The sequence below is a fragment of the Carassius auratus genome, unplaced genomic scaffold (genome assembly GCF_003368295.1).
Source record: "Carassius auratus strain Wakin unplaced genomic scaffold, ASM336829v1 scaf_tig00214857, whole genome shotgun sequence".
NCBI lineage: Eukaryota > Metazoa > Chordata > Actinopteri > Cypriniformes > Cyprinidae > Carassius > Carassius auratus.
This window is the reverse complement of record NW_020527831.1, coordinates 175386-426632: the sequence shown is the minus strand read 5'-3', so window position 1 is coordinate 426632 and position 251247 is coordinate 175386. Positions and strand designations below refer to the sequence as shown.

Here is a 251247-nt window from a genome sequence, read left to right as displayed (position 1 = left end):
CTTTTGAATATGACATGAACTACTTAGACTTCCTGTCACGACGGCATTCAGTCAGGATCATCTCAGTTTAGACATCAACAGAAACACAACAAATAAACACCCACGCACATAAACCTACAAACATTCCTGACTTTGAAAAGTTACCCGGAGTGAATTCTGAAGTGAAGTATGTGTGCGTGTTGAACTTGTGTTTGGAACGCGAAAGGTGATGCTTCAGCAACCGTATGGACTGCGAAACACTTCGTGAAAGCTATGAACATTTCATCTGCCTTTCATCTCCCAGAGACAGAGCGAGAGAGAAGAAAGGGAGCGAGACGGAGCGCGGTGAGAGTGAGATATGTCATACCTGATCCCGGGCTTGCAGTGGTAAAGATGTTTGTGCATGCAGAGGCTGGTGGTTCTTGAAGATGAAGAGATTGTTCTCTGCTTTCTTCCAGATGAGCTGCTCCTCATCTCTCTCACAGTCCCTCTCGGAGTATGACTAAAAACATCGAGATGAAAGGCTGCTGAAGTGTATGAAAAATGGACTTTGAAATAGAAAAGGTCCTGATTGGTCTGTGTAAGGAGATGAGAGGTGGATGAGAAAAGCAAAGGGATGCAAAATGAGAAACAGATGAGTAATGCAGGAGATGAATGGACAACACCAGCAAGTCCATTAGAAATGGCACGTCGTATATGGATGGGGAGGAGGATATGAATTAATCCACTGCTGATAAATCATTTTTAGAGCCTTCCATTTCATTTTTTAGATTGTGTGTGTGTTTTCCCTGGGTCATCCTGAAGAGGACATTTCTTTTTTTGACTTTTCTGTCAGTGATGTTTTAGAATTATTTATATACTATTATACTTTTTTTTTCTTTCTTTCTTTTTAATTTGAGCAATTTTTTAAAATTATTTATTTTTTATTCATTCATTCATTCATTTACATATTTATTCGATTTTAGTTTTGGAAATTTAAGTACTTTAATCTATGTATTTTTCTATGTTTTTCATCTAAAATGTATATTTTATTTCAGCTTTATTTTTTTTTTATTTTTTATTTTTTGACAAATAACAACACTAAGTAAAATTAATACAATGGTTTCCAAAAGAGAGACCCCAATAATTTAACTGAAATAAATAAATGTTTACATTTGGTACATTTCTCGAATCATCTTTGATATTTTCAAAACAGTAAGTGCATTTCTCAAAACACTCGTATAAATAGCAAAACACAATGGATTACCCTGCAAAAGCCAATCTCTGCTCAAAATCCTTAGTTCATCTCTCAAAAAGAAATATCTGTGTGTCAATGAACATGTCAGTGCCATCAGAATGACAAGTCCTTTGTCTCATTGTGTTACGGATAAGACAGTCAAATTGTTTTAGTCGTGTTGTCAGTATAACAGTGAACTCTGGAGGGATGTTCTGATGTAAACTATGGCAACATTTTGGATGACAGTTACTGTATTGAAAAGTATGCCATATTCTTATGTATGCCATAATCCATTTAAAAAGTACAAATTTTACATATTACTGTATGTGGATTATTGATTGAAAGAGCTGGATAGAATTCCCAGTTCACTTTTACTAGTGGTCTGACCAAACAAATTATAAAAAAATATTAATTTTGCACAGAAACTATATAATACATTTCGAGCAACATGACATTAGCAACTTATAATGTAGGAAACTGCAGATAAATGTACATAATCAGTTGCATGAATGTACAAAAGCAATCACAACTTGTTCAAAAGAATGAGAAACTGGTTTTATGATTTGTATAAATGACTAGATGGTTGTACAAGTAGTTTTGAGAAAAACTGTCAAATATATTTTATTTTCTGATTGCAGCCATTACTCCAGTATAAAGTGTCATATGATCCTTAAGAAATCATTCTAATATGCTGATTTATTATTAAAATTATCAATGTTGGTAACAGATGTGCTGCCAAATATTTTTTTGGAAACTGCGATACTTTTATTTATTCAAATTTGAAATTTTCTAACAATATGAATCTTATGCTATTATTCTTAACAATTTAACACATCATTGCTGAATAAAAGTTTTAATGCATTTTGTACTGTACTGTATTTTTGTTAGAAAATATGTATATTTCTCTTTTTTTTTTATTCATCAAAGAATTCTGAAAAAAAGTATCACAGGTTCTAAAAAATATTAAGCAGCACAACAGTTTCCAGCACTGATAATATATATAAGCATATTAGAATGATTTCTGAAGGATCATGTAACACTGAAGACTGGAGAAATTATGCTGGAAATTCAGCTTTGCATCACAGGAATAAATTACATTTTAAAGTACATTAAAATGCAAAAACATTATTTTACATCATAATAATATTTTTACATAAACATAAAACAAATGTATAATTCCAAACTTTTGACTGGTAGTGAATATATAATATATATATATATATATATATATATATATATATATATATATATGTGTGTGTGTGTGTGTGTGTGTGTGTGTGTGTGTGTGTGTGTGTGTGTGTGTGTGTGTGTGTGTGTGTGATAATAAAATTAAAATTATATTATTTTATTTTGTATTATAACAAAACATTATACAAAATGTCAGATTATTTTAAAACATGTTTATTAAAAAATCGAATTAAATTAAACATGGAATACTTTAGTAAGTTATCATTTTAAGTCTTTTCAAGCCTCACTATATGTGATATACCAGAAGACAATGTCTTTGGTTCTGCTGCATCAGCAAAGCCATCGTTGTAATCATAACATTCAAAATCTAATAACTTGCTCTTCCTCTGAAATGACTTTTCCATGCAGGTTATTGGATAATGTGAATTAATAGCCAGCTATAAATTTAGACATTGCTTAGCAAACTCACATTCATCTAATCAATTACTAATTGATAAATCAAATGACTTCCTATTTATTTTACAGTGTTACTCTGAATTGCCAGGCATGTTGAATGTGAGCATTTCAGTCTCCCTTCATTGAGAAAAAGAAAAAACAAAATAATAATAATTCAGCAATATCAATAGTGTTACAAAGCACTGTTATAAAGTATGAGTAAATATGAACACATTTCAAAAACACATTCTGCGTAATGTTCATTGTGCACCAAACAGTTTTTGCAAGGTCTCAGGGGAATATGACGTTACTGCAGTGTCCTTCCACAGAGCAGTGAACACAGTACACATCTGTTTCTCCAGTCACCTTCATGAAGAACAGAGAAACAACACCACAACACACAACTCAGGAAAAACACATAATCAGCAATGAAAGTTAGCTTTTGGCTGGAAAGCTTCATCAGATTACAAAAGTGAGCTCGTTTCAGTTCTGTAAACAGCAATCAAAGAACAGAATCAGAATGGCCAAACAAATGCTTCTGATCTTGTACTCTTCCACTCTGGTTCTGTCCCACATTAAGGAATTCCACTTGAGTTTGCTAATGCCCAGATATGCGGTTTGCTCAAAGGCATGTGCATTGAAGTCAAAGTTAACAGAATGTTAGCAAGGTTATGACAAGGGCAAAGACTTCTCCCCCCTTCAGGTCAGAGGGGATTTAAATAACGATTCAAGTAAATAACTTAGATAGCTTTCTTCATAGTTTAGAAATGTATTTGCGGTTGAAAGGGCAGCTAAACTCCGTGTGGCTTCCTCACCTGACCGAGACAACAGTTCATCACTAGAATATTGGGTAACACTTTAGAATAAGGTTCCATTAGTTAATGTTAGTTAACTACTTTCGTTAACATGAATTAAGCAAGAACAATCCTTCTACAGCATTTATAAGTCTTAGTTCATGTTAATTTCAACATTTACTAATGCATTATTTAAATCAAAAGTTGTGCTTGTTAACATTAGTTAATGCACTGTGAATTACCATGAACTAACAATGAATAACTGTATTTTCATTAACTAACATTAACGAAGATGAATAAATACAGTAATAAATGTATTATTCATTGTTTGTTCATGTTAATTAACACATTAACTAACATTAACTAATGGAACCTTATTCTAAAGTGTTACCGAATATTGTCACATAGTTCTTCCCAAAACTTCAGTTTGCAGTAGTTTTCTAGGGCAGAAATTATCTTTTGATGCTTTTTATGTATTTATGTATTCATTTATATTTATTTGAAGGTATCTAGTTTTTTGTGAGATTTACCTATCTAGAAATATTCAAGTCACTGTACCCCATAATTGTTTTATCCTATTAGGCCTACTGTAATAAATTACACACACACACACACACACACACACACACACACACACACACACATATATATATATATATATATATGTGTGTGTGTGTGTGTGTGTGTGTGTGTGTGTGTGTACAAATGTATAAAATGCATATGATTTTATAATATAAAATATATATAATATGTAATAAAATTTATGTGTGTACATATACTGTAAAGAAAAATTATGTTTGCCAGAGTTTCACCATAAAAAAAATATAAAGTTGTACAGACTTAACTTAAATTCACAATAAAATACTGAATTTCATTAACTTATGAAATGTTAATAAACCAACATATTGAAGTACTTAGATCTGTTTTGAACCATTGTAATGCACTGATAACCAAAAACTGGTGGTGATGAGAAAGTCACATGATGAACTAAAGCTCAGCACAAACAGCTTTTCTACAAGCTGAGGAGGGCAATATTTACATATAGAAGATGTACAGTCTCATTCACACACTAAACAACACTAAACCCCATCATGGTGACACACATGATAATGATATAATGGGATAAACATTAATTTAACAACATTAATTGTCAGATTAAATCCTATTGTACACAACTGATAAGAAAAAAAAACAAAGAAGAAACAAGTTATTGAAAAAAAAAACATTAAATATGAAGTGTCATGCAGGGAATCCTGGGAGTGTCAATTTACAGTTTTTCATTGTAAATTATACAATGACTTTTTATTTTTTGCTTCCAAAAACATATTTTAACAGTATTTTACTGTAAAATTACATTAAATGTAATTAAATGTATTCACCGTATATAGTATGGAAGCTTACTGTTAACCAATTTACAGGTTTTTACTGTAGCATTTTTTACCGTTCAAATATTTTTTACAGTACTAATGTCTGTACTATCAGTGATTTTACACACATTTACATTTAAAAACAAACAAACATTGTGCTCAGACTGAATTATGTTAACATTTTATCATAATAATGTATGTATATATGATCTGCTGTTGTTTTGTTTATGATTTAGTTTAGCAGTGAAATATAAACTGGCCATTTCTTTAAGAGATTCAACCAGACAGAAAATACATTTGGCCAACTAAATGTTGGCATGCATCCTCAGGCAGTGTTGATATTGAAACAGACTTCAAAACGCTCATAGACAAACACTCAGCTCTCATATCTGCCAACCAATGTGATGCTTTATTGTTTTGGTTGAATTATGCTTCCTTTTGGAGTGCTCTCATATGAACATTTTGATTATCTTGGAGAGTGACCATGCAGTGGACGGGTGGTTATTTTTGTCTCTTGGATGCAGGACCGTACCATTACTGCACTAAAGGTACTTGTGACTTCATGAAAAGAGAAGGTCGTAAAGTCAAGCAGGGACTCACCACTCACTGACAGTTCTCACCGTGCAACTGTGACCTCCCTCCACCCGGGGTTGATTTGTGGTCAACTGGAGCACTTTTAAACCCGGTCTTTATGTGTCCGTCCAGAGACTAGGGTGTGTGTGTTCAAGGTCAGGTGGAGTTCAAGCATCCAGACCGCTCTGGTTTTCACAAGCATCTGCTGATGTTCTTGGCAGCGATACTGCGGCAGTCCTGAAGCCACTTCTGTCTACGCTTCTCATCAGCCGTTCTGTGCCTGATATCTGCTTTTTCATTTCCTCCCTCTCTTTCCTCACATCTCAAGTGGAGACACGTTCATCTGTCTGTGGTCGTCTCTTGACACTGAGCTTCATCATTATTAATCTTTTGTATCTCTAAACCAAACACTGAGGAATCTGCGAAACACGTGTCTGTGGTCTTTTCTTGGATTATTAATAGGCAATATGTAAACATGTCACGGTATGTTTGAGCAGTGTAGCTCCTTTGACTCGCCAAGGTTTATCCTGCAGTGGCGTGGCATCTTGGGTAAATTCATTTGCATGATGATTGAAGTCCCTCAACTGTGATGACACCCGGAACCCTCTCAGGTTTTTTTTTCCATGCTAGATCCTGCCAAGATTAATTTGGGGAACAGACGCATTTGTGTTTACTCAGAGCTGACAAGAAACAGACAAGCACATATGTTTGGAACTGCATGCTACATAATATTTTTGAAGACTAGGTGAAGTATGCATATGCAGTAACTAGATGTGAGATGGAGTATGCATACTATTTGCACATTTTTTTTAAACCTGGCTTGTGCTAAACAAACAAACAAACAAATATGTAACTATCATTGTCAAATATTATTGGTAATTAGACATACATTTTGGAGATTTCGATGCAAAGATGGCCACTCGGAACGCTTCTCGAGCAATCAGATTTGAAGACTGCTACTAACTGTTGTATAAAATTAAATCTAAATGAATTTTTACATGTAAAGTGACTGACACTTGTTTTACTTTATATCTGAATGCTTCCAAAGTAGGAGTCATGGATGTGATATTAACTAAAGTAAATCGTTCTACAACACCAAGGAAATTGTATGATTTCTTTGTAGTTGCACTGTAGTTTCATCATTGTTTTGCCTGTACAGTAAGTGTACTAATCTCATAAAGGTGTTTCTTATGAATGCATGTGTCCAGGTCACATATCCCATAAATCATAAGAAAATACCGTTGCACATAATATTTTTTATACAACAGCATCTGAGGAACAGTTGCAGTGTGAAGCAATACAATCTCAGATTAAACACAACATACATCTGATTCAAAAAGAAAGTGAGAGAGAGAGAAAATGCGATTTAAATGTGGTTAATCATTGGTTCATTGGAAAATTAGACATGGTCATCTCCTGATTCTAATCACCGCCTTAATGAATCACAGTCTGTTTGATGTGCATCTGCACTGCTAACGCTGCTGGAGCCTGTGGTTCTGGTGTGTGTGTTTGTGGGTGGGATTGTTCACTGTTCTTGTGCGGACTTTGTGTGACCTTTCCGTCTGTCGCTGTCCCTTCTCTCTGCTCCTCTCCTCCTCTGCTCCTCCTATCTAATTACACATCTACTGTACAGTTGTCACGTAGTTCACCCATCTAATGACCTGAATAAAAGCAATTAAATACAGAGCACTCACTCCCATTCCTCCCTCCTCCTCCGCTCTCGTCTTTCTTTCCGTGCCCTCCTTCTCTGTTTTTTCTAAAATGTTAATAACTGAAACTTGGTGAGAAAACAGGGCTGATGATGTCATTTCATTACCTGTTCTTACCTCTAGCATTTCATGCTTATGTTCAAAATATGCCACAGTGGGAAATAAATGCATGTGGTATTGCATGTGTGTGTGTGTGTGTGTGTAATTTATAATAGATAGATAGATAGATAGATAGATAGATAGATAGATAGATAGATAGATGCTTTTCACATTTTAGAATACGTTACAATAATATACTGTTTTTGTTGGGGGGGGGGGGGGTCTTATAGTAGCATAAATTATTTCCACTGTGCTTTATTGGCATAAAAATGTTCTCGTTAACGTAACATGTCCAGAAATGTTTTACTCTTTAAAATGATAAATGAAAAGACTATTATTAATACTTCACATTTACTGCTGTATTTACCACTGTGAATGCATCATAATTTAAATATTTTCACTTTGAAAATTGTGCTGCACAATGCTCCTAAATTACATTTAATTTAAAGATATCATAAATATACATTTTCGTATACTTCTTTTGAAGTTAGTGTGAAATATGGCTTGGATGTGACCCAAGCAGGTGAGAATTACCCATAAAGGACAAATAATATCTGTAATAGAGTGGGGGACAGTTTGCTTTGCCAGACAGACATCTTGTGTGTTCCTCTCTCCAGTGTCCCATTCCTTCGGTCTTGTCTTGAAGCGCAGCAGATGGTTCATTCTTCATGGATATCAGGTCACATGTGCGACATCCCTCCTCCAATAGTCTCTTCTTCCAAAATGACTATTGTAAGCCCATTATAACTAAATAGCCTGCAGTTGGCAGATTAAAGGGGCACCTGCTTGCCCTCCGAGCGCCGCAGCGGGGGGACGCTGAGCCGTGCCCTCTGAGCTCACTGTGCCCGGATGGCGGCAGAGAGACAAGGACTTGACCTTCTGCCGAACAATGAGAGAAATTTGTTAGGAAAAAAAAAAAGACCTGAGAAATAATTATATCGTCTCTCACAGCCAGCCAAAGTGAAAATTGAAAAGATGGTTGAGTTCGTCTCCTGACAAATCCTGTAGAGCAAAAGGAAAACGAGGGAGAAAATTGGCCAAGTTCACATAATAGAGTAGATCTGAAAAGATATTACAGTAGATTTGTTTCAGTTTGGTGTTCTACATTTCTCATTCGCTAATCACCTTGAGATGTGTGTCTGCAGCCATTTAAATCAGTCCAGAAAGAAGAACGAGAGAACTTTTCAAAAATAACCGGCAAATAAACATATTTTCCCTCACGTCCTCTGTTTACCTCCTCGTGACAGGCAGTCATCAAGATTACTAATTAAATTGCTACACAACTGAAAGAGATTGTTGTCACAGAGAGCCATTCTGAGGGTGTTATATATCCATCACTCAGCCTTGAAAACATCCTGCTGTAAATGCATTTGACTGAACGCGCTGGATCGATATGATCTCTGCGGTGCTGGAAAATCCTGTAATTGATGAAGTTACACATTGTGAGGTTGGGTGGTGGAGATCAGGCGTTTTTAATCAGCTAACCGGCTCATCGGTCTCAATCACGGTCTCGGCTGCTGCATGATTTCTGAAATCCCTTTCTGTCCATCCTGCGCAGTCATGGAAGGGCTCTCCAGCAGCTCTTGTTGTTTTATCGCCTGGTTTGTGACAGTAAAAACACTCACACAGGTACTGTGAAGCGTTAGTCCGTAGAGTATTCGTTAGAGCGCCTCAACAGCTGGATAAAAGAGCCTGCATGGGCTTTTTGCAACTGCATTGGAGAGATTTGGGACATTGTAGCTCAAAATGCATCAAAAACAAGGTTCTGCTGAACTGGAAACTTACAAGGTTGCAAAACCTGACAAGACAAGGTTACAGAAACCATCCCTGATGTTCTGGATGCAAGATTTCTGACTCGCCAGCCGACCTCCACTTGATAATTGGATAACATTTCTTGGCAAAAACAGTATGTCCATGTGTGACGAATTGAGTGAGATTCAGGAATTGAATTGGAGTGAACTGGCTGTAATAGATGAGCTAGTGTCACATGTCAAAGGTAGACTTCATGGACCCAAAAGTTTTGTACTGATGTCAGAATTTTCTTAAAATAATTTTTCTCGTTGACTTCAGGTTGGGTCCGTAAACAAACTGTAAACAATGTAGCTCCATGGTGGAATAATTTTTCTATCCAGTGTCTTCTGGCTAAACTAAATTAGCATGAGATTGAGGTGGGGCTACTTTTTGGGGGTGGGGCTGTAATAGTGTTTGGAAAGAAACCCAAATATTACATTGGTTGTAGTTTCCTTTCACCACTACAGACGTTTACCTATCTACTGTATAACAACTTCCACTTCTGAGAACCCAATGTGAAAAGAGTCCTTAGCATTAATATTTTACAACTGCCCAAGTTACTGTTAAACTAAACATGTGAAATGACTTTACTGTTTAATGAAATAAATAATTAAACAATTTTAATTTCCCAGCACAATCTAGTTATTGCTACCTAGTGATGTATGTTTAATACAGGTGGATTGTAAATGTTTCAAGTATTAAAATGGTCATTTCTATTAATATATTACTCAGTTCTACAGTCATAATTGATTTTAGTTTAGCTTCAGTTTTATTACATTAGTGTTAGTCTTCATTTTATTTCAGTTAGAGGAATAGTTCACCTCAAAAATGAAAATCCTGTCATCATTTACCCACCCTCATGTCGTTCCAAAAATGTTATCATTGCTTTCCTATGTTGAACACACACACACACACACACACACAAAAGTTCCCCTTACAATGGAAGTCAAAGGAAGCCAACAACTGTTTGATATTTTCTTTTGTGTTCAACATAAAAAAATCAACTTTTACAGGTTTGGAACAACATGAGGGTGAGTAAATGATGACAGAATTGACAGATGACAAAATTTAAATTTACTAGATGTCATACTGACCTTAGCATTGTGGAGGCAACATCTGCACTCTCTAACTCTAGTTATTTTGGTGCCGCTAGTGGTGCAGAAATCATGAAAAAAGGGGAACAGCAGTCTAAATTTTCCAGTACAAATCACACTTCAGCAACTCAACACTTTCTTGATGTTTGGGCTTCGGGTCCTAAGAGACCACACACTGCTGGAGGACCGCAGGCTGCTCACACAGCTCCTGTCGTCGGCTCCTCAGAGCTGAGGACACATGCGATGATCGAAGTAAACCACTTCTTCCTCTCACAGGCCTCTCAGCTTCGCACAGGAACAACTGTGAGGCTGTGTTGAGAGAGGTGACCTACATTTTTCCCGGTGTGATAGAATTAGCTTGTAAACAGAAATTTTCTCTAATTATGTGTGATTATCTCTGAGTCTGGAGGTAGGAATTCTAATGGAGTGCAATCTTTTTGGCATGCGGTTTTAAAAGAAAACAGTTTATATGAATGTCTGTCATAACCTATAATTATGTGGTTAGATAAGGATGAACACCATTTAAAAAGTGCCTTCATTTCCTTTCAAGTTCCTTTCTTTATTTGATCGTTTCATTATTGCTCTGTCATGCTGTACTAAGCAGAGATTAAATCAACATTTTCTCTAAATTAAATTTACATTAGAAAAAGGGAAGTAAAAAGCCAATTGTTTGGCCCTTCCCAAGCTTAATGTGTGCTATAATTTGATGACATGCACTGTCTTGCTCTAAACTACAAACTCGTCCTCGTTTTACATTGCAGATAAGCTTCACTCGCCTTTCAGACGCCCTACGTCTACTATCTATTCATTTTTTTGGTTCATTTATCCTTTTATTCTGTTAACTAAGATGGATGGTGCACCTGTTTTGACCTTTTTATCGACTGTTTTACAAGACATTGAAGGTCTCTTCTTCTAAATATGTCAGTTTTCTCTTTATTTGTGCCTGATAAATCATCTCTATATTTTTATTTTTCTTTCTGTCGTTTTACTCAATCTCTTTTGATTTCTCCTACAGTGTAAAAACTTACAATTGTCGGCTTAGTCAATTTCTACTTGACCTGACCTTAAAAAATGTGTTATTCTTGGTTGACACGAGTGATGAAACTGGCATGAAACAAGCACAGCTATGTAAAATAATTATATTGTATTTTATTGTATTATATTTTATTTTTATATTATTATATATACATCCATATTACATAATTACATACAATTTAGAAAATACATATTACAATCCATATTACATACAATTTAGCTGTCATTATAATGATTGCAGAATGCCACATATTTAAAGTAATTCATTTGAATTTGTTGTTGTTTTTTTATTATGCAAATAGAGGTGCAAATCATTTTATTTTATTTTACATATATTCATATTACATAATATTTGAATATACAATTTAGCAGTCATCAGTGATTGCAGAATGCCAATTTTTTTTATAATTTTTCTAGTTATTTATATTATGCAAATGTAGGCAACAGCTATGCACTATATATATATATATATATATATATATATATATATATATATATATATATATATATATATATATATATATATATAATTTAGGAGTTTTATTATTGTTATTATTACATAATTTAGCAGTTATTATAAAAAAGTATTTGAATTTAGAATGTCACAATTTTTCGGAAATTGTAATTAATTGTAATTATAGTTACCTTTTCATTATGAAAAAAGAAACAAACCACTATGTGACAAAGGGTGACATAAATTTTGGTATATTATATTATATTATATTATATTATATTATATTATATTATATTATATTATATTATATTATATTATATTATATTATATTATACAATTAGGCATTTGTTAAGAGTATTTGAAATCAGAATTTAGCAATTTTTCTGAACTCTTAATAATAGTTTATTTTTTACCATGCAAGAAAATATAATTTGCTAAGAGATACGTGAACCATTAAACTAGCATAGTTAGGTAATATTTATTATAATTTATTTAGATTTTGCCACATGACGGACTTTTTTAGGTTATAAATATATATATATATATTTTTTTTTTTTTTTTGCATTCAGCACTTTTCTCCTTTTATATTTCAATATTTATAAACCCATCCTCATTTAAAACCTTTCAGTATTTAGAACCATTTATAAAGCTGATCTCCACAATATAGTTGATTCCATGTTTTACTATCCCTGTGGGGACATTTGGTCCACATCATGTAGGCAGAACCTGACCCCCACATACACTAGGACAGATTAGCACAATCATTCTTTCCTTTCAAGCAGGGGTGGGGTCAACAGGTGCTCCGGCTGCCATATCTAAGCAAACAGGGCGAGCAACAAATCTCTCCAAGAGCTGACAGCTCAAGAAGATCTCAGATGACAAGCCGCTAGAAAGCAACCTTGAAAGTCACGTACTTGAGTATACAGACAGTACACTTTAGCACAATTACACGATGTCAAAATGTTCATATCAGCGTCTCAAAATAATCGCACACTTAGTCTCCTCGTGAAACAAGCACATGTGCTAATCTGACACAGCCGACTGCGGCGAGACGTGACAGGATCCTGCAGCTGTTAGAAAGAGAAAGCTTCTGTCTCCGCCGAATCCTATATGAAGAGTCTGACTCACTACTGCCTCCAAAATTTCCCAGAGTTCCCTGAGAATTCGATTCTTAGGGGAAAATCAATACTAGCGCTGTCTGTGTGCATAACCCCCCCTCCCTCCTCCTGCCTCATCTCTCAGATTCCTTCCACCGTTTTCGGTTTATCTCGGTGTACGCTACACCTCAGTATGTCTGTCTGCGAGATCCCTCCAAGACGACCATCGTCTCAGACAACACTCCTAGTCCCTCTCATCTTCCTCTTTTCGGCGAGAGGGTTTAAATTTGCTGAGCTTTCAATAATACAGATTTGTCAGACTCCTTGAAGACAGCATTTCAAAGGCAGCGGCCACACACACATACGCAGGGATCCATCAGACATTCCCCGTGTGTAACAGGTCTTCTCTGAAATCTTCAGGCCTGTATTTAAGAGGGATTAAATCAGTCAGTCAGATCCAAATGGCTCCTCTCTGTGTGGAATGCAGACAAATGAGCACCTCAAATAGTTGTAGAAAGAACTCGGCTCACAACCGCAGGGACGAATCCTGCTTAAACTGCTGAGCCAGACGCTAGCCGGACACACTAAAAGGGCGATATGCTTTTGGAGGGACAGAGAAATTGGCTGTGGGACCGCGCCGTGTGACATGCTGTGGTTATTTGGCCTCTAATGAGGAGTGATGGTTGACATATCGCTTTCTGCTTCCCTCCGGCGTGAGCTTTAAAAACACAGCTCTCAAGGTTGGAGACTCGGAGCGAGTTGCAGATAACCTGTGTGAACGGCTAATCTTTCACGGATCTGTCAGTGGGATTGCTAGTTTTTATCATCAGTCTTTGTGCTACTGTAGCTGTAGGATCATTGTGGGATAATGACAGGTTTATATAAGATCACTAGGCTCAGACAGAATCTGAAGCTGGAGTTTTTAGGCATTTGGCTTAGTGACGAATATGGAGATGAATAAAAACTTTACATGAAAACTAGTTTAAAATTGTAGTTATATAACCAATGTTTTCATGTAGATTTTGTATTTTTATAAGCAATTTACACATGATTGTTGTTAACAAAAAAAAAAAAACATGATGGCATTTGATGTAACCATTAAGTAATCTCATTAATTTCCATTTTCATTCATTTTTTTAAATGTAAATGTGAACATTTTGAAAAGGGTTTCCATAACAAGTGGCTATATATTATATAATATATATTTCTAATATATGTGACCCTGGACCACAAAACCAGTCATACTGTAAGTAGCATAGGTATATTTGTGACAATAGCCAACAATACATTGTATGGGTCAAAATTATACATTTTTCTTTTATACCAAAAATGGTATATATGTTCCAGAAGTAAATTTTGTAAATGAGACCGTAAATATATCTAAACTTAATATTTGAAAGTAGTTCCCATTGCTAAAAACTTCATTTGGACAGCTTTAAAGAACTATATTCAAATAGTTGTATCTCAGCCTAATATCATATCCTAACAAACCCTACATCAATGGAAAGCCTATTTATGTATAACATAACATATATTGATGCATAAACCTTTTTTTGTTGGTTTGTTTGGTTTTTTTAACTTGTTTTTATTACCCTTATGACTGGTTTTGTGGTGTGGGGCCACATATATACCAAGTGCACTGATTTATATTTGGTAGACATTTATTAATATTAAAACAAAATTGCTTCTCTACTTACTCTACTGATTTTTTTAAGTAATAATATTATGCAAACTAATGATGCCAAATTCATTTTTACCTCTTATTTATATTTTATGCGCTAGAAATAAAATATCAATATTAATTAAAATTTTAACCCTATGAAGCCTGATATGAAATAATAATCAAAATGATTTAAAAATAAAAAAAAAAGTCTCTTAAAACTTTGGAAAAAGCATAAAAAAAATCTAAAAGATAATAATAATTTTGTATCATATTAGATACATCAAGCTTTATGGAGCTCTTACTCAAAAGTTTTATTAGGCTCAAAATGAGTGAGATGTGATTTGGTACATATGTTGTTATTTACAGTATATAGGCAGAAAAGCTAAGTCGAAAAGATTTTTATAACAGTAAACATATAATGCAGCGCAACAAAATGACTGAATAAATTATGTATCATTTTTGAAACATTTTACAATTTTTTCTTTAAAAAAAATCTGTGACTTTCATGCCATTGACCCATATTTGAGCAGATTTTGTGGAAAAATCTGTGGAATGGATTTAAATATATGCCTTATATAGCTACTACACTCTTATTAGTAGGTCAAAGTATTGTTAAATTAATTTCAACTATTTAATAATCACATACAGTAGGAAGCACAGAATGTGCTTAATTTTATGATTGACAGGTTGTCAAATTCAGCTTGAAGTAAATCTGTGAGTTCTGTGGGAGCAGATACATGTGGGCCTAGCGATCACTGTCCAATAAAGCTGCTGCAGAAGCTGCTGGAAACAAGTGATGCAGTATTGCCACATCTGGCCACATATTGCCCCCAAATCACGACCTTTGGATGTCAGTAAGATGTTTCGTTTGGCTCGCATCTAGTCAGGCTCAGAAACTTTCTGTAAGCATGCTGCAGAACAAGGAGAGAGTTTGACCTCAGCCAGCTGTGTCCAAAAAGCTGATGTGAGCCATATGACCAGCGACAGAAAAAAAGCAAAGCTGATGTGCTTTCATAACAGCTTCATAATTAACAAACATATGGCGCTCCTGTCAAACATTTAGAAATAGAGCATGTTCTCTTTTTTCATGTTCCATCATGCGACTCAGGCTCAGATATTTTCAGCCATTCATTGTGACAGCCTTGTTTATTTTTACAGCAGCTAAGTGTGTTTACTGAGATTTTAATTAGGCTAATAAATTATGCTTTTAATAACAAATTGTGACAATGGAATTCATAAAAAAACTTGCACTATAAATGCACTATATACACTATAAGTCTATATGATATGATATGATATGATATGATATATGAAACTAAAACTGAAGTAAAAACTATTAATAGAACCTATAGACATATGTATTTAAAAAAATTACTACAAATTATAAAAATACATAAAATAACTTCAATATTTACATGTATTAAAAGTAAAGATGAACATTTTATTGTCATAAAACTATATAGTAACACCAATAAAAACTCATCACAATATAGCCTGAATTTGCTTTACAACTACTTTGACTTTCTGATATTGATATATTTCCTATTTAAATAGTAATTTTGAGAGAGGTCACATACCACTTTTTTAATTATTCCTGCTAGCAGGTGATCTCACTAGTGGGCGGGGCATTCTAATTATAGAGAGCATTTGATTGGACACAAATTTCTATAGTGCAGGATGAGTCACTAATATTTTACTCCGTTTTCCTGGAAGAGAAAGACTGTAAATTTTAACTGCATGTGCAAAATCCAAGTCAGAAAATTGGAACATTAAATAGCTGTTATATAATACAATGGCTCTCAGAGAATCTATAATAAAGTCATTATAAAATACATAATGCACAGTAATAAATTTGCAATAAAGCCATAATGAAACATTAATGCAGGGCTATGGGTGACGTCCAGTGAAATAACCTTATCCTCACTGATCTGTTCTCATTTTCAGCATATAACTGACTTCAGATTTGATTGATGGATGGCATTGCATTGGGTCTAAGTGAACTATAATGATCATGTATTTCCTGTTGATGCCAGTAATTAGGGCCGGGCCATAAACACGAAGCGCTCTATTGTCCTCTCAGTATGCTTTCAAAACCCATTTCTGTTTTATTTTAATGTACATTAGTGTAAAGTTGATAAGCTGAAAATATAGCCTAATGCGTTAATGTGAGTCTACATTTTGGACATTTTGAAATAAACAAACCAAAATAAATAAGCAATCTGTAACCCCAGCAGGGTCAGAGCGAACTGAAATGTTCAATCTACAATTTTATTTGTGTAAGAGGAATTAGCTTTCAGTGCAATTAAATGGAAGACAGTAATAGACATACTCTAACCTGGAAAGAGTCATAGCACCCCCTTGTGACTGATATGTTCATTACATGTATTAAATTGAATGGGTATTCTCTCTATGCTATGTATAAATAATTGTAATATTTGCCAACGAATGAAGCCATTTCTACAGGATTTTAATACTTAGATATTAAAGGACAATGTTGTGCATAATCTTCATTAAATAAATAACAAAAAAAAAAAAACCCACAAATATGCATTTAAACCTTGGAATCGTGTCAGCTGAAAGTGTTTCCTGCCTTAAAATGTTCTGTTAGCTAATTAAACAGACTAATGTGCAGTACATGTCTTGAATGGTGTAGCAAATAGAAGCACAAGGCATTCAATTAAGTGTGTTTCCTTACTAGGGCTGTTATTTAGTTTTAAGTTGTGTGAGCTGAAGTTTGTGTTTATGTGTGTGAGATCGCTCTCATTGGATTCTGAATGTCAAGAGCTTGTGTGTCTTTTGAAGAGGGTCTTTCTCATTTCGTGAAGTGCTTGTAGACTACTTCTCTTCTTCGTGTTCTACCAAGACAACAGCGTCTCAACAAGCAGTGAAGAAATCTCCTTATGGCCTGATTGAAGCACTCATAAACACTGCAGTAAATATTACTTCTCAATTTAACATATTTTTAAAAAGGGTCAGGAAGTAGTAGCGCAGAGATTTGATCCTCTTGTAGCCTATTTACAATTGGGTTATGTTTCATTTACATTATAAGCTATTTGATTCACTGTATCAAACAAAGTATTTTAATTAAAGTATTTTAATTTAATTTAAAACCATAATTATTGTGCTGCCATGATGTCTCCGCATTACAAATGTTTATTTTATTGTATATTATATATTTTATATTCATTATAACACTTTATAATAAGTAAACAGTAATAAAATATTTAAAAATTAAGTAACTTAATTAACATACTTTTTATTAGATAACCTTGAGTTTTAGATAGCATTTTTTAAAACATCTTAACCATAAAATAGTTCTCACTTTAAATGAGGTCACAGGATTCAGAAAATGTCGTTAATTAAGTGCTTTAAAACCTCCTTTATTGGACATTAATTGCATTTTTATTCATTTTTTTTATTATAAAGTGTTACACATTCATTTGATAGATATATAAAAAGACAGACAGACAGACAGATAGACAGATAGACAGACAGACAGACAGACAGACAGATAGACAGATAGATAGATAGATAGATAGATAGATAGATAGATAGATAGATAGATAGATAGATAGATAGATAGATAGATAGATAGATAGATAGAACTTAATTTCAATAAAACTGTAAAGGAAAGTACACTCACAGTGTTTATGTATATGTGGAGAACAGAAGCCCTCTTGTCTTAGTACTCTTTAAAGTGCAGCCAGTGCACACACACACACAAGTGTTTTTATGCTAACTTTCTCGCTTACTAGTGAGCCTTCCTCCACAACTGCCTGCCCACCAATACAAGGTTGTCTTGTTGCCATAGTTACCTAGTGGGTGGTCTGCATCCCACTTTTGTTCTTCTTCCTTTGACCACTGTACTGGATTGCACTGTGGAGGATAACACAAATATACACAATAATTAGGACAAGCACAAGAAAAGGGGAATAATTATTGAACCACTCCAACAAGAAAACTGCAGTATTGTATTGTAAACCTCAACATATGGTCTACATTATTGACGTGGCTAAAACTTTAACCTATTCTGACTGTTCTCTTTTTCTACATCTTTTCTGATTTGACATTTTTGTTATGTTTAACACTGAGTTTGAAATCTCTGAAAATTCTGACGGCACCCATCCACTGCAGAGGATCCATTGGTAAGCATGTGATGTATTGCTACATTTCTCCAATCCTGTACTGATTAAAAACAAACCCATCTTATATAGCATTAGGATAAATACATTTTCAGCAAATTTCCATTTTGGGGCAAACTGTTAATTTAAGTAAATAAATTACAGAAAACTAAGCTTTTATGGATCAATTGTAAATTAAAGTTTCCATTTATTACAAAAACAGCGCGTTGCACTGAAGTGAAACTAAAAGTAATCTACTAAAATAAATAAATAAATAAATAATAAACATTCTCTGTAGTGCTGTTCAATACGAGAGACGAGAGATGCACGAGCTCGTGAGCCCAAGTGTCACTCCAGCGCGTGAGCTGAATCGCACTGACGTCACTCAGTGACTCAACCGCTCATCCTTAGTAAAAGTAACGCGGCTGTGAGTAACAACTCTTCTGGTCTCGGCTCATCAGTTATTAAGCTCTGATGGAGGATACATGTTCATATGGCGGTGTTACAGGTGGAGGAAGGCTCTATGGAGCGTTCTTGAAGGAATTTAAACTGCGCAATTATTCCTCACACACGCAGAGTTCGGTTTTCAGCTCATGTCGCAGGTAAGCTGATGAATATATTTAAATACAGTTGAGTTGCTAACTAATAAGTAATGTTACCTCTTAGATGTTACAACAAATAAGATCAGTCCTGCTTCACTAAATTGTGTTCGTCACTTGTGCGTTTCTTTGCTAGCTCTAAAAAACACACCACTAGATGGCAGTGTTTGAATACAGAAATGTTTAAGATATTTCCATGGGTTGTATAGCCTATTATTTAACAGCGTTCTTTTAACATTTATTTACACTCATTTCTGTTCTGTTTATTTATTATTTGTTGAATTATGTATACTGTTTTTATGTTGTATTAAAAAATAATGTATATAAATATATTATATTGCTAGAGATGTAGCAGCTGTGTTTTGAAAATGTGACACACCTCATGACATCTTGTCACCTTTACAAAAACAAAACATTATGAAAACATATTCGCTCTCTCTGTAACTTTCCTGTCATTTGCACAGCTGTCCAGCAGCTGGGATTTTTCCTTCACCCCTGCAGTGGGATGGCAAATGATGTCACTAATGCTGATGCATCTGCAGCCAATAGAAAAGGGCCATTGGTACCAGTTTGTGAAGAGCTTCTGTCTGATTGAGCTCAGGGAGATGAACAGCTTGGAGAGCCAATCATCATGGAGACGAGGTGGGTCTTTTAACTCCCCCCTGACCAATAATCATGGCTTCCGTAGGGTTAAAAGATGATGACACTGACTGAGCATCATATTTCACGTGTGTAGCATGTTCAGACAAAGCTGTTGCCAAGCAGAGCTGGTTCACGTTTATGGATTTTCAACAGATTTTTGATTTATGATGCTACGAATGTTAGAATTATTTAACACACTTCTTATCAGTTAAATATGATGCATGAAATGTATTATAAAATAATGATTACGTTTGCATTGTCCCATCTGAATAAAAGTATATCTGTAATTTTAAGTTGTTAGTGATCTGAAAATACCTATATCCTGTGTTAAAGTTTATTTTATGCTCTGGACATGGATGACACTGCCCAAAAGTGTGCAGTATGTTAATAAGAGTTGTGTGTGGATTTATAATAAGAGCAAAAAAATCCCATAGAAATACAATAAAAAGCCATATCTAGAAACCAGATTTATCTATAACACCCTAGAAATCATCCAGAATAGCCTAATAGCTCCCTGTAACATAGTGGCGTCAACTATTAAACATGCATAATCTGGTTGGAATTATAATTAAGAGGCAAAGATATGAAGCGTAGCACATCACCACTCAGAACTAGATGCATCTTTTATGGCTCTGTTGCACCAGAGGAATTCCAATAAGCTATTTCATGCATCACTGTTTAGTGTGAATCTTCTGTATGTCCTTGTGCTACTGCGAACACATAAACAGTATTGATTTATGACATCTTCTGGTTTTTCTCTTTGCATAGACTCAGCGGTCACATGTGGTTTATGGATGTGAGAACTCCATGTTTGACTGACTCAAGTGTGTAGTTCTGTTACCATGGTGAGCATGAATCCAGCTCAGCCAGACAGAGCATCTGATTGGCTGGCATGCCAACATTGGTATATCATGCAGCCGGCTGACTCGCCCAATGGAGACCGTGCAGCACTGGAGCTGTTGCTAAGGGCAGTCAGACAGGAATCTGTCTAATGTCTTATGATCTGTGTGGTTTTTGTGATGCACCATCTCTGTGTGTCCATCGAATTTGGGTTTGTACTCACCCTGAACACTGTCTTCTCTGCTTATTTGATAGGATGGGGATGGGGCAGATGGGGTACGTGGGTGCTATGCACAGAAAGTCACGTAGGCAAGACCCCCTCCCTTCTTTCACCCACTGCCTCACTGCCTCAATAGCTCAGTCTAAGTGCCTCAGTCTCATTCAGAAGCTGTGGATCTGCCCAGCTGTGACCAGACACCTCCAGGAATGCACAAGCATTTTGAGTACTCTTCTGTTCTTCGATCTTCCTCTTCCTCTCTGCTCCTTTCCTCTACTATGTCATCCTGTCCTGTCTTATGCTCTGTATTTCTCATCTATTCTCAAATCTCACCATCATATTTTTCCTATCATATAACCTATTGTGTTCTATCATACCCAGTCCACCCATTTCCAACTTTGCTATTCTCTATTCTCTATTCTCAGAATCTATTCTTATGTCTCACAATCATTTATTTTCTTATTTCATCTATTCACTTCTCCTCCCCTGTTCCCAATCTTTTTCCTATCCCTATTCTATACTATCGGATGCTATCGTATCCCTATACCAACCCATTCTATTCTATTCTATTCTATTCTATTCTATTCTATTCTATTCTATTCTATTCTATTCTATGCTTTTTGTTTTCCTATCCTATCTTATCTTATCCTGTCCTATTCATACTCTTTCCTACCCAGTTCTTGCCTTATCTTATTCCATTATATTATTTTATATTCTATGCTTTTCTTATTCCTTTTGCTATCCTATAATTGTCCTGTTCACTCCTAGTCCTATTAGCACCTATTGTATTCTATTCTGTTCTATTCTATCATATCCTGTTCATATTCTTTCATCTGTCATATCCTCCTCTATTCTTATCCCATCGTTTCCTGTTTATTCTGATGGAGTCCTATTCTATTCTGTTCTATTTTATTATCATGTCTTTTGCTTTTCATATTCTTGCTGCTATGCTTTCCTGCTATCATATCTCTATCATATTCTATTCTGTTCTGTCATATTGTGCCCTATTCTATTCTGTTCTCATGTCCTATGCTTTTCTTATTCTTACTGTTATACTATGCTGTCCTATCCTACTGCTACACATATGCTGTGTACTATATATTCTATTCTATTCTGTCTTATGCTGTCCTGTTATCCTGTTCCTGTTCTTTCATATATAGTAAATTAGTAATATATTTAAAATACATTTATTTCATACTTAGTTAAAATCTATTAACATATTTACTGACAGATAACTTTAGACTTACTGATATAAACATTTTAATTAACTTTACTTGGCATATTACTTGTGCACAATGTACTTTTCTTAAAGGTGCAATAGGTGATTGTCTTTAGGAACATTTTCCAATTCCCATCCTTGTGCACATATTTTGCATGTCTTCCTTAGTTAACACACCCAATTCAGATTACCAACTCATTAGAAGTGAGCTACGTGCTATGAACTGTGTTCTCATTGATATGATCCCTACACCATGTTCAATGCTCCCTACTCCCTTAGCAGGGTTTTACTTCACTTTAGAACATGGGTAGTAATGTTGTCTCTGGTATTCTGGTCTGTGAGCATAATTGTGTTCGGGGGCGTGGCTATGGACAGTAATTGCAGGGAGGGTGGGACGATCAGGCTAATGTTAGCATTGTGCAAGATCTCCTACTGCACCTTTAATTTAGCAACTTTTTATTGTTTTTAATTCAACAAAACAACATCAATTTAAAAAAAGAGGAAGCAACAGAAACATCTATTAATTTTACAATCTTAAAAAAAAAAAAGTCCACTTTATATAGTCCAAAATGTTTGAAGAAAAACATTTCCATGCATTGATGGTAAAGGGTTTAGCCTTATTCGGCTGTGTTGTTGTACATTCACAAGTCACTATTTTAAGGATGCTACAAATCTAGAATGACGTTTTAATGTAACTTTTGATGATGATAATTTCAGATTTTAAATGCTAAATATTTAAACTGTACCTGAAGTATATTTGGAACAGTTCCACTTAAACACAATAAAATATACTAAGTATATATTTAATTTTACTTCAACACTGCTTCTGCAAAATTAAAAGTGCATTAAGTACAAAATTAGTTGTTCCAATTGAGCAGACTTTAAGTATACCAGTTTAGTATACTTAAAAATTCAATTGCAGGGTATTTTATTAAGTACACAAATATGAAAAAAAAATATTTGTAGTATACTTGGCATGAAATAATTGTATTTCAAATACATTTAAGTTTTTTTTTTTTTTTTTACTACTACAGCTTCCCTGTCTTATTATATCCTGTCCAATTCTATTCAGTCCTATTCATACTTTTTCCTTTCTTGTCCTATTTTATTCTATTCTATTCTATTGCTGTTGTTTCCTTTCACATTCTTTCTTGTCCTCTCCTCTCCTGTCTTATCCTATGCTGTCTTTTTCTATTCTGTTGCATTCCTGTTGTTTCCTATTCTATTCTGTTCTGTCCTCTCCTGTCTTTTTCTATCCTATCATGTCTTGTCTTGTTCTGTTCTGTTCTGTTCTGTTCAATTCAATTCTATTCTATTCTATTCTATTCTATTTTTATTCTATTCCATTCTATTCTATCTTATGTTTTATAATACAATTAGCATTTCCTATTCTTGTTCCTAATGCTGTTTTACCCTGACCTATGCCATCCCTATTCTGGCGTATCCCATTCTACTGTCTTACTTTTCTTATTTTTCCTGTCCTATTGCTTTTTTCTTCTACTCCTCTCACTTATCATTATCAGCGCAGGTTTTAACTCATTAAAAACTCTGTAGTACCTGTAGTGACCACATCCACTGTTACATGGAGAGATGGTTACAAATACCATTCCAGACTATAATTATCTATAATATAAGGTTATGGATTCCACAATTTTATATTTCTTCAATCAAAACAGATTTAATTGAGCATATAGATATTTCCGAGGCTTTGAAATATACCCGATTCTTTCAGAAAATGGAGTCTTTTGTCACCCTACAGTGAGGTTTAAAAATAGCACATAGTGTGTTGGCCTTGTTCCAAAACACACACATACAAGGCAGACACTCTCTCTCCCACTTTTTTTCTCCACTCATTTCCCACCTCCAGGGCTCATATTCGCTGGTATACCTTCACTGACACAGTTTGCTCTCTTCTGATTGGATGAAGTGAGTTGAATGACAACTGAGCAGAGTGCAGAAGCAGGAAGCAGTGGCTCCGCCCCCAGGCTGTGCACGTGGATGAGTCTGCTGTGAACATCTGAAAATCAGAGAGAAGAGAGGAGAGGGGAAAGGGGGAGGAGAGAATTAGGGAACAGAGGCGACAGGATTGACTTGGGAAGGAGAGGAAGGGAGAGGAAAGGTTTGTAATTCCTTCGAAGAAAAAAGGAGGAGGAAAACGGGAGAAAGAGGGGAGAGAAAGAGGAGGTGAAAGAAGAGGAGAAGAGGTAAGCCGAAGATTTGAAAGGAAAGACTGTCTCTTTTTTTTTAAAAAAACATCTCATAATAGTTAGATGTACATGCATGGGGTTTTTAAGTGCAAATTAGCATGGGCATGTGTTTCAATATAGGTGAATATTTTGTATGCGTGCATTACGTGCACACTGATCAGCTCTAAAGCAGTCATTCATTATTCTGTCAGCAGTGTGTGTGCGTGTGTGAGTAGTAGGATTACAGATGCATTGCCTCACATCATTGCCGGCAACTGTAGTTACTGGTATCGCTTACACTGGCTCTCTGGTTCCATGTGATTAAATAAATGCCATCATGAGATTACAATCCCTATGGCATGCTAGTTTTCATATTGTAAGAAGACTGTCATGCACTGGTTTTTAGAAAACGCCATCATTTGTTATGCATGCCAACTCATAGAGGAAGTATAGCTCTGTTATTACTGTGTTTACTTCAACAGTCCACTGTATACTGCAAATGTTTCCAGGGGAAAAAAACATTGGAAGGCTATTGTTTGCACAGGCCTGCATGAGCCTTAATGGTACACATGCCGTGGTTATCTCCACATACTGACCTACATTTACCGGAGCTTTACCGCAAGCAGACAACCGTGAGCTGCTAAAAGATCCTTCTAAAAATAGAAGCTTAACTTGAGTCATTTGGTAAATCTGTAATGAATGAAACCGTGATGTCAGTTAAATGAGATCAGTTGTGTCTTGTAACCTTGTAGACTGAAATGAACCTTCCTGAGTCGAAACCCAGAACAGAGTTCAAACACAGAAACAGGAAGTCTGTAATTGCAGAATTAATCGTTTGTGAGGACAGCTTGGAGACTTGAGTCAGCTGTGTTTTTGGAGACCAATTTTGTATTTGCTGAAGCTCGAGCAGATTTGTTTTCCCTCGCATAGTTACGAAGTGTCTGCTAAAACCTTTAAAAGAAGAAAGTTACTACAATTCTTGAACAGCGAAGTCTAGTGTTAAACCTAAGCAACAACACTGTGAATATGTAATTATAGCACTCTTAAAACACAAACACAAGCCATCATTTTAAACACACGTGCATACTGTGCACCTTTTACAGCTCAGCGGTAAATTGAAACATTATGTTTGGTTCTGGTTTGGACCACGGTGGTCCAGCTGTGTGAGTCGCAGTGGTGGTGGTTATTATGGTTTGGGAGTGAAGGAAACTTGGTTTTGGAAACATCCTAAAGTTTTGCCAATCCAAGCACTTCACAACCTCATATGGGAATCTGTGGTTCTGCAGAAACTGTCATTACTGGACCACCATTGTTTTGGAGCTCATCAGCTACTTGTTTACAGTTCTTCCTTGTGTCGTATCTGCTACACTTATCATATCTGCTTGGATTGGTTTACTGTAACTCTACAGTATGATCTCAGCAGCCTGAAAACAAACTTTTGATGTTGAACTTCTTTCAGCTGATCTTCACCTGCTAACATCAGATCTCTAAATTCTGTCTAAAAGTAATGCCTGATATTTCTGATATCAAACCTCTGAATTCCTCAGTCTGATATCTAGTGTCTGGTCTCAATCATCTGGCTTAAACTCTAATCTCATCAGTCTGACCCAAAACTTATGAATTCTTCTGCAGTAGTCTAATTTCAGAACTCTTGATCCCAGGCCTCTTATTTTAACAGTCTGATATCAAACATGCAATCTCAAACTTCTGCCTTAAACACTAATCTCAAACTTCTGATCTTGTTTTACTGCTATCGTTTTTGTCGTTAATTGTTGGTAAAATCCAAGTCCAGTTATAACGAATTATTCTAACTGACAATTTAAAAGAAAAAAAGGTAAATTATAATAACTTAGCTAGAAACATCTTACATTTACTTACATCTTACATCAGCAGAAACCAATGCTTGGCCTACCCACTGCAAGTGTACAGTTCCTTAAAGGGGACATAACACACACGGTTTCACCCAATCTCATGTTAATCTTTAGTACCTACAGAGTAGTACTCCATCCTTCATATCTCAAAAAAGGCTTTAGTTTATTATTTTTATAAAATAAAGCTATACGCTTCTCTCCGAGAACCGCCAAGCTCCTGGATGTGTGTTGTGGGCGGAGCTAAACCGTGATGAGCCCTTTAAATCCGATTGCCAACAAAACACAGATATTTGATGCAGTTTCACTTACCGTCTGCAATTCCGAATCATGACCAGGATATTTTATCGCTGAGACCGCTCCATCTTTCAGTATCAAACGATTCGCAAATAAAGTGTCGAACTGGGTCTTGTTTATAAAACATTCATCAACCGCTCTGTTGCTGTCCTGAAAAACAAACTGCATCCACTGTTAACATAACGCTGTGTTCCTTTGGTAAGCTGAACAAAGTTATCTTTCCCTTTACAAGTGTAATGGGTTGAATGAGACGTGAGACGTGCAGATCCATTTGCAAGGCTTTATTTAGAACGAGATGTGGTCATAAAACAGGCATGGGTCAGATAGTGGCAAGCTGGGACATTACGGGCAAGACAAAAGAGTATCCAAACGAAGACGTAAGTCAGTCGACGGTGAACGTAATCCTGAGGCCGAGGCAAACAGGGAATCCACAAGAAGAGAAGAGGTGCAAACAAAGTCCAAAACAGAAAGGCATGTGTGATTGGCTGCAACCATATGTGATCAGAGTGAAATGGATTGTGGGAACTGAAGTCCAGGGTAAGTGTGACCATCTGTTTGATAATGATCTCTTGTGATGAACAAACGGAAGTTCATAGACCAGATTCATGAAAACAAGTTACAACCAAAAACACACTTCTTTGGAGACATTCTTCCAGAGCGATTACTGTACAGCATTGTTGCTGAATGCGAACCGGAGAAAGGGGGGATGTGTTCTTCCAGGAGAAATGCCCAAGGAGTTCCACCCATAATTGCGTCTTGAACATAGACTGTCTAAATACATGGACGTAGTGTCCGTGACGTCACCTGTAGTTTTCTAAAGTGAGTTTTTGAAGCTCAAATTGTCATAGAAAATGGGCAAAAAGGCTGGAGGTGGTTGCTGAAGCCATGCTCATCTAGCTCAAACGCAGTGTGTCAGCAGTAGCAATCCACCTCTCACTCAAGTGGCCACCCCCTTAATTATGCAGAACTTTAAGGCTTAATATAACTTAAACAGATGAGTTATAAAAAAAAATTCATCCCCCTCACAGTTGTCATGAAGGACAAAATAAGCTATATAGATCAAAATAATTTTACAATTATTTTACAACGATGTAAACGTTTTATTTTTTCTGCTGTAAAGTTGGGCATTTTAACATTGGAAAGTGTATGGGATTGACTCCCTTTTGCAGCCAGCCTCTAGTGGCCTGTCTATGAATTACAGTTTAAGTCACTTCCGTGTTGGCTTCACAAGAGAGAGCGGAAGGTTGCTTGGACATAAAGAGCAACGATTGAATAAAACTTTCAGAAACTTGTTAGAAACCTGGAAGTGTGTATTTTGCACAAAAATACAATTTTTTTTTTTATGTCCAAATCGTTTATATAAGTCACTGGACCTGAACCCAATCCAGATGGTTTAGGGGTGAGCTGGACCACAGACTGAAGGCAAAAGGGCCAACAAGTGCTAAGCATCTCTCGGGAACTCCTTCAAGACTGTTGGAAGACCATTTCAGGTGACTACCTCTTGAGAATCCCAAGAGTGTGCAAAGCAGTAATCAAAGCAAAAGATGGCTTTTTTTGAATAACCTAGAATATGACATATTTTCAGTTGTTTTTGTTATGTATATAATTCCATATACAATTCCACGTGTTAAATTCATAGTTTTGATGCCTTCAGTGTGATTCTACAATTTTCATAGTCATGAAAATAAAGAAAACTCTGAATGAGAAGGTGTGTCCAAACCTTTGGTCCGTACTGTACACTTTGGTCATGTTTAACATGAGAATCCAACTCTTTTTAAACAGAGTAAATAACTCAACACACATGAAATAGCACTAACCCCCCACCCTCAAAATGTTCTTATACCTGTACAAAAAGTGTTACCCTCGAATTCTGTGCCATTAAACTAGATTTGATTTAGCTAGCTTGACACTGTAGCAGTCTTAAACTATCTTGCTCCGTAATATTCTCTTAAAATGGCTTAGCCCTAACAGCTTTACTTGTTTTATAGCAATAATGAGAATCCCTCAAGGAATCCTAAAGTGTTGTGAGGTATTCTGAATTGTGTTTCAGAGTTCATATACTTGTGTTAAAGAGGTTCTAGGACATTAAATTGCCAATATTTCCATGCATTACAATAAGAACATATTTCTTTACATTTCTAAATATTAGTAAGTCGCTTTTGTTACCAGTTAGTAAATTGTAATTTCTTCCATGTGGAAATAATTCTTATCAGCTCTGGAAGGTTTGCATGTGGTACATGCAGAAGAAGGAAGGTTGTCTAAAGAACATGCAAACACTCATATCTGAAGTCACTGAACAAATAAGAAAATAAATCAGACAGTGTGAACCAGACAGATAAATCTTTACAAGCAGCCATGCAAATTTTTCATTTGCTCATAATCTCCCTCAGGAGGTCTCATAGTCCATGTTTGCATGTGTTTCTCTTCTCAGGTAAGAATGCTGTTTTGAGCTCAGAAAGTCTTCTGTAGCATTGAGCTGATGTGCAGTGAGCAGAGTTTATGATTGGTTGCCTAGGAAACACATACTGTACTCTTTAGGTGTGGAGAGAGAGAGAGAGAAAGAGAGAGAGAATAAGGGTAGAGTGAAGGAGAGGGAAGGTGGGGGAGGGTCTGTACAGGGAAAAGCAAAAAAAAGGAAAATAAATGAAAGCAGACTGGATGGTAGAAGGGGGTTGGGCTATCTTCTCTCAACACCACTCTCTCTGCCTCTTTCACTGTCTCTCTCTCTCTCTCTCTTTCTGCTTACTCGTACCATTCCTTCCCTTTCTTTGTCTGCTGAAGAAGAAGGCAGGAGAGGAGGGTGCAAATGTGAGAGAAAGCGAGAGAATGTGTTGAGAGAGAGAGGGGGGTAAGAAAGGACAAGACCGAATGGACTAGGCACACTCGCCTTTTTAACAATAGAAGCTCACTGCACTTCCTGTCTGTCAGTGGCGTTCCGTGAGTAAGTCCTCTCAGTCTTTTTGTGTGTGTGTGTGTGTGCGCATGAGTGCACGTTTTGTCAGAGCTGTCATCCGGTACTTTTAAAGGTAAAGGTGAAACATTTAAATGTATATTGCGCTCGAGCAGTGGGCAAACAGGAAGCAGTGCCCTTCTCTTCCTTTCTGACCTGCAAGGTAAGAACGCTTGTGCACCTCAGGAGAGGAACACTCATCTTTCCTTTCCATGCCACTTAAATTTCAGCCCCTCCGGCTCACTTTTTCTGTCTTTGTGCTCCATGTGGTTTATTTTCCTTTTCTTTGTGCAGTAATGTGACTGACTGTGAATGTTTTGCAATAAATCCCCTGCAAGTCTCTACAACTCAAAGTAAATTGTGAAGTTAGCTGCTGAGGAGATCCTTTTGTACATAACACAGTGTTTGTGTGTGTGTGTGTGTGTGTGTGTGTGTGTGTGTGTGTGTGTGTGTGTGTGTGTAATACAATAGCAAGCCGGTCTCTACTGAATACTTTCTGTACAGGAAGTATGGTTATTATAGCTGGCGATCTTGATCTCTGCCATTATGGCTCAACACAGATCTAATAAAAGACACCGCCTCGATGTGTATGTCTGCAGTGAACTTTCTCAGACAACCTCCCCACGAGCTGTATCACCGTCTGCATGAGAGAGATTTCCTCAGTTTGTTATCTGCCAAAGAACACCCAAATGCACGCATTACGTTACTCTCCCATGGGGCCCCATGGTCACCTGTCGTCCCTGTTGGCCCAATTCATTAGCAGCACCTGAAAATGAAGATAGAATGATAAGAGAGAAGAGAAACGGAGACAGAAACATTGGCATATCTCCAAGAGTTGTAAAAGAACTGAAAATAGTTGAATGAGTAATGTAAATATCTTCTTAACTTTAAGTGTGTTATACAGAGAGTTTTGCATTTAAAGAAGCATTGAGCCAGAATTGTTTTCAGTGGCACCAAAATCCATTGATTCATTAAGGGTAAATGATATTTGAGATCTACAACAGTGAATAACGGCTTCACCAAATCAAAGAAGACTATTATGTGGCTTAAGGTGATTTATAATATAGTGCAAAAGTCATAAGGAGCACTTTATTGTCTCGCTCGAATGTCATTTGCACTTATGGCAAATTCATACTTGCAACCAATTTTAATTTTTGGGACCACAGAAGTAGAGTGTGTCTGTTTCAAAAGAAGGGTTATATGAGAGATTGTATGTCTTTATATTCTCACTGGCTTCCCTTACATCAAAGGTATTTTCTATCAAATTAGCTGCCCTATGTTTAATGACCTATCCACCACCAAATGCATCCGGCCTGTTACACCACACACTCTTGATCTGATATAAACCTCATGTGCAAGAGCAAGTCTCATTCTCTCTTTATTTAGAGTAATATGAGATATGTATACATGTCAATCCGCCTCTCAGATTGGATATCAACTCATAAACCCACCGACTGTGACCCCAACAGCTGCAAAAGCACGTCAAGTTTTTAACGACTTGTGAGCATCAGTGGCACCACTACCTAAGTGCGAAAGAACAAAACAGAGAGACAGAAATCCTGTGAGAAAAACTCTCTCAGAAAGTGTGGCTGATCGTTTGACAGCATAGTAGAGAATCACGTTCATGCGGTTACACCGAGGGTCCCACATCAGCAAATATAGTCTGTTTAAAACACAGTTTTCTCCACAACAAAGTCTTGCTTGACGTGAATTACGCAAATAAAAGGCGTCTTGATTGAGATTACAAAGCTAGATGTCTTTCTGCGTCTGAAACTGAAACTGATCAACTAAACCTCAAATTCTCATACGTGATATGTGTCGTTTTAGATTGTCGTCTGTATTTGTGTCTAACAACATCTGCATTTTGCTTTCGATTTAGAGAAACCCAACATATCTAATTTAGATGTTTAAACAGGAAACCCCTCGCAGTTCGGCCTAGCCACTGTTGTTTACGTCTGCAGTGTGCGTGGGTTTTTTTCAGTGATTATTGAGTCTGAATTTCTCTCATATATCAGTCAGTAAACCAATCTCGCTGCTCCTGACAGCAGTGGCGCTCCTATCTTTCTCTTCCCACTCTTCCTCTCTCTTTCCAGCTGTTTGATTCTTGCTGTAGTTCCCCTCTGCTCTCATGAGATATCGGTTTCAGATGGACAGTTATTGTAGACTCTTTGTTTTCGACTGGATTCCTGACTTTACGATCTAGTTTTGCGAAGAGTTCAAGTCAGCGCAATCAATGTGGATTCTAGACTGCATGGCTTTCTATGGAGTATCAAGCTGTTTGGGGTTTTTAAAGGGTCATATCATTACGATTTATGGAACTGGAACAGATCCAAAAACTAATCATCCAAAATGACTCGTTATAAAATTTCAGATGTCAAAACCCGAGTTCAATCAGTAATTTAATGAGGAAGTATACTATTATTCCAAAAAATGTTAATGGAAAACAGTAAAATGTAGGAGATTTTTTTTTTTTTTGCTTATCCTTCTGGATCCCAAAATTAGGAAAAAAGGGAACAAGTTTATTTTTAGCAAGATCCCTAAACATTTCAGTCTGATTTTAACAGTTCATGCTGCTAATTCAGTATCTGTGCATGCTTATTTTGTGCCACAATGTAATGTAGGCTCTTAATTAAGAAACAAGAACATGCTAACTGAATGAGACTTCGCAGCTTACCTGCTGTTACTCATTTCTTATGCAAAAAGTCAGTTTACATAAAGCCCTAAATGCACAACAGCAAAAATGGCCTGTTTAATTCAGTCAGAGAGCACAATATTGACTAAATGCATACATGTACTAAAATGATGTGTATTTTTGGTGCAAAGAAATCTTAAGTACGCCTCAGAGGGGGAATAAATATGATATGACCCCTGTAGAACTATGATACAAAAGCAGAATTACTGTGGTTACTGATATGGACTCGATTAAATTAAGAAAAGCAAGATATGGGATAAAAAGAAATTTAAGACGTGCATTGCTGGGCAGCCTTAGGCCCATTATTTTCTAATGCAATTCCTCCTTAATCTAAGTGCATGTGTGTGAAACTGGAGAGACTCATAAAAGCTTATATGAAGAGGAAGATGCGTGAGTGAAAGCTCTTCGGATGATTCTCCAACTGTCTCTCTGCATCGCACCTCATTTGAATGTAATGCAAAGAAGCTGTACTCATCCACGAGATGTGAGACTCTTCACTCATGCATCCCAATGAGGCCTGATAACAACCACAATCACAATTGAACCACTTGAAAAAATTCATGTAGGGAAGACATTTCAGGCTCGTTTGTAAAAGTGAGATATTTTTCAGCACTGTGTGTAGGTGTGTATGAGGTCACGACCACAACTGCACAGCAGTGTCACATTTTTACAGGAAGTTAGAACCACTTCCTTTCCAACGGAACAGTTTGCAGGGTTTCTATGGCTACCTACATTAGCAGCATGTCATTAAAACGTTGGCATACACACACAACCCACTTATTCACGTCAGTCTTGCATCACTGTGTTTTGTATCCTCGCTGGTGAAGGCACCCTGTGAGAGTCTGGTTTGGACTGAACAGGTGTGATGTACCTGGATAGGTTTGTGTAACCTGATCAAGGCTGACGCGGAGCCCGGTGCGGGGTAGGGAGCAGGCCCCAGGGAGTTAATAAAGGGCGGAAGCAAAACGATGCGCTTGTATAAGAAAAATATCCATACATTATGTAAAACTTTTTAAACCTTTTTAACTTCTGCTAACTGATGTACTTGGGTTCAGTAAAGAGGCCTTTATTAACTCCCCAGAGTCATGTGGAGCACTTTTTATTTTGGATGGATGAACTTTTTGGGGCTCTAAAACTCTCGACCCCTTTCACTCCTTAAAAAGCTTGGAAGAGCCAGACATTTTTTTATATAACTCTGATTGCATTTCATACACTTTAAAGTCATGATGAACGGAATTATTGCGACATACATTTAAGTGAAACAAATTATGGGGGGAAAAAATTAAGGTGGAGGCTTGGTTTAGTTCATTGATTGTTGATTGGATGAAGCTAGATCTGAATGGAATATCTTTTTTAAGAAAGAGGTGGGCTTCATGTGGACTAAATGATTGGAAAAGTCCAGCATACATCATGTACATCAGAGAGAAAATTCAACTTTAATCCGCTTCAAGCAAAAACTCCTAATTAAGCACATATATGAATTATTCAGTCACATGACTTTCATATGACACAGTCACGTGACATCTAGGAATGCATTCAGTAAATGTGTTTCCATTGTAGTTTGAGCGAATACAGTATTTTCTTACCTGAGAAAGTAAGCGTACTTGTTTTTTGCACTTTTTTTTTTTTAAGTCTAGCATTTTATATGCAATATTGGAAAATGTGTATAAAAATGTATGGATTAAAACATGGCTATTGTTCAGATCTCTTTCGAAGTTCTAGAGAAGGTGCATGTGACATTTCTAGGCAAAAGTCTCCATGTGTTCTCCATTTAATCTCTTTGCTGTTTATGAGAAACAAGAGCTCTCAACATAATAGATGGGCTATGGCAATGTGTGTTTGTGTGTGTGTGTGTGTGTGTGTGTGTGTGTGAGAGAGAGAGAGAGAGAGAGAGAGAGAGAGTGGAAAGAAACAATACACTTTGACACATACAAGTGTGTCAAAGTTCAAGTGAGTGTGTTTGAGTATGTGTAAAAAACGCTATTATGAGATAAAGATAAGCGGTGAAACAGTCTTTAACAAACACAAAGAGCCTGCAGTTGCTCTGTCCTGATCTGAACCAGAATGCACAACTGGAGTTTTACAGTATGAGAACTGAGCTATTCGTGGACCAGAAAGAGCACAAATGCCCTCCTTTAACCTCACACACACTCGCACACTTGTTGTGCTTCTTCCTATGATAAAGGACAGTTGGTGTGGGTGGGGTGGAGAGTGGGGGGCAGAGATAAGAAGAACAGGAGCCTGTGGATCGCTGCAGATGCTTCAGGTTGAACTTGTTCCAGCATTGCACGTTTGATCCGTTTCCTCAGTCAAATCTAGAGGAAGCGTCAGTCAGGTGCTAGAAAATCTTCAAAGGTGTGTGGGCGACGTGAAGATCACAGTGAGATTTATTTATTTGACAGTTATGGACGTTGTGTTGTGTTGTGCAGCAAATTATGCGTTGTAGCCACAAATACGCTATAGAGTTAGCATACGTGCGGCTACCATGGAGCCATGTTGTCTTTTCTCTCAGGAAACTGATTTTGACCATCATTTACAAGAACACATCCTGAAGATTTCCTTTCTGCTGTCCCCTCCCTCACTTAATTTCCGTCGGTCTTTATGTGTCTAACTTCCTGTGGAATTACTATTGCTATTGCTTAGACTAAAATGTTGTCAGATCCCTAACCCTGAGTATTGTAATTAAACCAGTAACTTGTCCTGCATTGTTTGATAAGGACTTGATTGATACCTGTTGGACAATTACAGTGGATGGAAAGTCCCTTAGATTTACAGTGAAGGACAATCCACACTACTAATGTGCTTCTAAAAATATCACAAACAAGGCATTATTCTTATCATCTGAAATTATGAAAGAATGCTTTATTCATCCTTGTCATTTGTTTTTTCTCTTACTTTTATTCAGAAAAGCTCAAATTGAAAGTGAGGGAAAGTGTAGTGATCTCCGTTGAGATCTGCCGTGGAGGGATTCTCAGACTCATCAGTGCGGTCAGTATTCAGAGGATGCTTTCTTCTCTCAAGAACAAGGTACATCACGAGTGAACAGCTACAGTAATTGCTTTTGTATGTGTGTGTGTTTGTTTCGCCTCAGGCTGAATGTATCACATAGCAGAGCAGTATTCTGGACGTAACTCGTGGGACTCCTTCCCCTCTTCTGGGCCGAATCGAGCACCATGGTCCCCAGGCGGCAACCGGCACTGGGCCCCTCCATCCAGGTCATCCTTTCTCCACACACACTTCCAAGTGTAGCATCCGTTAACTGAACACTGTTTTATTGTGTATATCTTACAGTTGTTAAATCATCAGTTCTTCTGTTTTCAGGTGCAGTGGAGGGAACTATCAATCCCCATCCCAAAACTATACAGCAGGAAGAAGCTACCCAAATAAAGCTTATAACAACAGGTCAGTCAGTCTTTTTTTTTTTTTTTTTTTTGCTCTATTAGTACTGAAATCCCAATTTGCGTCCTACACACTGCTTTATCACAGCTGCCCTAAAATGTAATATACTATATATATATATATATATATATATATATATATATATATATATATATATATGTATGTGTGTGTGTGTGTGTGTTTTTAATATTTTTATTTTCATGTTACATTATACAATAAAAAAATTTTAAAATCAGTATTTTACTGTTTGAATGTAATATATTTTATATACATATAAATATATAATACTTATAACTATTGTATTTTATACATTTATATATTATATAAATAATTGTTTGTGTTTTTTATACCACTTTTAGTTTTTATACCTCTACTAATATTACTATTTATGTTGCTAGTACTGTACATGCCGTCCAGGTGTTTTAATGTACGTTTTCAATGTGTTGTGATTTGGTATGCACAATATTGCATGCTATATGTTACAGATAAAATGCTAATTTGCGATGTTAACACTGCTGTGTAAGATTCATGGATGGTATTCTTCTTTATTTACAAGCAGACCTCCAGGTTTCAGCAGGGACAGGCCCCACACACACCCCAGAGACAGAGGCATCGGAAAAGAGCAAAGGGTCCCGAGGGGCTGTGGACCAACACAGAGCCAGCACCATAATCCAGTGCGCCCCACCCTAAACTACAACTCAGGGTGTGGAGGACACCTGTCTAGCAACAACAATCACAGCAGCCAGCCACACAGGGTGAGGGCATCCAAATTTGTAAAGATACAGTGCTATCAAAGATTAGCTAAACACAAAAGATCTATTAATATCCTGAATGACTGTTTCAGTATGGGGGTCCACATCAGCAGCAGCGTTCCACTGGGCGTCCCCCACAGACGCAGGGAGACAAATGGACTCAGTCCAGGACATTCCAAGGGCCCTCTCTCAAACGTCCTGCACCACCTCACAATACATCACCACCACACCGGGATCCATCCCCTTCACGAGACGATTGTCCCGGCAAGAGAAGCAGGAGCGTCAGTTCACATCAGGTCAGTCATGTTCCTTTCTTTGTTGAAAATGAATATGCTAATACAACTACTATTTACATGTAAAATATTATATTTTTCTGTTCATTTTTGGTTATAAAGTGATATGTCAGTCAAAAAGATTTGGTTAGAAAGAGGCAGTAGTCTTAAAGCACCATCTGCTGGTCGGAATGAGAACATCCTTTAGTGATCGTCCATGACTCTTGATCAATTCTGCAGAATTTCCATCTGAGAGAGAAATATTTCATCAACCGTCCACCTCCATCACATCCACCTCGGCCATGGAGCCCAGCATACAAAAGCTCAATGCCCTGGAGCCTGTCTGAGAAGAGGTCCTCCCCCTCTCGATTTCAGGTAGACCAGTGGTCTCAGCTGTATTTTTTGAGCAAACGATTTTCTATATATGCCTGGAAGGAAGGTATACAACTCTATACACTTTTTAACTTCAATACACAAGGAAAAAGTATTGAACACGTGATGAAAGGGAGGTGCAAAGAGGCATGGAAAGCCAAGACACCTGCTAAAATCTATGAGTAATTAAAAAGCAATCCTGCCGCTTTAGTCAGTGGAAATTAATATTAGCTGGTTCAGTCCAAACACCTACAGTACCAGGATGATGAAGATGAAACAAGGATGGACATTTCAGCAAGACCGTAACTATGTTTACATGGACATCAGTAATCAAATTATTTACTTTATTTTAAATAAGCCAATATTATGATATTCTGTTTACATGAGTTGCTTTAAGAATATTCCTTTCATATTCCCATTTTACATGTTATATTGTTCGATTAATGGCACAACGTCCCACATGACGCCATCCAATGTCCTCTCCAGAATTTCACATGAAACATATAGTTTGTCTAAGTGATGATGCCAAATACAGTTTTGGGTGTTTAATTTTTAATTTTATGAAAGCTTCAAGTGCAGTTAATTATTTGTGTGTGCATACAGACGATGGCAGTGTTGAAGCTCTTTTATTTGCTGTCAAACAGTTGACCAATGTTTAAAAAATGCCACAAAAAGTCCTACACAATGGTAATAATGTGATTAAGGCTAAACTGCACTTCAATAATGTGACCAAAATAGGAATAATCTTAATTTGATTTCTGTTTACTTCAATTATGGCTTTAGCCAATTCAAGGTAATCAAAAATCTCTTTTTCCATGGTAGATTCTTAATCGGAGTATTGTCTTAATCGTGTTAAAATCTGATTATTGTTGTCCATGTAAACATACTCTATGATCCCAAACACAGCCAAGAAAACTCTGTTGGTTTCTGAAAAAGAAAATAAAGCTGCTGGAAAGGCCAAGCCAATCACCTGACTAGAATCCAATAGAAAATAAGAACTAAAGATCAGAATTCATTGAAGAGGCTCACAGAACTTTCAAGATTTGAAGACGCTGTGGAAGAATGGGCCAAAATCACACCTGAGCAATGCATGCGACTAGTTTCTCCAAACAGGAGGCGTCTTGAAGCTTTCATCACCAACAAAGGCTTTTGTACAAAGTATTAAATAAATTTCAGTAATCTAATACTTTTTCCCTGTGTCATTCCATTGTATTACACATCACTTCATTTCTAAACTTATTTGTTTTGTTTTACTTGTATGTAGAGATTACTTTGGTTGTTACCAACATCTGGTGAAATGTCAATAGTACTTTTAGAAACATATTTACTGGGAAAAATTGTGATGTGTTCAATACTTATTTTACCTGTTGAATGTAATGTACAATTATATACTTTGTTTTGCTCATGATAATCCTTCTTTCACTTATTTAAAAGGAGTCCAATCATTCTGTCATGAGAGATCACAGACCATATTCCATCCCATCACCATCCAACAGTGCCCCAAGCCAGGGCCTCCATAGCAAGAAACCCACCAAACAGGGGCAACCCAGTCATCCGGTCCGAGATCATCCAGGCCCCCATCCCCATGGGGCCAAGGGGGGCTGGGATTGCCCATCACCAGCAAACCTCACCAGTGTGCCTTACAGTCAGCAGCACCAGCTCCCTCCACCACAGAGGCACACCGGCCCCCTCAGCAGCCCAGCCATCTCAGTACCTCAGCCCAGATTCAACACAGCACAGCCTGGCTGGAAAACACAGAGCCGCTCGGGAAAACATGGCAGTAGTGTGAGTAAATGAAGAAAGAGTTTTCATTTCTGGGTCAACTATTCCTTTCAATATAATGCCTGGTGTTCAAAGAAATAGTCTCAGACTCATACAACACCCACAGAGTTTTTAAGTGGGCGTTCTTGGCAAGAATAAGCTCCAAGACTTAATATCAGTAGTCAAAAGTCTGTCAAGGCTTCTGCAAGGCTATCAATTAAATATCAAGTTCATATAAATTATCAGTGAAAGCCAAACATTACATTTCAGAAAGCAATTCACATATATCAATCTGACCTTTTATATTAATACGAAATTGTGAAAGTTTGTGCATTTTTTTTCTCTACAGGAGATGGGGCGTACCACCTCTGGTCTGGAATCTCAAGAGTCTGTGGGTGGGGACAGGAAACGGCCAAGTGCGTCTAAACATATTAACCGCCAACGGAGTCCCATCCAGTCATACAGCGGTGCAGAGGGTAGAGTTACAGATTGTTCAGAATGGAGGAGCCCAGAGACTGGGTTAAAGAAATACAATCAGACAGACTCAGATTCCCCTTCTGAACCCAGCACTAAAACCTCAGACAGAGGTCAGAGGGCACAGAAGTCAGAAATGAAGAAGAGCAGGCACTCTAAACATCAGGCTGGGTTGAGATCCACCCACAAGAGCTCCCTCAGCAAGCTGGAGACTGAACTCTTGAAACACATCCAAGCCAAGAGGAGGCACAAGGAGCGTTCAAGGAGGGAGAAAAAGAAGGAAGGAGAGCTGTTAGACACAAGAGAATGCATGGAGAAAACAATGGAGGACAGGAAAAAGAAAAAGATAAGGGATGGAAGAAAGGGGCATGAGAAGAAGAACATACACCAAAATGGCGGACAGTTGGGACAGATAACAGGAAAAGCAAAGGAGGAGAGGAAAAAAGGAATGTATGAAGACAGGAAGAGTGAGATGCCCTCGAAATCAGCATCTCCCAATTTAGAAACATTGTATCCCAGTGATTCTGAACTTCTCCTGGATGACCTACTGTTTGAGCCACTTCAACTCAATCACAGAGAGGAAGAGTTCTCTCGACATACCTCAGGGTTCATCCCACCTTCTACATCTCCTGTCAGTAATAACCATTGTTCTCCATGCCAGTCAACCCATGAAGCCAATACTAAAGCCTTAGAGGTTGACGACCAATCAGAATCTTCTGAGCCCGACCATGTAGACACTAGCGATGATGACAGTGTAGAATCCAATGATGCTGGCAGGTTCAAACTTACTCTTCCCGATATGCAGGGGAGCTGTGAAGAAGAAACCATCAGAAGTAAACAGGGTGTTTTAGGATTGCCTAATGCCCCAGACCTCCTCCCCGCTCACTGCACCTATAGTGAGGAGCTCCTAAGGTTGGACCCACCAACAAGTCCACCTGTTCTGAGCTGGCAGGGCTCTCCAGTGTCAGACTTAGGTGATGATGATGACGAAGGGAAAGACGGAGATATGATTAGAGTACTGAGGAGGCCAGTGCTACAACCTAGTCCAACACACTCATCTCCACTAAAAGACCCAGTGGAGATCAACACTGGAGTCGACTATTGCCACAGTGACCTGGCCAAACTGTACGGCCTTCCTGAGTCCTCTAAAGCAATGGACAACGAGGAAGAAGATGAAGAAAAGAGAGAAGAAGAGCAGAAATATAATAGCCCTGATGCATCAAGTAGCTCTGAGCCCAACAAACCACACTTGCACCAAATGGACACATTCGAATCAGCAACCTCAGCGATGGGCAGCCATAGATACACTTACAGGGGCGGACCATTTGGACGGCCACCCCCTGGTGCATTAATTGGAGTGAAATACTCATCATCTCTGTCTTTGGGTCCTGAGATCCACCCTCCAGACCAGCACAGTCCACCCGCCACATCTCCAATCACAGAAATCCCAGATCAGGTCACACCACCACTGATCCAGCCTGCAGAGAAGGACAAAGAGAGTGAAACTGAGGAAGAAAGAATGGAAACCAATGCACAAGATGAAGAAATAGAAGAAGAAAAGGAGAAAACTCTTATACAGGAGATGGATGGACAAATGGATATAAAAGTAGCTGAATCAGCTATAGACCCAACCTGCACTTCACTGGAGGAGAAGGAACCTGTAATGTCTCCCGCCACCCTACAGGATAAACTAGTACAAAGCTGTGAGCTTCTGCTCAATCAAAACTCCAGCCCTCTGTCAAAGGCTATGAGAGTTAGCGGGTCCACATCTATTGAGAGAGAAAAGGAACAAGACAGAAGGGCCAGACAGAAAGATCAAGTGAGGTCTCCAAGAAAAGCTAGTCGGAAAGTAAAAGGAGAAGATCCCGAAAAGAGTAATGGAGAAGAGAATAAAAAGAAAAAAGTGAAGGACGAGACCAAGACAAAGGATTCATTTTCTGAAGGTTTAAATGAGCACTTGGTGGAAATCAAGAACAAACAGGTTGCCCTAGAAAACCCCAAAATTGACTTGAAAGATGGAGAAACAAAATCTAAAGAAGTCAAGAGAGAAAAAGAGACAGACATTAAAAAAGAGACCATGAAAGATGACACACTAAAGGCTGATACATCTGCCACAGCATCATCTACATCTGCCACAACCAACACACAAACCCCTGTTACTGTGACACCCTCCAGCAGACCTCCGCTCCTGGCCCGGGTCAACCTCCTTAATCTACAGGAGTTGTCTAAAATTCCCTTGAAAGAGCTGAGGATCTGTTTGGTCAGGGTTGAGACTGGAGGTCGGGAGACTTTCATTGCGTCAGAGATCGAGCAGAAGACCGTGCCACTCAGTGCCATCAACATCCAAAATAGTGCAGCTGAGGTCATACAATCCTGCAAGTAAGTTCACATCAGATTATTCTGATGTACCTAATAGTTATTAGCAGTGCTTGCTGAGGCTAAACCCTATGAAGCTAAAGGCTAAATTCCATGGGCTGACACTGAAGGCTCCTGATCCATATCGAATAACAGTATGTTGGAGGTGCACTCTTTTAACTTGGGCCAGTAATCAACCACCTAGCGACCACCCAGAACACCTTAGGAATGCATAGCATTGTGCTAAAAAAAACCCTTAGGAACCACACAGCTCCACCCAGGCACCCATTCACAGCGCCTTAGCATCATAACACTGTTAAATGCTCTAAACGTAGTATTATAATGACTTTGATGGGGAAAATGAATCTTTTTTTTTTTTTTCAGTTTTTTACTTTCTCTGCATTTACACATACACCCTTTCTGGTTCTGTAACAGAGGTGCAAACATCAAGAGCAAGTTTCGAGAGTCATACCTGCTTCCAGCATTTTCAGTGAAACCTAACCTGACCACCGAGACTCCTATTCCCAGAGAGAAACTGAACCCTCCAACACCGAGCATTTATGTGAGTTGAGACTAATCAGTTCATAAAGCTTAAGTGCTGTATGTTGGATTGACACTGAGTGGTTGAACTAGGTATTGCAGTCCAAATTCAAAATATTGGAGAGGGGTTTTTTCACCCGGCCCCTCATCCTCAGACTTGTACTGTAATTTGTTAATCATATTTTCTGTCAGACATTAGTTCATATGGATCCATTAGAGGTCTTTATTATTGTTGTAATGATAAACGATAACCATTTATGTTGACTGTTTAATCTCTGTTATTCTGACTAAACTGTGTTTATGTTTTTATATTTTTAGCTAGAGAGTAAAAGAGATGCCTTTTCTCCGGTGCTGCTGCAATTCTGCACAGACCCCAAAAATGCTGTGACTGTCATCAGAGGACTGGCTGGATCCCTCCGTCTCAGTGAGAAAATACAATATCACAAATACACATATACACACATACACACACATTACGTCTACATTAATATGAAAACATTTAAAAACAATGTTTTCCAAAAGTTCCACTTGGCCCCAGAAAACACTAAAATAATTGTATTGCACACATGTAAAACATAATAAAAGCTTGGTGAGATATTAAGTAATAGAAAATAAATATACAATATAAATATGAGATATAAAATAAAGCTCTCATGCTAATATTCTACCATGGTCAGTTTATTAGCAAAAAATCCCATCACTTATTGATGTGTCTAGTGCACACTCCATTATTCCACGTATGGTCTAAAATGCAATTGTCCTCAGCAGTTGCAGGTTCATGATCTCTGCTGGAATGTAATATGAACAAAAATAGTGCAAAGTAACATATATCCTATCATTTACAATACCATGAAAGTGTATACCATATTTTAGGCACATGCCAGTATAAACATAGATATCTATTGTTTCAATATCAGTATGGACATATGTCTAAGACGTAGAGAAAAGATGGCTTTCAGGTGTTTCCGGTTTAGTGTGACATTCTTGTCTTTCTGTTAGATCTGGGTCTGTTCTCCACTAAATCCCTGGTTGAGGCCAACTCCGAGCATGCGGTGGAAGTGAGGACTCAGGTGCAGCAGCCAGCAGACGAGAACTGGAACCATTCAGGATCCGCCCAGACCTGGCCCTGTGAAAGCAGCAGATCTCACACCACCATCGCTAAATATGCACAGTACCAAGCATCCAGTTTCCAGGAGAGCTTACAGGTAGATATTGTTACCATGAGCGCCTCACTGGGATCAGAAATCAACTCTATCTCACGCTTAACTGGAGATACATCTAAGTCTCAACGGGAAACACTCTGGTGACAGCATAACAGTCTGCCTCACCCAATAAAATCATATTAAGTTAAATGAAAAATTATTACGTGAAATGTCCCTTCTCCTCCCTCTCAGGACAAGGGTATTGCAGTTTGATGATGCTGAGGTTCCAGGCATTCGCCTGGAAGTATTAGGTACACAGTACACACGCACAATCTAAATCAAATTTAAGAAAGTGAAAGTTATTTCTATTTTTAGGAAGAAAAAGACAGTGAAGATGAGGATGAAGATGGCAACTCAGAAGAAAAAACTGTGAAAAAATCCATCTCCCAAGGAAACACTGGGACTACCACCACATCCAGGTAAAGTAAAAAAAAAATTTTTTAAATATCATATAACAATTCAAATAGATTGCTATTACCAGGCCCAGTTTAAATTAGATATTTTTTTTATTTATTTTTTTGGTTTATTTTTTTAACAGCTCGGAGCAGAAAACCATTGGAAAAATCATCAAATTTGGAACCAACATTGACTTGTCGGACCCAAAACGGTGAGAAATGTTCATTTTGATATCATGGTGATATTATTTTACAATCATTCGTAAAATAATGTTGGACAGAGAGCCTATGGGTGTCATGCACAACAGACTTCTGTATTCTATAAAACCAGTCTTGTTGCTTCCGGTTCAAGTGTTTTCTATGTAGAGCTGTTAACTCAAGATACCAAAGATGATGATAACCGATGTCCATCAGTATGTTGATTGAGATCTGAAAGTTTTTGTATTTTTATTCTTTTAATTAACATTCAAATATTAAAATTGAATAAAGCGCTAACAGTAACAACAGCTAGCTAGCTGATTACCTTGGAATCCACAGATACTGGCATCAGTTCATACTGCTGTTAACACTTTCACCAATGAAACCGGCTTTCCGGTTTGGTCAGGTGACTTTCGACATACAGTATACCCCATTCACTGTGCTTTTATGAGTGTCATTATTACTTGTATTGGTGTGAGTAAAGGACTGTGGGGTCTTGTCTTCAGGTGGAAGCTGCAGCTGCAGGAGCTGTTGAAGTTGCCTGCGTTCATGCGTGTGTCCTCCAGTGCGAACATGCTGAGTCACGTTGGCCAGACTATACTGGGCATGAACACAGTCCAGCTTTATATGAAGGTCCCTGGCAGCCGCACACCTGGTCAGTGTACAAACACACACACAACACAAACACAAGGTATTCATGGTTTTGAGTCTTCTCTAACCCTCACTAACTTGGATTCGAAAAAAGACATTATTAAATTAATTTATGAAGTTGTTTACCTTGTGGATATTTTTTTATTATTATTATTACCTTTGAGAAGTTTGGTCTCTTGCAGAATAACAAAACCTTTCACACTCTCTTTAACACACAATATTATCATAGAGAAACATGTTTGATTTAATTTAGATTTTTTTTTAATAGGCTTTATTATCATCATACTAAATTTAATTAATAATTTTTTTGGTACGCATGTATGTATGCCTCATTTTCAGGATGCAAAATAAAAATAATTTTTGTGAAATGCGACCTGGATATTAACTGCAAATATTTTTATAATGTTTTTATTATTATTATTATTATTATTTGCCTTTATTTTACTTACATTTGTTTACAAAAAGAATTAATTTTTCATTATGATAAATAGAATTTATAATGTGTACGTTACCTGGACATGTTAACAATAAAATAAAATATAAAAATGTATGATTTTTTTTTTCATCATTTATTTATTAAAATAGACAATCATAGAATTTGTTGAATGTGACAATGTTTGAAATAGTTAAATACATTTTAAATATTATCAGATGTTATTTTATTTTATTTTAACTAAAGTAAAACTTTACTTTTATTATATTACATAGACTTTGTGAAATGTGACTTGAACATGTTTAAAGAAAAGGACAAAAGAAAACCTATTTTAAAACCTGAAGATCTGATTTCCTCCCTCTAGGACATCAGGAGAACAATAACTTCTGTTCGGTGAACATCAATATTGGGCCTGGAGACTGCGAGTGGTTTGCCGTCCATGAACACTACTGGAAAGCCATCAGTGACTTATGTGAAAAGTAAGATTTGGATCACACATGGCAGTTATTTTTATGGCTTACCATGATGATAAATGTGATCAGATATAAAGCTATTGGTCTTCTGTGTGTTAGGCACACTGTGGACTATCTGACAGGCTCCTGGTGGCCGGTTCTGGAGGATCTGTACCGTTCAAACATCCCAGTGTACCGCTTCATTCAGAGACCCGGTGACCTGGTGTGGATCAACGCTGGCACTGTGCACTGGGTCCAGGCCGTGGGCTGGTGCAACAACATTGCCTGGAACGTGGGCCCTTTAAATGGTGAGTCTACACTGTGACAATAGGGGGCGCCAAAGACATTCACCACACCTTTACTGTAAACATATTTGCCACTTGCTTCATCTTTGTCTTTCCAGCCTATCAATACCAGCTGGCTCTTGAACGCTTTGAGTGGAATGAGATCAAGAAAGTCAAATCAATCGTCCCCATGATTCACGTGTCCTGGAACGTCGCCCGCACAATCAAGATCACAGACCCAAACACATTCAAGATGATCAAGTGAGTGCGGTGTTGCAATATTTGTGTCACTGAGACCTACTTGAAATGATCTTATGGTTCCATCTCCTCCTTGTCTTGTCTTTCAGACATTGTCTCCTCCAGTCCATCAAACACATTCAGATTCTGAGGGACCAGCTGGTGTCTGCAGGGAAGAAGATCTCCTATCAGAGCAGGGTGAAGGATGAGCCAGCATACTACTGCAACGAGTGCGATGTGAGGACACTCAATACACTGATGGCAAATCATGTTCTGTTGTGAGATGTTGCATCTTGTTGATGTGTGTGTCTGTGCGTGTGTGAACAGGTGGAGGTGTTTGACCTGCTGTTTGTGACCAGTGAGAACAGCAGTAGGAAGACGTATGTGGTTCACTGTGAGGACTGCGCTCGGGAGCAGAGTCCCAGTCTGAGCGGGGTGGTGGTGCTGGAGCAGTACCGCATCAGTGAGCTCACGAACACATATGATAACTTCACCCTGGTAAGACAAGCATTCATACGATAACCATTCATATGCAAATTACATGTCAAAATGTAACTTAATAATATTTATTTGACTTTTTTCTTTATAAGACAAAAATGCTTTATTTTCGGGATCCTAGAATTTTTTATTTTGTGAAATGTGACCTGACCAATAAAATAAAAAATGCATTTATATTTCTATTAATTTTTCATTTAGATTTTAAATAAGCATAATTTAATTAAATTGTGACCTCTACATGTTTAAATAAAAGAAAAATCTATAATATCATTACCTATAATATTTTATTTTATTGTTTTATTTTAATCATGCTAAATAGAATTCATAAACTGTGTCCCTGATATGTTTAAAATAATAAATAACAATAACATAAGTAATTATATTTTTTTTTTAAAAATGCATTTTTTTTATAGGCACCAATTTACATACGCAAAATAGAATGTGTAATATTTGTGTAAAATATGAACTGGATATTTATATAAAAAAAACAATATGTAAAGCTTTTTTAATTTTCGTTTAAAAAATAGGATTCATTTTGAGTATGCAAAATATAATTTATCAAATATAATTTATGTGAACGGTTAATGTTTAAAATTAAATAGCAATAAATAACGCTACTTTTATTTTTTAAAAATGCAACATTTTTAGTAGACAATATCATTTATAATAGGAAATGTGAGCTGAACATGTTATGTAATTTTTTTTCTCAAATAGGCTTGATTTTCAAGCTTTGTGAATTGTGATGTCTAAAATAAATATAAAATAAAATCCAAATAAATAAATAAAGATTTTATTTTAAAAATAGGCTTAAATTCAAAGCAAAATATATATATATATATTTTTTTTTTTTCGTGTGAAATGCTTCCAAGTAAAATAATCATCGTCATCATCATCATCATCATTGACCACTATGATACTGTATGTCCATTTTAAATGAATTTCGCAGCACTTGTAGTTGTAATGCATGAGTTTTCTCTTGCCAGGCTCCAGTCCCATGCTGTAGGTGAACCTGATGTCTGAATCTACACAGCCATAACCAAATCTCCCACCCTCCTGCCACAAAGCAGCGGCACAAACCTTACGTTCTCCTTTTTTATTCTTTTTCTTTTTTCTTTACCAAAACCACTACTGCAGACTTACAGAACAGCCAGCCAAATGGCTGTTTACTTCACATTGTTTACAATACTATCAGCCGATGTCTCTCCAGCGCAGTTGTCTTCCCTCAGCCAGCTACTGACGGACGTCTGATAGTTCTCCCGCTCCTGATTACAGAATGACTAGAGTGGTGCTACATCATTGGACTTGGCTATCAGGTCACTCATCCGCAATGGATAACTGCTGTGATTCCTTTTTTAAAAGAAATTGTCAACTTGCCGAACATGTGCATTAATTCAGGTACTGATGTAGTTTACGTTTTTTATGCAAATGGAAGACGATTTCACCAGTCCAGTTTGTCTCTGGTTTATCTGAGTAAGTGGTGCTTTGATACAATGTATATAACAGCAGGGGACTGATTTCTCTTGCGATGGCATTACGTTTTTTGTTTCTGTTGTTACGTTCTTGTCATATTTACTACAAGTCTGACCTTTGTAAATGGTATTTGCATATTTGACTGGGTGCTATTTTTTTTTAAGTTGTTAGGCTTTAAGGTTTTCGGAAAGAAAAAAACAAACTTTTTTAACAGTCTAGACTAAGACCATTTGGGCCTTGTAGTATGCATTTAGACAAAAGATGATTTCCTGGTATTTGATGAAATAAATAAAGACTTTTTTAGAGCATTAAACTATCACGTGAGGTACAGTATATGTAACAGTTATTCCAAAAAATACGGGTTTAATCGAAAACGTATTTGATTGCATTTGTCTGGAAAACCTTGTGTGTGTTACGTGAATCTTTTTTTTTACAACTCAAAAAAAAAAAAAAAAAAACATTATAATAATAATAATAATTCCTGCAAACTTTCTCAGTCTGATCGACTCCTTTAATTCGATTTTCTTATTTTTGGAATCATTACTGAATTATTCTTTGTTGGCTTTGTTTTGTATTTATTTACTCATCTTTTCCTTTTTGTATTTATTGATCGTTCGTGATGCTTCTCTTTTCTGAGACATGCGTATTTTGTAAATCTTTCTGTTGTGCTGATGTGGTGAGGCTTACGGGGGGACGTCTGATTCAAAATGGTGCTGATCCCCCTTCCTCCCGACTCTCTCTCTCTCTCTCTCTCTGTCTGTATAAATGATCCGTAGCTTTGAAAACATGAATTTAATAATCTCACAAGTTGGTGCTTAGAACAGAGTCAGTACACTTTAATGAACTGAATGTCTTTGTACTGTATATTTAACACATTGTTTGCTTTACATGAGGTACAGGATATTGTGATTCCAGTCATCCTAGCCGTTCTCATCTATGTCATATTTGACGAATTGCAGATTATTGAGAGTTTTCAGATTTGCGTTCCATCGATACCTCTCGGAGTTTGTTTTCAGGTTCGTTGCCATTCTTGGTTTGTTTTACTGTATAAGAAAAAAGAAAAGATAAAATGAAAACGAAAAAAAAAAAAAAAAGCAAAGGAAAACATTAAGGAACTGAGCCAGACTTGTCTAAAACATTTTGTGATTTTTGTGTGTTATACCTGATATAATTCTAACTATAAAAAATAAAACGTTCTGATAAATTCCCATGTGTTTACGTAGCAGTTCTTTCCGGATTGTGTGTGAAAGTGTATTGTAGACAGGTTACAGATTTCTCCACGGTCTCCTGTCTGTCTGCGAGTGGAGCGGAGGCCTGCAGAGGTCATGACACCTCAGCGCTCTCGGCCGACTTTACTGAGGAAATCCTGGCTCCAAGGACAGGAAGACAGGTTTTCCTCTTTTAAGACAATCAGGATATACCTTGTTTTTCACCATCCCTCCACAATTAACTTCTTGGTATATTTCACCAGCAGCCTTTTTATCTCCCTCTCCATATCGCCACTGCTGTGAATAAACAAACAAACAACTGTAAACTGTTTATTTGCTCACAGATAAAGTCGTCATCCTGTTTTCACCCCTTTTAACCCAATATCTTAATCAGTTCACTCTATCACAGTCATTCTCCACCGCTGGGTCATGACCTGTAAATGGTTATCAGTTCTGATAATGTCACAGACTGCTGCGAACCGAATTATGCTAAATGCAAATAATTACATGCAAGTAACATACAATGGTGCATAGTTCTGACAGGAAAATAAATAGGCTTCAAAAGGAAAGAGAAAATGCCATACCAAATTATATTTAGCATATTATTCATTAAAAATTACATTTATTCATAGATTAGTTTGAGGAATGTCCATATGGCAGTTATAAGATATAATATAAGAAGCTCAACGACTTAACATCATGTGTTCAGTTTATATAATATAATAAACATAACATAACATAATGTAATATATAATAATTAAAAAATAATTTGCAGATTTCTTTTTTAAGATTTTGGTTTAATTTGTTTTATAAGGTCCGATTCTCGCTATAACAAACCATTAACTATGATTTTTGCCTCAATAAACTCCTAATTTACTGCTTATTAGTTGTTAAGTTTAGGTATTGTGTAGGATTAGAGATGACTAGAATATGGCCATGCAGAACATTTGCTTTATAAGCGCTGATAAACAGCCAGTATGTTATTAATTGATATAAGCAACTAATTAAAAGTGAGAATTGTTCCCTAAAGTACTACCAACATTTTTTTTTTTGCCACAATTTCAGCATTTAATTTTGGATCCTGAAGCAAAAACCCCTAGTATCTCATTCAAAAACAGCCAATCTACATCACGTCTGCTGAAATCTGCTGACATCCCAACAGCCCCCTGTGCCCTGACAGATCTGACCTGTCCTGAGAGAGATTAAACAGGCATCAACTCCCCCGCTGTAGCTCCAGCCAAATATTTTAGTGATACAGACCTACATAGCCTTTAGTAACTCTTACAAACAGTATTTCATATTTTTGTAACTCAGGAGAGAAAGCCTTCCTCAAACCTAATTTGTTAAAATCTATCAAACTATGTGCAAAACACTCTTTAGTGGAGTGTGTAGCTCCAAAGGGAGTCTTGGTCATCCATCTTATTGGGCAAAAAATCTCCTGGAGAAGTCTACGCCCCCACTTCCCAACACCCCACAATCCTAAATGCCCCAGCCGGAGCAGCAGGAGGTCAGAAGGAGGAGTGGGAGTGGAGAGATATAACCGTGTTACCAAGGCAGGACATCTTCGTCAAAGGAAGGAAAGAGTGGAGCAGGAAAGGAGGAAGAGAAGGGGCTGAAATAGAGGAGTGAGCCTTCCACAGAGTTCAGTTTCACACAGAGCCAGTGGAGATTCTACAGGTGGACATGAAAACTAGATGAATAAATTATAGACTGGAATAATCATCTCAGCTAGTGTGAAGGATTCATTGGGGAACGGAAATTATATAACAAGTAAAGGACATTTTTCTGCAGGAGGAAAGGTGGTGTTTGAGGGAACGGACGAGCAACTTCGTTACTCTAATGTAAGTAAGATTTTAGACTTTGGATTGGGTTTGAGCTTATGTAAATAACACTGTTTCATGTAAATGCCTTTTAAGGTTTTACTTTATATCAATTTACTTTTTTGTGTGCCGATTTTTACAATCGTATTAGAATATTTCTGAAGGATCATGTGTCACTGAAGACCGGAGAAATTATGCCGAAAATTCACCTTTGCATCAAAGGAATTCAATACATAAAAAAAAACACAATTGTTTAAAATAGTAATAATATTTCACAATACTGTATTTGTGATTAAATAAATGTAGTCTTAGATATTCTTTCAAAAAAGATTAAAACATTAATTTAATAAAAATCCATTAAATAATAATAAAAACAATAATAATTAAATATGCACATATAAACTGTGGCCTTTAAATCATTAAGGCTTTGAATAAATAGATTGCAAAGGTCTTTTAGTATGAAGCATTAAGGTCTGGTATCTTGGACCAAGATTAAATACATTCTTAATTTTCAATACAACAGTGATTAACTCTGTTTGAACTTATTTTATAGTTTAGTGCATTCTGGGCACTGTTCTGCTATATATACTGACTTTAATTCCCTGAAGACTGTCTATGTCCTGTCAAAACCCCCGTTTATTTATTTATATATTTTGTGGAATTTCCTGATATTCTGAACCTTCTGAAATCACGGTGGTGATTTCATCTTGGCAAATGTATCTAAATATATCTAAACACCTAAATTGTTTAATATTAATCATATGAAGTATATATATATATATATATATATATATATATATATATATATATATATATATATATATATATACACCAAAATTGTTTAATATTAATAATATGAAGTATATATATATATATATATATATATATATCCAATAAAATGCAAATAATTGACCACTTATAATTGTATAAATGTAAAAATATGAGTGAGTCTTTTGATAATTATTGTCACTTTAATAAACACTTAAGTGATACAGGACATTAAAAACTTCCTTAAGGTCACAGCAAATTCCTCCTTTAAGAGTTTAAAAGGTGAATGTGTGGGAAAGGTTTTTAAATCAAGGTCTTGATAGCATCAGAACTATTAATGGAAGCGTGAAATCATACTTGTATTCACCAAAAATTGGGCCCACTCCAAATAAACAAAGATAAGCAGAGGACTTGTTCCTAGAAAGAATAAGCAAGCATGTGACCTCCGAAAGTCACAATCTAAAACATGTACAGTACATGATCTGTGCTCTAACATCTGTCCTTATACTACTCAATGTGTATTATTATTGATCAAAGGGACTAACCTGAATTAATCATATATATATATATATTAGTATTTTTTTTATTTTTTATTATATATATTTTTTTTTTACATTCACTTGCTCGAAGGTTATTGTGGATCTGTAACAAGCTGTTAAAGGCTATTTATGACTGTTGGCTCTTTTAGGGTTACGCTGTTTTATAGTATTTGTGATCTGATTAGCATTCAGAGTTTCCTGATGAGCCATTCCAAAGTTATTGTTTCATATTTTTGGGTCATCCTGGAGATCAGGGTGGGGTCAGCGGCTTCATTTCCTGATCCTCTGTGTTAGTTATCACCATCTGCTTTCTCTACACAAGATGTGTTAGCATTTTAGTGTAAAAAAAGTAATAATAACTTTCAAGTAATAAAATTACTCTAAACATAATTTAAACAGATTTACAGCTCAAATAATATCACAGGAATTGATGTAGGATATGTATGTGTATATATATATATATAAATTATAAGCTTTTAAATCTTTCCAAAATGAACCACATTTACTTTTATATTTAAGTGTCTCAGTCTTTTGCTATTCTTTAAAGAACTTCTTTGTGTTAATCAACATTATGTCACAAACAGCTAAGCTACTGTTCACTGAGCGTAAAGAGATAGTTCACTCAAAAATGAAAATCCTGTCATCAATTACTCATTCCGAACTCCTAAGACCTTCGTTCATTTATTTTTGATGAAATCGGAGAGCTCTCTGACCCTGCATAGACAGCAATGCAACTGAAATGTTCCCAGACCCGGAGATAGATATAACTGTCCATGTGACATCAGTTGCTCAACTTCACTTCTGCCAAGGTACGGGAATACTTTTAGTGCACAGAGAAAACACACCATCTTCTGCCATTTTGGAGAGTACCACGACGCATGTGTGCACTTTCTGAACATAACCAACGCTGATTATGTTCATTACATTTTGGGGTGTCTTTACTGTTTCCTTACTACATTTCTGGGTCTGGGAACATTTCAGTTGTTGTCTTTAAAGAGTCAGAGATCTCTCAGCTCCAAGATATCTTCATTTGTGTCCTGAAGATGAATGGTTTTAGGTTTGGAACGACAGACTTTTTATAATGACAGACTTTTCATTTTTGGGTGAACTAACCCTTTAACTTCTTTTGAACCTGGAATTTTCATTTAATAGGCTAGTCATTTTATAGCTCTTAGCATGGCCACAATTTATCATTGTTTGTGTACAATTTCCAATACCCAGTTCATTAATTTATTCTCTCTTTCTTTCTTACCTTTTTTTTTTTTTTTTGTGCCAGCCAAAAACTATACTTTCATACTTGAAAGACTAATGAACGGCAAGATGAGTCTTCCCCGTAATGGTACCCTGGAGAAACCCGTGTCCCTGCAGCCCGGCACGGAACGAGTGGAGCCTGATTCCCCTCACCCGCGCCTCCATCACACCGGCTCCGTCTCCGTGTCCAGCTCAGGTGTGGTGGTTCCTCCTCCGTACTCGATAGCAGGCAGTGTGCTGAACGAGTCTCCTCTGGAGCTGAGGGGCTCTCTGGACTGTTGGGCCTGTTCTGTTCTCGTGACAGCACAGAACCTGATCATCCTCGCACTCAATGTGTGTCTGGCTGCGCTTATCTTCGGCCTCATCCTCTTGCCTTCGCTCATCATGGTCGCTTTTGGCTTCCTCTGCCATTCAACGGTAAGCTCGGTCTCAATTACGTACCAAATAAGTAACATTGTCTTGAAGTTATTATACAATCTAACTTTTTAATGTCAATTCCTATTATAAAAATAATAATAATAATAAATACTTGAAAAACAGTAATAGGCTATTTATTTATTTTTATTACCATTTAAAATAACTGTTTTATATTTATAATATATTTTAAAATTTAATTTATTATTGTGATGAATCCTGAATTTTCTGCATCAATACTCCAGTCTACAATGTCATGTAATCCTTCAGAAATCATTCTGATATGCTGATTTGGTGGTTAATATTTTTTGTGGAACCCCTGATGCATTTTTTTTTTCAGGATTGTTTGATGAATAGAAAGCTCATATGAACAGCATTTGTTTTAATATAAATATTTTGTAACATTATGAAAGTCTTTATTGTCAATTTAACGAGTCCTTGAAGTGTCAATGTCTTAAAAAAACTGACCCCAAACTTTTAAAAGTCAGTGTATATTTATATTACCTGCGTTATTATATTTGAATCTTTTGTTTTCTGTACTAGTCCTCACATACTCTGATTCCACCCCAAATTTCATCTCTCTCCCTCCAAAAGAAATGAAAACAGATTGCTCTAGTGTCATAGCACTGATGACTAAACAGAGTTCAGTGCAACTAACACAAGTCACCTGAGTGAGAAGAGGAAATAAACTCTGTCACACAAGCCTCTCTTTATCATTTCCCTGCGTCAGTGATCAGTTAGCTTCCTCAGTAAACTCCCACTGCTTCACCATATGTGTGGATGTTTTTATGAATTTTCTTATCGCTGTTCAGTGTAATCCTGCTCTTATCTGAACTGACATTGAGAATATATACCAGACACAATTTTAACTAACTCCTTTTCTTGCACTACTCCCCATCTGTTCCAAAGGTTCAGCGCCACGGTACTTCCGTCTACTGTTCAGATCTCTTGGATGATGGAGGCTGTGTGGCTTTATTGGTGGTGGGCTTCCTGCTGCTGGCTCCGCTCCTGGTTCTGGCTCTGGCCGCTTACTGCAGGATGGCCCGCCACCTCCAGCTGGGCCTGTGCTTCATCCCCTACAGCCGTGCTGTCTACAAGAACCTGCCTGCATCACATCATCGAGGCCTGGGGGGCTGCTGTGGCCAGCAGGGGGCAGGAGAGAGCGAGGGAAAGGGTAGCGTGTGGGTTTGAGCAGCCTTAAAAAAAAAAGAGCATGGTGAATTTAATGTGAAAATGTCAGAGAACCAAATTGTGCCTATTATGTCAATACAAGCAGTGCCATGTTCTCAGCAGTTCTGCAAATTGTGCATTTATTCAAAATCAGATTTTTTTTTTTCTTAATCCATGCTTTTGCAGTGATGTTTAGTCACTAATTTTTAACTGGATCAATCTATAGACCTTTGTCTGGGTAGCACCGTATTTCATTTTTGACTGAAATGAGAACGAGGCTATGAGGAATAGAAGTACAGTACGTTTTATTGGTTTTACTGCTATTTTACAACATTGTTCATCTGACACATCTTTCTTTTTTCAGAAGACAAAGCAGTTTTAAAATGACATGAAATACACTCTAAAAAAATAAAGGTTATTTACAGGCATCAGTGGTTCCACAAAGAACCTTTATTGCCATCTATGGAACCTTTTCATTCCACAAAAAGTTATTCGCTGTGGAACAGGGTTCTTTAGATTATTCGAATGTTCTTCACATCAAGAAAAAATGGTTCTTTTCAGAACTGTTCACTTAAAGGTTCTTTGGGGAACCAAAACTGGGCATCGCTGTGAAAACTCCATTTTGGAACCTTTATTAGGATCTTTATACAGTGTGCCACGTGCCATTGTAAAGACATTAAGTCTATCCCTCACTGCCTTGTTTTTATACATGATAAATTCAGTATGGTGTCTAACCTAAGGTCTAGGTAAGATGGAGAAAAAGGGTGGAACTATTTTTAAAAACGAAATACCTATTGTAATGTTGTTCCTTTGTAAAATTTGTTTTTTTGTATTTTAGGGATTTTTGTACATTTATCAATAGAAACTATTTGTAAAGATGTTCTTATTACCGTACAAACACCACTTACTACTTATAAAATAAATCAAACATTCCAACCATAAATGTATGAAATAAAAAAAAAATGTCAATGTATAACAAACTATTAAGTCATTTAAGTCATTCTCCCATGTATTTAGTAATATTCTCCCATTATTTCATTACACGGCATACACGCTTTTCCCATGCACTGTTTTAAATGATTTCTGTGGATACAAACAAAAATTTTGCACACAAAAGTATTCTCGGGACTTCATAAAATTAAGGTTGAACCACTGATGGATGAAGCTGCCATTAAAGGAATAGTCATCATTTACTCACCCTCATGTCGTTCCAAACCTGTATGAGTTTCTCTCTTATGTTGAACATGAAAGAAGATATTTTGAAGAATCCTGGTAATCAAATAGTCTTTGGTCCCTTTTGTCTAACATACTGTAGTATGGAGAAAAATACTATGTAAGTCGATGAGAGCCATCAATTATTACAAGAGTTACACGCACAGCAAAGAGGAGCCCAGCAAAGCAAAGTTTAAAAAAAAAAACACGTCAAACTTTTTAAAAGAAATATATTACTATGAAATAGTAAAATGTACTTCTCAAAATAATATTATTACTCTTATCTTTAAGGAATATCACTCAACCCAAATATTTTTCATCCATGTTTTAATATCGAAACAGGCTACAGCTTTGTCTTGCTGCATCATCAAATTATTGATGAATATGGTGAATGTATGAATATTTTGATGAAAATGAATATTTTGATAAATATTGATATGATATGGGAAATATATATATTTTGCCATATCACCCAGCCCTAATTTTACATTTTATCATTAAAAGTGCTGAAAAGGGTAAAAGAAAAAAAAAAGAGAAAATAAATCATTTAATATTCATATAATGCATATAAACAAGTCTTGCTAAGATTCAAAACAGAATAAACAGAATCAAAAGGTTTATTTTAAAAGGAATTTATGGGATAAAGCAGATGTCAGTCGTGATTGGACAGGGTAAAAATTGGGCTATAGTTTTCATTCCTTGTGTGGGTTTTGAGTTATCTTTGGGCTGGACATTTTTCTGGGACCCCATAGCCCTGAATATTATAAAAAAATATAATGTACTCAGCCACTTCTGAGGTCAGGAGCTTTTGTTGTGGCTTGCAGGATTAGTTATTTAAAGCCTCAGCCGGTGGAAATTTCCCACGGCGTTCCGCGCACGCTCAATCAAAGCTTTAATACGCAACCGAGGTAACGGAACAGAAGGGCAGAGTCAGTCCAGCATCAGTATCCTCCGGGAATGCGAGCTGATCACTGCCGTAACACGATCTCTATAGAGACCAGCACGAGCGCAATCTCATGGAGACAGAGTCCCAAACGCAGCAGATCCAGCACATCACTGAATAAGACACTCCGAGCCACTTCGTTCCTCTACAGGTACGTTTGTCAGAAGTTGGTGATTGAAGCGTGAAGTGTGACGTAGGCAAAGATTATGTTTACAACTTTTTAATATGTATGCATCATGCATAAATGTTCAGTGTGCTTGACATAATAATAGCTACTACTCACTCTATGATGCCCAACTTTATTATTGCAACGCCAACGTGCATATTTGTATTTATCCAGCAATAAGTTATTGCTAAAGTTATTATGCTATCCTGAAATATACTTTACATATTACCGCATATCTACTCTGCATTTCAAGATTTTATTAATTAGAATAATATTTTACTAAAGACGTAGGCTATAAACAATAGGATTGTGTCAGTATGATGATGCTGGGCTCTTGGTTATCTGGCTTTGAACTCATCTGATCTGTGATGTGTTCGTGTGCTGCGCGCGCCAAGTCGCTCTGGTTTGAGTTTCTTAAATGAAGGATTAACCTCCCCCCGGTTGAGTTTTATGTAAGATACTTTTCATAGAACTACAAATCTTTTTTCTTGCATCTATAGGCTGTAGGTATGGTGCTCAATCACAGGACCAGTGAGCACTAGAGAGAAGAGGGTCTTGGCTAGATTCTAACTGTTGATTTAAAGGAGCTCAAAATATTATCATCAGAAAAATAGAAAGTTTTATATTACAACTATAGTTCCCAAATATTAATGCCAGTACTAAAGCAGATACTTTGTAAATTCAAAATTATATTTTACATTTAAATAAATGATATTCTACATTTAATGGATACATGTATCAAATATGTATTTACATGAATTTAATCAAATGTTCCACAACCTGCATTTTGTACCTCCAGGTATAATAATAATAATAATAATAATAATAATAATAATAATAATAATAATAATAATAAATATGATAATCATTATATAATAATATTATTATGATGATCATAATCATCATAATTATTATTTTCATATTATTATTATTATTATTATTAATAAAATAATATTATTTATTCAATATTTTACCTCTGCAGTTAGCCAGATCAAACACTTAGATGTTGTGCAAACATTTAAAGAATATGCTATTTCAATATATTAAATATTTAAAAAATCTTATTTACATTTATTGTAACGATTTTCCAATAGTATTCTTTTTTTGTGTGTGTGTGTGCTTATAACAGTGTAAAATGTTCAATAGTATAAAGAACATTGATTTGTATTTATATACATTTGTATTCATTCTAATTTAGACTACTTATTTGTGAAACATTCTATTTCTGGATGCTAAATTTGGTAAAACTGGAAATACATTTGTAGCACATTTTATTTTACTAATGTAATGTCTTTGTAAATACAATACATTTGTCACGTCAGGGCATTTTAACGATTTATATATGTCAAAATAAATCATTCTCCCATTCTGCTAAATACACGGGTGGTGCTGCCCATTATTTACTTAACAAAAGTGTTCTGTTGCTACATAGCGGTTCTCTTCCTGTAGTTAAGATTTATACACACCGAGTCTGACTTTGTGACTGATTGTGGAGTCAGAGCTGGTTGTTCTCGGCCGGTTGTCCCAGCCCTATTAAGTGGGTCAGGGAACACAACTATGAGCCCCGCTCAAGTGATATAGCACCGTTACAAGCCTCAGACACGACTGAGGATTAATCCTCTCAGGATGAATGAGCTCTTTGTTTCTTTGAGCCATTATTAGCAGTCTCCAGCTTTCACCTCTCAGCTAACGTCCCGGTCGGAGAAGTGAGATAAGCTTGAAGAAACAAACACAATGGCACTGAAAGTCCATGTTCATCAGTCAGTAGGCCTAGACCTTACACTTCATGTTCTCTCTCCAGACCTCTAGAGTGGGTAAACCATGGGTAAGAAAGTCTTGCAGTGTTTTCCTTGGTACAAACGCTGTAAAGACAGGGGTAAAAGCAGGATGTGCCCTCCTCCGCCTGGTAAGTCACCTTGTTTACCGAATCTTGTCCTGATATGTTGCTAATGACGTTATAAATCAAACCGTCTTTCCATACTGGACACTGAACATTAATTTCCCCTCTCTCTTTGCGTTCACAGTGCCATCTGTTGAGGTGCAACCTGGCTTCTCTCCGACAGTCTCCTGGGGGTACGACGGAGAGGAAAACGCCGGACGTCCCGTCTATTTTTCCCATAAAGCGCGTATAGTTTATCGCCACCAGATGGATGGCAATATTATCGATGCCACCTGCTGACCTCTGGGCTTCTGTCCCAGAATCCCTTGCCTTGTACCCATGGCTGTAGACGTTCAGTGTAGAGGAGCGTCATAGGATCCTACTAGACTGTTCCGTCCTGTGTAATTAAACTAAATCTCTTGTATTTAGTAAAGATGTCACAGTGTTTCCTCTGGTTCCCCCATCCCCTCGCCATACTTGGCACTCACCTATCTTTACTTACTGTGTTGAAATATAATATAATGTTTGAAGGCAGACAGAGTGATGTAGGCCACAAGGAATGTAGAAACAGAAACCGAGCTGGATTTTATAAATACAAATGTAATGTGTTTTGTCATGCAAATATGATCCTGGATGTATGATTGCCCATTGCTTTTCAGAGGACAAACCATGACTGGTTTTTCAGAGGTTCATGAATGCATTTCAGGCAAAAGATACATTTTTGTACTAATCACTGGAATTATAATGTAACATTTCCGTACATTTAGTAATTGTTTATTATTCTCTGGTTATGTCAAAGAAGTTTAAGTATTGGGGGAAAAAAAATGTTTAAATATATGAACATATTTCTATTGTTAATCTTTGTCTCATTTAAAATCTGAAATGTTCTTAATTGTTCCCTTATTGTACAAAAAGGCTTTATTTCTTTGTGCAAATTATAAATTCTTATTTTGTACTGGGGGTAAAATATGATCTGGACATGTTATTGACTATTCAGTTTTCAGTTTGAGGGTGTTTTGCTACATAAATAGATATGTAAAGGGATAAACCAGCCATAAAACTCTAATACTAATTCATGCAAAATAAAAATGCCACTATTTTGATGTATAATTTCCCATCTATAATGTGTTAGGAAAAAGAGCATGTTTGATATTACAAGAAAATGTTACCAAACTAAATAATCATTTTTATATTGTACTAATGCCCAAATAAATTATTAATTTAATGTTTACTTTGTATAAAATTTCCTTTTCTAGCTACGATAAAAGTAATACTGCAATCTGTAATATTGCACCCTATTCTTCATGAAAATGCAATTTGAATTTGACAACACGATTCACTGTTGGTCTCATCTTTTCTATGTAAATTGCAATGTAAGGACTCTAACCACTCTGAAATATTAAATTTTTAATCTTGGGATGAATATTAAACTTGTCTGGCTGTGCACAATTACTGTCATCTAACATAGTGCTATTTCATTTCACCATGTAAACACAACCCCATTACCCTGACTTCAGATCAGAGATGGCAGAGTGGCCCATTGTCGTCAGCGAGGACACAGAGAGGACAGACGGGATATAAATTCCCTGGTTACCAGACACAAGATGAGAATTAGCTTTACTGTGCCTTTGCAAGTCATTATCCTCTTTAAGTAGGCCTGAGTGACGTCGATGGATGTCTCTAAAGCGTCTAATGTTGTGATGATATAGGCCTATAAGAGCTTATGTTTCTTATGAGTGGATGTTTACAGGATGCATTTATGAAGCTGACGAGTCTCTGTAAAAATGTCAGCCACTAGATGACACTACAGACCAACAAATTTAGATTTGTTACAGAAAGGCTATAGAATACTTACTTAAAACTGATTTCTGCTCAGCACTATATAAGACATAGGGGGTTTATTTATTTATTTATTTTATTAAACAGCAAGTAATATGGATTTTAAATCCCAGAATGGTAAATTGTTGCCGCATGTTTAATATTTTTGAGGACACTGAAGTAGCTCAGAAATGAAACAATATATATAATTTGTTAAATTTTTATACAAATAATAATCATACCTAATTATATTTCATTTGTAGAACAGTATTCCTTACAGTAAGCACAAATGTTATTCTAATAGTATTTATTCATATTTTAAATTAGCTTTTATTTTTGCATTTTCAGTTTATTTTTGGCTTCATTATTTTTATTTAATTAAATTTTAGCAGTTTTAGTACTTAAATCTATTTATTTAAATTAGTATTGTTTATTTGTTTCATTAATATTAACCTTAAATGTAGTATTTATAAAGTAATAATATGTATTATTAATGTTTAATAATAATAAATAATAAATAATAATATTTATTTATTCAGTTATTTATCTATACATTTAATAATTACTTAATATTATAAATATTTAAAGAGTTTCATTCCATCATTATTTATATCATTCACTTCAATTCAGATTTATTTCAATTCCAGAAATGATTTTTAATAGTTTTAGTTAACAATCAATGAAGCAATGGTATTAAGCTATTCCATACACAGAAAGAGAGAAGGGAAAAGGAAAAGAAATAAAGAAGTGTTGTTATTATTATTATTATTATTATTATTATTACCACATCATCAGTTTAGTATGCGCTCATGTTTTAAATTGGTGTCGATCGTGTATTCTGAACCAAAACAAGCCTTCAATGAACAGAAAAGGCCTATCCCAATAAAACAACACAGGCATAAATTCAATGCAATAATGTATTATACAAATCCTGTATTAGAAGACATCATCATAAATTACAAATATATTTTGTGACATCTCTCTGTGTGTATATGTAGACTCATACTGTATGAAAAATATCTTTACTTTACAATTCAGTTCTGAGTTGAGAAGTTTGAAAAGCACCATAGCTGATTGGAAACTGTGTGTTTAACTTCCTGAGCATTATATTGCAATGCCAAAAAAATACCTCTCAATATCCAGACTAGTTCTGGGCCGTTGTCTAATCACTGTCCATGGCTTTCATCTAGTGTCTGTGCTCTGAAGGTTGATCGGGCTAACATGGATCTGAGTGATGAGATCAGCACGGCTGCTTGTTGATGTTGTTCAGTATCTTGTGGTGTGGGGTTTTGTACAGGGCAGTGAAACTACCAGGAGTGAGAACACCATGGCCTCCCTCATCCACATGACCCATCAGGATATAGTTTTGACCTAATGAAGACACCATAAATAAATAATTGGCTGATATGTAAGAAATTAACGCTGAATAAAGTCCAAGGAATCGGACACAGGTGTGTATTTATGTGCACATATAGCTATATACCTCTGCGCAGCAATGGACATTTCTTGCAGGGCATCACAAGTTTGACAGACATGGTTTCTCCAGCTTGGGTGATTGTAAGACTACCAGTCTTGTAGGCCTTAATTAAGGACACTGTGGCCTGCATACTTTCACTTGGTCCAGAAGTCAGAGCTGTCAGCTTACCGGTGATAACTGAAATTGAGCAAAGATGCAGGTAACACTTTAGAATAAGGTTCCATTAGTTAATGTTAGTTAACTACTTTCGTTAACATGAACTAAGCAAGAACAATCCTTCTACAGCATTTATAATTCTTAGTTCATGTTAATTTCAACATTTACTAATGCATTATTTAAATCAAAAGTTGTGCTTGTTAACATTAGTTAATGCACTGTGAATTACCATGAACTAACAATGAATAACTGTATTTTCATTAACTAATATTAACGAAGATGAATAAATACAGTAATAAATGTTTTATTCATTGTTTGTTCATGTTAATTAATACATTAACTAACATTAACTAATGGAACCTTATTCTAAAGTGTTACCAAGATGCATTAGGTTGATCAAATGAGGCAGTAAAGACAAAAACTGTTCTAAACTTTCTATCCATCAAAGAATCCTGATTAAATGAATCAAGGTTTCTTTTTAGCATTAATAATAGAAGTACATTTTATGAGCAGCAGAAACGTTTTTCAGAGTAGTTAATAGTTGTTACCAAAACAACAAAATACCATTTCAGTCTTTCTAATCAGAAATGTATTCTCTCATTAAATGTGTTACTTGATGTTAATTTGTAATTAACTATATAATTTACTTGCAATTTTTGAGTAAAAAAAATATGTAATGACTTACCAAATTCACTAGCACAGAAACTAGTCTTGATGGTTCCTTCTCTTTTACATGCCTTTGGGCACACTGGATTCGTGCCTGTGGCTGAAACATACATTTAAGAATGTTATAATAAGTTCTAATCTACCATAACCAGCATCATTTGTTCCTCTTATCTCTTCCTCACTTGGTCTGGATTCATCTGGCTTTGGTTCAATGGGTGGTCTAACGGGTTTGGCTCGCGTCTTTGGCTGTTTAGTAGTGGTCGTAGTTGTTGCTTCTGTTGTAAAGACCACAGGATTCACCGGTTTGACTGGGGTGAGAAGGGGTTTTGTGGCTGTGGATGACACTCTTGGCCCTGATGCAACATCGCCACCTGCAGTCGGACTACGGAGGCCACGTGGGATGCTAGTGTATGACGCCATGAATCCGTCTGAGGTCACGCTGAGGTCGGATACAAACTGCACTAACAGCACATTGCCATTGGAAATAATGTCCCTGCAGATGGGACATAAAAAACAGGGATGAATGCAACTGTAAAACATTCTGGTTTAGCTTCAAACATATGAAATTCATAATAAAATGGCAGTCAAAGAGATGAATGTGATAACTGACCGAGGCGCAGTGTCTCCGCAGTATTTTCCGATGCGCCTTGAATCATCTTTCTCTCCTCCGTTAAAGAACGCCACATAGTCGAAGCGGCAGTATGTGTCAGACTCCACATCAAACTTATCAAACTTCACCTCAATCACCTAAAAACACAAAACCCCCAAATCTCACATTTTAATTAATTCATTTTATTTATTATTTTCTTTTTTTAAGGGGGAGGGGGGTTCAACCCAAAGTTTAACATCAAAAAAATAATATTTGTATTCTGGAAAAAGTTTTGAAGTAAAATAAAATATATTGGAAAATATCCAACATTCAAGCTAAGGAAAGCCATGTTTCCTGACAGGCTTGTTTCTTATCATTTATTGAACAGGCTGCAAAAAGCATCTGGTGTGCTGCCACCTATTCAGCATGAAATGATCTGTACAGCAGGGGTTATGTTTTTTCCTGACCATGTCCGGCTCCACTGTTATAAGCCAAGAACAGCTGATGCCCGCTGGATAATTTTTCTCAGGCCAGTTGGGAGTTTTGATTGAGCCCTGAGACTTTGTGAGCTTCCCGCCACAAAACTGGTGCTCTGAAAAAAAGGAAAAAAGGCCATTGAGGCTACACATATTCACTCTTTAATATGCATGAGCTCTAGTCAAAAAAGAAAGTTTCCAGAACCAAGTATTTTTAGTCCACACAGAATTCTGACAGAGTCAATAACAACACGTTTAGTATTTGATATCTTTGATTTCACCATCCACATGTGGCGTTCCTCCACTGAAGTAGGCCAGGAACCCTCTTCCTCCCGTTCCTGAATCTGATACCATCTCTACCATCATGGTGTTGGATGTGGAAATGAGAGCTCCAGGCCGGAAAGTTCCACAGAATCGCCCGAGCTTCTGTACCATATTAGAGTGTCCGTTATACACATCCACATAGTCGTAGCGGCAGAGAGGATCAGCCTCCAGGTCAAAAATCCTGAAGGACAGCATGACTACATTGCCCTCTGGAACCTAGTAGAAAGAGACAGAGCTCCTTAAAGGCTTTTACGATATGATTTCCCGAGTGTGGAGTGTGAACTCAAAGTGAACTCACTGTGATGTACCAGGTACATTTGCTGTTGGGTTTGTAGAATGATGGGAATCCTTCACTGCCCACAAAGCCTGAGTCTCCAACCAGATCACCGCCACACTTAAACACAGGCCTGGATGAGCGAGGAAGAGTGAAAGAGAAAGATTTCTGGTGGCTATGAGGAAATGCTGAATGTGTTTTTATTGCATGATAAACACAGCTTTTGAGAGGTGGGTCAAACTCTTGACCAACACATTGTTTGCAGGAGACATAACTTCACAAAGTGGAAAGAGGTGCACACAGATGGACCCTCAACTCAGAAAATGAATTATGAGAATAGTTTTCCAACCAGAAGCTATTGAAGATACTGTACCTGTTTTACAATATTGTTATTTAGTACATAAATGAAATGTCAGTGTATACAGCTTTCATTTTATGTGATGCATTTCAGACAGACAAAATACACTTAAACTAGATTAATGACAGAAACGTTTACTAAATCAATTTCAAAATTCAATAAAAAACACATCTGACCCGTTTAAAAAATTGGAAGACTTTAAACATAATAATATAATTCACGTTCAATTCCAGCTCAACACTGCATAATTAAACACTGGATTTTAGTGTATTACTGCATTTTGAATAGACCAGTATTCATTAGTACACTTTATATTACTCAGTTATATAAATTAGATTGTATGATCTTGTGTAAATGTAAAGTTTAATGTTGTCACCCATATTAAGATAAGTTAATTTATTCAGATACTTTTGTTTTTGCGGCAGAAAAAGTGCACAAGTAATATAAATTACATTATTGCATACAGTAGTTATATTAAAAATATATTGTCTCTTTTAAGTAGCTTTTAATTAGTATTGCTACTTTTTTTTCTTCAGAAGAGCAGCTGGACTGTAGTTTGGTTGTACTTTATGAGTTTTCCAGGCTATACATTTTCAAAGCTGTTTCACAGAGGCAGACACTTTTGTTCAGCATTTATAACATCACTGGCAGTATTTCGGAGATCACTGATGGCTCAGAATCCTTTTTGAATGTCCTGAAATGTTTTATTGTTTTGATAACATTCACTGAAGCCTAGAGCAACATATGTTTAAAGACTTAAACTCCATGACACAGTAAAATAAAACAGAGCTCTATTGTGATGTAATGGTGCAGGGACAGAAAACTCAGACGAAAAGCCTGGTCATTATGCAGTCACTCCCACAGACCCCGTCTGGGACAGATTCTCTGCACTTGGGGGATGTTTACTGCAAGGTATAATTTCAGTGACCTTTTCAAATATTTACTGTGTTAATAAAAATTAGGAAGTAAATGAGACTGATTTGCCATGCATATAAAATTAGAACAACTTTCAAATGTCACAATCCATTGGAAATAAGTTATGCATAATTATATTTCAGTTTTAGAAATAATTCAACACATATAAAGGGACACATTTAAAATTAAATTAAATTAAATTAAATTAAATTAAATTAAATTAAATTAAATTAAATTAAATTAAATTAAATTAAATTAAATATATTTTATTAAGTGTAGACTTTTCTGTTCAAGTATTCTTTTCTTAAGTTTCCATCCTAAAACAACAATTAAATAAATGTTGTTGACATTTGACTCCTATTAGCAGGCACATAAATTTCAGTCATGTTTCACATCATTATTGAGAAGCACTTATTAAAAAAATGTTATAAAATGTTAAATGTTAAAAAAATAACATTCTGGCTACATTTATTGTTGGAAGAGAGCAGCACAAACATTCAACAAAATTTCACCAAATAAGACAAAGTTATATGTACAGACATTTCATTTTCCTGCAACTGCAAAAGGCTCAATAGCACACAAAAAAATCCAGAATTTTTGCCCATAAGGATGTCGGCCAAATCGTTCAGTCTAGTCATTATTTAACAAACAATCCATCTGTTTTTTTCAGTAAAAGTAATGACACTCCCTGCAAAGGAAAGCTGGACTTGATTCAAAATGACCTGATTCACCCTGAAAGCACACTAACTCAAAGTATTTCCATCTGCAACCCCTTATAAATCTATAATCATTATTCTTTAGAAAACATAAACTGCACACTCCATGTGTTTAAAGACTCAAAAATAACATTTACTGTCCAGACATAAACACTTTAAAGCTGTAAAAGTGCAAGCTAGCAAGTTCAATCAGCTGTTGCAGTAGAAGCTCATGAGGGTTTGTAAAAAAAAAAAAAAAAAAAAAGAAATAGGGTTATTTATCTCATACTCATGCACAGTCCTACCACACACCTGGTGTAGTTGGTGGTTTGACACAAGACCCCTCCAAAACTCATAAACAGGAGAATCCCCAAACTCCACAAAGCAGTCAGACGCTCCATATTCCTCAGTACTGAGATCCACATGCAGACGCAGCCACGGGACACATGACACGGAGAGGAGGAGGTTTGGAGGGAGGGATGCTGAGGAAAGAGTAGAGGGAGTGGGAAAGTGACGCTGTGGGGGGACTAGCAGGAGAGGCTTTAATTAGAGCCAGATGTTCACCTTGGATTGAACAACAGCCTCACTGACTTTGGCCAAAGGGAGAAATGCTGCATCAACAAAAGTAGAAAAGAAAAAGAAACAATTGCAATGCAAACTCTGTAGGAGCCATTGAAAATGAAAGCCATTCTGTTTGATTAAACTAGGTTGTTTTTCAAGGGAAGCTCTCCATGCTGCTCAGGATGTCAGGTTTTAGGTGTGATCTGCAGGCTGCTCCATTTGCTATCAGGAAGTGCCTGAGGCGTCACAACCCCTCTCACTTTTGCAGAGATCAAGGGGTGGGGTTTAATTGTACTCCAATTACCTCCCCCAATGTATTTTATTTTCTCAACTGGTAAAATTCTAATAACTGCAGCGAAAAAAAGTGCCCCAGTTCAAATGTCGATATACAGTTGTAAATGTTATAGTGGGAGTATCTGGTATTCTCATTCTAGAGTACATACGAAATTACACAAATACAAAATGGAAGTCTGTTTCCGCAAACAAGCAAAAAAATAAAAATAAATAAATAAATAAATGAACCTTATATTTCACAATTGCAGCTTATAATTTTAATAGAACTTAAAGAATGTATTATGTCTAAACTATTTATTACTATTTGAATTAGCTTTATCTATATATACATTTATGTATACATTTACATTTAGTCATTTAGCAGATGCTTTTATCCAAAGGAACTTACAAATGAGAGCAATGAAATCAATCAAAACCAACAAAAGAGCAATGATATGAAAGCGCTAACAAGTCACTGTTAGCTTAATGCAGTACACGTAGCAAGGTTTTTTTTAAACTATATAACAAATAAAAATAAAACAGATATAATAGAAAAATAATAGAGCCAGATTTTTGCTTTTGTTAACTGTGTAATAAATAAAAAGAAAACAAATAGATAGACAACAAAATATTAGAGAAGCTAGTGTTAGTTTTTTTTTTTTTTTTTTTTTAAGAAAACAAGCAATTAGGAAATAAATAGTGTAAGTCTAGAAGAGCAAGAGTTGGTATTAGTGGTATAGGCAAAAATTAATGCCTTGAATTTTATGCTAGCAGCTATTGGTAGCCAGTGCAAACTGATAAACAGAGGTGTGACGTGCATTCTTTTCGGCTCATTAAGAAATGTATCTTGCTGCAGCATTCTAGATTAATTGTAAAGGTTTTTATAACCGTCTGGAAAACCTGCTAGGAGAGCATTGCAATAGTCCAGCCTGGACAGAACATTCACTTGAACAAGGAATTGTGAAGCATGCTCCGAAAGAAAGGGCCTTATCTTCTCGAAGTTGAATAAAGCAAATCTGGCAGGACCGTGCAGTTTTAGCAATGTGGTCTGAGAAAGTCAGCTGATCATCAGCTGATCATTTCTGCATGACAAAACTTAGTGATGCCATGTAGACAGAGAAGAGGAGTAGTCCCAGAACTGAGCCCTGAGGCATCCCAGAAGTTAGATTTTGCGATTTGGACACCTCACCTGTCCAAGATACGTTGAAGGACCTATCTGAGAGGTAAGAATCAAACCACTGGAGTGTGGTTCCTGAGATGCCCTTTGCCAGTAGGGTTGACAGGAGAATCTGGTGGTTAACCATGTCAAAAGTAGCAGACAGATCAAGCAAGATAAGTATTGAAGATTTGGATTCCGCTCTTGCCAGTCTTAGGGCTTTAACAACTGAGAGCAAGGCAGTCTCGGTTGAATGTCCACTTCTGACTGGTGTCTGTCGAGGAGGTTGTTCTGGTTTGAGAAAGACAGAGACTTGGTTGAACACAGCTCATTCAAGTGTTTTTGCAATGAAAGGAAACAGGGAAACCAGTCTGTAGTTCTCTAAAAGAGATAAGTTAAGGGTAGGTTTCTTAAGAAGTGGGATTATATGAGCCTGTATAAATGCTGAGGGAAAAACATAATTGTGAAGGAAAGTGTTAATGATGTGAGTGAGTGCAGGTACAACAGCAGAAGAAATGGCTTGAAGGAGATGAGATGTAATAGGATAAAGTGGACAAGTAGTAGGATGATTAGAAATGATTTTGGAGTTTGGAGACTTCTGCCTCAAAGAGTGAAGAGAAGGATGTGAACGAGTGAATGTTTGCTGGGAAGATGTGCTTGACATATTGTGGTTTGGAAAATTGTGCACTGATGGTTTTATCAATGAAGAACGTGGCAAAGTCATCAGCTGTTACAGTTGATGAATGAGGGGGAGGGAGGAGGAGGACAAAGGAGGGAGCAAAAAGCTTTAAAGAGTATGCAAGAGTTTAGCGAATTGTTACATTTGTTATTATAGTATGTCCTTTTAGCAGTGGAGACATTAGCAGAGAAGAAAGATAGGAGTAACTGATACACATTAATGTCAGCAGGATATATATATATATTTTTTGCACCATACTTTTTCAGAAGCCCTGACCTTAGAACAATGTTTGTTTGTGGCGGACAGCCAAGGGGCAGAAGGGGTGGTACAGGCTGGCCTGCAAGACAAGGGGCAAACAGTGTCTAAACAAGATGTAAGAGTTGAGTAGAAAGTATCAAGTATCAATCCTCAGGAAAGGTTGAGAGCAGCACATTAAATTCATCCAAGAAGTTACCTTGTGGTCCTCTAGGTCGATAAACAACTACAAAATGTATCTTAAAAGGGTGGATTATAGTGACTGAATGTGATTCAAAGGAGCTAGTAATACACAGAGAAGTTAAAGGAATACATTTCAAATCATTAGAGATAAGCAGACCAGTACCTCCACCTCTTCCACTCAGACGGGGGGAGTGGGGAAAATATAAATTATTGGAGAGTGCTGCAGGAGTAGCAGTGTCCTCTGGTTTAAACCACGTCTCTTTTAGGGTCATGAGGTTTAGTCTTGAATGACTAGAAATAGATATAATGAAATCTGCTTTGTTTACTGCAGATTGATAATTCCAGAGACAAATAGAAAAAGGAAGTAGTGTATTAGCAGACATAGGTAAAGTGTGCAGGTTTTTAGGATTGCATTGCCTATATATAGTGTGTGATGAGTGGTTTGTGAATGGTGGTAATAGTAGAGATATAGAAACACATAGTAAGAGTTGGTCAGAGAAACTAAAACAGAAGTAAAGCAAGGTCTAAAACAGATGATAAATCAAACGTGATACTTATTTGCATTAAGGGGGTCCCTGAGTCACACAGTAGAGTCCTAAGCAATCCTCTTGCTTAGTTGGGGACACTTAATTTACAGCGAAATCGTTGACTTGATTGAAAATGATTGCACAGATACTATTTAAACTGAACTGAGCTGAATGATGACATCACTGATGAACTTCCTTTAACTGTCATTTTGCATTATTGACACACTGTTTTCCTAATTAATGTTGTTCAGTTGCTTTGACAGTCTGTTTTGTTTAATGCTATATAAATAAAGGTGACTTGACTTGACTAAAGTGAATGGTCTTTGCACTCCTTGGTCTTCACACAAGGAGGGCTTATATACCAGTATATATATTTAGTTTAAGTAATGCTTTAATAACTTTTTCTGTTATTTTTATTTATTTATTTTGTATTTCTGTTATTTTTATTTCAGTTTTTGTAAATACAGTACTTCAACTTAAGCAGACAAGTCAGCATTTCCAACTGTTGTTAAATTCTGTCAAATTTTAAGTGAATTAATTTTAAGTGAAATTTTCTCATCTAATATTTATTTTTCAATTTATTTGAGATTTAAAGAATTAAATCTATATTTAATCATTTTCATTTTATATAACAACAACAACACTGATTTCATGTTCTTTGAGACTTGAAATAATTTTCAGTACTAAATCAACAACATGCTACAGATGCTGTCAATAGAGCTTGACTTGTATCGAACCCAGAACATTCCTTTAAGATTAAAAGGCACTTCTGGTAGTAATTGGGATAAGCGTCCTCAGTCTTGTGAACACATTCACGCTGTCTATCTGTGTCTGGTCAGAGTAAAGGGAATGAGTTACGTTGTTTGAAGAATTTACCCTTATGGTGTTCTGTTGTAGCTCTGGACTTTCAGGGAAACGTCCACATAAAACCTTCAGAAGAAATATAAATCTTGTATAAGATCACAGCAGATCAGCAGTTCTCAGAGGAGGACAGCATGAGGACACCACAGTTTAATTAATGAATGATGAAAATTAAGATAAAGATCTAAAGCTAAGCATTGTTAGCAAAGTACAAAGCCAAACAATAATAATGAAAACACATTCAAACTGTATCATGTGAATCCACTGCAGATGCTGCTAACTGTGTGTTGTGCTTGGCATCTGCTTGGGTTTGTGCTCTCTGGGATGTAATTGGAGCTGTGATGACAGACAACAGCATAAGAATGTGGTGACGTGGGACATTGCTGGGGGGTGAAGGTAGCGTGAAGTCTGGCTGACGGGTGAAGGGGGAGGAGAGGATTGGAGTTAAGCCAACAATGGCTTGAAGACCTGGAGGAAGGTCAAGAGTTTGAGTATCACTGCAAAAACTATCCATCAAAATGTATTCTTGGCAAAGAAACAAGACAGAATTAGAGACCCGATGAGGAATCATTTATCCATGGAGGTCTTGAAGTGGAAAAATACTGGAATTTACATCCATGTAAGTTGTGTGTGTGTGTGTGAGTGAGTGTGTGTGCGCGGGCACTCTTGTTTTTGTGACATATCAGGACACAACTCTGTTACACCATTACACCTATGGGATGTCCCCACTTTTCTAAAAAACAAACGTGTGTGTGTGTGTGTGTGTGTGCATGTGTTTGACTTTAAAGGTACTTTTTGGTCAACGTTCACTTTCAATGTATTGAACAGAACATCATGACCATTCTTCAAAATATCTCCTTTTAGCCTCAGTGGAAGAAAGTTTTTTTTTTTTTTTTTTTTTGTGAACCATTTTTTTAAGGAACTATGTTACTTTAATCAAAAGTTATAAAAAATTTAATAAACCAAGTCAAATTTAAAACTCGCAAAGTGTTTAAAATGCTGATGGAATAAACATGACTGCAATGCAGAACTGCCATCACTCATTACACAAAGAGTTGTTGGGATGAAACATGTCGCTATAGTCATCTCCTATCTCATTATGGTTTGAATAAGAAACCCTCGATCACACAACGCCAACAGCAAACAGCTCCTCGCCTCTCTTTTCTATATCTCGGGTTTTTCAAAGACCTTTGTAAATATTCAGAGATTAACTAGAAGAATTTACAGAAACCTGACGGTTTTGTTACTCTGGACAGTTTGAAATATGGAAACGGGAGTCATGAGACAGTCTGTACTGCATTCCTGAGCTGAGGTAAACCACAGATTCAGGCTTAGGAAAGTCGGCAGAGAAAGTGGAATGCTCCCTCTTTCTCCTTCTGTCACCTCGCACAAACACAAATACACACATTTGTACAGGCAACTTGGGTTGTGAAAACAGGTTGCCTTTGGATAATGAAAAAGGAGGCAAAGTCTTGGAAATATTTGTTTGAGGTGAATATAAATCCAAGCAATGTGAAGACAGTTGTGATTGTTCCCAGATATGTTTCTACACCCTCTAGTGGCTATGAAGATGAAATCAGTCAACTTCATAAAAATTTTTTTATAAAATAAATTCACAGGTTGCCAAAACATTATTTAAAAAATATTTATTTAGGTTCAAAGCAACAACATTTTTTTAATTAAATTCACAAGCATGTTTATGTAAAAAAAGACTTGCAAATGTACAAAATCAATTCAAAATTCCTTAACATTCAACAGAAGTTTTAAACAGAACAGTACTGCATGTAAACTGATTGGGCCTGTCTGCTTTCACAGAAAAGCATTTGAAAAACCCTCGCAAATAAATCTGAGGGCAAAAGGGAAAAGGGAAGTACTCATCTTGTTTTTAAAACCCTAAACTGGGTTTGTAAATAATGCAGTCCTGCATTTGTTGTGGTACTAAAAAAAATACTCTAGATGCTAAAATAGTATCCTTGAGCTTCAATGGACAATACAATGAAACAAAAGGAATGTCAAGCTAATCTGGATGGCTTCAAGATATAATTGTATCGCTCTTGAAAATAAGGGCAAATGAACAAGAGATTAAAATTCTCTGAGATCCAATTATTTCCATTTTATGGATTTAACAGTAAGCTCCTTAAAATATGTGCAGTGATTCAAAACTGCACACATCAAAATACATTCTTTTTTTTAAAGCCATATCCAGTTATATGGATATAAACAAATAAATACATGTGTTAACACTATTAGAAAAAGAAGGGGGTTTGTGATGCTGGCACCATGGATTGAAAATGAAATATACTCAACATTAGTGCAATGTCAACATAAATGCTTTGAGCAGGAAATCTTGATTGCATATTGTATGTCTTAAGGCAGCGATTCAAAAACACAATATATTAAATGGACATTTGAAGTTAACTCGCCCCCTTGAGTATTGAGGTTAGTTGCAATTACAGTAACACAAAAATACACAAACGTGTACAATCGGACAATGACTTGCAGTGTTTCGGCAGTTTGTCCAGAAAATGTTACTGGTCTATAACACTTCTATTCAACCAAAATATTTTGTGGCAGATCTTGGCAAGGAGAAACAAAAATCAACTGACGGCAAACCAACATTATAACATTACTCAATGAGATTGTCAAAGATTTCAACAATTCCCCATAACAGGGTTCCTGGTTACAGACCATCAAGCTTTTGGGGTCAGACTGGAACCTATTTTTCCCATCCACAATTTCCGGGGGCTGTGTGGAACGGTTTAAAAAACTGACACAGACTGGAAACCAATACTGGAAAGGGTGTCTTTAAAAAAAAAAAGTGTCAGACCACATCTAACTTCTAACTTCTGTGAAGTTAAACAATAAATGCCCTGTCCAGCTGTTAATAATTATATAAATCTGTAACAGGGAAAGGTCACACGGTGAATAATTATGAAACAGTCCATGAGATAATGACATGCAGATTCATGAATACCTTGGAAGCAGAACATAGTGCAACAACAACAACATCCACCATGTGCAAAAGGTGCTCCTTTAAGCTACAAAAATGAAAGGAAGTTTTTTTTCTATTATTCCCTTCTTCTTTTATTATTCAGAGGCCTAGTTTAGAAAGCTACAAATTATTCATAATTTCAAAGAATTATGTCAAAATGAGCCATTGATACTGATTAGAAACATTCCACACTTTCAACTTTGTCCCAAAGTTTTATGAGGCAAAACCTTCAATCATGATGTCACTTCCACCTCCTCCGTGGCCCACTTCTATGTGCTTGCGCTGGCTTGATTGTCTCTCTGCTCATTATCAGATGAAGGTGGGCTCAAGGGAAAGGCTGTTTCAGCAGCGATAAATTCATCTTGCTGTTTTGTCTCTTCTCTCAAAACCATGCTGAGATCCATGTCATGAAAGTCCAAATCGAATGGAATAGGAATCGAGGAATCTGGGGGAGACTCACATCCTGTGCAAGACTGCGAAGAAAGAAATAACTTATAATTTGCATGGAAGATACATAAAATAGCACTACTGAGTGTTAGCATGTTGCTAAGCTAACAATACTCCAAGCTGCATAAAAGCATTGTGTAAAATAGACTTTTGAACTCAGTTGAACTTTTTATTAATATTGTTCAGTAGGCTATATATTTAGAGTTGATAGCATTTTTTGCAAGGCATTCTGGGTAATTGCCAAATTTGTTAAAAGAAACGTGCAACAGAATATGGGCAGACCTAGAAAGAAGTGAAATGTTGGAACTGTTGCAGTTCCTACTTTCTAAAAGTGCCTTTGGGTCTTTTTAGTTAAGATCTACTTACTGTAACATTGATGGCCTTTGGTAAGCAGCCGTTTTGAAACCAAGGGTGGACCTGCGTTAACTCTTTCTTCTGCTCTTCAGTGAAGTGAGGTTGATGCTTCTGAACAGCTTTGAGGGCATCTCTGTCTTCTTTCAGTACTGATTCTCTGTCTCTGTACACACACACACACACACACACAAATATAAATGAATATACTCGTCTTCTGGCGGAGTTTGTGCTACACACAAGTCTACTTGTATTAGGTATATGAAATTGCCCAGCGAGTCGATTGAATCCCACCAAAATGCCATTGTAATTATGATATCCAAACTCATATAACCTCATAACTCAGAATTAGTTTGATCATAATTAAACACACCAGTACCAACTAATCAAGATCTTTGGGCATGTTTTTTTCTATTTGTACATAACCAGAAAGATCATAACAGGAATTTAAAATAAATAAAAAAAACACTTGAAAAATTAAACACTTGAAATTGAACACTTAGAACTAAGTTTGCTTGGATAGATTTGTATTCAAAACAAAGTCGATATTAATTTAGGTTAAGCTAGTGTGAGATTAGCTCCTAAGAAATCGGGTAAAATGGCCTTACTTGATAGGAATCTGGTATGTCATCATGACTTTGTCATCAGTGTTTGCCATGAGGAGCCAGATGGGGTCCTGCACGACAAACTTCATGAACTGTTCCCTTCCCAGATCTTTAGATGCTGGTTTATGATTGCGATCATTCTCTGATGAGTCAATGCTTCCGAAGTACTTGCTAGTATTGCTGCTCCCTGAGATCAAAAAATCCAAAGAAAAAATAAATGCATGGAAAAGGCAATCAGTACGATTCTTCTGAATTTCTCCATTTATGTTTCAGAATCAACACTTGATTTTAAGAATAAAGCAAAATTACTAATAGTGAATTACTCACTAGTGCCACTTCCAGATGTGCTACACCCATTCGAACCAGATCCAAATGACCCTGACCCTGACCCTGAACCTGATGATCCAGAGCCTGAGGCGGCAGAGCCAGTGCCAGAGCGGGAGTCCTCTTGCAGCAGTAAGTCCAGCATGTCACTGGAGGACGACATGGCATCCTGGTTGGACTCATTGATTTCAGGCTAAAGGATGTTAACTCAAAGTTAGCAAAGCAGCAAGGTAATGGAAAACAAATACGTTTTAAAAGGTTCTTAATACTTACACTGTCATTGAGTTGGCCATCTTTACTGTTGCAGCGATTGCTGGAAATTTGAACCACAGTCCCGCCCCCTAGCGTTCCTGCAGCGCCTGGGGGTGGAGTCTGTTGCATAGTTTCTGTTCTGTTGCTTTGCAATTCCTCGAGTTGTAAAAGATTGAGTGGGGAGGAGCATCGGGATTGAAACAGGGGAGATCCCACCCCTTCTCCCTCTCCATCCTGTTGCCCGGTAGACTGGGGTGTGCTGGAGCGAGACTGTCCATGTGGCACAGTATTGGTGTTTCCTGCAGGCATTGATTGAGAGTTGGGGATATCGTACAGGGGATTAGGGTTGTAGAACTGCTGGGGAATCATTGCAGGCATGGCAGGATTCATTTGGGAGTCCAGTGGATTGAACGGTCCCATTGTCGGATTGAACGATGGTAAACCAACAGCAGAGGAAGGGAACTGACCTAAGGGGTTCATTTGGGCAAGCAGTTGCCCACCAAGCTGCGAGTTGGCTGGGTTCAACTGTGGTCCTGGATAACCGAGTTGTGGAAACATATAGTTTGGCAACATGAAGGTCATGACTGGTGGCATCACTGAAGAAAAGCCTTGCATGGGGAATCTAGGGTCTCCTGCTTGCAAGGAAGGATCTGTTCCCATCTGGGGCATTGAGAAGGGTGATGAAATGGGAAACATAGGCATGTAGCCTGGGGGAAAGGAGGTCATCATGGGAGTACCACTGGTTTGGGAGACCGCAGATGGTGGCCAAGAAGTGGAAGACTGCTGGACTGAGGGGAGGTTGGGTCTTACTGCTGTAGGATTGGATCCTCTATAGGGATTAGGTCCAGAGGGGGAGGAACTGTCCGGTGTGTTGCCATCTACTTGGTGTTTCCGTCTTTTCCCACCTCTACCATGCCGACGAGTGCTGCTGTTTCGCACAGAAGGATAGTTCTGGGAGCAGTTCACTCCTAGATGGCACAAGCCGAATATTAAATGTCAAGGTAAAATAAGTCAGATGGACAAATTTGAACTATGAGAAACTATAAAAAGTTGTTACCTTTTGCACCAGGTATAGACGTGTGCCTGCGCTGTGGAGGCCCACTGGTTTGAACCATCTGGAGATGGCTAATGTCTCTGAAACGGTTGAGGAAGGCTTGTTCTTCTTGCTGGGTATGTGCAGATAACACTGCCTTCGTGAGGCCCTTTCCGACATTTCCTCCACTTCTTCTCTCCTTCTCCTTTTCTTTCTCGGGAACAGCAGCAGAGGGGGACATGGCCTGCTGGGGATTCACAGGCATGGGAAACGTGATGGAGGTGGGTGGGGCTGAAGTGGAAGGGGTTGGGGTGGTTGGCGGCTCCTCCATCATAACAATGTCTGGATGTAGATCAAACAGAGTAGATTGGTTGCTTTGAGATTTCAAAGTCTATCGTTGAATATACGGCAAATCAAGTATATAGGTCAATGACAAGATTAGCCTGGAAAAAGTGTTCAGACCTGATTCAGGTGGCTTCTTGTCACCAACGTGAACAATGGTGCTGCTAAAACTACACTGGGAGGTGGCCGAGGCAACGCTTTCAGCCTTACAGTGCAGAGCCAAAGGGGTTAGAGGGTGCGCTGGCGCTGCAGGGACAACCTTTGAGCCCTCGGTCACCACAAGAGTCTCTGCTATGTCTAAATGGAAGAGTAAACTTTAATTCTATACATCTAAATACAGAACATACACAGTTATTAGCTGATACTGAAAGAATACCAATAGTGGTTGGTTGTACAAGTATGCTTCTTTCTCTCTGACCTTTATGAATACTTATGTGATGTCTTTGGGCTAATATCCCATTATCCTTTAGCAATCTTTACTGACCTTCAGTTGTTCTAACTCCTTCCCTTTGTTTATCATCATCAGAGGTAGAAGATGTTGTACAGGATGATGAGCCACACTTCCTCTTCACTGTACCAGGGACATTAAAGCTCTCCAGATATCTGAAAAACAAAGTGAAAGAATAAGACCACATATCCAATACATGTACCTTACATACAAACTATAAATCGGAGATCTTCAACCCAGTTCCTGGGGACCTACTAGCTGCTTTTCCAGTGTCGGACAAGTGCTAATGTAAAATCCCGCCCTTAACATGCCTTTCTGAAGAAAACAAACTTAGCCTAATGAAAATCATATTTTAGCAAGCAGAGACGAGGCATGACTTAGCCCTGGAAGTGACGGTAAAAATAAAACTGGCCCTGGCATGCACTAGAATGCTCGCTTTTGACCCCGCAGTGAAAGCACAGCTTCTGTCCTGCAGAGTTCAGCTACAACCCTAATCAAACAGACCTGAAGAAGTTAATCAAGCTGCTAGAATGGGAGAAATAAAGATAAAAGCACACAAAAATCCTTTTAACTGGTACAGTCAGACACACAGATGAAGAGACTCACCGAATGATGCTGTCCAGACAGTTGATCTGCTGGTATGAGTAGACAATGGGCAGCTCTTTCCTGGGTGGACTGGACAGCGCTAAACTTGCCAGACCTTCTCTAGCAGAGGCCTCTGCTGCATTTGCCAGTGCTTCTAATATATGACAGGAATCAAGTCACTTAAAATGTGATAACACGAATGTGACCACAAGCTACATAGATAAAGTCAGGTAATTATTATTGACATATAAACAATGCTTACCTAAGCTACTCTGTTTGAGAGCTGGCAGCCGGTTTCGGGAATCAATGAAGACCTGCTGTCCGTTGGCCTTTACCATGTGCATGTCTTGACAAATCTGCTCAAATGTCATCTAGAAAGACATGACACATTGCACGTTAGTGTATGCTGTTGTTTATCATATTATGTAATGTTAAATACTGTTATGTGTACATCTGGTTTGAAAAAAAGAGATAAACTCCTCACTGGTTTCCTGGGCTTGATCTGGTCCTCGGAAGCATGTCCGTTGCTCTCAGACGAGGAAGTGGCGCTTTGCTGGTGCTCATTCGAGCCACTGCTGCCTAGGCTACCGTACCCCTGTGAGCTGCTGGCATGAACGGGCTGCACCAGGACCCTGTGGATCAGCTCATTCAGCTGTGGCACATCTGGGGACATGGTTCTCACATCCCCGCCCTCCAGGGCAGTGAACACATCCTCATTCAGTGGACTCCTACAGAAAGGAAGGGATGGTAGACATGTTTTGTGGGACCACTTTAGAGGCTGAATGGATGTTGTCAGCATTGCTGAGCAAACCACAAAATACAGCTTTGACAAAGATCAATCTATATTTTATTTATACACTATGCTAAACACTATGTATTATTATTAATTGTTACATTTCTTAGCTTGAATACTACCAACCTTATTTTAACTTTGTTGTTGTATTTATCAAAACTTGTAATTTGTGTAATTGTTCTTATTCTTTACTGGCTGTTCAGTTGTCTTTAATCATGTTTGAACTTTCTTAGTTTGCCTAGTTGATTTTTCTGTGAACAATTAAAATTGAAATAAACAATTAAATATTTTTTTCTTGCTGTTTCAAAACACTATCCAATCCGTGACTCCAAATCCGTAATAGAATCCGAATCCGACCACTTAAAAGTAGACATCCGTTTTAGCTCATGAGTATGTCATGAAAGTGGCTGCCACTTTTGTGCTTCTTCGATTGCTATATGAAGTGTAGCCACTTACGTTCTAACTTTGTGGCGTCCCACTATGAAAGCCACCTTCCTGCTCCAGGGGTTGATAAAGGATGACCAGCTGGTGTCGAGGGTCAAGTACTCCCCACTTCGTGCACGCATGCGCAGGGGCGAGTGGTCGAACGGCTGCCCTGCAAACTGGAGAACTGATGAAGGAAGGACGGAAACTACATCAATTGATTCTTCTGTGCAAATATTCACCATTGAATCTTGCCTGTATTCAGAATAAGCCACTCACTTTTCTTGTGGATGGCCACCATAAGGAGTCTGTCTTCTGGATGCAGGTAAATAAGCACTGGCTTCCCAACCAAGTCCTGAGGCAAGTAACCTAATAATGGCACTGCCCTGCAAATTAGAGCAAAGGAGGTTTTTGCAACTGTTCAAAAGAGACGCTGACAGTAAAATGTGAGACAGCTCTAGGCAAAAATGCAAACCTTTCATCAATTTCTTGGAACAGACAGTTTGGGGAGTGACTGGTGGTAAAAATTCTCTTGTCTGCTGGGATGCGAGGTGCTGTTGAAAAAAAAAAAAATACGGAAACATGAGAACAGACACAGAATACAAGGACAGTGTGCAAAGTGTGCTTAATTAAGTGTCAATATTACACTTACATAAGGGTGATTTTTTCCAATTATATGCACATTTGACAAGTAGTTACAGAGACGCAAAAATTACTTTCAATAATTAAAGAGACGAATTAAGAATATTTAAAGCAATTATAATCTATTCTTCTGAGATGAAACAGTGAAACAGACCAGTTTCTTGTCAACATGCTTGTTATTTAAGTGTTAATGCTTTCATAACAGTGAGACAGCTTTAGATTTCTAACACACAATAAGTAAACTAACAATCAGACGTTTAGGGTTGGTAAGATTTCTTTCATATTTGTGTAAGATGTCCTATGCTCACCATGCACATTTACATAACATGTTTATATAACATGATGGTAAAGCATTTGACATTGAGACGGTCTTGTTTTACCCTCGTAGCCGGAGTGAACTCTCTCAGCGATGAGGAGGCAGCAGGGCTCAGGTTGGGACGTGTCGGAGTCCCTCAGGGTCAGTTGATAAGGCGTGAGACGGAAGGGGTGATACTTCACTTCTCCATTGCTGTCCCTACCTCTGCTGATCCGACAAAACATCGACTTTTCCTCGGCACATTCCACATGTGAGGCTGGACACAAATGAGGCTTTAATAAATACTCATTTTCCCAGCATACATTTGGGTTAACTTAAAAAAATAAAAAATACTGAAAATACTAAAAAAAAAATTGTTTTTTAAATAGTTAAGTCATTTTTCAGTAGTCACTAAAAGCTAAATGTTTTATTAAGAACATCAAAACATGCTTTTTTTTATTATTGATGCTTAAACGGACAGTATTTAATTCATGAGCTTCTACTATTTCTGTCAGCAGCTGTTATTTTACAATCTTTAGTATATCTTATGTTTTTATTAATATTTTGAATTAGCCTTAATCTTTCATTTTCGTATTTTTTATTAGTTATTTGTTTGCCTAATTTCATTTTTTGTGTTATTTTTGTATTTACAAGGTAAAAATTTAGTTTTTGTTTGTTTGTTTTTCTTACTTTTTCTCAATTAATGTTTATATTATTATTTTAAGTAAGGGGGCAGTATTTGTAATTCTTTTCTGCTTCTATCTGGTACCAATAATCATATAAAATTTTGCACCAATAAAATACATACAAAATTTCAGTTCTTTACCCATAAAACACTATGGCTCAAGAATACACTCCCATCAAAATTGCTTGAAGTGTGCCAATATAAATACCTAAGGACATGTGCACGGCAGCTTTATAATGGTTTATGGCAAACAAAGCTATCTGTAACTGATTTACAAAGGGTTCTTTATCTTTGTCGCTCTATTCAAACAGTCCAAAAACTTCACATACTAGTGCCTGCGCAGGAGGACCATGGCGGCAGGTGACATGGAGCCGTGCTGCTGTAAAACGTGCTGATGTCCTGAGGTGCGAGCAGCTCCGAAAAAACTGCTCCCTGCAGCCTCTCGGGTTTACAGCGCAGCAGAGGGGCCGCCTGGGACGAGATGTACACCACTTTACCAGAGAGGAACGACACTGCCACAGCGAACGTGTCCTAAGATAGAAACAAATACGAATTAATGCCTTAGATTCTTCTGAAGGCTCACAACCTGAGGATACGGGTCCAGTCATACCGTGTTTTGAAGGGTGTACTCTGATGTAATGTTGTCTAGCTCTTCGATGGTGAAGGACGATAGGTCCAAACAACACCCATGACTCTCTTCCACGCTCCACTGATGGTAGTACTCCTGATTAGCTACGAAAAAGAACACAACACACCCTGTCATTGGCACACACATGCTGGTACAAAGAGATGCAATTTGGGTTTCGTTTTTCTACTCACCTCGGACTTGTTTGACACAGTTAAGTGCGTATTGCAAGGAGGCTAGGGTGCTTGATCGCCCCTTCCTGCGCCATTCTGACGGCACGCGGACCTTTAGCTCACGCAGGGCCTTCAGCAGCTCTCTCTGGGTCTCCAGTCGAGCCGGCTGGTCTCCGCTGGATGCTTGGGATGTCGGCTGGTCCTGCTCCGAGCTGCCACTCAAAAGACTGAACGAAACCGAGCTGCTAGGAGGAGAGGGACTGTTTCCGTTTGAGCTGAGGAGAGACATTTTAATGGGTGAAATTAGTCACCACTACTTCTAATGCAATTATACAGTATAGATTTCAATTTACAATTAATCATTGATGAGCAAAGAACATTTCTAAAAATATATCATTTTGGAGCTGGCACAGTTATTACGTGATAATCTCAAAATGAACCGGACCAAATACCAGTCTTGTTATTAAAAAGTACTGCATGTACCATGTAATTTTAATCTGCCCCAAGTGAAGCATCATCATGCCAACGCCTCAACCAGTTTTAAAAGAAAAGTTTTTTCCGGGAACAAAATGTACCAAGCCTAACCAAACTCTACAATTGGTTTATTAAATACAATGTGTGAGGTACACATTGTTTTTTTTTATCTCTTTGCCAATTTAAGTGCTTCTAAGACCAGTAACATAAGTTTACACTCACACATTTGTATCCAAAATGAATCTGTAATGGCATTCAAGATATTTTATCTGTACATATGTACACCACTGTTCAAAGTTTGAGGTTTGAGGATTTTTTCAATGTTCCTTCACCAGGGCTGCATTTATTTGATCAAAAACAGCAATACTGGGATATATTACACTTTAAAATTACCTTTTCTATTTTAATATGCTTTAAAATATCATTTATTCCTATGATCCAGAGCTGAATTATCATTACTGCAGTCTTCAAAGACACACATGACCTTACAGAAATCATTCTAATATGCTGATTAGGGCCTAAACCATAAATTATTCACAGGATTCTTTGATGAATTGACAGTTTAAAAAGAATAGCATTTATTTAAAACAGAAACCAATGTAGTGTGTTGAATAAAAGAATCAATTGCTTGATTCAAACTTTTAAACAACGGTGTATACATTTTCATACAAACGGTACATATAAATAAACACTGGGAAGACAACTTATAATATTAGTTTCAAAATTTTCCTACTGCATAGAAGTCATGTTAAACAGATTTCAGTTGTTTGAACAGATCACATACCTCTTGCTTTCCGTAGTCTCTGTGGTTGAACCCTTTCCATTGTGGGAGCTGCAGGTGGATGCTTCCCGTCCCACGTGTCCTTCGCTCTCCCTCTCGGCCGAGTCATTCCCGCTGGAGTGGGCATCCATGTCATCCGAGTGCGTCAGCTGGGGCACTGCCGAGATGTTCAGCCTGGGATAAACAGACTTGCTGCCGGTCATTCGGGAGGGTGCATTGCTGTGGGATTCCCCTGCATCCTTATGTGCTGTTCTCTTCACTGCATGAGTGCAGCACGTCATTGGTGTTTGGAAGTTGTCATTACTCATAATGAAGCAGAGTATATCTCATCTGTCTTGTGCATCTGTAAGGGACCTTCTGACACAACAGGGCATGGGAACTCCTTGGTTATCCTGAATATCTGCTGTGCTAAAACATGGTCTTCATCCGATTGTCCTGGATGTACTGTCACAAACAATCTGATGGGATTAATAATAAAAAAAAAACAGGATAAACAACATTTGCACACCCTTAAGATGTGAAGAGACTGAAACATTTCAAAGTGCACACAGAGGATAGTGAATACAGCAGCTCTGTCACATACTCTTGCATTTTAATCCTGGCCTATAATAACATTAAAAGAACCACACTGATGTATTTACATTCACTTGTTTTATTACAGTCATTATGATACAGTGTCCTTAAAAGATGATTGATGTTCAAGGTCATGCACAAATTTTAAAGTGGGAGGGTCACTGATATATTTACATTACTTTACCTTAAAAAATGTATAGTAATATATATATATATATATGTGTGTGAAGAGTTCAGATGCACAAGCCTCTAATTGCCATCAAAAACTTTCTTCTTAAATGGTTATTTTCTCAGGCTCCTATGTTTAAGGTAAGTTATTTTACTTTAATGGGAAAGAAAAGAAACTATTCATTGACATTAAAGTGAAATTAATAAACCTACACATAGGAGCCTGAAAAAAATGCTCATTTTAGAAGAAAATTTCAAACAGCACATAGAGGCTTTTGCATCTGAACTTATATATATATATATATATATATATATATATATATATATATATATATATATGACCTAAAGTTCATACATGCTTTTATGAGTAACATTAGATGTGTAGGAAGATGTGACTAAGCTGTTTTCAACTTTTCATCATGAAACTGAAATACTGTAAGATTCCCCCTTTTGATGCAGTTTTTTTTTCATCAGTTTTACTTACCCTGAGAAGTTTCAGTCTTCAATGCATATATGCTATACGCACTGAAAACTGAAACTTTTCAGGGTGAGAAAAACAGGTAAAAACTGAATAAAAGTAAAACAATTAAATAAAATGATATATATATATATAAGTCTGTGCATCTTGCATTATGTAGTAAATTCAATAGTAGAATAAATTCATATATACACACACACACACACACACCTCTCCCTTTCATACATATATATATATATATATAGATTGAGAGAGAGAGAGAGAGAGAGAGAGAGAGAGAGAGAGAGATAGATAGATAGATAGATAGATAGATAGATAGATAGATAGATAGATAGATAGATAGATAGATAGATAGATGAAACAAAGTTACAAATCCTTATTATTTTGTTAAAATAATCTTCTCATTAGTTTGGAGACTCACTAGACTAGTCGTGTGACTATGATCTGACTATAACAGCAGTGCATACAGTTTTAGATGAATGCAAGCCCTCTATCTGTAGACCAATGAAATAACTGACGTCATACAAACATTGCAAATGAGACGTATTTTGAAACATTTACATATCATTCGTCAAACAGACAAACAAGTTGTCAAGTAAAAAAATATACTGGAATATAATACAGTCAAAGAACGATGCAAATGGAATTATATACAATGGTCATCCAGAACATCTCAAAATTACAATATAATATTTTACCATTGATCATAGATCCGTAGTGAAATAAAAACAATATAGACTAAAAGCTAAATGCTTAAAGGCTTAAAGCACTTTAATGACAAATACAGATTCAAATGTCATTTATAGTTACGATACAAGACTATGATAGCAGTGATCCATCTATCAGGACAGGTTTTCTTACCTTATAAAAATATTCCAGCTGCTCTAAAGTGAAGTTTATTCTGCTTTTCAGAGCTTGCATACGGATCGACGCATGTGCAACAATGTAGTTCGGTACTTTAACTCGGATCTTGTCTGATACTAACCCGTGTACGGACACCATCATCAGTCTTGCTTCGGGAACAAATTTCACGTGTAACCAATACCTCCTCAAACCGTCTCTCATTGGCTCGTAACCTGCAATTACCCCCGCCTACTACACGTAGACCCCGCCCATCAATGAGAAACTCGCGTTGCTATTGGACAAGTGGGCGGGGCTATTGATGCTCAACGCTCCTTGGTCACGTTGTAGCAAGCAAAGGCTCCATCTGAACTGTGGACGTGAGGGAACATCGAGACCTAATTTGCCGTTCTCCAAACCGTATTACCTGCTATAGAGGCGTATTAGTATTTTTTGCTTATACCATACAAGACTACTACACTGAGCTTTGTAAAAGAAAAGTCAAATAAACAGAGCTATGATATTGAGAATAATTACGCGTGCATCGTTAATGTGCTACTGTTTGTAACAGCACGTCTTTTAGCGCACTCTGTGTTTATGCGCACAAAGCGTGTCTGTCCACTTACCTCTGACACATGAGGGCGTGTGAGGGCCATGCCAGCTGTAACTGTGCAAAATCTCCGTCTCATGACTGACTGTACTCCCCCTCGTTTACTGCTCAAATACACGACGCAAGCAGATCACAGCTGGACACATGTGGACGGAGTTTATCTCTGAGTGATTTGAACGCACGCCAACCTACATGTTATTATTTAGAAAAGTAAATTATTATTTTAATTAATAATTTCACGTTTGGCCAGTGTTTAGGCTGACTTAATAGCCTTTGACATCCCTTTCAAAAATGTAGGGCGGTGCGGTGCCATACTTTTATAATAGTTTCATTAGATGGTGATAGCATGGCTCAAGATGATAGTCATAGATGACCCTGACGGAATGATAACTTTTTTAATCACCCTGAAGATGGTATTTTATGATAACAAACAGTTGACTGTACATATTTACATGTTTCTGCAGGTTTTATAGGCTATTTGCGTCAGATGTTTGTTTTAAAACAGATAAAAGTTGAGGTTATGGCATTAAAAAGTCTATTATGACATAAAAATGCAGAATAAACAGGCTTTTGACTTTTTGTCATAAACTTTGTCTCATAATTTCAACCTTTTCTGACTTTTGTTATATTTTTTTTAACTTTTTTTAAGTCGTCATTATGACTTTTTGTAATGTGTATTTTTGTGTCATATTCAGTTTACACTTTATACATAATAATAAATAAATAACAAATAATATTTGACATATTCGTCTTATGACTTTATATATTATAATTTGCCAAAGAATACACATTTTCTAGAAACATTGTGTCTTAATGCTCAATATTAACTTATTGGAGTGTTTAGCATTATTATACATTAATTCTGTTCTGACTGCATACTCATGTAACTTAATGTACTTCTACCATAGTAGCCTATTACAGGTTAGTTTTTTTTTTTTTTTGTTAGTGTATGAAATAGTGACGCATAGTGAATAGTTACCTAAAATAATTAAAATATTCACTTACTGAAAAAAAAAAAGTATTTTTACTGTATAAACGTTTTTCCTTAGGATTCATTCTGTGTAAAAATCTTCTCCAAATGCTGAAGCTGGCCTTTTTTATACTGGATTATTAAAAAAAAAACAGCTAATATGTTCTTAAATACACAATCTTAATACATACAATTAAGAAATAAATTAATATTTTATATCAATTAAAAAAAAATCCAGACTGACACAGTTTTTATATATATATTTATTTTTATGTTGTCATTGTTTTCAAACACACACACATTTCAATTTCTAACTCGGAACAATAAACACAGGTTTTTCTTTTTTTTTTTGCAATATATATATATATATATATGTATATATATATATTCCCAAGATGTTCATCCATATAATAGACATTACAGATTTACTCTACAATTGATTTTATGTATGTTTGTTTGCCAAAAAAATTCCCTGTTACAATGTACTCCCTTCTGTTTCATATGTAGTCCACTATAACTTATGTCACAAATAAATAAAAAATAAAACAAAATAACAACATAAAACTGCGAAGACCGCATTACCCATGATCCTCCGGCCTAGTCCCTCCAAAAAGGCCAGACAAACAGGGGTAATGCTAATCTTCAACCTTTCCTTCCCAAATGAACCGCCATAAATCAAATAAATACACAAATGAAACACAAATTGTTATTAATACAGCAACTTGGCTCTTGGTTCGACGCATTTCTAGACCTCCATGAAGCTCTATGGTATCAGCTCCTTAAATTCTGCTTGTTTATACTGTTTATTCAGTCCCAAAATCCTTCAACAACCAACAAAACGCCATAACTTTTCATTCAAAACATCTCTGAATGAATAGCAATCATCTGAAGTTAAAATCCCAGTCTGTACAAGCTTTCTGAAAAAGACTTTTGACACGCTAACCTTTAAAAAGGCAGGGTTCATTTTCCAGTATTACTTTGATATCTTAGGTCACCGTTCTTATTTTTAAACTTAAAATATATATTAAAAAAAAAAACACCCTTTCATGCACAATGAAGCTGTGCCACAGAGCACCACAGTGAAGCCTTAACTAATTTCTACTTAAAGTAAACAACTGAAGACTAAACAACTGTATGACGTGAGCAATGGAGAAATCACTGTGGCTTTGAGCCAGTAAAGTTCTGTGTCTTCATTGGTTCCCTCCCAATAAAGAAGGCACAGCATCTTTAACAGGCTGGCATGACAAAACTACTCCCACCGTCCCTCTCGACCCACACGGTTTTGAAGAAAACATACAAATAAGTGTCAAGACAAAAGAAAACGTCTTCATACACTCCCACAAAGAAAAACAGAAAAGCACATACATTATTTGTAGTAGTCCTCTATTAGAATACTTTCAATTCGTGAAGCGTCTTAAACGCTGTTTAATTAATTTGTCATGTTTGAGTCCTACCCCAGTGCATAATGTTTATTAGTTAGTTATAGACTCCTTTAAAATGTTGACAACCCCTGGGAGAAAAAGTTTTAGATTTGCCTAATATAATAAATAGTTTATCTATTTTAATATTAAAACATCTTATTCTAATTCCAGATTGTTTTATGGCTTAAATGTAAAATCTAAAAAAGGACCCCCTTCCTCCAGATGAAGCCCACACTACAACACGAAACAATACATTTTTTTTTTTTTGGTCTTTTTTCTTGTTTAAACAGCTACAAAGAAATAGTTCCATGTTTTATATTCAGCATTAAAGAGACAGACCTAAAGGAGAAGTTGTGCTATTATACTTTAGATATCAGGCCTGGGGATGCATCCATCAGATTGTGGTTTCTAATTCCTTATCCTGTTAGCAATCACCTCCACTAAATATTCAAGTAAAATAAACAGAGACCTGAAGAGAGAGGGGCAATTTCTTGTTTCCTTTTGCTGGATGAGAGCTTTTAAAAACCAGAGATCTGGGGAAATGTTGTCCCTTAACCTGTTTTTGACGGCAGTTGGCAGTATAAGCAAGATATAATATGGTCTTTGGTCATTTTTCATTAAAAAAGCTTAACATGAGCGGGACAAAGGAATGAATGAATATGCAGGAATGGGGAAAAAATATTAAATTAACTAAGGCTTTTAAAGAAGAAAAAATAAATGAAATAAAAATTATTAAAGTTACAAATATTACAGTTCATTCTTAATATGGAATGGAAACCTGTTCAAAAATGTATCTAGCCCCGCCCCCTTAACAGCCCGGCCCCCTGTCACATTCAATCAGCTAATCTATGCCCTCCCCCCTGTTTATGCAAGCAGGTTGCCACGGGAACAGCCTTTCTTTACCTGCCTAGGTTTAAACAGCCTAATCTGTCAGGATCAAGCAGAAATACTCCACACACACACACTACGATGGGCGGCTAGAAACCGAATCATGTGTGAAAGAAGAAATGCTAATGGCGCTAAGTTGGAAGGGTTCAGGGGAGGAGGGGGGTGTTCACGTGCAGACACACACTTCACGCCTGGCTCGCTTTTTATCGACAGATGGAGCGGATGAGACTGAAGGGTGATGCTGATGGAGGCGTAGGTCTATATAAGCACAAGAGCAAACCAGGAAGAGCACGGTGGAAAAAAAACAAAAGACAACATGAAAAAAACTACCCCTCAGGTGCTTGGCAGTGTGTAAACTACGGCTGAACTGAACAAACAGGCACACAGAGAGGTGGACAATAGCGAGGGACACAAAAGTGCTCGCTGTGCACATGGCACCAGCCTCAAGTCCTGAAACGACGTGCTCCTTTTCCTTCCTGCTTCGCACACAAAAATATAATAGAATCTATATCTAAAATTCAAAGAAAGACTAAATTAAAGGCAGTATCTAGATTTAAGAGAGTGAACCACGGCTGTCAAACCTACCTCACATTGAAGATTCAACCTATGTGCTTTCAGACGGATGAACTCGTGTATCGGTTTGGCAGTAGTTCTGCTGCGAGGAAGGAACACAGCACATGGTTCTCTCCCATTCGCACCTGCAGTCTAACCAGTTAAAAAGAGCCATCGAAAACAAGCTTTTTGTGCATGATACTGTATCCCCTTTTCGGCCTTGAATCTCTCTAGGCTTCAAAATCTTTACCAGCAGAAAGAATCTGGGAAATTTGGTCCCGATTTGCCGTTCGAATAGCACTAACTCTTTCAAATCTTTTCACATACAGCGCAAATGACCCATGTGCGATTAATTACTTCGCTATCCCTGTCAAAACCTAGTTTGACTGCATTACAAGTACTTGAGGTTGTTTAAGACCTATTTCGGATTTCTTTATAATAAATACACTTACTTTGTTAGATAGACAGCATAATTCTACACTGCTATTAAGGAATGTTTAAGAGATAAGACACTAAAGACATTAAATTAACATAAGCATCTACAGTCATTGGTCCTGTTTGTTGTGGCAGTTCACTAAAAGAGTAAGTACTGTTGGTGAAAAAGAAAGAAAGAAAGAAAGAAAGAAAGAAAGAAAGAAAGAAAGAAAGAGGGGGTTGAGGGGGAAATATTTAGGTCTGAGATAGAATGCATGTGACAAAGAACAATATTTGAATTGATATTGATTCAGTACCTCAGTTAAGGGAATCTATCGTTTGTGCAAAAATACACCAATACTCAGTGATCAAGAAAGAGTGAAATAGAGCGTGCAAGATACAAACACCCAGATTAAGAGGCAGTAGATAAAACCTGAAGCAAAAAAAGTCTTTTTAAACTTAAAAAAATATACAAATGCACACTCACACACAAACTACAAAAACCATCATATCAGAATAAAATTCTACAAAGAACATTTAGAATATATACTGTATAATCTTATCATATTCTAAGAGTTGTGATTTCTTTTTTTTATGGGTTGTCACAAGTAATCAGGAGTTTGGAGTATGAACAGTATTTCAGAAAAGCCAGTATTTCAGAAGAGACGTGGCCACACACTCACGGACAGGACGGACGAGGAGTGACAGGGGCCCAGCTGTGAGGCAGGGGGCGAGGGTGCGAGGGAAGGGACAGATTTAGACTCTTTGAGGGCAAATAAATTGATTGTTGTGAGAATCTTTTTTGGAGGGATTTTTCTGTCGCTTGGAATTGGGCGTTCGTGAGCTCAGAGTGGGGTAGGATCGTCACGCTTTAGGTGCTGAAGTACACTGTGAAGAGAAGCAGATCAGATTTAACGTCAAGATTCAAGAAACAGTACGTAATATGAAATATCATCTTATAAGGTGTTACTCTAAAGTATTTTCTACTTTAGCCACCTTTTCACTATCCAAGACAAAGGACAGACCGAAACATTCATTTCTAATGGAGATTGGAGAATAGTATTGGCGAGGCGTGGAGCTTGATCAAATGTGTATGCAGAATTAGAACATAGTGGCTTTGACTTGTTTTGTGTGGATATATTCACACTCCTTATTCATTTATTTTACAATGGTGAATAAGATCAGTGTAACAGCAGATTTTATTAAATATTCCATGACTGCCACTAGGGGGCAAAATGTGAGGATTGTATGAGAATATCAGAGATAGTGGAAAGGTGGTTTTAGTTTTAATGGAATTGTTCAACTTGCAATTTTCTCACACAGGTTTGTTAAATCAAATACAAACACCAAGTTGACTGTGAAGTGCTTAAAGGGGTCATATGTAGCAATTTAAATTTTTCCCTTTTTTTCTTTTGGAGTGTTACAAGCTCTTGGTGCATGAAGAAGATCTGTAAAGTTGCGAAGACTAAAGTCTCAAATCCAAAGAGATATTCTTCATAAAATGTAAGACTTGTCCATGCCCCGTAAAACACCTCGTGTCAACACGTCCCAACATGTCTATGTATTTGCATAACACCGCCCAAATGTTCACAAAGTGTAACTTTGATTCTCGCTGTTGCTGTCTCCATGTTGTGGAGATGCTGTGTGTTTCATTGTGAAAGTGAAACTACTTTTTTTGGTCTTCCAAAGGAGGACACAACAAGAATTCCAAGGTTAAGTTGTATTTACAACACTGTTCCAGAACTGTTCAACCCAAATATTCAGATGTGTGCAGCAATTCCAGTCCTCGCACCCCCCTGCTCTGCACATTTTGTAAGTGCCCTGCGAAGTGAACATAACAGGATATTCCATGATTCCAGTTCGAAGCTAATGTATATGTTCCATTCAAAGTGCTTTAAAGTGTGCGAGACGTGATTTTAAATTGTATTTATTTACAGAATGTTCTGAAGTGAGGTAAAAGATTTCCCCTGCTCAGGGAGTAGGGAGCAATGAACACTGTGTAGGGACCTCAGTGGGAACCCAGTTCATGCACGGAGCTCACTTCTAAATGAGCTGATCATCTGAATCAGGTCTGAATCAGGTGTGTTAACAAAGAGAGACATGCAAAATATGCAGAGCTGGGAGGCGCGAGAACTGGTATTGAGAACCACTGGTATTGTCATTATAATCTGTAATTATGTCCTCTCTGGATCCAACAACTGCATCGTTTATAATGGGTTTTAATGTTTTTGTCCAATCACAACACACTGGATAGCTGGCAAATCAGTGCACAGCTCGCTTTTCAAAACGATGAGCTTTGTAAAAATTCACAGATTTTCAACCAGTTATGTATTTTTAGTTTCAATAGTATGCAGATGAACACTGTCTTTCCTGATGTAACCTGCGCTCAGATCTCATGGTTAACTTGTCAGCTAAAGTCCGCTGGATGGCCCAAAATGCTAAATCTTTTGATAGCTCTAGAGCTTTTGTTAAAACTACAGATTGTATTTATACAAATATTTATATCCCCACCTACAGACAGTCAGACTGAGCCCAGTGCAGCATGAGTGTTGAAGCTACCTACCTTTTTAGCATACAACACTGTATTCCTTAGTCATGTAGCACTGATTATAGACAAAATAAGCCTTTCTACTGCATAGGCAGCCGAGTTTTAACTTCCCAATGGCAAATCACCCATTTAAAAATGTATTTCCTTTAACAAACTAATAATTTATGCATTTGAGAGTCGAAAATTTTTTATTCCACGTTGTATTTGAAAATCAGTAATAATAGTATCATTGCTTACCGATGATTATAATGAGGACAATCACGCATATCACCCCCAGGATAATCATCATCTAAAGAAAAGAGGCAAAAAGAAGCAGAATGAGTTCATAAGCTGTAAAAAGTAGACTATAAAGAACCAACATTCAAACATTTGATCAAAAAGTGTGTTATTATAAACTACTTTTTGTTTAAAGTTACTGTTTTTTTATATTATTTTTAATATAAAATTTGAAACTGTAAATACAAACAACACCATGTACTTATACTGACAGCTAAAGATGTTGAATGAATGATAAAGGACTTTAATTTCAAAGCAGTATACTGATTTGAGATTTACTGTTGATTTAGATGCGCTGTAATGAAAATCCATCGCCTTTTCCAGTCTTACTCAAGGCACGTTTTGTGTTGTTTACCTTGGCATTCTTCCACCAGTATTTATTCTTGAGCTTGGCGGCACTGGTCTCGAATTGTGAGGCTCCAGCCTGCAGGGCATCAGCCCGATCATCCAGCTCTGACAGCTTCTGGTCCCTCTCCAGAACCTTGTCTACGTTCACACGCATAATGTCCACCACCTGAGAAAGGATGAAGGTGACTCTTAGTAAACTGTGTCATAATTGTGTGTTCTGAAAATGCACTTATAGGTGAAAGAAGACAAAGAGATGGGGTTCACTCACCTCATCCACCTGAGCCTGAGTCTGCTGTAAGCGACGGTTGCTGGTGAGGTTAGGGGGAGGCTGGTTACCTCCTTCTGTGCCTGGGGCACCGGCAGGGCCTGGGGCAGACCTGCAAACCAACATGCAGGGATTTGTCAAAACTTCAGTATCACTGGGGTGTATTATTAGTACAGGGATTTACAGAATCTATATATGATGGATGTTTGTTAGTATTGTCTTAAATTAGTTTGAATTGCTTGTTTTCAAATTGTGATTATGATTCAAATTCACCACTTTGATTGGTCATAATCATCATACCAACAAGACAATCACATATTGTTACTGTCATTTGATGAGCAGCTGTTGCATGAAAATAAAAATACATGGTTTAGTTAAATGTACTGGAACTGCTCACTCGCTTGCTTACAGTTTTGTCATTTGTAAAGACTCCTGTGAAGCAAAATTAAATGTATTTTAATTTAACTGACAGAAATGATGAGTAAACATGGATTTCTGAAAAAAGTCTCATTGGTAAAGCCAGTCTCAGCCACCAGAGGAAGACAAATCTCTGTACAAAGGTCACCTCTGAAGGATCCCTGGATATAATCCCTGTTTAGTAAGAAAGGAAAGACTTTCTTTTTTCCTACAAGGATTTTTTTATTTTTTATTATTGAGTAAATGAGCTAGGAGTAAAGCTTACCATATTTGTATTCTTATTTACCAGCATTTTTTCATTCTCATTTACTTCCACTCATCTGCATTTATAGTAGTCTATATTTAGACATTAAGTCTTGGCTCCTCTTCCCTTCACCGACATGAAAAGATTGATTTGCACTTTGCTTTGAGTGATGTGTATCATTTTAATAGTTAATCTAGTCAGAACAAAATAGTAACATTCTTGCAACTCAGATTTTTATTTGTAATGTTGTAAAATTAAACGTATTTGTGTGAAATGTTTTGTTGTGAAATGTATTTGTGTTCTGTGTTAATGCACATACATTACAATCTATCTATCTATCTATCTATCTATCTATCTATCTATCTATCTATCTATCTATCTATCTATCTATCTATCTATCTATCTATCTATCATCCAAACATAAGAAGCAGAAACCGGCTTTAAGAGGAACCAGTCTGAGCACATGATTCAATACTAAATTATCTGAAGACAAAATCTGGGTATAGCCAATATCATAGTAGTTTTATCATCATCAAGACTAATGGCTGCACTGATGCTTAATTTCCCCTTTAAAGCAAAACGTGTGTCAGTTCAACAAAATGAATTTGATTAAGTAACACACCAAACATTTGTCCTGTGCTCTTAAGGTCTGGTTATGCAAGGCTATTTTTTTTCTGATGCCAACTGACAAATCCCAAATGAATAAACTAAAAAACAATGTACATTTAGACTAATATGAGGTTCAATAAATTGTTTATGTAGCGTTCCTTTCACTCGACTGGTAAAGACAGGATCATATGAATGATAGAGACATTGTCCCCACCCCCACACAAGGCCTTCATATAGCATGTGTGAGTCTCTGTCATTGTTGCGTCACAATCAACATACATTTTATCAAATAACTGGACCAGATGTTTACATTTGTCACTACTTGTTACCAATCTGTTATGCTAGAACCTTAAAACAGCAAATTGGTCATGTCAAAATTTCACACTCCAGGCCCAGTGATACTTTAATAGGAGTATACAATATCGGAGGTAATATGGATATATTATTGAAGATGGCGCCAATTACAGCCTGGATTATTTAGACCTGTTAAACGAGCGTGTCTAGAAACTACTAGTATACTCGGCCATTTTTTTCCTGCAGAGGAACACCTGCGCCCTTTGTGCCAGCCATTTGGCTTTAGTCTAGCCAAATATGAATAAATATCAAGGTCTAGTTCCATAGAAACGTGTTGAATGGATAAGAGAATAATATAATTCGAAAATGTAACAAATTGCATCGCCCACTTTGCCTGAAACATGTGACGGTCCGTTTACCAAGCCCCACGACTGAAATATCACGCCTCTAACCTTCGAAAGGGATTTTTTTTCTTCTCTTTTTTTATACCATGTGAGGTATTTTTAATTATGATTTTGTAAATGTCAATTTGTTCAAACTGATATCAGACCAGGGTTGAAATACAGTGGGCCTTGAGCTATTTGAGACAACTCCCAGAGGGCTTTTGAATTGACATCGAAATTATCATAGGGACAGGGATTGGGGTGGACAAATATATTAATTGACATAGCCTACATAATTTCAATTCATAAATTATTTTCATTCTAAAAGCGCGCGACCAATACCAGCCAAACCAGTCCAATCCGGTGTCTAGGCGTGATTCTATCGCTGTTGTTCAAACCAAACACGATATTAAAGCGAAAAACGTCTATATAATAAATAAACACGTTCCCGTACAGCAATTTACTGTACATATGCACATTTTGTATGCTAGCGGTAGCAACTAAAAAAGGAAAAACATTGGCTATTAAGGGTCTATTTATAGACAATTATCTAGCAAGTGCGCTCGTCAGAATTCAATGGAAATACGCAATAGATGTGGATGCGTATATATGCAATCAAATACAAACATACGGCAATGTGGAAAATGTTTTATTTTGTGCGTACATATTATTATTATTATTTGTCAACCACGTTCTATTAACAAGTGACAGCGTGATAAAACTTCAACGTTCTAAAACGTCATTCAAAACTAGATTACGAAAACGAATTTTAAGTAAACCGTACTCACATTTTAAACCGGGTGTCGTGTGCGTCTACAAGAAATGTGTGGATGACCGCGCTGCTTCAGGTGTTTCTCCCCGTCTCCGGGATAAATAATGCAATCTCCAGGTTATTCCAGTAAAGTGGTATTCCTTAATGGTTTGTATTACTTTCTTTCCAGCGGTGTGCCGCGCCTCGCTATTATTGCCTTTATAACAAGGGCGCTCTACTGCTACTCTCTTCTGTCACTATGTACACATAAAAAATAGATGCTTGGATTAGGCGAACAAAGATGGCTCGTTGACGTCATTCGTCATCCGGGAAGCTGCGGGATGGAAGCAGTGACCATGAGAGGCAGGAGATGGAGGATGCATTGCTTGTTGACAGTATGACATGACGGGACCGGGCACATTTAGGTTGTCCGTGTGGAACACTTTCAACATTATATGTAAGATGACGCGGGATGGGGTTCGTGGATTGTATTTGCACAACATGCCTTGTGGTTAATTTATTTGTAAGTAAGGATTGCTAAAACAAACAAAATGGCGGTTTATGAAGGGATGAATGGGCTTCCCAGGCTGCGTAAACTTACTTGTTCAAGGGAATGGGAAATATGAAAACATTTAGATTTCTGGAGCAGTGTTATTGTAATAAAGCCTAATAGCGGAGGTGTCGACAATACAATTTAATAATACTTTTAGCACTATATAAGGTAAATATAGTGTGTCTAATATTGTGTGCCTTTCGCGGTACACTTTGTAACACATGACGTCAAAAAGTACTATTATAAAGGGGAAAAGTGATTGGCAGCGGTGGGATTCGAACCCACGCCCCCGAAGAGACTGGAGCCTTAATCCAGCGCCTTAGACCGCTCGGCCACGCTACCATTGGTAATGAATGGGTTCTTGGGAAAGTAAATAAACGCCATGTGTATCGCAGTTATATTAGTTGCATATATGATTCAGTGATTCACAAATTAGCTCTCGCAGACAATCTTTTACTGTCTATGAGACTACCGGGGAGCTATAGTATACTGAAGTCTTTTTTTTGAGAATAAGATTTTGTTTATCGTTGTAGGTTATTATAGAATTTTGTTTTCTATAAACTGCTGGTTTCAGACGAGGTGGCCGAGTGGTTAAGGCGATGGACTGCTAATCCATTGTGCTCTGCACGCGTGGGTTCGAATCCCATCCTCGTCGAATTATTTTCAAGAAGTTGTCATTCTACGTTAACAAGTGGGGGCCAGTCGCCGATAGGTGTAGAGCGCTGACTGGCCATTAGGAACGAAGGAAATTAAAGGGAGGCGGGACGAGTAAAATACACACAATTATAGGTTCAAATCCCCCCTTGGCCACAAATGTATTGCATCCGTAGTGATAAGTACTACCATAGAAAATGTACGAGGGAAGTTAAGCTTGACTATTATCTTACTTTTGTCTACGATAAAACCCTCATACGAATTATCATTATGTGTGTTCCAAAAAATTACATTTTTAAAAAGTGTTTGCTGGCGCCGTGGCTTAGTTGGTTAAAGCGCCTGTCTAGTAAACAGGAGATCCTGGGTTCGAATCCCAGCGGTGCCTTTTAAAATTCGCAAACAGTGATTATTGTACAAGAACGGCTGTCAATAAATTATGTTAAGCGCTTAATAATGATTGTTTAAAGGATTATGTGAAAACATGACCAATTGCAAGCTATAAATTTGAAGCTATATATTTTTAAGACATATCTAAAGATAAAAGCTGAAGTTCTGTGCGCCTTGATACAACCGGAAATTTAAAAGCATGTTTTTGTGCTGTGATAATTTCTCCGTTTTAAATATTTAGAAAACAAATTTGGCAGCGGTGGGATTCGAACCCACGCCTCCAGAGAGACTGGAGCCTAAATCCAGCGCCTTAGACCGCTCGGCCACGCTACCTTATGCGGCCAGTTAGAAAATTCTATAAATGACCAAAACAGTCGTTTTAAAACAACATATTGTAACAGACGTTCAGTGTACATACTTTCTTCTGGGATAAATTTGTAAAAAACAAAAACCTATAACATCAATCCGATAAACAAACCAAACTAGTTTTTACGTGACCATAAATTATACATCCTTTTGATAAGAAAATGTGAACGGAGTAAATTATGAAGATACTTTTTTCTCACTTTTTTTTTTTTTTGAGAAATCGGGGAGCTGGAGCTGCATGGTGGATAGGATCTTGATTGAAGTCAAATGTGTCATAGGTTGGAACTGGGGCATATAGGATTACTTTGTTCCACATTTATTATTTTTTCACCTTTTCCACTGGCAGTGCTGGTGATGGTTCAATCATCTCAACTGGCCTCGGAGGATTGTTGATTACGCAATCAGTCACAGTCAAACTCTATTCCATTGATAATCATTGGTTGAGGGGCTGGTGGAGGCGTGGATTTTTGTGGTGGTTGAGAAGAAGCAGACGTCACTGGCTCTGAGGCAATTACAGGTGGAGAGCGTGACTTCTGGACAGGAATGGGTTTGCAGATTGGGTGGTAACGTGGATCGCACAGTACAGGTATACCACAAGTGGGAAGGTACACAATATGTGGCATGATTGGGGGTCTTTTGAAATTACGCTGGTACATAACATCCATCTTGGAGACAGGTAGTAAAGTAGGGGGTGAAGACAGGTGGTAAAGTAGGGGGTGGAGGCTGGGTTCTATTTTTATTTCTGCTGTGTATTGCTTGCTGAGGAAATAACTTCACCCAAAAATGCAAATTCTGTTGCTCTAAACCAATACGATTTTACCTATCTTTTAAAAACTCAAAAGATTTAACAGGAGCATAAAGGCATCAGAAAACTTATCCATATAAACTGAGCGGTTTAATCCAAGTCGTGTGAAACAATACTATCTACACCACTTAAAGGGGGGGGTGAAATGCTATTTCATGCATACTGAGTTTTTTACACTGTTAAAGAGTTGGATTCCCATGCTAAACATGGACAAAGTTTCAAAAATTAAGTTGTACATTTGAAGGAGTATTTTTGTTCCCAAAATACTCCTTCCGGTTTGTCACAAGTTTCGGAAAGTTTTTTTTCGAGTATGGCTCTGTCTGACGTTAGATGGAGCGGAATTTCCTTATATGGGTCCTAAGGGCACTTCTGCCGGAAGAGCGTGCGCTCCCGTATAGCAGAGCACAGCAGAGACATTCACTGATCAGAGCGAGAGCGAATTGTCACAAAAGAAGTGTGTTTTTGGTTGCCAGGGCAAGACAACCCTGCACAGATTACCAAAAAAAAACAGCATTAAGGGACCAGTGGATGGAGTTTATTTTTACAGAGCATCAACGGAGTTGTGCAAGTGTTTGTGTTTGTTCCCCTGCATTTCGAAGATGCTTGTTTTACAAACAAGGCCCAGTTTGATGCCGGATTTGCATATTGTTTATTTCTTAAGGATAATGCAGTCCCAACGAAAAAGGGTCACGATCGTGTGTTGGAACCGCAGGTGGTGAGTAAAACTGCTTAAAATATCTCTGTGTTGTTAACTTAGCAATCGGTGTGTAAGCACATCAAGTAAGCAACATGCGATGTTGTCATCAAACTGAACTTTCCACATGTACAGCTTAAAAGAAAAAAAAAGACGACATAAAGTGGAACTTTGTCATTTTCCAAAACCGCTATGCAAATATATACAGTTTCAATACATACCACATAGAGACGTCGTTGCTGATGCTGCTCTTGTTAAATTTCAGCCTCTGGATCTGATTCTGGATCATAAATATACGCTGAATCTGACTGTAGTCGCTCAGTCTAATACTGACAGCTGGGGTAGTTTCGCCCGGCTATGCCTGGCTGGCGCGCTGTGTCCTTGTTGTTCTGTTACCTTACGGATTTGGTCTTGAGAATATATAGGCTTTGTTGTGTTGCTGATTATTCTTTTATTTGCTTTATCGTGCAGAGGTAAATATCCATTTATCCAGTTTCAATGGTAAATCATATCGGTATACATATACACACAGTCAACAATCAGTTTTCTAGCGCCTATGCGCCACAAGCAGTCAAAACCTTTTTGCCCTTCCGGGTCAAACCCCCCTGCCCTTTGGCAGTTTGATACTTCCTTTATAACTTTGACCTCAGGTAACATTAGAGCGACACCTGCTGTACAAACAAGAAACAACACCCAATATCTAAATAAACTGACACCACATTTGGCTTATACCGACTGTTAGCCATGGTTTGCTGTGGATGATGTTTTTTTCCTCACGGTAATTTCACAGCTTCCAAACGCTCTCAAAGCAAAAGCCTACTCGCGCTCGTGATTCTTTAGCTCCACCCACATGTCACGCCTCCAGGCGCTCGTTTTTTTCCGGGAAAAATCTGTACAGACTATCTTTCTCTTATGAATATAATAAAACTAAAGACTCTTTGGAGTTATGAAGGATGCAGTACTACTCTATAGGTACTCAAGATTAACAGGATATTGAGTGAAAACGAGCATTTCACCCCCCCCCCCCCCCCCCTTAAGATATTTTGGATGAAAACCTGGAGGCTTGAGACTTTCATAGACTGCAAAGTAAATAACACTGTCAAGGTCCATAAAAAAGGTTTGAAAAGTCGTTGTCAGAATACTCCATCTGCCATCAGACATGCAATCTGGGTTAAGTGATTAATGACTAAACTTTCAGTTTGGGGTGGAGTAACCTTTTAAAACTTAATTATATGACAGAAAAAGGAAGATATATATTTATTGTCTTTGGAGACTTTTGGCAAGGATTTTGCCTGAGACACTGTGAAAATTTTAAAAACAGTTAACAAATGTTTAGCTGAATAGTGATTTCTTAAAGAAAACTTTTGTAAATAATCATACCTGGCAGAATAACTAAGCAGTGCAGAGCCCCATAAAGACACAGCACAGACGTCACCTGAAAACAGATGTGTTTTTTACATTAATAATTAATTTAACTTATTATTCTGATCTGTTAACATTTATTTCATTAGTCAATATAAGGTCTCAAATACCTAATGTTTTATATATCTTAGTAATATATATGAGTTTATATTTATTATTCATTATTATTTGAGATATATAATCTAAAACTAGAGGTCAAAGACTTGTAAAATGTATATGTACATTTAGGCATTTTAATAACTCACCCTCATGTCGTTCCAAACCCGTGAGACCTCCATTTATCTTCAGAACACAGTTTAAGATATTTTAGACTCAGTCCGAGAGCTCTCAGTCCCTCCATTGAAACTGTGTGTATGGTCTACTGTCCATGTCCAGAAAAGTAAGAAAAACATCATCAAAGTAGTCCATCCAGGGAACTACACTGCGACCAAAATGGTCGCATATGCAACCTTTTGAAATTACACTGCGACCCTAATTTTTTTGAGGTCGCAAATGTATCACTGATTATTTTTGTACCTACCTTATGTTTTAGGCAATATGCTATGACATTTATTAAAACAGAAATTTTTTATTTTAAAAATATGTTTTATAATGTGCTTTGAGCATTCAACACATCAAGTTGGCTTCAGCCCCTCGATGTGGGAAAGCTCAACTAAGTAGCTGGTTAATCGCGCGCTCTGTTCTGTGCACACGAGAGAGGCGTATCTCACGAACAGCAACACTGAACCGAGCAATGCTTCAGGACGTTCCTCCTGCACCTGAAGGAACAAATACAAATCGAAGTTTAAACAAACAGAAAAGGATGCGAAAGAGCTTAATTCAGCACCGCGGTGTTCTGGTGTTCAGGGCGCACCCAGACATGCATCTCAAAGTCTTCTTGCTTTTGTACAGACAAATACATACTAAATATGTAAAAATACCTGTCTTGGAAAGTGTGTTCGAAAAGTATGTGGTTATGTCTTAAGTGAAAGTAAAGAGCTGAGAAAGATATCGGATGTGTATCATTATAATGGTAGATTGTCTCTTAAAGGGGGGGTGAAATGCTATTTCATGCATACTGAGTTTTTTACACCGTTAAAGAGTTGGATTCCCATGCTAAACATGGACAAAGTTTCAAAAATTAAGTTGTACGTTTAAAGGAGTATTTTTGTTCCCAAAATACTCCTTCGGGTTTGTCACAAGTTTGGGAAAGTTTTTTTTCGAGTATGGCTCTGTGTGACGTTAGATGGAGCGGAATTTCCTTATATGGGTCCTAAGGCACTTCTGCCGGAAGAGCGCGCGCTCCCTTATAGCGAGGCTGAGCACAGACATTTCACTGATCAGAGCGATTCACTGATCTGAGCGAGAGCGTCGCTAAAAGTCACAAAAGAAGTGTGTTTTTGGTTGCCAGGGCAAGACAACCCTGCACAGATTACCAAAAAAAACAGCATTAAGGGACAAGTGGATAGAGTTTATTTTTACAGAGCATCAACGGAGTTGTGCAAGTGTTTTTGTTTGTTCCCTGCATTTCAAAGATGCTTGTTTTACAAACAAGGCCCAGTTTGACGACTGATTTGTGTATCGTTTATTTCTTAAGGATGATGCAATCCCAAGGAAAAAGGGTCACGATCGTGTGTTGGAACCGCAGGCGGTGAGTAAAACTGCTTAAAATATCTCTGCCTCCTTGTTAGTGCGTCCCCTCCCATGCCGGAGACCCCGGTTCGTGTCCCGCTCGGAGCGAGTCGTTGCTGCTTCTGCTCTCGTTCAGTTTCAGCCTCGGGATCTGATTCTGGATCATAAATAAACGGCTGAATCTGACTGTAAGCCATGGTTTGTTTTGGATGATGGTTTTTCCCTCACGATAATGTCACAGCTTCCACATGCTCTCAACGCAAAAGCCTACTGGCGCTCGTGATTCTTTAGCTCCGCCCACACGTCACGCCTCCAGCCGGTCGTGTTTTTCCAGGAAAAATTGGTACAGACTATCTTTCTCTTATGAATATAATAAAACTAAAGACTTTTTGGAGTTATGAAGGATGCAGTACTACTCTATAGGTACTCAAGATTAACAGGATATTGAGTGAAAACGAGCATTTCACCCCCCCCTTTAAAGTGACCGCATCTAATTTACTAAATCTGCTGTCAGTGTCTTTAATGTTAATCCAAGAAACTGAAAGTAAATCACTCACAGCTCTTGACTGAATTACCTTGTAGTTTTAACAAGAATTTATCCACAGTCAAACCAAAAATCGGATATAATTAATTATATTGTTTTACTGATGGCTGCAGGACACTATTTCATTTATGTAAGGGAGTATGGCAAAATACAGCGGACTATGAAATAATATACCCCAACATTCTTCATACTGTAGATTACCAGTGATATTGATAAAAAAGACCACAGACTGAACAAAATTAAGCATAGCTTGCTTTGTAACCAACAAAGTATGGATAGTTGTGTAAATATTGTCATACTGACAGTTGTCGGAAGTTTGGTTGATTCCATTACATATCTTTCTACAATAGTTATCTGACATTATCAAGAGGAATTTGTTCTGACACAGTTTTACTTCGAGTTCTTGTCATTTTTTTATTACCAATTTCTAATCTATAGAGAATAAACTTAATAGTGTGAGCAATCTTGAAGGTGTCTGAATACATTTTGGTTTGACTGTGTATTTTTTTTTATTTATTTTTTTTACAGTGAAGACTGTGCAGTGCTATTTCTGGACACCTACAAACTTAAAAAACAAACAAAAAAAAAAAGTAAACATTGTGTAAATAGCACAAATAAATAAATAGAACGGACATACAGTAAATATTAAACCATTTTAAACAGGGCCCACTGCTACGGTTCTGAGTTAAGGTACTAAGACGGAGCAATGCACTGTGTGTACTGTAAGAAATAAAACAAGAAGACATGTGGTTTAAAAGATGGCAAGTAAAATAAAAAGCACATCTGTATGCAATACAGTTTCATTATTATCCAGAGTGGCATACTTGCCACAAAAAAACTTAAACAATTTGTGTGACCAAATCTTGTTTTACACCAGTAACGGAAAAAGTTATTCGCGCAAGGGCCACCAGTGGAAAAGGTTAGTGTAGTTCCCTGCCATGTGACATCAGAGGGTCAGTTCGAATATTTTGAAGAATCGAAAATACATTTGGGTCCAAAAATAGCAAAAACTATGACTTTATTCATCATTGTCTTCTCTTCCGTGTCTGTTGTGAGAGAGAGTTCAAAACAAAGCAGTTTGTCATATCCGGTTTGCGAACGAATCATTCGATGTAACCGGATCTTTTCGAACCAGTTCACCAAATCGAACTGAATCATTTTAAATGGTTTGCATCTCCAATATGCATTAATCCACAAATGACTTAAGCTGTTAACTTTTTTGTAATGTGTCTGACACTCCCTCTGAGCTAAAACAAACCAATATCCCGGAGTAATTCATTTACTCAAACAGTACACTGACTGAACTGCTGTGGAGAGAGAACTGAAGATGAACACCGAGCCGAGCCAGATAATGACTCGTTCACGAGTGAAGAACCGGTTCTGTCAGATGTGTTCTCAAACCTTGTCTGCCCCTTGTCAGAGGGCATCACCTCCCATTTTGATAATTACTTTAGTAACCATGTTCTGAACATCACATCTTTCCCCCAGATGTAGTCTATCTAGGTGGTTGAATAAAAATATTAGGACTTTATTTAAAAAAATTACCTCATTCCTTTACTCCCTCTACACCCACGACTGCAAGCCTGTGCATGGATTCACCTCCATCATTAAATTTGCAAATGACACCACGGTTATTGGCCTCATCAGAGACAACGATGAGACTGCCTACAGGCAAGAGGTACAGCATCTGGCCGCATGGTGCGCTGACAATAACCTGCTCCTTAACACCAGTAAGACAAAGGAGCTCATTGTGGACTTGAGGAAGAAGAAAGGAAGCATGCACGACCCCATCTACATTAACTGGATGGTTGTTGAACATGTCTCCAGCTTCAAGTCCCTGGGGACCACCATCTCGGAGGACCTGTCATGGACCACAAACACCTCCAGCCTGGTCAAGAAGAACCAGCTGTCTTCAGCCATCCTGGTGAACTTCTACCGGTGTGCAGTCAAGAGCATCCTGACCAGTTGTATCACAGTCTGGTATGGGATCTGCTCAGTTGCTGACTGCAAGGCACTGCAGAGGGTGGTAAAAACTTCCCAACTCATCACAGGGACACCACTTCCTGCTATTGAGGACATCCAGAGAAAACACTGTCTACGTCGAGCTCGCAGCATTCTCAATGACTCCTCTCACCCTGACCACGGACTGTTTAACCTTCTGCCATCTGGAAGGCACTTCAGGAGCCTCCGGACAAGTACCAGCAGATCCAGGAACAGTCTCCTCGCTGAACTCTGTCTCTGACACCCCCCACACCACACACACAGACTCCTCACCCCTCCTCATCACTACATCTGATTTATTTATTTATTTACAACAAGCAAAAAACAGCAAGCTTGTTATTACTTGCACTGTCTGTTCATCCAGAAACACCAAGTAATCCATTTGAACACTGAAATATTTTCTATGCACATACAGTCCACTGCACTAGTGTAAATTATTTTAATATGTTCATAGTTTCTGCCTATAGTGTACATACTATACAGATGGATTATGTAAAAGCGTATGTTCATAGTACACCTAACTGTATATCATGCTTGCTGATATTATTTAAAACTTGTAAATGATATCCATAATACTGCCTTATCTGTATATTTATTGTACATATTGTAGACCTTGTATATTCTGCACTTACTGTTTATTGCACTTCAGGTTAGATGCTAACTGCATTTCGTTGCCATGTTGTAACTTACCTTACATGTGCAATGACAATACAGTTGAATCTAATCTAACGTTAATCTTGGCACCAGCAAGTTTGTTAGCTAGACAGTTAGCTCAGCTAACAATATTTACTTATTTTCAGTATTGTTATGAATAAACATTCATATTTGTCTAATCGGCTAGATAATCCAAACTGTATAAAAATGTATACTGTTGATAAACAATATAAAAACAGTAACGATACGTCACATAGGGCAGGCGTAGCATTTTAATAATACTGTTAACATTACGGCGGCGGGGAATTGAACGTGCATGAGTTATTTTATTTAATCTGTGTAATTTTAATGTTTCTTTTATTTTTACCTAAAACATAGAGACACTGATGATGTGTCTGCATCGTCTGCAATCAAGCATTTCAGTGGGCTTAAACAGATCACCCTTTACAGCATTTTTAGTTCCCAAACAACTGACAGTTTTGACCTAAATATGATTTTCAGTAAGAATAATTAATCCTAAATTTCGACATTAATAACTTACTTTTAACTGCATCAGACGTGCGCGCTCACAAGATCTCCCGGTTCTTTCTTGTGAATTCAGTTCACTGGAGACTCGCACAAAACGGTTCATTTGAATCAGTGAGTTGTCGACTCTAGAACAGCTGCAATCCTAAAAGAAAGCTGCAATCGGATAATTCTAATTCGTGATGAATCGTTTGGTGCGATTTGCGAACCGCTTTAAAAAGGATTATTAAAAGAATCGGTCCGTTCTTGAATCTGACACCGCTTCAGCGTGTTGGAGTCATGGTCGGAGCACGTGATATATTATAGGAGTAACGATATGTTTTATGAAATGTAGTAAAAAGTACGATCTTATGCTTTGTAATGTAGTAAAGTAAAAGTTACTCAAAATAAAACTACTCCAGTAAAGTACAGATACTTGAAAAATGTACTTAAGTACAGTTAGTAAAGTTACTCCGTTACTGACCACCACTGATACGCTAAACGTCACAAACACAAACGTTACAAACAGGATTCTTAAGAGGACTTGTTCTGTTATTTGTTTATTATTTACATTCAACAGTATCAGTTAAAAGTGAAATATTAGATCTATTAGTTTTCATCGACTTAACTGCAGTATAGCCTAACAGTATATATTTTAACCATATTCACCCTTCAGTGCAGTCATTCTGCTACGATCAGTGTTTGTTAAAGACAACCGGTCTTTGTTATTACTTCCACACGAATAAATCAATATACATATATGTATACAAGTTCGATTCGCACGTGTTACACCATACTTTAAATACATGTGTACCTTGGTGTGTAATGTTTTGGTGTAGTCGCCGAGGAGCAGTTCATATTCCAGCTCAGTAGATGGCAGGAAACGTCACGGTAAATGCGTGAGTGCTCGTGAAGAAGAACAAACCGGCTGTTTACTTCACGGTCGGGGACCATAGAAATACTGAAACATTTGAGCAGCTAAACGGGTTTCTTTTGTCAGTTTGCAGAATACAAATGACGGCGGATAGGAAGCAGACTGATTTTTAATAACACGAAAGCCAATCGTGTGTGCTGAAGAAAATGATCAGTCAAATTTTCATCTTGTCATCAAAGGGAGATCATCTCATATATAAAGACTGTATCCTTACAACTGGCTTACTAATCTAATAGTGAGATGTTATTTGTTTATATATGTATGGTTGGTATAAAGATAACATAATAATGAAGCCCTGCCTTTAGTTCGTTTTGGACTCATATGACATAAATCTGTATACATTTTGCTCATTAGTTTTCTTAACTCTGCGTGTCAGTCCGAGGAGAGGAAAGTAAAGACGCCATCAATGTCTTCTATGAGATGGTCACAGCTCTTAGTGGTAATCAGCCTCCGGTTGTCATGGTAAAATAAGCATTTTTGGGTGATCTTATGCCTGGCTTTTAATTGTTATATGGTAATAATTTTCCAGTGCATTATTTGGCTTATGTTTACACTTGTTGATCTTGTTGCAGTCACACAAAGGTCTTAATTTCATCCACATAAGGCAGGGAGGGCTTTACTGGGTGGCGTCCACCAACACAAACCCGTCCCCCTTCACCATAATTGAGTTCCTCAACAGGTTAACAAATCTTAATATTATCAGTAATGTCATATTTTATTTTAATAATATTACAGCTGTGTATTATCTGTGTAGATGTCGTTGTAATAAGCAGCAGTTGTATGTCTCACAGATTAGCCGCTCTTACGAAGGACTACTGCGGCAGTTTGTCAGAGAAATCAGTGCGGATGAATTTCGCTCTGATTTATGAGCTGCTGGATGAGATGGTGGTAAATGTTCTTTCTGTTTCTTTTTATTGTCACATCAAACACATAAGTCTTAAAAGCACACAACTGTTTATACTCTACCTCTGTGTTTCTGATCTCCAGGACTTTGGCTACATACAGACGACCTCAACTGACATCCTGAAAAACTTCATCCAGACAGAAGCTGTTTCATCCAAACCCTTCAGTCTTTTTGATCTAAGTAATGTTGGATTGGTAAGTAATCTTTTTTTCTTTACTTATTAAACATATTTATAAATTTATTAACGTTTTTTGTTTAACAAACAGACAGCTGTGGTCTGCATTATAATAGTTGATTTTACGTTTAAAGCAGTGGTTCTCAATCATTTTCACTCCAAGTCAAGTGACTTCACCACTTTTCAAAGTTATGTGAATATTTCAATATCTGAAAGTCTAGATATTTCCGATATTTTCTGCTCTAATGACAAAGCTGCTGATTTTCAATCTTTCCATTTATTTGCTTTTATTTACAAACTAGAAGTGGCAATATAATAAATAATGTGTACAATAAGTATAAGTAAATAAAATATGTGCTTTATAAGTGCTTTATGATTTTCACTTTGACTTTTGATTATTATACATTTGATTTGATTTCATATTTTCAGATTATTATTGCACACAAATGGCAATTTCTACCCAATTAAATATTTTAAAGCTTGAGAAAATCTATGCAAGTGTATAATTTCATATATATATATCTATAGATATATATATATAGATATATATATATATAGATATATATAGATAGATATATATATATATAAATAATTTTATTAATTGCCATGACTTTACTTAGTCTAGAAATTACATTTATAATTAAATTGCCCGAGATCAGGAGAAATCTCGTTCTTAATATATATATATATATATATATATATATATATATATATGTGTGTGTGTGTGTGTGTGTGTGTGTGTGTGTGTGCGTGTGCGTGTGTGTGTGTGTGTGTTTTCTTTAACAAATTAAAGCAATAAATATAGTTCTAGGTCAAAGCAGCTGAAATTGTTGTTGTAGTTTACAACAGTTCTTAAAACTAATAGCTTAAAACAAATCTTATTTTGTGTTATTTTAAGTAATTGTAAACAATTTTGTGGCCCCCTTTGGAAGTGTGTTGTTGCCCCCTAGTGAGTCCTGGCCCCCTGGTTGAGAATCACCCAAATGAATATTAATGATAAGTATAGACTTTACAATTTTCATATTTTGTAGTTTGGAGCTGAGACACAGCAGAGTAAAGTGGCCCCTAGTGTTGCAGCCAGTCGTCCTATAATGTCCAGTCGAGGAGAGCAGGTGCGTTGTCTTAGATTCTTCAGTTATGTTTGATGATCTCAGAAATGATTATGAATTGTCCTTCTCTCTGGCTGTAGGGTGGAAAGAATGAGATCTTTGTGGATGTGATAGAAAGGCTGTCTGTGGTTATTGGCTCCAAGGTGAGTACAACTCAAAAGAACCATGTTTTGAACTAAAACTCCTAATTGCTTACATCTTTTACATGCTACTCTTCTTTTAAGGGAGTTTTAATGAAAGCAGATATTCAGGGAGAGATAAGAATAAAATGTTTTCTCCCGACCTGTTCAGGTGAGTTGGCTGCATTTTGCAGTCCATGTTAATGCAGACTGTGAAATGATCTTTCCTTTTATGATTGTATATTTCTTCTGCTCATCCTGTAGAGATGCGGATTGGACTGAATGAAGAGCTCAGTATTGGAAAGTCCGAGCTAAAAGGTTGAGTATGCAACACTGATCAATACAGATGTTTCTCGAGAGACTGTGTATGTTTAATTACAGCTGTGATTAAGTCTGTTTCCTTCTATTCTTCAGGCTATAGTTCAGCTGTGCGTGTAGATGAATGCAGATTCCATCAGGCTGTCAAATTGGATGAATTTGATACTTTCAGAATCCTGAAAGTTTGTCCGAGCCAAGGAGAGGTAACTTGCTGAGACACGCTCAGAAATGCACTTCAGAATAATTTCTGAATGGATAGTTGATGTAGTTGTTTTTTCTTCAGCAAACAGTGATGCAGTATCAGCTATGTGATGAGCTGCCGTGTGCACCTCCGTTTCAGTTATTCCCCTCTGTAGAGAAGGATTATGTAAACAGGTCTGTAAACTTATCTATGGGTTTTGACATTTTTATGCAAAACACATAACATGCGATCTAATCATTTGTTAGATTGTGATTATATAATATAGGTATATTATATAATATAACAGATCAATGAATGAATCGGTAAAATTAGTATATAAATGGTTAATGATTATTAAATTGTTTTAAGTGGAATATTTAAATAAATGATTATAAATGACTGAATGAATGAATATAAAAGACAGAAAAATAAACACTGCTAATGTTTGGTTGCTTTCTTGAAAAACACACACATACACAGGTTGAGAAGAATCCTTATATACTTGAAATTTAAACATAACTTTAAATTAATTAAAATCTTTTTAAAGTGGAATTGTCCATTTTTAAATGAAATAAATGTTAAGTAAAATTCTGTTTCAAATTAATATATATTTAATTTAAATTCAGTTCATTTCTTTATAGAGCTGGACATTAAAGGCAACATGAGCGACACCGATTGAACTTCAGAATGGAATAATTGTTTATTATTGATAATAAATTGCTCTATTTAGTTAATATTGGTAGCTTTATCAAAATGCATAAACACCTCTTAACCGTGAAAAATCACTGTAATGCTCATCCTCTCATGGATTTTTATTTGAATAAATCTTTCTTTGCAGGGTGTTGATTTTCCTCAAGCTTAGATGTGATCTTCCACCTAAAAGGTCAGTATTGCATAGTATTTAAAATGTCATGATGCATCAAAAGATTTGTCAATATGAGTACACGGTTCCATTACAACTGTTGTTCTTTATTTTGGCTGCAGTACGGCTCTTAATGTTTCCATCACTGTTCCTGTGCCAAAAGGCTCTACAAGGTCAGATTTTATTTAACAGCATGGTTATTAGTGTTATTTAGTCTTGTGGACCATCTATAACCCCTGTAACCCCTCTCAATCCACTACAGTATGTCTCAGGAGCTCAGTAGTCCTGACCAGACCGCTGAACTGCAGCCGAAGAACAAAGCCCTGCTCTGGGAGATCCCACGTTTCCCAGGAGGAGCACAGTTGTCAGCTCTGTTCAAGGTGATGTTATTATATGGTCATTTGACTTGACACAATTTACGTGATCCATCACTGATGAGGTCAATTCTGTACCACAGGTGGATGTTCCTGGTCTAAGCTCCGCCTCTTTACTGGAGGTCGGCCCTGTCAGTATGTCATTTGAACTGCCCAAACAAACCTGCACTGGCCTTCAGATCCGCTTCCTCCGGCTCTCTCCAACTCAGACAGGACTGTCACAACGTTGGGTTCGATATGTCACTCATTCTGACTCCTACACCATACGGATCTGACCTAACCAGATGGAAAGAACATTAAACAAACTGCTGTGTGCCTCTTCCAGCTACAATTTGTATTGTTTTTTTGTTTTGTTTTGTTGGGAAGATGGTAATTATCTATGCATATGAACAAATTAGCAGTTTTGCTCCTTTCATTTTAATATACTGAATCTGGAGATTTTTGGAGATATGACAATATTGTCAAATATGACTATCAAAATAGTGTTTCTTTATTAAAAAATAAAATAAACCCAGAGGTGTATAACATTGACTATGTATAAATGGCTTCTATATATATATGTATACACACACAAAATAAAAGTTTTGTTTACATAATATATGAGTGTGTACTGTGTATATTTATTATTTATATATAAATACAAACACATGAATATATATATATATATATATATATATATATATATATATATATATATATACATATATATATATATATATATATATATTAATGCATAAATAATAAAATTAATATAATTAAAGAAGCGACTATTCAGTGTTATTAAATAAATTTTGCTCTCTGAACTGCCGCTTTTTTCTGTGGGTGTCAGATCACGTGACCCAACGGTAGCTCCACCCACCGCCATCTACAGGAGCTGCTGCTGCTGCTGTTTACAATCAGTGTGTTTTTCTCCACAAATTCCTACAGCCAAATTCTCCCTCATTATGGGGGACAAGGCAGGCACCCGGTGAGTGTTTTTAAAATTTCAGACCTCAAAATCTTTCCTGGTATCATTATTGTTGAAATTATAAAGCGAACTATGGAAACCTAATACAAGCTGGATTGTAAATGGACGTGGATGGATAATGTGACTGAGCATGATGGAGAAACAGCACATAATGTGCACGTTAACTATATAAAAAATTTTGTATAGATAATTGTGTTAGAAATATGTATTAAGCATTTGCAAATGTTTGATCAGAAGTCAGTTCATCCTTTAGCATGCATGTCGCATAGCCTGGCAGCTAACAACAGCTGCCCATGTTGGGTCTATGCAACATTCTCATGCTGCTCTTTCTGCTTATTAATAAAACTTAGTATTATTAGTTTTAATATTATTGTCAGCATTATTGTAGCAATACTGGGCTTTTTAAGCAAACTAGTTTTCCCAGCATGCCATTTGTTGCTCTCCACCATTTGTTTGCTCTTGCCATCTGCTTCACTATAAAATGCTCCCACCTACTACATTTACAAGATCAGCATTGATGATGTCCGTGATTTATTCATGCGTTCATATCTCTAATTCTAAAGGGTATTCAAGAAGTCCAGTCCAAATTGCAAGGTAAGATGTTTTTATATATCATAGAGTCATAGTTTTGATTTCCAAAAGTAGTAGTTAAAATCCTGTCTGTTTTCACAGCTTACTGTATATTTGGGGAAAAGAGATTTTGTGGACCATCTAGATCAGGTGGACCCTGTTGGTTAGTGGTTTCAGATAAACGGTTCAATTGAATTTAAATGGAGAAGTGAAAGCTCACTGACATAATTCATATTTACTTCTGCTACAGATGGCGTGATTCTGGTTGACCCAGAATATCTCAAAGATAGAAAAGGTGAGCCAGAAAGCATCCTTGTTGTTTGGTATGAATGCCTTGAAAATACAATTCTGGACAAGACCTTTAAGTCAGTAATTATTATCATGTAAGGCCTGGTAAACAATTAAACTATGACTTTTTAAAGTTTCAAGTGAGCATTTGATGATGGCAAAGGTAATCTAAATAGGCAAAGGCAATGAGCATGCACAATTACATTTTGGGATACCAATATATTGTGCATCCCTACTGCTTGGTTTTCCTGTTGATGAACTGAAGCTTATCTCATATAGAGTGTTTTTGTATACTTATGACAGCGTACTTCACATCATATGCAAATTATGTCTTCACTTCTGGTGTTTCTCTCAAACGTTCTTCGTTTTTCCTCCAGTATTTGTGACCTTAACCTGTGCTTTCCGGTATGGCCGTGAGGACCTTGATGTTCTAGGGCTCTCCTTCCGAAAAGATCTTTACATCTACACTTTTCAGGCCTATCCTCCCATTCCCGAGGACTTCAAGCCCAACAGTCGTCTGCAGGAGAGGCTTTTGAAGAAACTAGGACAGAATGCCTATCCTTTCCATTTCATTGTGAGTTTCTACCCGATTCTACCTTTAAATAATGATGTTGTGATGCTTAAATTTACTTACATTTTTTTTTTGTTATATTTGCTTTCTAATTATTATTTATGCATTTATGTTGTAATTCATTAAGACAATAAGAGTCATTACATTGCATGTTTTGACTATTTATTAAGACAAATAATATGAATTTATATAATTGTCCATTTATCAGCTATAAGGTGAAAATAAATATTGGTATGCTACATTACATTAACTTTAATGTACTTTTTTTTTTTTTTAATAGGAAGTACTTGATCAGATACTTTATTAGATATATTTTTCTGTTTTTTTTAGATACCGCAAAACTTGCCATGCTCTGTTACTCTGCAGCCTGGGCCTGAGGACACAGGAAAGGTATTATCACTCATACAAGGCTCATTTTAACACTACAAACACCTTCTAACACCTTTAGATTTGTCAACCAATTTTGCACACATCCTGTTTGTGAAGATTTGGCGAACTTGTCCTTTGTTCTCCTCCGTCGTTCTCACTCCAGGCCTGTGGTGTGGATTTTGAGATCAGGGCTTTCTGTGCCAAAACGATGGAAGAGAAGAACCACAAAAGGTTTGATTATTTACAATTTCCTGCCCCAAATCATTTGTTTTCAGTGTAAAACAGTTTAGATCTTATTTGAAGCTTATTTCTTCCTCTACAGGAATTCAGTGCGACTTGTGATCCGTAAAGTCCAGTATGCTCCTGAGAACCCCGGCCCCCAGCCGATGGTGGAGACAACGAGGAGTTTCCTCATGTCAGACCGGTCTTTACACCTAGAGGCTTCACTAGATAAAGAGGTATCGCACTGTTTAACCCTGGATACAGATTAGGGCCCATTTGACCTGGAAGAGATTTATAAACATTTCTAAAACCTGCATTGTTTTTAGTGAGAGAACAAAAATTTGCAAGGGCTTTAGGTTATTCAAATACACATCATTTATTTTCTTTGATATATATATATATATATATATATATATATATATATATATAATATATAATTATTATTTATTTATTTATTTTTTTTACTATTTTTTTTTACTATTTTTTTTAGAGATAACCATTTAAAAAGATGGTTGTTTTGGACCGGGGTATGCATGGAGTAGCTTAAGGTGTCATAAACTCTTTTTGTTAAATTATCTGTGGAATTATATTAGTGTCAAAAAACATTTGAAAAATATATTTAACATTTTCCCCACAACCCACACAATGTTGGGAGTGTATTTTGTTGATACATATGAATATGTATGCCTATTGACAAATCATTCCAGCTTGAAAAATAATCTCTTTTTTTTTTGTCAGAAAGTAAACATTTATGCAATTAAAATGAATTTGATTGTTTGTAAACATAGTAATATCTGTTATTTTGATACAGATAAATGTTGGTTGCATAAATCTGGACTGTTTTTGAGCAATCATGAGTTATAAAGACAAAGGAATTTAGTAAATCATAGAAAGATTTTTAGTGCTGCCAAAATGATTAATCTTGATTAATTGCATCTAAAATGAAAGTTTGTGTTTACATTATAGATGTGTGTCTACTGTTTATTTATACAATAATATAGTATAAATGCAGTCACATACAAGTATATATTTTAAAGATATTTACATGATTATATTTATACATAAATTAAATTATAAATTACATATTTTACATAAAAATAAAAGTTTTCCTACATATGTACATGCATGTGTGTGTGTGTACTTTTATATACAAAATAAATATATATTATGTATAAGATGTGAAATATAAGATTATGTAAATGCAAACTTTTATTTTGGATGTACTTAATTGTGAATAATCATTTGACAGCACTACAGATTTTTTAAACATTATGAAGGTTAACACCGATCAATGCTAATAAGAAATAATGAACCTATAAATAAGCACATTTTTTCTCACACAGCTGTATTACCATGGGGAACCCATCAGTGTTAACGTCCATGTCACCAATAACTCAACCAAGACTGTCAAAAGGGTTAAAATATCAGGTGAGTTACATCCAATAGTCCTCTAATTGCTATTTGTCGTTTGACATTTTCATGTCGCTTTCATCATCTATGATCTGTGTTCTTATTCTTACAGTACTGTTTATGTTTGTGTCTCTGCAGTACGACAGTATGCTGATATCTGTCTCTTCAGTACAGCACAGTACAAATGTCCAGTGGCTCAGATAGAGGCCGAGTAAGTTTAGACTATATTAAAATCATTCTTTATCTGAACTTTATTCAAATAGTCAAGATTAATCACTGAGATGTCATTAAGAAAACCAACTTGCCCAGAAATGAAAAAGATAAAAAACCACGTTGTCGTCTTTAGTCTGACTATGAAATCATGTGTACATGGGTAATGATATGTATTTGTCCCGTCTTTGCATCCTGCAGTGATCAGGTGGCATCCAGCTCTACTTTTTGTAAAGTGTACACACTTACACCCACTCTCAACAACAACCGAGAGAAGAGAGGACTGGCGCTGGACGGAAAACTCAAACACGAGGACACCAACCTGGCGTCCAGTACTATGTGAGTACTGCTGTACTTAATCACCACATTTTAAGCATATACTCAGTGGTTACCATAAAAACACTTGTTTATGTCCTTATAAAATTGGAATTTTGTAGAATTACAAAATGCAACTTAAGGCCAGATTTACTAAAGGGGGCAAATTGGCATTAGTGCGCAATTCCGTAAAAGTGTCGATGGGAGGGAAATTCAGCAGGTGATTTACTAACAATGCACACATTAGAGAAAAATAATGATCAGCGCAATCTACCAAGAGCAGCGCGAATAACCCCCTATTTTCAGACATGCTTTACTGAGTGTTAAATAATGACGCAAATACCTGTATTTTCACGAGCGCAAACGTTAGTAAATCGCATTGCGTGGTTTATTTTTACTCTCCTCCCATAAATCTTGCGCCTGAAAGGGAAACTCCTACAAATGCATACAGCGCTAATTCTTCTCTGCGTATCTTTAGTAAATTTTGACAGTACTATTTTAACGCCAAAAGATGGTTTGTGCTGGTGCAAGCTGTTAGTAAATCTGGCCCATATGCAAAAAAAAAAAAAAAGGCAAGTTAAATTAAAATATTAACAAAATGCAAGTTTCATACTTTGAAATCTACCATTACTACTCTACTCTATAGTGTACAAAAATATCCCTGTTCATTTTCTTAATGCACTTTCATTGTCTTGTTGTGCATGGTTCATCAGTGAAAAACAGATGAATTTCCTGTTTGACAGTATGTCACGTTGTAGAATTGAGTTTGGTGTTGATTTCAATTCTTCAAAGGATAAGGAGTCGATGGACTGGTTCTGTCTGTGTGTCTGCCTGCAGTGTGAAAGATGTGAGTAACAAGGAAGTTCTGGGGGTCCTGGTGTCCTATCGGGTCAAAGTCAAGCTGGTGGTCTCCCGTGGAGGGTGAGTCACCTGCTTCCTCTCTTACAGTCAGTCACACACTGTCCACAGATATTAAGAACTGCTAGATGTTGCCGTTGGTTTAGAGATTTAATGTCACATGTAATTCATTGTGTGTTTATGTGCACAAGATTCATGATATGATTCACCTGTCCTAAAGACACCATGTCAGTTCTGTGTGGAAAATTCCCATTAGTCAGTTTGTGAGGTTGACCTTATCTTTCTTTTTCAGTGGTGGTGCTTCAGTTAGCGTGCTGTGCTTTAGCTGTTCAATTTTTGCAGGATGCTGTGAGCCTTGTGTTATATATTCCCTCCCTGAACCCTCGCCTCTCTGTGCTGCTTCGTTCTGGTTATCAAATCATTTAGTCATTATCCCATTGTTTTATGTCTCTTTCTGTCTGTTTCCTTCTCTTCCATCTGTCTCTTGCGTCAGGCTTTTAAGCAGCTTGCTGGAGAGGTAAATACATCCATTGTGCATTCTGGTGTCTTGCTATAGTGTCTCTTGGTTTGCCCTACGACAGAGATCTGCTTGGTGTTCAATGCTCTGCTCAACTTTACCCTGATGTTTCCTGTCTGACATCTGTAGTGGTAGAGCACTTACCTTAACACACATGAATCTGCATGTATGGATCAATCTCACTGAGAAATGTCTAGGTCATATTTTTATCTATAAATCCAAAGAAAGACATTTTATAATGTAAATAATTCCTGTTTTGGGCCTCTTTATTACACTAAGGAAAATCATCCTGTATAGATTTTAATTTTTTTTTATACTAAAATAATATATGTAAAACACGTATTACTAGAATGATGTACATTTCCAGTTGTATTCACAAATTTAAACAAATTAATAAAAAAAAAATATATATTTTCACATGATGAAACCAGCTTTAAGATTGACAAATGATAATGGTCAATTATAATTTTTTTTGAAAGCCTTATGTTTATTCCTTTTAAAGACAGTTATGAATTGTTTTGTAATTATTATTTTAAAGATTGAGATTTTATTTTCAATAATGTATAAAGAAGTGGTTAGTTTTTACAGTGAGATGCTTAACAATGTAAGTGAATTGGACTTTATTGTGATGAACATGTCAGAAAACCCAAAATTGTTATGGTTCTACAGTAGTTTTTATTTTTGTACAATATACACTACTGTAAAAAAGAAAATAAAAAATGGGTTGATAAGGGTTTTTTTTTATGTTTTAAATGCTTTCCAAGGCTGCATTTATTTGATCTAGAATGCAGTAAAAACACTAATATTGTGAATTATTACAATTTCAAATGTTTTCTATTTAATATATTTTAAAATGCGCTGTCAATGCTGAATTTCAGAAGCCATTACTCCAGTCTTCATTGTCACATGATACTTCAGAAATCATTTTATATGCTGATTTGCTTATTCTTTAATTAATAGAAAGTTCAAAAGAAGAGCGATATTGATTATGGAGTGAAATATGGCCTGGTCAGTTCATGAGAGATGTCTTGTCTCTCTTATAAGCTCTTGCACACTTCAAGTATTTCAAATGATGGCAGAGTTGGTTTTGTTGTGTTCTCTTTCATTCAGGGACGTCTCAGTAGAACTGCCTTTTGTCTTAATGCATCCAAAACCCACAGAGTCCACCCTTTTACATTCAACCTCAGGTTTGTGCCAAGTAATGATAAAAAAAACTCATTAATTGCAACATGTAAGAGTAACAGGATCTCCTTCATTAAGTCACTTAATAATACTTTTTTGTTCACCAGCTGCTCCAGTGTTGGATCCACCAATTGACACCAACTTGATAGAGTTCGACACGAAGTAAGCAAGACTCTTTAAATATGTACAAAGCTCATTGATCACGTTTGTATTTATCTCTCGTCTTAAGCTTTGTTTTCCATGTTGCTCTTTCTAACAGCAGTTTGACCCCAGATGAAGACATTGTATTTGAGGACTTTGCTCGCTTGCGGTTAAAAGGAATAATCGACAAGGAAGAGGACTGCTGAATTTCCAGTATCATCTCGTTCATCAAGAGCAGAAGTGCTTCTCATCTCCTAAAGGGTGCAACAATGAAACGATTCTCATCTCATTATGAAAGAAGCAGTATTGGGATATTTTACTGAAAAGTGGAGAAAAAAATAAAAGACTTATCAATATACGTATGAAAAGCTAATGAAGAAAGGGATTCCAGGGAATTTTGTACATTTTTGCATAGGCATGTAAAAATTCTCATATTATGCCAGCTCTTATGTTATGAACGGCAAGCCAATTTGTAAAGATGGTGAAATTTGCTCCATATTTATTACTTTACAGAGACGGTCATGTGATCTATGTACAGTATGGACCGATGGATGGTTTCCATTGACATGGGCTGTGCATGTTTCTCAGTGCTGCTATGAGGATCATATGTGATTGAGCACATTGTTTTACTGCAGGATGTAAATATATGAAAGTGCTGCTTTTAATTTGTTGGACTGCTGTGTTGGTTTAAAAAAAAAAGTAAATGTATAGAAATGTAACATCCCTCAGGAGCAAGGAAAGTAGTTGTGTTATAACAGATTTCATACACAAAGGATACACTGTATGCCATTTTATTTTCATTTTAAAACGGAATTTTTATTTAATTTTTTTTTTTAATAAAACTCTTAGAAATACAACACGGTTGTGTTACTTTGTTATTAAATATGGATGCTAAGAATATTAAAGGCAAGAAAATCCAGTGTGTTTGCTCTCAGGTGTACTTGCGCGTGTGTGTGTGTGTGTGTGTGTGCGTGTGTGTGTGTGTGTGTGATAATCTCCAAAAGCATAGAAAATATGCCAAAAACATAAGATTTACATTAACAGATTATCAAGTCTTAAGAAGAAGGGGGCTCAGTTTTGGACTCTGTTGGTTTGTCTGCTGCACACGCTGTGCGAGATCTGACACGATGCCGCTTCTTCAGTCGACCTGCCAAACGTTGCCATCTAAGAGGATGATAAATGAATCCCAAAACAATGTGTAAAATCATTGAAGAAACGGTAATAAAATATGCATAGAATTACATTCACCTTTCTTGTGTTGCATTATATTTATTAATCCTCTCAGCCTCCTCTTTCTTCTCCTCTAACCAGCGCTCGAGGAGCTGCTCGTTCTGGAGGTTTGCGGCCGTCAGCTCTTCTCTCAGTGAGCTGTGCTCCAGTCTCAGTGCTGTCAGTTCCTTTGATTGACACTCCAGCTGATACTCATATTCCTCTAGTCCAGCCTTCAGACTGGAAGCCCCCTGGGCCAATACAACCGCTTCGGTCCTGTAGCGGGCAACTCTACGGCAGGAAGACACAAAGGCCTATCAGGACTCCTTTTCTTGATGATTTTGTCATCTTTCTCAGGACGTACCTGGCTGTTTGACTTACTGTGAGTGACAGTATTGCAACTCTGCTTCCTTCAGGTATATATTGCTAGTCAGATCCGAGATTTTCTGCTTGAGCTAGAATGAAGAGAAGAAGAAGGATATTCAATCGTTAGTAGTAGCAGCAGCGATAGACTGTGGAAACTGATTCGCTGAGGAATAATGTTCAAAAGAATGGAATTGGTTTGAAACAGAAGTCTGTAACCTTATAAATGTCTTGGTCAGTTTTGGTCAATTTAATGCATCCTTGTTGAATAAAAGTATTGAATGGTAGTGTGTAAGGGTTTACACCAAAATATTAAGCAGCACAGCTCTTTGATCATAAATGATTGATAATTCTAAGAAAATAAATGTTTACAGAGTAGCAAATCAGAATGAACTCTGAAGGATCATGAGATACTGAAGGAGTAAAATATATCCAAATATGAAAGTTACTTTAACTGTAATAATATTTTACAACATTACTGTTCTTCACTGTATTGAATGCAGTCTTGATGAGCATTAGAGATTTCTTTCAGTACTCCAAATATTGAGAATAAATGTTGGAATAAATCTATTAAAAGTCCCAGTTAATGGCTTAATATGCTCAGAAACAAACAAAGGTAAAAACTAATTTCATCTGGGTTAAGCAACTGAAAACTTAATCAAGTGTACAAAAACATGTTAAGCACAAAATCTCAAGATCTAGTGGGAAATAAAATATCACGTTTTATCAATAAGGTGATGTATTACTGATGTGTATAGTTATGAATATCACTCTCACCTGTTGATTAAGAAATTCCAGCTCATTGACTCTCAAATGAAGGATGCCGCCTTCATCTGGGCATCTGGAGCTTCCTTTATCACTGGAACTGGGTCAAATATGACAGCAAACAAAACAATACATTTAAATGTATAGCAAGAGCATGTATCAGGTTATGTGCATAATCTATTCCAATAAATCAAGAAATCAAACCAGTACTAAAATGATATCAGGCATTGTGTGTCTTACCTGAGTTTCATGTGAAGAGTCAGCATCTCCTCCAACCTGGACACTGTCAGAGCATCCAGTCATTACTGAAGCACTACTGTTTGCTTGTTTCTATACATTTGACAGCATCTGTAATAAAACTCACCCTTTTCAAACAGGCCAGAGAAAGGATCTCTCTGTCTGCAGTCTCTGTGAAACAGCTCTGCCCGCACGTGACTCTTCCAGGACTCCATGATCTGTGCTGGAACTCAGCTGGACAATTCACTTATTTTAGACTCTTATCTAATGTTATATTACAGCGTCTTCACATTAGATATTGCGTGCAGTCCTGGATAACTAATTTCTGTTGCAGATTTTCTAAAGATGTTGCGCAAATGGCTTTAATTACTAGTTAAACATCATCCATGTTTAGTTTTCTCCAACGCAGTCAGTCAGCGGGTTTTGCGTTCTGTTATTGTGTTCTTCTGCGGCTTCCGTAGTTCGTTACACACTGAGAGCGCTTTGTGTGCTACAGTGGCGAAATATCTCGACAAATTTAGTTTACATTGCTTCAGTATAGATGTAAGTAATTTAGTTATCAAACGTATAGATTAATGAAGTGCGTTTTTAATTTTTCAGTAAACTCTTGTATAGCTAAAGCGCGCGTGCGTTTTTCTGCTGTTGTTGATCATTCTGTTTGTAAGAGTTGAGCGCTTGTACTCTGTATGTTTATACTTATATTTCCTTTTTTTTCCTGAAGGTTGTGTGTTCGGCATGGCTAACGACAGGCTGAGGGCGTTAGAAGATGTGGAGAAGGAGATAGCTTTAGTGCTGCAGAGCGCAGGTGTGTGATACTTTATAAATGTATGCGTGGATTTAACTAAAGTAATGCTTAATATGTGACCCTGGATATGATTTTTAGCATAAAATCTATCATTTTGACCCATACATTGCATTTTTGGCTATTGCTACAAATATACCTGTGCTACTTATGACTGCTTTTGTGCTCCAGGGTCACATTTATTCAGACACTGTGTCAAATTCTGGGATTTGTATTGTGATTGCATTGTCTTTAAATCATGACGAAAACGTATTAAATATGATAAATACATACAGAACTGACGTCCCTGCTGACGAAAAAAAGCTGAAGCTAAAACCAGCGCAAGATAATTTGCTACTAAAGTCCTAGACCAGCCAAGATGGTTTTAGCAGCTCTTTGAGACCAGCAAACTGGATAAAGTTAATTGATTTATGCTGTTTTACATTAAATTATGAGTTTTGTGACTGACATTACAGATACACACATTTAAACCTGATATTTACAGCTTTACAGTCATAATATTCCGCATTTTGTAAGTTTATTCAAGTACACAAATTGAACCATAATAATCTGTCTTTCAGGAACGATCGTGCTGGAGCTTTCTAAAGAAAAGGCCAATGCCAGTTTATTAGACCGACAGCTAAACCAGTTCCAGACCTCCATCAACAGAGTTGAGAGTGAACTGAGTGCACAGATCCGGTATCTGACACAGGTCTGTATGTGTGTTCACATCTATCTATTGTTCAATCTGTTGATCAATACTGTAAGGCTGTATACATGTATAAAACATAGAATTGAAGGAAACCTTTGACTACCTCTATGATGTGATGGACTAACATCCATTGATTGTTTTTGTTTTTTTTGAGTAAAGGTGGCAACAGGTCAGCCTCATGAGGGATCGACATACTCGGCCAGAAAGGACTGTCAGATGGCCCTAAACCGTGCAGAATATGCCCGCGTCAAACTGGGAGAGCTGGGACACACCTGCGAGATGATGCTTGATCCGCAGACATAAAGACTTATTAAATGGACTGTTGCATTGTAATATATGCCAGCTGACTTTATAAGTATCTACACGCATCAAACCTTTCTGAATACCATCTACAAGCCAACAACACTTTTTGTTCTTCATAATCTAAATAAATTTTGTTTGAAAAAAAACTACTCAGTGATTTAAATATCTCTCGTTGTAATATCACCTAAGCGTTTGTCTTATTTAGAAATGTTACATACTTCGTATTTCCTGTGATCACTTTTTTTTTATAGATATGACAAAAGAACAATAATAAAAAAAAAAAAAAAATTTTTTTTTCACTAGAATTTTATTGAAGGGAACATAAGACTCTCTATTAACATACATTACGTTGTTCATCACAAATGTGATAATATCAAGTGTACAGCACAAAGGTTGCAGGGTGTACTTCAATAAAATCAGACATTTATATTACCACACACATTTTTAAATATTGAAATAATAATACAAAATCGAACATTCACACATTCTACATGAACATCATCAACTATCATATGGACTCAGTATCTTTTAGGTTATTCATCAGAAGACAACTATTAAAGACCTTCTGCTTGTTTCGTTTATTTGTATCATAGGGAATGTGGAGCGAAGATCTGAATATTTCTGACAAAAAATGTAACACTTAACATGCATGTATCTGTGCATATATATATACTGTTTTACATGATTATTTAAACTTGTATTCATTACGCTATCAACATATCTAGTGTTTAGATTTTGACCTGAAGATGAACTGCCAAATATAGCCATTTAAGACAATGTAACAAAACAGACTGTCCTCCAAGATCACTGAGAAGTCTTTTAAAAATTAATAATTATGAACAATTGCTGCTGAATTTTAAATAGTTTGGGTTTATGTGACCATGTACTCCTGGCGCTTGTTAAGGCGAACCTGACACAGAGACACCGCGCCGACACCTACGTAGATGGCAGCAGCAATGAAGCAGTTGATGCCAACTTGGTTGTAGAGTCCATAAATGTTCTGCGGTGGACTCTTGCTGTTGAAAATAAAGTTCACAAGTAAACATCTGCATGTAGAAATGTCACATTTGGCAGTTCTCATTCGATATTACACACTAACGTAAAAAAAAAAAGTGAAATCACAATCAACTACCCCTTTAAATATAGGGGATAGTAACTTACTCATCACGGATGTCTTCCTCAGTAAAAGGAACATCTTCGATCAGCACAGCAGATTTTGCACTGAAGAAAATTCCCAACATTGACTGGAAGAAAAGCATAATAATAGGATTTTTATCAATATTCAATATTGCGACATTAGGTGGAATTAATTATGGATATTGAAACCCAATGGATATCTATTAAAATACAGACACACAAAGAAAAATAACATTTTATAAAAATGTCAAGGTGGTAAAGAATAGCTATTTAGGCCTTTACATCCCATGACCTGCTGTTATATTCCTCATTTCAAGCTCCTGGTATATTCGGGAGATGAATACATGACTGAAAAAATATGTCTATGCACATTTATTATTTATGTAACGTTATGTTGTTTTCTATCAAAAAAAGATCTAAACACAGCAATATTTACTATTATTATACAGGTAGAATATTCCTGTCGTTGTTGCTACAGCTAGCAAGCAATGTCACGATGGTTAGGCTACGTTATAATCCTTACCAGCATAACGACACCCCAGATGCTTAACACGATCCCACAGGCGGCCAACTTCGGCCCACAGAATAAAAGGGACGGCATTGTATCCGAAATCGCCCACCGATTCTTCCTCTCAAAACTAGGAAAAGGACGCTTACGTTACATCCAGTCGGGATGATGTATCTCTAGTCTTCTCTAGCCAATCGACGGGATGTACATCGGCAGCACTCGGGTGTGTTCGACTAGTTCCGGTAGCGCATTCGACAGCGCTCGGCTATTTGCGTAAGGATGTTGCGCAGATCGTGTGCAAGCATTTGATTGGCTACGCACTGACCAATCACACGCCTCATAGTCGAAGCGCATTGTACTCTGGGAAGTTTTAGTTCTAACTATTGTGTTCCGTTCATGCTGATTGTAGAGACTTTATATTAGATAGTTAATAAATATAACGATATTTTCCTACAAAGGGTCACTGGGTGACTGCAGCCGTCATTTTAAACCGGTTTGCTCGTTTTAGTTACTAAGCGCAGCTGACTGAGACTCGACTGGACTGTTGTTGTATTTCTGTCACTCCAGCATGACTTCAGCTTCCTCAAAGGTAAACATTTTCGTTGCTTTGCATTATACATATTCCTAAATAATTGATGATAATCCAAAAGCACATATGAATGTAAATCAGGTGGGCGAGATCTTCTCGGCTGCAGGCGCTGCTTTCTCTAAACTGGGTGAACTGACCATGCAGCTGCATCCAGTGGCGGACTCGTCTCCTGCGGGGTGAGATGTGCTTTATGACCGCCTTTCCGCTCAAACTGCATCTCCTGCTGTGTTTCACATGTACTGTTGTTGTTTAAGTATAGTCGATATTGTATAACCGCCTCTGTCCTCCGCACTGCGCTTCTCTCAGAGCCAAATGGACCGACACGGAGATCGAGATGCTGCGCTCTGCAGTTCGCCGCTTCGGTGAAGATTTGAACAGCATCAGCTCCGTCATAAAAGAGCGGACAGTGTACGTGTTTCTGAAGCTGGAGCTTAGATAGAGTAATACTCATATATATGAAATGCTGTATATGTTAATATTATTATTATTATTATTATTATATTAATTAGTAAAATATTAAAATTATCAAACAATACATGTAATATAATCGAACTGTGTGGAATATAAAATGCATTTTTTTTCACATTTGTATTTTACATTGACATTCAGTGTAACAATAGCTTATATACCAAAACATCTTGTCAGGCAAATTTAGAATAAGAATGACATTAATAGGCTATTTTAAATCTTTAAAAAAAATTTTTTTTTTTATTTGAAGAATTCTGGTAATCAAACGTTGTCTGGTCTCCATTGACTTTGATAGTGTATCTTTTCCTACAATTGAAGTCAACGGGGACCAACAACTGTTTAGTTCATCAAAATATTTTCTTTTGTGTTCAACATATTAGTAGTAAACATATACAGGTTAGGAATGACACGAGGGTGAGTAAATGATGACAGAATTTTTAAGGTGAATGGACATCTTCCCCTAATGCACCACAAAAAACCTTTGTCTCTCTTTTTCCTTTGGTCTTGTAGTGCCCAGATTAAGACCACAGTGAAAAGGAAGATGTATGAAGACAGCAGGGTACCTCTCACTGCAGAGTCGCCTAAAAAAACCATGAAGAAGAGCACAGTGACGCTACCGCCGCCTCCGGCATCAGTCGCCCCGTCTGTTATCAATGTGCCGACCTCTCAGGTTGTGACATCTGGATTGCAGAGTTCTTCATCTTTACAACCAGCAATAAAGAACCCTAAACCAGCAGGTGAATCCATTTCAATGAATAAGGCTAAATAATGAAACAAAATCCAAGCAGTGTGGTTCTATGTCTGTCAGTGCACTTACACAGTTTGGCTGTCTATTATCAGATGTGACTCTGAGTGCTCTGAATGACTCTGATGTGAACAGTGATTTGGTGGATATCGAGGGGCTTGGAGAGGGTTCCACTAAAAAACCAAACTTTGACCAAGGTGAGTCACATTTTGAATGCACTGAAGGATAGAACTTAAAAAAAAACAAAAAAAAAAACTCTTGTATCATTCAAAAATATTTTATGGTTGTGCATTTATTATGAAGCTGGAAAACAGGGTTTTTGCAGGTCTTAAAAAGTCTTGAATCACCCCTCCATAAATGGGATAGTACTGGCATTAAATCATAAAAATAATAATAATAAATGTATTGTTCTCTGTATTTTTGTCATGTTTTCCAAATATCTTTATATTCTTGAAAGCAATATACATTTAGGTAGTCTTGAAGTCTTGTTTTCTGAGTAATTGAACAAAATTAATTAAAATTACGCCTAAAGCAATTATAAATATCCAAATGTTTTCCATTTAAATGAAGTTGCTTTGTCTGAGCTCAGCAGCAGATGTTTGTTCTCGTTTTAATTGTATATTCAGTTCACTTTGATTTCACCGAAAACAAGATTTCCTATCTTATTGCTTTTCATTGATTTAACAATCTATATATTTGCTCTGGAAAATATATTTGCTTTTACAAATACGTTGCAGAAGGTAAATAAAAGTAATTCAAGTCTATATTAAGTAATGGAAATCTGTTGGAAGGTTTTTTTTTTTTCAAAATGCTGATGCATACATATGCATATTATGTTTAGAGAACATATTGACGTATTGTTCCCTTTAATTTATTGCATACATTTTCTTTAATTGGTCTTAAATGTACCTTCATTAAACCTGCAGAAAACATTCATTGTAATTGCATGTAAAAAAGTGACTGTATTATTACACTTTTTATGCATTTCCTGCATTTTTCCTGTCTTATTCAAAATTGTTTCACAGATACTAATATCACAAATGACACGAAGGTGACTACTTGGTGACAGAATTTTCATTTTGGTGTAAATAAATGCTTAGGAAACCAAGTGCGTTGATAACACGTGTTACATTTTTCTCTTTTTTTTTCTGGCAGAGAGCTTGAATCTGGACTCCAGTCTTATAATGAACTCCAGTGATCTGCCTCTGCTGTCCCGCTGATCTTCACTTGTCAGTCGAAGTGACATTCAGGTCCCTCTACCACCTTTTCTGCTGTACTACATCGCCAACCATTCTCTATCAATGTCAGTGAAAACAACTGCATCCTTAGCTCTTATTATGCAGCAGGAATAGATAATGGAATTATGTTTTAGTGGTTCGTGTTGTGTGATCTGATCTGCCCACATCTGAAAAGGGTTTTACCGGACAGTGGTCAAACTACTTGTAAAAATACTTGCTTTTTTAATTATTAGGCCCTTTTGGCTGAAGTAAAGCTTTGTGAATTGAAGTGAGATGCTGCTTTTAATGAAAATGTGGCAGCACATCATCTAAAATAGTTTTAAGAAAACTGGGCAATTTTCTTTCACTGCCACTGTATGTTAGGTGCAGCTTCTATTGTATGTATATATATGTTGTTTTTTACCATTACAGAATAATTGAACCGGTCATTTAAACATAAGACATGCCTGCTTAAATTTTATATGTATTAATTGTCCTGTCATACAATTTCTTAGCCCGGCAAAAAAAGACAGGAGACAAATCAATAAAATGAGTTTTTATTATGATCTTTTTCATAAGAATATATGGTATAATATACATTTTATGCTAAATGATATTTCTTGTCTGATAAATGGACATTCATCATGGGCGACTGAGAGGGAATAAATGTACTTTTGCTACCAATATGTCAAAAAAATATCCATCTTTCACATCATTTTTTTTTTCTGGCTTCCAGAATGTATTTACAACTTGAACAAAATCTATCGGCTTTGGCATTTCTTTACAAGGTGTTTCTTACGGTCACAATCCGTTTAGTTTTTTCACAACACACCTCTCAGTCATTTAAGGTGAACAAAGAAAGGACAAATCGTGATTCTCTCTCTATGACAAACAGCGCCTGTCATAGAAAGTGTATGGCAAATCTGAATAATAAATGACATGGTACTTATTCTACATTACACAAATGATTCAGAACAAACAGCTGTCAAGTCTTCCATTCAGGTTCTTGATTAAATACCTGGAACTGATTATCCCGATGAACTTGACGACATAATTCCAGCAACTTTAATGCGTATTGCACATTTGTAATCACTTTAAAAGACCCATAAACATTGGTATCAAACTTTGAAAGCTCAAGGACCCCAACAACTGGAAATTGCAAATGACAGTGCAAGTAACTTTGGAATTAAAACTCGTAAGGCATTATCACTGAATTAAAAACGAAGTGAGTAAAAATAAAAGGCAATGAGATTATATCGAGGAATGAGCTGTATTCCCCCAGATATATGAATATGGAAACAGAGGAACGGCTTCATATGTCTGATGTGCAACTTTAGAGACGGACAAGCTGCCGGTGTCCATACAATAAAGACTTTGGGAATCAAGAATTATGACGATGAAGTACATACCGCTACCAGAGCCTGTACACATTCATAAATAATGGAACATGCGCCACAATCAACATAATTAGCATAATGCTGTGAAGTATCATGGTAGATTTGCTTTAGAAGGGCTTCCAGTTCAATTAAATACAGCATGCCACTTGTTGGATAATACATTTTCTTATTCAAATCCATCCAGCTCTAACACAACAATCCAGAACTGCTGCTTTTACAAGGAATTCAGATCGACTTCAAAGATCTGAAAATATTTCCCAAGTGAAAGGATTCAAACAATTCAAAAATTCAAAACGAGGCCCATGACAATAAAAGCAAATATGATCCCACTCATGTAACAGCAACACTGATATCTAACACTGTGCAAATAGTACAAGAGGAAGAGTATGATATCCACTGAAACCAGGTTTGATTTTGACACGGTGTCATTACTGAAAAGCGTCTTGCCTCAGACGGGATACTTTCTAAGGCTCTAGGTCAGTTTCCGATGTGGACTTTTAACTGAAAGTGCTTAGCGCCTACAACAACAACGGATTGTAGACGCGAGGTGAGACATCTAGTCTTTACAGTACATATTTTAAAGGACTATTCAACCACAAAACAAGACTTGCTGATAATTTTTTTCTCACCCTCAGGCCATCCAATATTTAGAAGAGATTGTTTCTTCATTGGAACAGATTTGGAGAAGTTTAGCATTAAATCACTTCTTCACCAGAGGTTCCTTTGCAGTGAATGGGTGCCGCCAGAATGAGAGTCCGAACAGCTGATAAAAAAACATCACAAGTTATCCACAACTCCAGCCCATCAATAAACATCGTTTAAAGCAAAAATCTGCTTGTTTGTAAGGAACAAAATCAATCTTTTAAAGGCATTTTAACTTTATACCATTTCTTCTGGATTATTGTGATGTTTTAATCAGCTGTTAGGACTCTCAATCTGACGGCACCCATTCACTGCAGAGGATCCATGAAGAAACAGACTCATCTATACTGGATGGCCTGAGGCTGATTAAATTGTCAGCAAGTATGCATTTTTGAGTGAACTATTTCTTTAAGCGATAAGCGAATCCAAATATGGGAGATGCCTGAAAGCGCTGATATCGTTCCCAATGATTGAAAGAATATTTTTCAAAACTCAAAAAGTTCAGTCCAAGCTAAAAGCTGTATGGAAAAATAAACATATTTGCAGACATCAGACCCCTCGGATAAACGCAAGAGAGAAACACAGGATTAATACCTAACAAAATATTCGATTATTCACATATTTATACAAGAAGTTGACATCTATGGCCAACTGATTTTAATACTCTCTTTTCCTCAGTCCTTTTTTCTATGCATTCTGGACGTTTTACCAGACTGTTGGACCCTGTTAATGGAAGCTGAAGATGTACCAAAATACAAAAATGTTTTGCCACAACTCGAGGAAATGAAAAGGAGCAAAACTGGTCTCTTTTAAATCTGTACACTAAAGAAAGGATCTTTGTGTCAATATTCGTCAGGTTTCAACTACCTGAACACTTTCATTGCAAATGTGTTATTGCAGACACTATTTCATATATACAGCAAACTATTCTGTAGGCACCGAAGTTCCATAATTATTCACACATTACATAACCTGCAGCATCCATATTGTCATGTCAGATACATCCAGAAGATTTTGTCTTCTTATATTGCAGCTTGATGTCAAAGTAAGAACTAGTTCGAATTTCCTTCAGACGTGATTGAGCTGAAACACTCGATTCAAAGCACCAAATTAAAAGCAGGGAAACACAAAAGGGTCAGAACTGAGATTAGATTGAAGTTTGGTCTTCATTTTACAGCACCTTGCATCCAAAGCTCTACAAGGTGATGATGATCTGGTGAATACTGGGGTTAGATGCTGGGGTGGTGAGAGGTGAAGGGGGGCGGAGGGGAGAGGGACAGGGGGGTGGCCTGGGTGTTTGAACCAACAGGAGCAGTCCCAGAGGAAGAGTCCACTGGCTGGGAAACACTGTATGTATGAAGAGATTCATTAAGTGCTGAAGTAGATCAAATAATGGGGCATGAGATTCTGTTCAGATTATTATTTAAGCATCATGTAAGACTCACCTGACTGTGTAACTTGTTATGTGAGCAGGGTCTGTGACTCCAGCAACAAAGAGCTTTTTGGGCGGACCGTCCGATTCCACTCCACCTGAGTAGAGGAAATGGGGAAAACAAAAAACAGACAATGTAATATGACAACAAAATCACTGGAGAAACTGATTAAAAGATGGGCATTTTAATACTGGAACTGAATGATGATGCCTGCAAAAAACAAACAGCATCACTAGTGTAGATTCACAAACTAGTTGATTCTTTTGAATAAATCAGACACTAAGTTTCTGATGACATGTCACATGACTTGAACCAAGAACCGTTACTATGTACTTATGAAACGCATTGCCAAAAAGTAACAATATAGAAAATGTATTCTTAGAATTACCCAACACTGCCATTCAAAAGGTCACTGATTTAAAAAATATATATATTTATATTTAGCAAGAATGCATTAAATTGATCAAAAAGGACAGTAAGAAATTTAAATAATTTTAGATTCTATTTCAAATAAATGCTGTTCTTTTCAACTTTCTATTCATCAAAGAATCCGAGGGGGGAAAATATATTTTATTTATTTATTTATTTTAACATTGATAATAATAAGAAATGTTTCTTCAGCACTAAATTAGAATGCATGTTAAAATGAGGGATAATGTGACATTCAGCTTTGCCATTCCATGAATCAATAACATTTTTATTTGAAATGGTTATATTTCAGAATATTACTGTTTTACTGCATTTCTGATCAAATAAATACATCTTAAAAAAAAAAAAAATGTTTTCTTCAAAAAAACATTAAAAAAAAACTTACCAGCCCTGAACTTCTGAATGGTTAGTACTTTACTTCATACAAAAAAGATTAATACCACTAAAATATAAAAGTGCTAGTAATAATAATTATTTCATTGTATTCATTAGGATTCCTATCCTTTCTGATAAGTTTCTTTTTCAAATGTATTTAATAAACAGGTTATAAATCATTACCTTTCCTTTTCAAAGGTGTAACTGATGGCCATCTCACTCCAGAGCTCACTGATCCTCTGTTCATTCAAAAGCAAATAAAAAATCTTTGTTCAGAAAAGATATTTGTGTCTCTGTCTATTTTGAAACAACTAAATATGAGACCAAATTGACATTTGAAGGCTATACATTCTAATACTGTAGTTGTATTCATTAACTCAGGCCTACCCTCGAAACCTTCGAGTTGGACTGGGTGAGGAATTAGGAGTGACACCGCTGTCCTGGGAATGGAAGCCCTGCATGGGACGCACATAGTGAGGTGAATGACAAGAATGACAATGAATTGAAACTGATGACCTGCAACTCAAACAGAGAAATACCCACTGGAGACAGATGGTCATGCCAATGACCCACAGGAGGGAAGTGAACAGCAGGCGAGGCACTTAGATGAGAGAAAATCAAGTTAAAATAAATGCATAATTTAATAACCATTTCATTTATTAACAATGTTGTGTTTAGTTACCTTAGCCTCTGTAAACTTCCCCTCAAAGTGAGCTCCATATTCTCAATCTGGACGACAAACATTGTTCAATAAAACATAATTTGACTGAATTAATGTTTCTTTAGATACAAAAAAATTGTGTCTAGTAATAAACCTCTTCAAAAAACTACATTGGATTCTTTCTAGGTCTTCATTTTAAAGTAAATGCAGGCAACAGGTACTCAACATACGGTTTAAAAGCCTCACAGAATCGATTCTTCAGTTCTCACCTGTCTCTTGTGTTCGGATCTCTCACAAGACAGCGAGAATGGGGACAGAGGAAGGGGCTGTAACGCAAATAAGTCATTTAATTTCATTCGAATTTTTTTATATAGAAAAACTAAATTCCCAAAAACTGATTTTCATAAAACCATCTGAACACCCACCCGTGAGGGACAGCTCGGGTTCACAGAAACGCTGCTCCGACGATACCGAGCCGAACTATTCGAGCTGAATACTGTCGTCCCATCACTGCAGCACCAGCAAACAAGAGTTTATAATTTGAAAATGATGTTTATGGATTCAATTATTTATCTACATGATTCAGTAATGTGTATTGTTGTTTTAAATTAATTCACAAAGTAAAGAATATTGGGTTGCAGCAGTTCCCTCACCTGACGTTCGTGATCATGGGGGCGCTGTTGGACCTTCGTAGGGCTCCTCCTGCGCCTGCGCACTGGTCCACCTCCATCCTCTCCATAGCTCGTCCTCTGGCAGCGGGACTACGCGACACTCACGGCCGACCTGAACGCGACCTGATGCGGCCTTACCCCCAAATCTCACCCGGCAAAAGCCCGACCAGCAGGCCTCACGCCAAAACACCCGATCCAATTTAGCTGAGTGGGCTGCTTTCCAGTGTCTATCGCATTTTGTTGAATTTTTTTAACGAAATAGCGTCAGCTGGATAGACTAATTTAAAGAACAGCTGTGAGCACGAGCCACAGCTGGTTTATCGGATCGCACACAAACTTAGTATAAACTCATCAGGTTGATTTCGTCGGCGTAAACATGAAGCAAATACAAGTATTTCTGTACATTAAAGAGACTTTTCGTATTCAGTCCACAAGTTAGGTATATTCAGCACTATTTTCAATGCAAAGCCACCAACTCGACAAGGTCCTTTGGCTTTTTAATCCAATCCAACTTATCCGAGCAGAGCAAATAAAACATCGAAAAGCAAAAACAGCACATAAGCGATTTAATACGGATCAAAGTGGACAAAAAAATAAGCTTTCAGGTCTTTTCTGTAAAATGTCGCGATAAAGGTGAAGCCTTCTGTCACGGCTTATTTTTTTCAAGTTTACCTGCTAACGTTAGTTTGTAAAGCATTCGGAAAAATGACATAACACCATCCCGATCAAACATGTGATCTTCTGCTCTGTCGGTGAAGGCATCCTTAGCTGAAAGTGTCTTCTGGTACTGTCTGTAACACGGGATACACTAAAAGTTTTCGGTCATTTCTTAATTTAGAAAATAAAACATATTTCCCGCAACCAAATAGAGATTGTGCATCCCATTGTACAACAGCGCCTCGCTCTGGTAGACAAGAGAACTGCACAGAGATAAAGCACTGCTGAAGAGAGGCGAGTATGTGGCGTGCAACTATTTACTGCGTATTCTTTTGCCAATTATTCTGGCCTTAATGCATGATAGAGTTTGCTTTTGATATGGATCTTATTAAACGAAAAGGTAATGCGATTAATGAAAGAAGAAACGCAAATATTTAAGGTTATTTCCATTGAGGATTTATCCTCAAGTGTCACCTTGGGTACATGACAGTCATACTAAACCATCATACATCAGTAATGCACTACAAAATTGTATTTGGACAAGGTAAACGTGTATATAAAGTTTAATTAAGCTTTTGATGTATGAAATGTAGTGAATGTAGTAAGTTATATGAAAAAAAAAGAAGATTGTTTGTGATTCCTAATGCATCAACTAATTTTAACAAATCAAATCAACCCCCTTGGGGTTATCAATTAAAGTATATCAATGTTAATTACATTATAACAAATAATAAAATTTCATAATAAATGTTTATGGATTTTACACTCTTCCATATTAAATATAAACCATTTACCATAACGTAGTGAATTCTGTTGTAACAAAACTATTATAACAAAATATCCACAGTTATTTATGAAGTGGTGAATTCTAATGAATTTTACACTCTTACCTATTCAAGCCTAATCACAATGGTAGTCTGAAAGTGTGTATGTTTAACGAGATAAACATCATTTTAAATAAAATAAAATGAAGTCATGTATACTGTAATTTATTCTATCATTGTGAACAATATTAAAAACAAATGTATGGTGTGGCTTATGAATTAGTGAATGTTTTGTAATTGCAATTCAAGCAGAAAAGAAGAATGGCCATGGTGATGGTGACAAGTTTAATTTGGATAAAGTTTGCTTTTTAGTTTTAAGATACATTCAAATGAGTTTTCATTCACTACAAGATCTTTATTAAATTGTGAAAGTATGTGCAGTTCGACAGTTTCAGGATCTCGACAGCACACAGGTCACATTAGTCTTACTAATAGTGTGAGCAAATCGGTTTAATTGTCACAAGATGTCAATTAGTAACTTTTGCTTCCTGTTTCTTTTGTATATTATTTTGGCCTGTTGACTGTACTTTACTTCTAGTCAGTCAGCAATAAATAACTTATTTTGAACATAAGAAATGCCAGTTTCATACTTTCATAAATTATTATTTAAGTATTATTTACCGCTTCAATTTTTTTTTTTTTTTTTTACACAACAACTCCAAAAACATGACATTTAAAAGAGACACTTGGTCACAAACTAGCATAAAACATACAGCAGTACACAAGATTGTTTGAAATTGCTCAGTAGCATGACTGAATAATAAATAATATGAAATCTGGAACGTTAAAAGTAGGTCTGTCCCACAGAGACTGTGCACTCCCGGCCTCATCTATGTCATTCCTGAAGATTTCGAGTCACTTTCATGATCTTCCTCTGCTTTATGCGAATTGCCTTGCTCTTGATCCTCAGCCTCTTTCTGTCCTCCAAGAATCTGTAAAGGCCAGAGCAGGTGGGTGTTGTGACCGGCGCTGGTCCGTCCACAGCAAGCTAAGCTTTTGTCTCCTGTTAAGAAATAAAGGAGTGCATTGAGCCAGGAATTGCAGGAAGCCAGCGGCCGAGTGATCTTGTAGCAAATGGAAACCATCCGCATGGTTTGGCACTCGACGGCCTTGGTTTCCTTGAGGACGAGGAAGAGCGTGCGTGTGATGTGGAAGGGCAGGAAGCACAGCGCGAACAGGATGGTGATGGTGATGATGGTTTTAATGGACTTGCGCCGCGTGTTGAGGTACGGCGCATGTTGAGAGCCGGAGATGGACACGGACGTCCTGTCTTTGACCCCTTCGACCCCGCCGCACATTCCCCCTTCCTCTTGCACCTGTGGCTGGGAGTGAAGCGTTTGGAAGATGGTCCGCACCACCTGCGAATAACACCATGCAATGACGATAAAAGGGAAGAAGAAGCCCAGAAGGTGTAGAACGATTCCATAAGGCACGTATTCAGAAAACTCACTATCGATTGCGTCATCCCAACAATTCCTATATACCTCCACCTCTACTCTTCCAGCATCTCCACTACTTTCCGACCACGAATCGGTTCCTTCGATTTTCCTCAAAACGTCCCCTGTTTTGGCAAACCGGACAATCGGGCATGTAAGGATGAACACTATGACCCAAACAGTTGCGCAGATGCCCCTAACCGCCCGCTTGCTCTCCAAAGCAATGTTTCTGATCGGATGACAGATTCCCATGTAGCGATGGACGGATATACAGGTGAGGAAGAAGATGCTGCAGTACAGGTTGAAGTAAAACAAGAAACGCACCAGCCTGCACATGAAGTCCCCAAAAACCCAGTGGTCACGCATCACATAACTGGCCACGAGGAAGGGCAGCGAGAAGCTGTACATCAGATCCGTGGAGGCCAGATTGACCATGTAGATCAGCGAAGTGTTCCACTGGCGGCCGCTTCGGCGAGAGCGCAGGAGGACTGTGGAGTTCAGGACGAGGCTGAGCAAGAAGGTCAAGGAGTAGCATAGAGGCAAGATGATGTACTTGTAGGACTCGTCGATGCTGCAGCTGTGCGGTGTGCTGTGGTTATGAGCATCTGGCTGCAGAGATCCGTTGGAGATCGAAGCCGTGGTCTTCATGATCAGCTGTTACCACAGAGCCACATCACCGTCTTCTCGAGACCTCTTCAATTCAATCTAGAAGCTCCACATTCTTCAGCCTTCAGGATATCCTGTGAGGACATCGCTCCAAAATGGAGAAAACAAGAGGAACGTTATATAGTTTTACCGTGATTGCATTGTAAATCTGGACTTTCTTGCAGTCCGTCCTATAGTTTATTTCCAAGCAAACTGCGGGTTGACCAATGACTCAGTCCTTCAGCTCTATCTGTCTATAGTGCTGAATCGGCCTCTTCTGGTCTATTACCCCATCAATCAGTAACAAACTAGTCCGTAAACCCTTCATTCATCTTTCCATCCCCCATTTTTTGAGTCCCATGTATTAGACGAGTTCTTTCACATTGCGCTTTTTTCTTTACACAGATTAAGAGGTATCAACACGCGCCACTTCCTGACCCAACTGACCCCGTTTGCAATGAAAACTGCGAAGCGTGTGCATTAAGATGCCTAATTTATGGCTAGACATGGCTGTTACATTCATCTATATGCATAGTGCCTACATAACATGGAGCAGTAATGACAAAGCCTCCATGTTTGGTTCATAAAACCCTTGAGTTTGTTTAATGAATATGTTTGTGTACTACAGAGGCAGTTTTGGTATTACAATATCATGTGTCCTTGCAGGTATGTTCCAGTAAATAATTAATTCCCATTCATTCAGACAAGAAAATGCTGATCGGAAACCCAATCCAGCGTGCAGTTCAACACAAAACCGTGCATATCGATTATAAACACCTTGATTTGATTATTAAAAGTTAGAAAATGTAAACTAGAAATAATGTGATTGTATTATAGAGACTGAAATGACTGGATAGGTCATCCTTACACATTTAAAGCTATTTTCTTTTTGTAGTATTAAAGGCAAGTTTGTTCTGATACACGCAGACCATTGAAAGTAGATCTAAATGAAATATCTTACCTGCTTAAAGGTCAAGACAAAAGGTAACTTGAATGTGCAGCCAAAATGCATTCATTTCTTCACGCATTTGATAAAAGGTCAGGACGAAAGGTTCAGTAGTTTTTGCTGCACTTCTTGAACTACGCTCTCTGTGTACAAATTACTTTCTCCGTTTGGTATCCAGATCTGCTAGGTTTTATTAATCAGTTGTCAATCAGTAATTCTGGGTGCTTTCTTCTTTTCTCTCTGGTCTCTGTGCCCTCTCTCGCTCCCTCACCGTTCGTTCACCGAGCATTAACGGTCAGTCAGCTGAGCATTTATGTACAGCAATCTAACGGAAACACACAGGCTGTTATGCAAAACATACCTGGGCTGAACAAGTGTTGTCTAATGAACCCCCATAACCCTGACTAGTAACACTCAAGTAGTCGTTTATTAACATCGAAACAAATATTTTTTTTCTATTAACTCATATTATACTGTTTATAATATTACATTATCATTAATGAAATAGTTTACCCAGGAATAAAAATAAGCTGAAAATGTACTCATCCGAGATGTACAGGTGCTGGTCATAGTGTAACAAATCCCTCATAAAGATTTAACTTTTAAACTCTCACATCTGAGCGAAATACAAATCCATAATCCATAACAATGATCATTTCACATCAAAATTAATCAACATTTTAGACCGTACTGGCTTGTAAATTGTGCTTAGTCTGTGCATATTTATCTCCTGATACAGATGAGACAACTTCTTAATTGAAGAAATCAATATAATGGGTAAAGGACTTGCATTTTAGCCTGAAACAACAGTGTGAAGTTGTGTGGATTATTGTGATCCTTTTATCAACTGTTTGGACTCTAATTCTGACTGCACCCATTCACCACAGGGGATCAATTGGTGAGCAAGTAATATAATGCTACAAATCTCTTAAGATTAAGAAAAACTATCTGCATCTTGGATGGCCTGAGGGTGAGTACATTTTCAGCAATTTTTCTTTTTTTGGTCACTTTAAATCAGTACTGTCGCTGGGGAAAAAAGTCTGCAAATTACACATTTATTCATACAAATGTATAAAAATGTGCATTACTTTATTTTTTCATCACTGAAAAAATTCCACAACATAAATTTCGACTTTAATCCATCATTATTTTCTGGGATCTTTGAGGCACCTTAAATAGAGGTGTCTAGCAATCTAAGGAACCACATAATAACCTTAAGTATCTTTTAATGCAGAGTTTGTATGGTATAACCGCTTTTCCAGTTCCACAAAAAAGGCTAACGACTGTGTATAAAATAAATGATTTATTAAATTATTGTGAATATTTAGCACTGAGATATACTTCATTCTCATGTATAAGTTCGATACACAGGAAAGTTATAAGGCACATTCATGATTGCAAAATGCACATGTTTATATTTTCATGGCTATTACATATACTGTATTTTAATGGAATGCTTAAAGTAACTGATGATTAATACATCACAGTTATTGATCACATATGGCTTTGACAGCAGCTTAATATATTCTTTATTTATGGAAGTAAAATTAAACTGTAAGTGACATATGAATCAGAGCCGTTAGAGTTTGTCATAAGGCACTTTTTCCCACAATAAAACTTGTGACTATAATAAATGTGACTCACATTTTTAACAAAAGTTTCTGTGAGGGCTACATTTCTTCAAGAATAAACAGGATATTCTGGCCTTTGTTAGTCCACAGGATGAGTAACAGTAAATTACTGCTTTCAGAAAGTGCCAACATTAAACTGCAGTTACGCAGTGTTCCAAACAAAAAGATAGTTCATAATGATGTCATATCCTGTACATCCAGGAGCAAAGCATCTTGCTTAGTCCGAAGGTGGTCCCGTACTACGAGGTGTTTCACCAGTTCTGAGCTCAAATCTAAAAACATGAATCAAATGAGTGCACTATCACAATGGCATTTTAAAAGAGCAAAAAGATTTTGGAAAAGAGTTTAAAGAAGCATGAAAGCTATACGACATTTGTGAGTTGTATTATTGATTGAAAATATTGTTGCAGTTCAGTGACTGCAAATTGCATCACTGAGGAAAAGATACCTTGAATGTCCTCATTCAGCGAGGCCCTGAGCGCATTCAACTGCAGTAAAGAGCACGTCTGCAGATCACTAAGGCTGAGAATCTTTCTCCTTATGTTCATGCTACTGTGGGTGGCTTGCTGAAAATAAAACGAAAATATGCACAAAATAAATACCAGAGAAATTAACACTTACCCTCCTTTGCCTTAAGGGAACACTCAAATTTTCCAACTCCCCTAGAGTTAAACATTTGAGTTTTACTGTTTTCGGATTCATTCAGCAAATCTAGTAGCACTATTAGCTTAGCATAGATCATTGAATCTGATTAGACCGTTAGCATCTCGCTCAAAAATGACCTAAGAGTTTCTATATTTTTCCTATTTAAAACTTGACTCTTCTATAGTTGCGTCGTGTACTAAGACTGATGGAAAATGAAAAGTTGCAATTTTCTAGGCCTATATGGCTAGGAACTATATTCTCATTCCAGCGTAATAATCAAGGAACTTTGCTTTCCAGACTAATTATTAGTAAGAAGTAAATATTAGTGCTGTCAAACAAGTAATCGCGATGAATCACATCCAAAATAAAAGTTTTTGTTTACATGATATACTATGTGTACTATGTATAATTATTATGTATATATAAATACACACACATGCATGTATATATTTTAGAAATGTTATATTTGTATATGGAATAATATAATATAAATTATATAAATATACAAAATTTAAATATTTTCAAAATATATACTGTAAGAGTGTGTATTTATATATACATAATAAATATAAACAGTACACACATTTTATACTTATAACGGGTAAATGATTTTAGGCTTCAGATGAAAGTTTGAAATGTTGTGAATCATCCCGGAGATGGCTGGTAACTTTTTATTGAAGATTTTTTTTGAAATCCAAGTGGAGAAAATGAAAGGGAAACAAGTCAGCTTTTCTGCCATCATTTACTCACCCTTATGTGATCCTGTGGAACTTCATTCTGTGGAACACAAAAGTAGATATCTTGAATGACACTTTTATGGTGTTTCTGAATCCATTTTGAAACTTGAAAGCTTCCATCCCCATTACTAGCTCCATTTTTGTTTTGTAAGTGCATGCATAAACCACCCAACGCATTCTCCTTTTGTGTTTCACGGAAGAAAGACAGTCATGCAAGACTCTCATGTTGAGTGAACTATGTCTTTGAAATCCCCCACCTCTTTCTCCTTCTGTTCGGCCCATAGCTTGTCTCTGAGAGTCCTGAGTGCTGCTTTTACTTCCTGTTTTAGTCCCCGAGAGCAACTCCCATGTCCCCCTGCCTCACATGAGCTCTGAGGATAACAAAAACCTAATGCTTTTCGCAACCTCATAAATCATGACCTGAGATAAATCTCAGGAAAACTTCAATCACGACTATCTGCACCCACCTCTTTGCTAGATGCTCCTTCGTCATCCTCCTCCTCACTCTCGCTGTTGTTGATGAAACACAGCTGAAGGTTTTTAGGACTATTAAACCTGAAGGATGGAAACACACAGCATACATTAAACAGAACAAGGTAGCTGAGGATTATGAGCATGCATATGTGAATTACCGTGATGTTATGACAGGGACACGGCAGGGACTGTAGTCCTTCTCATCCGTCCATGGCTCCCGATGGAGTGAATGGTGTTTTGATTCTGTCCAGCATCCAAGTATTCGGTCTCGCGCTGATAAACCTAGACTCTGAAGCATAATGAGGTCTTTAATAATATTTTAATAAATATAAAGATATATATATAAAGTCCTGGTAAAATGTTACCTCTGCTTTTTTCTTTCTTTCTTCTTCCTGCCTTTCTAGCTCTGCAATCCGCAAACTTAAATCTTCCCATTGCATGATGGGTAGGTTGTGATCATCCAGGGGGGAGTCCTCACTTTGCTCTTTGGTCCACCGGCCCGATGGTGAGGGGTCATCAGCGGTCGTCTCATAATGCCTGTCGCTGTCTGGATTCTCCTCCATCCGTTGGAGGGTGATGCAAAATTTTATATATTAGAAAATATAAAGACATAAAAAAATTTCCTAAACCTTTCATAAACCTAAAACCTAAACCAAAAATTATTTGGATGGGGGAAAACATCCAGGGTGACTCAACAAAATGAGTGTGCTCTTTAAGAAATATTTTTCAGTGATAAGTTTTGTAAAAAATAAATAAATCTGGAAAGGCTTGGGGTTGGTGATATTTTTAATGTTTTCGAAAGTCTTTAAAAAAAGTGCTCACCAAGGCTACATTAATTTGATACATTGAACGTTAATATTGTAAAAATATTATTACAAGTTAATTCATTCTCATATGCAGATTTGCTATTCAAGAAACATTTCCGTCAACATCATCAATGTTGAAAACAGTTGAGCTTCATAATGTTCTTGTGGAATTCTTTTTTTTTTTTTTTTTTTTTTAAGGATTCTTTGATGAATAGAAAGTTAAAAATAACAGCATTGTTTTTAAAACAAAATATTTTGTTACATTATAAACACCTTAGAGTAACTTTAATACATTTTCACACCATAAAAGTATTAATTTCTTAATATTATCCAATGGACATTCACTTTTGAGCAGTAGTGTAAGTTAGGATATAGCTGCCTTGAATAAGCAACAGTTGACAGATTTATAGCAAGTTTTGCAATCATAAAGGGCATATTTCATAACATACTTCAGGAGAATTTGGAAACATTGGCTGGGAACAGGCCAAAAGACATTTTCATGCAAAAAAAAACATTTTTGTTTTTGTTTCTGCATATAGGCTACATAAGAAATTGCCTACACAGAGAGTAAATGTTTTCGCTGTTAATATAATTATACATGTTCATGAGGGACAAAATTAAATGAAATGACCCTTCAAGTAGGACAACTAGGACATTTCATTTTATTCCAGATCTTAAAGAAAGCCATGCTACATTAAAATGTTTTCAGAGAAAAAAATCCCAGCACACGCGTCACATTAAAATTAAGTAACGTTAGCGTTTCTGTTTGCTTCGTGACGCATGACTAATACTTGAATCCTTAAAAAGAAACCACTAAAAATATATTTTTTTCTATTCGTTATAAATTTTATACTCAATTTTAGACGTGACAAAGTTGTATCGTATCGTGGCTGCGCCTCCGGTTCCTGTTTTCTTTTCTTTTATAAGAGTAGGCTACATGACATGAATTCACTCACCTTTTATCGTAAAACTGATGTCGACATCGCGACTGTCAGCTAAAATGCAATGTACTTCAACATTTCATGCTGTTTAATGAATTATTTCTCACTAGTTCAATCCTTCCTCTGTTGCAGAGGAAACACCCCTCTGGCTTTCCCTTTCCTCCCGCCCTCCTCCGTCCGTCTTTCTTCAACTGTTTTCTTGAACCGCAAGTTTCGGAGACTTTTTATCGATGTCGATCGTCTGAACTTCATAGGAGTCAGTTGCTGCAGTTAAAGTCTGAATTGTGCGTTAATGTTGTGTATGGTGTTCTAGTGACAGCTGGAAGTGCAGATAAGAGTGTTTGGGAAGGGTTGAGAAAGTAGGTGTCCGGTTTCACATGTTGGGAGAAGTCTGCATGACTGTGGCGTGTTGTTCACACTGCTGATGAAAGCTGTGATGCAATGCTTCAACAATGTAGAAAATCATATCCCTCTCTGTAAATATTGAAATATTTCTGGAGGACCTCGAGGTTGCTGATGCAGTTTGAAAGTGGACTAAAGTATTGAAAATATTTAGGTAAAACTAAATGAAGACGGAAAACGTTTGAGGAAAAAAAAAAACTTTTATTATGCAGGATCATAAAATAAAAATAAAATTATGGAATACTGAATGGAATGTAAAAAAAATGAAATATTATACAATTTTTAAAATGATTTTAATGACTACATGACAACAACACTGTTTCAAGTGGATAAAAAAATATTGTATGTATATGGCAGCATGTTTCCTATATCTTTAACTATATCTTTGTTTTATTTTATAGTTTTCTAGACAGAAATAAGAAGTGTTATGTCACTGACTCATTGACGTAGATAGGCTACGTATGCTGTATGGGCCATTGATGCAAAGCATTTTATTTTTTAAGACATGTATTACTTGTGGGGCTCATATGTTGTTGTTATTCAAGCAAAATAAGAATATTAATAGTAAGACATTATGATGATCATGTTAATATTTAAATTCAAATTTCAGTTACTAATTTATAACTGAAAAAACTGAACTAATTTCTAATATTTTATTATTATTTGTTGAAATAGAAAAATAAATAAAAAATTAAGATTAAAATGTCAAATCTTGACATATCAATACATCTACATGTATCTATCTATCATATATCTATATAGTGTATATATACCTATTAATACACACACTATATCTCTCTCTCTCTCTCTCTCTCATATATATATATATATATATATATATATATATATATATATATATAGTTTTTATGTTCTTCCTTCAGACAGTTCTACAAAGCAATGCAGTGTAAATCTCATTCATTTGTCCTCAGACTGTAGCTAAACTCAATCTGTCTGTTCTGGTGGAGCTTCCAGAAGCTCCCACTGTGTGGCATCAATGAGCCTATAGTTGATCTGTCTGTATTTCTGTGGGTCTTTCTGCCTCTGTCTGCGCACCTCTTCATAGAGACTCTCAAACACTGGCTGAGGGGGTGTGAATCGGCCCATCCTGGCAAGATCCAGGTAATAATCCCACTGATCCTTGTCCAAATTGAGGAAGTGCTTCAGCTGCACACCTGTGTCTTGTTTTCGTTGCATCTCTCTCTGCACTTCCTTCTTCATCTCTTCTGGGCTGGGCAGCTTTACAGAGCCCTCCAGGACAGCGAGAGCAAACTTAACCTATAGATAAAAACAAGAACATTACAGTTAGAATCACTCACATTCAGTATTCAAATCATATTGTGTTTCCTCTCTGCTCACCTGACAATCAAAATGTATGAAAGGGCAAATAGTTTTGCAAATGCCAATAAAGAAGACGGAAGGGAAGCCAGGGGGCAGCAAGTACTTGTAGAGTGGAGTCACAAAAAGATCCTGTACATCTAGTCCCAGCTCTGATGGACAAAGGAAAGGGAAGTTAAAGTTGTATCCTGTACAGAACAGAAGAATATCAGCCTGAGTCACTGATCCGTCCTGGAACTGTAAAGATCCGTCCTCTGAAACCCCAACAACAGCGCGGGCCTGCCGGATACCCAGAGGAGGTAAGGACATGGGTGGTGTGTTATGACTTAGTATCACCTAGAATGAGAAAAACATTTGCGGATAAGAAACTGAAAAACAGTCGCTCAATCTCAGTCTTGTTTAAGATTTGAAATGTTAACCAATGAGATGGATGAAATGAACAACACAAAGGGATACAGCAATCCAAAATAGCATTTCTGTTATTATTTATTCACACTCAGTTTGGTCTAAACCCATATGACTGTCTTTTCTTTTTTTTTTTTAAACACAAAAGCGAGTTCATATCAGATCATACTGATCTTTTCAAAACAATAAAAATGCATTGTAGAAGGTTTTAATTAAAGTCACAATAAAATGGAAGTAGTGAGTATTGACAAATTTTTTCTTCCATATTTTCTTCCACACTATATATACATTTTTAAAAAGCAGGGCGAAGACTTGGTTCTGTCTATCGGTTGTTGATTGTTTTTAGAGATATGCGTTGCACTTAAAAGTGGAGGCAGATTAACGTAAGCTTGCAGGCGTGGGATTTAAGAAGATTAAATCATTGGAGAAACCTAGTATATATCCAGTTATGACATTTTTATTAAACAAAAAAAAAAAAAAGAAAGAAGGAAAAGAAAAAGGAAACAGGAACATTTAAATTCTTCACAATAAGATCTGTAATATGCATAATAAAATAGAAACTTTAAATATGGGTCTGTTATACTTTTATGACTTCAAAAGACCTTATGACTTCAGTGTTATTATCCTTAACTAAAATTAAAAACCATGAAACACTTTTTTTATATACTTGAATAAATAATAATAAAAAAAACATTAAAAAAAACCATTAACTTAAACTTGTTTTATTTTAGCTAGTTGCCATTTCTCACTTTTTAGTTTAAGTAATAAAATAACTACAACTTTAATAAAAGTTATTAAAACTATTCATACATAAAATCTAATAAAAATGTAAAAAAAAAAAAAAAAAGACTAAAACTTTAACTAAAATGAAAATTGGAAATATAAAAATCGAACCAAATGAATAAAATCTGATTAAAACCTATAAAAGAATATCAAGGATGCTAAAACTTCAAAGCTTTGAATATTATACATCTGCTTTTATGGATGTTTTCGCTGATTTTCTGGATCTTGTCAGCATCCGTCACGATTCCGAGCAGCATGAACTAACATCTTTTGTGTTCCAGAATGAAAAGAAAGTCATTCGGCTCTGGAACAGCATGAAGGGTGAGTAAATAATGATAGATTTTTGTTTTCAGGTGCCCAACCCTTTCATTATACAGCCAAACAAATCTGTGGCATTTAAAATGGTATGTGACATTTTAAAAAAGGAAGCTAAGCCACAAACCTGGGCATTAACTTGGGCTAACTCAATGGAAATATCCACACCGGATGCTTTGGCCCCTAAGACCACAACAGACTTGTTGGCAAAAGGCTCTGGACAGCGGTACGAGTGGCTGTGCAAGACTTTCCCTACAAAACAGAAAACAGCAGTGGAAGAAGGCACAGATAAACACAAGAAGATGAGAGACAGAGACATAAAAGGGAAGATGCAGGGGTGTAATGAGACTAATGGTTGGGGCTTTCAAGGTTATGCATTTGTAGTGATCAGTGATCATTTGTTGTACCTTTAAAATGCTCTATTCCAGGAATGTAGGGCAGGTGGGGGTCGGAGTAATGCCTGCAGAAAGAGCAAGGAAATATGAGTCAGCGCTGAGACGCTAAAGGGCTCCTGTGGTCTTCTGAATTCCCTCACAGAAATGCCACATGAATGCATAACATAATACCTATTCACATCACCTCTGCGAGAATTCAGCCAGATAAAAGCCTCTGGGGATATCATGGGGTAAATGAACATGCCACTATTTGAAGAATGCTATGCATTTAGAACATCACAGCGAAGCTGCAATCGGAGATTAGATGCAGTTGTGTCCATTTGAGCATGTCTGGGAGATAAAAGGACTCTTTAAGATGGCATCCCTCACCCGTTGCAGACGAACACCGAGTCGAATGTCTGCGTGTTCTGGTCTCCACGTGTGCTGCGCGAAATTATCTCCCACGTCACAGCTCCCCCCGTCTCTGTCTCCATGGAGACGGGCTTCACCTTTTCCACCACGGTGTTGAACTGTGAGGGACAAAGCGGTCTGTCATAAGCAATATTCTTGCTTCCGGTGGTAAGATAAATACTTAGTAACACTGAGAACATTTCTCGAAACACACTTGGATGTGTCCTTTGATTATGTGGTGACGTTGATGGCTTTGACAAGCAGGGGTCAGTGACCCCTACATCTGATCTCAACTTTCTGACCACAAGCGGTTCAACAACAATATTTCCCTAACAGCTCTTTTACTTGACTAATACAGTTTATGTAGTTGGACTAAGAGAGTCATGTATTGCTTTCTCAGTTTTTAAAATAAACGGACACATGCCAAATAGCATTTGTCGCATGATGATTAATCCATAATGTCATTCACGTCAATACTAATTTAGTTTCTACCTCACGTACATTCACAATTTCCAATAACATCCGTTTCCCTCATTATTATGGATTTTTTTTTTCTGCTTCTTTCTCAGATATGTAGAGACATTATGTTTAAGTTTCATAATATGTACAGTCACAGGGATAGTGATGGACTGTTTTTTAACAATAGTTTACTCTGGATGGTTAATTTGTGTTTATTAAACTCAAGTCTACTTTTCTTGCAATAAAAGAGCCGTTAGGGGAATGATTCAAGGAGTAGTTTAGCCCAAATTTTTTAATTTGCTTTAAATGTACGCGCCCTCGGGCCATCCAAAATTAGTTTGTTTCTTCATTAGAACAGATTTGTAAAAAAGAAAAATTTACAAATTGGCAAATCAGTCCTCAGCAGTGAATGGGTGCCATCAAGCAGGAGAGTTCAAACAGCTGATAAAAACATCACAAAAATCACCAAGCAATCCACTTGACTCCAAGCCATTGATTAATGTCTTGTCAATTAATGTCAAAGCAAAAAAATAAAATAAAAGTGTTTTTAAGAAATAAGGCATTTTAAACTTAAAATATTGTTTCTGGCCAAAATACACATCCATACTCAATAATAATTCTTCCTTCAAATTTTCATTCCTTGTTGTCTTCTCACATCAGAATCCACTAACATTTGTTTAGAACTGTTTTGGACAGGGTTTCTTTTTAAACTGAGTAAATGTGATCTGTGCATATTTCTCTCCTGATTCAGACAGCTAACTTTTTCTCTGCAATATTCTGGATAGAGGACTCAGAAGAAACGGTTTGAAGGTACAAAACCTCTTAATTATGGATTTGTTTATTACAAAAATGCACATTTGTACTTTATAAAATATTAACTGATGGACAGGAGTCAAGCTTTTATCAACTGTGTGGACTCTCAATCTAATGGCACCCATTCACTGTGGAGGATCCATTGATGAAGTGAAGTGAAGTAGGGTAAACATACCCATTAAGTTCACCAAAATCTATGTTGAGACATTTTTTAGTGCACAAGATATTGGTTTCAGTAAAAAAAAGTTATGTTAAAATAAAATATGAATCTTTCACACAAATCAATAAATGCAAAAGTTCTGGCTGTGCTTAATGGGTACAATTTTGTACTCTTTAAGTACACCTCTGTTCCCATTAAGCTCACATTGTGTTTTATTAAAACAAAACAATAAAAACATTTCATTTATGGGGATGAACACAGAAACTAGCCTCATTATAGAGCTGCTTATTAAATTGAATACTCTACACGATTTTTGCTCCAATTTTCCACAGATTTACAGTCTGAAGAAGTTGACTCTAGTTGCCAAAGGTCAGAGCCAGTCTGCAGATCAGAGTCGACTGTCATATGTCCACATATGATGGTCACAAACTCCAATTTTTTTTAGCTTCAGACTTTGATTCCACCCAGTCAGAGGAGATCAAACAAGTATGATATTTTCAGCCAATTTAAGAATGCATATTGTTTTAATTTAATTTAATTTCAAGTGTCTCTTAGCAACAATGTGAACATTTCTGGATGAGTTTGTTGCGATCAGAAGAACTTGAAGTTCTGGCAGTGTATGATTCTCAGTCGTTTAGTGTATAATGCCCAGTTTTCCTTTGAGACTATTTCCAAGTCACAGAGTTAAACTGGCCATCATACACTAAACGACTTAGGATCACATCATAAACTGGTGTTTTAAAAATCTGTTGAAATGTCAAAGTCCTGTAGTGTATTCCAGCCTTTAGTGGCTTTTTCCCGGACAGATATGACAGGTTTTTAATGGCTCCTTCTTTGAATGGATGACATGCCGCTTTCATCTTTGGGCATAAACTATAGCTGTGTCTAGATTTTGTCCTCTTAAAGCTGTGAAAATAAATTATTAACCATTTTATAGAGATTAACTTAAAGTGACAACCATCAGTTTATATGAAAAGTCTGTTTATAAAGTATTTACATAGACTTTCATTGTGGAAGAGCATAAAGAGAGCACACAGATGGATTTAAAAGTAATAATGCCTGTGAAGTAATACATTAGCGTGGCATATTTTTTGGATCGAACTGTAATTATTTCCCACATCCAAGATATAGGTTATAATATGCTAAAGTCTAAACATTAACCTCTTAACTTTACTGTAAGTAGTGAAACCTACCCAAAACAAAGACTTAAACATTTAAATAAGAAATGCACATTTAAAGGGCTCCTCTTTTGATTAAAGTTTTCGGTTGCACTTTATTTTACAGTGCGTGTACTAACATGTACTTATAGTGTACTTACAGTGTATTTATCTAAGAAAGTTCTGGTAACACAAGGTAACTACATGGGGTAGGGTTAGGTTTAGGGGTAGGTTCAGGGTTAGTACCTAGTTATTACATAGTTATTGTAATTACTATAATAAGTATATAGTATGTACATGAGGAACAGGACTGTAAAATAAAGTGCTACCAAGTTTTCCAACACGTAAACACACGGAGACTCATTTTCCAGTGTGCAATCATCAGATTGACTTAAAATTACAGGAGGTATGTAGTAACAAACACATTAATTGGTTAAGACATCTAGTATGATAATGCATTAATTTTTCTTTTCATAATCTGAGTTCAAAAAATGGAAGTGAGTTTAATAGGTATCTCATCCTAATTTTTTATTTTCTATAACTTTTCATTATAGACACAGATATTAGAATAAAGACAAACACATACCTTGATATGACGAGCAATATCATGTTTCTCACAGTATTTTTCCAAATACTGCTGAACCGAAGTATGGTGCAAAAAAGAAGGCAGGCGGTCATCAAAGGGAAAATCAGGGAACATCATAATCTCCTTAGGCAAATTGGTCCTTAAAACAGATGAGATTTTATAATACATAAAGTTATATAAAAGTACAAAAATGATAATAAATAAATTCCCTGCTCAGAATAATAATAGTGGTCATAAAAAAATCTTAAACCTAGACTTGTTAGCTGTTCAGTTCACCCGACTTGGTCAAGTCTGCTGGTTTTGATGGGGTTTGAGGTTACTTCTGCTTGTTAGTTTGAAAGATCAGACCAGCTTGACCAGTCTAAGGCAAGTCGAAGATGTTTTTATTCTCAGCAGGGATAGGAACAACATATTGGTGTCTACCTGAGGTCCCTATACATACTGCTGTGGATGGGATATCCATCGTCATATGTGCCAACTCTTTCCTCATAGAACCATGTCCCTCCCAAATGATCGGTCATTTCATACACCACGGGTGGATCAAAGGCCTCGGGCCTAGACAGGATGTGTCTCGCAGCGCAGAGCCCCGCCGGCCCGCCTCCTATCACCGCCACACGAGTTCTGATCCTGCGCTCCATTCTCCAGAACTACAAGAAAACTGAACCCGACACAAAAATAAACAGTTAAGTTTCGCTGTGAAAAGGCAACAAGTAGTTTCCATTCCGATATTATATAATACATCATTATTTATGTAAATAAAGAATGATTTTATTTTTCTGACAAATGTGCGCATGCGCACTGTCGCTCTTTATCAGCATACCTGCAGGTCTCATACGAGTCAGAAGCAATTACTTGTTCTGGATCGGAAAACTCCCCACCGGTAATCACTCACACACACTACACACAAAGCTGTTTACTGCGGAGATTTAGCGAGCATATTCGCCCTTTTTGAAGGCCTTTCGAAAAGAAATGCTTGGTCAGCACAACAGTTGAATAATGTGTCACTAATGTGAACTTCGGTCATGTCTTTGAGTCAACTGCCTCCAATCAATATGGATTTCTCCTCTGTTGGGCGGCTGTATTGGCTGAAAGGAAAATCCTTCTGCAAGCTCACTTTATAACCAACTGTCAGTTCTTATCAGTAACGAGACACACTCTCTCGCTGTATACGGCACTGCCAATTCTTTCAAAGTTTCACCTTTCTCGACACATTTGCCTTGTTTCTTTTCCCGAGAAATGATCTGACTGGCTGTAGTAGAGGGGGCGGATGTTATGAAGCGCATGCAGTGAATTCAAAATAAAAGGCACAAAACGTCTTTCAGTCAAACTTTTTTTTTCTTAAACTACTTGAATGTAAAAATGTCGATAAAACAGATGTTCTTACTTGAAGTATAGAGTTGCAATTATATGCACCCAGTTAAGTCTTATGTAGCTAGTTACTTGCTTGACATCACATTTGTGCAATTTACAAGAGAAATGTTCACAAGCAGAGCATCACTAGGCCCTTTTTACTGGGCACTGAAATATTACTAATAAATCATTGTCTGACACTGGACATAATACTGTATGCTGACTTGAGAATCATTTTCCCTGATGTGTATAAAACACTCTTTGGGTTTAAAAGTGTAAAAATGCTTCCCCTGAGTTTAAAACTCATGTTGCACCAGAAACTGTAAACTTTTTATAAATGCACTTCAGCATTCGCAATGCTAATTTCTTTACTTTAGATCGGAAGTTCCCATAGTTGTAGGCAACCATTATTATTGAATTGGAAAATGTCAGACAAGCACTGAGTGGAGCAGAAATGCTTGAGGCTGAAGTATAGAGAACTGATGTTACATTACATAGCAAATCACCATAAAGATTATACTCGAGTTAATTATATTTAATTAAGTTTAAATTGTATAATTATAATTATGCATAATTCACTGCAGGCAGTAAGCCTTTTTTCTTTTTGAGTATATTAAGCCTATATTATACGAATCCTTTATTAAAACGATTGTAGGAAATGTAGGAGAAACTCCATAAACCTATTTCTACATTTATTAACTGTTAATATTGAGATTAGCTTTCTAAAAACATTACTGGCTACAAATTATAGTTAGAAGGTTGAAGATACAACATCAGTCACTAGTTCTGTATAGATGCTTTGTGGATTATCTTTTCCATCGAGTACAGAGTGCTTCTATTTTCTGCCTTTAAATACCATCCTGTTTTTCTCCCCAAAGTTATGTCTTTGACTCAAGTAAACTTGAGTTTACTGACATTTATCAGGCTCACTGATCCGATGGTGGCATTTTATCAGAGCTTCTCTGGTCTGGATGTCTACAGAGCAGGATGGACACAGATAAAGACGAGCGTCATCCTGAAGATCACGGATAGGGTTATACTAGAGGACATTCACTAACTTAAAATGGTGTGCTCCACAATTATGCTGCATGAATGAACTTCAGAGAGTCAAATCATTGAATATCCGCTCATCTGATGCCTACTGAACTAAAAGCTGGTTAGCACTTTCTCGATCTGTCAAGCTCTAATCAGATCGGGCATTTCTCACAGCTTTCAAGAGTAGATTTCTGTATGTTGAAAGGTCCTGTTATCTGTTTGTAGAGATTGAAAGACACATGTAAATGACGTCGTCGACTCGTCGTTGGTCACCTTACTTCTCTTCCTAATGCTGGTGCGAATGGAAATGGCCCAAGTGGAAATTTATTAACCTGGTGGCTGGTTTTTTATAACCATCCGGTTTAAAAGCTCCTTATTTTAGAGAAACTCAAACCTTACTCATACCTTACTGTCAAATAAAAACAAATATCTAATCAAATTTTTTTGACCAGAATAAATCTTTTGTGGGCCTTACACCATTTTATCAAGGATCTTCTATGTGTGATTAGTACTGTGTCACTATAACTTCTTAATATTGTGCCAGGGTTAAAGATGAAGGCTTCTTGTCTCCAGTTCATGGTTCACTACTACTGTACAGAATGATCCTCCCATGCTTGTGTTAGCAGCCCACACCCTTAACCTTTCAGCCACCACTATAACAAAACATCCAAAAAAGCCCCAAACAAATCAGGTCATTCTTGAGTGAACGAGAGCGATGCATAATGAAAGACGGAGAGAGATAAACATATGTAGTAGCATTACAGTACACATATTTGTAACATGTTTATTTTAGAAGACACTATGAAATTTGCATTCGCCTCAGAGCTTTGTTCAAGGGGTTGTTGATCAGTCACATCCGATAGAGTATTAAAAACCCTCAGGAGGATGAGGAGTCCTGTCCCACAGGCACGTGGGCCGGGAACATAAAATCAGTTTTAATCCAGATAACATATTCTTGTCACATCTCTGGTTTGTATTTTGTTTCTGAAGCATTAATCTTTCCACCTTTCGGATATGTTTCAAGATAATGTCCTTAGATTAGGCAGGATTAGCGTCAAGCACACATGACAACATTGTACTTAACCTGATTAACCCCACCGGGAACGATAAACCTCCGGCGTCCACCTCCTCAGTCAATTATGTACTTGACATCCATAATCATTAATGTTATTTACAGACAGCCTAGCACACTGTTGGAAAGTGTGTTTACTTCAAACCCTGCAAGACCAGGTTAATGACAACATTTTTCATTTGACTTCTGGGAAGGCGAGCAACGACGCTTCGATGACTGAAACTGGTAAGCTCAGTCTTTCTTGCTATAATAAAACTTCTTATATACCCTAAAGGTAATTATGTGAGAAGGTGAGTTTGTAATGCATTTTATAAAAATATGTTTTATTATAACCGTCTTATCTAAATGAACTAAGTGAATCAGGTAGTTTATAGTTGATGCAGATGCTGTTTAAATATATAGACTGTTTTATAGCATATAGAAAATGCAGCACTACAAGGCAGATTGCTTAATTTCCATGGTGCACACAGAAAAGTAAGACATGTAAATAAAGAAAACTGAAATAAATACATGTGGGAAAAACTAAATATAAAAATAAATGAATTCGTAAATATAAAACATAACATTTAATGAAATATTTTAAGTAAAAAAAAATACTTAAAAACGATTTAAAAGCTCCAAAAGTATTTTCAATATCTACAGGCTTTGGCCTGCTTACACTGGTTTATCTGAATTCTTAAGAGCAACAGGTTGCAGTTTCCCCGAAGGCCACTTGATGGCAGCAGTAAGTCACCTTCTCTGGTTTGGCGCCCTAAAGCGTGATGACGGCCATTGTGTGCCATGTTTACAGCGGCATGCTGTGGGTTGTCGGAGTGGGAGACGTCCAAAAAAACAAATATGACGATTCCTTTCGCTCTCCGATATGTGCCAATCGGAGATAAGAGAAAAAATGCTAGTCTCCGAAGAAATTCGAATAAACTCTTGCGGGGGTTCAAATGTTGTTCAGTGGGGGAGGAACAGAGAAAGACAGTGTTTGAGAGAGACAAGACAGCTGGTGGTGCTTTGTCTCTGACAGGCATGAGCATTCAGCCCACCAGCGTACAGTGGCGCGGCCTTACCGCGGTATACATGGCGAGGGGGCGCGAGCATGTGAGCGCCAAGCAAAATCGATGTATGAGAGGAAATGTAGGTGCTTTCATTATGTTACAGTGTCCCGATAGTGCAAATCCTTAAAAAGCAGAGAAATGGATCTGTGCTAGTTCAAGAAAAACATAAAATTGAGAAAGAAGGGCAAGAGCGACGAGAGGAGGAGGGGGTGAGGGAGACTGAAATGGGGAGAGGCAGAAAAAATTGAAAGAATGGAGTGAATCAACCCTATTTTCCCCCAGTCTTTGTATTTTACATTCAGTGCAGGTTGCTTCCTGGCACTTCATGGTTTCGACCCAGCCGTATGACGCACCGCTCCCAGATGAAGGGGACCTGCTGCTGCTCAGGCTGATAATGATAATAGTTTTGATGATAACAGTAATAACCAACTTCCCATGTCGCTCTCGTCCTGCCAGCTGCTTACGTGTTAGGATTATCAGCCGCTTTGACACTGCAGTGGAGATGCTGCGGTACCCTGGGTCGCGAACGTGTGTGCGTTTCTGTGTGTGTTTGTGCATATGTGCGTGCGTGTGTGTTTATGTGGTGATGCCCTCAGATCTGTCCCTCTTGCCTCTATTTCCTGCCGATTACACTCTTGCCTGAGGTTGGTGGCCCATTCAGTTGTAAGTCCCGTTCTGATGGTGCTCAGGAGTGGGCGGTTACCCACTCGCCCTTTCCACCTCACCTCTATTGGACATGTGTATCTAAAGGACATATAGGACAGATGTTAGTTCATTGTTTTATATTTGCTATGTTGCATTTATGATACCATCATAAATGCAAACGTTTTATCAAAGCAATATGTAAGAAGATCTCTACTTGACCACCTTGCTAAGTGACTGAATATAAGCTCAGGATGGTTTTATCCCAGTGGTGTTCCTTTTGGCTCCATAAAGAACCTTCAACAGTGCAATCGTCAAAAACTAGAGGTTGAAGGATGGAGAAGTACCTGGAATTCGCCATTGATCCATCTATCAGTGTTTTCCATGTTCATGGAGTAAGTTTATGTAAACTGTGTTCCCACTTTTTGGTGTGTTTGCACTGCAGGCATTCACGATTTTAGTTATAGGAATGCCTTTTGGGAAAACTGGGACTAAATCAGCTCCTACTTTGGAGTTGTGTATAACCCAGCACAATAGGAACTATGCATTGATTGGCAACATGCCATATAGTCTTGCGTAGCTAGACCTTCAGACTGATGGCAGAAGTTCTGGGAACCTTGGGTGCATCATGTTTAGGGATGTGAAAATGTCCCCACAACAACAGACCAGTGAGACCAGTTGTGAACTTTACATGTTTCACATAGTTTTGAAAATCTAGCGCTTAGCTAATCCTGATGATGACTTCAGGATTACCAATCAGATAATGACTTCAAAACTCCTGAAGTGTTTCTAGACGAGACTACATGGCATTTTTTTAAAAGCTATGTAAACATTAGTTCATTTAATTTAGTTATCAGGGGACTGCCCTGGTATCTAGTTGCTAATCTTAGTCATAGTGAACAGTTCTTAAAAAGTAAATTTTTGTGGACAATAGATGTAAATAAAGAACTGTTTTTAAGGGTGTGCATCTTGGTAAAACAATTGCTGCTTTATCTTAAACGTAATTGAATAATACAACACAAGTTGTTAAAGAATAGTTGGTGTTGTAGCGGCAGTGTGCTTTGTGTTTCGAGTCTGACTCACATACACATTTGCAGGTATTCCTGTCATGTCTCATATGCTGATGACTATGACGCTCTGACTCAGTAACTAAAAATGACTCGATTTGTCCTTGTACAAATGCACAAAAAGGACTTCTGGTCTGAGATCATACTAATTTTGAGGTACGAGGATAAGCAATTAAGTCAATTAGCTGGAAGTTAAGCTTCTATTGAATTCTAAGAATAGTGTCTAAATATGCTGCCGGTGAAACGACATGCGAACGCACATTACTCGTTGGCATTGTGTGTCAAGGATGGCTCTTGCTTTCGTAATTAGCTTTCTTTGAATGTGTAAATAAGCAGATGTTACTTTTAGTTAGTAGTTAGCTGCCAAGATTCCCAAACAGGTGTTGTCCAGAATTTGGAGAGTTAATTTGATCTCAATCCAGATCCATTATAACCCTCTCTGTGGCCCAACAAAAAAAGGTTTTGGCATTTAGGTTTACATAAAATCTGTTTAAGTTTTAAGGTTATTTGTTTTTATTATGTGGTCATAATAGAATATAAAAAAAACATATCAAAGTTATTATTATATTATACTGTTGTTATACTGCTGTTATATCATATTGTTATATCATATTGTTATATCATATTATTAACTAACAGCGTAGAAACAATTTTCACTCATAATTTGCTAGTAAATTTCACAATTAGAAAGAAACCGCTAGAAAGTGAAATTTAAAAAGTAAAAAGACTATTATTTTCTGGTAAAACACTCCAATGATGTTTGTTTTTTTTCTTCTTTATTTTTTTTTTTTGTTACAGTTTACTCTTTATTCTTGCATAATTCAATTCAGTATATCATATTCACTTCTTTCAGAAGTGCGCAAGGTTCATGTTTCGTGTCACTCTGTGGTTTCATTTTTCTCATGAAATGAAATAATATATACTAAAATTATTTTACCATGTCCATTTGTTATGCAATAAGTGTTATTTTTAGTATAATCAAGATTATATTAAGATTATTTATTATATTATATAGGATGTAAATCTGTCAAAAATAGTCTCTGAGATATTACAAAGAAAGTGCACTATACTAGACATAAAAATGAATAGCTGGGTCTCAAGAGGATAATTGTATCTCAAAAGCATTTAACCTCGGGTTCCTCCAGGGGGACTGCTGCCACGACACTAAATCACTTCAAACAAAACCATCTACTCTATGGAAAAGTAATAATTCCTAAGGTTAATATTCGAATATAAGATGTCTGTTTGCCTTTTTCATTTAATGTCTGATATGCCTATTTAAAAATGTCACATGGAAAGTCAACCTGAGTCCAGATAAAAGATGCAAGCACGTTGCAAAATATTTGTGAGTTTCTGAGTCTGCCTCCACATCATCATGAATCACTCAGGAGGCTGCAGTCCCAGGTGCTTGCTTTTTTTTTTTTTATACAGTAATTAAAAGCCACGTTGTATGAGCACGACAGAATTAATTGTTAAAAATTGGGGCTCTTAGTGTGCAAATTTGCCTTGAAACAACAGAGACTTAATTACTGGTCATAAATGAAGGAAAAGACCCAATGCCATTAGTTGTAGGGCAGCAGCACCGGGGCCATTAGTGATGGGCTAAATTGGGCTAATTTTCAGTAAGGGCTGTGTGTGATGGAGAGGGAAAAAGGAAGATAGAGAAAGGGGGAGTAGGAGTGAAAGATGGGCTTTAGATGGGGGGCGGGGACTGGTTTGGAAATGGTGAGTAATGAATCCACAGCCAAATTAAGTGTATGAGTCAAACATTTAGGAATTAGATGTTCTGTAAATTAAAGATGTTTATCATGACTGCTCTGCTTTCAGCTGCCTCTAAGCATCTTTTAAACATGTGCCAGTGTTTCATTACAGGCCTGTCTTGACGGAGTCACATCGCCCGTCTAATGATAAACATCTGCTCAGTGGGACAATTCTAATTTATGCACCTTTGTTCTGAAGGATTACTGCTTTCCTGTGCTATTTTTGAAAAAGGATTATATACACCCTGCTCCAACAGTAATAAAACCCCACAGATATTAAATATCATATACAAATTCTTAAAATAAATGTGAAATAAAATAAGTTTTTACTGTATTCATTATTTTTATTATTAAGTACTATATTAATACTTAAATTATATATAAAATACAATTTATAATATTTTTATTACATTTATTAATACAAATAATTAATTAATAATAAAAATGATAACAATAAGAATAATATTAATAAAATATTCTTTATATAAAATATTACAAATTACCTCATTAAATAGCTCTGCATAATTCTATAACATAATTAGTAAAAAATTTAAGATATACTTAAAATATTACTATATTTTATCATTATCATCATATTTATACTTTAAAATAAAAATATGATAAAAATTGATAAAACAGTTTTTTATTTTACATTTAACACTAATAATTTACACAACATTCTCAATTTAAATGGAATAATCCAAATGAACATAAAAGAAAACAAGCCTCAAATTCAAACCCTAAACTGAACACTTTCACATATGAACACACATGCTTCTAACATGGGCTCGTCACAGACCGGTACCTGAGCAGCCAAACACGCATGTGACCGCACTCACTCGTCATCTTGGCTTCCTAGATAAAGACTGTGCACGCTGTGATAACAGCCATCGTCTCGGCTCTAGTGCCCTTAGGGTTTTAGGGAGAATGGGAGAGGCTAATCTCAGACACAATAACCAGCAGAGATGACAGACCAGCACACTGCAGCTGCACTGTAAAAAAAAACTGTAATTTTACGGAATTTTACTGTTTTATTTTACAGTTTTTTCCACGTAATTTTGAAATACAGTTTAAAATTGTAAAATTACAGAAAGAGACTGTAAATTTACATATCTTATGTAAAATCACATGAAAAACATGTCAATGTGCATAACGTCCCAAAAATATTTTTGAAGATTTATTTCACATAATGCGCTATATTTATATGTAGTATGTGCAGTATGTGTGTGTGTGTGTACGTGTGTGTGTGGCATTAATAATATAATGCCATATTTTTTAATAGATTAAAAATATAAATAACAACTGTACAAAAGTTAACGTTCATTATTATTATTATTATTATTATTATTACTACTATTGATATAATATGTTGTATATGTAGCCTACATTGCGTGTTTGCATAAAAGAGCAGGTTAATCCTTTTTTGAACAGGTTTGTTGAAAAATCCTTCTCGAAAGAATCGTATTTCCAAAGTACTGTCAACTGACCACATCTTCTTCCGCTTGTCAAAATAGTTCTGCTCAGTTTGGTGTTTTATTACGGATTTATTCTCATAGTACCGTTTCATAATTTGATATAATAATATAATAATATGCTGATATTAAAATTAAAAAAAATAAAAAATGTAATATTCGAACTGAAGGAATTCCCGCCCTAGCGCAAGGACACATTCTCCTCCAAGCACGCAGTGGAGCTGCTGCGCGCGCAGAAGGAATAACTCGACCTTCAGTTTCACGGTCAATCTTCAATCTGAGGCGAAAATAAGCAGGTAAAGTTCATGTTTTCTCATTTTGGTCATTACTAAATGCTATTTCTACTATATATGAGTTCTAAAACTTAGAATGTTTACCTTTTTGAATCGTTAAACCAGTATTTCAAACTTCGGCGCTGACCAGTGCCGTTAGTCGTTAAGTGTGGGTAACGTTAACTTCTAATGTTATTTTGTCCCTGAGGGAAAAACAGGCTTACTTTAAGGAAAGTCGTTAGCTGGTTGTCTACGATACTGTTATTAAATATTATTATCATTTGTGGTTTAAGAACTCATAAATTTAACAGTTAGCTCAGTTAATGTTAAGTTCGAATATGTAGATGTTGCCAACTTTACCGAACTTCGACGCATAATGCAGTGTTTTTAATCAGTTTTGATATACATAATAGTAGGCGTCGTCTAAAAGCAAAAAAAAAAAAAAAAAAATCATATTTTTCGAGGCGAGATTGGATGAAAATTCTGAATTTAGAAACAGACTCATTAGGACCAGCGCTTAAAGTGACGCGCGATTTGAAACGTTATGTTCGTCTGCATTTCTCCCTCTTCAAGCACTGGTTATTACGCTTGTATAATGAAATTCACTTAACTACTTTAATTTGTCTGCATGTTTTACTCTTTTACTTCCAGATATAGTCTTATTGAGGGTCTGAAATATCGTTACAGTCAGTATTTAATCACTTTTTAATAAATTATTTCTGTTGGTTACCCTTTATATCTGTCTATCGGTTAAGCAAATATTTAAAATATTAAAAGTGTTTCAAAAAGCTGGTGAAACCATTGACCAGTTAAAATTGTGAATGAAAAAACAATGTCTGCAGTGTGTCATCTGAGAATTCATATAACCTTGTAATCTTGTAATCTACGCCTAGGGAAAAAAGTTTCACAACTTCTGTTTTAATCACCCTTCTATAATTAAAGACTGTTATAGCTTATAGGGATTATTGATAGACTCACTGATAGGGATGAACAGGTGGCGCAGATAAGGTTCAGAACCATAGATATAAAACATTTATCAATATATTTCTTTGTATTTTTGTAGATTTCCTTAAAATTTCACATTTACATGCTTTTTTTCTCCTTACAGATAAGTTCAGTGAGTGCTAAAACCATGGTCAACATGAAAGGGTGAGTTGCAAAATGCAAAGATGTTCACATATTACACTTGTAATAGTTGTGGTGTTTATGGTTTATGAACTTTATGTTTTCTGTTCACCCAGTCATAGTTAACGACCACATCACCATCTTCTGCAACGCTCTGATGTTTGCTTCATACAACTGCTTGAACATTTCATACCCAGGAAACCAAGGAGAAACGCAAGAGATTGTGCAAAGGTAAAAACACACACTCATACACTCACTCTCACACATATCACACTCACACGTGTGTTCTCACACACACTCACACTTTTTCAACACACACTGAATTACGCATCCTTACATACACTCACTCTAACACACACACTCTCACACACAGTCACACACGCACCCACACACAGTCACACATGCCTACTCACACACACAGACACTCACATACACGCAGTCACACACACACATCCTCACACTCACATACACATTCTCTCACATGCATTCTCACACACACACTCAATGTCACATATGCATCCTCACACTCTCACATATACACACGGTCACACACACATCCTCAAACTGACACACTCTCACATACACACACTCACAAATGCATCTTCACACTCGCACACTCACGTCCACATTTGCACACATGCATCCTCACACACACACACACACACACACACACTCACTCTCTCAAATGCATCCTCACACTTACATACTCTCAGATACACACACTCTCAGAAACGTTTCCTCACTCATACACACACTCTCACACGCATCATCACACACACAGTTACACAGTTTCACATACTCTAACAAATGCATCCTTACACTCACACACTCTCACACACGCATCCTCACACACACTCTCACACACATTCTAATACAAACATCCACACACTCTAACATAGACAGTTACACATGCAACCTCACACACATTCTCTCTCTCACACACACACACTCTCACACGCATCTTCACACACAGTTATACACTTTCACATATTCTTACAAATGCATCCTTACACTCACACACTCTCACACACGCATCCTCTCACACACACTTCCTTATACAAACATCCAAACATTCTCACATAGACAGTCACACACACTCTCACACACACTAACATACTCTCACACGCATCCCCACACAACCTTCTAGGGCTGCATAATTAATCACATGCGTTTTTCAGGCGTGTCTCGTCATTAAAGTCGGTCCTGTGATTAGTAGTAAATATCCATCACCTGTTTTCAAATTAAGCAACATTTAATAAACAGAGCTGTAGTTCACTGACAAGCTATGCAGTATCCTGTTCATAATCTAATGCGATTCATCTGCAAATGCATCTGACAACTGCATGTGGTTAATTGTGCAGCCCTACATGCATCCTCACACTCTCATCCTCACACAACACACTCTCTTACATTGTCACAACCTTCTTAGTCTGCCTCACACACAACTACCTCTCACATACTTCTTCACAACATCCACCACAAGCATGCCCTTTACAAGTTCTTATTGTTCTGCTTTTATTTTAAATATATTCACAGCATATGGTACAGTCCATGTTTTATTACTAAATATGTTTTTTTTACTCAACAGATTCCTTTTTAAGATGAACCCCGAGAAGGGATCGAAAGTGGAGAAGACCACATCGAGAAAGAAATCAGCAGTCAGTCCAAAGGTTCTTTCACTGATTAACAAGATTGCGGACTTTGAAAGGATGGAGTTAAACTTGGAGTGTCAGATCTTCCTACATTGCCTAGCAGAAATTCTTGACAGTGTCAAAGACTTAAATACTTGCTGATTATTTGCTTTCATGGTTGATTTTTTTTTTTTTTAATGCATCATCTGTTGTCAAGATGAATTAATCTGTTCACAGGTGGTTCAGTTTTAAGGACAAATTAATTCTTATTTTTTATTTGTTTACCAATTTGCTATATTGTTGCAGTTTTGAACAATTCTTTTGTGTGTTGTTGCAGTTATTAAATATATATATATATATATATATATATACTGTTGCAGTTATGAAAAAAAACTGAATTGTATGTGGTTGCAGTTGTGATCTAATTTAAACTTTTGGGCTTATTTTTTTATTGGAATATTGTTGCAGTTTAGCTATAATCTCTATACTGGTATATTGTTGCAGTTTTGTACAAAGAATATTAGTAAATTGCAGTCCTGAACAAACTATTTGTATATTCTTGCAGATTGGTCAATAAATTATTAAAACACATTTTTGCACTTACGGCTGATTATTTGAATTAAAGCAGTGTTCAAACTTTATGATAATTTAATGGTTTTTTTCTTATTAACTTTCCACAATATTTATGTAAAACATCTTATCAAACATTAAAAGCTGAAGAAAATACAGAAAATATGTAAAATTACAGCAAAAAACTGTATTTTTGAATTACGGAAAATTACTGTTACTTAATGTGCACGTTATTTAACGGTAATTTTCCGGCACCCCAGCTGCCGGAATTTTACCGTTTTTTTACGGGATTTTTTTTTACAGTGTGTGTCACGCCATGCACACCACACATTAGCCATTCACAGAGGGGGAGAAGAGGGAATAAAACCTCTGTGAATACCAGGATTTGCCAAATGGCTGACTGCTTTTACATTATAGTTTATAATTTGATCTAAACTCTAAAATACATTTCTCTCTCTTATTTTTCATGTTTTTGTGAACGTTTACATTATTGTTGGGCCCATGATGGTTAGATTGGTGTACAGTTATTCCTTTATTGTGGTCTTTTTGATAGACAATTTTCTCCCATCACGCTCCTTTGACATCTGTCCCTTTTATGTGCTCTGCCTGATAGGAGACCATGTGTGTGTGTGTGTGTGTTATCCTCACAGAGGCCTGTGTGTGTGTGTGTTTGTGCTATAGTAATGGTTTTGTGTGCTTTAATCCTTGTTCTGATGCTATACCTCAAAGCTCAGGATGATAGACCAACTATGTAAACAGTTTATGTGTATGTATGTGTATATATATACACAATAAGACTTTGCTCTTTTTCATTTCTTTTTTTATTCTTTGAACCTGTTTAGCCTCCACATTTTTGATCAAAGAGGCTCAAATGAAAGGGTAAATGTCTGTGTGTATATTTATTTATTTATTGATATGTGTGTGACTGTATACAAACTTGTTTGTTTATGAACTCGGCAAGAAAGATTAATTTATTAGATCTGTTAACCTCCACTTCAAAGTGTCTGAGTACTGTTGTACAACAACCAAAAGGCTGAGAATGAATGTTTGTCATCAAAAAAACAAATTCCCACTTTGTTGCTTTGACCGTTGTTTGATGGTGACTCACCTGCTTTATGCATATTTCTTCGTCTCTTTGTGTCCTCGTCTCTCTTTTTCTGTATCTGTATTTAGTATGTCTGTTTCTCTCTCGCTCTCTCTAAATGTAAAATGAGAGCCCGCCCCCGACAGGTCACTTTACTAATGCGAAAAGACACAAATTCAGATGCGTGTTTAGCATCGGAACAACCCAGCATCCAATCACTGGACAATACACATCACCCCTCGCTCTGTCATCGTGATGTCACAGGGTGTGTAGAGCGTGTAAGTGTGTTGTGTAGCGAGTGTGGGCACGCGGCAGTGCAGAGCATCGGCTCAAATATGAGATTTATTGTGAGTGTCACCCAATTCTCTCTCTTTTTTCATTTTCTTTCCCACTCCGCCCTTTCTTCCCCCATTTAACGTCACATTGGCATCAATCATCACTTTTCCTCTTGCCCCCCTCATCCATCTCTCTGTCTTCTCCATTGCGATTTCTTCTCACCGTATCAGTCTGTTCATCCTCCATTTTCCATTTATCACATCTACATGATTGTTATTGCTCATTTGCACTCTGACAGTATTAAAACACCTCAGGCTTACAACAGCTTGCTGTGCCATTTCGTTTCACGAAAACACTGGTGTCTGAAACGGCGTGGAAGTGGGAGTGAACAAAAATGAACACGCACCTTAAATGCCACGTGCTAGACGCGAATTAAACTGTCAGACGAGTAAGGACCGTGTGCCAGAGCTGCTGCGTGCAGGTCTGTAATCAGCTTCATTATACTTATGTGCCACTCGTCCTTTCAGTGGTCTATCAAAAATTATTTTAAAAGGCCAGAAAATGCCTTTATTTCACAGCCAGGGGTGATTGCTGAAGCGTTTCAAAGCCATTTGACTGAAAATGAGTGCAGCTCAAGCGTGGAAATGGCAAGCTGTTTATGATGTCACCTAAACCCCGACTCATTCTGTAGGTTCCTATTCTGTATTTTCTGAAATTGCACGTCGCCCCACTAGCGCAGATCTCTTTTGAGATAGTGGATTGTTTTCGCAATTAAAAAGTCGGTTTCTTGCTCTCCCCCTCCGCCACAATTCATAGCGAATTCTGCCTGACGTTTGTTTGCCATGTTTTGAGTGACGGGGCCAATGGCTTCGCACTCGCCTCACCCTGTTTCTGATTGAACAATGACCAGAGTCTCGCTTTCTGAGGTCGCTCCATTGGGGTATTTATACTAAAGCACGACGATCCCTTCAATCCAATCAGCAGCTGCCATATTAGTGCAGAAATGAAATGGTGGTGTGTTATGTTTTGCTCTCGTGTTATTTGAGAGCGTGCTGCCGCATTGGCCAATCATCGGCGCAGTGTGCAGTCTCTTCTATCTTTGTGATTTCTTTGGAATGCTGTTGTTTGCTTAAATTGCTCTCTTCTTACACAAGAAAGCCGGAACAGAGCGCACGGCTCGAGAAAGGGCGGCTGATTGCGGCTATTGTCTAGCGAGTGTGGCTCATGGGCACTCATGGGGTAATTGCCGCTCAATGAGGCTGAGGCGTGCTCCAAAGGGAGAGACCGCATGTGTGCGAGAGCCAGTGTGTTTTGTGTTTGCAAGGAGGATGAGGATGGAGCCGACGGAAGGTTTTCGATTTATAATTTATGATAATTTTCCCAGCGACACACTCTAGTTAGAAAAAACCTCCCAGAGGGACTCTCAAACTAAGCTGTACTAACACACAGTCCTATTGTTTCACCAAAGACACAGGGTACTCTGTGAAGGGCGAGTGGGAAATGGGGAATAACAATTGTAATGGCTTTTATACCAGTCTATTGTCTGCCAAGACAACTCTGCAGCTTGTAACCTGAAGTCCCATCTTTCACCGTGATATGTGTCTTCGCCTAGCTTGAAGGCGATGTCAGCGAGACGGAAATGTTCAGAGAATAGTCTGCTCCCTCAGAGCCCTGGAGCCATCATGATTTTTAAAAGACGTTATCTGTTAATGCGATGGTGATGATCTTTGAGGTTTCATTCCACTTGAAGTACGACTTTTGTCAGATGTTGTTTTGTACTATCTGCCAAGATACATTTGCCTTTAAATCCAGAAATGGGATTTGTTTGCCTGGCTTTTTCCATCCATTTCGTTTAATTTATAGTGTGACACCTGCGATTGTGAAGGTTTACATCCTTGTAAATGCTCTCTCTCTGCATCTGCATCACTTTTTGACAAAATGCCAAGCTGCCGGAAATCTACATTTGCATTGATGAGTGGTTTCGTGTGCACGTCAGTCTGAATGTAGAGATTCTGTGGCCTGAAATGCTGTTGTGTGTATAGATGCTGGGGTCTTTGAACATTCATGTTATCATATGTTGGCATTATAGGGGGACAGCGAGGGTAGAGAGAGTGTGCACGCACAAGAGAGAATATGTGTGTGTACACTGTATATAAATTGGCAGGTTGTAATTAAATGTGCAGACCTCTCTACTATCTCCTCCTCCAGCCCTGCGCCAGTGACGCACAAACGGCTGCAGCAAAGTGAGTCATCCAGCCCTGAGGATCACCAGCCCTCCCTCTATCTCTATATCCCCCTCTTCCCCAGTCCCCCCTTGTACCTCTTTCTCTCTTGCCCTCCTCCATTCAGTCCCTTCCACTCCATCCCTCGTCACCTTTCTCCAATGTCCCCCCAGATTTTTCTAGTCACATGTTATTTACTTATTGACTGAATCCCCCAGTGTGAGTCTCTCTATGCATTTGTTTTTTTGTCTCTCTCCCACAAAATTTTACTACTTTTTCACTATTCTCATCTTCCGTCCCTTTCAGTCACTTTATAATTCTCACGGTCTCTATTATATTTTGCCATTTGTTTTGTATATTTTTTCCATTCCCATCAGATCAATAAAAATTAATGCATTAAATGAAAAATTCCAGATGGCAGTAAGAGAGTAACATAAAAATGAAAAAGAGGAAGAAAGGAAAGAAAAGAAGTCAAAAGTGGATGTTTGTCACATTTCAAAGATGCATCACAACTAAAGACCATATACAGGTGTTTAAGTATGCTGGGAAGTTACCTTATATGAAATGATTTATCAGTGTATTTGTATGTAAGAGAGATAAACATGATTTACCATAAAAGCTACACAATTTCTGACTCTGTTTATGACTCATTTTTAATCACTATGTTTTCCAAAGTTGACAGTTGCAACCAAAACAAGCAAGAAGCCGTATATAAAAGTGTATGAGTAATTGCAATTGCATAAAGAGAAACTGGTCACATGCTGACTATAAATCGATCAGAAGTGTTACTTAAATGCTTAAACGCTGCTAAATTACAGTATTGTGTGAGTTTTGAGGTCATCTGCTACTATTCTGTCCTGATAGAGGGAAGAATAGGGAAGAAGGCTGATCACATTCGTGAGTCATGTAATTGTGAGCACTGCCCTGGTTGGCTTTGACTAAAAAAAGAAGTTCATCACCTGAAAAAAAGCAATTTAGCACCTAACTTGCCGTGGTTATCCAATTAGCTTCATCTACAACGCGGATATGCATGGGGAGCAACATACTGATGTCGCCATTTAAACGCTCTCAAAGACTTCTGCTGAAACACAATCAAATGGAATCAATTCTTTTATTAAGATGAAAGTAGCTGTAGAATAAAGGCTGAGTGGAGAGCTGGCTACCCATGTAAATGAAAAGAAACCGGAAATTTTACTTTTCGAATTCTCAAAGTAGTTACAGCTCTGACTCATGCAGTTTGCTCAGTCATTGCAGATGTGCCATGACTAGCTAAAGAGTCACAATAAAACTTTTGACTTCTCAAATTTTCTCTGCTCTCAGGAATGCATATCAGTTTGTTTTTATACATTGTTTATAAATAATGATGTAATAATGATAATGATATAATAATGCAAAAAAAAACAAACAAACATTTATTTAAACCAATGTAAAAAAAAGTCCAAAATGAATTTTAAATCCTTTGAAAAAAAATAAATAAATGCTTTTTTGTAAGAAAAAAATGACCATATTTAAAATGCAATAATCAAATTAAAATAGCTTGCACTCACTGTTGTACATGGATGCAGTTCCGGAGGAATGAAGTATGAGGTCAGCTTTGCGCATGCGTGTTTGTCAGAAGTGACGAACATGGAAGTGCAGAGGAGAGATCAAAACAAAACAATGGTCACTAATTAGAAGTACAAAACAAGGATTTGTTAAGAAGGACATCGGAGGATTTCAATATAAGCCAAGAGGAGACTGGTTTTCCTTTGCTAAAGTAAGGAAACTTTGCTTCCTTTGCTCCTGTCAAAAAACATTGGTTTTCACGAGACTCACCAGTGCATGCGCAAAGCCGACCTCATACATCATGCTCCCGGAACTGCTTCTGTGTGCAACTGTTGGTGCAAGCTACATTAAAGTAACTATTACGTTTTGAACATGGATATTTTTCTTACAAAAACACATCGATTTGATACAGGAGGTCTTTGTTCACTCCCCAGATCCTTTTGAGACAAAAAAAAAAAAAGATAATTATGGATGGGCTCTTTTTATTTAACTTCTTTTGGACTGATGCACTGCAACACCCGCTGAGTGCCATTAAACTGCTTAAAAGATCAAAGACAATTTTTTATATAACAACTGGATTCATATAAAAGAAGAAAGTTATATACACTTAGAATGAATTGAGGTTGAGTAATTTATGGGCAAATTTTCATTTTTGCTAATCATAATCTCCCACTTGCAAGGAAGGAATGCAAAATTTGCCTAAACAGATTATTTAAGGAAACTGAATGCCCAGCATGTTTTATATGTTAATATCTCAGGGATATATTAATCATTCTGCTTAATTTTTAATCGGCATCACAATCATTGAAAGTTTATACATTATAAATGTTGGTATTCTCTCTAACCCTACAACCCTGTAGCTGTAAATACAGGTATTTATATATAGGTATATAAGTATACACTGTGTTTATTATAGTTAGTTAGACATTTAGACCTTTGTACAGTTATTTGCATAAAGCTGGCAAGGTGTAGCCTACAATCTGTTTATTTAAATATTTTGTGGTTTTGAAATCTGGTCTCTTTATCCTTAAGAGAGGTTCAGAATAGAGAGGCAGTGTGGGCGAGTTAGTGGAAGCGATGGTGGGATGTAGTAGAGCAGGTATGTCCTTATCAAAACATTATCTGGGACAACAAGGTCGTTGCTTGCCAGAGGACACCTTTCTGTACTTTGAAAACACTGTTTAAAACCACCCACCAAGATACAGCTTAACAAAATAATCTGACAGCCTATAGTTAATTCGGGCTGTAAAAGAACACAAATTAATTATGTGTTAACGTGTGTGTGTAAAATACAATAACATTCAAACATATAAAAGAAGTCTATGTTCTCCAAGGCTGCATTAATATGATCAAAAATACAATTAAAACTACGATTACAATTTTAAATAACTGTTTTCTATTTGAATATAATTTAAAATGTTAGTCACATGATCCTTTAAAATCATTCTAATATGTTGATTTGTTAAATGTTTCTTATTATTATCAATGATGAAAACAGTTGTGCTGCTTAATATATTTGTGGAAACAGTGATTATTTGATGAATAGAAAGCTCAAAAGGGCAGCAATTAGTTGAAATAGAAATCTTTTGAAACATAAATGTCTCTTGTGTCACTTTTGATCAGTTTAAAGCATCCTTGCTAAATAAATGAATATAATGAAATGAATAAAAAACCTTCGGAATCGTTTGAAATAAAGCTTTTTTAATGGACCTTATTCCTGCTAGATGCCATATACTGTTTGCTGTGAATGAAATTGAGAGCTATATACAGTTTGCTATATAGTCCTAAATATATTTTTCACAACCCATGCTTTAAAAGTTTTTGACAAGAGTATTGGAAGTATTTTTGTTAAAAAAGTTTTGTGTAAAAACCAAGTTACATTAAGTCCAACCCACTGAATTCTATCCCTCACAGCTCACATATGATATCCATGACGAGGTTCATTGATAAGCACCTGTTAAATCGATTATGTGAGCCTATCCACAGATACTCTGTCTGCTATTTCTTATTTGCTCACATAAAAGTCTTACGTTCTATAATGGCATTTGCATAAACTAATGAATTGTTGCAATGTTGCAATAAACTTGCAAGGAAAGTTAAGAAGCTAGTGATCTGCAGACTAACATCACTCGAGGAGAAGCAAGTGAGTGAACCATTGAGAGCATTACTCTGGACATAGTTTACAAATCCTAAGAGCCAATGCTCTCCTATTCACATAAAATAAAAGCCGTTATAATACCTTTGGAGTGTGGAGAAGAAAGCCATTATGAACTGAGAGGCGATATTGCTACAGTGAATGCAGATGGAATATCGTGTTTTGCAGTGTAGTTCTTATACAGTGATGGGTGATATTTAGTCAACAGATGAGAGACAAAGGCGACAACAACTACATTCTTTCATCCTCACAGACGCTGGCCTCCGTATGCTTCATCGAAATATCCTCAATGAATCTTGCGTCTTTGTACCGAGGCTTATGTCCTAATCTCCAGTCATAATAGGCCTCATTATTAAACATATTGCTGTAAACCAACACAGCCATCTGGCTCACTGAGTGCAGCACTGAATAGGACAAGAGTGACTGTTCCTTTCATGTCACCTATCATTGCACACTGTAAAAACACAAGCTGGTATGACGGCTGGTTGGGTGTTGGGGGTGGTGCGATTTGATTGACGAGGGCATGAATGACCTCATAATGGATGAATTTTTATGAGGCGATGCGGAGAGGGCTTTGATGGACTGAATCAGCCAGTGGTAATTAAACGATTAATAGTACTTAGCTCAACTCAGATCATCTCCTGCGCTGGCTCCCGTGGGGCCCGTCATCATGTTGAAATTACACAGATGTTATCGCTCTCCTCGCCTGTAGACAGACACACAATCAGTGTTTGGTGCGGAGGCTCGCTCACGTACGTTCGTACGCCATACCAATGTCAAATGACACAAAAACAGATAATGGTAATGTTAATTCGGCGCTGTCCTCATTATCTGACCAAGTCATCTCCATATGTGCTGTTTCACAAACTCTACTGGCAAGTTATGCAACAAATATGTTCCTCACACTCTTCTCCACTGGGGCATAGTAGCCATCATAACTGGTGATTGGGTGGGTGGTGATGGGTTATTAGGATATATCAGTATTGTTCACCCCACAAATCAGTGTCCATCCTAAAATGCATCCACCTACTTCTCAAATCACTCATTTACAAATCAATATGGAAATATAAAAAATTTATGGACTCTATTTACGCTACCACTTTTTTATCTGTTTTCAATGATTAATATAATTAATATTCATTTCTATTATTTAAAAAAATAATGTCTTAGCCATTTTTCATAATATGTGATAAATTGCTCCAGCTCATTTTTTTTTTTAGTTTTGCTTATGGAAGTAAAGTGGAATGTGAATGCTGTTTATTCTTTACTTTAAAGTGCTGCTTGTAGCCACAAATGTAACTGTTCTTCTAATCCATAGCTACATTCATTTGTTTTTATTTTTTTTCTCAGTAATGATATAGAAGAAACATTTTGGGTTCTTCAACAGTCCCTGAACAGTTCTTATAGGGATAGTTCATGTAAAAATTTTAATTAGCAGAAAATATAAATACCCTCAGGCATCAACTGGACGCTGGGGTTCCTCAGGGATCAGTTCTTGGACCCTTCCTCTTCTTCATATACACTATGTCATTTGAACCCATCATACAGGCATATAGCTTCTCCCACCATTGCTATGCGGATGACACACAGCTCTATCTTTCATTTCAGCCAGATGATCCAATGCTAGCTACACGGATCTCAGGCTGCTTGACGGACATCTCAGTATGGATGAAAGAATATCACCTACAGCTCAACCTGGCAAAGACCTGTATTTCCTGCCAGTTCAACTCTAAAGCATGATTTCACCATCCAGTTAGGTTAGTCAATAATTACCCCATCAAGATCAGTCAGAAAAATTGGCGTAATCTTTGATGGCCAACTGACTTGGCCAACCACATTGCAAAAATGGCTTGATCTTGCAGGTTTGCATTGCACAACATCAGAAAGATTAGGCCCTTCCTAACGGATCATGCTGCACAACTTCCTGTCCAGACCCTTGTCATTTCAAAGCGGGACTACTGCATTGCATTTCTGGCTGGACTTTCATCATGCACAATCAAACCTCTACAAATGATTAAGAATGCAGCATCACAACTGGACTTCGCACTGGCTTCTGGTTGCAACTTGCATCAAATTCAAGACATTGATGCATGCAAATAGAACAGCCACAGGCTCAGCTCCCGCCTACTTCCACTCACTTTTACGACTCTACATTCCCTCCAGAAGTCTGAGATCTACTAATGAGTGATGCCTCGTGGTACCATCACAGAGAGGCACAAAATCACCCACTTTCTAGAACATTTTCGTTCACCGTTCATGGCTGGTGGAAAGATCTTCTCGCCTCTATCCGGTATGCTGATTCCTTGACAATTTTTAAGCGACAGCTGAAAACTTTCTCTTTCCTCACCATCTGACGTCAAAATCCCCAGTGTAGCTTGTACTTATTTGAACAATGTCTGGAACTTGCACTTCCTGTGTCTATTTACCTCTTTAAAATGAACCGCTTGATGCTTTGGATAAAAGCATCTGCTAAATAAATAAATAAATGTAAATTGGATCTGCTAAAAAACAAAAAACAAAAAAACCCCACAATAATCCACAAGTAATCCACGTGACTTCAGTGCATCAATTAACATCTTGAGAAGAGAACCGCTGCATTTTTGTATAAAATTTTTTTTTTAAAAACCTTCAGAGAGCCTACTATCCATAATATTAACTCTAAAAAAGAAGTAAAAATAGGGTCCAATGTAGCCTACTGTTTTCTTGATGTTTTTTTTATTTATTTTGCACTTCACTGCATATTAGGGTTGACAGAAATATCCTATATTTATATGTATATATGTATACACACACTCTGTATATATTACGAGGAGTGTGATATTCATTAAGTGAGATTGGAACTCCAACCCTTTCACTGTTTGTATCACTACGCTTGCAATATTTCTCACAGCGAACCTCATGGAGGACCACTAAATCCAGTATAATTTTATAAGTAATAAATTTATTTTTTTTTTGCGTCAGGGAATGTAGAGTATTTTATGTTTAGACTTCAACTATGCGGTTTGTTTAGAAAGTTAATGTCTTTTTGAAAATTTGCTCCTGTGTTTTCAGAGCCATTTTAGAGCCTCAATTCATCCAGATCCTCTGGAATTTGCTGCTGAATCTGATGTCTCCATAGTGGTTAAACATGAATTATATTCCATTTGTGTAAATTGAATGGCCACTCTCTGATCTCATTCATCTATTATTGATCTTATCTAATCTATGCACTGAGCTGTGCTGTCATTGGAAATCATTTTTAACAGATGTCAACTTTAGTTTTGAATCCATGGTGGAAGGAAGTAGTTCTGTTCAAAAGAGCGCTTTTAAACACACTCTGTTGTTTCTTGTGCACACACTTGTCAAACTGTTTTATAAATGCAATATCACACTTGTAGCAGTGTGATATGGCTGTACATCGACATTCTGTGAATACCCAAGGCACTTGGTCTGCAGAATCATGCCTACGGCTGAATCACAGCAGTCCCACATTGTTGCATTCTCCAGGGAAAATGTCATCTCATCTGAAACAGGACAGAAATAAGCACAGATGAAGAATGTTTATAAGTGAAAATAGTTCTAAACAAACATGACAGTGGATCTGATGTGGGAGAACAACTGAAGATGGACTTATTCTATAGAGGAAGAGTTTCTTAAAAATTTCAGTTTTTCATGAATAGAGTCTTGTTGATAACTTTTGGATCATTTAAATATTTTTATCAGTTTTCTGAACTCATTCTGACGGCACCCATTCACTGCAGAGGACACATTGGTGAGCAAGTGATGTAATGCTACATTTTTCCAAATATGTTCAGATGAAACAAACTCATCTACATTTTAGATGGCAGGGCCATTGCCAGAACATGTATAATTGTAGGGGATTAAGTTTTCATAACAGGCACACTTTTTATGATCTCAGAAAAAGACATTTAAGAAAAAAACAATAACTAGTATTACAAGTTACTGAAATTATGTTCTATATTAAAACATATAGTTCAGCCTACAACAATTCAGATGAATTAATTAACTTAAACATTTGCATTACGCCTTAAATTTGGACACATTCCTGCCCTATATATGCAAGGCTATAGCATAATGGAGGGGACTTACACATTTGGATCTATTTGATGAATAAGAACATATTCAGTGAAATAGTCCAGCAATGCTAATTTTCATGGTTAACTGTAAGTAGATAGATGTTTGACATGTTTTAGTGAAACCAGTGGTCATGTTCATTTCCCAACAGGGTCTTCTGACATCTGGATTATCAGACATTGGGGTGTTGAATGTGTCATGGTGACAAAAACTGAGGGGAACCGTATTAAGAGCTTCTCTTTCTTCTCATGGAATTTTAAGAAAACGTGACTCTACATTTCATGCAGTTATAAACATTTCTCTCTCTCTCTCTCTCTCTCTCTTTGTTTTATTTGGCTTGGGGAATGTATCGCATCCTGGTGGTGTGCTTCCATTCATCTTTTTGCGTTTTCTATCTGCCTCTCCCTCTCTGTCTATCTCTCTCTCTCTCACACACACAGACACACACACGAATTCGTTCCCCTCCCTCCCATTCGATTGATCAGAGGCTTGTGGGTGTCTTGGATGAGTCATATCAGCAGTTTACCCAGTTTAAAGCATCTTTCAAATTACTTCCCTTCCAGTCGGGTTCCATGCTGATAACTGATAACAGTTTTCGTTCCTACAAGGAGATTTGGAGGACACTTGTGCGCTGGTGTTGTCGGGGGGCGCGAGTTTATGGTGCGTAACGGTGTATGTGTGTTTTGCTGAGCTGCGCATGCGCGCGTCTCGTGCTCCGTAAACACCGAAACTCATGGAACATGTGGATCAAAACAAGAATGATGAAGACAATACCTGCAGGTTCATAAATGGATTGCTCCTTAGTTTGACAACGTCGACTATATAATAATTGAAGATGACGAAAAATATCTTCAGTAATAATACTTTTACTTTTTGAGGCTGTAGGCTACTCTTAAATGGCCACATTTTTTTTTCTTGTTTACGTTTTATTCTGTAGTTTATCTTCTTTTGTTTCATCTTTATTTTTGTAATAGGCCTACTTAATTCGCTCGTTTGTGTATTCCATCGACTAAATCTTCAAAAGGCTTTTCAGAAGATGCATAGCCTAACATATCTTTTAAAAAATCTCTGTCAACGATGAAACAGTTTGATAGGCTCTTTTTTCCCCTCTCTCTCTCTCTCTCTCTCTCTCTCTCTCTCTCTCTCTCTCTTTCTCCTAATATTTGCCTTGATGCCAACTTTAAATGTGAAATGGGCAACATCACAAAGGAACCATAAGTCACAACGCTTGAAATCACGTAATGATAGCGCCCTCTGCTGGATTTATTTCCAGGAGATATACACTCAGACAAAGCAGTGTATTAAATCATCTTTGTATTATTGACAATATACTGAATTGTTTAATATAACCTAGTATTTAAAGCTACCCACATGAAAATACAGGTATAATTTTGAATTCTATCTGTATACTCCCTTGTGTACATATACTTGTGACCTTTCATTAAAATATCAGCATTCCTTTGTCTTGAAAAAATAGAGAAACAAAGAAAAAATAATAATTTAGGTTGTAGACCCATGTATGACGAAACTACAAATATGTCTAAACACGTGTTTTACATTAAATATGGCAAAACAATAATTATATAGCCACTTTTGTCTTTCCGACTTCACGTGATTGTTTCTCGGCCACTTATTTATAAATATTATTTATTTAAAAAAAATAAAACATAGCCTATTTGAGATTTGAGCCAATAAATGTTTAGAAATAATGTAATTTTTTGGCATTCATTTAAAAGTTAATCTACATTTTGTGAGCTAATTGGTGATTTGTAGGCTACTAAGCCTACTGGATTCCATATTATCCATCATATTACGGGATTTGTTTAGCCTATTGAAAGTCATTCCAAAATATATAAAAAAAACTTTACTATATAAAAAATAATATAAAAAAATTATGTTATTTCTTTCGAAATTCAAGTCTACACTAATATTCACAAAATATGCTATTTAATAACAGACTGACGACAGGTTTAGATAGGCTATATTTATTTACAATGTTTTGTAAGGGGCGAATGCACAAAATACTGTACAATACGTACAATAGTTTAAATGCGTTGTCATGGGCTTTTGTCTCTTAAAATGTCGAGACATCACAATTTTTATTTTTCTGAATCGTATTAACTAAACAAATGCTATATACTTGTTTTAATTGAACATCGCACTAAGTCCAAATGTTATGGGCGAGCTGATCTATCCTCTCTCCACGTGAAAGAAAGATGGATTGATGGCAGGGAACCGATGACTCTCGTTGATATCAATCGGCTCATTAACTCCAAATACGAAGCCAACCTCCGACGTAATAGCCTATGTCACTGACCAAAGGGGTTCATCGCATAATTCGGCGAAAAAGCGCTTTGGTCTGTTCTCTAAACAAAAACGCATGAGATTCTGAACGCAAATATATTTGGAAACGAAATTTGGTTTACAATTATCATTATTGTCCTTTCAACAACTGACAGCGGGCTTATTTATTACAGCGCAAAATGTCGTTTTGTGTGACAGAACATTTAGGGACTGGGGTTATCATCTGTCCATTTATCCATAAAATATTTTTGGCGGAAAAAAGTCATCAATTAAAAACGCGACAATAGTAAACACTTGGTGAACGAGAAGCGCGCATAACAGCTGTATGAATGAGGACGCGCGCGAGGACGGACTACGCTTCATTCGCAGTGTAACGAACTGTTCAAACTGTAAATACGGAGATATTCCGAGGTCAAACACTCCCATGGGTCGACATTATTGAAATTGGGACACCGCACTGAATAAATAAAACAAACATCACTGCTAGCCGCAAGTTAGTCCAGTGGCAACGGTCAAAGAGCGCATACTGACACACAATGAACTGTCTCGTGTCTGGTTCTTCTTTGTCAATATTTACGTGGAAATGTGCTCACATAATTCGGTTTAAATCGTCAGCCTCAAGTGCCTAAATGTGTCACGGGGCTCATTCCGGACTGAGGCACCTTTCAGAAAGACGTTTTTCGACAAATCAGAGCCTATCGCCTCAGGAGAGCAGTCGCTTAGGAGAATTTGCCATCCAAACAGATGCGGTGCTCGTGTGTGGGCGCGAGGCTTGGGCTACACACCATTAAGCTCGAGCCGCAGCTGAGTAAAATGTGAAATGGGAGAATTAATCGATCCCAGGACGATGCTCTTTTTCAGTCTCGTGGGAGTACGAATTCTTTTATTCATGAACGCGTGTTATGTCACTTCCATTAGGCGGTGGACATTTTTTGAGTGTATCTGAACATACATTTTCATAATTGCAGCCAATATGTCTGCAGAGCCCTCGAAAACTTGACGAATCTTTTCCTTGTGTAGGTGTGAACAATAACTCTCATCACCCCATACACCCAGGAAAAACTTCAAAGGCGCTTTTATCTGCTATTTTGCCCAGTTCTCTTTGTTTTGCCTCAGTTTTTAACATATAATGTATTCATTCTCTTCTTGAGTGGGCATTTTGGGTCCTGGATGAAGTGCATGGGCAGTTAGGAGGAGGTGAGTCAGCGCGGGGGATGGAGAGCGCTGGTTTAAGGGTCGCAACTGCGCTAATGCTGAGTGGCAGTCGATAATGCCAAGCCGTATCAAAATCTGACCCCTGGCCCTTGGAGCTCTTAAATTATTCGCCACCAAGGTAGAAAAGGACACGCATTCACACTCATAGCTATACGCGCTTACCAGTGAACTCCTTTGTTGCATGCCACATTTCCCTTTACAGAATAAAAAGGTAATTTCCCTGCCAACTTAAATAACACACGTTATTTATTGGCACAGTATAGCTGTTGGAAAATATTGATAGAATCAAGCCTCGCACTTATACCTCTCTGGAGCGAAAAATGCAGCTTTTTTAAATGACAGCTTTAAAATGAATTGTTTGCTGTGAATCATGGCAAACATTTAAGTTTAGTCAAAGTTGGTTGTATATGGTCCTTGAACTGTTTATATGGTTATTTTTATTTATTTATTATTAATTAAATGTTTTACTTTTCTTATTCAATGTTCCGTTATGGATTCTTTTCATCCATGTATTGGTATATGGGTTCTCTAAAGCACCAGTACGTATGGCAGGCTACAAACGTTCATAAAAATGTTTTGCAGTGACATCAGGCTGCAAAACCCATTAGGTTCTAAATCGAACCCATTTTCATCAATCTGATTAAGTAGGGTACCTGGAAATAACAATAACAATAAAAGACAAATAAAAAGCAAACATACACGATAATAGGGTTAGGTAGGACGGATCTCAAAGTTTCATGCCAATTCAAGAACACGATTCTATTGGATGCAGCCTTTGAAAATATTGAAATAAGGTTCCCACTCTATAATGAGACAGCTTTGATGCTGCCATTTCGAGTGTGGCTCGTGGGACTTCAATATCCGCACTGCAACTAATCCAATTACACGAATCATAAACTGTGATTGGCGGGATTGCTGTTGGCTCCAATGCCACGCGAGCTTTTTCCAATTAGGCCTATTCCGAAAAGCTACAGTATTCATGTAAAGGTTCTAAACCACGTCAGACGAAATTCTTATCTCGAAAAGCATAATTGCGAGAGAGAGAGAGAGAGAACGCCATGGTTGTACTCTTCAAGACACATCTTGACTATTTCTGGATTATTTGTAGGTCGTTTGAGTGAACTGAAGCTTCCTGTACATGCAAATAGGCCTAATTAAAAAAATTACATGTTAATTTGAAAACATTACATGAGAATGACGTTAGAGACAGGTGGATGAAAGTCAGGGGCGGCAGGAGACAAAGAGCGGAAAATTGAACGAGCTCGGGAAATTGAGCGGAAGTAGAGCAGTGAAGCTGAACCGCCTGCGTCACGGTGGGTGCAGCAGTTCGGTCTCTCTCCAGCTCTGATTAAGGCCACCTCGCAAACAATCAACAGGCCAAAATGGTCTGCTAAGTAAGTGACAGTGTCAAATTTTGCTAGGTATATGGTCTACCCTTGTAATGGTTTCCCATGTGTTGCGAATAAACGGATGTTTTAGACTTAAATGTATAATGTCCAAAACAGCAAATCGCCAGTGTGTAATCAACTCATTAGCCTACATTTAGTTTCTGTATGAGTTAATTTAGCAGTGGTGCTTTCACTGTGTACCACAGACTCCGTTCTTAATGGAGAGACTGTTTCATTCATGCAATCTCTGTTCATTCATCAGAGCACCGTAGCGTACCCTCTGAGTTCAAACGAGACACGAAATTCTTATCAATGGAGAGTTCTGACGTCAACAGCGGCGCGATGACTCGTGGGTCACGTGTCCAGACGCGTCTGTACAAATGGGAGTTGCGCTGTCCGTGGTCCTGAAAAAAATCACGCTCCGCATTCATCTCTCAACAAGACGGATCGAAGTGTGTTTCAAATAATTCTTGTGGGAAGCAAACTTACTTTAACTCAAGTTTTAAATGAACTTAAGGATAGCGGTTGTTTCCAAACCTCATCCAAGAAGCACAAGGTTTTGAGTTCCAGCTAATTTGTTCGGGAAATCAGGTGAGTAAGTGCACTGCCATTCCTACACGCACTCGATAAATAGTTTATAGTTCCATATAACAACAAAGAGACGCTATGAATGAATAGATATAAGTCTTCCGCTGATACCTACCTTGAGATGATGTTGAATCTCAGTGCAAGTCATTCAAGGAGATACAGGTCGACCGATCAACAAGCGTTTCATTCATAAATTTCTAAACGCCTTTTCCCCTCTTTTTTTCTTTTTCTTTTTTCTTTTTATCCGCATCACCTCTCCGACAAGGTAATTTTGATATGTGATATCAATGTTTTTTTTTCTTTGTTAAAGCAATAAATAAATAATAATAATAATAATAATAATAATATTTTGGGATGTGAATTTTAAAAGAATCTCAAGACTAGTTGGCTAGGAGTTCATTCTTTAGAAATCGAAAGGAGGAAGAGAATTTACAAACTAATAAATGAAGGACCAAATTGCTTTTATATGAATGAATGAAAAGAAAAATATTGACTGACATACTAGTTTTTTTCTCTCTCGCAGTTTGCATTTCAAGAGAAAGTGAGATAAAGCACGTTAATTTATAAGGTTTTATTCAGGCATGCTTTCGGTTCCCTTGCCATTTAAGAAAGACAATTTACCCTAAGTGTTGTTTTAATATAGTCATTAACCATATGTCGCCTTGCTGTGGCGTTTCGCTAATCCGACTCGAGAAATGATAGGTGAAGAGGCAACCACGGAATCCGCTCGATATTGCCTTTATACTTAGTCTCCGTGTGGACTCACTTTAATTAAAGCAGCACTATTAATTGGATTTAAAAAGTGATAACGTATTGTGTTGACGACTTACTGATGTAAAACAAGCACACGTTGTAATATTCTGTTGTACTAATTTAATTAAACAGATCGTTATAATGCTGTAAAGACGAGATGTTAAAATATCAGTGTCAATAAAATGTATAGTCTTGTCAGTGCTCAGAAAAAAAAATTAATCACCATTTTTTTCTTTTGTCTTTGTAAGGTGCTCCCCTCTCCCCCATCCTGTCCTCTCTGCATGGTCATGTTCTGCTGTTGCTACCCCTCCAGCACCTCAGCTCTCCTGTTATTCCTCCTCAGCCTCACCCCCCTGCTGGCCCTGGCTGGCCCTGCACTTCAGCAGAGATCTTCAGTCAGCAGCAGCATCAATGAGGCTCTCAACTTGGCAAAAGAGGACCCGGGGGCAGCAGAAGGAGCTGCTTGGACACATAGGAAAGTGGACAGCCTGCTCCAGAAACCCTTGGGACAGGAACATGTCTCAGATATGGACTCTGCCCGTTCTCTAGCCCTGGTTCTGCTTGAGGCTCTTGACCACCCAGTTAGAGAGAAGATGACCCAGGGGGATTCTGAAGAAGGACTCGCGATAGAGGCAATGAGGAAACAGGGAGACCTTGAGCTGGACACAGAGAAATTGGCAGAGGTAGTACAGCAAAGGGAGGAAAATTGGGGACAAGAAAAGCCAAACGATGAAAGTGAGAGTGTGAAGGAGGACGAAGTGAATACGGTTGAAGGAACAGACGGGCAGAGTCAGTCTAACGTGGCCAACCCCCTCCAGCGCAAAACCAGGGGCTATTTTCAAAACATTGACCTTGGGCTGCAAGACAATGAGATCCTCCCGCCTCTAAAAGGCTATAAAGCCTATAACCAGCAACTGGCCCATGCGACCAAGAAGCTTAAGTGGCAGGAGGAGCGAACGAGAAACCCATCTCAACTTGAAAGAAACTTCATGGATGATTTCGATTTTGTGGAAGAAGAGGAGGAGATTCTGACCCGCAAGGAGGAGGAGGCACGGGCACAGGCAGAGCAGGAGGAGGTGAGGCGGCAGGAAGCCGAGGCACAGGAAGCGCGTGAGGAGGAGCAGAGATTGGCAGACATCGCCTCTGACATGCTTCTGGAGTACATGGGCAGGAAGCCGAAAACATCGTCCTACATGAGCGACATGAAGGTGGCGGCTCTTCTAAACAACGTGGCTGAGGACAAGCGCTCAAACGAGGTGGAGGATAACGACGACGATGATGAGATGGATCCCCAGACCATCGACAAGTTGATCGAGATTTCCAGCAAGCTGCACTTGCCTGCCGACGATGTGGTCGAAATAATCAGCGACGTTCAGGAGAAGAAGAAAAAGAGGAAGGATTTACCCCCGAGCAACACCCCTCGTTTCCGCCCTCTAGTTCCTCTTAAAGCCAAGCCGAGGCCTCAGGCATATCAGTATCCTAAGTCACCTAAGAAATCCTCTTATACTGTCGATCCATATAAGAAATGGTACAAGGAGAAAAACAAAGGCAAGCTCAGCAAGCAGGACTACTGGTTTAAGCCGCAGAAGCAGTTTCTGGCCTATCCCTCGTTCCCCTATTATCAGAAGCCATATCGAGCCTATTACCCGGTCTTCTTTCCACCCCCCAAGCCACGGTTCTATACAAATCCCGCTCTGTCATTTGACTACAACTTTGGGGGCTCCGTGGGGTATGGTCTGAAGCCTCCAAGCCGTAGGTACAGAGACAGGCCCAAGGCAAGGGACTGGAAATGGGCACAAGCCCCACAACGCTCCCAGAACCCCTACCCACAACCAGACACTGTCATACCTAATTACATTCTCCCCCATCCCCGAACTTACCAGGCTCTCCCCATGCCCAAACCACGTTCTCCTCAGGGTGGGAGACCACCTTCTTACATCTACCCACCAGACTATGTGTACGATGAGCCGGAGTCTCCACAGGAGAGCGATGAAGAACTGGAGAACTTCATTGAGAAGATTTATTACAACCGTAGGTTATTTTAGTCAGCTGGGAGTTCAGGATGTTCTAAAGCGATGAAACAAGCGATGAAAGAGTGAGGAGAAAAAGCTGACAGGGAGTTTGAGCGACAGGGCTATGAAAAGACAGTTAGGTGTTTCTTCTCCACTCTTGTGTTTTGATACATTCCAAATCAGGAACGGAAGAGATGGTGCTGCTTTATCAGAACCTCTCTGCGTGCACTTATTTGGTTTCTCTCGCAGTTTACATTTTAATTTGGTGAGAGAATACACAGGTGAATTTGTAAGGTTTCATTCAGGTATGTTTTTGATTCTCTTGCATGTGGGGAAAAAAAAAGATAAAACAAAAAGAAACCAAAAACAAGCAGAGAAAATGGTCAAAGAAAACATTTTGGTGCCAATTGCAAGAGACCCATGTTTATACAAAGATTTATTTTCTTTAGGAAACACTTGATTAATTGAAAAGCAAAGCTTGGGGTTGCATTCTTGATACTGCAGGGCACAGTAATAATTGCTATGGCACTAGTTACACAAACAAGTAACTGTCAAATTATTACAGGCTTTTCCTGAGGGTCTGTTTGATTGTTTTGATCAATGTTCCTATTGCCTTAATACTGATCACTGTTTTCGCTCATCCATGTGCATGCAGGTCTTGCACCACTAAAAAAACAAAAAAAAATTCTGTCACGCACGCTGTAAACAATGCTTGAAACTAAATCTTCCATTTTATTCACAGAAATGCAAAATGATGAATATCTTTGCTAGGTCGGTGCCCTGTCAATCTGCTTGGTGGAATACCTGTACACATGTGATTTACTGTAAACTTAGCATCTTGCCAAAATTTCAAGCAAATTAAAAATAAATGCCCCTGTTGCTATGGGTTATCTCCGATGTTCAACCACTGAGTACAGGATCTTTGTCTTGAGAGCCAACAGAACGCTGTATAGTAATGTTTGTTCCTAAAAAAAGTTTAAAAATGTCTGAAGTTGGTGAGGAATACTCTAAGAGTGAACAGTTTGCACGTCTATCTGTATTTGCATCTTAAAAAAAAAAAAAAAAAAAAAAAAAGACACATTTGGGGAAAATTTCCTTGATCAAACTGTGATTATTTTAAAAAAGAAATAAAAAGAAGAAGAAAAAAAGAAAGACAACTCTAATTACTATAGCAAGTGTTTTCATCAGTGAACTGTCTTGTGAAAGGAATTTGTTGTTGTCAACTTCCCGATTGTAAGTTGTACAGTGTCAAATAAACAAGTGTGTGTGCAATGTGTAAATAACAGCATGTTGATTACTAGTTTTGCTATATGACGGAAATAAAAGCAATTATTTTATTAAAGTCAGTTTTTTTAACAAATGTCTTATTGGAACGTCTTTGATCAGATCCAGAGCAGAAATTAATTAGTTTCTGTACCACAGAGGGTTCTTGCCAGGATGATATATGCCGTTTCTTATCTCACCTGTAGCAGAAATTGCATTTGACGTCACAGAGTTTGAACCAGCATGCCCAGTACATCTTTGAATTTTATCTCTATTTTCCACAAGCTTTTTCTCATGCCGTATTACAGCAGAACACTGAAAACACAAACTGACTGACTACAGACACAATTTATTCTCCAGCTACTCACATACCTACAAAGATCTCTAATGAAACAGACAGATATGCGGCTCTATGATTCTTAAAAAAAAACCTTTACGAGTTACTCATGGCATTACTCATGGCATCCTGTTCCACAACAAGCATTCATGTTGTGATTATTAAGATTGAACATGTTTACCAAACATCAGAGCCAAACGCGTACAGAATTATGCGAGAGAAGATGTAAGTGCATCTGAATGCAAGCATCTTTAACTAGCAAAAGCCGAATCCATGGTTTCAACCTCCTGAGAATGATGCTGTTCAATAAGACGCCACTAGATGAAAGTCATTCGCTAATAAAAAGAACTTAGAATAATAAAAGACGAGTAATGTGAAGGGAATAGACATGGAGACACACTGAGACCAAATGAAAGAGAGGGGTGGGGAGAGAGAAAGCTGCAGTGATTAATGAGTCACATGATTGACGGGTGAGTCATCTACTGCCATGCACCACTGCAGAACCTCAAGCACTTCTACCCTCTCCCTCTCTCTCCCTCTCTCTCTCTCACACAGAGGCACAAACACCAGCCCACTCCCCCACACCCTGACTTTGGACACAATGCAGAACTCAATTATGCTCAAAAACACCTGCATTAGGCAAGATGCAAACACGCCTATTACCAGAAGGCCTTCCTGTCTAATTCAAACTGCACAGCGTTTGGTTAAAACACCACCAAGACCTCCCGTCGACTGATAATAGTGGGGTTTAACCCCAGACAGACGTTCATTATCGTGCTGATGCACTCTAAACATTCACGGCTTCCCATCCAACAGCCTTTAGTGGTGGACCCCGCTGCAAATTAACCATTGCGAAGGCAGAACATTTTCCATTAGTGACCAGAGTGCAGCGGCTACGGGGGACAGTTGTATATGAGGCTCTGATGTGTTTCTCTCATTGCTTTTCTTTCAGCTTTTGTGTCGAAAACGAAGAGGGCCGTGAATGAGCATAAGTGCGGTGAAGTCTCACGACGCTGCTGTTGGAGGCTGGTGAGTCATGGCCACTTATGTTCTGCCTCAACCTCTATTCTCAAACAGTTTCAAATATGCAAAGAGTCTGTTAAGTTACAGCGGTAATTACTGTAAATGGACGCCTGACTCTTCAAAACCTTCACACACGAAACGTTCTGAGTCATTAATGTACGCCGCGGCTCCATCTGTTGCCCGGGCACGTGATCGCACGTACGCACGCGTGCGCTTGCAAAAATCAGGCATAAACACTGCCTGATGACAGTGGCGCCAGTACTTTGGAGGTAAAAAGTGGTTGATAATGACTGTGACTCAGACAGCAGCTCTAATGATGCATTCTGCCAAGCCGACCGACCAACACAGCACGGGGAAAAACACTCTCAGATGAAACTTTCTCTAAGGTGCTTCAAAGTGCCTTGAAGCTCTCTGCTGCCTTTGTAGATAGACAGCCCCCATTTATGCCCTTCCTGGATTTCAGTGATTAGCCATAATTGAACAGAATCATTTAAATCTCGGAGAGGTTGTTAAAAAAATGATAAAATAAAAAATTCCTCTTCCCCTCAATCCTTTTCTGTATGCCAAACCTTTATGCATGATGATAATTACCATGTAATTACCATTCAATTATACTCTCTGCTCTCGCCGTAAGAGCTGATTGCCAGAGTCTGTCGTTGTGTCTCACAGGATGTGCAATTACGCCGGATTCTGGCATCGAAATGATTGTGGCGTCCGTCGATTTTGAATGTACCTGTGCTGAAACGTTGTAATGTATGGCAGTGGATACGCTTTTAATATGTCACGTTCTAGAGGTTTCATTTTAAAGACTGTGTGACATGATTTTCTTTCGGAATCAATTCAAAATGTTCCATTTCACCCGCCGGGGGGAGAATGATCTTTGACAGCACTGGCAGGGGAGGCAGGCGTCAGGCTCTCGGCTCCCAGCATGCACCAGCAGTCATGTTTCCCTTCAAGAGCTTTGTGTGCTCTGACAATAAAACAAGAGGAACACCGTCTATCACGTTATAACGTCAGATTAATGTGGCTTGCTATCTTCATTGAAGTGTATTGATGTAAATGGAAGGATGGAAATGGCGTGTTATGACACGCAGGCTTAAAAGTGTTGATCACGATCAGCACTGCAGAAACACCTGCAGAAGGTTAACAGCGAGTGGAAAAACAACATCAACATTTCATTCATCTGCCGGTTGGGTCGGTGCCGCATTTAAAAAAAGAAAGGGAGGAGGTGAAGAGGGTTGAGGAGCTGATAGATTCAGAGAGAATAGAGAGAGCGAGTGAAACCGAGAGAATAAAGGTGAAAGTCTGAGTGACTCACTCTCTATAAGTACTTATCCAGCAGCTCTGTAAAGTGGCCGACCACCTTCAGAGTAAGAAGCTCATTGCCTGGCTTCTAGAGCACTGAATATATATATTCCCTTTATATATACACTTTATATATATATATATATATATATATATAAATCTTAATTGTTTCAGACTTTCAATCTTAAAAAACAAAACTCAGTCATAAAGTTGTGTATATATAATGTTATATTAATTTATTAAGTCATTGATGTTTATTTATTTTCCTATTGTAAATATATATATATATATATATATATATATATATAGATTAACATAATTTATCATACATTTCAATTCATTCATTGCCTTTTACATCCTTTTTCACATTTTCAAAGAGTAACAGATATAACCTTTTAGTATACATTTTTAAATGATTATTTTTAAATGTACTTTTAGTAAACGGTGTCAATGAGGAGCTGCAGATGAAATATGAGACATGATGTGTAAATCTAAGGAATTATGCCTGAGCTCAATGTGTTTGGTTAAGCTGTTTTAAGCAATTTTAATAAATCATGTGATACATTTTAGTCACTAATTAAACATTTAAAATGTAATTTCCAAAATGTAATTCATTAAAAAAAAAAAAAAAAAATGATTTAAATGCATTTAGAGGCAACACTTTATTTTAAGGTGTACATTGTAATTATATATTTAAGTTCTGAATAATATTAGTTAACAATGTGTACTAGGGTTAGGGTATGGTTTAGGGTTAGTTGCATGTGATGTATTGTTGCAAAATGTACTGTTATTAGTACGTGCATGACAAGGACACTGTAAAATAGCCTGTTTATTAAATATTTTTATTAACATATGTTTTATTAACATAAGATGTGATAAAAATGAAATTGCAGACAAAAAGGCCTTTGATTAAATGCGTCTATTCTGTTGAAAATTGCCAACAGATAAATTACAGGCGAGTGTTAGAAGTGTGTTTTAAGAGAGTCTATTTTCTAAAAGCCCACAGGGACAAAACCTGAACACACACTCATAGATACTGCTCCACATGCACTCACTCTTTGGTACTATATTAGGTGCACACTGTGTGTGCAAACAGCCCTCTTGTCTCGAGGGCATAATCCATTTGATGTTTACATCAAGTGCTATTGTGGCAGATGTGGTAAAATGTCCCTTAGGGGTGTTTATCCTCAGCTGGGAGTCCAGACTGGTTTGACACCTGAGCTCCACTGCTCTCACTCTTTACAGCAAATCTGCTTGTGAGCCATTGAGATTCATCAAATATTTAATGGCCACAGTTTCCGTGCCGTGAGAAGAAGGGGTTAGGGAGAGAGAACGAGAGAACAGATAAACAAAAAGAGGTTGCTCCCACGGAAATGGGAGGTCAGTGAGATGGCGGGGACGGTTAATGACGGCCAAGCAGCCCAAGTGGGGTAAGTGACCTCACTACGAGTACAACACTTAACTGCTGATGTTTTGCTAGCTTCAGGGTGAGTTTAAGGTCTTGGCTGGGGAAACTCAAGCCTATGAGTGTGACTCGTAAACGGATGGATTAACTGATAACCTCCCGTTGAGGGGTAAACAGCAGTAATTGAACTAAGGCACTGTCTAAGAAAAAAGCCCAGCAATGTGTTAGGGATTTTATTACAATGCAGAAACAAATAAACAAAACCAATATAAACGTATTTTTATGCTTCACTCTTTCATTTAAAAATACAGAATGATTATGTCTGACCAAAGTGGCAAGGAAGAAGACTCTTTACTGGACCAACAGGAAAAGGTCAGAAGGGTTTTCTTTTCAATGGATCAATCAGTACACAGATTAATAATGCAATTTTTTTCTTCTGTAGCACCGTTAACCTTTTGTGACGAGTGGGGCGGGGCCGAGAGGAGTGGGAACGAAGAGTGAGGCCAGGTGTAAGTGACTACATAGAATTTTGACATTGTTGCGCCTATATAGAGATTTGACATTCTATGGCGCTCTAGAATACTTGATTCTTATTGGTCAGCAGGAACAGATCACAATGAGAACTTGCTTGCATTCAAAAACGCGAAACACTGCGAAATTAAATTGATTTTATTTTAATTTTAACTTTGCAACTTTGCTTTCTCAAGACACAGCATGCACGTTTGTATAAAAAAATAGAGCAAAACCCAAAACCAAGCATAAAGACAAGGGTAAACATCGCAGAGGCATGTGTGAAAGGTTTTACTTAATTTATTAAGACTTTCTATGATTAAAAACGTCTGGAAAAGCAACGAGATGCAGTACTCATGTTTACATATAAAACTGCTTACAAAGCAGCGCTAGTGGACGCAAAAACATACTCTGTGTGAACTGTATCTAAACCCTGCTACTCATTCTCTTCTATTTCATTATGGGCTACTAAAGGTCGTTTCATGCGAGGAAGGGAGCAGTTGTGTTACACAGGAGAAATCTGAATCCAACCAGACCCCATACATTGCTCCGGCCTTGGCAGTGACTCCAGTAGGCCTACACACACAGAGTATACATTTATCATATGGATAAGGTTCATTAAAAATGCTGAACAGTTTGTCCTTGTGCAAATGTTCAGCACTGAAATGCTAATGCTGTTTACTCAGGTGGATGATGGGAAACAATGGCCAGCCACAGGCCTAAATTTACTCTAGGATATTCTGAGCTGTTTGTTCTGTGGTAAAAAAAAAAAAAAATAGATAAAATAAAACATTGTAGAAATAACATGTATGCATAGAGTGAAATACGTCCGATAGTGTGTTGGCATAGGTGGAGTAGGCTTTGTAAAGTAATTAATTGAATAATGAGTGTGTGCTTCAATAGCTATAGGAGTCCCCTTTGATCTCTGTTGGTACTGCTTGAAATCTCTCCCAATCGAAGAGCAAAACATACCTCGGGCACAGTGAGAAACTCATGTTTGTACTTAATGTGCAACTATATTAAATATAGGGCATGTTGCAATAGATTAATGATCTGGTTTGTCTGCCTTTTTAGCACTAGATAGACTCTGGGGTTGGATTTCATTGATCTGGCATGCATTCAGTATATTGTTGCCAACTTGCAACCCTTTCAGCTGGTTGTAAATTATGTAGCTGAGTTAGCTTTGCAAAATATAACGTGTCATTGCCGCATGTGTGCGCTAGATGGAGGAGTTCAGTAAAGGTTTTGTTAGTTGCAGGCGGACAGTGAGGATCTAACACTGCCCCCCAGTGGTGAGCATTTGAAGTACAAGCGAGACCCCAGACCTCATTTTGGAGTAGCCCACTCCTCTCGCTCTGTGTCTTTCCCCTGTGGGACAGTGATAGGCCAAGGGAGATGAAGAGGGGAGAGGAGGAAGAGGAATCTGTCAGCTGTTGTCCTCACTGCCACCTTGGGCTGCCACGTGAAACACTACGCTGGAATGAGGTAAGTAGACACACCACACAAGTTATGTTCAGAATGCAATACTAATATACTTATATATTTATATCACACACACACACACATTGTATATTGCTTTTTTGCAGTAAATGAATATTTAATATAATAATTCATCATTTTTCATGTATTGTAAAAGATATAAAAGAAATCAGCGCATTCATAATCATAAATGTAGGCTAATAATTGCATAAAATATTGTAATAAAAGAAGTAAATGTGTATAGTTTATTGTATTGTTATAATAACATTAGAAATAATACAATGAATAAAATAAAAATTTTCATGTGCATGTTGGTTAGAGGAGTGGGGGATATACCGATAAGGGATATAATTTTGGACTGACGTCTTTATTGGTTTCACTGTCACGTGACGTTGCTGAAAATCATTTGCATGTGTTTTTAAGCCTTGCTGCTTAAAAACAATTGATTTTACACCACTGAAACACAACCAGCAGTGAAAGATAACTAATTTTGCTATGCATGCTGTCTGAGAGGCACAAGCATGTGAAGTTATTTTTGCAGTTTTATATGCCTTGAACAGTTAAATATACACAGAATGCCCTTCTTTGAAAGTATCCTTGTAAACCTAATGATATTTAGGTCTTAATTGAAAGTAAAAGGCTGAGGTAGAGAAAACATGTAACAGTATTTGATCGGAGCAGCTCTTAAAGTGACAGCGGTCTTATATTTTTGCTATCTGTCATTCACGTTGATTAAACAACAAAAGAAAGAAAATCTATCACTGCTGTTGACTAAATCACTATTGTAAATATATATTTCATTTAAAAATTATGCAGTATTTTAAACATTTGCTTACTTTATACAATGTAGCATACACTATATATGATATATATGATTGCTGTGTATTAAAATTACACATATTGTGAAATAAATTGCTGACCCAGTTGGTTATTAGAGACAACATCAAAATGGTATGATGTGTAAAATAAATTGATTTACTTAAGAATGGTAAATTTTTCAGAATTTCCTTTCACCGTTGTTTGATTAGTCTTTTTGTGCAGGCAAAGTGTCTGTTGTTTGATGGACAGAGAAACAGTTCATCTTAATAAAACTGTTGATGACTACCTAAAATAAGAAAATGCGAAATTGTAAATATTTTTGTTAAGTCTTATTTTACCTGTTCAATTTTTTTATATATATTTGTTCAGTAAAATATTGTAAAAACAATTTAAGGACTGTTTGAAATATTAGAACTGTCTTTGAGTTCTTTGAGGTCAAGAACAGCACTCAACTGTTTCACTGTTTCAGAGCAAAATCCAATTAGTTATTTCAGCATTACATTATATGCTTTTCATTTGTCAGCAGTGAGGAAATGTTACCTTTCAAGAGTCATGGATTTCTTGTCTTTAATATTCACTGTGGTGCTTATTTTATGAATACTATTATATGCTTGAAATTATTCTAATGCATTATGTGCAATGTTGTCAAAAAGCATTTACTAAGGATGAATCAGGGATGTAAAACATTTATTGAATTGTCCAAGGTTTGCTAGCAACATGAAAAACATTAAAATTGTGTACACGTGTACATTAAAATAGATTCAAATAAAAATAGAGACAGTCTGGTGTTTAGCTATAGACACATTTTTAAACATTTGTGTTTGATTACAGGCAAGAATGAAGGAATGAGGAGAGGCTGAGAGGTTCATTTCTCAAGCACAGTCTTCACGTTTCAGGTGTTATCTGAGGCAGCCAAAGAGACTCAAAGTTGCCTCAAGCTGAGAGTTCACACATGGAGTGAATTGTCAACAAGGTTGAGTCTAGCAACATCCTAAAGCTAGAGGTGTCCATGCACCATTGGCTTATGAGGCAAGACAGGATGCCAAAATGATTTTTACTGGCTTTCTAAATCAGAATCTAAATCATATATATATATATATATATATATATATATATATATATATATATATATATATATATATATATATATATATATATACACACACACACAGACACACACACACACACACACATTACTTTACAAAACTTTTATGCCATTAGTATTTTCGCCAAAAAGAAAAAAAGGTTTTAAAACATTTAACTCTATCTTTTGCTGCAGTGTGTCTGTAGAAAATATAAGTTCAAGTAGTCTGACAAAAGCCACTGATGTCACATGGACTATTTTACTGATGTCCTTGCCACGTTTCTGGACCTAAGTTCCTGTTCCAAAGATGAACGAAGGTCTTATGGGTTTGGAACGAAATGAGGGTGATTAATTAAAGACATGATTTTTATTTTTGGGTAAATTTACCCTTTAAATGAACACAAAATTGATATTAGGTTGTGCAAGATAGATGACCAGGAAAGGGACAAACAGCTAGATGAAGTTCTCAACAAGTATGATTAAATGACTAATACTGAGCTCAAATGATCCAGTACTACAGCAAGGGTGCAACAGTAAAGTCTCACTCAAATGTGCATTATGGGGACATATATTATCCATTCTGAGGACACCACTGTCTAAATAGGTAAGGTTATCACTTGGAGTAGGATGAAAAGGATTTCAAAATCCAGGAAAATGCATGGAATTGTGGATGAAACCTTTGAAGATAACTGAAATTGTTCAGTGGGTTTGCGTATATGTGCTTTTTACAACATGGCTTTCACTGATTACCCTTATGCAAATACTTTGAAGAAAGTGACCTTTCAAATAGGAACTTTAAATTGCTTGACTGGACAAATAAAATTCAAGCCACCTATTCAGTTCCCCTTTCCTTCTTCCTGGTGATTTAAGGTACCTTTCAGCTGCTAAAATATACTAGTGGAAAAATGGCCTTTCACTTAGAGTGTGTGCAATCATTGTCATGCTGGTGCTCTTATCTCCAGCTCTGGTTCAGCTCTCAATAGGAATTTGTGGCCAAGAGGTGGGGTGCGAAACTGGGAAACTGTTGGCAGCATTTGAGGAACACATCTGCACTTCATCACTGGAGCCATATTCAGATTCCCCAGTCTTTAAAACTCCAAAGTATTCTCAAACTCCTGCATGGAGCAGCACAGATAACTTAGTACTGTTTTAAACAGTGTCTATATTTGAATGCTAAACTGTCTGTGAGTTAGTTTAGCATATGTGTGTAAATAAACCTGAAAAAAGCTTGCATTCATGTGTGCAATTTAAACCAGGTACACCCAGCTGTTACCCAGCAAACACCAGCATTCACACAAAAGACCACACAGGTCATGTAATACAAGAACCACTTAACCTATATAAGAGGGTATAACAGTATAACAGGATCTGAAATGATTACAAATGTATTTCATGTGGCCTATGGTCTGTATAAAGAGAGGTTCTCTAATTTTCAGGAAATGTTGATATTCAAGGCAAGCTATCAATTAAATCTTCCTTTCATGATTGTGTGATTTTCTAGACTTTCTAACTAAATAAACATGTAGGCTAAACTTCCAGCATTAAGAACACAGATTCAAATACTAATTACAATAAGTTAATTATTATTATTTTGTTTATTTTTTAATCACAACGTTGCAATTTTAGCTTAAATAAGGTAGGTACTAGCTAGTTTGGGGACAAATGTTCGTTCGTAGGATAAACTTGACATACATTTAAAAAAAGGTTTTATTTATTTTAAAATAATAATAATTTGGATAAAAGGTTGAATGGCCTAACTTGACGAAAATTTTAGTAATTCAAATTTGTAACGCTTTTAAAGTATTTTATACAATTTATGAATATATATATATATATATATACTGAATTTAGAAACGCAATAACCTTAGACAAATGTTTGAAAAACAGATCTACATTGGATGTCTTTGTTATTAAAACTCAAACCTTCTCTGATCAAACATTTATTATTATATTTTAACAAACATTTTCTAGGGTGTGGAAATACAGTAGGACCAATTGAATCGGCGAGTGTACCTTATTAATATTACATAAGATGAGTAACGCAATAAATTAATCAAATGTTTAAAACAGACCAATGATTGAGCTCAATGCATGACCTCTTTATTAATATTCATGAGCGCCCTCGCTGCCACTCCTCCGCAGTGGTCTTCCTGTGATTGTGTTGACAGACACATCTTGCCGGTCGTCACACATTACAGATTTTCACTTTTTCGCGTAAATTATTATTGAAACATGTCGTCTTTGTATAAGCCGTTTTCTGTTTCGGAAGGACCGTGCCAAGATGCGATACTGAGACGAGGATGCACGCCGCTACAGCATCCTGCAGCGCTGCCCCGGATTGCCTCCGCCGGCGGGGGCTCGACGCGCACCTTTACCCCAATTCCTAACATTTATCCAGGCCAGAGGAATCTAGCGGCCGCAGCAATCGGAGGGAGAAAAATCACCCACCCGTGGAAGGCTATTCTCGCAGGTAAGTGCGTACTGTGCTTGTGTTAGAAGCACACAAGCGCCAATGTTTTGGTGGATCACGCTATACCCGATTATGCGCGAGACCACAACAACAGTCATGCGTGATTAAGGATCAAATGTCTCCCATTTATAACCCCCTCCAGTCTGCCATTACTGTGAAACTCACTGTCAGTCCATGACATGCATGTCTTTTTTGGGGCAACCAAATGGTAGCTTCCAGAAATCTCATGTACTGACAAGTAGCTCATGTATTATACATGTTTGGACACTTAAAACAGTTTGCTAATACTAACATAAACTAATATAAATGTCAGTTTAACTACTTAATCATATTCCAACATTGCAACTTTAACAACAAACACTTCTTTGGTTGGATAGTTCAAACATGTATGTCTTAAATAACCAAGCAGAACAAAAACAAAATGTCCTTGTATGAAACTGACTTGTCCTTGATTGAAGTCAAACAGCTGTATCACATAGATTGACTCTGATGTCAGTGAATGTAATTTAGATGCACTTTATTTACTGAAGATATTATTTTTACCCAGGTGGCATTGCAGGAGGCATTGAGATCTGCATCACATTTCCAACAGAGTATGTGAAGACCCAGCTACAGTTAGACGAACGAGCAAATCCTCCACGCTACCGAGGCATAGGTGAGGACGACGACCATTATTAAAGGAATAGCTCACCCCAAAATGACAATTTTTTGAAAATGTGCTCGCCTTTAGGCTATCCAGGATGTAGAAGAGAATATTTCTTTGTCAGAACAGAATTGTAATAAAGAAATCAACCACTAAAAAGTTTTAAACTACTTTTAAATCTGTTTATTCAGGTTAAAATACGGTCCCTGAATATATTATTGCTTCCGCTGGTGAAAAACTCAGAAGCGAATCAGAAGAGAAATATGCACAGATCAAGCAGTGTTTACAAGTGAAAACAGTTCTAAACAATGTGTTAGTGGATTTTGATGCAAGAAGACGACAGTGAATGAACAGTTTCATTGGAGGAAGTGTTATTAAGGATTATGGACTGATATTTTGGCCGGAAGCATCAGTTTAAAAATAAAATACTTTAATGGATTTGTTTCTTAAAAACTTTTCACTTCACAAGACATTCATTGATGGACTGGAGTTGTGTGGATTATCTGTGGATTATTATAACATTTTTATTAAATATTTGGATTCTCATTCTGACGGCACCCATTCACTGCAGAGGATTCATTGGTGAGCAAGTGATGTAATGCTAAATTTCTCCAAATCTTTCCAGATGAAGAAACAAACTCATGTACAGTAGACCTACATTTTTTATTTTTGTGAACTATTCCTTATCTGTACGAATGAACAAAATATGTGAATGTTTAAATGAAATGCATAACCTGGATTTTTTTGCACAGGGGACTGTGTTAAGCTGACGGTGCAGGATCATGGGTTGAGAGGTCTATACAGAGGACTTAGTTCACTGCTGTATGGATCCATTCCGAAATCTGCAGTTCGGTAAAAATGCTGGTCTTTAAGTGTTTGAGCCTAAATAGTGTCTCTGTTGCTGACACACTTCATTTTGACATTATCGCAGGTTTGGGACATTTGAGGTTCTTAGTAACCCAATGAGGGATGCCACGGGTCGGCTTGACAATAAAGGAAGTTTGCTGTGTGGACTTGGAGCGGGAATTGCAGAGGCGGTGTTGGTGGTCTGTCCAATGGAGACAGTCAAGGTAGGACTGTTACTGGTTTTCTTCGTTTTACATAAAAAGAATACATCACCTTAAAGGCTTAGTTCACCACAAGTTGGTCCCCACTGACTTGCATAGTGTTTCTTTTTCTTCCTCCATACTTTTTTTTTTTTTTTTTAATTAGTTTATTTGTCAGGGACAATGCAGTGCACATTGTTACATACATAAGTTATCACAATCAGAGCCATAACAAAATGTATAGATTTGTTGCATAGAAGGTTTCTAGCCGATAGGCTAATTTGCAACCCCAGTCCCTGGTCAGACCTTTCTAAAGGATAATCCAAATATATGGTTTTTAAAAGAACTACATAGTGTGAGTTACACAATTATGCAGCAAATACATTATATACTAACATCAGCATTAGGGATGTCAACGATTAATCGATGATCGATTAATTGTCGATAAGAGATGCAATCGATTAAGGCTATCGATGGTCGGTTAACCGATTCAATGTTGGGCTGCGTGCGGCTCATGTGCACTCAACACGTGCGAGCGGCTGTGAGTGACGGTGACGATATATAAAAGCATCATCATTCATTCACAATGTACAAATTAAGCTTTTAATGTGATTTAAACTTTAAAGTACATTAAAATAGAAACAACATAAAAGTTCTTCAACATTAAATGCAGAAATGTAGTTACTAATCATTTCATCAGATAACTGTTTCATATCGTGCGCTTTGCAGGGCTGCGGGACAGTGACAGGACAGGTAGTCTATTCATTCCTACAACTTGTTAATTAATTCCTACGAATTATTAATGTGGCAATTGTCCATGTTTCATTAATTGTGTTCCCTAAATAACCCATGATTTAAGTGAAATAAGGGAACAAATTAATAAATCGAACGAATTCTTAATTCATGAAATCTTTAATTTCCCTTCCCATGTTTACCACAGTAAGAGATGCGAAAACAGTTATTAAAAGCGAAAGATAATAAAATAAACCTGGGAAATTAGAGGGTTAGACTATGAAGATTTAGGAAAAGAAACAATGCCTAAATATACTGAATTTGTGGAAATTCGTGACCAACCGGCAAACCAGAACAAAGCCGCGTAAATGAAGACTATGGGGTCCAAAAGCATGGTCGCGATCTAACATTTTCCAGTTAACCTATTATTCCTCTAATAAACAAAGCTTTTATACCACACTTGTCATAATCAGATCTTATCATTTCTAAATAAATAATTGCTGGATTCAAAACAGCGATTAATAGGCGCTGTGACCAACACATTCCTGGAGCATTCACTGCTGTCACTAAACGGTGACGCCGAGCATCGTTCACAAGTTTCTGCATGGACCTGACTAGGGCACAGGTTCTAAGCCCTGGGACAAAATGGGATGCTTTAAGGAAAATTTATAGCCTACTAAGTAATAGGCCCAAAATAAAAATAACAATTTGTTTTCATGTTTTTTTTTTTTTTTTTTAAATAGGCTATGCGAAATATATCCGACTTAAGATTAACGGATTTAAAACAGAAGTGTGGGCGCTCCATAAGTTCACAAAAAAAAAAAAAAAAGAAAAAAAAAAAGGATGACAACGCATTCTGTTTGTTTGCTTTATTTTACAAGAGCACAAATCTTCTGTTTTTATTGTGAGTGTGCACAAATGAAAGTAAACACTTTTGCGGAAAATATATATATATTTTTTTTTTTAATGTCTCAGCTTTTTCGATCGCCCCGGAGCCTGCTGCACACGTATATTCTAGCGATTCAAACTTACATCGCAGTCTGTTCACTATCAAAATAAAATGTCAACTAAACATTAAAAGGTTACACTGGTCAGTTTAAATAGACCGTAGTATACCGGTCCACTCTGCTGTTATGCCAAGGACGTTTTTGCTCATATGAAGAGGATCATCTTTTCCGTCTATATGCGAATGCGTGTTAAGTACAAGCCTAGTTTACATTATAAATAATAGTTTAACATTCAAATACATTGCGAATATGGAAACATTTCGATTTGTGCCGAATGAGACATGAGCAATAACCTCCAAATAAATCTAGCCAAAGCCGCGCTCGCTCATCCTCGTCTGCACGCATGCACTGTCACGATCTAATGCGCTGTATGCCGAATTTTTAAAAATCTGACATTTTCTAGGACAGAATCCAGCAGGATCAAATTAATGTGAGCAACTGTGTTTTGGTGCAGCAGCGCCGATGTAGTTCACTTAATGTGCAGCGCAGTCACACGCGCTCCACATTTCGGATAATTTTATACAATAATGTCAGTTGAAAACATTGCAATTGTGCTTTAAAATACAACAACGAGCACCACAAAACCATTTCAAGAGGTGCATTCAGCGTTCTCCGTGCTGGATTGGAAACTGTCAACAAAGTAAAATGACCTCAAAAGTATGGCGCAATCTCTTCATTTTATCAAATGATCATAATCGCATCTATTCATTTTATAATCCTGCTACTAGCATTTTATTCAGACTAAAACCTATTTAATTCAAGTGAGAAAGCGTTTTGTGTGTGTGTGTGTGGCTTTTGCACATCCTGTCATACCGCTGACTGCGTGCCTGCAATAGATGCATTTTGCAGTATTATGGTTAACGATTAATCGATTAATTGATCGTTAATTTAAACGACGATCGATCATGGAAATAATCGAAATTTGACATCCCTAATCAGCATTTCACAGAGTCGTGACCATATTACACAAAACGGCACATCACGTAACAAAACAAGCCCCAAACACCCTGCCGTTCGCACCCACACACCGATAACCCCAATAGTGAGGGCCTGGGCTGCTACAAGATTATCTCCCATACCCCAGACCCCGCCCTGTGGGGTAATCCTTGGCAGCCATGTGCAAACAACCAGGGATCCAACACAGACAATACATCACAACAAAACTGACTCAGTGGCCACATGTTTGATTTTCTTTCAGCCAGTGTTTCACCTTTCTATTAAATGTTTTCAGTTCGGTTTGTGTTTTTATTGAAGTTGGTAAATCATTCCAAAAATGGGTCCCTATCACTGAAAAACATGACTGGCCGAAAGTGGTTTTGCGCCCCTCTGCAATCCAGTCGCCACCCACTGCTCTCCTAGTGGCCACCCTCCTTGTGCTTGTTTTTGTCACAAAAGGGCAGAGTATGGCTGGAGCTGGATTATTTGCGCATTTAAAAGTCAGTTTAAGAAAAGAGAATTTAATAAAACTATCAAAATCTAGAAGCTTGTATTTCTGTACAATAAAACAGTGTTGCCACATAGTTGGTTTCTGATCCATTATTTTCAGTGCCTGTTTGTATATGTGGTGTATTTTGCCGGTTCTCCCAAGGATCAAACTCAGTCAGGGATTTTTCTCTCAGAAGAAAAGACTTTATTTTAAGCAAAACAAAGTCGAGAGCTCGTTGCAAGGAGTTCTGTCGAAATGCTAGGTTGCATCTCATTATATACCGTATACAGGGCGTTTCCAAATAGTAAAACTTTTCCTTTAGATTACACTTTACCTAAGTCCCTAGGGAGGGGAGGTCCTTAATGTATGTCTAACCATATGTTATTCATTAGCCCTGTACATTCCTGCACGTAAGCATATTCCTTTATCCATTTCCTATAGGATTATAATGGAAAAACAACTAGCAACAAAAATGGCTAGATTCACATTGATTATTCTGGATTGATTAAAATCTTACTAATAAAAATCTTCCACATATTCTCCCCTTTGAGACTTAATAAGTCTCACATTTGATTATTCTTATCCAGAGTGCTACTCCATAATCCAGTCATATTAGTTACACTACCTAGTGACTAAATAAGTCACATTGTATTATCACCAGTGACTAGATTATGAAATTCCACTCTGAGGGACTACTGGACCAAACATCTCTCTCCTACTTTGACAAGGAGTGAGTAAAAGATCCAGTCTCCCTAACCCCTCTTTTAATAGTAAACATTGTTAAAAGCATGAATGTGCAATTGGTTCAGCATTTGCCTGGTTATCACAGTTTTGTATAAAAGGCATAAAAATACATACAGATACAAATACAAATCACATCACACATTGAATATCACAAGATTATAAGAGTTGATCTTCAGCTTAGATACCTTATGTATCAATTTCCCATTATCTTGACATCTTTGAATTTAATTTGCTTAACTGTGGCTTTGACTAGTGACCTCAATATAGGAAGTATACAGTAAAATAGTAAATCTCCTGTCATTAATGCAATTCCTGAAAACTTTCCCTATTTAGTTGTAAACTATGCTCCACATGTTCCTAATTGTAAATCAAACCAGTCTTACATTTTATTATCTTTTCCAACATTTTCTTTATCTATCATTCTTAGCCTTTTCAATTTGATCAGTTCTTCATTAAATGCTCCCTTCTATAAATACAGCATTTTCCCCAAACATAACACATACTTTTCCTTCTTCAATTCACAAATCTTGAGCTTTTCTATTTTGCTCCTTTCATTCTATTTGTTGCATCAAATTGCTCTATTTTCCCTTCAAATCTTCCTACATCCATATTTCCCTTCTCATAACCTTCAAATTCTTCATCTACCATTACTTAACATTCTCTTTCCACCTTTTCTTTTCTATTTGTTGGCTCATATCTGCACCCAAGTATTTTGATCTCAGTATCAGTTCCATCACTCTTTCATTCTATCTTCACCAGGGAGACTCTTTGCGAGTCGTTGCAATGGTCTTTCCCTCGTTGGCAAGGGTGGGTCGTTACTAGCACGCCCTTCATCCCTCACTTCATGCTGTGTGGAGTTGTTGAAGCTGGTTGGCATATTTTAAGGTTAGAGATGTGAACTCAGGTGTCACTCTGTAACCGTTTTGCTGATTCATGCAAGGCTCTCGAGATCATTTCTGCACCCTCACTGGTTCTCTTTGATGGGGCGAAGCATTCCTTGGTCTTACTGGAACTGCTGTCACCTGTAAATGGAAAACTTAAGAATTTTTTGTTAGTGTTATCAAGCATGCTAATTTGTTCATCTTGCCAGTTGTCCTTCTTGGTGTGACCTGTGGAAATGTAATGTGGGTTGAGGGCTGTCTTGGCCCCTTTTTGAGTTTTCACAAATTCAGTGCTGTCTTTACTATTTTTTTTTTTTTTTTTTAATTCCTTTCAATTTTATTCTCAACAATTTGCTTATTTAGTTATCTCTTTGTTTTGAAAACTGAGTTCCACTATATCACTTGATAATTTATCTAGGTCTATCTTGCTCGGTAGCATAGGCCTTTTGCCCTGGAAAACACTCAACCCACTGCATTTATTTTAACAGTCAGAAAGATAATATTTCATCCTTTTGACACAATCAGCTCCATCATGATATGCTGAAAAGGAAGTTAGATGTGGGGTGGACAGAGCAAGCTTGCTTTGCTCTGCCTTCCCATGTTATACGCTGCGCATGTGTGGCACTGTTTTTATTTCTGCCACAACAAAGACCTTGGTACTGACCAGGAAACTTAACCAAATACATCCATGGTCATTATTTGTCTGGGCATAAATTTGCCCTGTGGGCCCACATTCAAATTTGTATACAGCTGTTTTGGGCAAATTGATTGAATTGCCTCAGTGTCTCGTCAGACACTCTCTTTCATGCCATACAACACCATCATTCATACTTTTTTCACACTCTTTCACTCCCCCTTTTTTTTTTTTTTTTTTTTTTTTTTGCCAAAAACTTTTCTTTTCTTTCTTTCCTTCCTTTTTCCAAAATCTCATAGATTAATTTGTTTAGAATATTAGGCCTAGGCATTGGGCATTTGAGAGAGCCAATTATCATTTCTCAAATGTCATGTGTTTGTCTAATTTAAAGTTTAGTCAAATACTTTTTTGTTATTGCTCATGAGCGACTCTGAGAAGAGGATTGGAGATCTCTGCATATCTTGGATCCATGGCCATCAACATTTCCATCTGGTTATCCCCAGTGATGACAGTATATGTGATTTCATGATTTTGGATCTTTGGAATAATCTTTTATTCATTATTATTTTATTCAGTTTTACCTTAGAAAATTACCTTAAAACAAAATGGAGTGACCAATATTTCTATTTTCTCAACAATATATATTTTTCTATTGTTCATCAAGATACCCTTTTTCATTTTATTTATTTATTCTCTTCTTTCCCAAAGAGCTCATCATTGTTGTCAAGTATTTAGTTGTGCATTTTCCCCTAGTTGTTTAATGAAACTGTCTTACTATGCCAAATCCAGCTCCATGTTTATCTGATTGGTGAGTTAAGTACTCACTTCTGTCTGTCACAATATTATTTTTTCTTTAAGACATGAGGCTGGACTGGTACCTATTGAAAAGCAGATTGAGAAAGTTAGTTAAAACACAGAATTTAAGGAAGTGCTGTGAGACCAGTGAATAATCAAGATTAAAACATAGTAAATAAAATAATCAAATAAAATAATTAACATTTGAAGCAGTCTCTATAGTGTTCATTGAATATGCAGGACCTGTGCACTGAAGGGATGGAAGTCCTTCTGGTGACATCATCAGCCTGGGCTGTTGTACTTGGTCGTCAGTCTGTGATGGCATTCAAAGACCTGATGTTGTGGTGTACGGTCTCCGTTGTTTTTCTTCTTCTTCTCAGTCTGGCTTCTGGTTGCTTTCTGCCAGAGTTTTGCATTTCATAATGTTCTTTTCAACCTCAGGAAAAGTCTCAAGTGAAAGATTCACCTTTTCCTGCTTTGATTCAGTCTTCTCCTTGCTGAAGTGTGTTCTTCTCTTTCAGGAGGGGAGGGGAACATCCGTCAGCCCCTCCCTCTTCTTCTCTCTGCTGCTGTGTTTGCTGCTTTGCCATTCCTCGACAGACTCCATTTCATTGCTTTCCTTTGTCAAGGCACTGTTCCAGAAATCATCTGAAAGTTTAACACTCAGAGACTGCATTAATCAAATGTACCCATGTAACTTCTGACCAAATTGTTTCTGAGCAATCAGCTCTTTTCTAATTTTCTCTTTTCAACCTCTTCTTTCAGTGGTCCCTTAATAAAAACTAAATCATCTGGTTGATAACAGCAGTTCTCTTATTCTTTGTTAGTAAAGCAAGTTCTTCATTGCAGGAAAATGGCAAGCATTTTTCTTCTTTGCAAAATGCAGAAATCAGCTACCTTTATTATCTAAGTATACTGCAATAAAATAAAATAAACCTTTTTTTATAACAGCATGACATGCATATGGTAAAATAAGGACTTCAATCATCATTTTTCTTCTAAATTTGCATACATGATTCAGAATAATCTGGTATTTGTGAATTAATGTTTCCTAACCAACATAAAAGAATTCCTATTATTGTAAATAAAATAATTAAATTTAATTCTTTAAGCAACTAGTTTCCTTCCTATTATAAAATACCTATAGCTTTTGAATCAAAATGTCTATTAACTTGGTCACCCAATCTTGCTTTCATTCCACATTGCACAAGTTATTTCTTTTATTTTTGACATTTACACAAGCCCGATCTCTGAAACTCCGTAATGGATTAACTTTCATACTGTGTCCCAGGGATAACAAGATACAAATTTTAGATGTATTCACATATTAGATTTAAAGTTTTAAGCACGTGCATCTTTTAAATTAATCTATTAATATAAGTTATTAAATAATAAATGCATATCTTATTTTAATTAATTTATTATTATATCTATATTCCATCATATCTGCCATCTCTATATTAGTCCATTTCTTGGAACATTTGTATTTATTTTTCTCTAAAACAACCTTCCTTCAGTTAACTTTATTGTTTTAGGGCTCCTGCACTTATCCTTTCTCAACACCAGTCTCTGTAACCTGATCACTCCCAAGTGATTATCCAGGAGGGGAGAGCACCTCTTGCTCCCCCCATGTAATACAACTTTACTGTGGAAACGTCCTCCTTTGTTCTCACTCCCACTACACTGGGCTCAGAAAATTTTCTCCCATTTCACCCAGACATCCTAAATGCAAAAATCTATTATAGATCTTGGTTCAAACTTTATTGATGCTAATTTCCTAACCTCATTCACACTTTCTGCACTCTTTATTGAGCCAGAGTGCTTATTCTTGCATACTTTTCCCTTTATCTAAGGGATAATCAGTCATTAATTGTCCTTTTATTATCAAGGCTCATCATACATTCATCCCTCTCAAGTGGATACTAGTTGCGTCCAACTCCACCCAGCCACCCTGAAGTGACAGTCCAAGAATGGTGCGCAACTTTTACCCACCCAACACAGAATTTATTTGTTCACACATTCATTCGTCCGGACACAGATACATCCACACAACAAAACACAGCTCACCTAGAGCTCCTTAAGGGCCCACCTATTCTGACCTTCGAAACTTTCACTTATACATTCTCAAAGCGGTATCCGTGGGACTTTTCCTCGCGATTCCTTAATCTGCTTATCCGTTTATCACTGTCCTACCTAGGCCCAGCTATCCGATAAACACAGACACACAGCATGCCATGTCTTTCTGCCTACACCATATTTGTCTTAAATCGAGGTTGCCTTCCAAGGCCTTCCTATTAATAACCCAAATATGTGCATGCAGTTATTTCTTCTGGAGTAAAACCCCTTTTTCAATTTAGATATCATATTATTTTTCTAAATTTGGAAGAGCAGATTTTAAGTGTCCTTACCACTCAGAACTGACCAGTCAACAGCACACACTTATTATATAAGCAAAAAATGCTTACCTTATTCTATGGTGGCCACCACTGTGTGTGTGTTGCTCATCAGTCAGCTCAAAAGCAGTCGTCCACTCTGCTCCTTTCCAGTCCCATCTGGGGTGCCAAATCTGTGGTGTATTTTGCCGGTTCTCCCAAGGATCAAACTCAGTCAGGGATTTTTCTCTCAGAAGAAAAGACTTTATTTTAAGCAAAACAAAGTCGAGAGCTCGTTGCAAGGAGTTCTGTCGAAATGCTAGGTTGCATCTCATTATATACTGTATACAGGGCGTTTCCAAATAGTAAAACTTTTCCTTTAGATTACACTTTACCTAAGTCCCTAGGGAGGGGAGGTCCTTAATGTATGTCTAACCATATGTTATTCATTAGCCCTGTACATTCCTGCACGTAAGCATATTCCTTTATCCATTTCCTATAGGATTATAATGGAAAAACAACTAGCAACAAAAATGGCTAGATTCACATTGATTATTCTGGATTGATTAAAATCTTACTAATAAAAATCTTCCACATATAATGATATGAAAGGTTTGACTTTCGTCTGGGAGGCTCGGCCCCATAAAGTAACACAATAAGATAAGTGAGAGATGGAAGTCATTGGGGTACAGCAACTGAAGGTGAACTAACCCTTTAACTAATCCTCTGTAATGTACATTTTCACTCAAAATATGTCCTGTTTGTATTATTTTAAGGTGAAGTTCATTCATGACCAGTGCTCTCTGAGGCCACGCTATCGAGGATTCTTCCATGGTGTACGGGAAATAATTCGAGATCAGGGTACTAAAATGAAATCACTACAACTTACTTATTCATAAAACCGGTAGGAGACAGATCACTCACAGAAAACTTAATGGAAGTTATAGCATCTATCAACAAGTGGGCCATGAAATATAAAATTAAATAGTTGGTGAAAAATAAAATAACATAATAAAATGTCTTTTTTTTATTGTTTTTAAAATAAAAAGTTAATAAAATATAACATTTAAAAAAATAAATAATCTTGCCTAATAGCATATTTATTCTATGTTTGTAGGTGTCCGAGGGACGTATCAAGGGCTGACTGCTACTCTTCTGAAGCAGGGTAGCAACCAGGCTATACGCTTTTATGTTATGAACTTGTTGCGCAACTGGTACAAAGGTGAGGATGAGATAACTGTCCTTCATTTGACAGTAATATTTTGAAAGTAATTGATTTGAATATTGCCATTCAACAATATGATCATCTTTGCTTTTTCTTCAGGTGATGACCCCAGCCGTGACATGCATCCACTGGTTACAGCATTGTTTGGAGCCACAGCCGGGGCGGCGAGTGTTTTTGGGAACACGCCACTTGATGTGGTGAAGACTCGAATGCAGGTCAGCAGAGACTGATGCTTATTATTTATTAAATAATAATAAAATGAATCTATTTATTAATTAGTATAGAAAATGGTATTAAATACCACTTTTGTATATATATTTTGTATAATTCTTTTTAAGGGTTTGGAGGCTCATCGCTACAAGAACACGTTAGATTGTGCATTCCAGATTTTGAAGAATGAAGGCCCTCAAGCGTATGTTTTTTTTTTTATTGATTTAGAATCATTATTTCCTTTTGAATTAAATGTTCTATTATTAAGCCTTAAAGGGATAGTTCACCCAAAAATTCTGTCATTTACTCAACCCGTGAGCTGTTCCAAATGTGTATAAATCTCAAACCAAAGAGTTTCTGTTCTCCATTGACTTGCATAGTTTTTTTTTCTTCGTATTCAGGTCAATGGAGACCAGCAACCAGTGGTTGTACACATTCTTCAAAATATCTTCAACTGTGTGTAAATGATGACAGTATTCTGCGTCAAGTGTTCTTTAAAGCTGCAGTCACTGAACCTGATGCAACATCTGCATCTGGAAATCTTTCACCCAGAGCAAATCTATTGAAGTGATACTGAATTTTTTCTGGACCGCTGAAAACATGACCTGTCCATAACACTTTTTTTAACTTTGCATCCCAGGTTCTACAAAGGCACGGTCCCACGACTGGGCAGAGTGTGTCTAGACGTGGCCATTGTCTTTGTTCTCTATGAGGAGGTTGTAAAGCTACTGAACAATGTCTGGAGAACAGACTGAAGACGCACCAGGTTGCAGAACTGATCGAGACAGACTGAACTATCCCAAACACAGTTGGCCACGTCAGTCAAGACTAAAGATCCAGACTTGAACTGTGACCTCTGGGCTAGAGGATTTAAACCATCAATCTGTGTCTGCATAGTTGAATCCGGGAGCTTGAGCCATGAGAAAGAACCTGTAGCTTACGGTATATTTATTGACGCACAAAAATATTCATACATGAGCAAGCCTTTCATCATTTTGCAGTAAAATCGTGTGAATCATGTGAACAAGTGTCTTCTCACCACCATGCTTTTATAGAAGTAGTCGTGAGACAGTCTACTTATGTGGCATGAAATGTAATAGCACAACCATGTACGCAGAAATATAAACGTAATGCACATGATCTTTTGTCCTAGTTAACATGTACAGCTCTGAAAATGTGCTTTAAGTCTCAAAAATGGTAGAGGCTCAGACATTTGTGATACTCAATATAAAACTTGCATGTTGAGAGCAATCATGAAGACCAGGGCATTCAAGCTTGATGTTTTTTTTTAATTGTTTTATACACTGTAAATGGCAGCTTTTTTTTTTAGTTATGCAATTTGTTTATAAGCTTCCTTGTTCCTAACACAAGCATTTCCCACAAAGGTTGCTTATTCTGTACTAGTCATGCTACTTTTGTTGTAGTGTCCGATATATATGCAGTGCTGCTTCACAACCGATTCAACACAGATTCAATAAACCAAAAAGGGTCAGTTTCCCGTCCCGTGACCTTATTGAGTAGCCAATATTGATCAGTGGATCCAAACTCTTTGAATTCCATCTTAAGACTCTTCACGTCATACATGTGCTGTGTGATAACATCACACTGCTTTTGATGCTCTACAGTTGTTCATTCAAGATAAGGAAGCCACACGACACAGGTCCCATAAAAATCCTTTTACTGCTTGTTAAATGAGAAAACGTCTCTGCTGACGTAGTACGGCCCACTGTGACGATGCCGGTTATCTCTTGGCGCTGGAACAGACCCAGTTAATGCCGCCTGTATCACAGCATTCGGGATTAAGTTAATTACAAAGATTACACAGATTAGATTGGGTCAGTTCGCCTGCACTTCCACAGGGCAATTGCTTATTTGAGTGGGGCAAAAAAGGCAGCGGTTTATCTTCCTTCTATCTGGCCCAACAACATCAGAGAGCATTATATGTCAGCTATTGTGATACTCTCTCGAAGCGGTTTCATTGGACAAATAGGCTAGGGCTTAATGCTCCGACACTGCTGTCCACCAAGCTGTGGAGTGATGCTTTGAGACGCATGATTGGCTGTTGCGTGCAGAGCTAGGGGTCGCTGGTTTCTCTGGGTTACTTCCTCCATCTAAAGGGGAACAGAAGAGAAGACATGCCAGGTGTTCCTAGCAGGTGGTGTGGCACACCGCATTGTGTGTGTGTGGAAATAAATAATCGGTGTAGAGTCACTTACATCCTTAAACACTTGTCTTTTCCACCACTGGCCACTTTCTGACTGTCGGGACTCCAGTCAACTGCAAAAACCTGAGCAATGGAAGAAAGCTAGATTAGTGGTGTTTTTAGTATTTTGCTATGTGGTCATGTAGTGACCTGTCAAAAGCAATCTCTAAATGTGGCAAGTTATATGGTTAACCAATATGAAATATGCAAATTGTGGCTTATTTTATATATATTTATATACACATATATACATTTTTTTTATTTGCCCCCAGTTTGGTGTAAGTCACAATTTTTAAATTCCCTTACATTTTTGGTTTCTAAATATCCATGATAATCCTAATATGAAAAATACAAATGAATGATTAATTTTAAAAATACATGTAGGTCAGTGTTGTCATTGTTCACAAAAATTAAAAAAAATGTGACAAAAATTATTATTATTCTTTTAGAAATTAATCAAATTAATTAATTAATGCATTACCATGACAAATAAAAATAAATGTTTAAGAAAATATTTTATATTAAAATATAATTAAATAAATAAATAAGTTATATATAAAAAAAGCCCATTAGAGAAACCATTTAAACTTAAAAAAATACTGAAACTGAAATTAAAGCCAATTAGAAATCTTGCCTAGGCAGCTAAATGAAAAGTTGAAGTACTAAATTTCCTAAATCAAAAAAATAAAATCTAAATAAAAATATATTTTTTAAATGAAATGTAAATAAGGCTTATATGAAATAAAATCTTAATTTTAGATTAAAAAATAAATAAATTGCTTGGCAACAATCTGTAGTAAACACTTTTAAGTTGAAGTACTACAATAATCCAAACTACATAAAAAAATACAGCTTTATAGAAATTTGACAAAATGATAAAAGCACATAAAATTACATCTCAAATAAAAATATATATATTACTAAAATATTATATAGGGTGCTGTCACTGCTGCCACTGACCAACAGACGGCTGTCTGCGGACCACATGACCACGAAGTGAGGTCAGGTACCTGGAAAAACAACAAAAAGAGGATTATACAGTCATTTAAAAACACTTTCACGAAGTTAGAGAAAACATATTAATGTTGTATTTCAAGAAACTCTTGGTTGTTGCCATGCACAGACGAGCAAAATAGACCAGCGCTGATGTGATCTGAGTGCCATCTAGTGTACACTACTGGAAGTACACTAAGGGTTTGTGTCACTAAAATGAATCCATTTAACAATAATGTAAAATTAATGTAGAATCTGTGTATTCATATAGAATATATGCATACTTTACAGACACTTTACATATTATATACTAATATTAATATTGAAATATACAGTAGTGAACATCTGAAATGGATCGAAACCTTTCATCAAAGTTGTCCTAAAACCAAAACATCTTTGATGAACTTTTTTTTATCCACTTCAAACGTTGACTAACGTAGTAATGCAAATATTTTACAGAAATATGGTAGTATGCTATTCTGAAAAACAACAGCAACCAAATCAACCAAGGATCTGTGACCATCCTGCTTACTTCCCCGTCTTTCCATCCCAGATCTTTATAGACTTATCGAAGGAAGTGCTGGCAATCAACCGTGTGTCTGGTGAGAACAGCACCTCATTGACCAGCGCTTGGTGACCCGTCAGACTGGCCACTGGCTTCTTCTCCTCTGCTGGGTTCCATAAGAACATTGTGAAATCATCGGATCCTGACACCAGCCTCTCAAGACCTTCACCCTTGAAAAGACCAGATGTTCAGGTTTACACATGAATTCTTTCTCTTACGGGTCAGTGCTGTATATAGACTGGTCCCACTCTGACACTGTTGTAGCGCTTCAAAGCCTTTTCCTTGACCTCTTCCACTGTGGAAAGCAGAAACATTAACAGTAGTGTAGTGTATAATAATGAATCAACTGCAGGTGTTGAAACATACATAATCCAGAGAGATCCTGAGGATTTATGGTTGCAGTAGCTAGTTCAAAGGCTCTTGTGCGCAGAATGTAATCGGTGCTGAAGGCCAGCGTGTTGACCCAGTGAGCATGACCTTGCAGTGTCCGACACTGAACCCCCTACAGCACAGACCAGAACAGATGTTCACACCATCATTCAATCAAACAGCCTCTTAAATACAGTTTCAAGTTCTATTTAATCTGTCTCATCTTACATCTTTGGCTCTCCAGACTTTAATGGTTCTGTCCTCAGATGACGTGTACAGCAGACCATCACCTCGCCATTTTACACGTCACAGACTGTGTGTGTACGGTCAGGATCTTATCAAAGCGGCCCAAAACCATATCCCAGATCCGAATCGAACAGTCTTTACTGGTGCTATCCAAATACCGACACTCTGGGTTCCTGTGATGGAGTGAAAATTGCTGATTAATTGTTATGTTATTTTATTACTTTATTATAAAATGCTAAAATAACCAAATGAACACATTCACATTTACAAATATAAAACATACTGCAGACCAGCTGCAGTTTATCCGGACTGATGTCCAGCAGCACATTGAAGGGGGATCCGAGCACCTCACCGCTCTCATCCTGGGGCTGGATCAACACGCGCTCCGCGTCCACGCTCATCCTTCTCTTCAAACGAGAAACACATTGAACTGAAGTATACACTACCAGCACGTGAGGCACGAAAGTATCAAATACCTGTCAGTAAGATATTATAAATAAAAACAAACAATAATTCCATATCTATACAGAATACAAAAATGTCCACAAAGTAAAAACAGAAATACCTGACGTTATCTAACACAGCACACTCCAGGAGTGCAATACTACGTGATGTATTTTGGACGCTCGCGAACTGCGCGTGCCTGACATCATAACTGCGCGCCTAGTGTGACTCAAGTCTGAAAAGATGCAAAGGCTCAGTCGGCACAAGAATGGGTGGCAAAAATAAACAGAAGGAAAGGAAATGTTCGGGTAAGACGAATAAAAGTTATTCGATTATGAACATTTTCTAGCTACCATCCAAAACTGTAAAATAATATCAAAAGTCAGTGTAGCTAGCTCTGCAACAGTTCACATGGATAGCTCACTACAACAAATTAGTATTATGTGCTTCCTGTCAATCATTGTATCTTCACTTATCGTGTCTGTTATGTAAATCTGTGTTCTTAGGGTTCTGTCGTCACGTGTTTGTAGTGTAAAAAGACAGAAAGGGCATTAGTTGAGCAACCGTATACAGGGCTCTCAAGTTTTGAACTGAGTTCAGAGTGAGATTTTGCCCGCGGTCGCGATGGCGGCAGGGGTTTGATGGGGACGGGGGTCTGATCTCATAAATGACACATATTCTTACAAATAAAATAATATTTATTTAATTCAGCATTTATTTGTGTGTGTGTGTGAGAGAGAGAGAGAGAAAAAATGGTCAGTGCTGTTTATAGTAGGTGTTGGTAGCTGGTTTTGAGGCCAGGGGTTGGTGGCTCCCATTTGAATCACTGTGGTTCCAGGCCAGCCATTTTTCACAGTTCCATCAAGTGCTAAACTGTTCCTGGTTTAGGTCTTGTTTAATCCCACCATGGAGAAAACCCTCTCAGCATAGGTATTTGAATGAGCAAGCACTAACACTAATGCAGCTATTTTAGAAAGCCTCCCTGCTTATGTCCCTCACACCTTGATTGACACAGGAGTTATCTTGTCTAAGCACCAGTAAAAAGAGCTGGTGGTTCCCATTGTGATGAATGGTGATAAAGTGATAAAGTGATAAAGTGAAGTGACATTCAGCCAAGTATGGTGACCCATACTCAGAATTTGTGCTCTGCATTTAACCCATCCGAAATGCACACACACAGAGCAGTGAACACACACACACACTGTGAGCACACACCCGGAGCAGTGGGCAGCCATTTATGCTGCGGCGCCCGGGGAGCAGTTGGGGGTTCAATGCCTTGCTCAAGGGCACCTAAGTCGTGGTATTGAAGGTGGTTGACCACTCCTTCTTAAAGGAACACCTACAGGTGGCTGCTCTACATAACCCTCTCTTTTTCCCTGTTTCCAGTGGGTTCTCCACTGTTTCCTCTATGGTCCTCCACAGTCTCTTCCATGCACCCATCCTCTACTGGCACCCTAACTCCCTCCCCTACTGTATTCTCCACAGCCTCCTCCTCTGACCTAGCCACCTTTTTAGGGAGCTGGGCCCGCATTCATAAAGATTTTAAGAATCCTCTCAGAAAACTCTTAATTTAGCTTAAAAACTTTTACGTAGGAGTCTTAGCTTAAAAGCGATTCGGGACCGATCTGAGAGCAACTCTGAGTAAGGAAAAGACAAAAACGTTTATCTTAGTGAGGAGGCGGGGTTGAACCGGTTGCTATGTATGACACAATCTTTTGAAGACTCTGATTGGCTGGTTGTCCAAGAAGGAAAAAAAAGAGTGATTTTAAGTATAGGGTCTATTCTAATCCTCACTTTAAATTTACATGCGTAATTTTTCCTATTTGACCGTTCTCTCTCTCTCTCTCTCTCTCTCTCTCTCACACACACACACACACACACACACACACACACACACACATTATATGTGTGTATATGAATTCTATTTTTTTATTTACCATGCTTTTAATTTCCTATAAGGTATTTGATTGGCTTAGAATGATAAAAATTGTTCCACTCTTTCCAGTTACAGTGATTGCTGTCCTATTTAAGTGGCGGTTTGAGTGTTGGTTTTAATGTATCAAACATGGAATCAAAGCCAAGAAGAGCGAGAAAGCCAAACTGGACAGAGGAACAGTGTTTACTGTTAGCCCAGTTAATGGATGAACACAAGGCCATTCTTAAAGGAAAATTCAGACACAGCAAGGGACAAGAAGCAGACATGGGACAAACTATTAACGGTTCATTCCCCCTGCTTGTGCGCACCTAAGCCTGCTATATTCATAAATGCAGTTTTTTGAGCCTGTAAGGTGGGAATGTCCAGTGGAAACGAAATGAACTGCGAACACAATAAGATGTTCTGAAAGTGCTGTAATTGTTTGTGTGATCACTCTGCTTACAGAAGGTTGTGACAGACTCAAATCATCACTATTGCATTGTTGCATGTTCCCAGTTGCCAAATATTGTAATGTAGTGATTACTTTAATTTATATATTAAATTATATTATATTAAATTATTATATAATCTATACCGTCTTATTAACTCATTGTCATCCATTGTCTGCAACACATTTCTTCTGCCTCTTCATCTTTCTGCCATTTTCTCCTCTGCTAAAGAAACTCTTAAGCCTCTTAAAAGTCCTCGTCTGTGCTCATAACAAATTTTACCTTAAGACCTCTTTTAAGGGATAAGATGCTTTCTGAATTACTTTTTTCTTTACTAGGATTTTTTTCTTTAATTTTAAAAGTAAACGCCCACATTTCTAAGAATTTTCTTAGAATTTTGTCACTAGGAACTACTTTTTGCATTAAGATTCTTTATGAATACGGGCCCAGATCTTTTAGAACAAAGCATGAAAGATTGCTCCTTTGCCTCTTCCCTGACATCTTTGAAATAGACGAATGCAATAATCAATATTATACATTGGATAAAATATAATGAAATAGCCTAGGCAAAACGTTTTGAAAATGGGGACCAGGATGAGGTGCAGTAAAAATAAAAGGAAAGAAATTTTTTTTTTTTTTTAACTATTATGGATACTGCCATACAAGTATTATGGATAGGCCTATTATAGAAGTCTCTTATATAAAACTGTCAGAGTAGCCCCGCATCCTCTTCAACGTGTAACTTTGGCAATAAAAAAATAATAGTGGGCTAATAATAGGCACAAAAGCTACGGCCGACCACGTATAATGGCCAAAATTGCGTGCGTGTCGGGGTCATAATAACCATCAGACCAAAACATATCTTAGACTGTTTTTAAAAAATGTTAAATTAATATATTGATAAAAAAAAAAACATATAGTGAAAATCTGTGTCATTGTCTTGACAAGTCTGTAACCGTAACGTTACCTACTTCAGCGAGCGTCTGGATCTGTGTTGCACACGAGCCTGTAAAAATCTTACCCGGATACAGCAATGCTATTTTCTGATTGGCTGATCGGTAGCTATATTTTTTTTATTCGATTAGCAGGTGCGTGTCAGGGCCTTCGGGGAACTCACTTGATTCCTCTACGTTACCTGTTTCACTGTTTAAAAAAATAGCGCCGCAACTTGGTGGGCGTTGTCCTCGTAATGTCTCTGCGTGAGAAATACAAGGTGTGGCGTGTGAGCGTGTGAACGGGTTGAAATGCGTGAGTCTCACGCCCAATGCGTGAGACTTGAGAGCCCTGCGTATATGATGTAACCTGACTATACTAATATACTATAATCATCTAGATAGGGAATGTTGATGAATGTATAATGACAGCCCTGTGTTTTCTGTCTTTCAGGCATCCAGCAGTGGCAGAGCTGCTGATCTGTTGTCCAGGGAAAGTGGCGTCATACCCGGGTTCGTAGGAGTTGGTGTCTCTTCCTCCAGTGATCCAGGATATGTATCTGCAGTACAGGGGGCCGAGCAGATAGACAATCAGGTTGATGCAGACTAAGAGAGATGCGGTCACTAAATTGAAGGTGTAATTTATTGTTATTGATTGGAGTTCAGTGTTACCTAGTGGGCTAATGTTTGAAAATGGATGAGTAGAATTGTTAAAATGTGGATCACTAAGCACCATCACGTTCATTCTTGATCTCCACACACATTTTCTTAAGGGTTGAAGACTGTATCAGTTGTAGAGGTACATGGAGTTTCTCTTTTAAGTTGTTATTTGAGTTTAAGATGTTATTTCAAGTAATAGAAATGTTTTGCTTTTTAGTTTTTTAGTTTAAGTGATTCTTAGATGTATGTAGTTGTTGATTAAAACTGTTAAATAAAAGAACATTGTTGAGTATTTTCATGTACTGTGTTTTTTACTGGGACTGTTTTTTTTACTTTTGTTACTTACAGGCACATTTCAAATCCATCACTTAATATATTATAAATATTTATTAACATCTAACACAACACTGCATGTTATAGATAGAATTAATAAAATATAATGGCTATAAAAGGTATATTGAAAAAGCATTTATTTGAACTGCAAATATCAGAAAATAACCCGAAAAATCCAGTCCTGTGACATATGTATATAAAACATATACATTTCAATAAAATATTTCATTTAACTGACTCCGTAATTGAATGACTCCTAAACTCCTAAAATAAAAGAGTTTGGAGCAATGTGTCAAGAGCGACAGTCTGATGTTGTAAATGGTGTCCTCCCATATTGGCCTCAGATATACTGCCGAATATCAATGGTAAGGGAAGAATGATAATTGTATATTATTTCTTGATATATTTAGGGGCCAAGCCCAAAGGGCTGTAGCCCCTATTGTATCTGTACGTTTTATTATTATTATTATTATTATTATTATTCTTCTTCTTCTTCTTCTTCTCGTCCAATGGGAGTCTATGGTAGCCCTATGAAGGGAAAAAGGGAAAATGATGAAATTTGGCACACTTGTAGAACTGGTCATTATAAGTGACCTGACCAACTTTGGGGTCTCTAGGGCAAACTCTATAGCGCCACCACCAGCTCAAAATTTCAACATTCAAACGTTAATAACTCTTGAACCACTAATTCTATGAAAATAAAACTTAGTACATCTGTTTTGACTCTTCATGTAGATTCCATTCCATATCTTACATTAAGACTCCGCCCATTACAGTAGCAGCCATTTTGAAAAGTACAGTAATCAGTCTAAACACTACTCCTCCTTCAAAATTGGTCCAATTCTTCTGAAATTTGGCACAGATAATCTTTGGACTGAGCCGCACAGAATAGACTGAACAGAATTTTTTGAACACTAGTGAAAAAAAAAGTTATGATGCTGTGAACTTACAGAGGTTGACCTCAAATCGGTAGAGATGCTGTATCTCGGCCAAACTTTGATCAATCGATACCAATCTTGGTACACTTCATCTACACCATGATCTGGGGGTCCATGCTAAATTTGGGAACAGCGCCACCTATGGGTGTTGAGATACCAAAAATGCACTTTTTAGCTTATAACTTCTGAACAATTCATCAGAAAATTATGATCTTGATGTCTATGGTTTCTGTAGATCATTTCGAATCTGTGGATGTCAATTTTGTCAAGACCACCTGGACCACCCGTCCGCCATTTTGAAATTTGTCAAAAATTGCTCTAACTTTTGAACTACTGTACAAATCTTCACAAAAATCGATAGGCATCATCAACACCATGTGCCGGAAGTACCCCGGAAGTTGGAAGACAGCGCCACCTAGTGTTCAAGAGATATAACGATTCTTGCAAAACCCCTTATAACTACTGTAAATGTTGATCGATTTTTGTTATTTTTATGTCATTTTATTCCTTTGGTTATGCCGATTCTGAGGATGTCTCAATTGTCATTTTCCAACATGGCGTCTGTCCGCCATATTGAATGGAATGAAATACAGTTTTTTCGCTACTCCTCCCTGAAATCTTGTTCAATTTTGTTAAAAATTTTATCAGATGAACTTCAGACCGGGCCTGACAGAAATGACTCAACAGATTTTTGATATTCACTCCCGTTCCAGAGATATGCGGCTCCAAAGTTGACCGTGCCTGTGCTTGTTGATTTATGCTAATTAGCTTAGCATGCTAATTAGCTAAAATGCTAACACTTTTCTATTCACTCTAATGGGTTTCTTGAGCAATCTGGTTAACTTTGACAATGTTAGCATTTTTTAGCGTAGCATGCTAATCTGGCTAAAATGCTACTTCGGGCTTGTGAGAGAAATCATTCTCACACCTTAACTTCTCTTCTGTGCCGTGTAAGTTGTGTGTCAACTAATGTGGCACACTTAGCTAAGGCGTTGGTACTGAACCTGTGAGGTTGTGGGTTCGAAACCTGTATGGGAAAAGTTTAAAATTGGGTATAAAGTTGTCATTTCAATTCCTTTATTACATGGGTAAGAGCTGTACTAAAGTTTCTTAATATGGGATCAAAAATAAGTGTGTTTTTGTAACTTCATTCTGCGTTCGTTCTCATCAGACCTTCTGATTTCACCTTATCTGTAATTCTGAATCTATCTGTTCTGTAAAAAGTGCTGAAAAAGTTGCTTGAAAAACCCTTAAAAGCCAAAGAGCAATAAGGGCTTGGCCCCAGAAAGGCTGCTTGCAGCTTTAATTATAATTGTATCTTGTATATAATATTATTAAGTGTCTGTGTAAATATAAATTTTTCAGTTTAACTTTTTATTCAAATTGTAATATTGTCATTTTCAATAAAAGAGTTTGGATAAATAAGAAACAGAGAAGTTTTCTCTAGTGGTCTCCGATATTTGGATCCCACTTCATATAGAGGCAGCAGGAAGATGTAAATGTTTAATTTAGTTGAATTTGAATGTTCAGTTTATTTTTTTTTGTGGTTGAATATATTTTCATCAGGACCACGATCGCCGTGTGTGAGAGGCCACACAGCAGGGCTTTGAGCAGCTGGTTTTAAAAGTGAAGAGGAGTCTGGCCCCCTACCCGAAGAGCATCATGGGTCACTGGCTCATCTCTCAGTATGACACATACTGTACTCTCCTGCTGCCTCGGCTGCCAGCACAGCTTTCCAGGCCGCATTTCCCCTGAATAAACATTCAGAGGCAATCAGCTTCTGTAAAGATGAAGTCCTGGATGTAAGATAAAGCGTATCTTAAGCTCAAAGTGAGAAAAAAATGACACACTGCAGATTTTTTGATGAATCTTGTAATTGCTCAGGTAAAAATTATCTTTGATTTTCAAGTTCTCCAAGACAATTTGATGAAAGAAACAGCTGACACTCTCAGTGACCAGCATTAAGTGTATGATATTTCCAAAAATGACCAGATGGTGACTTTGATTTTGATGAACTTGGTCATGTTTTATATTTGATTATATATGCAGTGTGTGCCTGATTAATAATAGTAGTAGTAGTTTATGTGTAGAAGATATTTTTATTTTATTTTATTTTTGTGCAGGATTGTGCCAGATGAGGAGTGAGAGGCTAAGTTCATGCATCTGTTGACCAGCTCTTTGCTGGCTCTGAAGAGATTGCTGAGCATTTTACCCAAGCAGGACAGAGAGCTGCTAAAGGAGCGACTTACCCAACTCATTCTGGAAGTACAGCAAACACAAGACCCCACAGGTGAGCCTAAACAGTATCCTAACCAGACGTGACCATGACAGGCAACTTTTCACATTACACCCACATCTAAATCTCATTGGCTCAAAATCCTCTCCAAACTAGCTTCATATTAAACATTAAATATACTGTGAATTGTTATTAAAAATGGAAATATATTAAAATAGAGATGTTGGTATGTTTTGCTTTTATTGAGAACAGAAAAATGACTAGGGTTTGGTGTAAGAGGTCACTGTAATCTGCAGTGTTATTAGATTATTCACAGTGTGTTTTGTACTGATTGTTACCTGTTTACTTGAAGATCCACATCAGGTGTTTTAGTATCAGTTCTGTTTTATTTTCTAGATTTGAGGAGCATTCTTTGAGCTGATTGCCACCATGTGTGTGCACACACCCCAACTGATCCAGGCAGAAGCGGCCCGAGCATGTTCTGCTGTGCTGCCTCCTCTGTGGGATGCGGTTCTCCATATTCTGTCCTCTGTTGATGTGAGACTGATTATTTTGTACACCGATATAATACATTAAAATACATTACTGTTTAATAGTTTGGGGTCAGTAAGGTTTTATTTTTTTTGAGCAGCAAAAACTACTGACAACTAACACAAAATCGTTTTCAAAATCGACAAAGACTCGCCTGCGATGTTGCCAAGTCTGTGGTTGTTTTTCATGTCCGTGGGTCAAAGCGACCCCAATACAAATAACGTGATATTAAGCCCCTAAAATGCTAATATTACCAAGGCAACCCTGCTAAAAAACGTATATTTTAATCCCGGGAACCAATTTTTTTATCGGGGAACCTTCTGGAACGCGATTGTTCTAGTTTTGGACTAGTTTTGAGAAGCAACTGGGCAGGATTTGTTGTGAAAACCTGGCAACCCTGAACTGAACGCACGTGCTGGAGATATACTTCTAATTACAGGAGCCTCTTTAATGATGAGATGTGCATGAGAATCGCAATTGATTTTTTGCACAGCCCTAATTTATACATATATATATATATATATATATATATATATATATATATATATATATATATTTATTAACAAATCTTTTTAACCCCAAACTTTTAAATAGCTGTGTAAATATTTTTTTATTAATATTTATTTTAAATAATAAACAACAAAGAACCCATATTTTCCAGCTCTGCCATAACCTGTATTCATTATAAGAAGAAAGCTTCTGATGCAGTCTAATACAAATGTCATTGCATCTTAGAGCTGTGTTGTCAGCGGTGATTTAGAATCACTTCCATGATGTGATCTCTGTGCAGAACTGCTGGACACATGTCAGTGCTAGGAAAGGTGTGATGCAGAAGCTCTGGGGGCTTCTTAAAGAAGGAGGTCGAGGTCTTGCAACATCTCTGCATCCAAACCTGCTCCTGTTTATAAGCAAACTGCCAGCAGAGGTCACACAGCCCAACCTGCACTTCTCCAGGACATTCCTCTCATCAGTCATACAGGGGTAAGGAATGTCATATAGTCATTCATCCTATAGTCAAGTACCTGCAGCAGAATCACCTTTTTAAATTTGCTACATTACTTCTTCTATATACTTCAACTAATTTCATATTATTTTTTTGCCTCAAAAATAATAAGATCTTTACATGTGGCTGTGGACCACAAAACCAGTCAAAAGTGTCATTTTTTTTAAACTGACATTTTATACATCATCTGTAATCTGAATAAGCTTTCCATTGATGTATGGTTTGTTAGGATAGGGCAATATTGGGCTGAGATACAGCTATTTGAAAATCTGAGGGTGCCAAAAAAAATAAATAAATCCGCAATGCATGTTACCACTAAAAAATTAGTTTTTATATATTTGCGGTAGGAAATTTACAAAATATCTCCATGGAACATGATCTTTACTTAATATACTAATGATTTTTGGCATAAAAGAAAAATCTATAATTTTGACGCATACAATGTATTTTTGGCTATTGCTACAAATATTCTTTTGCTACTTATGACTGCTTTTGTGCTGCAGGGTCACATATGAGGGAAATAAATTGTGTTTTTCCCTAGTATAATAAGTCCACTTATAAAGTTTCTCTATAATTATAATTATATGTGGGGGGGGGGGGAATAATACAATAAAAAAAATCATTTTAAAACATTTTAAAAAATCAATTATTTCAGAATTTTGACTGGTAGTTTATATGCACTTTTTAATTGGTTTTCCTTTATTCTGGTCTGTTTGGTCCAGGATGTCGAGTGATCGTGCCACGTCCAGTCCCTCACAGAGTGCAGCCATTATTTTCGCCACATTGGAGTGCCTTCGGTTTATCATCCTACAGAATGCTAGAGACAAGCAGGAGCAGAGAAACATCCAGAACATGCTGATCTCAGAACAGGTCCGTGGATCACAATGAAAAGGCCTCCCTCTAATATCTCCTGTACTGAACTCTCTCTTCACAGCTCCTGCTGTTGACTGACAGGGCTCTGGGAAACCCATCGCTGCAGACGGGTCCTCTGTTCCCTCAGGTCTCAGATATGCTGCTCTCCTGGGAAAAGCAGGTGGCTGGGAAAAAGACTCCCACCTTTCAAAGACTGCTCTCAGACTTCTGGGAGAGTCTGGGTCGCTTGTGTACAACTTCCGTAGACTATGAAGAAGCCAAGCAAACCGCCCTGGAGGGCATTCCATCACTCCTGCAGATTATACATAACCCGAACAGTGCCAGTAAACAGACTAAGATGAAGAAAATTTGCTTCACGGACAAGGAAGAAAGAGGCCAAGGAGAGGAACCTCCCAGGGAAACTCCAGCGGTGGACGAGCAGCGCTGTCCCTTGAGAAATACACACCTGCTGGATTTAGTGTGCCAGCTGGCGAGGCTCAACATGGTGTACATGAGCGAACGTGAGTCGGAAAGGCACCTACGCTTTCTGTCTCAGCTGCTCGGGGCGTTCCCAAGTCCTCAGGTGTTCCAGGTGCTGCTGAGGCCGGAGGAAATGAAGCCTGAAATGGGGTCGGAGCTCTGACCGCTCGCTGAGAACGCAGCTGTCCACTTTCTCCTACAAAGAGTGACTGTATGGTTAAAACAAAACGACAGAAAGGACACTGACTTCCTGGTGGACATGGTTTTCAGTTCCCTGCAGTGCTGCAGCTCCAGTGATGACAAGACGATGATCCTCAACCACATCAGTGTAAGAGACCCACATGTTTAGGGGGATTGGGATGATATGGGGATATATTAAAGCAATAACCCACGAGATGATGTATTTCAGTGTATTTACCATGTTTAAAAGTCTTTTATCGTTAGGCATGACACAAAGTGACAACATCAGCATAAAAACAGACACCAGTCTAAATAATTGTGATATGTTTTTCTAACGTTTTCACAAAAGTCTTGATATGATATGATATTATATGATATGATATAATATAATAATGTAATAATATTTATAGAAAGGGCTCTCAGTAAAATTTTTATTCTGTTTAACTTGTTGGATTTTTACTTGCTTTGCCATTTTTATTTTTAGCCTTGCGGTCATGTTTGGGTGACAGTAAGATATTTGTTTTTTTTATTTTTAAGGAATTAATACTTTTATTCACCAAGGAAGTGTTGTATTAACCAAAAGTGACCAAAAAACTTCTTGTAACATCATAAATATCTTTACTATTCAAAATATATTTTGAAGTATAAATATAATTAAATTAATATAAATATAAGTTAAAACATTTTCCATCAGTTTCCTTCGAAAACAAGAAAAATCTTACCAAACCCAAACCTTTTGTATGTTTTGAATGAAATGTTACATTTTCCAACGGTTTTTTTCTTCACATCTGTCTATAAAAAGACGTTCTCTCTCATTTACAAACATGTAATATCAATAATCAGTTATTTGTCTTTTTAAAACAGAGGGATTTGAATTGGAGTCTGACTCTCCAGCTTAATGAAAAGGTATCTGTTTTAATTTAGTTTCAGTTAAGTCTCATTCTTTGTATTGAAGAAATATGAGTTAAATATGACTTTCATGGTAATTATGCATGTCATCACTACTCAAAAACTACCAAACCTGACCTATTTACTTTTATAAAACAAGCTCTTGAATCACAAATTTTAAGGAATAAAATACCAAAATTCATCTATCTGAGTATTATTATGTGTTGCAAATGTCTTATTGAATGTATAGCTTACATGAAATAATGCTGTTTGTCCCTTTCTTCTCTCTGCAGAGCCTCTCATTGGCAAGGCCTATGTCAAGCAGATCATTGACAAGCTTCACGCCACCCTGTCAGAAGCAAAGGGCATGTCAGACGCTGGTCACTTTCATCTCTGATATGGCTGCCACCTTCTTTTCTTCGGTTAAGGGCTCCCTGCTGCTGGCGTCTGCGATGACTGACTGTTTTCCAGCTTTGTGCACAGGACCAAATCTTCACTCACCTCTCAGGTACAGTTCTCCAAACCATCAAGAAGTTCAAACATTTGTCTATGAAGAATGTGTTTCTCAATTGATTTCAGTATTACACAACCAAGAATGTCTCCTCAACTGTGTGTATTGCTTTTAAATGCATTTCCCCGGCAGATGCTCTTCTTCTGAAGCTTCAGCAAACCTACACTGCTGGCATTCAGTCATTGATCACTCACCTGGGTGCAGGGGTCACAAAGGGCACCCTCCTCCACAACATTGGACTCTGGGTTAAAAGTCAGCCGCTCACCATACCACAGATTGTCAAAAGGTCTCAAAAGAGTGCATCTATTGGTCTTTAGATAAATGTGTTTTATCTGAATACTGTTACTTTTTTATTTGGATGGCTGGAACTGGAAGAATTGTTTGGGAACTCGTCTCAGTCTCCTCTGTTATTAATGTCCTGGTGCATGCAAGAAAAAGTATTTTCACAGCTTCATAAAATTCTGGTTGAACCACTGAAGTCACGTGGACTATTTTATCGATGTCATTGCTACCTTTCTGGGCCTTGAACATGGTAGTTCCATTGCTGTCTATGGAGGGTCCGAAAACTCAGGTTTTATCAAAAATATCTTAAATTGTGTTTTGAAGATGAACGGAGGAGGTCTTATGTGTTTGGAATAACATGAGGGTGAGTAATATAGTTGAAGTCAAAAGTTTAAATACACCTTGCAGAATCTGCAAAATGTTAACTATTTTACACAAAGGTATCACACAAAATGCATGTTATTTTTTATTTAGTACTAACCTGAATAAGATATTTCACAAAAAAGACGTGTACAAATAGTAAGAGAATAATAGCATTTATATTATAAGAGAAAATAATAGTTGAATTTATAAAAATGGCCGTTCAACATCAGTTTACATACACTTGATTCTTAATACTGTGCTGTTACCTGAATGATCCACCGCTGTTTTTTTTTTTCTCGTTTCCTGATAGTTTTTCACAAGTCCTTTTGTTTGTCCTGAACAGTTAAAAGGCCTGCTGTTCTTCAGAAAACTACTTTAGATCCCACAAATTCTTTGGTTTTCCAGCAAGATTGTGTATTTGAACCCTTTCCGACAATGACTGAATGATTTTTAAATCCATCTTTTCACACTGAGGACATCTGAGGGGCTCATAACTTTTACAGAATGTATAAACTCTCACTGATGCTCCTGAAGGAAAAATTATTAATTTTTTGTAAACTTGATTAAAACCGTAAATGACAGAATTTTCATTTTTGGGTGAACTGTCCCTTTAAAATGGTGAAAATATGTCATTTTAATGAATAATCTTTGTGCATCTCTGCAGTGGGTGAAACACCCTCTACTGTATGGTCGTCTCAGAGTCACTGGTGAATACCCCTTCATGCACTTACGGACTAACCAGCTGTCTGCACACCTGTCTGTAAGTGCATTACTGGGCAGACTCATCTTCACTGCAGCTTCACCTGATGACCAGCAGGTGGAGGCAGACCTCTCTGTGAGACTCAATCATCTAGCTTTTGGTAGCAGTGATCTTGTAAGGTAATCATTTTTCAAGAATTTTTGCTCATGCATTACACATTCTGAAAGGATAATTTAGGGATTTTTTTAGAGGAGGATGTATTCTGATAGTGTGTAAAGTGAATCAGTCTTTATAACAGTGTATTATTTTAATGAAATGCACACAAATATCACTTTTTATTCCCTAATACATCTTATTATGATTTAATGCTAGTTTTATGATCAATGCACGATTAATGCGTTTATCGTGAGGACAAACAAATAATGCAATGAAATATGTGTCGAAAACTGATGCATATAAAAAAAATGATAAAGTAGGCTTTATAGAGTTAAAATAAAGTGTCACCAATTCTTGTTTTAATGTAGTTTCAGAGATTTTAGAGCAAAGGATCCACAATGACAGCCTGATCCAAACTACTCTGTTAGACACACTTTTCAAAAGGTCAACTCATTCATGTGATTGATTTATTTCTGTGCATTTTCAATAGTAATGGCTTCCTATCAATTAATCAATTCAATAGTAATGAAAGCTCCTTAACTGGCAGGACAGAGAGCAGGACTGCATCGATAGTGGGATTCTAATCATATACACACACACACCGCACATGATAGGCTGAGCAACACCCATCTCACTCACTTAAGTGATGTGAAAGAATAATGTTGTGGTTGTGTAGGTGTGCGCGGCTGTCTGGCCGTGCTGCTCTGCTGTCTACAGGCCGACACGGCTGTGGAGGATGAGATCTTGTTGGCTGTCGTAGCCACGATTGCTGAATGGAGGAACATTAGAGAGCAGTGGTTCCTCTTCAACAGGTGAGACTGCCTCGGCTGTGTGTATCTCTGTAATGAGGAAGACAGCAGTGGCAGTCATATTTATGCCAGAGCTGTGGCCGTGATGCTCAAGTGGGTGATGCAGGTTTTTATCTGCCCTCTTCATTGTAGCTTTCCAATAGTAAACAAAAAATTCATAAAATGTAAAAAAAAAATATATATATATACAAACACGCATATATGCACACATGCAACTTGAAATAATATGTAACGGTACATAAACATTTTGAATGCATTTTTGGAAAATGCATTCATACCATCAATGCAGAAAAACTGAAAAATTATCATAATATTTTTCCTATCCAATCTTTACTATATTTTTGGAATAAAACATTTAAAATCTAAATTCAGTGAGTAATACAAAAAAATCTGGATTATAATAGCTAGAATAACAATGTTAAATGTATCAAGAATGTAGACTTCAAGTAATATAGAATAATATACAAACATATTAATTAAAAAGAAGAAAATCTCATTTTCCTCTCTGCTATATCATAAGAATAAAAATACAATTTAATAAGTAATAATAAAAAAAATAGTTATCATAGCATTTTTTTTTTCAAGATTGTCAAGCTTCTTTTCACTTTTTTTTTCACTTTTTTTTAAAATGATGCCTAACAATATATAAACATATTTTTAAAATTAAAAAAATGTTTTAAAGCTGAAAAAAATAAAAATCAACAAAACTTTTTTATTCCCTTTTTACTATATCTTTAACTTAAAAATATATTAAAAAAAATTATATATAATTTTAATTCAATTGTTAAATTAAGTATAATTTATTATAATTGTTTAATTAAATAATTGTTTTCTTTTTTTTTACTTTGTGTCCATTTGCAGTGACCCCTGAAAAGTGTCTAGCTGCTGAATGGTGGATCATTCTCCTACAGTCTTGGGAAACACTCAGTGGGATCTCCTGCTCTGCTCAGTACTGGCATGGCTTGAGGTGAGATTTCTTTCTCCATCTTCATTCACACTTGTGTGTATGCAGTAGACAGGCTCACAGCCACCCTTTCCAGAAATTTCCACCCCAGTGCACAATCAAATCTGCATTTTGAATAGATCTTATTTAAACACAAGGTGTAAAATGAGATCTGAGATGCTTTACACATATGGCTGATCTTATAAATAATCACACCTACTCTGAGAACCGTGCTGCATACAGACAACAATCTGAGCGAATGTCATTTTTAATCAGCGCGACATGTAATTGTGTGTTTTTCACAGACTGCCAGTGAGAACAGCAGCATGTTCTGGAATCCATGGGTGCAGCTGTTTGTGTGTCGAACTGTGAGCCGATCGTAAGGCTGAGTGAGTTTTTCACATCGCCCCCTGCTGGTGTGGAGGAATGGTTTTGAAAGACGTCCATATGCTCACCGAGGCTGCATTTATTTGATCAAAAATAATAATATTGTGAAACATATTGCAATTTAAAATAACTACTTTCTATCTTATTATATTTTACAATTTAGTTTATTAGTGGAATAGTGAAGCTGAATATCCAGTCTTCAGAAATTCACATAAAAAATATAAAAAAATAAACATAATTAAAGCTCCATCACTACACAAAACAACAACAAATAAATCTATATCTACAAGCCATTCAAACTTAGTAATCATGTTTGCATAATAGGCCTTGTGTCTCATCCCTAGCGTTAACCTAGAAATCATTTTATGCTACTTGTATCATTTATACTTCTGGAAACAAGTTTAATGGAAACATGATGTCTGGTGGTTAAATGTCAAACTTTTGTCTCAGTGGACTTTACAGAGCCAGATGACCCTTTGTTCCCCCTGCCGGCATTGAGGGCAGTAGGGGAGGCTCTACCTACATCCCTGTGGAGCTGCTCACACAGAATAAACTCCCTCCTCGGTTTGTGGCCGACCAGAGGAGCAGTCTGCCAGAGCCCCTCCAGACCCTGCTGAATACCCTCTCACCCCTGCTGCTCTTCAAAGCCCGGCCGTTACAGCTCGCAGTCTACCACATCCTACACAAGTACTGACTCTCTCGCTTTATTTGAACTTCTGCTTCACTCTGACTCCACACAGTAGACATTTAAATAGGTCATATAATGGAAAGCTCACTGTTTTGAAGGAATAGTTACCTAAAAAGGAAAATTTGCTGAAATTTTAGCATCACCTGCTCACCAATGGATCCTCTGCAGTGAATGGGTGCCGTCAGGAGGGGAGTTCAAACATCTTATAAAAACTTCATAATATTCCACGAACCTCCAGTCCATAAATTAAGGAATTATGAAGTAAAAAGCTACGTGTTTGTAATAAATCCTTAATTTTTTGGCCAAAGTAGCAGTCCTTCATCTACAATAATGCTTCCTCCAACAAAAAATAAATAAATAAAATGTTGTACTCTCACATCAAAATCAACTGAGAGTTCCGTTTCATTCCAACTGTTTTTGACAGTTTTTGCCCGTAAATGTTGCTTGATCTGTGTATATTTCTCTCCTTATTGAGACAAAATTACTTTTTCTTTGAAAAAACAATATTATATATAGAGGACTTTAGCCAGAAGCAAGGGTTTGAAGTAAAAAATTACTTAAGTTCAAATCACAAGATGTTAATTGATGGACTGGAGTCACGTGGATTACTTATGGATTATTATGATGCTTTTATCAGCTGGTTGCACTTTCTTTCTGATGGCACCCATTCAATCTAGAGAATACAATGGTGAGCAAGAGATGTTTTATTTTTTTATTTTTTCAAATATGTGGAAATTTCTAAACATTTTCAGCAAATTTTATTTAATGTGAGAACTTTTCCTAAAGTTCTGTATAATGTAGATATAGTGTAGGTATACTCTAAATGTCCTTTCACATGATCAGCAACCATAAGCAAATGAACATAAGTACAGCACAGTAGTTGGTACAGTAGAAAAAACAAACTTTTTAATACTAAAGAGTCAGCTGAAGGGCAGAAAATGGTCTTACTAAACTAAATTACAACTATTTGTGGTGCAGGAAAACTTGTTTAACATTATAATTGGACTTGTGGGGAAAATGTGTCTTACCACCTAGACATTGTTTGTTTTCTACCTGTTCTGCAGCGTCTGCAGAAACGCTATAATGGACTTTCCTGTAAGTTGCTTTGGTAGGAAAGTATCTGTCTAGAACATAATTGTAAATGTAATTGAAATGAATACTCCAAGGGCCGGCCGGTTTTTGCATCGCCTTAAGGTCATACTGTACGGAAGAAGTTTAATCCACAATGCGTTCTGCTTTGGGTTTAATTAAATATGCTTCATTGAGAGCACAAGCCTCTGGGAGAGAAACAGTTTTATATTCCACGGGGTTAGCGGAGATCTCTGTGCTGTTGTCCATTACAAACCTTTGAAGGAGCTTCAGTGCTGACGTGGAATCGTCTCAGGAGAAATGTGAGTGACGTGTTCCTGTCTTTGTTGCCAGAGAGTGACAGTGAGAGTGCCAGCGCTAAATCTGATGACGAAGATGGAGAAGAACCATGCTTGGTAGACACACAAAGACACTCTTCCACACACACTGGCCCTTAAAAGTCTCTATTGTTATGTTTTTATTTTTTTATTTTATTTAATTATTGTATTGTCTAAAATATAAAAAAACTAAAATAATGCAGTAAACATGTTTATACATTTTATTCATATAATTTTCATAATAATATATCATATATGATGTAACAGTGACTTCTGGGAATGTCCTTTCACTGTTTTCATTCAGTTTTATATATATATTTACTTTTTATCTATATTTTCATTATTTAATTATTGTGTTTACTCTTATATAATGGTTTTTGTTTTAAGTATTAATTTAAAATATATTATTATTTAAAATATCTGTTTAATATTTAATATTTGTTTAAAGCTATTATTTAATAAACTAATGCCACTTCACTTACACAGTATTTTTAATACTTTAATGGACTGGCGTTTTTTGATTATTGTTATGCTTTTATGACTTTGTTGTATGCTGTTTTATTCTTTTATCAGCTGTTTCTGATGTTATTCAAAATATCAGTTTAAAATGTTATTTATATCTAATATATTTTTGTTTTATTTGTTTTTTTATTTTTTATTATTATTATTTGTTGTGGGGTCACCCAATGTTATCTAGATGACTTATTGTGTGCACTTCCTGTAGGTTTCCTCCAGGAGCACTGATGAGCACAGAAAAGCTCTTGGAGAATATTCTAGGTTGCGTGCAAGTGGGTGAGTTTGCAGTGGTGCAGCCCCTCAGTATGGAGCACTGCTTCATCCTGGGATATTTTCTGGCCTGGAAACTCCTCTTAACCTTCTTCAAGGCTTCATCATCTCATGTAAGTAAAAAATGTATAATGCTCTGGAACATCAACCAATATGGGTTTTTCTCTAGCCGGTGGCCGATATATTATGCCATTTTTTTTTATTCTTTTTCCTTTCCCCCCTTCATCTCGTAAAATATATTTTAAGTAAATGTTTACTGCAGGGTACAAGATAAGCCACTACTACTAAGTCATAGTAATAATAAATGGCCCAAAAGCACCTTCTCCCAAAAATTCTGAAGGACACCAGTGTTTCCCACAGAATTGCAAATGCAAATCCTTTCTCTGCCAGCTGGAGGCGCTGTTGGAGCGGGAGATATAGCAGTTTCCCCGGTAACGGCTGTAATCAAAGAGGCGCTGTGCTCACAAACACTACTTTATCAGTTATTACAAGAAAGACTTAAAGACAATTCAAAGCTTTTCTGAAGATGGTCGGTTCTTTTCAAAGATACATTCAAATAAAACCCCCCGCGCTGCATTTTAATTTTGAAATGTGTAGTGCTGAGTTTATTCAAGGAATTATAAGCCTTTTGGAAAATCTATTTGTGGTGGTCAGTTTTGATATTGTGAAGAGCCACCACAAATAATTCAATGTATGTGAAACACTGGACACTGCTACAAGTCAAATGGCCATAATCTAAGTGATAACTAAAATAAAAGAGTTTACTCATAATTACACAGCCTGCAGCTCACGAGCGAAGACACCATGAAGGCTATTGTTGGACCCACACACACATTTCATGAGGAAAGTTAACATGCACATTACAATCAGCCCAGAAGTTTTGTCTGAGAACTGCAATTCTACTTTCACATGTGTGGGTAAAACGTACAGGGTTAAACGTAATTACGCTTTCGAAACTGTTTTCCCCTGCCATCATTAGCTGAAGCTGTGTGTGAGCAAGCCGCGGCTGCAGAGTATGAGCTGCTCCGCCTCACGCAACCTCATGGAGCGTTTCCACTGGCATGTAGCATGCACAGCAGAACGAGTGTTTCAAATTCATTCCTATGGAAGTTGAGCTTAAACGCTAGCGCGGTGCATTATGGGATTGAAAGCGGTGCAGAGAAGGTGTTGAGAGCATTAAAGAGTTTGGGCATTCTTCGACTTTATGCAAATATCGAGCAAAAAATGCCGTGCCTCAACCCATTGGCATGAAAAGAAGATGAAATGGGTGTAACAGGGTGTAAACATAGTTTTTAGAGTTGTGTTCTGCCCTAAATTTGACACGGCCCAAAGCATTTGTGTTGTAGCATTGCCAGCGGCACAGAGCACAGATTTGACACTATTGGAAATGCACCTCAGTTCACAACAATGCTTAGCTGTCTGCAGATGCGTCTGCCTATAGATCGGCCTAATTTGTCGATGCCGATTAATTAAAAATTCCAAAAATGTCGGCCGATCAATCGGTTGTCTCTCGCCCCCCAGAGTAAGTCGCAGATCATTTAGGGCTTTGATTCTCACCGTAAGATTAAACGCACTACAAAAATAATTTATTGAAAATAAAAATCTTGTTAAAATCGGGCATAAAAAGTAAATATATTAATATATGTATTAACATTATTACAAAACTGCATAGACCCAACAATATGCAATATTATTCATAATTTTACTAAAATAATATTTTAGATGGATGTTATGTTAGTGTTACATATTAATACATTTTGAATTAGCTTTCTATTTTTCTATTTTCATTTTTAAAGTTTTAGCAATATTTTTTGCTTTTGTCATTTTTTTACATTTCTGTTTAGCTATAATAATATAATTAAAAATGTGTTTATTCTAAATTTTAAGATTTTTCTTTTAAAATATTTATTTTATTTTAGCTTGATTGCTGAAAATGTAATCGTTTTAATATAAAATGTAATAGTTTTATAATAGTTTACATTACCTGCTACCCATGACCAGATCAGAACAGATCTTTGGTCCATCAGCTGTTAACCAATGATTTGTTACATTTATGTATTTCTCTCTTATCTGAGATCATTTCATTATGTGTGTGTGTGTTTTCTAGAAAGTGATGATCTGCAGTTTGAGGTTCCCTATCTGGCCTGCTTGGTGTACTATGGTGCGTTGAAGTACTTGCCTGCAATGGTGCGTCTGTGGTGGAACAGCCAAGAGAAACGTGTCTTCAGCACGGTGGATAAATTGAACAGCCACGCCCACACTCAAACTCACGGTGGAGAGTGGGCGTGGCTGTTCTGCAGTGGCGCAATTGGATGCTTCAGCTCAGCACGTACCTGACACACCAGGTACAGGAAGTAGAAATGTTCTGTCTGAACCTTTTAAGATAAATGCAAAAGTGAAATGTGATTTTCTTTTTAATATGAATAACTAAAAATGGCCAGACTAGTTTGGATGATTTTTTCGTGTTTGGCAGAATGGCAGTATTCTGGAAGGTCTGTCGCTGTGGAAGAACAATGTTGACAAGCGTTTTGAGGGGGTGGAGGACTGTATGATCTGCTTCTCTGTCATTCACGGATCCAATTACTCGCTGCCAAAGAAAGCCTGCTGTACCTGCAAAAAGAAGTTCCACTCTGCCTGTCTGGTGAGTGCCACATACACAATCTTTCGCTCTTCCATCAGAGTTATTTTTAAATGAAGGCTTTTCGAGAGTAGTAACTGTAGTTTTGAACTTTTATGTTATTTAAAAAAATGAACATCACTATCTATAATATCTGCAATTTAAAGTTAACATTGCACCCATTTTACTTCTCAAGTATTTGTGTGAAACATGATATTCAAATGGTATTCAGAAAGTGATATTTCGACCTTTTTGATGTTAAGTTTTAATGTTTTTTTATTGATAGCATGACTGCATCCCTTTCAAATCATAAGTTTAAAACCCTATAAAAGGTCACCAGTGCACTTTTGAAAAATGAAATAGAAAATTGTATCATTTCCCATCCGCAGCAAAGTTCTCGATCAGTCACCATTTATTACTCCATTTCTGCACATATTTCAGAATCAGCAAAATGTGCAACCTTGAATGATTTCAAACGCTTCTCGTTCCTCACTGACCGGCTTGTTTCCATTTCTTTTCATTCCACAGTATAAATGGTTCACATCTAGCAACAAATCCACATGTCCTCTGTGCCGAGAGACCTTCTTCTAAGCTCTGTCTCCATGGACACAAATAATAGCAAAATGACGTCCTCGGCAAACAGCTGACTCGGAAAGAAATGTTCTGTTCGTTTTTTTGAACATGCCATTTTTGCAGTGCTGCAAACTACCGTTGCCTTTTAGTTTGTGACTCTGAAGATGCACCCAACAATACCCGTCACAAACAACGAAATGAACAAACAGTAGGAATTCCAGAAAACAAGTTCCCAGGCTAGATTAAAGACGGCTTGACAGGACAATGAAGGCTGAACAAGCCTATGCATTCATGGCCTTAAAGGAATAGTTCACCAGAGATCAACATTTTGCCATTATTTTGCAAACTCATTATAAATCGAACTGTTCATAGTTTCTACTGATGTGGAAAATAGCGTATTTTGCTTTGATAAACGTGGGACCATATGGATGACCTGTATAGAAATAACAGACCGAGTTTTGCATTTTAGATTTCAGCTTGATGATCCGATTTTGTATAATGACACACAATGCTATATGCAACAGAAATATCCGTTTGCTTCCATCTTTAGTTGTTATGGATTAGGTAACATGACACAATTTGTGGTTCATCATATGTCATTTTATGTAATCTGCTTCTGTCGATCAGATTGACAGTGTCACATCTATGCATTTGTGTCTGTTCCTCAGAGCCACGGTAGCTTATCTATTGAAGCTGCAAGCTAAGCTGCAGTTTGCATTACGCGGGGAAGACATGCATTGAAGAATAATTTCAGAGGCAAAAAAGGTTGGTGATCAAAGCACATCTGAATCCATCTGTTGCTCGGCTATTAATATTTAATAGACGTTCCCGGTGAAGAGCCACATGTATTGCATGATGCAGAACACTACCTGAAACAAATATGAACAAAACCATGTGTCTCCTCTAGCCATGTTTAAATTTTAAACCTGTGCATGTTATTGAAGCTTATGTAAGTAGTCAGACAGGAAAAGCCTTTGATCTTCAATCCCATATGGCTGTGGGATTCCTTTACACAACCAGTGTGACCACACATTATGTTGTCAAAATACCTCATGACTACAGAGATGGTTTTATTAGCAGAAACATGCATAATACACATGTATTACAATGTTATTACACTGTTATTCGAATAATAATTTCGAAACGATTCAGAAAAACACTAGCACATCATGTATATGTCCATTTGCATAATAATAACACAGGTTTTCACATGTATTTCTCAAATGCAAAGCCTGCACTCACTCCTATCAGTCATCTTCATTCTGTATTGTTGTCTGTATCTGTTGCCCTATACGGCATGACTGAGGCTTATCTCCTGAGAGAGGAAGGAGCAGAGGTCCTCCAAAACCAGAAAGAAAAGATCATTTTCTGTTCCATGCAGAGGAAGCTAATGCTTCTGGGTGAAGGGAAGAAGGCTTTAGAGCTCTTGGGGAGATTTAGCCGCCTTATCTATGATAAAAATCAATAGCGGTAAAGACTACAATGAGCACCGGAGAGACGGGATTGTCGGAAGGCTCTGGATATATAACGAGAGGAAACACATATATTTTAGTCACTTTCCTGTGCTAATGGAACTGCCTTAATGGTTAACGTGTAAGAGAGAGGAGAAAAGGAAAGAATGAGAAGAAGAAAATTCTAGATTTCACAGGGAAAGTTTTGCAGAGTTCACACATATAATGAGCACTGTCACAACAACCTCCCCTGATTTCCTCTTGTGAAAGCCTTTTATCGGATTTATTATGCCTAGGATGCCAATAGCAATTTCAGTGTTACTGTAAAATGCTAACCCTAGTTCTTGCAAGCATGACCAATTAGACGGGGGCTGCTGGCACCAAAATGACACTGGTTCTCAGGTCCCAGGTCTGTCTCGCTGGCGTTTGAGTCATGTATTGTAATGGAGGCTTTGTTTTCATTACATGCTTGTTTGGAAGTCATTAGGTAATTAAACATGACACGTGTATTCACTGGAGTGCTCTCAGCCGATGCGGTGTTTTACAACCTTGATGCCTTAAAAATAGGCCCATCATTGTTCATAAGCCTCAAGTATTGAACTCACGGCTGATATTTCTACAAAGCAGCTACAGATTTATGTGAACCACTAGGTGGCAGCATAGGATGGTGTCTGCTCATGTTTGACATGGGCTTTGCTGCTTTTTAAAATCCCATCTTCAGAGAGGTTTTATTCAATTCACACTCTGTCAAGAGAAGGTTATTGCTCTTTAAAAGTATCAAACCAAAGCCGTCAGAAAAAAATTACTTTTGTGTATTCTCAGTGCAAAATGAGGATAGATAGATAGATAGAAAGATAGATAGATAGATGTTGGTATTGGGATGCATACAACAGAACAATAGAACGATGGAACGATAGAACAACATATAGATAGACAGAACAATAGGAGAATGGATTTGGGTAAGACGATATTGGGATGGATGGACAGATGGATTGATGACACAATGAAAATATGATAGATAGATAGATAGATAGATAGATAGATAGATAGATAGATAGTAGCTGAACTTTCAGGAATAAAATAAATGTAACACACCCAGGTTCTTGTATATTGTAAAGAATGCTTTATAATGTTCTTTAGTGTAACATTGTGCATCAACAAACTCACTTTGTTAAAGCGGCAAGCTCTCTGTCTTACAGCAAACTCTTATAATCTTAATGCAATCAGTGTTCTTCCTGCCATTTCAGAATGTTTGTGTGTGTGTGTGTTACGGAAAGCGTAGGCAGGGCCAGAGCTGCATGTTCAATTTTCAGCATAATGCTGCTGCGAGAACTAGTGTGCGGGGCCTAGTTAATATTCAGTCCATCCTGACCCATTTGAGGACTGCTGGTACTTCCAGAGTTGTCACGCCTCAGTTCAGTGCTGTAGGCTTCTTTTCAACTCTCTAAATAGCAGCTTGTCACTGCTGCTCTGCCAGCACAATGAAACCAGGCCAGCTCTCCTCCGCCTTCTTTCCACTTTCATTATTACCATTAAAGTAGCCAATTTGCATGGCCAGTGGTTTGGCTGACCCCTAGTGGAGACCGGCTCTGCTGTTCTGGCTTTCATTTTTTCTTGTGTGTCTAGTTCTACACTTGGCTTTATTAGGAAATGCCCTTGTTTGATGAGGAGGTCACATCTCTACTCTCACATTATTTCTTTCAAGCCACTGGCAGAAGAAAAATGAGGATTTATCCAGTCTCATCTAGGAGTTTGGCGATTGAATGGACAGGAATTAGCCAGTTGGAAAACAGTCACTTTGCCCTGAATTCACTTTTCATTTCTCTGACTTGATTTCTGCTGCATAACAAAAACTGCAGCTTAGCAGATCAGCCTGTTATGTGTTGTGTGTGTGTGCGCGTGTGTGTCTTTCATTATTCCATTAGTAACAGTAGTCAATTATAGGAATTATTAAACAAAAATACTACGAAATAACTGCTTAACTAAAATTACCTGATGAAGCATTTTGAGTGTTTCAGCATGATGTGGCAGGGGTCAGGTATAAGCGCCAGGAAAATTCAACTTTACAAGGTGTAATTACGAGTTCTACAAAGACCTGAATGTTTTTACGAGTCAGAATCTTATAATTGCTGTAATTCTGGCATGTTGTTAAGTCAATTTTTGTTCAAAAAGTACATTTTAAGCCTTGCCATGTGACTCATTCTACCTCAAATCTTATGACTTGTTGATGTGTGCAGCCTGTTTAAATGACCAGAAGATATTTTTTTAATCAATTACTTACCCCCATGTTGTTCCATACCTGTAAAACCTTAATTTATCTTCGTAACACAAATAAAGACTTTTTGATGCGTTCCGAGGGCGCTCTGAACCTCCAATAGACAGAAAGGATCCTAACACGATCAAAGCTTAGAAACATAGCAAGGAGATCGTTAAAATAATCCATGTGACATCAGTGGTTCAACTGTAATTTTTAGATGCTATGAGAATACATTTAGTGCGAAAGAAAACAAAAATAATGACTTTATTCAACAGTTCGTCTCCTCCAAGTCCCTCCAACCCTACAGCACAATTTTTGGGGAGTTTCACATGTGTAAACAACGTATGCTGTTCTGTGTCAGCAGCATCATGATATGCAGTTTACGTTGTTTCCACTTTGATCTGAAAGTAAACATATCTGCGTACATACATTGCATACATTGTTTCCATATGTGATATGTCCATATGGCACTATAGGGTGACATGGAAGAGATGAATTTTTAAATAAAGTAATTATTTTTGTTTTCATTACGCACACAAAAGTATTCTCGTTGCTTTGTGAAATTATGGTATGGATTATTTTAACAATCTCCTTGCTATGTCTATGGAAGGGTCAGAGAGCTCTCGGAATGCATTAAAAATATCTTAACTTGTGTTCCAAAGATGAATGAAGGTCTTACAGGTTTGGAATGACACGAGGGTGATTAATTAAAGGCAGAATTTTCATTATTGGGTGAACTAACCCTTTAACTAGAGGTTTTGCCTCAGTAAACTACTAATTTTCTATCTATTAATAGTTAGTAAGGTACAGGGTATTTGTTAAATTTAGGTATTGGGTTGAGATGTAGAAAATGGTCATGCATAATATGTGCTTGGAAAAATGTGCTTGTGGTGATATCACGTTGCTTCAGGTATATTGCCCTGTAAGTGGCTTGGAAAAGCGCATGCTGTTTTATCTGAAACAGATGAACTTGGTAATGTTTTATAGTGTTGGCAGTTGTACAGTACGTGTCGCAGGAGTGCCATCTGTGCGATGAGTGCTGTTAAAGGTTAATATTCAATTGCATTTAAAAATATCATACCATCTACATTAAAACCCTACCCTGAACCTAGCTGATAGTATTATGAAAAGCTATTTGCTATCTGCTGAAGCAACCATGCCAATTTAGCTTCCTCGAACAAGTCTTTGAGCTCTTTTAGTGACTCAAGTGCTTTGCATCACAAGTGCAGTGCTGTACCAGGTGGGCTACCAAGCATGTTTACCACATTAGAAAAGCCATTTAAATGGAGCTGGTTATGGGATTTTAACATGTGTGTGCTGTGTTAATGTAGTAAGTTAGTACATAAATCTGTCCCTTTAATCATGATGTGTGTGAAAAGAATAAAAGCTGTTGGTGTTTAACTGCGACCTAGTGCTAATTTGAGCTAAAGACTGCATTGAATTGCATGTGGATAGGTATGTTCTTGGAGTTTTGCCAAAATGTAGCTAAAAGCACATTTTCCCAGCGAGCTTAGGCTGAGTTTTATGTCAAGCTCAATTGTGTCTTCCAAACCCCTTTAGCTGTGATAATGCACTCCGTGTGTTATTACTTTATCAGAGTTGTCTTTAAATTCTGCATGCATTCTGCAAACTCACCGCTCATCTCAGATGTCTTTGTCAGCTCATGCAGCTCGTCTTTTTTCTTCTGATTGGAGGGCGGGAGGAAGCGGGGTGGTGAGGCTGTGATATGTACCCAGATGGCTTCTCGCTGTGGCTGTAGGCCGACTCCCATGCGCCACACTCTTTAATCTCCCTCAGCTGTGAAGCTGGGATATCTAAATTAGAGAGGAGAGGAGAGCGGAGCTTCCATTCTCCATGCTTCAGGTTGTTTATTTGCTGTGACTCGGTTGCAGAGGTAGAACAAATGGGGAGCCCAGGGAGAGGCTTAGTACTGCGACTCAGCTAAGAGACTTTTAAGAGAGAGGCCATTAACGCCAGTCCTCTACTACACGGGCCGCCGCGTGAAGGAACAGCCACGGGCGGGAGAGGATAGGCTGTAACAATGCATCCGAGGCAAATGTGCCGCTACTTACCCTAGCGGGTTTGTAAACAGAGAACCAACTCCAGACCGTCCGCAGTCCCCTAAATTGAAATTCTATTCATTACGAGCGAAACCTCTCTCAGCTCGCCGTTCAGCGGGTGAGGACGACCTCTGCCCGCATCATCCGTTGTTTGCGCAGAGCGAGGCTGTTGTTTACGGAAAGCGTCGTCTGTTTACGGGAGTATGCTAATGAGGTCATAGCCTCTAGGTCTTGAGATCAGAGAGGCTCAGCGTGGAGCAGGAGCCCGAGGCGGCCGCCTCACGGGGAGCTGAAGGGAGAGAGTGTCTTACATGACAGTAATGCTGAAAACAATTTTTATAAGGCCCTGTTTATGGCATGCTTGGTGGCAGAAAGGCTGTTTGCTGTCGAGACTGAAATACTGAAATACTTCTGAGATGCTACAATCAAAGTCAGCGAGACCGCTAGCTGGGGTGAAGGAATGCTTTTTTATTCTGACATGAGAATTATTAGGGTAATCGAAGTAACTTTGTTTTTGTTCTATACCATTAAGCAAATCCTAATTGCCAATTACCTTGATTTATAATCTAAAATGCTCCTCAACAGTTCATTTAATGGTGCATTGGTAATTGAAGATGGTAATTGCGTTCTTAAAATAAGAATGAGGTGTCGTTTTGGTTTGGTATGTTTTTGTTGGTGTTAAGCACCCGGAAAGAAGATATAATGGTAGGATTCTGTGTTTTGGATGGATTTAGTTGAGAGATCCTATTCTACACTAAAAAAAAATTAAGGTTCCTTATTTCTAATCTTTTGGTTCTATTAACACCCTTTAACATCCCTGGAACCTTTCCATTGCACAAAAGGTTCTTTATGCTGAAAAAAAAGCTTCTTAGAGCATTCAAATGTTCATCACAATGAGATAAAATAGTTGTTTTAAGAACTGTTCACTGAAAGGAACATTCCGAAATGGTACTTCTATGACATTACTGCGAGAAAAGTCTTATTAGAGCAAACTGAATTGCCAGACTCAACCGTGAACTTGTCAGGAAGATCTCTGAACTTCCGGTGAATCCTTTATAATTCTATTGCCATCATTAAATGAAGGAGAAAAAGACAACAATAAAAAAGTAATCTACTACTTCTAGTTTGAGGTTGTTTTCATATTTCTGTATATATATATTTCTCTCTTAAAGGGTAGAACTGGTAGGGATTTTTTTTTTTTTATAAGGCTTTGCAGTTTTTATGACTTGAAAGTAGATGTCTCACTTATAGATTCTAACAAGGTCACAGTTGTCAACAAGTGGCAAGGCCGTAGAGTGATATACTGTGGCCTGAAGCAAACAACATTTCTCATCATCCTATTGGAATGCTTAGTGTACGAGCAGCCCAGGATATCTGGACGCCCATCGCTGGGTCGAGATCCAAGGTGCTCCGAGCTCTGTCACAGGCCAACTCATTCTGCTGATATATGACTGGCTCAAAAACAACCTTCAAGCTGTAAGATATCCAACATTTTCTCTCTCTTTTAAAGTCTCTATGCCTCTTTTCATCACTGGATTCTGGATCTGGGCAGATACAGTGTTGTAAGAGCCTAAGAGGCATGATGTGTATGTTTAAGCTGTTGGACATAAAACATTTTATAAGATGTTTTATAATAGATTCATATATATATATATATATATATATATATATATATATATATATATATATATATATACACACACACACACACACACACACACACACACACACACACACACACACACACATATATATATATCAAAGTTTGGTAACACTTTAGAATAAGGTTCCATTAGTTAATGTTAGTTAACTACTTTCGTTAACATGAACTAAGCAAGAACAATCCTTCTACAGCATTTATAAGTCTTAGTTCATGTTAATTTCAACATTTACTAATGCATTATTTAAATCAAAAGTTGTGCTTGTTAACATTAGTTAATGCACTGTGAATTACCATGAACTAACAATGAATAACTGTATTTTCATTAACTAACATTAACGAAGATGAATACATACAGTAATAAATGTATTATTCATTGTTTGTTCATGTTAATTAATACATTAACTAACATTAACTAATGGAACCTTATTCTAAAGTGTTACCCAAAGTTTAATATGCATTTCTAAAGATTTAATCTGGACAACTTTAATCTGGATTTTTTCAATATTTAGATTTTTTTTCTCCCTCATGTTCCAGATTTTCAAATAGTTGTATCCGGGCTAAATATTGTCCTATATATATACATGTATATAATATAAAATGTAAACTTGAATCGGACATGTAATATTCCTTATGCAATTAGTGAAAAGTCCATGCAGGACCTGCATACCTAGGCACACACCTGAACATGAAGTCTCAACAGTTGTTTCCTTGCCCGGGTATGGCCCTCTCCCCAGGTCCTAATTAGTTTTAACGAAAAGCCATTATGCCATGGCAGCATGGACACACCTGCAGGTGGTTGGAATCACACACTAATTGAAAAACGGTAATTAAAACCCCAGGTAGCTGGCCACCCGGCATTCACCAAAAAAGCCAGAGTGACACAAAAAGTTGTGAGCTTGGCATGAGTGTCACATGATGCTTCATGAAAAAGAAACCTGTCCATAAAAGCCTCACTTTTACAGCCAGTCCGATATTACTTTGTGTAATCGCCCCCGGCTCGGCAAACCCGGCTGTTTCAGAGAAAAGGATCAGATGGGGGACGAAGTGGTAACATCGAGATTGATAGGAGCCAGACAGGCACAGGACTCAACTGAATGAAAAAGTGTCAGTCAGCCTGTTTATTGGTGGTCATTATTGAAAAGGGAGTCGCTCTTCTGCATTGATTTACAGTTGACACAAGCAAATCAGCTCTAGTCACTTCCAGTCTAGCAGGGCAACAGCTGCTATTTGAATTCATGGCTTTGCAGCTAATGTTTTCACATCTTTCGGGGCTGAGGCTTGGCCCATCCGATCGCAGTAAGTTCACTGTGCTGTCTTCAGTTGTGTGATGTAAATGGTAGACACTGTTCTCATACGGCTGTGCTGTCAAGCATCTAAAGTCTATAAACCTCAGGGACTGGGCCTTGAATTTGCAGCCCATATGGTATGAACGCCGTAAATAATTTGCTCAGTCGAGTGAAAAAGTATCATCGGAGCAATCTGTTGTTATGAAAGTGAGGGTAGGGTTGAACAGGTATTGCTTTCGCCTTTCAGAACTGATTGGAGCTATTGAACAAAACACCATTTGCTTATTCCACAACTGACACCTAATTGCTGAAGCCAACGTGGACTGAAACAATGAACAAACTGTAAAGTGATGTGGTGATTGCTTCTCTCAGATCTTTCATTGGTGGCCAGACCAATCCCAGCCCATTGAATTCTGCTGCTATGACTCTAAAAGAGACCGTAGCTGTTTTCCGAATACCATGTTAACATACTACCTGTACTGTTTCAGTAGCACGTACAGTAGTATACGGAGTATGCTAAAGCTGGCCGCAAAAGTAGACCATTTTCAAATCTTAACCAATTTTAAAACCATGGGAGACCACAGACGTGATGATTGTAGGGACGATTTCACAGTGACACACGATCTCACAGAGACTCCCGAGATCAACTGTGACTAGAGAACAAAATCAAATGGAAGACAATCGATGTTGTCAGCAAACTCAAAGTTGCATACTCTTGAGTATTTTTGTGCTAGTGAAGAAGAATTTACTTTGTGAGCATTACAAAAAAATGTGTGTAGTACAAATGCTATCTGGAAGTATTACTCTCCTGTGGCCCGATTGGATAAAAGTAAAGTGTCCATAAGATGTAATAAAAAAAGATGTCCATAAGACTTTATCCTATATGTTCTATGGTAGTTAAAACTGTCTGTCAGGTGTGCATGTCAATATCTAGCCTGAAATAGCAGGTCATCTTGGTACTTTTGCCTATTGGTTTACAAATAGACACCGAGCTGGTGCCTACATAAGGGATCATTTATATTTCTTTGATTTATATTTCTAATTTATATATTTACATTCCTTGGCACTGGGCCTGACTGGACATACAAATTATCATCTTTTTTTTTTTTTACATAATTTTTTAAAGTGTACTTTATTAGTTAAGTAGGCATATTCAGATGCAGACTTTATAATTAGTGTATCCCACAATGCAGTGTGTTCAACCTGACCTTATATTTTCTGCATGATGAATGAATTATTATCATACAAAATTCTATCCCCTTTTCTCAGTGCCCGATCAAAAACATAACCCCTTATTGAGATATCGTTAAAGTTTCTCTTAAACAGAGCTACTATGCTAAGCTAACGGTACAAAGGAAGGGAGTGAAACTGCTGCCATGATTAAGCATAAATATACCAGTTATTTTCTAATATTTCTAAACGGGCACTGTTTAGAGCATCCATCAAAAGTTCAAATTCACCGTTTTTTTTATTTTGTGAATATTTTTGGTGCCAAAAATAAAAGATTTACAAGTCGTGTCAGGTGAGCACCTTTTTAACCTTTTATTTTTGGCACATTTTACAAAGGCAGTTTATTTTTTTGTAGCCAAACATGTCCAGTATTTTTCTCCTGCCCCTGTGGTGTTCTCATTTATCTTTAAGTGAAAGACGTTTTTAATAAAAGTCCAAGTTTCCTGAGCTCTCCTGTACCGTTTGAGTTCCCGAGTCCCCGTTCTATGAAGCCCTCTGAGCAGTGATGCTACCGTTGACAGGTGATTTACGGAGACTGTTTCCAGAAAGCGGGATTAAGTCAGGACACATATTCAGCTGCCGGACACAGATAGCAGCTGCTGCTGTGTTTATGGATTCTGCTTAAGCTGTGGCTCAGGAATAGTCAGAGGCTCTCAGCTTCACAAGTGCACAAACACAGCACTGAAGTGTAAGCCATCATGTCCTGCTGTGTTACACCGAAGTAAAAGGTCTCTGTGCGCCACAGATTACAGAATTTAGAAAGAGCCGGGATGTGTTATGGATAGGAATGAGAGGAGCAAGGACTCTAACGATTCTGTTACCAATTCACATTCCTATTAACAACTATAATTCGTTAATGATTGCATTAATGATTCTTTTAGAACTTTTGTGTAAGAAAGAAATGGAAAGGACATTGAAAATATCAGAAACTTGTGACCGTAAGGAGCCATTTCTACCTCATTTTCTGACATATAACAATCCCTTGTTCACTCTTAAAAATAAAGGTGTTTCAGAAGTTTCTTCAAGCGATGCCATAGAAGAACCATTTTTGGTTCCACAAATAACCATTCATTCAAAGGTTCTTAAAAGAGGCATATCCTTCATACCTTTTCATAATCTGAAGAATCTTCTTTCACCTCAAATAACCTTTTGTGCAGCTTAATAGAGAAACGCACAAGTAGCACAAACAACAATGAAAATTAACCATGTTTTTTTGTCATATTTATTACCATTTGCCACAGTTATTCAAATACCAAAACTATGTTAGGTGTAGTAAATCCATGGTCAATTTTTTCTTAATTTGAATGTGTTGTTTAATATGGAGCGTTAAGCTTTCTCGGCCATCATATTTTGAGGATGGAGCAATTTCTATGTCATTATTAATAAGAATTCTACCTGTTAATAATAATAATGATAATAATAATCATTTCAATTAACTCAAAAGACAAAACTGGTTAATCCTCACAACTGATTACTATATAAAAAGTTGATTCAGATATTTTATAATAGTATCCAATAAATATTATATAATTTTTTATATATTTAATTATACTTTTTATAATTAAAAAAAAAATTACATCATGATAAAATTGTATTGTTTTATTTTAACAAAAGTTATTTTAGATGCTTCATCATTTATTTATTTGTAATAATGTCTGTTCTTAATTTCAGGCCAATTTCATCTCCAGAGCTCACTAGTAGAATCCCTTTACTATTATTTAACATCAACATGTATTATCTTCGTTCTTCATTCCTGATAGACTGTGATGGCAAAACTTTGAACTTGCTTCAGCTCTTGTTTCAGGTCAATGGCATTTGATTATTTGACTACATGTTGAAGAAGAATCAAGTCTGGAGATTGTTGGCTGGCAGGTGGTCTCTTGACTAAGGATCTTAACTACTTTGATTGTTCCATATGCCAGGTGGTACTCGCGCCTGTACCCAGAACAGTCATACTAATTTGGCTCAGAATTTGGAGTGGGTAATGGTTAGACCCTCGTGGGGCGACGGCGACTGCGCATGTTCAGACCAGCATTCCGCACCTGCTACGATTCCCACCGAGTATTATTCTCCCAACACGTGCAGATGTGATTAACCATATTATGATAAATCCACAACCTTATCAATGATAAACTAGGCCGTGCAAATGCCATTTCCCAGATTTTCCAAGCAGTTACGGAATTTGATTTCTTGAGGCAATTGGAAAAAGGTTCGAAAGCACAGGAGGTTAAACCACAGTTGTCCTGAACCTTAAAACATTTTCACTTTAACCATTTTACAAAAAACATTTTTTTTGGAGGTCTGAAGGACTGGGAAGTCAAACAGAAAGACATTGGCTAGAAGGAGCAAACGGCCTAGTTCTCTGTGGTTCTGTCACCCGAGCAGTAAATGTGGACCCCGCTCCGCCTGGGGGGCCTTTAGCCGTATCTGCGCCTGCATGGACCAGGGTGGCCACGCTTCTCCCCTTAGCCACTGTGGAAAATGCACATTTTAATTGAGTCCCTGCTGAGTCTCGGAAAGATATTCAGACTCTCTTGCTTTAACAGATGGTGCACTATTTTTACCCCCACCTGCTGTTACACTCGGTGGGGAGAAAGGCTGCAGCTTAATGGTCTCCCATGGGCTTCCTTTCCCTGACACGCTCCATGGCAGGTTTGAGCACACCTGGAGGAAGAGCCTTCAGTAGCAACACAGCCCGCTCAGTAACCCAGAAAAGAGAACATGAATCACAGAGTGTGCTTTAATTGTTTGAGAAAATTGTCGACAGTCAGCGGAAGACCTGGTTATTGTACTTGTCGTGGCACTGACGGCCGCAGTGGTTGAGTCAGACCCGTTCTCCCATCCCTATCAGAAGGGACAGGGTTGAAAACAGACTTTGTGAAAGCTGAGCGGTGCATGTTCGGAACTTACTTGACAGCTTAACTGCGAGAGTTGGATTAGATTTTTAGACTTTCTCCTGATTTCGGACTCGTTCGACTACTTCTTAAGCTTTTAAAGTGATGATTATGTAAGAAAAAGTCTAATGCTGCTTCCATCAGCTTTCACCAGATTTTTACCCATTTGTAGGTTATTTTTCATATCTCCCTCTTCTTGCTTTGTAAGGAAGCTCTTAAAATATGAGCTCTGCTTGAAGGTAAAAAAATAAAATAAAATGACCAAAGTGATATTTTCATGATTCATTTTTTTTCATTCACACTGCATGTAAAAGTGACCATAATTACATTTATAATGTTACAAAATAATTATATTTCAAATAATGCATCACATAATGTTTCTCAAAAACATTATGCATCACATTGATGGTAATAGAAAATGAGGCAAATCAGCATATTAGAATGATTTCTGAATGATCATGTGAGACTGAAAACTGGAGTAATGATGCTGAAAATTCAGCTTTGCATAACAGGAATAAATTATATTTTAAAATATATTAAAATAAAAAACAGCTTTTTTAAAGCAGGACATGACTTTTATACGTTATATGTTATATAAGTTTTACAAATTAGAAAAACTTCCAACCTCAAAACCTGTTTAGATACCTCCAGGGCTGTGGGTACTAATAAAAGGCAGTGTGTAGTGTACTTCTGGGTATTTATAAGTGTCTAGCAATTCTCCTCTTAGATCCCTTTATTATTATATGATCCTCATTTATATTGTCCTAATTTCTCTAATAACTTCTTTGGCAAGCATTAGGATTCTTAATTTAATGTCACAGCAGCAGGCTCTAAACGATCACCATTTAAACTTTTATTATTGCGATGTGTCTACAGAAAAAAAGACATCTCCATCTCCAGTCCTTTTTAATGTTATAAGGTATGAGCAACAGATGAGCAGATTGGTGGCGTTCATTTTTTTTTCAATCTTTGCAAGTCATCCAAGAGCCCAATTTTGTCTGAGCTCTGGGCAGATCAATATATCGCATCAAGAACGTCCATCAGCATTCGGGAAGTTCGCTGGCACTTGAAATTAATAAAGCCGCGGCAATAAATCAGCGACATTGGGCTGATGGGAACGCGATGCTAAAAGATGATGAATTCAAGCTTGGCACGATGGAAACCATCAGCATAACAATCAAACTGTAAAAGATCCACTGCTTTTCAATTATGAACTTTGCCGTTGCTCCTGTGACTCTCAGAAAACTACCGTCAGATGAAATTTGATGGGGCACTTTAGGGAAAAGGATCTAGACTTTGATTGGATCAGATGTAATGAAACAGAATTGATTGGTCCATGAAGAGCTTTATGCACCAGATCTCAGATTGACTAGTTACACTCCAGCCTCTTAGGCTTTACCCGCAAAACCAAATTACAGAGGTTAAACAAGAGCTGTTTACAGATTATCTGGGTCTGGGACCTCTATACATGATCTTAATAGGACATCTTCTATAAATATTTACAAAGTCCATTGGGAGGCTTTGAAAATCCCTCTTGATATGGATCTGAATAGTTAGTAGACCATGAAAAGTATTGGACATTTGTTGGTCTGTGCACGTAAGTGTTGACATGATTGATTTGTGTTTGGCTGGCCTCCGCCGGTTGATGCCATAACTACTCTTTTATGCTGGCAAAACCATATAAATCACATATATTTTATTTTAGCACTGAACAAAGATTCTTCCGGGGCTGCAAATGCCAGCCAAAAGACTGCCATTGAGATGAATGGGAATGCTAATGGATGGCTTTCTCCAGGTATTATAGGCCTCTTTGGATTGATGTGGGCAGCCAAGCGTTTTTTAAAAGTTTCCAGATGACCACTTCCACGGGAGATCTTTTATTCTCCACTCCTGCTCCAAATGCATCATTTGGAGAATCATCCTGGCTTTCCGTTTTCCTGGACAGGCTTCATACTTCACGCAAAACAACAGACGTCAATGGCAAATTATTTTAACTAAACAGCCAACTCGTTTGCATTCCAGGCCTCATGTCGAGCGCTGCACTCTTCAGTCAATAATACTTAATATCAGAGACATTTCGTTCAATCTCATCTCTCCTCCTCTTCCTCCAGCTTCCTCTCTTTGTTGAACGGATCACAGTCATTAATCAGCCAGTTTCAACAGAAGCTCAGTGAAGTTTGCTGAGGCTAAATTTGGGCCATCCATCACCCCGCTGGGTTGTCTCATAATAAAAGGCTGCATACATTTTTCTTGTGTTCAGTGTGGCAGGCCCTGATAGGATCTCTTTGTAGAGTTTGGTCCACCCCTGATTCATTAGCTTGCAGAGTGGTAGCGACAGAATAAACGCCTGCTGGATGTAGATGCTATCGGAGTGTGATAGATACCCCTGCCTCTGAAATTAGGCAGGTGGACAGAGAGAATTTAGAACGGAGCGGATCTCAATTGTGTGCCAGTCATTCTAATTCAGAGAACGGTTGCAGGCGTTTGAGAATGGGGGATATATGACAAAACCTACTAAAGACTGGCCTAATATGTGGTGCAACATTATGGTTTCTCCATAGAATCTACAGCGTAGATGTGATTACATTATGATTTCTCTTTTAAAATCTGCAGTATATACTGTATGTGACACAACATTATGATTTCTCTTTAGAATCTGCTTTATAGATGCGATGCAACATTGTTTTTTTAGAATCTGGATTATAGAGGTGGTGCTACATTATACTGTATTGACGTGGTGAAAAATCCTCTAGAATTTTTTATTTAAACTGTGCATCCATATTGCATATTTCTAAAGCATGAATCTCATACCTTCACCAGTCTTTCTCTAAATAATTTACAATATGTGATCAATCCATGTATTATTAAATAAAAGAATATGTTTGATTGAAAAGAGCCTTTCAGACCATAGATGGCAGTAACTTACCACGAGCCTGTGCTGACCTGCAAAAAAGGAGACATTCCCTAATGGTTTGTGCAAAAGAGCTATGTTATGTCAAATTAGTCACTTATTTCTTCTAAAATTGCAGTCCCAGCCCACCACGCATTGCACTGAGGATTCAAAGAGCCGTCATTTAGTGCTACACGCAATGTAATTACATGCAAGAGGGAAAAGGGTCTTTCCACTTCCAAATGACTTGATTTGTGCAGAATATGATGTTGGTAACCTGAAAATTCACATTTTTAGTGACCCCTAGAATCTTAAGATGTTTGAATTTCCTTATAGATGTATGTATATGTATATATGTATTAGGAACAACAAATAGACACAATTATGCAAAGTGTAAAATAAATGTTATCTTTAGGGTTAATTCCATGTGCTAAGCTAATGTAGCAAAAAAAAAAAAAAAAAAAAGTCACCAGGCTAAGCTAACACACAAGGTGGTCTGCAATGAACTAACATGCTCTTTACACAAAGTCATTAGTCCCCAATGAGGAAGCAGCAAGCGCATGATGAATTAGGAAGAGCTAGAGAATAGTTTAAATATAGAGATGAGGGGATGGAAGTTCTTCATCTTGTTGACACCACGAATAAGAAATGGAAAATCGAGGGTGGATCGATCAAACTGTGTGCTTGTGTAATTCCAGCTGCCCTCTCATCAGTCCATGGCTGGGTTTGGAATGGAACGCTAGTTAACTAATTGAATACTGCACATTATACATTAAAAAAATACATAACAATAAGCTCTAAACTGTAGATTGTTTTGCTGTTATTGACTTGCCAAACTTCACATGACTTCAAAATAGATGTATATATTTTAATTATTAATTTATTTTGCTTCATTATTATTTTGCTTTTTTAATTGAATTTCATGTTAAATTGACAAATTTTGTAATGACAATAAATTAGTGAAAAAGTTTAGTACTTTAGTACACACTTTATACACACACACACACAATCACACACACACACACACACACACACACACACACACACACACACACACACACACACACACACACACACACACATATATATTCCCCTAGTTAAAGCCATTTAAACTGTGTTGCACCATAGTCTTATTATTATTATTATTATTATTATTTTGCTTCAAAACAAAGTATAATGTCGTTTAAAAAAGACTTCCCTATGGGAAAAATGAATGGAAAAAAATGTCTCCTGAACCAAAGCCACTTAAATAGAGGGTGGGCACTAATGTACTTTATAATTGAGCACATTGCATCTGTGGAATACAGTATTCTATGCCGGATTCCCTCTTGAGTACTGCACATTTTGGCAATTTAGTACATCATGCAGGCATCTATGAATACTTCAAATTTGCATAACGTCCACAGTATACACTTATTGCACAAACTGTACAAGTAGTATGTCAGTTTGCTGGTTTGGTAAATGGTTTACCAACACTGAAGTGGAAAAACAGAAGAGGCTTGAAAGAAAAAACGAGAAAACAAGTCAAAGGATAATGTGTGCTGGGAAGGACGGCCAAAATGAGGCATTTCACATTTTTCCCCTGGGACGGGGAATGACTTTCTGGCACGTTTGCGTGATTTGCAGTGCAATGACAGAGAACCGAATTATATAAAAAAGTAAAGGATGAACAGACAGTAAAGACCACACATGCATGACATGACGGACTGTTTTCTATTTCGCATATAGCATGGTTTTACCAGCACTTCCTCTCCAAAAGCAACTGTTTACCAAAGAACAAAGTGACTTTGCTTGTTACCCTTAGGCAAAAAACTAGTTAGATCGATGTTGAAT

At 37.2% G+C, this 251247-nt stretch overlaps 17 protein-coding genes, 3 long non-coding RNA genes, 4 other non-coding genes and 3 pseudogenes across 47 annotated transcripts; 14 read left to right on the top strand and 13 right to left on the bottom strand.

The window, feature by feature from the left end:
- Positions 1-19008: 19008 nt before the first annotated feature.
- LOC113093074 (uncharacterized) lies at positions 19009-49078 on the top strand. 10 transcript variants are annotated; one of them, XM_026258916.1, is made up of 23 exons: positions 19009-19217; positions 19679-19856; positions 20625-20701; positions 35031-35113; positions 35217-35340; positions 35447-35527; positions 36081-36279; positions 36369-36572; positions 36789-36923; positions 38355-38705; positions 39031-41534; positions 41946-42072; positions 42369-42474; positions 43050-43255; positions 43568-43671; positions 43791-43859; positions 44352-44500; positions 45294-45408; positions 45502-45689; positions 45785-45926; positions 46013-46139; positions 46230-46400; positions 47384-49078. In XM_026258916.1, exons 5-23 carry the CDS (start codon positions 35222-35224, stop codon positions 47405-47407), a joined length of 5121 nt encoding a protein of 1706 aa, XP_026114701.1. In that variant the 5' UTR covers positions 19009-19217; positions 19679-19856; positions 20625-20701; positions 35031-35113; positions 35217-35221; the 3' UTR covers positions 47408-49078. The 10 variants fall into 10 exon arrangements, with proteins under 10 accessions (XP_026114701.1, XP_026114704.1, XP_026114706.1 ...); XM_026258919.1 differs by lacking the exon at positions 20625-20701; XM_026258921.1 differs by lacking the exons at positions 19009-19217; positions 19679-19856; positions 20625-20701 and adding an exon at positions 24107-24328.
- A 1478-nt stretch (positions 49079-50556) lies between these two features.
- On the top strand, positions 50557-56013 carry LOC113093066 (transmembrane protein 88-like). Its single transcript, XM_026258902.1, has 4 exons — positions 50557-50755; positions 50870-50919; positions 53482-53873; positions 54780-56013. The coding sequence occupies exons 3-4, from the start codon at positions 53514-53516 to the stop codon at positions 55059-55061; spliced, it is 642 nt and encodes a 213-aa protein (XP_026114687.1). The 5' UTR covers positions 50557-50755; positions 50870-50919; positions 53482-53513; the 3' UTR covers positions 55062-56013.
- An 819-nt stretch (positions 56014-56832) lies between these two features.
- LOC113093067 (uncharacterized) lies at positions 56833-61023 on the top strand. Its single transcript, XR_003287701.1, has 3 exons — positions 56833-57346; positions 59163-59267; positions 59386-61023. It is a non-coding gene; the product is annotated as an uncharacterized LOC113093067 (long non-coding RNA).
- A 934-nt stretch (positions 61024-61957) lies between these two features.
- On the bottom strand, positions 61958-67456 carry LOC113093068 (procollagen C-endopeptidase enhancer 2-like). The gene is made up of 9 exons (XM_026258903.1): positions 67301-67456; positions 65045-65153; positions 64704-64962; positions 64414-64538; positions 63968-64104; positions 63540-63850; positions 63377-63457; positions 62542-62712; positions 61958-62429 (listed from the first exon to the last, which is right to left on the bottom strand). The coding sequence occupies exons 1-9, from the start codon at positions 67411-67413 to the stop codon at positions 62299-62301; spliced, it is 1437 nt and encodes a 478-aa protein (XP_026114688.1). The 5' UTR covers positions 67414-67456; the 3' UTR covers positions 61958-62298.
- A 5658-nt stretch (positions 67457-73114) lies between these two features.
- Positions 73115-85995, bottom strand: LOC113093071 (period circadian clock 1a). Of its 3 annotated transcripts, none has more exons than XM_026258909.1 (20): positions 85834-85995; positions 83757-84211; positions 82520-82773; positions 82311-82432; positions 82030-82231; positions 81101-81292; positions 80554-80632; positions 80358-80464; positions 80112-80265; positions 79347-79590; positions 79125-79233; positions 78884-79016; positions 78314-78432; positions 77950-78126; positions 77512-77829; positions 76476-77422; positions 76206-76395; positions 75882-76065; positions 75289-75439; positions 73115-74948 (listed from the first exon to the last, which is right to left on the bottom strand). In XM_026258909.1, exons 2-20 carry the CDS (start codon positions 84059-84061, stop codon positions 74745-74747), a joined length of 4191 nt encoding a protein of 1396 aa, XP_026114694.1. In that variant the 5' UTR covers positions 84062-84211; positions 85834-85995; the 3' UTR covers positions 73115-74744. The 3 variants fall into 3 exon arrangements, with proteins under 3 accessions (XP_026114694.1, XP_026114696.1, XP_026114695.1); XM_026258911.1 differs by having other exon boundaries at positions 78884-79013; XM_026258910.1 differs by having other exon boundaries at positions 85958-85976.
- Positions 85996-88570: 2575 nt separating this feature from the next.
- LOC113093053 (vesicle-associated membrane protein 2-like) lies at positions 88571-97128 on the bottom strand. The gene is made up of 5 exons (XM_026258883.1): positions 96840-97128; positions 94108-94216; positions 93847-94005; positions 93453-93504; positions 88571-91555 (listed from the first exon to the last, which is right to left on the bottom strand). Coding segments are annotated over exons 1-5 (339 nt in total). The 5' UTR covers positions 96842-97128; the 3' UTR covers positions 88571-91538.
- Positions 97129-97615: 487 nt separating this feature from the next.
- On the bottom strand, positions 97616-97697 carry trnal-aag (transfer RNA leucine (anticodon AAG)). Its single transcript has one exon. It is a non-coding gene; the product is annotated as a tRNA-Leu (tRNA).
- Positions 97698-97928: 231 nt separating this feature from the next.
- On the top strand, positions 97929-98010 carry trnas-gcu (transfer RNA serine (anticodon GCU)). Its single transcript has one exon. It is a non-coding gene; the product is annotated as a tRNA-Ser (tRNA).
- Positions 98011-98320: 310 nt separating this feature from the next.
- On the top strand, positions 98321-98394 carry trnat-agu (transfer RNA threonine (anticodon AGU)). The gene has a single exon. It is a non-coding gene; the product is annotated as a tRNA-Thr (tRNA).
- A 253-nt stretch (positions 98395-98647) lies between these two features.
- Positions 98648-98729, bottom strand: trnal-uag (transfer RNA leucine (anticodon UAG)). Its single transcript has one exon. It is a non-coding gene; the product is annotated as a tRNA-Leu (tRNA).
- A 229-nt stretch (positions 98730-98958) lies between these two features.
- LOC113093080 (proline-rich receptor-like protein kinase PERK8) lies at positions 98959-101934 on the bottom strand (annotated as a pseudogene).
- ap4m1 (adaptor related protein complex 4 subunit mu 1) lies at positions 99263-112571 on the top strand. Of its 2 annotated transcripts, XM_026258888.1 has the most exons (16): positions 99263-99348; positions 107998-108135; positions 108308-108393; positions 108504-108610; positions 108723-108819; positions 108919-109029; positions 110042-110122; positions 110200-110262; positions 110344-110410; positions 110503-110556; positions 110653-110759; positions 110840-110931; positions 111576-111620; positions 111722-111772; positions 111862-111979; positions 112057-112571. In XM_026258888.1, the coding sequence occupies exons 2-16, from the start codon at positions 108078-108080 to the stop codon at positions 112246-112248; spliced, it is 1329 nt and encodes a 442-aa protein (XP_026114673.1). In that variant the 5' UTR covers positions 99263-99348; positions 107998-108077; the 3' UTR covers positions 112249-112571. The 2 variants fall into 2 exon arrangements, with proteins under 2 accessions (XP_026114673.1, XP_026114671.1); XM_026258886.1 differs by lacking the exon at positions 99263-99348 and having other exon boundaries at positions 107902-108135.
- A 248-nt stretch (positions 112572-112819) lies between these two features.
- arrb2a (arrestin, beta 2a) lies at positions 112820-120512 on the top strand. 6 transcript variants are annotated; one of them, XM_026258892.1, is made up of 16 exons: positions 112820-112940; positions 113504-113534; positions 113613-113673; positions 113761-113805; positions 114176-114372; positions 114700-114759; positions 114902-114969; positions 115061-115196; positions 116304-116388; positions 116509-116581; positions 116782-116919; positions 117733-117816; positions 118247-118270; positions 119381-119457; positions 119560-119614; positions 119712-120512. In XM_026258892.1, exons 1-16 carry the CDS (start codon positions 112918-112920, stop codon positions 119797-119799), a joined length of 1245 nt encoding a protein of 414 aa, XP_026114677.1. In that variant the 5' UTR covers positions 112820-112917; the 3' UTR covers positions 119800-120512. The 6 variants fall into 6 exon arrangements, with proteins under 6 accessions (XP_026114677.1, XP_026114675.1, XP_026114674.1 ...); XM_026258890.1 differs by having other exon boundaries at positions 117688-117816; positions 119715-120512; XM_026258889.1 differs by having other exon boundaries at positions 117688-117816.
- Positions 120437-122524, bottom strand: LOC113093062 (autophagy-related protein 16-1-like). Of its 2 annotated transcripts, XM_026258896.1 has the most exons (7): positions 122295-122524; positions 122171-122213; positions 121943-122030; positions 121184-121257; positions 120842-121093; positions 120571-120757; positions 120437-120540 (listed from the first exon to the last, which is right to left on the bottom strand). In XM_026258896.1, exons 1-6 carry the CDS (start codon positions 122380-122382, stop codon positions 120649-120651), a joined length of 654 nt encoding a protein of 217 aa, XP_026114681.1. In that variant the 5' UTR covers positions 122383-122524; the 3' UTR covers positions 120437-120540; positions 120571-120648. The 2 variants fall into 2 exon arrangements, with proteins under 2 accessions (XP_026114681.1, XP_026114683.1); XM_026258898.1 differs by lacking the exon at positions 120437-120540 and having other exon boundaries at positions 120616-120757; positions 122171-122206; positions 122295-122366.
- Positions 122525-122573: 49 nt separating this feature from the next.
- LOC113093064 (mediator of RNA polymerase II transcription subunit 11-like) lies at positions 122574-124112 on the top strand. The gene is made up of 4 exons (XM_026258900.1): positions 122574-122710; positions 122889-122972; positions 123530-123660; positions 123820-124112. Exons 2-4 carry the CDS (start codon positions 122903-122905, stop codon positions 123961-123963), a joined length of 345 nt encoding a protein of 114 aa, XP_026114685.1. The 5' UTR covers positions 122574-122710; positions 122889-122902; the 3' UTR covers positions 123964-124112.
- A 139-nt stretch (positions 124113-124251) lies between these two features.
- Positions 124252-125831, bottom strand: LOC113093065 (ribonuclease kappa-B-like). Its single transcript, XM_026258901.1, has 3 exons — positions 125624-125831; positions 125125-125207; positions 124252-124979 (listed from the first exon to the last, which is right to left on the bottom strand). Exons 1-3 carry the CDS (start codon positions 125699-125701, stop codon positions 124835-124837), a joined length of 306 nt encoding a protein of 101 aa, XP_026114686.1. The 5' UTR covers positions 125702-125831; the 3' UTR covers positions 124252-124834.
- A 119-nt stretch (positions 125832-125950) lies between these two features.
- Positions 125951-129311, top strand: LOC113093063 (chromatin complexes subunit BAP18-like). Its single transcript, XM_026258899.1, has 6 exons — positions 125951-126197; positions 126279-126373; positions 126504-126605; positions 127176-127402; positions 127506-127607; positions 128566-129311. The coding sequence occupies exons 1-6, from the start codon at positions 126177-126179 to the stop codon at positions 128628-128630; spliced, it is 612 nt and encodes a 203-aa protein (XP_026114684.1). The 5' UTR covers positions 125951-126176; the 3' UTR covers positions 128631-129311.
- On the bottom strand, positions 129169-135133 carry LOC113093061 (protein FAM122A). The gene is made up of 9 exons (XM_026258895.1): positions 134218-135133; positions 133990-134074; positions 133834-133890; positions 133586-133632; positions 133447-133504; positions 133291-133358; positions 133087-133142; positions 132112-132196; positions 129169-132013 (listed from the first exon to the last, which is right to left on the bottom strand). Exons 1-9 carry the CDS (start codon positions 134301-134303, stop codon positions 131896-131898), a joined length of 660 nt encoding a protein of 219 aa, XP_026114680.1. The 5' UTR covers positions 134304-135133; the 3' UTR covers positions 129169-131895.
- Positions 135134-136001: 868 nt separating this feature from the next.
- LOC113093069 (P2Y purinoceptor 3) lies at positions 136002-139133 on the bottom strand. The gene has a single exon (XM_026258905.1). It carries the CDS (start codon positions 137798-137800, stop codon positions 136547-136549), a length of 1254 nt encoding a protein of 417 aa, XP_026114690.1. The 5' UTR covers positions 137801-139133; the 3' UTR covers positions 136002-136546.
- An 894-nt stretch (positions 139134-140027) lies between these two features.
- On the bottom strand, positions 140028-145104 carry LOC113093070 (schwannomin-interacting protein 1-like). Of its 3 annotated transcripts, none has more exons than XM_026258906.1 (8): positions 143993-144567; positions 142596-142793; positions 142389-142519; positions 142224-142311; positions 142014-142127; positions 141770-141796; positions 140823-140940; positions 140028-140646 (listed from the first exon to the last, which is right to left on the bottom strand). In XM_026258906.1, the coding sequence occupies exons 2-8, from the start codon at positions 142791-142793 to the stop codon at positions 140546-140548; spliced, it is 777 nt and encodes a 258-aa protein (XP_026114691.1). In that variant the 5' UTR covers positions 143993-144567; the 3' UTR covers positions 140028-140545. The 3 variants fall into 3 exon arrangements, with proteins under 3 accessions (XP_026114691.1, XP_026114693.1, XP_026114692.1); XM_026258908.1 differs by having other exon boundaries at positions 142596-142787; positions 143993-144564; XM_026258907.1 differs by lacking the exon at positions 141770-141796 and having other exon boundaries at positions 143993-145104.
- A 111-nt stretch (positions 145105-145215) lies between these two features.
- Positions 145216-152440, bottom strand: LOC113093072 (flavin-containing monooxygenase FMO GS-OX-like 2). Of its 2 annotated transcripts, none has more exons than XM_026258913.1 (8): positions 152121-152440; positions 151601-151835; positions 151178-151316; positions 147982-148121; positions 147625-147677; positions 147345-147469; positions 145736-146050; positions 145216-145654 (listed from the first exon to the last, which is right to left on the bottom strand). In XM_026258913.1, the coding sequence occupies exons 2-8, from the start codon at positions 151813-151815 to the stop codon at positions 145322-145324; spliced, it is 1320 nt and encodes a 439-aa protein (XP_026114698.1). In that variant the 5' UTR covers positions 151816-151835; positions 152121-152440; the 3' UTR covers positions 145216-145321. The 2 variants fall into 2 exon arrangements, with proteins under 2 accessions (XP_026114698.1, XP_026114697.1); XM_026258912.1 differs by having other exon boundaries at positions 151998-152438.
- Positions 152441-154331: 1891 nt separating this feature from the next.
- Positions 154332-193077, top strand: LOC113093052 (uncharacterized). Of its 2 annotated transcripts, XR_003287700.1 has the most exons (4): positions 154332-154859; positions 186388-186464; positions 189480-191163; positions 192808-193077. It is a non-coding gene; the product is annotated as an uncharacterized LOC113093052 (long non-coding RNA). The 2 variants fall into 2 exon arrangements; XR_003287699.1 differs by lacking the exons at positions 154332-154859; positions 186388-186464 and having other exon boundaries at positions 188561-189540; positions 189611-191163.
- Positions 160524-164240, top strand: LOC113093051 (uncharacterized). The gene is made up of 4 exons (XR_003287698.1): positions 160524-160917; positions 162002-162042; positions 162135-162249; positions 163607-164240. It is a non-coding gene; the product is annotated as an uncharacterized LOC113093051 (long non-coding RNA).
- Positions 165073-185120, top strand: LOC113093050 (uncharacterized). 2 transcript variants are annotated; one of them, XM_026258882.1, is made up of 2 exons: positions 165073-166060; positions 182072-185120. In XM_026258882.1, the coding sequence occupies exon 2, from the start codon at positions 182105-182107 to the stop codon at positions 183866-183868; it is 1764 nt and encodes a 587-aa protein (XP_026114667.1). In that variant the 5' UTR covers positions 165073-166060; positions 182072-182104; the 3' UTR covers positions 183869-185120. The 2 variants fall into 2 exon arrangements, with proteins under 2 accessions (XP_026114667.1, XP_026114666.1); XM_026258881.1 differs by lacking the exon at positions 165073-166060 and adding an exon at positions 180652-181073.
- A 1984-nt stretch (positions 193078-195061) lies between the features above and the next one.
- Positions 195062-208740, top strand: slc25a1a (solute carrier family 25 member 1a). The gene is made up of 9 exons (XM_026258885.1): positions 195062-195530; positions 196078-196185; positions 196926-197025; positions 197105-197243; positions 206587-206671; positions 206928-207032; positions 207135-207250; positions 207374-207447; positions 207886-208740. The coding sequence occupies exons 1-9, from the start codon at positions 195293-195295 to the stop codon at positions 207998-208000; spliced, it is 1080 nt and encodes a 359-aa protein (XP_026114670.1). The 5' UTR covers positions 195062-195292; the 3' UTR covers positions 208001-208740.
- Positions 208741-208880: 140 nt separating this feature from the next.
- Positions 208881-212369, bottom strand: LOC113093057 (notchless protein homolog 1-like; annotated as a pseudogene).
- Positions 212334-234325, top strand: LOC113093079 (E3 ubiquitin-protein ligase listerin-like; annotated as a pseudogene).
- Positions 234326-251247: the final 16922 nt, after the last annotated feature.

Coding starts and splice junctions, on each gene's coding strand:
- LOC113093074 (XM_026258919.1), top strand. CDS start 35,222: ATGTATCACATAGCAGAGCAGTATTCTGGACGTAACTCGTGGGACTCC. Junction 35,341..35,446: donor CACTGGGCCCCTCCATCCAG/GTCATCCTTTCT, acceptor TTCTGTTTTCAG/GTGCAGTGGAGGGAACTATC. Junction 46,401..47,383: donor CATATGATAACTTCACCCTG/GTAAGACAAGCA, acceptor TTCTCTTGCCAG/GCTCCAGTCCCATGCTGTAG.
- LOC113093066 (XM_026258902.1), top strand. CDS start 53,514: ATGAACGGCAAGATGAGTCTTCCCCGTAATGGTACCCTGGAGAAACCC. Junction 53,874..54,779: donor GCTTCCTCTGCCATTCAACG/GTAAGCTCGGTC, acceptor TCTGTTCCAAAG/GTTCAGCGCCACGGTACTTC.
- LOC113093068 (XM_026258903.1), bottom strand. CDS start 67,413: ATGTGGATCTCAGTACTGAGGAATATGGAGCGTCTGACTGCTTTGTGG. Junction 64,105..64,413: donor TAACAGTGGAGCCGGACATG/GTCAGGAAAAAA, acceptor TTGTGTTTTTAG/GTGATTGAGGTGAAGTTTGA. Junction 62,713..63,376: donor TTTCTGTGCTAGTGAATTTG/GTAAGTCATTAC, acceptor GCTCAATTTCAG/TTATCACCGGTAAGCTGACA.
- LOC113093071 (XM_026258909.1), bottom strand. CDS start 84,061: ATGAGTAATGACAACTTCCAAACACCAATGACGTGCTGCACTCATGCA. Junction 80,266..80,357: donor GGTGGCCATCCACAAGAAAA/GTGAGTGGCTTA, acceptor TTCCTTCATCAG/TTCTCCAGTTTGCAGGGCAG. Junction 79,017..79,124: donor TCTCAAACAGAGTAGCTTAG/GTAAGCATTGTT, acceptor GTCATATATTAG/AAGCACTGGCAAATGCAGCA.
- LOC113093053 (XM_026258883.1), bottom strand. Junction 94,006..94,107: donor CTCAGGCTCAGGTGGATGAG/GTGAGTGAACCC, acceptor ATCCTTTCTCAG/GTGGTGGACATTATGCGTGT. Junction 93,505..93,846: donor ACTGGTGGAAGAATGCCAAG/GTAAACAACACA, acceptor TCTTTTCTTTAG/ATGATGATTATCCTGGGGGT.
- ap4m1 (XM_026258888.1), top strand. CDS start 108,078: ATGATCAGTCAAATTTTCATCTTGTCATCAAAGGGAGATCATCTCATA. Junction 110,263..110,343: donor CTGTGGTTATTGGCTCCAAG/GTGAGTACAACT, acceptor TCTTCTTTTAAG/GGAGTTTTAATGAAAGCAGA. Junction 110,411..110,502: donor TTTTCTCCCGACCTGTTCAG/GTGAGTTGGCTG, acceptor CTCATCCTGTAG/AGATGCGGATTGGACTGAAT.
- arrb2a (XM_026258889.1), top strand. CDS start 112,918: ATGGGGGACAAGGCAGGCACCCG. Junction 113,674..113,760: donor AGATCAGGTGGACCCTGTTG/GTTAGTGGTTTC, acceptor CTTCTGCTACAG/ATGGCGTGATTCTGGTTGAC. Junction 117,817..118,246: donor CTGGTGGTCTCCCGTGGAGG/GTGAGTCACCTG, acceptor CTCTTGCGTCAG/GCTTTTAAGCAGCTTGCTGG.
- LOC113093062 (XM_026258896.1), bottom strand. CDS start 122,382: ATGGAGTCCTGGAAGAGTCACGTGCGGGCAGAGCTGTTTCACAGAGAC. Junction 122,214..122,294: donor CTCTGGCCTGTTTGAAAAGG/GTGAGTTTTATT, acceptor ATGCTCTGACAG/TGTCCAGGTTGGAGGAGATG. Junction 122,031..122,170: donor ACTCTTCACATGAAACTCAG/GTAAGACACACA, acceptor TATTTGACCCAG/TTCCAGTGATAAAGGAAGCT.
- LOC113093064 (XM_026258900.1), top strand. CDS start 122,903: ATGGCTAACGACAGGCTGAGGGCGTTAGAAGATGTGGAGAAGGAGATA. Junction 122,973..123,529: donor TTTAGTGCTGCAGAGCGCAG/GTGTGTGATACT, acceptor TCTGTCTTTCAG/GAACGATCGTGCTGGAGCTT. Junction 123,661..123,819: donor AGATCCGGTATCTGACACAG/GTCTGTATGTGT, acceptor TTTTGAGTAAAG/GTGGCAACAGGTCAGCCTCA.
- LOC113093065 (XM_026258901.1), bottom strand. CDS start 125,701: ATGCCGTCCCTTTTATTCTGTGGGCCGAAGTTGGCCGCCTGTGGGATC. Junction 125,208..125,623: donor TCTGGGGTGTCGTTATGCTG/GTAAGGATTATA, acceptor CTTTTCTTCCAG/TCAATGTTGGGAATTTTCTT. Junction 124,980..125,124: donor GAGGAAGACATCCGTGATGA/GTAAGTTACTAT, acceptor TATTTTCAACAG/CAAGAGTCCACCGCAGAACA.
- LOC113093063 (XM_026258899.1), top strand. CDS start 126,177: ATGACTTCAGCTTCCTCAAAG. Junction 126,606..127,175: donor GTCATAAAAGAGCGGACAGT/GTACGTGTTTCT, acceptor TTGGTCTTGTAG/TGCCCAGATTAAGACCACAG. Junction 127,608..128,565: donor AAAACCAAACTTTGACCAAG/GTGAGTCACATT, acceptor TTTTTCTGGCAG/AGAGCTTGAATCTGGACTCC.
- LOC113093061 (XM_026258895.1), bottom strand. CDS start 134,303: ATGGAGAGGATGGAGGTGGACCAGTGCGCAGGCGCAGGAGGAGCCCTA. Junction 134,075..134,217: donor CCCATGATCACGAACGTCAG/GTGAGGGAACTG, acceptor CTGGTGCTGCAG/TGATGGGACGACAGTATTCA. Junction 132,197..133,086: donor TACACCTTTGAAAAGGAAAG/GTAATGATTTAT, acceptor TCCTCTACTCAG/GTGGAGTGGAATCGGACGGT.
- LOC113093069 (XM_026258905.1), bottom strand. CDS start 137,800: ATGAAGACCACGGCTTCGATCTCCAACGGATCTCTGCAGCCAGATGCT.
- LOC113093070 (XM_026258906.1), bottom strand. CDS start 142,793: ATGGAGGAGAATCCAGACAGCGACAGGCATTATGAGACGACCGCTGAT. Junction 142,312..142,388: donor GTCCCTGTCATAACATCACG/GTAATTCACATA, acceptor TCCATCCTTCAG/GTTTAATAGTCCTAAAAACC. Junction 140,647..140,822: donor GCTGAATGAGGACATTCAAG/GTATCTTTTCCT, acceptor TCATGTTTTTAG/ATTTGAGCTCAGAACTGGTG.
- LOC113093072 (XM_026258913.1), bottom strand. CDS start 151,815: ATGGAGCGCAGGATCAGAACTCGTGTGGCGGTGATAGGAGGCGGGCCG. Junction 147,470..147,624: donor TGGAATAGAGCATTTTAAAG/GTACAACAAATG, acceptor TCTGTTTTGTAG/GGAAAGTCTTGCACAGCCAC. Junction 145,655..145,735: donor TCATACATTTTGATTGTCAG/GTGAGCAGAGAG, acceptor TTTTATCTATAG/GTTAAGTTTGCTCTCGCTGT.
- LOC113093050 (XM_026258882.1), top strand. CDS start 182,105: ATGGTCATGTTCTGCTGTTGCTACCCCTCCAGCACCTCAGCTCTCCTG.
- slc25a1a (XM_026258885.1), top strand. CDS start 195,293: ATGTCGTCTTTGTATAAGCCGTTTTCTGTTTCGGAAGGACCGTGCCAA. Junction 207,251..207,373: donor TGGTGAAGACTCGAATGCAG/GTCAGCAGAGAC, acceptor ATTCTTTTTAAG/GGTTTGGAGGCTCATCGCTA. Junction 207,448..207,885: donor AAGAATGAAGGCCCTCAAGC/GTATGTTTTTTT, acceptor TTTGCATCCCAG/GTTCTACAAAGGCACGGTCC.